The 288,358-nt window shown below is 35.2% G+C and overlaps 1 protein-coding gene across 1 annotated transcript; it reads left to right on the top strand.

Annotated features, from left to right (window-relative positions):
* Positions 1 to 97,109: 97,109 nt before the first annotated feature.
* On the top strand, positions 97,110 to 232,995 carry LOC149557296 (uncharacterized). The gene is made up of 4 exons (XM_089831984.1): positions 97,110 to 97,323; positions 176,045 to 176,971; positions 231,217 to 231,333; positions 231,481 to 232,995. Exons 2-4 carry the CDS (start codon positions 176,072 to 176,074, stop codon positions 232,522 to 232,524), a joined length of 2,061 nt encoding a protein of 686 aa, XP_089688110.1. The 5' UTR covers positions 97,110 to 97,323; positions 176,045 to 176,071; the 3' UTR covers positions 232,525 to 232,995.
* Positions 232,996 to 288,358: the final 55,363 nt, after the last annotated feature.

The following is a 288,358-nucleotide window of genomic DNA, read 5'->3' as shown; positions in this document are numbered from 1 at the left end:
CGAACTGGAGAGGAGTGTCTAGCTTTCGATACCCATCGGTATTCGGCTAAAGATATACATGTTCCCATTTTATCCAGCTCTGGCATGAAGTCTGCAACCGGTTTTGAATATAAATGGTAATCGGTTTGTTTAATATAAATGGATGCATGATATAAATTTGATTGAAGTTCAACATTCATTAAAAACGGCTTTTCATTTGAAGAGAATTAGATATTGATTGTTCCTGTTTTGATTGAGTCAAGTTGATGGAAAATTAAGCGGAATAGTAAATCTGCGAATGAGTCTCAATTCTGTTTAGAGGAACCCATGAGCTAGTCATTGCAAAGGAGATAGGGAATAGATTCATGAAAAGATTTAATGGATGGCATCAAGTTTTTTGTTTATGAATGCAGATTTGTTGATTGTAGCAACCGATCATAAAGATTTAAGTTTTGTCGATGTTAAAGGCTCGGGTTTCTCCAAGAAACTTGGTCTCGTTTAACAATTCTAAATATATTTTCTTTTGAAGGACATTCTCGATTAAAAGTCTTGGTGTGCGGGTGAAGATAACCTATGGAGGTAATTGATTTTCTTAATAGATCTCAAATTGTTGTATAAAGAATGAGTTGTAGATCCTATCTAGTACAATCTTGAGTTCGATCTTGGGTGATGTACGTGCCCCTTGAAGTAACTTAGTTGAGTGATTATTCCTCCTGAGCTTCCCAAGGTATGGCTCTACATCATTTTTGGTATCAGAGCTTGAGAGTTGCAGGTTGTGAAGTTATATGTTGAACGCCCCTGATCAGGATTCTTCAGTAGGGTCAAGCGAGATGGTGACCAATGCAGAGTTAGCAAAGAAGGTCGAGGAGCAAGAAGAACTTCTCCAGAACAAGAATAGAGAGTTGAAGGGGATAGTGGCAAAACTAGCCAGTAAGTTGGAATATATGCAGAGTGTAGTTGAGAAGAAAGAAATGAAAGAAGGAATGGAAGAAGAAGAAGATGTACCCGACAGTGAAGAAGATAGAATAGCTGAGAATGAGAGGCCATTTTTTAAAGCTTTAAAGGCTTTTGGAGGAAAACCCGTGGAGTTACCTATGTTTACAGGAAAAATGGACCCTGAATTAGTGTTGGAATGGATTGAAGCCTTAGAGAATCATTTTGAATGTGAGAAATTTTCAGAGTCGCAGCAAGTTAAATTGGCCAAGTCCGGAATGAAGGGAGCAGCCCTTACATGGTGGAATTTTGTGCAAGAAGAAAGGGTAAAGGAAGATAAGAGGAAGATCTGTTCCTGGAAGAAGATGGTGTCAATGATAAGAGAAATGTATCTCCCTGAAGACTATGAGGTACAGTTGCATCAGAAGAGGTAGAATCTCAGACAAAGGGATATGGATGTCTTTACTTATACAGAAGAATTTCAGAAGTTAAGTCTAAGGTAAAAATTTGCAGAACTCGAGAGTATCAAGGTAGCAAGATACCTAAATGGTTTGAGGATGAACATACAAGAAGAGTTGCAGTTGCTGAGTCCAAACACCGTCGCTAAATGCTATCAACTGGCTTTGAAAGTGGAAGAGAAAATCAAAAGGAGACGAGAAAATAATAACAGAGGTAGAGGAAGACAACCATTCAGAGGAAGAGGTACATTTACAGGAAGGAGTCCAAATTTTCAGCCACGGACGAAGATGCATAATGAAGTTAATAATTTTGATAATTTCAGAGAAAGTTTCATAGGTAGAAGGCCAAATTTTAGAGGAAGATCACCAGGAAGGACGAATGGACCAATAAGATGCTACAACTATAATCAGGAAGGTCATATGGCACACAAATGTCCAGCAAAAGCAAGCTCTAGTACTCATGGCGAAGGAAGAATACACCTGACACAAGAAGATTCAGATGGTTATGGTCATCCAGAAAAGGGGGAAGCACTTATGATGAAAAGAACACTGTTGCAAAGGCCTGTCAGAGAAGAACCACCACAAATGAAGTCCATTTTCAGAACTACCTGTAAATCTAGAGGAAAAGTTTGTAAGGTACTAGTAGACTCTGGTTCTACAGAAAATTTTGTGTCTCTTGAAATGGTGGAAAAGTTAAAGCTACCAAGAATACAACACCCGTATCCTTACAAAATATCTTGGTTAAATAAAGGACAGCATACTATAGTGGAAGAGTAAGCTTGGGTAGAATTTCAGATTGGAGCCTATAAGGATAGATTATTGTTTGATATTGTTAATATGGATGCATGCCATTTACTTTTCGGTAGACCCTAGCAATATGATCTCAAGGTACATCATGATGGAGTAAAGAATACATATACCATTACAAAGAATGGAAAGGTTATTGAATTGATACCTCTAGTTGAGCCAAGTCAAGAAGAATCCAAAGCCGCAGAAGCCAAAGTTATTGTGATGGGTAAGAAAGAATTCTTGAAAGAGGTAAAAGGGAAAACATATCCACTATTTACACTGGTTCCTGTACTCAAAGATAAATTACAAAAGGATGCTGAAAATTAGACTGAGGAAGAAAATTCAGAGATGGAGTCTTCAAACTTGAAGGTGGAAGTGATAAAAAGAGAGGAAAAAGAAATGAGAAAACAAAGAGAAGAGGTAAGCAAGATAGAAGAGGAAATAAAAAGTTTGAGAAGGAAACATGAAGAGAATGAAGCTAAGTTGAGAGAAAATAAAATACAGAAAGAAGGAGTGCAGCAAGTAAATGTTGATGAGAAGAATAAAGAGGAAAGTCCTATGGGATTTCAGTGTGATAAAGTTATGGTTGGAACAATAATGTGTCCTTTGAAAACAGAGAAGAGTACAATGCTAGAAAGTACTCATATGAAAGAAAGTTTATAGGCAAATGATGAAGCCCTAAAATCACATAGTGTAGTGAAATGTCAAGAGGAATGGCATGAAGATAAAACTAAAGAATGTGTAACAGCAAGTTCTCAAGAAGAATTTGATTTATGGGAAGATTTTGCAACCATCATGAGAGAATGGAAAAGGAATGGTGGTAGTATAGAGACTCCATATGATGAAGTTTTTAAAGAGGAGATATCTAATGATGTTATGGAAACAGAAGCTGAGATTGAATGGGTTTATGAGAAGGTAAAAAATTCTAATTGTGTTTATGACAAGGTTGAAGAAATTCAGATTGAGAAATCTAATTTGGTTCCAAAAGAAGAGACTATAGAAAAGCTGGTTATGGGTTACGAACGGGATCAATTTTTGGCATATTCTCTATGTACGGAGATGTGGTATGTTTGTGAGGACAAAAAAGAGCAATTTAATTGGAAAGTGTATTTGGTGGAATCACAAATGTATGTAGTAGTAAAAATATTACATGGGATAAAGTTGTTACTGGAAATGAATGATCAGCAGGAAATAGTTTTTATGTTACAAAACAGAGACAAACCAAAGATTAAGATGAAGGAAAGACAAATCCAAGGGAGTCAAAGACAAGAAAATGTAGGATTGCAACTGGAAGATGAATATAAGCTTAAACTAAAGATGAAGAAAGGTTTTTCTTTTCTAACATTTATTTTTGCAGATAGTTCTAAAAAGACTCCAAGGAGACAATATATTCAGTATCCAGTAATATGGAAGAACATCCCTGCAACAAAAGATATTCAGATGGACGAGGAACAAAGCACGGTTTATCACTATAACACCTCATCTCAAGTGGACTTGAGATTCTTTCTACAGGGGAGTATGCTGCAGTAGCAAAGCGGGAAATAGAATAAGAAAGGTTTATGTTTTGTAATTTAATGTTTTCAATAAACATCCTACATGTGGTGGCATACCTAGAGTAGCAGTTCGATGAGCTCTCCAGATATAGCCACCTAGGACCGAGTGTAGGTTCTTTAATTTAGAATAGTTTTTGTCAGATTCCAATAATAGGTGGTAGGCAGTTTCGGATTCTTATCCTTTTCTTAGATAGAAGATGAAAAACGTTTCAAATCCTTTTATTAGAAAAGGAGAAGTCAGTTTTAAAATAAGCCATTCGGCTATGTATGAGGAATCGAATTTTGGAGAGAAAGCAATAAATTTTCTTTTTCATTTCAGTATTCAGAGTTGTGGTACGAATTTTCCTTAAAAAAAAAAAACAAGTTTCAGTTTGGTGTGCTATTCTTCTGCGTTTTCAGCAGAGAATACAAGATTCAATTTATGTATTTCTTGATGTTTTTAACGTAGCATTTCTAGGAAAAGCCGTTGTTCTTGCAACAACATGGAGATTGGATACCAGTTTTGTGTTTTTGAAGTTGCCGACTTGAAGATCACGTCCCATTAATATTGAAAGAAAGCAAAAATTTATAATGGAGTTCATAGCCTGTAGAATATACCATTCAAGATAGGAGAGAAGATTATGTTGGGTCGGCAGAGGGTGAAACTCGAATCTGTACTTGTTCCGCATTTTGGATGATGAGTTGGGCGATTTGAATTTCAAGTTTGATCTTACATATGACATGATGTTGTAAATATCGATTTGGATGGAAATCAGTTTGTAGCGGCTTTGATATTCAGCCTTTCCTTTGAAGGAAATAGATTTTATGTTTCATTTTGAAAGAACCGAACTGGAGAGGAGTGTCTAGCTTTCGATACCCATCAGTATTCGGCTGAAGATATACATGTTCCCATTTTATCCAGCTCTGGCATGAAGTCCGCAACCGGTTTTGAATGTAAATGGTAATTGGTTTGTTTAATATAAATGGATGCATGATATAAATTTGATTGAAGTTCAACATTCATTAAAAATGGCTTTTCATTTGAAGAGAATTAGATATTGATTGTTCCTGTTTTGATTGAGTCAAGTTGATGGAAAATGAAGCGGAATAGTAAATCTGTGAATGAGTCTCAATTCTGTTTAGAGGAACCCGTGAGCCAGTCATTGCAGAGGAGATAGGGAACGGATTCATGAAAAGATTTAATGGATGGCATCAAGTTTTCTGTTTATGAATGCAAATTTGTTGGTTGTAGCAGCCGATCATAAAGATTTAAGTTTTGTCGATGTTAAAGGCTCGGGTTTCTCCAAGAAACTTGGTCTCGTTTAACAATTGCAAATATATTTTCTTTTGAAGGACATTTACAGGAAGGAGTCCAAATTTTCATATGCTGCAGTAGCAGAGCGGGAAATAGAATAAGAAAGGTTTATGTTTTGTAATTTAATGTTTTCAATAAACGTCCTACATGTGGTGGCATACCTAGAGTAGCAGTTCGATGAGCTCTCTAGATATAGCCACCTAGGACCGGGTGTAGGTTCTTTAATTTAGAATAGTATTTGTCAGATTCCAATAATAGGTAGTAGGCAGTTTTGGATTCTTATCCTTTTCTTGAATAGAAGACGAAAAACGTTTCAAATCCTTTTATTAAAAAAAGAGAAGTCAATTTTAAAATAAGCCATTCGGCTATGTATGAGGAATCGAATTTTGGAGAGAAGGCAATAAATTTTCTTTTTCATTTCAGTATTCAGAGTTGTGGTACGAATTTTCCTTTAAAAAAAAAAACAAGTTTCAGTTTGGTGTGCTGTTCTTCTGCGTTTTCAGCAGAGAATACAAGATTCAATTTATGTATTTCTTGATGTTTTTAACGTAGCATTTTTGGGAAAAGTCGTTCTTCTTGCAACAACATGGAGATTGGATACCAGTTTTGTGTTTTTGAAGTTTCCGACTTGAAGATCACGTCCCATTGATATTGAAAGAAAGAAAAAATTTATAATGGAGTTCACAGCCTGTAGAATATACCATTCAAGATAGGAGAGAAGATTATGTTGGGTCGGCAGAGGGTGAAACTCGAATCTGTACTTGTTCCGCGTTTTGGATGATGAGTTGGGTGATTTGAATTTCAAGTTTGATCTTGCATATGACATGATGTTGTAAATATCGATTTGGATGGAAATCATTTTGTAGCGGCTTTGATATTCAGCCTTTCCTTTGAAGGAAACAGATTTCGTGTTTCATTTTGAAAGAACCGAACTGGAGAGGAGTGTCTAGCTTTCGATACCCATCGATATTCGGCTGAAGATATACATGTTCTCATTTTATCCAGCTCTGGCATGAAGTCCGCAACCGGTTTTGAATGTAAATGGTAATCGGTTTGTTTAATATAAATGGATGCATGATATAAATTTGATTGAAGTTCAACATTCATTAAAAACGGCTTTTCATTTGAAGAGAATTAGATATTGATTGTTCTTGTTTTGATTGAGTCAAGTTGATGGAAAATGAAGCGGAATAGTAAATCTGCGAATGAGTCTCAATTCTGTTTAGAGGAACCCGTGAGCCAGTCATTGCAGAGGAGATAGGGAATGGATTCATGAAAAGATTTAATGGATGGCATCAAGTTTTTTGTTTATGAATGCAGATTTGTTGGTTGTAGCAGCCGATCATAAAGATTTAAGTTTTGTCGATGTTAAAGGCTTGAGTTTCTCGAAGAAACTTGGTCTCATTTAACAATTGCAAATTTTTTTTTTTTTGAAGGACATTCCCGGTTAAAAGTCTTGGTGTGCGGGTGAAGATAACCTATGGAGGTAATTGATTTTCTTAATAGATCTCGGTTTGTTGTATAAAGAATGAGTTGCAGATCCTGTCTAGTACAATCTTGAGTTTGATCTTGGGTGATGTACGTGCCCCTTGAAGTAACTCAGTTGAGTGATTATTCCTCCTGAGCTTCCCAAGGTGTGGCTCTGCATCAAAAAGGGTTTAGGGTTAGGTATTTTTCATTATGTTGTGATGCAAAATTGCTTCTTGCAACGGTATTGAACTGTAAGGGATTATGGATTGTAATCAGGTTGTAATCACTGGATTGTAATAATATCAGACTTGCAGTTTGGTGGACGTAGCCCAGGGATTGGGTGAACCATGTTAAATCTTGGTGCCTTGTGTTCATTTCTGTGTGATCTATTATTTTTCTATTATTGGTTATATTTGCATGTAGTTTTTATTTATGTCTGTGGTTTTATCCTAACACTCCTCTAGTATGCATAAATTTGATAGAAAAAATATTCTTGTGAGAAATTGCTATGTATTTCATATGATCATTATGTATTATGATTGCAAGTATGTTGTAGGAAAGATCACTCCCATACACAAATGAGAGATTGTCCCTGCTGATTTTGATCCCAAAGGAAGTGTATGGATGCAATTTCCACCTAAGGGTTCAGCATGCAACCCCCCCCCCCCCCCCCCCCCCCCCCATCATTTTATTGACTTCAAATAAAAGGACTACTGCCCAATGGTTTTCAAGTTTTTCTCGCATCTAGCTCTTTGCATTGAATTCTATGTTCTTTTTGTAGTGCTCTAACCATTAGTCTATTACATTTGTGTTAGTAATCTATGTGCAATAGATGTATCACAAAAACATGCTTGCTAGCTAGCTGGAATGATCCATTTCCTTTAGGAATTTCTTAAATATGTTAACTTTCCACTTATAAGATGCATTGATAATATTTGCAATAAATAATCCAAAGCAAAAGCTAAATTTTTGTTATGATTGTTATGGAAAAATCACTTACTAACATGTACATTTAGTTCCATTCAAAATTTAGAAGGCATAAATTATGACATAGATTTGGTATCTTTGCAACCAAAAATATTGACCTAATGACTTGCAGGTCTAGTTACAAAGTTGTATCAACTAGCAATATTAGTTGTCTTCCTCCATTGACATTTTTCAGTCAGCTGAAGTTATTTCAGCTCCAAAACTTTTTGAACTACAAATAATTTTGATTGGTAGAGATGTCGTTTAACTAGAAATAGATTATATATGGAATAATAATACCATCAGTGTTGTTTTCTTGACAAGTGCATGGTATTTCTATTCTATACTTCAAAAATATAGTAATGTTACTTTCAAGCCTAGTGTGTTTAAGGCTAAGAACTCACTTGGATTTTATGTGGCACCCCACATAGGGACTTCAAGCTGTATGGTTTTGTGCAAACTATATTTTCGTGTTGACAGATCTGCTTGTGTGTCTTAGAAATATCCTCTTTCTAAATTTGCAATTGCTTTCAATTTCATTGGATTTGATTAAAAACATGGCTTTGATGCTACTACACAATATTGTAATGGTCTGAAAAGATTATGTTACCTATTTATTTTCTTATAGTGTCAAGTCTACACATGGATGCTACACAAGACCTTCCGAGTGAATTTATGTTGCATCTTTTGTCTTTCCATGCACTTATAAACAATACGGTTGTTCAACTCAAATTCTAGGATTAGATTTCTTAATGAATCTGATGGTTTAAATTATTCCATCAACATTGAAACAAAGCCAAATTATTGCCATTAGTATATTGTTTTTTATTCAAACCAAGAAAATGCACGGATGTTCTTTATCACTACAGAGTGGCTAAATGCTTTTGTTTTTCTATATTTAGTTTGCTAACATATGTGTAGATTTTTACAGCACAATTCCTGATAATGTTAGAGAAATTTTGAATATCCAAAGAGCATCTTTCAAAAATTACTTGATTTAATTTCTTGAACCTAGATTATTTCCTTTACCATTTTATGCATAAAGATATCCTAAATTCCTAATCCAAAATGATTCAGTTCTTCAAGCATATTTGAGAAAATTGATTGTTACAATTTCAATGGGAATGTTACGAGCTCTGGAATTCTTATATTTCAGTTGTTATCTCAAGATATTATGATATTACCAACATTTTGTGACTTAGGTTTTTTGCACAATGTTCAAGCATCTTCGAGAACTTTTTAAAATTGATGCAATTGATTATATGCTTTCTATTTGTGGAAATGATGCTTTGCGAAAACTCTCCTCCCCAGGAAAGAGTGGTAGTGTATTTTATCCTTCTCACAATTATTTGTTCATGATAAAGACAATGCAAAAATTTGAAGTAAAGGTACAATTCAAAAACATAAACTTGTTTCCATTGCTAGTCCATTGATTTCTCTTGCGGTATCTTTTCCATTGTATTTTACTATTTCCCTTTTTTTTAACAAATCAAGACCAACTTAAAGCTCATTGCAAGTCTGATGGAATATCATAATATAACAAGGTATAGGAATTTTGTTTAGTTCTATTGATGAATACATAAAATGTTTGAGCATTTGGGTTCACATTCCCAAGGATTTTGATACTGCGTATATTCCAAATTTAAGTCAGTTGTCTAGTTTTCCCTTCATTTTATAAGGTATTCCAAAGGAACTCTGCTCTGAACCTAAATTTAACTTTTAGGTAATGAAAATTACATACTTGCATTACTTATTTTCTCTTCATTTGTTGTGGGCTAGTTCTAGTTTATTTTTACTTTAGATCTACTTTCTGCTTTCCCACAATGAATGGGTTTATACCTGTGTGAATTTGTAAAAAGTGGTCTTTTCTTATTTCAATAGATTGTCCTTTATCCATAAGAAAATGATATACCTGGATAAGTAGGCATATTGATATATCTTCATGATATTCAGGCATTTGAGTGTTATGTGTTTGTAGAATATTTTATTGACATATTGAATGGTAAGTGCAAAAGATATTTGTTAGAGAAAGCTAGATGAAAAGTGAAATTCTCAAGGTAGTTACATCATTAAAAGAACTTACAACATGAATGTTATAAACTACAATACAAATTGCTTGAACCTGTTTCGTTATCCTGTTCTAAATATGAGTTTTTTTATTGCATTCTGATCCAAAGTTGTGTAAAAGTAAACATGTTCTACTAATAAAATGTTCAACTGAGCATCTAATACCATCTTCATCTATAGATATGGGATATCTTGAGTTGGATGTGAAACTATTTATGGGTGTAGTGGGGTAATGTACAAAATCAATTTTAGTATATTTGAGTTTGTGTGTTTGTCCGTAGACATATGGGATTCACAAAAATTTGAATTTGCCACACTTGGTTTTGGGTGTACAAGAGATTTACATTTTACACACCATGCATACTAATTTAGTCTCATCTATGCCATTTTTGCAATTAGTTGAAGAAAGTGGGAGTTATTGTTCTTAGTTTATTTGGCAATTTTTGTCAGCATCCTTGGAAATTGATGCATCTTTGTATCTTAAGATGCTAGCTATAACTGAACGAGTCCTTTAAGCTATGCATTTAGATGTGGTAGCCAACTAATGCTGGTTGTAAGGTACACAAATTTTATATTTTGGGATTCCCTCAGTTTGCCTTAATGTTCCATAAGGTTTCGGCATCCTATTGTTTTTCTTTTCTTCATTGTTTACCAGTGTGACCATTTTATAGGTACTTCTTCGTATGCTGCCAAATTACTATAATCATGTTCATTTCTTAAGCCCTTGCTATAATTCTTTTGGGATGAAATGCTTTTATATTTATTTGGATATAAATTACGATCATGAAAATAAATCAATGTCAATTCAATGTACAAATTCCCACAACATTTCCTCATGCCAACCTATTACTAGCTTGTGAAACATATTGTATTTTAACTTAAAAATTATTTTCCATAGATCAAAAACATATTGTCAAATTATGACACAAATCTTTCAAGACTATAGATGTCAAGTAAGAGTTGGCTTGCATTCTTAGTTTAATGTAAAATTTTCCACAATCTTCTTCCACAAAAAATTTGTTAATGAACAAGAATTGATTATAGCATAACATGTATAATTTTGGGGGTGTGTCGGTCAAAGATAAATATCATATTAGATGATACAATTGGCTGGTAACATCTGTGAAAGGCTTTAGATATTTATCACTATTTAGGAATTTATATTCTGAATATATTCCCCTTATTCGTGCAAGTTATCTCTATCTTCAGCTAGTTGTAATTTGCCACTATTTATCTGTATTGGTAAAATGTATTCATCTGTAGACAAATCAAGTGTGATTGCAACTTTTTGGAAGCTGAGAGAATAATGGATTTTAGTCTTTTATTAGGTCTTCATCTTCAAGCACCACGATATGGTACTCATTTTTCACCAAAGAGTTCTTCCACGAATGCACATCTGTCCAGTGAATTTTAAAAAAAACCCACATCTAATGTTAAGCTTTTTCTCCAAGGCAAATGCATGCTAGAAGCCATCATTATGTGATCTAAAGTGATGCCTCTTTTCATGCATTTATGCTTAATTTATTAATTAGTTATTTTATCTCTTAATTTCCATTGCATGCAAAAGCCCTCTCCATGCACTTGACATGCATTAAGCTCTATAGTTAATGTTTGTCACAAACATTTATTTCCCAATTTGCAAAAGCGTCAAGTTGTTGCAAAGCAATTTTATGTAGCAAAGTTTCCAAATAACTTTTAAATTGTGCAAATTCAAGTAGCATCTACATTCATTTTTTATTGTTTGTTACTAAGCTTCAATGACAAGGAAAAAGTAAAGTAATTATGGGAATTATCTTCTCATATTCATGGTACTTATAAGTGCAATCCATAAACTGAGATTCTATTGATGTCTTGGGATGCCATGCTCCATGCTCTTTTTTATGATTGTTGACATGTATATCTCGCCTTGTAATTATCACTAAGAATACTTTTATAAATATGATGACTACTCATGAAGGGCATGTGGAGATGATTAAAAACATACAGGTCAAATCCCATAACAATTAAAATTCTATATCCTAGTTTTCAATGTCAGAAAGTTTTGACTATAGTGGATTCTAACAAGAGGGGTATGTCTTTTGGCTAAACATAGCACTAACCCCTGATACTTTTTGAGAGAATCTCTTTACTATTTTTCTTATTTTTATCAGGCACTTAGAATATCTCACACTCATGGTTGTCTAATTTAAGCAATCGATAAACTACAAATAATAAATTATGCAACAGAATGGGAAAGAACAATATGTTCTATTGACATACCTAAGAACTGGCATTATGTCATGGGACTCAGCCAACAATATATTTGTACCAAGTATAGTGCACCATAATGGTATTTTTTATACAATGTTGATATTTACTCAAGAGGACTATTTTTATTTAGTTTTATTCACCAAGTTTCCTTTTCAATTTGATTTTGAGCTAGTGACGCTTCAGACTCAAATGCCTACGAATGCTTCATGTAGTGTCCAGTCTCAAGCCCTAATCACTAGGCAAGCTCCTAGCTCTTATTATAGTTTTCTTACTACAATGTCACATCCAATTTGAATGTGATTCTACTAACCTAAAGGATCCTTAACCACAAACAACAGTAGTCTCCTCTACCCAAGATAATACAACTTTGTTTGCATTTAAATAAGAAAATTGTAGCAGCATTATTAGTGAGGATTTGTGTCTGCTTAGAAACTTCTTATCTAAGAAAGCCTTCCTGAGGGTTGTGAGCTTGTCTATTTCTACTTTACGTCAAATTTTCAATGCAAGCATGTTGCTAAGAGCCTGTCCAAGGTTACAAATGCAAAGTGAACTAGTTTTTGATTACCTCTTTTATTAGAGTAGATTTACCTGTGGGGTGTAGAGCACATGGAGAGATTGCCTGCTTATTTAGATTTTTTTTCTCATCCTTTTCCTGAATATCATATCATAGAAAATACAAAGAGCTTGCACAAGTTTGTATGATTCTCTTTCTAATTTTGGCAGATAGAAAACTATTATGGCTTGAGACTATGTTCAACATAATTTACAACCTCAACAAGAGTTGGAATCCTAGTTTTATATATATGTGACATTGGTTGCAATAACAAGAATGTCACTACTCATCTAGATATATTCAACAAATCAATATGCATATCGTGCAATATTGGCTTGCCATTAGATGACATTTCATGGAGGTAGTCAATAAAATAGTTCAAATCCCTTACCTATGATTCCACATTTTGCATGCATGTCTACTAGGGAAATTGCAACTTAAACAAATATATTCTCTCAATATATCTATTTTGTGCATATCCAACAACCATGGCTTTTGATGACCACATTACGTTCAGGCATCCTGTCAAACAATTCACATCACTTATCTATACTTCCATTTTGCAATCATGTCTCCCAAGGAAAATGCTACTACTTCATCTACACTGTCTAAAAAAATCCTTTATGCTTTGATGGATGCCTATATCTTATCTCAAAGCTCTCATTCAGCAATTATGAGATGATTAATCAAGAGGAAACAATTGAGAGCTTAGAGTGACACAATTTTCAGATGATCATATGAAATGATATGGGCGTGCGAGTAGAAAGAAACTAGAAAGACATTGTGTACAGATGAAGGCATGAAATGGATGGTTTTGGAGCACTCAGCACAAACACTCAACATTCAGTACATATCATCATTCAAGATCAAATGGGTGTGTGGGATTATATGCATAGTGAATAATAAAGGAGGGAATTGAACCCTCCTTGAGGCTCACAATTGTTGAGGTCCACTTCAGCAATGGCCCTTCCTATGAAATTGTTGTCTAAAACCTTTCTAATGAGATAATGTGTTATGAGCTCTTCATTAGTGGGATGGAACATGAATCTAGGATGCAGTTGTGCGTCACCCATATCATGAATGTAACTAAAGTTAAGAGCCTCTATTATATTATGAATAGTAAAGGAAATGAATATGGGTGATAGGGAAGTTACAGTCATATTCATTTCCTTTGCTATTGATAATATAATAGAGGATCTTAACTTTAGTTACAGTCATGATATGGGTGATGCACAACTGCATCCTGGATTCACGTTCCATCCCACTGATGAAGACCTCATAACACATTATCTCATTAGAAAGGTTTTAGACAACAATTTCATAGGAAGGCTCATTGCTGAAGTGGACCTCAACAACTATGAACCTCAAAAATGCTTGGCAGAAAATGTGCTGGCAATTTCAAAAGTTTTCGACCAACTAGTAGGTTGGTCAAATTTTTGATGAGAAAAATTTTGACCAATGGGTTGGTAAAATTTGGTCGAAAAATAGGTCAAAATTTTGACCAATAAAGGTTGAAAAATGAGCCCAAATGTACTAGTGATCAATAGTAAAAAGGAATGAAAATGATGGAGCTCCTTTTAAAACATAAAATCTAGATTTAAATCATGTGAACAACTGACAAGATCAGTGATCAGACAAGTACTTTCTATCATTAAAATCTCATTTAGTCCTCATACATGTCATGAAATGTCTTGCCATCATTACCATTAACTTCCAATTAATACATTTTTTTTTGAAGATCTCGATAAAATTTGCAATTTCGTTGAGCCACCTACTTGGACATGTGGCACTAATGGTATCAGTCTTTCTAACCAAGTGAACACGAACAATTTAACTACAAAAATGGTTCAATGTTCAAGTTTAGAAGTCAAGATATATTGGAAACTATGTTCTTTGACAACAAGTATTGGACACGAAGGTGGACTTATGAACCTTGAACAAAGTATTCAATGTTCACGTTCAACTTCAATGATGAGAAAAATTATCCTTTGGGACAAATGACTTTTCTAATTTTGAATTATCTCGACCAAGGAAAATTGATGAACTTATGAATATGAACCTCAAAAAAAATATTCAATGTTCAAGTTAAGAGATTTATTCAACCAAAAACTTGGAAACAAAGGATGTCAAACTAGTCAATACTCACAATGGGGACTTTGATAGGAGATCTTCTCTTAATAGTGGCTTTAAAATACCATGACCATGTAAAAGATAAATGTCTGGACCATTCATGGGTAACAAAATCCATAAGATATTTTAATTCATTCATGAATTGATGTGGCAAGTAGCTTCACCCAATGAATTTTGGATAGAGGAAGGACCCCCAGGTTACCTCTTAGATACTCAAAAGAATCCTTAGGAAATGGCTCGGTAAATATATCAAAAAATTTCTCCTGATACTTTACATACTCAAGCCTCACTTGCTTTTATTGAACTTTCTCCCTCAAGTAATGATACTTGATAGATATGTGCTTTGTGTTGCATGCATCACTAGGTTTTTTGATATATTTATAGCACTTATGTTATCATAATAAATAGTGGCAAGCTCGATTACTCTCTCTTGCATTCCTTCCAACAATTGTCTGATCTATTTAATATTTGAACAATTGATTGCAACAACAACATATTTAACTTCAGTAGTATATTGTAAAATACAACTTTGTTTCTTGCATATCCATGTGGTCAACTTTTCTCCTAAAAATAATGCTCCTCCACTTGTATTTTTTTTGTCATCAATGTTTCTAGCCCAATCAACATATGTGTAGACTTTAAGATTAAAGTTATCTTCTTGTTTATACCATAGGCCATAATCTTACATTCATTTAAGATATCTAAATATATTTTTTTTATAATAGTCTAATGTGTTTCCCTTGGATACATGAAAACCTTATAACTATTCCAACAACTAGGGCAATATTTGGTCTACTATGTAGAACATAATATAGATTTCCAATCATATATCTATATTGTGTTTGATCACTCTCACTAGTAGTATCTTCCTTTGACAATTTTAGTTCAGTCACCAGAGGTGTATCAACTAGTTTAGACTCATCCATCCCAAATATTTTCAATATTTTGTTCAGATACTTTGATTGAGTAATATAGATGCCTTTTGGTGTTTGACAGACTCGTAAGCCAATGAAATATCTTATTTCTCCAAGAATTCACATTTCAAATTTAGTACTCATTTGATCAACAAATGACTTACTCAACATATCATTTCCTCCAAATATTATGTCCTCAACAAATATTTCAACAACCAACAACTTGTGTTATGCTTCATTTTCCAAATACAAATTATTATTTTCACTTGCTCTAGAAAATCCTATCTTAATTAGGTAAGAGTGTAATCTTTCAAACCATGCTTTTGGGGATTGTTTCAATCCATATAGTGCTTTGTTTAACTTGTAGACCATGTCCTTCTTTCCAGGTTCAACAAATCCTTCTAGTTATTCAATGTAGACTTCTTCTTCTTCAAGTATTCCTTTAAAAAATGAAAAAATTGACATTCATTTAATATACCTTGAATTTCTTATATGTAACATAAGCCAATAGAGTTATTACTCCTTCCAATCTTGCAACAAATGCAAAAGTCTCACCGTATTCAATTCCTTCTTCTTGGGAATAATCTTTGCAAACCAATCTAGCCTTGTTTCTTACCATTTCTCCATTTTCATTCAATTTTTTTACAAAAATCCACTTTGTTCCAATCACATTCTTGTCAGTAGGTCTTCGTACAAGTGTCCACGTGTTTAATCCAAGATTCATCATTCAATGCAACTTTAACTAATCTAGGCTCAAAATTAGTTGTTAAACATGTACATTTTCTTATTTTGTTTCTTTTTTGTACTCATGCACTTCTATATTCAATTATTTATGTTAGTTGAATGGTTATTTCTCACATACTTGGCTGATATAGGTCTAGTTCTATGATTCTCAATTTTTTCTTTGCTCGGTGGGAGTTCAACTTCTTTCTCAAGTTGTATTGTCTGGTGCTCAGGTATACCTTCTTGAGACTTGATAGTCACTATTTGATGCTTGGGTGTAGCTATCTAATGTTTGGGTACAACTATCTACGACTCATGTGCTACTGTCTAATGCTTAGTAGACCTATATTGTAACTCAGGTAGAGTATCTAGTGCATTATCATAGACATAAACAAACTTGTTGTAGTCTTTAGATTTCTTCTTGCTTTCTAGATCATTCTTCTTTGCAAAATCATCAAATCTCACATTTTCACTTTCAATCATCTTGTTAGTAGCCCCATTCAAACATTTGTAAGCCTTGCTCTTAGATGAATATCCTAGGAATATACCTTCATCTCATTTAACATCAAGTTTACCATTCCTAGCATCCTTGTGAATATAACATCTACTTTCAAATATTTTAAAGTAACTTACATTTAGTGTATGACCATACCATAGCTCATAAGGTTTCTTGTTTGTTCCTTTCTTCAATTGAACTCAGTTGTGTGTGTAAACAACAATATTAACTACTTCTCTCCATAATATTTGAGAGATCTCCTTCTCAATCATCAGTTTCCTTGCATAATCCATGATAGATCTATTTCTCATTTTAACAATATCATTCTATTGTGGAGTCCTTGGTGCAGATAACTGTCTCTTGATACCATTCTCAACATAAAAGTTAGTGAATTTAGAAAACATAAATTTACCACCTCTATCAAATCTTAAACATTTCAAATATTTTCTATTTTCCTTTTCAACTCTTGCTTTGCACCATTTAAACGTATCAAAAGCATGTGATTTCACTTTCATGAACATTACAATCATCATCCTTGAAAAATCACCCATAAACAATATAAAGTATCTATGACCATAGTAACTATAAACTCTAATTGGACCATATAAATTAGTATGCACTAATTCCATAATATCATTCGAAGTGTGTGACTCGCTAGAAAAACTAGAATTTTCATCTTACCTAGCTAACATTCTTTGCACATAGCATTATCACATTTTTGCAAATTCGGTAAGCCTCTTACTCTTTGCTTTCTACCGATTTCACCATATTTTCAAAGATTACATGACACAACCTTTTATGTCATAACCACACATCCTCAATTCTAGAAAATAAATATGTATCAATCATAAGATCAAGGTAGAATAAGTTACCTTTGGTTTGCACTCCTACTCTAATTAGATTACCTTCATCATCAAAGATTTTGACTTTACTTTTCTCAAATTTAAGCTTGTGACCTAAGTTATTCAACTGTGCAACACTCAATAGATTATATTTGTGTCCTTGAACCCAATATTCAACATCACATCTAATATTATCATTCAACATTAATGATCCTTTACCTTTCATCAAGTAAGGTACACCACTACCAAACTTAACAGGTCCACCATCATTAATTTCTTCAATTTTTTCAAACTTACTTAGATCACTAGTCATATGATGTGAAAAAACACTATCAATAATCCAAGAATCATTATTTGTAATATGTAGGCAGTTTCATTCTCATACCTTTCACCATTTGGTTCTTTCTTGATTGCAACATAGACCATTTTAGCTACTTCCTTGTCATCATTAAAACTTGTCTCAGTGTGCTCTTGTTCAAAAATGTAACATGACTTCTTATCTTTGTCTTTGTAATCCCTATTCTTCATGTACTTGTAATCTTTCTTGTCATTTCTATTAGACTTGCCTCAGTTGGGACATTTAGCAGCAAAGTGACCAACTTCATTACATTTAAAATAGATCATGGGTAGCTTACCTTTGTATTTACCTTTACCTCTTGATAACCTTCTTGCAAGCAATGCTTCAACCTCATCAATATCATCTTCAATTTTAGACTCACTTTCTTCTTTGGTTTTCTTCTCTTTCTCTGAATTTTTGATGGTTAGTGAAGACTTAAAAAACATTTCCAATTGTAACCATACTATTATCATAATTCCTCAACTCAAATGCAATTTACTAACCAACTAGACCATAAAGTTTGAGATCATTACTAGGCATAACTCTTACTTATTAAATAGTAAAGACTTTGATAGTATAAAAAGGCAAAAGATATGTCAAGATTTTACTTACAATTTCAAACTCCAAGATTTGTCGTCCAACAACTCTTATTGCACTAACAACATCCTTAATTTGGTCCATATATTGTGTATCATTTTCACCTTCTTTCATTTTCATGTCATCATAATTACCTCTCAAGCTTTCAGCTTTAGCTCTTCTTACATTGTCATCTCCTTCATAAACTAGCTTCAATTTGTCCCACATTTGCTTTGTAGTGGTACAATTCTTTGAATCATCAAATTCAATATTAGTGAGAGCAGATGTAATTTCAATCATCATACTATTATGATTCTTGTTTTCATTCATTTGATCCACATTTAGAGGACCAACAATTCTTACATATTCATTCTCCAACAAATGTGTGACATCATCACTTGGGGGGGTGAATCAATTATGTCTAGTTATCTCAGAGTCCCTTCAAACATTTCATCACCATCAAAGCAACATAAATATTAACAACAATATCTTCAATACAGTATGAGATTAAAAGACATAGGATTTTGAACTTTTCTTCTCTCCTGGCTCCCTGTGCCTGGCTTCGGCTTCAGCTTCAGCCCCTGGCTTCAACCAAGCTCTTGCACCTGGCTTCGACTTCAGCTTCTACCCTGGCTTTGTTCTAGTTTCTGTGCTTGGCTTTCTGCTTGTTTTAAGCTATTTTTTTGTTTGTTCTTCCCACCTGGCTCCTTGTAACAGGTTTCAACTTCGGCTTTGGTCCCTGGCTTCATTTCATCTTATGTGCCTTGCTCTTTCACTTGGATTAGGCTTCAGACTCAGCCTCTATGCCTGGGCTCGGGTTGGGCCTGAGTTCTGCTCCTGGGTTTGGATTCGGCTTCCTGTCTGGCTTTTTCGCCTAGCCCATCCTGTTTTGTCTCCTGCATTGGGTTTTTATGGCTACTTCGGCTTCTTCTCCTACATCTGGCTTTGTGACAGTCACTTTTGTTGATCAAGCAAGGGTTGCACCTAGCGTTGTGGGTGGTTCAGCCATTTCCTATGTTGATGTGGCTACATTTGAGGCTAGTATTGGTGGTCGGACGGTGTTGCCTGGGTCTCGTGATTCAGGGTTCCGTGCTGTTATGCCGATTGTGGTATGTAACCCAAAAAGGCTTCTTCTAAATTCTTCTTTAGTTGATAAGATTTCTATAAATTTGGATGATTTCTTGGTTGCTGCTGCTAACTTTTGCTTTAAGGGTTTCTGGCCCTCTCTTTCGGATTTGCATGCATGGATATCCCATGTTTGGGAATCATTCATTTTGAAGAGTGCCCTGATTTACCCTGTGGCAAGGGGTTTTTTTTTTGTGAAATTTGATACTGCAGATGGTAGAAATGCCATTCTCAGCAATAATTTCTCTTGGGATGGGAATTTTCCCTTGATGGCAAAAATTTGGCACAAGGATTTCAACCCTTCAACTGAAAATTTTAACAAGACCCCTCTTTGGGTAAGGTTGATGAACCTTCCCCTTCCTCTTTGGCTGAAACCTTTCTGGGTGGAGGTGGGGAATGTACTTGGAGACTTCGTGAAATCTGATACAGATACTGACAGCTTGTATCGATCAACATTTGCTTGCATTCTTGTTGAGATTAACATTTCTAAGGGTCTCCCGAATATGATTTCGATGGATTCTCCTCTTGGTTCTTGGAATATTCTTCTAGACTATGAGGGTATCCCCTTTCACTGTAGGAATTGCCACTTGACTAGTCACCTGGCTTTCAGGTGCTCTTCAAGTAATCTAGATAGAAATTGTCCCCTTCTTGGTGGAAGGGGGTCTCAGATGACCACTACAAGTATGTAAAGGCTGTTGTGAAATCTTCTTAGATTCCTTCTTCTCCTGGTATCTCGAAGATGGTTCCTCCTTCTTCCCCTTCCATGGTGACTGCTGGCCAGTCTCTGGCTTTTGTTCCTGCTCCTGGTTTTCCTGCTGCTATCCCTGTTTCTGTTTCACTTTTGTCCCCTCCTCTGCCTCCTTCAGTGGTGACAGCAGGTCCGTCTCTAGACCTAGTTTCTAGATTGGACCCTGCTCCTGTCTCTATTGATCTACCCTCTCATGAATTCTTGTCGATGGATCCACTTTTGGCTCCCTCTGTTGTGGTTGCTGGTCTTTCTTCTAATGTTTCCAAGGCAGTTCCTCCTGTGATACCTTTGCTGGGTGCCACTGTTCTATCTCAGGTTTCTGCTATCACTTTCGCTTCATTGTCCTTTTCCCTAGCCTCTAGGGTTTTAGGTTCTGGCTATGATGGTGCTAATTTTTGGTAGCAGAAGGCTGCTGGTTTGGTGGAGGATGGATGGACTACAGTAAAAGGAGAATAGAGAAAGCCACCCATTCCCTCTTTTGACATGGCACTGAGGTCTAACTTGAAGGGCTTAAAAGGGAAAGTCTGACTCACCTAGCTTTTGGCCAGTTGTTCCCTGGCTCTTTTGGCCCTTTTCTCTTGGCAGTGTATTTCATTTTGGGCTTTTAGGAGCCTAATAAAAACCTATTATCTTGGTTGTTATTGTCTTGTTTTTTGTTTTGCCACAATGGTCACCTTTTGTTTGGTGACTTGTTTCTCCTTTGTTGAATCGTATAGGGTTTCAGGCACCCTTCAAAACCTGGTTGTGTGGCTGATGTGTACTATTTTATTTGTGATGCCACTCTAGTCACTTCTATTTTGTGACCCGTTCTTCCTTAGGACTGTAGTTTGTTTGGTTTGGGCTTCATTGAAAAATCTTGATTTGTAAAGGGTTTCAGGGTCCCTTCAAAGCCTGTTTATCTTATCAAAAACAATATCTTCAATACATCCAATCACTTAGTAGATATATCCAACATAAAACTTAACTCATAAATCAACTTCTTCTCAAACTATTAAGAAATTATTTCTTGCATTATTGATTATCAGAATATTTCTAGTAATTACCTAGTGACAATTTAGTTATTATCAAGTTGCAATAAACTATAAAACATGTAAATCAACTGGCAACACAAATAACATTCACACAATTTTGACACCAATATTTAATGTGATACCTTATTAAGGGAAAAAATACCAGAGACCAACATCCAAAAATTTCACTTTTTTAACTGATCTCTGTTAGGAGACTACTTTGTTAAAGGCTACATACACTTTGTTTAAGTGACATTATAAAAGTCAAAATTATAAAAGTATTATAAACTTATACTTACAAGCCTCTGGTAAGAAGGTAAATGGAGATAAAGCTAAAACATTTTTCCTCAATAATAGACTTGAAACAAAAAATGTAATTTGTAATATTATGGGGTTTAAACAAGGGAATTTTCCTTGTAAATACCTAGGAATCTCTTTGGGTAAGGGTACCAAGGTCAGTGCTTTGGAATATAGTATTCTAATAAGAAAAAATATAAAATAGATAGTTGGAAAGGTAAATGGTTGAATAATATGGGAAAGAGCACCATGATTAAATAAATTCTTTTTGCAATCCCAACTTATCAAATTTCTTGCCTACCTCTTTCTCAAGGGGTGAAAATGAACTTAGATGGCAAGCTCAAAATCTTCTTTTGGAATGGAATATTGGAGCACACAAATGCTTATGAAATGGGATCTAACATTTGTAAATGTAGATCAAAAGGAGGCTTGGGAATTTAAAATCTAAAATGGAAAAATAAGCCATTGGGGGCCAAACTCATTTTGAGAATGTATCTTGAATCTGATCAGAAATGGGCCAAATTTATTTATTGCAAACACTTAGGTGGTCCTAACACGATACATATATTATGAACTACTAATCAACTTATAGAGTCAAGGGTATGGAATTTCATGTTGGAATTTAGATCCCTAGTAAAAAAACAAATTAACTTTAGATGTGAGTATTGGTGAGGAAGTATCACTTTGGGAGGATTCATGGATTGGATACTTAGTTGTGGATAGTCTTAATCTTTCACCAAGAATCAAAGAGGTTCTATCATTTAGATAGGGTAGTTAGCTCAGAGATTATGTTTCATTTTTCTCTAAGCACAACACCTTAGGATGGAAATAGAAAGATTTGGAAGACATACCTTTAATGGACAATGAAAATGAAGAGTTCTCTACCACATTTAAGGATAAAAGTACATATTTAAACCTCGAATTGATAGGTTGATTTTGGGAGGATCTAACTATGACAAATATACTGTAAAGTAAGGCTATGAGTCCATTAATCAGGGCTAACAATGGAAAAAGTGGATCTATTCATGAATCTATACTGGCGCAAGGTATACCTTCTAAAAGAAAGTGTGTTTCCCTAAGAAAGTTTCCAAAAAAGAATCCTAATGTTAGAATAGTTTAAAAAGATAGGTTTTCAAGGACCATCTAGATTTCCCCTATATGAACACAAAGAAGAATCAATTGATCACATTAACTTTTCCTTTCCTTATGCAAGAAACTATTAGCAATGACTATGCAAGAAGCCTAAATGTAAAAATGTCCTTCCATGAAACCTATTTGAACATCTTAAACCATGACATACTTTCTTTCATGAGAATATCTATAAATACCTTTGGATCATTTCCCCCTTAATTATAGTTTGGGAATAATGGAAGGAGAGGATAATCATATCTTTTAAGAAAGGGTTAAATTTTGATAGGGTTTTAAGGGGAACCCATGTAAGGTCAGTCTAGGATGCATCTTATGATTTGCAAAGGGTGAAGTGCTTGCAATTTTTTTTAAACCATTAGTGATCAACACTGATAAATTAGCTCGGTTCAAATCTATAATAGAATATTTGAAATTGGGTAGATAACTCAAAATTAGAAATCTTTAAATTGAAGGGGATTCCCAGATTATAATTAACACCCTCGGAATAATTAGAATTGTAAATTGTAAACTTAATTCAAAATTGGAAATTTATTTATTATTGATTAATATCTTTGGAAAAAAATTACTCGTATATATTGGGAAGAAAATAAAAATGCAAATCAACTAGCTATTGAAGGGGCAGATGGAAAATGTATCAATATTATTAATATAATTCCCTCTGACTAGGTGAGAGATAGGGGATGAGATAAATATGACTTATAGATTTCCTTCCAAGCATTACTCGTAGCCTTATCTTTCCTCAATAAGTCTTTTAAACTAAGCTTAGATCTTTGAAATGTAGGGACTATAAGATGTATAACTTTCAATTAGAAATAGTATTATCTCATTTCAACATGTGCTCTTCAACCTTATCCCTTCCCTATTATGATGGAAATTGGACATGATGTGGCTTTTAGGATTATTTTTCCATGATTGTCTAACTTTTTGCAATTACAAGAACACCAAGGATTATCATGATGATTTGATAACATAGTAAGAGGTTAAGGAAGGATCTATATATATCTCTCCTTTAAATATGCATGAATCACTATTGAAAAAATAACTTTCATTAGCTTCAAAGAAGGAATTGAATTAATGGAGACTAATGTTTCCACTTTTTATATTAAGTAAAACCATTAGGAAACTTTCTTGGGCCAAGTCAAGATAGAGAGGTGGAATTGCATCCTTGATTCACTCTAAGAGGTTAAAAGAAGAGTTGTCGAGCGTAAATTGGGTGAGTCTATGTTTGATAATGACTTCATAATGTAAGTGATTGAGAATATAGTGGGTATACTTTTTTCTCTACTTTCTTTGGCTACAACCCTTAAAGAAGACATTATTTGTGTTACCTGTCATATGTTTGTGAAATAATTGTTGAAAGGTTTGGATATAGCAATTTTTATATTTTAAAAAATTTACAAATTCTATTCCCTAAAGTTTGTATGTGGACAAATCTAAGCAATCTGAATGATCTTGAAGGATTTCCTCAATGACCTATCTTAGTTTTCAAAGATAAAAAACTCTTTTAATCCTACTAGCCAATAATGAAAAGAAACATTCATTTTATCTTGCATATTATTGACTCAAATTCTCCTCCTAACTCTAAATGGATTTTAGATAATTGAAAGGCTAAGAGATATGGAATCCCTTTATCTCTCTATGAGGATGTGTCTAATTTACTAGTTATTCCCCCATTATCCTACAAGAATAGTTGAGGTTACAAGACTGTGAAGCACAAAGGGACTACTTTAAGTGTTGATTTGGTGAATGAGGAAGTTCGTGAATAATATGAGGATGAATTAATCATCATTAGTAGATGATTATTATGAATCCTTTTTGTTTGCTTCAATTATTAGACAATTTTTATTTTGTTCTTTTCAAAGAACATCTTGAACTCTCGGTAGCTACTTACATTATTAATATCCTTTGAACATAGAAATTTTATTAGTATGAGAAGTTTGTCTTTGAATAGTAACAACTAAAGATGTTATTCTCTCTCTCTCATTATTTACATGTATAGTTAAAATGATATTAAGTAATATTCATATATTCATTCATATGCACCTATTCATATATGTTAATATGAACATATATTTTCCATTTCCTTACTATGACTTTGTTTTGTGATGGTTCCCTCTTGTTCACCATTTAGATTTTCTCATTCATATACACTTATGACTTGTCTACTTTGTTGGCCCTTACTCTATCTAACCTCACCTCTAGGGATATCTATACTCCATTTGAAATCTAAAGTGGATCTATGCACTTAGGCAAGAGCCTACAACACACTGGTAACTTGTGAGCCTCTCATCAAGGAGGTCTTGGGCTTGAAACTACTCAATATTAATGCATAATAATAATTAATCTTCACAAATAATAGTAAATAAATGATAAATAATCAAGGCTCTGAAAAATTACCTATCAAAACAAAACAAAACATGGATCTATACACTTGCTTCTTCAATGTCTTAACCATTATTATATATATTCATGTGATGAACTCCGACTACATATTATTTTTTATTAAGATTTTAATGTCAGTAGAAAATAAACAAGAACTCTTACATCATTACTAATGGTTTATGTATTTTTGAAAGATACGTAAAAATAAAAGGTAAATGTGTGTGTGTGTGTGTGTGTGTGTGTGTGTGTTTCTATTTATATTGATGAAAATAATGTACTAGTAGAGAATGTATGTGTTATTGGAGAATGTAGTCACTTTTTTCAGTAAGAAACTATTGATATTTAGGTTAATTTTTCTATCAGTGACTCAACACTTGGTCAATTGGTTACATTGCTATCGAGCTCTACAGTTGCTACAAAGCTTATCATTTAGTTTGCATTGTTAACCAAGTGATTTAGTTGTTCCCAAGCCAAGTAGTCAGAATACAGTGTCTATCGAGCACTTGAGTTAGTTTGCAATATTTGTTGAGCTACACAGTGTTTACTAAGCTTCATAAATAATGTACAGTGCAAACCTAGCGTAGTAAAGGCTATCGAGCTAGTTAGTAGAAGTGAAGAAGATCATAGTGTTAACTGAGCTCTGTAGTGTTAACCAAGTCCAACAATTTCTACCAAGCTCACAAGGTTAACAAAGTGGATCTAGTGTTGACCGAGTCATGCAGTGCCAACCAAGTGATCTTGTTGCTACCAAGTTTCTCAATGTTCATCGAGTCACACAATGTTTACCAAGATAAAGATACTTGGAAGTGATTAGTATGGACTGAGCTTCAAGTTCAACTGAGTGCCAAAGATTGTCGAGCATTGACAGTGTTTGTCATGTATCAAAATATCACTAAGATTATCTTTAGAACCTGAGTTACATCAGTTGGTCCAACTTTGTGAATTATGATGAAATTGGTAATGTAGCCAACTCTGGTAAGTTATGGTTTGGATTGGTATATATGTAATGCATTGTATCATATACAAGAATGCATAAGAAGAGTATATGATGAGAAGAAGTGAGAATTAAAGAAGGCTACAAGCAGTATAAGGGACAACAGAGATTTATCTATCACAGTCAAGTGATCATTACAATACAAGGAATCTCAACCAGAAAATCAGAGTTGCAGATCAAAGATCTACCACTAGTTCATCCTAATAGGTGCATCAGTCAAGTCCTTTAATAGGGTAGACTTAATAGTCTTTGCTAAATCTCTTAACCGAGTATATACTTCATTATATGTTTGTAAATCCTTTAACAAGGTGGATCTCACATTTCTTATTGCTCCTAACAAGGCAGATCACCAAAAGTGGTCAATTGTAAGCCTTAATAGGTTAACTTTATACTACAGTACTAAATCTTATGGGTATCAACCCGACCCCAGTTTTACTTTCTAATTATAAGGTTTTTGGGTCACCATATCTTTTGTAAAAGTGTTATGAAAGTTTATTTGCTTTCATTCTTTCATGCATGCAATTAAATCAGAATATTTTGTAAAGGATTAATTGGTGAAGTAAGATAAAGTTTTATCGGTTCCTGATTCACCCCTCCCTCTCAGTAACCTTGCCTACCTTATATTTCCAACAATTGGTATCAGAGCTCTTTGGATCTCACATCAGAAGTTTAATTGCTTGAGAAAAGATCAGAGACAATGGAGGTATATAGGCTAGATAAAGCTATTGACAATGAAAATTTGGATCTTGAATTGGCCATTGGACAATTGAAGAAAGCAAAGGAGCAACTCTCTCAATCATTGAAAAGAAGGAAAGATCTTGTAGTACAAATGAATGACAATCTCTACATAGAAGAAAGAATTGAAGATATATATCTAGAAATAAATTTAGATGAAGTTGATAAAGCAATAAAGACATATTTGAAAAGAATTTCAATCTTCAAGAAGAAGTCAGAAAGCTAAAAAGAGAACAAGAGATCCAATCAATTAGATTATGTGAAGTCGTGGAAGAAAAATTCAAAGCCAAAGAAGAGATAGAAGAAAAGAACAATAAAATCCAGCAAATATCCCTTCAATAAGTAGATTGCATTGATAAACTCGCTAATGCAAATGAAGAGCTTATGAATCTAAGATCAGAAAATGAAAGACTACACAATGATCTCAACATTGAAAAGCAAACCTATGAAAGAATGATGAAATATCAAGAAAGCATGAATCAATTGAATGAACAAAATCAGTACAAATACAAAGGAAAAGTTGGAATAGGATACACAGAAGAAGGTGAATCATCTCAACAAGGAGCTCAAAAGAATAAAAGGCCTACTTGCAATCATTGTGGTAAGATAGGTCATACATCAAACAAATGTTCGAGTAATGGTAAAGTAAAATTCAATGGAAAGTGTTATAGTTACAATAAGCATGGTCATAGGGAAAATGAATGCAAAGAGAAACCTAAGTTTGAAGGTAAATGTCATAATTGCAAGAAATAAGGACACAAATCTTTAGAGTGCAAAACCAAGCAATGGAACCTAGCAGAACAAATTGTGAAAGCAATATTTGGATGGGATTACAATACATGGTGTAGATGTCACTACTGTGGTGAATTTGGGCACATTCGAGCAAACTGTGTGAAATGTCATATGAGGAAAATAGATATTACATAAAGATGTTTTATTTGTACAGAACTTGGACATCTTGCCAAGAATTGTATGAATACAAGTAGAATTGAAGATGAAAAGAAAGTCAAAGCTGACAATATTAGAAAACAAATGAGGCAACAATGGTTACCAAAATCTCCAAAGAATGCAAGTCAAAATCATGAAGTAATTGACACCCAAGTCAATGAGTTGGATGATTCAATCATTTCAACTTAGTTCCTTATCACTAGAGTTGTCATTCAAAAGAAGTAATCTAACATTAGTTCCAACTAGCAAGAAGAAAGATCCACATCAGCATTCAAGATGCGCAGGGATCACCAAGCATGATGGAAAGTAGGAGACCTTACCAAGAAAGGTTAGGTTTCAAGACCTTACCAAGCAAGGTTGAGTTGCATATTGTTGCAGATACTAGTTGGTAGTTCCTACTAAGTGTTGGTGAATCTACCCAGCTATAGATGTCTCCCAAGCATTAAAGAATACATGAGTGGAGGACAACTTGTCACTGAGAAAGTATGAAGTATGAAGTATTAATAGTGATCGAATAGAGGAAAATCATTAAAATTATTACATCCCAATTTTTGACCTAATTTAAAATATAGCCATTGAGGTTCACGTGGATTCAGTTGACAATTAATTTTGTTATAATCCTATGAAATGGTAAGATAGTTAGTCATTATAATTTCAAGAAAAGATAACAAGTTAGTTGATCATTTATCACGAACTCATGAAATTGAGAATATGGTTAACCATTATGATTAATTATAATTAAATAATTTATTATGGTAATATAATTTAATTACGAAGAATTTCCTTGCAGGAAACACGTCGAAGGGGTGGAAGCATTGTCAGAAAATAATTAGGTAGGAGCATCACCATCACTGAGAAAATGGGTTAAGGACTTGGTGACTTGAAAAAAGATACATCTATGGGACCCACATGAGCTATTAAGGAAACAATATAATTAAAACATAAAATAATTTAAATTAAAATATAATGCATACCTTTAGAGATTTATTATTGAATTTCCTTATTATATCATTATAATAAACACTTAAATATGATCACATAAATATAAAATTGAAATGGCACCAATAAATTATAATTATATAATTTAATGATGTCACCTCATCGATATGCTTATATGAATGTATATAAGAGCATATTATAATAATAAAATAAAGTTTATAACTCTTCAACTCCTTATTTCTTCTCCTCTTTATCTCTCTTCCTTTCAAATTGGATTAATATTTGAATTCAAATGGTCATCTTGGAATTTGAATGAATTATTTCTTTGAAATCTGTGGAAGCTGAGAAGTCATGACTGGTCCTTTTAATGTGAACCTAGGAAGGAGTTGGATTCATTTTTTTTCCCACTTAGCTATGATTCTTACTATCTCTTCCATTTACTATATTATAAGGAATTGTAATAGGAGTAGATGATATACATTCTTCTTAGAATCCCAACTTTCTCTTAATAAACTCAGCAGTTTTAGCCCAAGGAACCAAGAAATCGTGAGTTGTTGGTGAAAGCTATAAGGAGGGAAAGAACCATTATTCCATAACATCCAAGTTTTTTGTGGCAGCGATTTACTCCCTTATAGATACTTCTATCTTTATTACTTCAATCCATGAGTTGAGAGTTCTCTCAAATTATCAGATTCAAACATCCAAAGAAAACAGCAACTTTGCCATGTATTTCAGCCATCAAGAAGTAAGTCATCTGCCAGTGATATGTCTGCTAGTAACATCTTAGCATAACTGGAAAGGAAAAAATAGAGATTTAGGATTATCAGATCAATACCATATATACATCAAGTCATGTTATTTCAATATCATTTTATAACAGTCAGTTAGGCTCATAAGATTCTTCTTTTCAAATTTATTCCAAGTTACAACATGAATTTGATTTATATTTCATGTCCTTTGATTATTAGTCCTCTTTTTAGACTTTCATAATTAATTAGATACTATCCAATGTTATTTTTCAAGTAACCTCAGAAACAAAATATTTCTGGTTATAGTTGTGATAAGCATACTAATCAACAATTCTATGCATAGTGAGGTTTGCAGCAAGTTCTATAATCTTCATGATGATATCTAGATGATATCTTGTTGAAATTACAAATTATAGTTATTTAACTTAGACCTGTGCATGGCAAGTGAAAGCCAAGAAAAACATAGTATGGATCCATAATCATTATGCCAATGGATATTAGAATTAAACAATCAAGTTTTGAACTCTTAAAGAACATAATCATGTAATCACAAATTGTGAGATGCCATATGCATGTAATTCTCTTGTATAATTAATAGAATCAGTTGTTCTGAGAATTTTGAACACCTGGGACTCACTCGATTTTGTAACCTAGGAAATGGGTGATGAGGTGAGAGAAAGGAATTTGCAATAACATGAAACAGTAATCAGTTATGACATATCAATGTTTATCATTTTAATATGAATTAATTAATAGCCCATGCTTGACCTTATTGTTGTGATCTCTTGTTGTCAAGTCATATGGTGTGTTAAATATAAGGATGCCTAGTGGATGGCAAGATGGTCCCTATCTATTTTGGGTAGGGAGGGCATTTCTTGTTAAAGATTGTGTGGGGATAAGATTTGGTCCGAGATTGGGTGGTTAAGTCCCTGACAATGTTACACCTCTCCATAAGTTACCAGATGTGCATCAGATAAAGATAAGTCATACATTCAATTGGTTGCTAGAAATAGGTATTATCACTTTTATGATTAACATGCAAGAAGGTAATATTAATTGAGTTATTTCATCATTTCACCTAGATGCAAGAGATAGATTTTATGGATTGTTTTTCATTTATATGAATATCAAATAAGTATATGTTCTAATATTGAGTTATTGTCATAGTTAAGTAATCAAAAGGAAAGGAATTTGAAGCCCTAATTGATTGAGAGATGACTGGAACTCTAAATGATACAATGGTATCGAAAGCCCTAATTGAATCTGTGATATTAGAAGCCCTAATTAAATCTATGGTATTAGAAGCCCTATTTGAATTAGTGGTATCGGAAGCCCTAATTGAATTCATGGTATTGGAAGCCATAATTGAATCAATGGTATCAAAAGCCCTATTTGAATCAATGATATCGAAAGCCCTACAAGATTCCAATAGAAATCGATGCCCTAATGATGCCCACACACCTTTTTCAAGGCCCTCTTTTGGCCTTTTCAAGGCCTTTCTTAACCTCTTTTGGCCATCACAAGCCTTGCATAGGTCCCAATGCCTTTTCCATGCCTCATAAACATCTATCTCATCACACACCTAGAGAAACGTCCCCACATTTTATCTTATTATTGCCTGTCATACTTGCTAAATCTACATAGACATTCTTGCATATGAGTCATGGTTACCCTTCCTCTATAGATTACATTGTTCCCACTTTTACAAGAGTCAAACTATTTCATTATTTATCACAAAAACAAAAAAACATTCAAATATATATCACACATCCCACAACACATTTAAATATTTGACCAAAACACAAAAACATCCATATATCTTCCATAAAATCCAAACAACAAAACATGAGATTGCATTACAAACAACATCTATTGTCCCTTTGATTACCACAACAACAAGCACAAACTTTTTTCTCTCCTATGACAACAACAACAACATTCCATTTTAATATGTTTGGAAGATTTTTTATTCTAGCCTCCCTAGGGGAGGTGGCAAGATAGGGTGTCCAATCAATGGCATTCCTTCAGACCCAGTCCCAAATGATGATGCCCCTAGAGTCATCCTGACACCTACCCAGATTGTATCCATGGGGATCAGGATGTTACCATGCCTCAAGAGTATATTTATCTGCTCCATAAAATGTTTTTCAAAGTATACAACTCCTCTCCTTTGCTCCAAAGGAACTGCTGGTGATATAATCCCATGTAGTATGCCGCCTCTCGCACAACCCTCACTAATTGCTCCATGACATCTTTCATTTATGCCTGTAGTCTTTCTGCTCCTAGAATAGTTGTTGTCCTCTACGCAATATCATGTTCTCTTTCATATCCATTCGCTAGCATTTTCATTGACTCCCTCTCATATTTCACTGTATTCAACTGATTTTGGTACCACGTAATGTGTGTATTACTTGCATTCAGTTGCTCTTGCAACCTCTGCGCTAAACTATTGGTCTACACTGCTGACTCCCTGAATGCTTCTACTTGCAACCGTAGGAGCACTAATTCATTTTCACATCTCTCCATCACCACTCTCTCAACTGCCAAAGTCACCTCCACAATCTCCACTCTTGTTTGCTCCATCATTAACATCATCTCTAGGTTCTCAGCTTCCGTCCATGCACCATCCTCTTGCGCTCTTTCAATCAGGCCTTGAAAGATATTTGCATCTTTCTCTGCCTGATTAGCTCATTCTTTTTCCACTGCCAATGCTTTCTCCATCACCACCACTGCATCATGAGCCACTTGTACTACAGCATCGGATTGCAATGCTTGAAATGGCTGAAATGCAGACAACACTGGGTCACCCTTTTGTTCCCCAGAGCTCTGCATTATATCCCCTAAACTGCTTTTTCCCTTCTTCCATAAGACTGTTGTTGGTCGCATCACGGATTTTTGTTCCTCTTCTGGAAGAGTCTCTTCTACAGATGGCTGATCTTCTACACTTGTTCCCTCTAACAACACTCCCACACTTGGTAATTTTGTCTCCTTCTCTTTTTCCCTAGCCTCTATTTGTTGCATCGCACCTTCTGCTAATAGCTGCAGCAAGGTCAGATCTTCTTCTTCCTCTTTTGGATGATTTTGAGCTAGATTAATTTTGCTAGCCTCCACCACTCTCCGATCCCAATGCCACACACTTCGACATGGCAAGGTTTCTCTTCCTTCTTGTTGGCTCCACTTTACGCCTCACTTCCGCCTATGTAACCATTTCCTTTCTCCTTGGCTTTCATTTTCCTCTTCACTCCACCCCCCCGTTCCTCCTTCTATCGCCTCTGGCATTTTTTGCCTCTACTCTTATGAATCATCCATTGGTATTTCACTCATAGCTTAATTCTTCACTCACACTTTTCTTATGCTTCAGCTAACACTTCTTGTTGTTGGGCTTTCATCAAATTCACTCACCTTTTTATAGAACCAACAACATTCTCCATAGCTTCCATTAAATGCTATCCATATCTTCAGCAACAAGCTTCTATACCTGCCATCATAATAGTCAAGTTGGAAACCACCTTCATCCTTTCCACATCTCACCTCCCCTATAGTCACAGTATGCTATATCCTATCTCTTTCCACTAGCTTCTCATCCCATGCTTTTCATCGCACTATCTCCTCATCCCTAGATTTTCTTCTGCTAACCTTCTCATCTTCATCTTTCCCACGACTATCCTATCACACTAAGCTTTTTTATGGTAATACCTTGTAAATACTTTGATTTGTCCATAGTATGTTCCTTGCATGTCATTCCTTTGCTTGGTATCATTGTATATCTCTCCTCTCTTCATGTTAGTTCATGCTTGATCATAACTTGCAGTTCTTTTAGTTAGGTGCTTTAGCGAATCCTCATATGAGATCCCTTGTCATCACAATGTTTTCCTAAAAACTTTTGATTGCCCAACTCATCCTAGTCCTCGATATTACCAATTGATCCTTGTAGGATGCATCCTTCCTCTGGTCTGATACTGGTCCGTTAGTATCCAGTCCTACCAATCTCTTTGGCAAAAGGTTACTTTTTCATGGATTTAAATTTTCTTTCGATTTATTTTCTTTTTGGGATTTCAAAGTTTGGTTCTTAAAACTATCTCTTCAAAGTGATTTGGGTTGTTCCCTCCTCAAAGTCGCCATGATCTTTTATATCATGGTGTGCTGTGAATGGGGCAATTCAAGAGCAAGGTTTTGATCAGGTCTTTTTCATTTTCTTTTCTGCTTGTGACTCAATCAGATGTGACCCTTGCATAGTCCAAACATGTGATCACTTGTGGTTACATGGTGCACTTGGGAATTATTGTTTTCTTGTGGGTTACCTGGTATCATTTCCACTTTGATTCTTTCGAGATTCATGTGTGATGCTGGGGCAATCCTTGCGTGTTTGTTTCACATCAATCCTATGTAATATTGGTAAAAAGGCCTTGATGTTCTTAGTAACCTTGGCATATTCCCAATATTCCTATATCAAAATAAGTGCTCAAGTACATGGTGGTGCTCCCCTTTGGAACACCCACACGCTCAAGCTTCAATGGAATACTTAACACTCCCATCTTATCAAAACATCCCATCCTATCTAAGCATCCCATCCAATCAATCTTACAATCATGATCTAACAGTTTTATCCATATCATAATCATATCTCCTTCATTAATCATCATCATATCTCCTTCACTAATCATAATCATATCTCCTTCATCAATCATAATCATAGCTCCTTCATTAATCATAATCATATCTCCTTCATCAATCATAATCATAGCTCCTTCATCAATCATAATCTTAGCTCCTTTATCAATCATAATCATAGCTCCTTCATCAATCATCATCTTAGCTCCTTCATAAATCATAATCATAGCTCCTTCATCAATCATAATCATAGCTCCTTCATCAATCATAATCCCATCTCCTTCACCACTCATAATCATAGCTCTTGCATCAATCATAATCATAGCTCTTGCATCAATCGAAATCTTAGTCATCACCAATCATAAATCCTCAAACCATAAATCTCCCCAAATCTCTCATCTTCCAAATCACTTCCCTGGGTTCAATTTAGCAAAACCATTCAACCTCCCCCCTCTCCATGTAGCTAGTGTTCTTCCCCATTGGTTATCCTTGCACCCAAGGTTTTTCCTCTGTATCATTCTCCCACAGTGAGAGTATGTGCTTCCTTGAACCACCTCTCTTCACCACTCTCAATCCTCCTACTCGCCCTAGATTCTTGTACCTTTCAAGAAGCTATCGGGCCTCACCTTCTCTCCTCGCCATCTTCTTGAGGGGGCATCACACAATCCACTCTCTCCTCTTCTATTCAAGACTGGGGCAACCATATTGCTTTCAAGGTTTTCTTCATGTCATCTATCTTCAAACTTTTTTGAAATAGTATTGTTCCAACACTATCTCAAAGAGGGGCAAAATGTAGACACCTAAATCTGATTACATCACTTAAGTAATCCTATTTAGTCATCTCCTAAGACATCATTAATTAAGTATTTAATATTTAATTAATCTATCGTCATCCCCTAGTTAATTAGTTAAATTAATTAACTATAGTCCAATTGATAAAATTAAAAGATCACCCAAAATCAATTTATCAATTAAATCCCTATTCCTCTATTAAATTGAATAAATCCTCAAATCTATTCAATTTAATTCTATATCCCCATTTTATTAAATAAATCATTTAATAAAATATCTAAAATCTTAAGAGCCTCCCTAAACCATATCCTAACCCCTAATCCAACCCATTCACACATACTAACCCCACTTAGCCACCTAACTATACCATCCCATCAAATCTAAGCCACTTACCCCCTAATCCCCCTCTAATCCAAGCCTAATCCTCTTCTAATCATGTGCACAATCATAAACATAGGTTAAGACTTGCTGACCCAAGCCAAAGTCAACAATCTCATTCTCCCCCCAACCATCTCTATTTATGACCCAACCATCTCCATTTATTGCTCAACCTCCCTCATTACTCCTTTGACCAACCCACATCCTACCCTCTCACATCCAATCACCCTGTGACATGTGTCACCTCCTAATTGGCTTCAAACAAGCACAATCCATGTGCTCCCTTTGAGTGCATCCTAGCCCTCCCTCACTATATTTCCATCCTTACATCTTGACTGTCCATCCCTCTACCCCTTGGCCTATAAATAGAAGCCTCTCCCTTCACAAACATCATCCACTTTTGAAGCAAACTTATAATGCTATTTTGAGAGCCTAAAAACTACCAAAATACTATTATAATGTTGAAATACCTCCATGAATCCATTGTTGAAACCTTGCTTCATCCACTCCATCCATCCATCTAAAACTTGAGCGTACATGTGAGCATACATATCTTAATCAGGAACAAATCCTTTGTATCATGTGTTATGCCATTAGGAGCCTACCATTCTTGGTTTGCTTCCTTTTGTGATGATAACCCTCAGTCCGATCTTAAGTGTTAGCTTGCTTAGTATTTTTAATGCTTTCATTTAATAGTTAGTATTCATATTACAACACTAAATTAGGTGATATAGGTTGTAGATACCATTGATATACCAAGAATCCAACCAAGCTTTGAATCTATTCACCTAAAAGTTACATTGACTAAAGTGCCCAAAACTTCATCTATCAAGCAACAAGTGTCCTCCATTATCAAGCTTGACAAATTAGCAATAAGGTATTCCTATTATTAGTGTTATTTCAACATTTTTTGCTAGTCCATCGATTTCTACAATTATTTATATTCCAAGTATATCCATAGCTAGGACAATGACAGTTAAGAACCAATCTCAACCAAGTACTGAAGTCCTAGATAAGGGAAAGCAAATTGTTTCCACCATTCTAAAGGAAAAGGGAAAAGAAGCAAAAGTAGTTGATCGAGATGAGGATATAGTTATTCCAAATTAGGATATCTCTATCCTCACTCCTAATCAAGTGAATACCATGGGTGAACTATTGAAGAAGAGAGCTAAGCAGAAAAAGCTTAGAGAAGAAAAGAAGAAAGAAAATCTAGTTCTTGAAGACATAAAGAGCATATTTGTTGATGCTCTGAGTATTGAAGTTGATGGAAAACAACTTATTTTGGACCATCGAGCAGAAAATATCCATAAATATAATGAAGACTTAAATGGAAAAGATAAATTGCTCAAAAAGTAGAAAGAAAATTTGAGAACAGGGTGTTAGAACAAGTCGCACAAAGAATTGCAATAGATCAAGTAGAGTTAGCTACTATTCTTGGTTCACTAGAAATCTTTGTTAATAATGTTGTTTCACTATTTGTCAAACTAAGTGACACATCTATCTTCACAAAGGAGATTAAGGATAAACTATACAAGATAGATGAAGATAAGAAGGCAAGTGCACATCAGCTATCACTTGACCCAAGTCATAGTTCTGTATATTATTCAAAGATCAAATATTTGATAAATCTACGAGAAGAATTATTGAAGGAAGAAACTAGGATCAGGGCCACACTTGCAAAAATCTAAGGCATGATTCTTCCAAACATGGATGCATTGCAGAAACATGTTGCACATGCAAAGATACTCATCCATGATAATAACTTCTCCATAGCTGATCACATGATGGAATTATCAATAGAAATTTAGATTATATTGCATGCAAGCAAGGTACTACAAGAGAATTGGGACAATACAATGGTACTTATTTTGAAGGTACATTCTAAATTGTTTTCACATTTTGGTATTAACATATAGACATTATACACCTTTGGCATTTATGTTAAAAAGGGGGAGTAGTAATATGTAAAGAGGGGAAAGACATTGTAAAGGAGAATAAGTATACTACACTCATTTGTATGTATATAGGAGAGATATATGTATGGGGGAGTAATATAGTAGTATCGATAACTAGAAAATACCTTTACAAAATCAATTTTGAAAAATTAGAAAAATAGAGTATGTTATCGAGCCACAATAGTTGGAAGTCAAAACTAAGTTAAAGACACTGAATGATGGCAAGGGAAGTTTTGACTTATAGTTTTGAATGATCATATTTTTATTTTGATAAGTGTTTTTGTCACTAATGCCAAAGGGGGAGATTGTTGACAATAAGGTCAATTTTTCTATCAATGACTCAACACTTAGTCAATTGGTTACATTGCTACCGAGCTCTATAGTTGCTATCGAGCTTATTATTCAATTTGCATTGTTAACCAAGTGATTCAGTTGTTCCCAATCCAAGTAGTCAAAATATAGTGTCTATTGAGCACCTAAGTCAATTTATAGTGTTTGACAAGCTACACAGTGTTTACCAAGCTTCATAAATAATGTACAGTGCAAACTGAGCGTAGCAGAGGCTACTAAGCTAGTCAGTAGAAGTGAAGAAGATTGTAGTGTTCTCTATAGTGTTAACCAAGTCCAATAGTGTCTATTAAGCTCACACGGTTAACAAAGTGGATCTAGTATTGACTGAGTCATGCAGTGTCAACCAAGTGATCTAGTTGTTATTGAGTTACTCAATATTCACTAAGTCACAAAGTGTTGACTAAGTTCAAGCTACTTGGAAGTGATTAGTAGACCGAGCTTCAAGTTCAATTGAGTGCCAAAGATTGTCAAGCATTGACAATGTTTGTCATGTATCAAAACATCATCAAGTTTGTCTTTAGAACCTGAGTTATAGCAGTTGGGCTGACTTTGTGAATTATGGTGAAATTAGTATTGTAGCCAAATCTAGTAAGTTATGGTTTGGATTGGCATATATGTAATGCATTGTATCATATCCAAGAGTTCATAAGAAGAGTATAGGATAAGCAGAAGTGAAAATTAAAGAAGGCTACAAGTAGTATAAGGGACATCAGAGATTTATCTATCAAAGTTAGGTGATCATTGCAATACAAGGAATCTCAACCAGAAAATTAGAGATTAGCCATTGGTTCATCCTAACAGGTGCATTAACCAAATCCTTTAATAGGGTAGACTTAACAATCTTTGCTAAATCTCTCTATCGAGTGCATACTTCATTGTATGTTTGTAAATCCTTTAACAAGGTGGACCTCATAGTCCTTATTGCTCCTAATAGGGTAGATCACTAGAAGTGGTCAATTGTAAGCCTTAACAGGTTAATTTTATACTGCAGCACTAAAGCTTGTGGGTATCATCCCCACCCCGGTTTTACTTTCTAATTGGAAGGTTTTTGGGTCACCATATCTTGTGTTAAAGTGTTATGAATGTTTATTTGCTTTCATTCTTTCATGCATGTAATTAGATTAGAATATTATGTGAAGGATTAATTGGTGAAGTAAGATAAAGTTTTATTGGTTCTTAATTCATCCCTCCCCTCTCAGTAACCTTGCCTACCTTATATTTCCAACAACTGTTTATTGTGAATTGAAGAAATATTGTTATTTGGATAATTTATGGGGATAGGTGGTTGCTAGAAAGTCACTTATGATTAAGATATGTCATCATATCAAAATATATTCTCCATACAGCTTTAAATTTAAAATGCGCAAGCACCAGAAAAAGACCCATAAATATTGATATTTTCTTTTCTTTTTTTAAGAAAAAATGATAAAAGTGACTCAAGATATCAATAATGAGATTATTTAAAAGATATTTTTTGGTGAGAAGAATGGGATGATAACAACAGGACCAATCCTAGACCTACTGATAGAACTAATAATGGAAAAAAAACCAAGGGTTTTTCTTCTTCTCTTAGTAGATGAAGAAGATCTTGAAAATAATACTATGTCGTCTAATCCCAAAAAAAGAATATGAGATTAGACAACTTTTTTTTTTTGAAATATTATTATTTGGATAATTTATGGGGATAGGTGGTTGCTAGAAAGTCATTAATGATCAAGATATGTCATCATATCAAAATATATTATCCATACAACTTTAAATTTAAAATTGTTTGTTTTCAATTTTTGCTCTTCATACAAGATTTGAATCTAAAAATGATCGTAGCTAAAAGGTGAGGTTTATTAGACAGATAAAGAAAAAGAGGAGATTCAACTCAACTAGTCATTCAAAAAGATTAACTACTTTATTGCCAATGTATTTCCAAAATATTTCTAAAAGGAGTGCCTTCTTAAGTCTCCTATGACAGAAACTTTTACAATCACACATCTTTCAATTTAATAACCTTTGTAAAAAAAATCATTAATGTAAAGAAGGAATGCCTTCTCTAAGGCCCCAATATGGAATGAGGCAAATGCAATTTAGTATTAAGGACATCACTTTTCAAACCAAAATAAAATGTAAAATAATGTTTATTAATAAAATAAAAGAAAAAGTTCCATTACTAAAGAAAAATAAATAAAATTATATTTTAAGACACCATCTTAAGACATAATTTGAAATGATCTATTTTTGTTTGAGTTTATAATAATTAATAAAGAAGTCAATAATATTTTGAAATTTGAAAATTTTAAGATTAATTACACGCTTCTAACTATAAATCATGACAAACTTAAAAAATGAGATCCCTTTTGACAAATAAACAATAAAAAGCTAAAATAAAATAATACTATTTGTCAACTCAAAGATAGGACACCATACAAGAGACTCAATGCCAAAAATTAGAAAAATGAAAATAAAAGATAAAAGGAGAGGAATTGCATGCAATCCACAAATAACGCAATAAGTTTTAAAATAATCATGATGTAAATAAATAATTTGTAAATCACAAATAATACCTTTTTGGTTGGAGGTAAAAATAATATAAATTTTACTTAATCTATGCAAATAGATAACATAAAGGAATATACATTACTTTTTGAAAATTTTATAAAGGGAAATAGGAAATCTAATATTATATTCAGTTTCTTTAAACTATGCATCTTATTTTATGTGAAAGGATGTTTATTTTGACAAAAAAAATTAATATTTTAAATACTATTTAATAATTTTTATTTAAAATAATCTTATTTAAAATCTTTTAACTTAAAAAAATTGAAAACTTTGTCCAATGTCACCATTAAAAAAAATACAAATATTATATTAATTTTAAATAATTTTAATTTTGTAAGTGGTAATATATTGTATTCATACTGTAAAAAAATGGCGAGAAGAGCAAAAAATGTAAAATATGCGAATAAAATAGATTTTTGCAAAAATGAAATTCGTGCAAACACAATACATGTCCTTGACAAGGAAACCTCTGAGATGTTTTTGCCCTAATAGGGCAAAAACATTCATTCGGGTCACATCAAGTTAAGCAGAAGTAAAACTGAAAGGAAGGAAGGTGCTCCCCTGCATTCCAATCAGTAACAAATTTGATGTACTCGCAAAGGAAAATTTGAAGGTAGACACTTCCACCACCATGGTAAAATTACATGAAGCAATAGATAGGAAGATCATCACATTGCATAAAAACCTATGTTTGACCTCCAAGGAAGAAGATGGATGGAAAAAAGTAATATCGAACAAGAATAGGAGAAAACAGTCATTTTAGAAAACTACAAACAACATAATGGAGATGGGTAGCACACAAATAAACAAAAGCATTTCTTTGGAAAAACAAGATATGCAAAAACACAAGTTAGGATGTCAGATTTGACACAACCCGTGGTTAAATTTGCCAAAGATTGTACTCATGAGATACCTAAACTTGTCAAAGTATCAGAAGTTAATCGCATTCCACTAGTTCAAAACCAGCAGCAAGTTTAGGGTTTCTATACAAAATTAAAAAGTACGCATTCCACCACATAAAAGAATAAAGGAAAAAATAGATAGTACAGTAAAAGGATTGTCTCCTAAGGAGATGACGTCTAACCATGATTTATTTTCTGATACACTACTTATAAGTGGTAGACATGTAGAAGAAAAATGGGAGGATTGCGCAAAGCTACGTGTCTATGCATTTTGGAGTGGCCCAAGCAAATATCTACCAAATATGTCTAAAAGAATATCAAAGATTCACAAACAACAAGTATCAATAATTTTTCAAAAGTATCACTTTTCATTCAATGTAAAAATAAGGAAATTAAAAAAAGATTAATTTCAATTTCTAATTGTCTCTATAAAGGATTTGTAGTTAAGTTTTTAGCTTGGGAACCTAATTGGAACATAGAAAAGGTTAAGAAAGTACCTACTTGGATAGAAGGGAAAAAATTTCCACCTGAAATTAAACATCTTCAAACTCTAATAAAAATTGGTAAATCTTTATGGAACTTATTAGGCATCAAATTTGATTATAATCAGACTAGCAATATTAATTTTTTAGTAGAAACAAAGAAGGGGTAGAAAGATTCAATAACAAATAAATAAATAACAAACACATCCATCTACAAGTTAGAGTTTACAAAGTATGAAGGGGTAATAACAGGAATCATCAAACCCAATTTGTATATTAATTATAACACATCAAACATAAAAGAAGCACTCAACAGCTTAAGGTCGCATAAAAAAAAAAAGGAAAGATCAAAGGAATCAAAAGTCAATAACGAAAATAAATTAAGGAATAGAAAGGTCAAGCAAGAAAGACAGAAAATAATAAAGGAAGATATTAGTCTGTAATAGTTAGTCAGTAGACACAAAAGAACTAAGCACACAACAAAGAGCCAAGGGGGAAAATTAGGTAATAAAAAAAGGTGTAGAAGACCTAAAAATACCCATAACAGAATTTCTAGACTAAAAGAATGCAAGGTTTGCCAAGTAAAGAACAGAACACTAGAAGAAATAGAGGAAAGTATATAGGAACTAAAAAAAATGACTCATGGCATTTTATTACTTCAAAATGATATTGAAGACTAAGTTTTGATTAGTGAGCAATATCATCATGAGCATGGGGATGAATTATTACAAGAAGAGAAAGACATGATAGGAGAAGGATTAATGGATTTAGAACTAAAAAGGAAGAATATAGAATACTTATAAAGGAAAATTAGTATAATAGAAATGCAACAGTAAGAAGTGAGTATCCAAGAGAATACAAGCAAAGAAAGAGAAATAACATTTATTCAAGGAACCTACCAGAAGTAGGAAATTGATTAAAATATAGTATCAAGCTTTAACAAACAAGTATGTAATGATGCAGAAGAGAATAGAGAACAACAAGATGGTGAGAGCACAATTCCATTAGCGAATTCAGCTCATTGGAGCAACATTACAATTTGAAAGAAATCAAAGAAAAGGAGTTACAAATTCTGGCAAACATTGGTAGATGGGAAAGACATATTTGGAAAAGAATCAAACTTTGATCTAAGTGATTAGATGGACATTTGATCCCCCTAGAAGTAGAAGCCATAATAGAAAATCAAGAACAAGAGAAAAGACCTATGCAGGCAAAAGGAATCTTAGATGTGGAGCATATTGGAAATAATCAGCACTGGGAAGAATTTGGAATAATGAATAAATCATATAGCATTCAGGAAACTAAGAAGGATGGCAAAGAAACAAAACAAGAGAATAATGAAAAAGATAATGAATTAGTTGAGCAGATAATTAAAGAATTAATAGATGACGATGAAGATCAAGAGGAAGAATTTGATTTAAATATCATTCAGAACATCACAAATAATTTGGGATTATCCATTAATCAAGAAGAATTTAGCACCCTGAAATGTGGTAAATAAAAAACAAAGAGAAGAAGGAAAGAACTTAAGGAATTAAGAGAAGCAGATGGATAAGCAAAGGAACATAAAAAGATATTTGAAGTTCTAAATATAGGGAAGGGGAAGAACCTTCCCAGTGTTTAATGAGGATCATAACATGGAATGCTAGGGTCCTGAACACCCCTAGCAAGCAACGATTGCTAAAACACAATCTAAGCTTATTCAAATCAAACATAATTTTGATACAAGAAACTAAGTTAAATAAAGAAGAAAGAGATAAATTAGGTAAAAAAACTAGGTAAATGGAAAGTAGAAATGAAAGAATCAAATGGTGCATCAGGAGGCATGGGAATCTTATGGAACTCATAAAATGCAAACATCAATATCATTGAATTAAATAGTAATTGAATGGGAAGCAAGTTATCCAGTAAGAGACATAATCTTCAACTTATAATTATTAATGTATATGGACCAATACAAACATTAGATAAGAAGAAAGTAAGAGATGAAATTAGTAAATTTAAGAAATTATACCCTGATGTTAACATGGTAATTGGTGGAGATTTTAATGCCATTCTAGACATAAAAGAGAAATTTGGAGGATCCCAAATGATTACTAAGGCAATGATAGAATTCAAGGATTGGGTTAAAGAAAATAAGCTATTAGAAATTCTAACCAGCAATGGTATCTGTACCTGGAATAATAGAAGGAAAGATTTTAATTATATAGCAGAGAAATTGGACAGATTATTCTCTAAAGGAGACCTTGCAGAGTTGGACCTAACTGTGGCAACTAATATACAACCAATAGCAGGTTTGAACATTATCCAATTAAAATAGAATTCATAGAACCTAAGAAACCAATTAGAAACCTATTTAAATGTAAGGAAATGTGCTTCTTAGATAAAACAATTCATAGAAAACATCAAGCAATGGTGGGCAGAAGGTAATTTCATAGGATCTAAGATGTATTGTTTTGTATCAAAATTAAAATTCCTCAAAGAAAAAATAAATAAAATGGAATAAAACACACTTTAACAACATATTCAAAGAAAAATTGGAAATTGAAGAAAAACTCAATTTTAAAAAATGAGGTGATTCAAAATGGTATGGATAATGAAAAAATCAACAAAGAAAAAGAACTACTAACTAAGCAAGAAGAAATTTTAGCTAAAGAAGAGATTTTCTAGAGCCAAAAGTCTAGGGAAAAATGGCTTGTAGAAGGAGACAGGAGCACAAAGTTCTTTCATAACAATACTATCCACAACAAATATATCAACTCTATTACACAAATCAAGGATAGAGAAGGTAATTTTGTAGATGACTTGACTAAAATAGCAAAAACTTTTGTATCATACTATGAAAACTTACTTAATAACTATGATTTCTCTCATCAAAATATACAAGAAAAAGTGCTTTAAAATATACCCAAAGTGGTAAAAAAATGTTGATAATATAGCTTAGTATAAACCATTCACCAAAGAAGAAATTAGATTAGCTCTTTTCAAACTAAGCCCAGATAAATCTCTAGGGCCGGATGGTTTCCACGCATTTTCTTCCAAAAATGTTGGGACATTCTAGGAGAAGGATTATGGAAGGCAATAGAAGCTGCTAGAAATGGAGGATCCATTTTAACAGAAATCAATCATACATTCTTAGCTTTAATTCCAAAAAAATCATTAGCAGATTTACCTTCGAATTTTAGGCCTATAGCACTTTGTAACACTATCTATAAAATCTACTCTAAAGCTTTGGAAAATAGGACTAAAGCCCCACTGCATAAGATTATTTCAAAAGAAAAAACTAGATTTGTACTAGGTAGATCTATATTGGATGGAATATCCATAATTTAGGAAACTATTCATTTGGCCATTAGCAATAAGAAAGCATGCATGTTCATGAAATTAGATATTCAAAAAGCTTATGATGTAGTGGATTGGAGATTTCTTTGCAAATGCCCAAAAGCCTTTGGTTTCTCTCGAATATGGATTAATGGTATTTTTAATTGTATATCCACACCTAAGATATCTTTCTTAATCAATAGTACCCCAGAAAGATTCTTCAATGTCTCAAGAGGAATCTGGCAAGGGGACCCTATTTCACCATTCTTATTCATCATCATAGTTGAAGCCTTTAGTAGGTTTATCCAAGAGGCCGAAGTAGAAGGCAAAATTAAAGGTATTATAGTGACAAATAATATCTCTCACTTGTCAACAATTTGTTGATGACATTATTCTTCCTGGTGTTAGTACTAAGGAAGAAACTCAAGCTTTTAAACAAATTATTCTTGATTGCACTATAGCTTCTGGTCAGAAAGTGAATATAGAAAAGTAGCAAATCTTCTTCCTAAACACATCAAGAGACATGGAAGAACATATTTGTAATCGGATGGGATATAGGAAAGGTTCCTTCCCCTTTAAATATTTAGGGATCCACTTAGAAAAAGGAGAAGGATTAAAAAAGGATGGGATAATATACTAAATAGAATTGATAAACAAACAGAAACACAGAAAGATAAATGGTTAACCAAAGCAGATCGAGAAACTAAAATCAAATCTATCCTTTCTGCCATATTTACCTATCAACTTTCATGTCTACCCGTACCCAATAATATTAATAAAGATTTGGAAGGGAAACTTAGGAACTTCTTTTGGAGTGGAATGAAAGACAAAAAGAAAAAAGCATTAATAAAATGGGAAAAGATTTGTCACCCAAAAGACCAAGGGGAACTGAGAATAAATAATTTCAGCTAGAAAAATAAAGCACTGGGAGCAAAATTAGTATGGAGAGTCTATCAAGAAAGGGGAAAAAAATGGGCAATCTTCGCTTTTTAGAATTAGGAACCCTCCAGTAGGTTCTGAAACATGGAATTTCATGGTAAAATATTAGTCATTGATTAACAAGCACTTAACTTGGGGTCTGGGCAAAAGTGAAGAGGCTCTCTTTTGGGAAGGCTCTTGGGATGGGCAACCTCCTCTTCTCAATTCAAAGATCCCCATAAATGTCATCAATGAGCTTACTTATGAGGCTCTAAGGTCTCAGATTACAAAACTATTAAAAAGGTTAATGCGGTAGACATTTGGGAATGGAAACCCTTGGAGAATGTAGATATTTCTCCTGAAGACAAATTATATTTAGAAAATATTCTCAAAGAACGAATGGCGAACTATAAAAATCGTAAAGATAAACTTATCTAGGGTGCATCCAAAGATGGATCATACAAAGTAAAGCTAGGATATAATATAATTATCAATTTGAATAGGTGGGATAACCTTAAAATTCCTTTAGATCTATGTTGGGATGCAGCTTGTCTACCTAAGGTTGGCATCTTCTTATGGGCAACATTTCAAAATCATATCTTAATAGTAGACCATTTTACCAAATTGGGTTTTGAAAGATCATCTAGATGAGGTCTCTGTAAGGAAAATTCTGAGACTTTAGAGCATCTCCTATTTGAGTGTCCTTTTGCTGAAAAAAGTTGGTATTGGCTTAAAAATAAGCTTGGTTGGACCACGCCACTATGCGTGTATTTATCCAATCACCTATGTGGTTGGCCTGTCAAGAACAAAAATAGTATTTATGTCAACTTGTGAAATATTTCTCCTGCCATCTTGATGTGGGAAATTTGGAAACAAAGAAACAGACATGTCTTCAATAACTCTGAAGTAAATATGGAATCCTTCCTAAATAAAGTTGAAGCATCTATAACAGAAGTTATGAATAGTTATTTAAGGAAAATGACAAAAATAGAAGGATCCTTTTCTAAATGGGACAAAAATATGAAAAAGAAGTGGGAACACCTTATAAATCCTCCATTATTATATGAGGGGAAGGATCTTAAAGCTAGAAAAGAATGTGCATGGTAAACTCCCCCAAAAGGATGGATGACTCAAACCTTGATGGAGCATCCTAAGGGAACCTAGGGAAGGCTAGAATAGGATGTATAGTTTGATTAGATTTTGGACAATTGATCATCAAAAGAGCCAAACCCCTAGGAATCGCTTAAAAAAATATAGCTGAATTAGAAGCCCTTTGAGAAGGACTTCATCTAAGTTTTAAAAATAAAATAACAAGATTAATCATTGAAGGATATTCACAAATAATCATCAATGCTAATAGGAAATGATAGACACCAAAATGGATGATGAATTCCAAACTATAAAGTGTATTAAGTTGAATAGATTAGTTTGAAGAGACTAGATTTCAACATATCTATCATGAAGGTATACAGAGGCAGATAAATTAGCAAATAAAGGAGTCAAGGGAGAAGATTTCATTCATCTTTCTTCTTCCTTTTTCCCAGATTCCTGTTAGATTCAAATATTATAGTCTAGCTTATTTTTTAAGATATACTAAGCATCAATACATGTCATTAATCTTTAATAAGGTTTAGTTATAAGTTTAAATAAGTTTAATATATATCAGGTGTATAGCTCAATTAGTTAAAATATCAACATTAATTTTAAAAAAGAAAGAATCTAAATGGAAATATAAATAAATCATGTTAGGAGATCGATATATTAAAATATAAACTTTTATTAGAAAATGATTATAAACCTGCACTCAATAAAGCATAAATATTAGGAGATTGAGGAATTATGATTAAAAATTTCATCATTAACTAATATTGTTGAGGGGTGGTCCACCTCACAATAGGTGTGCGATAATCATGCCCAAAGCCTTAATTAGGAATAGTTTATTCAATCTAAGGATTACTTCTACCACCATGAGGTGCATTTAATTTGTCAACCTAGAGATGTATACTTGAAATGGTTGGTACAATATGTATACTAGGATCCTTGAAGATTCATTATGCTTATGTTGTAGGAAAGTAAAATGCATATAAAGAACCTACACTAGTGTTGCAGAATCGTAACACACTTAACTCCTTACTAAAATGAATTTTGGAAATGCAACTCTATGCTAACCTATATTTCAACCCAGACCATCCACTATAACTGCTCTTGCAGATGCTATAGGAACATTCACAAAGTATGATGTTGCAGGAAGAAACTGTAACTTCTATTTGAAATACTGGAAATGCTAGAAGTAAATCTACATTATTCTAATCTAATCCACCTCCAAAGTGATCCCCCTTGGTTGGCTTCTACTAATCTACAACACAAAATGTAAACCAAGAATTACTTCATTATATTTCAAAAACTCCTTACATAAGAACAATACATAGAATTGTAGATAACTCACTACAAGATACAATAATGTTTTTCCATAAACTTTTTCCAACCTCCTTAAACTATCGATCCAATCCTTATAAATAGAGGATTGACACTTATTATAAAACTGAAAAGAAAATAAATTGACTAAAGATCCACCAGAGAAGAAGAGGGAAATATAATAGTCCGCAAAATAAGCAATAAAGTTTGGATGACCAATTCAACACAATAGTAAACACAAAGGGAATATAACAACACTTCATCCCTGTATTCTTGGAATAATGGCTCCCCCTTTGTAGTAGCCATGTTTTTTGGTGCCATAATGATTCCTCCACTATAGTTGGGCCTTGATGCTCCTTCTTGAATGTTGTCGGCCACTCTCTAGCTTCTTCCTTTCCTAGCAAGTTAGTTGTGATGCAGAAATAGTTAGTTGTGATGCAGAAATATTTACACAAATAAGCATAATCAAACTAAATCTAGATATTAGAACACACATTCTGATGGTTATATGAAATGCTACATTATATGTATAATATTTGCAAAATATGACATAACTATCTACCCAGGGTTTAATAGTTCTATCTGGACTTTATCATAAGTTCAACTAGTTATGAGTTTACAAATGTCCTAGCAGTATTAAAAATAGAGTATTAAAATTAATATAAAATAGAGGCAATAATTGGCCTCATCATCTGCCCCTTGGTAAGTTTAATGCTTGTCCTCAAGCATTGCATCTTTTGGCAATTGATCAAAAGTCTCCAACCTCAGTCCTCCCTTGCCTATGACTCTTAAAAGTGTAGTGGAATCCTCTTGTTCTTTCCTAGACTTCCCTCCTGTGATCCCCCTACAATCTGTCAAGTTGTTCAGAGTTTATGTCATATAGGGGCCAAAGCAGCATGGGTGGTTGCATCATTAATGGACACCAGAGATCTTGTCTAATTTGCCTTCCCAACTACATGTATTTTGTTGCACAATGAAGGGCTACCTAAAGGTTGATAGGGTTGTGTGGTTCTAACCTTCTGAATCCCTCAGGCAGTTTACTCCATCTACTTCTAACATTGGACATGGCTCTTTGAAAGAAAAACTAAGGCATGTTGTCAAACTCTACATACAATTTTGTTCTAGCCTCAAAGATTTGTTTTCTTATTTCCTTGTGAATGTCTCCATAGGTCAATCTGAACCAATCCCTAAATATTTCTTCTAGTGTATTGCTTTATGCTCTTAATGGTAACGGTTATGTTCTCTCTTGTTCTTTGTAGTTGTTCAGTTACCTATCATAGTTGGCCTCATTATGCATCCAAGACATTAGAGCCCTAAGGTGTATATCCCCTACATAAAGTAGAGGGTTCCATTGAGTTTATGTAGGGATAATGAAAGTATGCATATACAATTCACAGAGTAAATTTTGCTACCATGATGGAAGGGTCTGGTGCAAGCCATAAAATTCCTAAGCTAGCCTGAATTTAGTATCTATATCTTTGAGGGTCATCATCAACTAGAATAAGAGGAATTATTCTTTTAAATAGATGGCATAGATCCTAGGTGGCAGCCTACAAGTAATTATTTGGTTAACCAACTTAAGGGCATGATCCTTCTTTTACTTCTATCTCGCCAATTGCTCTTTTAATTCTGCAATTTCTTCACCTTGGTTTATTATTACCTTCTTCATTTTCTTTTTCTCTTCTTCCCACAGGGTTGTTGTTAACACATGTTTATTATATAGTTAAAAAAGAAGCATTTGTAAGGTAATCGGGCCACATTCTTCATCCTAGTTATTTTCTTCCTCGGTTCCCTCCATGAGCATTCCAAGAAGCTTATAAACCATGTTTGCTTATAGGAAACTAGGGTAGTTTCTAAACAAGCTAGCTGGTGCATTATTAGGTCTTCTTCATCATCATGGCTTGGGGTATCCTGTTGGCTTACTTGGGAATCATTTTGGCCTTTATTCATCTTGACTTTACATTTCTCATTAGGATTCTGATGAATGTCTAAAATTTCAGGTTGATTGGGGGAATCATCTATGATAACTTGTACTGGAGGTTCTTCATCAGGTTGTTTAGGTAAAGTGGACTGGGATTTTGAGGGCACTTTAGGAATTTGTCCTCTCTTTCTAGGGCTTCTTCACACAGGGGTTTTTTTAAGCACCACAACCTTTTTTTTGCTAACCCTCTTCAATGTCTCTACTGCAAGAGTAGCTACTATAGGAACGAACTTTATTTTCTTTCATTTTGAGACTATAGGGTTTTATTCTTCTGCTGTGGGAATCGAAGTTTCTTCTTGTAACTTTCATTTTCTTTTTTCTCTAGCAGAAGTAGGTACATTGCTCATTTGAGTGGGTAAAGGCACATTTTTTGTTTTTGTGCCTTGGGTGCCTTGCTCAATAGTTGTGTCAATGGAGACTACATTATCTTAGCTAAGTTACACATTAGGGGTAATCTGAGGCTGCAGGGTTTTATGCTAAACAAATTCTACCTATGCCATAGGAGAGATGTCCCTAAGAGATCTTTCTATGAGCAATTTAATTAGGGCATGGTGAGTAATAGAATTTTCCTTTCCTTTTTGGGTTTCCTCAGCACTAATGCATAACATATTGAACAAGAAATTGGAGATATTTACTAGAAGATTATGCCTTACATAACTGAGTAACTTATTATGATATGTGTGCAAATTAGAAAATCTTCCTTCACAGGTAAAATACTCGATAATATGCATGGCCAGCTCACTGTATGACAAAGGAATAGACATTATTTTGCACCCTTGCTTAGTAATCTCCAATGGAGGGTCACCTGGTAGGGCAAACTAGGCCCTAGCTAATTTTGCATCATGCTCATTGGGGTAATGTTCCCCCACTATAGGTAGCCCAGTTACTTCCACTATTCGTTCCTCTATGGCAACAACTTTCAATCCTCATATTGTTGCTTCACCTTCCTCAAATGTATTTGTAAATTTAGTAGCTGCCACTTCATTAAACTTTGTTAATTTCAAGAAATGTCCTAGCTAGCCACATGCATTGAATCTTCTTACTGCTTCTACATTAGAAAGTAAAACATTATGATCTATGGGTTCACATTGCTACAACTGACCTCACATTTTTGCTTACTAATCTCAACCTCTACTCTGTTTTCAACAATTACCATCTTCTAAGGAATTTTGAAATGGTCAGAGCTCTATTAGGCAGGAAACTGGAAGGGGGAAACCTAGTAGTAGGGACTAATCCTGGAGGGACAGGGACACAAACGGTGGGGATTTTGATAGGTTTTGCAAGGTCTGATGGAACATTGGGAGAAAAAGACAAACTTATAGGTTCCTGCTTCACAAGCTGTGGGGATGGGAACACTCTTTCTGTTCCCCTACTTGCTTGTCACGTGCTCAAAAAGGACCCAGTACAGGAAAAGAATTTTTTAGAGAATGTGGATTAGAATGCAAATGTTTGTAGGATAGAGGACCAAACTAAGGAGAAGTTGCCAGATGATCAAAGGAAGTGGTCTTCTTTGTTTGGGAGAAGACCTGGAGGAAAATCATTTTTCCCTCTGGTCACATTGAAATCCTATAGGGAGAAAGGTGAGTTTCAAATCTTTATTTTGGATTTGATTGTTGATTTCTCTATCTTGACTATGGATTGTACTCTAGTTGGGAAATTTATGGGGGCTAAGCCTAATATTTATGCTTTGAGAAACATGATCAAAAGAAAATGGTTTAACCATGGTCAAGTTGACACAACACCTGTGATGAATGGTTTCTTTTCCTTTGTTTTTTACTATAAGGAAGATTTGAACATGTTGCTTTATGGTGGACCTTGATCGTTTGGTAATAGTAAGCTTACAATCAAAAATTGGGAGCCAAATATGGATCTATCTAATGCCTTCTTCCTTGCTACTCCAGTATGGGTAAGACTTCTGGGTTTACCCTTGGATTTCTGGCATGAAGATATTTTCAAAGGTATAGTTGGCTCTTTTGGCAAACTTGTTTCTATTGACAATGTCACAGCTTCAAATCAAAACTTCAGTGTGTTAGAATCTATGTGAAAGTTTCTCATTTGAAGAACTTTCCCGAGAAGGTGGAATTGATTTCAAAACTTGGTAAAAGGATGGAAGAGATAATCTTTGAAGATCTTTCAAATGCTTGTTTTGTTTGTAAAAAACAAGGTCATTGGGCAAAAAAATGCCCTTACAAAAGTAAGAATCAACCTAAGTTAGGTGATGTGGAGAAAAAGAAAGAAGTAAAGATCCAAAAAAACATATGGAAACCTAAACCAACACCTGAGAAGGTGGCTGAGGATAAAGATATCCTTGAAAATTAGGATTCAAGTAAGCAAACAAATCTAGAAAAGATCTCTTGTATGTAGAGTAAATATAATATTATAGATCCTATGAATCAGTTGGTTATCTATCAGAAAAATGAATTAGAATGGGAAGATTTAGAAGAATTAGAAGAGATAGAGGAAGGTGAAATTCTTGAGGAAAGGAGTCAATCTTTGACATTAGAGGAAACACAATAAGAGTCTCCCTTGTGTCAAGAGATTATCTCCTTTAAGAATGTCTTTGAATCCAAAGAAATGGATGGGAAATTTGAAAAGAAGGAACCTAAATAGAAACAAACTCAAAGAAAGAAAATAGAAAATAAAGGTAATATTATCTCTAAAGGAGTGGAGACTCGAAGCAACAAGTTGGAGTTGTTTCCAAAATTGAAGCCGAATGATGGTACTCTAGAGAAATCTAGAAGGAAAACATCTAAAAAAATCAGAGAAAGTGGAAGTTTACAAAATATTATTGATGAGAAACAGACAGCTATTCTTTACCCCTAAAAAATTATGATGAATATTATCACTTGGAATATTAGGGGGTTGAATAGTATTCATTAATTATATCTTGTTTAAAAAAAAATTAGAGAGAATAAACCAGATATTTTAATGCTCCAAAAAACCAAAATGGATAAAGAGAAGGTTGAAAAGCTTAAATCTTTTAATAATTACTGCATAATGGCTAGTAGCTCAAAAGGAGCATCTGGGGGAACAATGATTTTGTGGAAGCGATCTTTGTTCTCAAGTACCTTGTTGAATGCTAATAAACATTTTATGGTGATCAAAATTAAGAGTATTACCCAAAATAATGATTGGTATATTGTCAATGTGTATGCACCTAACATCAGGAGTGCAAGAAAAAAGTTTTGGGATACTCTTTCTAACATAAAGACTAATGATTACTATGGTAGATGGATTTTGGGGGGGGATTTTAATGTTCCACTTTATGAGCATGAAAAAAAGGGGGAAATGCCAGTCAGCTAGACTGTAGGCTAGATTTTATGGATTTAATTAACAAGGAAGGCTTAATGGATTTAGATCTTCATGGTATTGAGTTTATTTAGAGTAACAACGAGATAGGTGATGAATGTATCCAAGCTCACTTGGATAGAGTTCTTATTTATCTAGAATGGACTAAATATTTTGTGTGTAATCTTAAGGCTATTTAGAAGATTGGTTTGGACCACTTTCCTCTGATTTTTACTATTGAGACTATCCACAATAGAAAGAATTTTCCTTTTAGATTTGAGAAAATGTGGTTGCAGCATGCACAGTTTGAAGACTAGTTGGCTGAATGGTGAAACATTAATATTGAAGGAATTGTTCTTTTTCAGGTGACTTCTAAACTTAGAAATGTCAAAAAGAAAGTTAAAATTTGGAATGAAAAATGTTTTGGTAACATATTTTATAGCAAATCTAAAATCAAAGAGGATTTGGAATTAATCCAAGATAGGATTCAGAGGGAAGGGTACTCTTTGTATTTAGTGATGGAAAAAAATGAGAAGATGGTGGAGTATCATGATATTGTTACTAAAGAATAAATTTATTGGAGGCAGAGATCCAGATCTATTTGGTTGGATGAAGGTGACAGAAACACTAAATTTTTTTATTTATCTACTTTAAAACATAGAGCTAAAACTCATATTTCAAGTCTTAATAAAGGTAGCATGAAGTTAACTGAGGAAAAGGAAATCTTGAAGGAAACAATCTCCTTTTTCTCTTCTTTGATGACTTCAAATCTTAATACTGACTTGACTCATTAGGTAGAGTTGTTAGATGTTATTCCTTCTTTGGTTACCTAAGAGAAAAATAGAATGTTGTGTTCTATCCCTAGGGAAGAGGAAATTTGTAAAGCTATTTTCTCATTAGGTGGGGTTAAATCCCCAGGGCCAGATGGTTTTCCTATGTTGTTTTTTTAGAAGGAATGCAATCTGGTTGGGAAAGATGTATGTGATGCTATTAAAGAATTTTTTGGGGCTAAAAGGATGTTGAAGGAAATTAATTCTACTTTCTTATGCATTATTCCAAAAAAAGTTGGTGCTAACTCTCCGGATCAATTCAAGCCTATCAGTCTATACAATTCTTTTAATAAAATTATTTCCAAATTCTTGACTTTGAGGTTGTTGCTTTTGTTGCCTTCTCTTATTTATGAGCAACAGAATGGATTTGTTCCTAGTAGACAAATCCTTAATTTTATTATATCTTTGCATGAGAATATCCACTCTTTATCGCTTTCTAATAATCAAGGCTATATTATGAAAGTTGATATTGCTAAAGCTTATGATAGAGTTGAATGTTCCTTTCTTCATAAGAGCTTATTATCTTTTGGTTTTAGCATGTGGTGAAACTTATTTTATAGATGATCTCTACTACTACAATTGTTGTTATGGTTAATGGATGTTCCTTAGAGTTCTTTAAACCTACTAGGATATTGAGACAAGGAGATCCTTTATCTCTTATCATCTTCACTATTATGGTTAATGGCTTGGGAAAATATATTGGGAAGTTGGTTTCTCTAGGGGAAATCAAAGGATTGTGGCCCTCTGCTCATCCTCTTATTAGTTCCCATGAACAATTTGTGGATGATACAATTTTTTTGGGAAAAGTTGAGGTTAGGGAAGCAAGGAATCTCAAAATGTCCCTTAATCTCTATTCTTCTACATCACGTCAACCGATCAACTGGAATAATATTTATTTATATTTTATCAATACTTTTGTCTTTAGACAGAGTAAAATTGCTAAAATTCTTGGTTGCTCCATAAGGTATTTTCCTTGTATTCATCTAGGCTTCCCTCTAGGGCCTAATCCCTCAGATTCTTTTTGGAATGATCTTGTTAAAAAATTCAACAAGATATTGGCAGGATAGAAAGGTAATCTATCGAGTCAAGCTAGTAAAATTATTCTTCTCAAGGCTTGTCTGCAAAGTATCCCTACATATGCTTTGAGTCTCTTTAGGAATCTAGCTAAATATGTTGATTCTATTGAAAAAATCCAAAGGAAATTCCTCTGGTCTACTTCTAAGGATAGGAAGAGAATGGATTTAATTTCTTGGGATCAAATTTGTAAGCCTAAAATGGATGGTGATCTGGGAATCAGGTCTGTTAAAAGTATGAATAAAGCACTTCTTGCTAAGAAGGGTTGGAGAATTTATCATGACAACAAGGAATGGAGTACTATTTGGAAACATAAATACCTATTCAATGCTCCTTCTTTATCTAATTTTCTTTCTTATCCTAATGTTTTATCTCCTTCTACTATATGGGGAGCTAGGCAGGGAGCTAGGCAGGGAGCTAAAAACATTTTAATCAAAGGTTGTTTCTAGAAAGTGGGTAATGGGCAAAAGATCAAGTTATGGGATGATGTATGGATTATGGATCATCCTCTGATTGAGGATTATGAGGATAGAACTCTTATTGACAAATGTAAACAGACTTCTAGTATTCTTGTGGAGAATTATTGGATTAATAATAAATGGGTTAACCTTGTTGAAAGTAATAAGGCTTTTTACAATATTCAGTTAATCTTGAATGCCTTTAGCCTTTATCCCCATATTGAAGATAAAATGGTTTGGGGTTTTGAATCAAGTGGTTGTTTTAAAGTCTCTTCTATTTTTAGAACTAAGGAAAAGGGATTTAGACCTTTATGGACTAAATCTTGGATTAAAGGTCTTATTCCTAAAATAAACATTTTTTTCTAGATCTTGCTTCAAAACAAAATTCTAACTTTGGACAATTTGCAAAAGAAAGGGATTACTATGTTTAATAGATGTAGCCTATGTAAAGAGGACTATGAAGAAAAAAATCATCATTTCTTAAATTGCAATTATAGTCAAAAAGTGTGGAGTTACATCCTTAACTACTGTAATTTAGATTGGTACAACAAAATAATATTGATCAATGCTTTTAGAGTTGGACATGTCCGATTAAGTAGGTTAACACTAGTTTTCTATGGAAAATTACCCTTCCCCATCTCAGGTGGGGAATCTGGAAAGAAAGAAATAATAGAAATTTTAGAGACAAATAAATTCCTGAGTGGGTTCTTGGTCATAATATAATTAGAGCAATCAAGGAAAACTTCAATTCTTACAGAAAACTTAGTGATGACTTCCAAATCAATAATCCTATGTAGACTAAAGGCTATAATATAAAAATTGATGATCAGATGTAGAATGTTAAATGGAAATCTCCTCCTATGGGTTGGATTAAAGGTAACTTTGATGATGCTACTAGAAGTAATATGGTAAAGTTGGTTATGGAGGGGTTTTGAGGGACCATACTAGTAGAATTGTTGATGCTATTGTTATCCCTATTGGGATTTTTACTAGCCATAAAGCCGAAGCAATGACAACACTATATACTATGAGACTGGCTATGGAAACTAGTTATCAAAATCTTTGGATGGAAGGAGATTCGCTTAACATTATTAATATGCTCAATAACAAGAATCTAGTTACTTGGACTATTGAAGCAAGTATTATGGAAATCAAAAACCTTATTAACAATTTTGATAATGTTATATTCTCCCATATTTTTTGAGAGGGTAATGTTGTTGCCGATTAGATTGCCAACCAAGCTATCTATCGAGAAAGCAAGTTGAGGTGGCATGCTGACCTATGCAAGGACATGGAGCTGATGGCAATTGTTGATTATGACAAAACACATACTAGAGAAGGAAAGGTTTTCTAAGATTAGAAAATTTATGAAGAAGAGTGATGGATTTATGGAGGACAGTTTGAGATTCCTTAGGAAGTATTGCACTATTATGACTTTCATTTGGCACATAAGTAAAGTTATTAGTTCCTTGGTAATCTTCAAAACTTTATTACCTTTTCTAGTTTTCGCTACTTTGGTGTTTTATAGAGATTATCAGGTTTTCGAGATGGGTGAGGAACCAAGAAAGCAAGAGTCGAGAAATTGTAGGGTATGGAAGGCTAAGGCCTCTGTGTGGGAAATTTTGTAGAAAGGTAATGTGACAACCTACATTGAGAGACTCTATGGGTATAAACCTAACATTATGGAAGCTTTCTTCAAAAATTGGTTTGAAGATAAGGTAACTTTGCATGGGGTCATGGTGAAATTGACTGAAGAATTTATTGCTGAGGTTACGGAGCTTCCTATGGAAGGGATCAAATTTAGTAAGGAGACTAGCATATCCAATGTGCCTTTCAAGAAATTTCCAAAGACAAAAGTTGAAGAGAAGTATTTGGAGAAAAATGGGGATTTCTACGAACTGAAGCAAATTAAAGTTATCTGGAGGGATGTGTTGTCTTTTATTTGTGAGTATTTTATTCTTGATGGTAGGGCTAAGTGTTAGAATCTAAAAAGATTAATAACCCAAAAAACTAGTGCAAAGAATAAATATCTAAACTATGAATGCAAATGATACAAAATCAAAATAGCAACATAGAGTTAGTCTCCAAGAGAGTAATGCAAATTCTAGAAGAAAAATAACATTAAGAGGATGCAAATACAAGCCAAGTAGCATGCTTATATAGGCTAGGAAGAGGGAGGAGGTGGCAACACCGACCAATGAGGAGAAACCATCTATCGAACTAAAGATAGCAAAGTATCTTCCCAAGATAGCTAATGGATGCTCACATGTAGGAAGGTGACACCTTGCAACCATTCACCTAATAATACATGCTTTATTAACCTAAGCGAGATTATTAAAAGTGTAGAAAAAACCTAGCAATATAGGAAAAATAAAAAACTACACTAACACCCCCCCATAAAGCGAAGCTTAGGTGGATGTAGAAATGGGTCCCGACAAGTTAAGCTTGATGAGGTACCCATGTACATAAGATTCCCCAAAAGAAAGAGAAAAGAGACCCACCAAAAAAAAAGTCAGGACTCTGAGTGAGAGGAAGAGGTTCCCTTGAAAGATGAAGCATCCTGCACCCCTAGCAAAGCTCGCAAATGAAGGAACTTGCTCTTAGTGAAGGGTTTGGTGAAGATATGAGCAACCTGCTTGGAAGTTGAACAATAGCAAATGACAATGACGTGACAATGGATGAGCTCCTAGATGTAGTGCATGTGGACCTCTATGTGTCCGCTGATGATGAACCAAATTTTGTGAGATCTAAATGGCACTCTGGTTGTCACAAAATATGATTGATGGCAGTCTAATCTGGATACCAAACTCAGTGAGAAGATGTTGAAGCCAAATGGCCTCAGTGGTAGCATTTACAGCCCCCTGATACTCAGCCTCAGTAGAAGATAGAGTACTAGCAGACTACTTTTTGCTCAAGCAACAAACAGGACCTGACCCAAGTGAGAAGTTGTACCCTAAAGTAGACTTGCGATCTTGAGAATTACCTGCCCAATCTGAATCTGTGTAGCCCACAAAATCAAGCTCAATACCTGTTGCATAGTGAATCCCACAACTGTGAGAACCCTGAATGTAGTGAAGGATCTGCTTGGCTGCTTTCCAGTGCAGCTCATGGGGCTCCTGCATGAATTGAGAGACCATGCCTAGGTCTCGTATGAGTGAGATAAATGAGACTCCCAACAAGTTGGCAGTACAAAGTGCCATCAACAAGTGGAGAAGAACATTGAGCCTCAAGTTTGACTCCAGAAATGAAGGGAATCAGAGCAGGCTTATAGTCAACCATATGAAACCTTGAGAGTAAATCTAGAGCATACTTGGATTGTGTGATGGTGATCCCAGAAGGAGACTGAAAGATCTCAATCTTGAGAAAGTAATGCAACAAGCCCAAGTCAGTCATCAAAAAACTATCTTAAAGGGCCACTTTGACAGCCTTAATGGTGGGTGAAGAAGTTCCTATGACCAGCAAGTCATCAACATACAAAACCAAAAATAGAAGTGAATCACCCTGTTGCAAAATGTAGACATTAGGATCAGAATGGCACCAAGTGAACCCAACTGATAGAAGGAAGGAGTCCATCTTGGCATACCAGGCCCAAGGAGCCTATTTGAGGCCATAGAGAGACTTCCAAAGATGACACACAATTGAAGAATCCTGAAGGAAGCCCTGTGGCTACTCCATGTAGATCTCCTCATGAAGGTCACCATGAAGAAGAGCACTCTTCACATCCATCTAATTTACTTCCCAATGATTAGCTGTAGCAATGGCAAGAACAATTCGAATGGAATTCATTCAGGCAACTGGTGCAAAGGTCTCAAAGTAGTCAATCCCAAGAACCTGGGAGAATCCTTTGGCGACCAAGTGAGCCTTGTATTTGTCAACTGACCCATCTTCTACAAATTTTGTTTGATAGATCCACTTACATCGAACAAGTTTTCTTCCCTTAGGAAGAGGGACAAGATCCCAAGTGTGGTTCCTCATCAAGGAACTCTACTCTTCCTACATAGCTATATCCCACTTAGGAATACCCAAAGCCTTATGAAAGGACTGTGGATTTGAGGCAGTAGCAATGAAGACATGTGGAGCATCCTGGAATTGTTAACGAGTTCGCCTAGTGTTTGATGGATCCCCAACCCAATCACCTGTGGACTACAAGGTCTGTCTAGCCCAAAATGGACAAGAAGATGGAGAATCTAGAGGGGAATCATTAACCTCTGAATGATGACTAGGAGAGGAAAGAGGTGAGTTCTCTAAATCACTCCCTGCATCAGAAGTAGAGGTAAAAGACTATTCAGGTGAATCTAACTCATCAGAAGATCTATCATGTATTCCAGGTGACTCCAATGTCAAAGTAGGAGTTGGAGAAGTGATAGAAAGTGAGCTTTAAGATCCCTCCTCAAACTAAACACTCCTCTCAATGAATAACTCATGTGTAGTAGGGTGGAGCAATCGATAACCCTTCACATCATCAAGATAACCTACAAATATGCAAGGTCTACTTTGCGGATCCAAGGCCTTACATTTCTCTATAGGAATGTGGGCCCATGTAGGGGAGCCAAAAACTTGAAAGTTCTTAATTGATGGTTTCCAACTGCTCCAAGCTTCAAAAGGAGTAACTCCCTTCAAGGCTTTATGAGGAACACAATTCTAGATATAACAAGCATAGTTAATGGTTTCTGCCCAATACTGTAGTGCAAGAGATCTAGAGTGAATCATACAATTTTCCATTTCCTTCAAGGATCTATTCTTTCATTTTGCAACACTGTCTTGCTAAGGATTGTATGGAATTGAATGTTGTAAATCAATCCCCTCTGAAGTGCAAAATCTTTCAAATTGATGGTTGACATGCTCACCACCATTGTCTATGCGCAAAACTTTGATGGCTTTCCTAGATTGTTTTTCTACAAAAATTTTGAAGTCCTAAAAATGATCAAATACCTCTAACTTATGTTTGAGAAAGTACACCCAAGTATATCGAGAAAGGTCATCAATTAATGCGAGGACATATCGGGCCCTGTTGAAAGAAGGATGTTGAAATGGACCAGCCAAATCACTGTGAACTAACTCTAGTATCTATGAAGCTCTCAATGCCTTACTTTTGTCAAACTTTTCCTTAGGATGCTTACCAAGAATGCAACCTTGGCAAACACCTCCTAAGAACTAAACCAAAGGAAACCCTATGACCATGCTTTGTTGGTTGAGCTGATGCAAATAGCGGAAGTTAAGATGGCCAAACTGCTCATGCTATAATTTACTCACATCATTAGAGTGAGTGAACAAAATAGATGGAGGATCAGGAATAAAGTGAGAAAACATATAGAGTCGTGACTGATGATCTGCTCTCCCAACTGCAACTATAGAATCACTATGCAACTCAAGTATCTCCACTGAATCAGGAGTGAACTCAACCCGCTTGCCTGAACCTATGTGAGTGATCTGGTATATTGATAGGAGATTAGTTGATAATGAGGGTACATAAAGAACATCATGGAATATGCCATCCCCCACATCAATAGACCCTCTCCCACACACCTCAATAGGAGTGCCATCACCCATCAAAATAGAAGGCATAGTACACAGCTCCAAGGATGCAAGTTATTTCTTAGATGAAGCCATGTGGTGCGAAGCACCCGAATCAAGAAGCCAAGTGGATGGTGAGGAAGCAACTACAATAAGAGCCTTTCCCTTTCCTTTCCCCTTGTTGTTTTCTTTTGCCTTGTTAGACCCTTCATTAGAACTTTGTTTGATAGACTCAGGAACACTAATATTATTCTTCTCAAGAATGTATGTCAAGTGATCAATTTGTTTCTTCAAACATTTATGTTCATCATGACTAAGTCTTTTACAGTAGGCACATTTGACCTTTTCTTTCTTAGGCTTATCGCCCTTAAAGGATGAGGTATCAATAGTTGCTTTTGAAGCAACTGATATTTGATCCTTCTTTTCCTCACTATTATTTTGTTTCTCATCCTTACTATTGTTGTTACTACTTTGTCCTTTTTGTTTTTTTGTGCCTTGGCTGGCAACCAAGGCATGTGACTTAGAGGACTTAAGAGTGCCCATCTAGATTAGCTTGTCCTGTTCTTGAGTGAGATTAACAACAAAATCATCTAAAGATGGCATGGTGAATTGAGTACCAAGTGCACCCTTAGTAGCATAGAAGGTAGAGACAAACATATAATATTATGAACTGAGCTTAGAGAGAATACTAAGAATCAGTTGTTCATCTTTCTTTTCAATTCCACATTGTTTTAACTTTAGCCTTAGTGATTTTAATTTGGTGAAGAAATCTTGGATTGTGTTGAAATTGACTGGACTTAAACTAATTAGTTCATTTTCCAACATATGACACCTCATTGAATCTTGTGTGCCAAATAGTATTTCTAGCTTTGTCCATATTTCATTTGGTGTATCCAAAGACTCAATATGAAATAGCAAGTCAAGGGAAATAGACAAACACAATGTTCCATATGCCTCATCACATTTGTTAAACCACTTAGGCTTATCTTCATCTTTATCAAGTTTAGTTTCAAGTCCCATAGTTATCCTATTTAATCCAGCTTTCCTTAAGTGAATTGTCATGCGTGATTTCCACTCATGGGCATATTTTTTTGATCCATGATGAAGAAATGTTAAAAAGAAGAGAACCTAGCCACGACAATGCCCCCCCCCCCCCCCCAAAGAAATATGATTTGACACTTTATTTTAGTGCATTTACAACTACCACTAGAAAGAAATACTTAGTGGTCTTGATTTCAATGCATTACAAACCCTCATGAAGAGCATATGCTGAAAGTGAAACTTAGGAAGAATACTCAAGGAAACAAATAGCACCATTGCAATCTACTCAAAAAATTATGCACTTTCGAAAAAAGAATCGCCTCGATATGAGGTCGTATGAGAAAGTTATGATCCTCCAAAGTTTCCAAAATGAGAATTGTGTACAGTCATGACCAAGAATTTGCAATTTCTGAAACATTTATGCATGAAAATCAAAAAACAACTCCACTAGTGGATAGAGCACAAAAAAATAGCCAAGGTCCTAATAAGAATCATTGAAATTGGAGTTCGTATGAGCAAGAATGAGGCATTTGAAAACTACGTTCAAATCTGCAACTGCCAACGGAGAGGGGTATGGTTGTAGCTTTCTACGCTCGATTCTACAAAATATACATATTGCATGCAAAAACTAAAAGATGCCCAGATGATTTTTCGGGGCTGCAAACAAAACCCAGAAAGCATTTATCTTGCTGATGTACAAAAGATGTAGCTATAGTGTAAATAAGATGCCTTTAACAATTAAAAACGGCCCCAAGAACCAAAAGATGTCATGAAAAGATTGAATCAACTACCCAAGTCAATAAATGGCATGTTGGAACCTGTAATATTGATTGAAAACACCAAATATGCAAGTTGGTTGTCAAATTTGAGATTGAAACCCTAGTTTTGCAACTTGTATGACAATCTTTGATCTCGGTGAAATGAAAGCCAAATTTGACTTTCTCAAGCCTACTGAACGCGTTGGAACAACCACAAATGTTGCCAATATAACCATAAATACTGCAATCACTTAGAGATTAAAAATGTTATTATCAAACTTTTCTGATTCTCAAGATCATCCAAAGATGCGAGAGAAAAGCATACTGGGTTTTTCAAAAACTTACAATAAGATTTATTAGCCCCCCTAGAATCTCTCAAATAAGGAAACTAAAATCTACTCTTGCACGTAGAAAAGTTCTGATACCATGTTAGAATCTGAAAAGATTAATAACCCAGAAAACTAGTGCAAAGAATAAATATCTAAATTATGAATGCAAATGATACAAAATCAAAATAGCAACACAGAGTTAGTCTCCAAGAGAGTAATGCAAATGCTAGAAGTAAAATAACATTAAGAGGATGCAAAAATAAGAGATGCAAATACAAGCCAGGTAACATGCTTGTATAGGCTAGGAAGAGGGAGGAGGTGGCAACACCAACCAATGAGGAGCAACCATCTTTCGGACCAAAGGTAGCAAAGTATCTTTCCAAGATAGCTAATGGATGCTCACATGTAGGAAGGTGACACCTCACAACCATTCACCTAATAAGACATGCTTTATTAACCTAAGTGAGATTATTAAAGTGTAGAAAAAACCTAGCAATATAGGAAAAATAAAAAACTACAATAACACTAAGAAAGTCCATAAATTTCACTTTATTTTCCTAAATCATTTTAGGCACAAAGATAGGATTTGCTTCACATTTTTTCTAGAAGACTATATGCTTCTAAGCCTTTATGCACACAAAAAGAAAGAGTCTTGTCCCATGTTTCACAAAGGTTTAAATTTACTTATTGAAATTTTTTGTAAATGTAAGGCTATAAAGCCCTCTCTGGTATTGTGAAAAGGAAAGGATCTGGAAGTGAGCCCCACTCTAAGAGAATTAAGGTGGAAGAAAGGGCTAGTGTTAGCAAGAAGGTTTTCAAATGGGAGAGGACTAAGAAACATGTTGAGGAAATTAATGAATCTGAGAATTTAGACAATGATGAGAAAACAAAAATGGAGGATCTTAGTTCTAACCTGGATGGTTACTCTCGAAGTAAGGGGTGGCTACTAGTAAAGACAATGTGGAGGGAAGTAAGGATAGAAATACATACTCAAATGTGAGGTTGGAAGCCCTCGAGGAGGAGGATGATAAACATAGTGATCACCCTTCCCATAATGCCAGTGAGGAGAAAATGGAGGAGGATACGAGTAAGGAGAATGAAGATAAAGGCCTTGTGGGTAAGGATAATAGCCAGAGTAAAGGTGAAAATGAGGAAAGGATGGAGAATATGGACATTAATACCAATACCCAGATCAATATTGTGACCATTTCTGAGCCTAGGAATGTGGTTGACGGAGGGATGATTCCCAGGATGCTAAACTTTCCTTTCTTCACACTGCTAAGCTTAAAGTGGAGACTTCTCTTCAGAGTGATTCTTGGCTAGATATAATGAAATAATGGTTCTCAAGAAGAAAATGGGGATTATGCAAAAATAATTGGATGTTGAATGTGCTAAGAGAACCTAGATGGAAATGCAAATTGGTAACATCCCTGATAAGTTTAAAGGGTATGAACGAGAGCTTTGTCACCTTATAAAGGAAAGTGGTCAAAAAATGGAATAGGTCACTTCTAGACTATGTTGTGGTGACCAGTTTGGGTAAGAAGAGTAATGAGGAGATAATGTCTCCTGGTAATGCAGGGATGGGGAGTCCAGGTGGACCTAGTAAGAGAACTAGGCAGAGCAAAAGGAAAAAGGTTGTTGAGGCTCTTGAGGCTCTTATTCTTTCTCTAGTTGACATTATCCAAAGTACTACAGAAGTAGGTAAAGAGGTGACAAACATTATCAAGGAGCTGTTGTAGGTACTGGTTGTGGAGCGGGTGTGCTAGTTGCTGGTTTGGGCAGTTTTTTTGGTTTTTTCTTTTTGCTTTCCAGCATGTTTAAAACTCTAGGTTCTAGGTCCTTGTAAGACCTGGTCATTTTTTATGGTTTAAACTTTTGGTTTCAGGGCCCTGTAAAACCTTGTTTTGATGTTTTAAACTTTAGGTTTCAGGTCCTTGTAAAACTTAGTGGTGCTTTTATGTTTATCTTTAGTTTTTGTAAAGGGTTTTGGGTCCCTTCAAAACTTGCTTTTACCATAATCTAAAACAATTACCCTCTTCCCTTATGTGAATGTTAGACTTCTTCTTTATAAAACCACAAACCCTTTTCACATTCTTTTAGTGTTTCTATCATGAACAATAATAATGTGGTTTTAACAGAATGAATCATAGATATGTGAGAATCCCTTCAAATTTTAATTTGGGTCACATCTTAACCTGATAATGAGGGATTTTTTGGGAATAAAAGTATGACACTTGACACTTGCGTAGTATGGCAACTAGATTTTAATAAAACAAAGGGATAGTACAAATTTGAGGATCTTTAATGAGTAAATAGATATGTCATTTGGAATTAGTAACCTTCTTTGCCTCCTACGAAACATGGACAAGTGTCCTCACTTGACATAATTGGCACAAGGTACAGAATTAGTGTAATGTTGCAACTATATATTTAATGCAATAGTAGATATAACCAACTAAATCTATGTGCTAAAAATGAATGAAATTATAAAATCTTATACCTATCAATTTGATCATTGCATGTGCCAGATAAAGGTGGCGAGAGTGGAAGAACAACAATGACATCATACGTCAGTGGACTAGCCATGTAGTGCCTCTCCCATTTGACTTCTATAATTCATCTTGATGGATGCAACCTTGCTGATCTTTTGTTGTGATGGGATCACGATTGTGGCCCTGAGTGGTCTACACAGTTGAGGTGTTTGTGTTTCTATTTCTATTTCAGTTGCTTCAATCATGCTTTTGACTGATCTTTGAGATTTTGTTGTGATTTTGGTTCACTGAGGTTTGTGCCAGTGGTTACCAAGATCGATGTGGTATCATGAGGTTGTTCCGTGATTACCCCGAGATGTGTGCAGAGATTGCACTGTGTACTTTTTACCATGCTACACTGGACTAGGTTCCTGTAGCAGTGGTTAGTCATGTTTATGACTATGTTTGCTTATGTGTTTTAAGTGTCTTTTTAATGCACAGTAATCAATCATTTTTTAAATGCGTAAGTAATTAAATGGATTGTTCATGTTGGATTCTTTGGTTAGGTATTGCGGACATTTACTTTGTTATATTTTGGATTAGAGAGATAATTGTTACTCATGTTATGTTTACATTTGAGAGGACCTGAAGGTCAGATGTTACACTTTGATTTTAGTATCTTAGATATTAGACTACTATGTTGTTCAGTTAATCATATTGCATGATGATGCCCTTTTGAGATGACAGTGTGTTTTATGATGATATCTGGTTATCTAGTATTTGGACATACCTCTAATTTTGTTATGTGATGGATTTAATGCTATGGTTATTTACTTCATTCCTACGTTGTTATGCTTTATGTGAACGTGAGTGATGTAAATAGATTATTTTAATATAATTGAATAAATGGTTAAATTAGGTGATTTAATGCATTTATTGCTTCGGCTATGTTATTATATGCAATTGCACTTGATCGTGTTGTTTAGTGTGCAAGAATTATATCCCTGGCAGTGGCACATGGAGTTAGTGATTCGGCCTTTCATATTTTACCAATGTCGTCTTGGTATGGTCGACGTATCCTTAATTAAAGTGTTTAAATTAAACCTTTCCATGATTATTAAATCTGAACTCATTTGCATTATGTGAGTAGACCAATAAACGTGTCTGTGCATTTAGAGGTTCGCATTGTCGCGAAAGTTATTAAGGAGATTTATGTGTTTTTGGGTTTTTGGGCTTTTTAATTGATTTATTTTAATTTCTGGCAGCTTTGCCATAGATGAATTCCTATTTATAGGAATAGCCTGTTTTCGTTTGGGTCGATTCGGGGTTTAACTATGTTGGTTGGTTATTTGCCCTAATCGATTATTCACTCGAAAAGTGAATAAGTATCCAAAAAAGAATTTAATTGCTCACTTCTCACTTTCAAATTGGAAAGTTGGAGAGTAAAACTCAAAATCCTCTTCATGAGGATTTACTGTTTTGTTCGTTGTAGGAGCTACGGGCGTGGGACTGTCGCGAGGTTGGGCTCGTTGGATCCAGCTCAGGAAAACCTTGGATTGCCGCAATTTTCAGCTACTTCTGTGGGATATTTATTTTATGGTTCAGATTCTCATTTTGCCCTTTTGGCTGTGAGGTAGGGCTTTCTTGTTTTATTGTTTCTGCTCCATTTTTGCTTCTATTTTTGGTAGCCATTTGTTTGGAGGCTGAGAACTAGTGTTCCCCTTTGTTTCTGTATGCTAGTTCTACCCGGTTGGGTAGGTATGAACATTTCCCTATTTTTTTGGGATGAGGGTTTGGGATTTTATGCCGTTATGCTGGTCATTTTTGCATACGATGTCCAATTTCATTTATTTTTAGATTTTTGGAGTTTTTGAACCCAAAGGTCAAATGGGTTTTAATTTTGGATTTTTTCTAAAATTTGGGGTTTTTACCTCGTTTTGCGTGCTGCCCTATTTTCTCAAGTTTTCTTGGCACAATGTGGGTCATGGATTTGGATGATCTGTTTGGATATCAGTCAAACCACTTTTGCACTTTTATGTTGCATTGGAATGCATGTCGCACCCGTACTCCCGACTTTGTGTTTCAGTTGAGTGATTTGTTACCTGTTATAGTTTCTTTTGGACCTTTGCTTTTGTTTTGTGAACGCTAGGATTCATGTAGAATCCATACTCTCGGATTGAGGCCGGTTGAGTGAGTTCATGATGTTTGCTCTTGTTACATCATTGGGATTCGTGTAGAATCCATACTCTCGGATTGAGGCCGATTGAGTGATTTCATGATGTATGATTTTATTGGCTTTGGGATTCGTGTAGAATTTGTCCTTCCCATGTTGCTTTCAATTGGGTGATTTCTTTGCATTGTGTTCTCATTCTTGTCCTTGTGTTATGGTCTTCATGATGGTGGTGGGCCACACACGAGTACGTTCGTGTACATTTGTTGAGCGACTTGCGAGGCTCGACCTTTCGTGGTACTTTCAAAAGTTATGATCATTGGGGTTGGGATGGGAGTATGCATGCCCACGGGCACTTGTCGTAGGATGAGCATGGGTAGGGTAGGGTAGCATATGGAGGGGGCTTCTACCTCGCAACCTGGTGACCTTAGTCCCATAGGTACTTTGTATATTGGCCTTCCGTTGAGGGAGTTGAGCTACACAGATCCGAGCTTAGGCTTTTTGATGCCAAGCGACTCTCCATGATGTCAGCCCCTACTTAGTAACCTTTTGAGTGTCTGACCAGGACCTGTACTCCTTGCATTGTCTTAGGTTCTTGGTTCAGCCATCATACTGTCTGGCGTGAGTGTTAGCCATGGATGTTGTGATTTTTGTGTGTTTGTGGTTGGATCATTATCTCCATTAGCACAGCGGGTGTGGACCTATGGGTGCCATGTGGTTGGGAGGCGTAGCTACCTTCACCACTGCTAGGGATCGGTGTACAGAGATGATCTTTTGTCCTAGTGCGACCGTTGCTGGATGTCTTCACTTGGTACTTTGAGTTTTGGAGTATGCTTTCTTGTGATTTATGCTTTCATTGGGATGCTTGTATATCATGTTTAGATGATGTTATTTTATTTGATGCATTCCCTTATTATGATGTTTAGCATATGATTAGATGTTGTGAATTGTTGTATTAGCATATCTGTTGCTTATTATTGTTTAGCATGTGATAGGTGATGTTATCTACTGTAGGATTATCTTATGCTTTTCTACTAGCATGTTAGATTTCCTTATGCTTATATTGTTGCATGTTTTTAGTAGTGACGTCCTTATTATGACAGTACCGACGATCTGGTCGGTGGCTTGGGATGTTACGCGTGGGGGATGGCTAGGACCCACTATGGTCTTATGATGCTATTGACGGTTGGGAGGAACTACGCACTTAGTTTGGTTGTTCAGTTCACTGTGATGTTTATTTTAGTGTGTTCTTTGTTGCTGTAGTTTAGATGGATAGATGTTCTTCTTTTTGTGTTGTTCTTGCACTCGAGTGTTCATTCCTTGAGCCTTTGTGGATCCAATACTCCTTGGTGTGGAGGTTCTTTGCTCTATTTTTGGTCCTTTTTGCTTCTGGGAGTGTTTTCGTGTTTCTATGGGCGACATTTTGTCAGCATTGTGCGACATAAAAATGTATCGCATGCCCATACAAACTGTGTCGTACGATACTGTAAAGTATCGCACACCTTCTTGAGAAATGTTGTACGACACTGGAAGAGTGTCGCACGCCTTCTTGAGAAGTGTCGTACGATCCTATAAAGTATCACATGCCTTCTTGAGAAATGTCGTACGACACTGGAAGAGTGTTGCACGCCTTAAGGAGAAGTGTCGCCCTCTCTTAGTAAAAAGTGTCGCACGGTTTTTGTAAAAAAACCTGTGCATTTTGAATTCTATCGATTTCTCTTGAAATCCAGTTTTCATGTTTTTGTTTTAGTCTCTTGGGGTTTAAAATATATCGTTTAAGTATAAGTTGACGTATATTTAATTTCTTATACTTAAGATATATTTTACTATATGCAACGAATCTTTTGAGATAGGTTTCAGACCTCTCGGAGATAAGTTATGGATTCTAGAAAATTTTAGGGCTTCAGAAATCCAGACTTAGCCAATTTTTAAGGCTTTAGGATTTCATGCTTAGTCAAATTTCAGGTTTCTGCATTTTACCCCAGCTTGGTGTTTTGTTGATGAGTGGTTGTTTCTTGTGCCCTCATCATGTGCATTGTCGTTGTCGGCTTTGTTTGTGTGTGTCAGTTTGGTAGTGGCGTTTGGAGATTCATTGGTTGCCGAGATTGTGGTGAAGTCTTTCGTTGCGATCGTTGTGATCCCTGTATGATGTTGTCATGTGCATTCATACTTGTAAAAATAAATTCTTGGCTTGTATTTCATCCTTATTTCCAAGGATCTCCGAGCGAGGCATTACACGCCATATTATTGAAAGCATAGAAAAATGATGACGTGGAAGGTGGGTGGGTGGTAGAGAAAGAAATGAAATGAATTGAAAAAGAAGAATTTAAAAAGTGAATGGAGAATTGAACTTTATGTAAACATAAAGTTCTTATTATGGGTATGCTTGAAGGAATTCTTACTGAAGAGCTACAGAAAGAAGGTTGGCACCCTTTGATACAAGAAGTGTTACCTATTGTTCATTTGAAATTGGTTGCTAAAATTGTTGTAGGAAGTCTTCTTTCGTTTAGGGCTAGTGATACAACTTTAGTTGATGTCCATTGACTAATAACTTGAAGTGTACTGGATTAATTGTGGTTAACTAGACTACTCCATTTGCAAGTACATGGCTTATTTCATAGGGACCCAACCATTGTATCTACATCTTTCATGGTATTTCTTTGAATCTAGAATCATAAAGTAATGCCCAATCTCCAACTTTAAATTTCTTACTCTTAATGTGGGAGTCATGCCATTGTTTTCTTTGCTTCTATATGATTTATGTGTGTTTCGTGGTAGACTTGTGCATTTCATCCAAAGAATTAAGATGGAGTAAGTGCTCTCTCTGTGCTGCAGAAATATCAATGTTTAACTCCAACACTGTTCTTAAATTTTTGTGTACAAATTCAATGGGTAGCATTGCTACTTTTCCATACAATAGTTCGAATGGTGTGAACCCTATGGTGGTCTTCCATGTTGTCTGATATGCCCAGATAGCTTCTGGTAGTTTGTTGCTCCAATCTCTGTAGTGCACTATCTTTGTCAAGATGGTTTATATCTCTTGATTTGTAACTTCTGCCTGTCCATTAGTTTGAGGATGATAGGGGCTTGATTTTCGATGTCTGATATTATATTCCTTCATGAGTTCTATTGTCAGATTGGAAGTTAATTGAGTACCCTGGTTAGTAACAAGTTCTTTGGGTATGCCATATAGAGTAAAGATTTCTTCATATAGAAATTCAACAACTTTATGATCGTGAGCATGCTTCATGGCTTTGACTTTGACCCATTTTTTTAGGTAGTCAGTGCATACGAGGATGCATGATTTCCCATTGGATGGAGGATCTATTGGACCAATGAAGTCCATGCCTCATTTTTCGAATGGTGTTACCACCACCTATGGATTGAGAGGCATTTCATCTAATCTTGTTGGTTAGCACATCCTCTGACATGTATCACACTTTCATGTATAGTTGGTTGCATCTTTATGAAGTTAGGCCAATAGTAACTAGTTGTTAAAATCTTCTTCATTGTTCTTTTTGTTGAAAAGTACCCCCCACATGGTTCATTATGACATGCATGTAGAATGTCATATGTCTCATCTTCTTGCACACATCTCTGCATAACTTGATCAGGTTCAGTGTAAAATAGTGTGTTATCAATCCAAGAGAAATGGAAGCTTTTCTCTACAAGTAGCCTCCTATCCTTGTAAGAGAAATGTGTAGGCATTTTGTTAGCTGCAATGTAATTAGTTATGTCTGCATACCATGGGGTTTGGACAACAATATGAAATAAATGCTCATCTCGAAATGTATTATCTATCAAAGTCATATCTTCTTTATCATGGTGGATTCTAGATAGATAATCAGCTTCCACATTCTCTTTCCCAAGTTTGTCAATGATTGTGATATCAAATTCTTGCAAAAGAAGTAGTCATATTGCTAACCTGCCTGTGATGGCAGGTTTATTCATGAGATAATTATTGTATGGTTAGTATAAAAAAATATGGGATAACCAGTTAAATAATGCCAAAATTTGTTCAGAGCATATACTACTACTAATAGTTCTTTTTCAGTCACTGTATAGTTTAACTTTGGTTCATGAAGGCTCTTATTGATATAGTAGATTGCATTTTCAAGGTTTTGAGATTTTTTTCCTAGGACTGCACCTATGGCATAGTCAGAAGCATCTATATGTATTTGAAAAGACAAAGTCCAATTAGGACCCCTAAGTATTGGTGTAGTTGTCAATAGTGACTTGAGTTGCCAGAAGGAGTCATCACATTCCTTTGTCCAAGCAAATTCAACCTCTTTGGTAAGAAAATTATATAGAGAACTAGCTATCTGACTAAAATTTTGGATAAACCTCCTATAGTAGCCAACATGTCCTAGGAAAGATCTAACTTCTTTTTGCTTTGTGGGAATAAGAAGTGTGAGAATTACCTCTATTTTTGCAAGGTCTCCCTAGATTCTAGCTTTAGAGATAAAATGTCTCAGGACCATACCTTCCTGCATCATCAGAAAGCATTTCTCACTATTGAGAGACAAGTTGTGTTCTTCACATCAGATTGGTACTTTCTCCAAGTTCTTTAGGGCTTCCTCAAATGTGACCCCAGATGTAGTGAAGTCATCCATATATATTGTAATGCCCCGCTCGGGAACCCAAGAGAAATAAACCTAACATGTTACAATGTTTACTGAACTTTTTTTTTTTTTTGAAGTTTAAACAACATCAAGATAACATTAATGCGGAAGCAACATGAACATACACATCAAATACACATAATCAATTACAGATATAGTTTCAATTCCTCAAAGGTTCCTTTATGTTGAGTCACATTTAATAATTTTAAATTAATTAGTTTAAGTTTCCAAGTACAATGTCTCATGATCATAAAGAAATAACAGATACATAATTGCATAAGCAAAGCATAAGTATATCTAATACAATGAAAGTACATCCACTAAATAACATCCACTGCACATGTCACAGGGTATGTGAGAGTAGATATAATACATCAGAATACATGATAACATATATACATCATCTGAAAAGAAGTCTCTAAGATAAGACATAAGAATGATAAAGGTACATCTTCTGCAACGAACATCCAACAACTAGCAATGTGAAGGGGGACCCAAATGGTAAGAAGGCACTACCTCCCGACCGCGTGGTTACCTAGTCAAGCTTCCACTCCCACCGTGTAGGGAAAATAATGAACGATCCATAAACGGCTAATCAAACATAAAACATTCCTAGGCAAGGTACCCCTAATAGCCAAAACTACCTCAAAGGTAACACATGCTACTCAAGAAGATAAAATAATCCAGAAGTAAGAACACTCACTCCAATACCGACACCACATAATCAAACATCATACACGAACCAAGTATAAACCAAATACCAAGATCATAAGATAAAGTCAACGAAAGATAATCATCTCAAGTCAAAAGCCACATGTCAAAAGTACATCATCCATGAATCACCAATCATCATCAATGAAAGTAAATAACCATAATGAACACATCTGACAATAAATACACCACCAACAATAAGTACACCACCAGAGATACACATAATCTACAAAGGAGACTCAGGCTACATACTAGGGAGTGTCATCACATGGCTGCTTGAGTTACCCTGGATTGATCTCTTAATAGACCCCGGACCCTCAAGCGTTGAGTTACCCTGGACTGGTTACTCTGAACCCCAGACCCTCAACATCACACATATGGAAACTAGAAAGCCCTCTCAAGAAGACGAGGCACTCATCTCATTCCATCCTTAGTCTATACAAGCACTCAAGGCATGGGTGGATCAAATATCTCTAACTTATCTTTTTAGTGTGTTTCCCCCCATAAATTTTAATTACTAGATTATCACTTATTACATAACTTGCATTAGGTTACCCTGGTACTGACCACTTTGGGTCCCGGACCCCTATGCAAGCCACTCCCAAGTCACGTACCTAGACAACCTCTCTTAAGCACATAAAAACACAGTTGTGTCCCATACCACAACACCCATAAAGATCAAACTCGATTCCTAAAAAGGCAACCCGAAAATAAGATGGTTCTCCCATCCAAGTACACATAAATGTTCCACGAAGTAAACCTCATAAACATAATCTCAATTTTGAATCACAAAGCACATCATGACTTCCAACCACAAAATAGTATCAAAGAAATTCCATGAAACCTCTGGTGTACGTCCTAGACTGGTCAACATCTAATCAACTCCAAAATCCCAAAGCATAGACCATACAAGCAAAACAATATAGAAACAAGATGCAAGTACATGTTTTGGTTTGTTTTAAATCACATGGTTGGGTTAAAAGTAAAGTTCCAGTTTGCATTTCAATGTTTGTTTCAAGTGTATAAGAATCTCAGTTTAATCTACAAGTCAACTCATTCGCTTATGGAATTACCCCTATAATAATTTGAGTCAATTTCCCTAAAATATTCCAAGGATATTCACTTAAATAAAACAATCTTTATTGATTTTAAATAAAATAACCATCAATTTCATTAATAATTCAATAAATATATAATTCTATTAACTAATTAATCTTAATTAAAATTATATTTAATTAAGATTAATTAAGAATTATATAACTCATCTTATTAACAAATCTACAAACCAGATTCATCATTATTTAAATTTAATGAATATTAATATCTCTTTTCTTTAATATTAATTAACAAATTATTATTAATTAATAATTTATTTTTAACTTTATTAATAATTTATAAATTATAATTCAACAATCTTAAAACTTATTAATATTTTAATATATATTAAATAGCATTTAATACATATTAATTAACATATAATAAATTTAATACTAATTAATAAACATGTTATATCACATTACATACATTACCCCTGCGATTTTATTAAATCGTTGCACTGTACTTAACAATAATATAAAAGTTAATACTGTTAACAACTATTAATTTTAAGATTTTGAAATGCTAAATTAATAAATAAAACAACATTAAAAAAAACTTAATAACATTAAAGTTTTAACACAAGTTTAAAGCGATTATAAATCGTTGGGAGCCCATATGGCTTGGAATATAACCGGCCTTAATTGCACACTCCCCTGCATCACAGTACACAACGACTAAGCAGTGCAAAGACATACATGGAGCTGCTGATGGTAGGTAAGAGGGGTTGGGGCAAGTTGTATATTTATTATTTTTATTTTTATTTAATTTGTTATATATATATTTTTTAATTAATTCTTTTTATATATATAAATTTCATTAAAATTCTTTCTAACACTCCTTTTATTGATTATCACTATTATTATTATTTTAAAATTGATTCCCTTCAAATATATATATATATATATATATATATATATATATATATATATATATATATATATATATATATATATATATATTTTAATTTTTTTTAAATTTTATTTTTAATAAAATTTAAGCTACTAAACCAATTCTCCTTTTTTTATTTTAAATAGAACATCTATTTTATTTTTAAATAATAATTTTCAATATTAATCTAATAAAGAAAATTTGAACAACCAATCAAATTTTTATTTATTTATTTTTTTTTATTTTTTATTTTTTAAATTCTTAAATATTAAATACAATAAGTTATTTAATCTAGAGAACCAATTTCATTTTCTCTTTAAATTTTCTTCTACAAAATAATGAGAGACTAATTACAATCAATCAGATCTAGAAAATAATCAAGACGACAGACATAATTTCAACCACCCAATCAAACACGGAGCAAACAGATATTTTCCAATTGAAAAGGTATTCACGGGTTTTCAAACCCTACCTCGTACTGATGCTAAACTCTGACAGCTAGATGAAAATTCCTATGCAAGTGAAAACCTTCAAGCTACAAAATAAATTCCTTTGTTCCCCTTCCAAAAGTGTGTTCCCTGAAACCTATGTCTGAAAAACTCTCCACCAAATAATGACCCCAACACCCTCTAATATAGAATCTAATTACCCTTTAGGGTTTCTATCTCCACCACTCTAAAATAATAATTACTTTATTTAATTAATTCATTCGTGCACAATTAATTTCCTTTTTTAATTAAGATATTATTTCATTATTCCTTCATGCACTTTAAGTGAATTATTAAATTACTTTATTTAATCTTTCCACTAGACTTTACTTTTAAATTAATTTATTAACTTTTAAAATCTCATGCACATTATAATAAAATATCTTAATCAAGTTCACATATTTTATCTTTTAAATTAATCTCTTATATTTAAAACTCATTCGTGCAAACTTAAATCTTTTTCATAATTTAATATCTTTTAACATCTTAACTTATTTTTGAACGTTTTAATTTGATAAATATTTATTAACTTAAATAACAATAATATTTAGCATTTATTTAAAAATGAACTCTAAATATATTATTATTAAATTAAATAAATATTATCTCGTTCTAAATTTATTCTTAAAACTTTTATCTTCGAATTCAATTCTTTTTATTTAATTAATTTCTCAATTAATTAAATATAATTAAATATTCGAAAAGTCATAATAATTTTCCATTAAATTAAATCATTAATTTAATCTTTAAATTAGACTTAATTAATAGAAAATTCATCAAAGACTCACAAAACAACATACACACAAAATACTCACGGGTTTTAAAAAGGGTAGACAGTCTGTTACAAGTCCTCCTTGCAGGACAAGTATTATAGGCTTATGGCTAGGATTGGACCTGATCATTATCTTCCCATTCTCACCATTTGAGTATTTGTAATAGGGCACGCTCATCCTGGCAATTCAGGGAAGTTGATGCCTGGTACCTGCATCCTGCATAAAAGACGAGCATGTACATGTATATAATATAACTAAACTAAACAGACAATGGCGGGGAGTGGTTCATCGTGTAGATCCCAACTAGCAGGTGACTACGACTCCCTCCCTTAACCACATCAAACACGTCAGACAAAAAGATAAAATAAACACGCGCACCATACACATGCACGTATGGGGTAAGTATCGTAAAAATCACAAGTCTAACATCAAATGCGTACATATAATAATGCATCTCTATCAATACAACATAATCATCATTAAAGACATCATGTTAACATTTTTATGAAAGAAACCACATTTACTAACTAGGAATCATCAAAACATCATTAATGTCATGTGAAATGAAATCAACTAAACAATTATAACCGATATATTTGTAATCAAAGTCATGAAATAATATCATAGTATTGTAAATCCAATATCTCTAAACTAATCAATGCACAAAATCAACCTAAAGCAAATTGAAAATGATAACAGAAATGCGAACTAGGGGCAGGCACTACATATATTTCCATGCAATCATGTGATATGTTAGAAAAGATGTTGATTACAATTCTTTGAAAAGTAGCAGGTGCATTGCATAAGCCAAATGGTAACAAAGAATAAGCATAAGTACCCCAAGGACATGTAAATGTGGTCTTCTCTTGATCTTCTAGGAGCAATACTTATCTGATTGTAACCACTATATCCATCCAGAAATGAGAAGTATTTCTTTCCAACCAAAGTATCCAAAACTTGGTCAATAAAGGGCAAAGGAAAGTGATCCTTCTTTGTGACATTATTTAACTCTCTATAATCTACACATATCCATCACTTACCTCCTTTCTTAGGTACAATAACTAATGGTGATACCCATTTTCTATCAAAGATTGGATAGATGAATCTAGCATCCAACAAATTTTGCAACTCAGTTTTAACTATCTCGTGAAATGCTGAATTTATTCTTCGCTAAGGCTGATGGAGTGACAAGCTTCCAACATTGATGTAGATCCTATGTGCAGAGTTTAGGGCTCAGTCCCACCATATCCCCATAATCCCAAGCAAAGGCTTTTTCATGTTGATTGAGGAGCTTGGTTAACAATCCCAATTGTGATTGGGACAACTTGTTGTTTACGTGAAGATTATGACCAAGAGAAAGTTCCACAGTAGTTGTTAGCTCTACCATTGACACTTTTGGTACTGGACTTGTAGCTATTTCACTTGGCAGTAATTGGTCAATTATCTCAGGGTTTGTTAGGTAGACACAGTCTTCATAGGTACATAGCTTTAAGATAAAACTCTTAGCAATATCTCTAGCCACTATACATTCATTAGTAAGAATGCTTTGTATTACATCATCTTCCTCCTACATTTTCAAAAAAGGGTGCCTATGCAACATCATGAACTAGGCTACAGAATTCAACTCTTTCTCTTCATCCCTTAAATCTGGCCAAATAGGTTCTCCCAAGTTTGCCTGGGGTTGGGCAGGTGGATATAGCGCTAGCTTCCTTATGGCTTGACCATTTGCAATTGTCGTACTATCTAATTTGCAATTAATTTTAGCACTAGCGGTGGCTAACCAGGGTCTCCCTAATATGACATGATAGCCAGCAAGTTTTACTTTAGGTGATAGGATAAGAAAATTAGCAAGGTATTTCCATGAATCTAAAGTCACTATCACATCTTCTATGAGACCATCTGGAGTGACAGTTGAACTATCAGCAAGTTGTAACATTGCGGGACTTGTCCTTAAGCCTTCTATGTGTAACCTATGCATTTTATCTTTACTCATCACATTTATTACTGCTCCTAAATCAACTAAAGCATTTTCACAGCCTATCTATTTATGATCAAATTAACTATAGGACTACCAAGATCTGAATAATTTGGTATCACTACCTTCCCCAACATGATATTTGCTAATTGCCTGACAACATGGACTATTTGAGGATCTTTCTTCTTCCACCATGGCTTTGTAAGGCATGCTTCCTTAATAGCCTTTCAATAAAGAGGGATGCCCTTGATAGCTTGGAGCAAAGGGATTTGGATGTGCATATTTTTCAGTTGCTCAACAATATCAAATGTCTCTTCCTCTTGGGATCTAGATTTCTCTTTATTTAGCCTATGTGGAAAGGGAGGATTCACTGAGGTGTGGTCAGTAGTCCTGTTGGGTACATCAATTGGCAGGTTGGTATTTGGCTGTGTAGCTTCTGGAAGTGGTGTTGTAAGAGTGTTTGTAACTTCCATGAAAATAGGATATTCTGGCATAGGTAGAGTTGTACCATATCTTAAATGGATATAAGATATCTCTAGTGAATAATTAGGGCACTACTGAGTATCAGTAGAGTACATTTGTTGTTGTTGTTGCTTATTGTTTGAATTTGGTTGAGATTGAGCATGCAATTGGGTTGGCTTAGGATTAGCATTATTTGTTGGAGGAAGTGGCATTATTGCAGGTGGTTGTACTAGAGGCAGTAGTTGTGGGTTACTAGAAGTTTGGTTAGCCCACTATGGAGGCCCCCTCCATTGGTTATTTTGTTGCCAATTTCATTGTGGTGGTTGCCATTGATTCTACTAATTTTGCCACTGGTTATTTTGTTGATTAGGCCACTAATTGTTTTGTTGGTTTTTCCAGGGAGGTTGGGAGTGCTGAGAATGATTCTAATAACTTTGGTTTTGCCACTGTTTATTGTAAAGATTTGAAAATTGTATAGGATCTTGAGGCATACCTCGTATTGAAGCCCATGGTCAATGTTGAGAAACGAAGAACACTTTATCATTGTCCCCATTTATCTTCATGTACTTAGTTGACAAATGTTGATTCTCCAGGTTGGCTACCAGCTTACATCTGTAGTCTTGCTTTTGTTTGTGATAGTGAGGACAGTACTTTGCCAATCATAATTCAACCTCTACATGCTTCTTCTTTGCAATCGTGGTGTAGAGATGTGTAGTGACATCATTTTTGATGTCCTACTTGAAATTTGAGAGTAAATTAGATATCTTGAGCTTCAAAATACCCTGACTAACCCCTTTAGTGATTGTGGACCAGTACCCTCTGGCTTTCTTCATAGTTGACCTTGAGTAGTTAAGACAGATTTTCTTGAGGTCATCCTAAGAAGATTGGTATATATCACCACCAGCCATTAGGTCTAATGCTTCCAAAAAATTATCATTTACCCCTCTCAAGATGACTAGTTTCTTTTAATCCTCTACCAGTACATGTTAGGGCTTCTTCTGTAGTGTGTACGAAAAATGTGAAACATAGTCTTCTAATGTTTTGTCCTCCTTTTGTGACATTATAAAAATGTCATCTCCCCTTGGATCACTCCCCTTGCAATAATCTTTGTATCTCTCTAGAAACAAAGCCTGCATCTCATCCTAGGTACCTGCTACATTGGCTCTTAAGCCCATGAACCATCGTAAGGCTAATTCTTTCAGTGTTGCTGGAAACAACTTGAGCTTGTGGGCATTGGTGTTATAGTAAAAGCTACGATAGAGTATGTCAAACTCAAACAAGAAAGTATCAAGATCCTTAGTTAGAAGGCCATAAGATTTTGGAAGAGCAATTGGGGGTATATTTTTGAGATTAGCATTGTTTATGAGGCTCAAGAGAGGAAATGGAAAAGTAAGGTGTACCATTACTGGAGATATTTGATTATGGAATTGCTACTAAAAAGAAGCATTAGCTATGGGATTATTAACAATAGGTGGATTTGAACCAGAACTATTAAGAAAACTAGCCAAGATTTAAGCAAAAGGCTGAAGACCGCTTATATCCAAATATTCTACTCTAGAGGAAGTTGTTGCAAGAAAATCAGGACTTGTGTCCTCAAAAGGTAACTCAACTTCTTCAACTTCATCACGTTCAAATTAACAGACCCTTGTGGAAGAAATCTGCCATATTCATCTCATTGTCTTCCTCTTTGATGCATGCAATTGAATTCTTCACACTCGTGATGCAATTGAATTCTTCACACTCGTGAAGCAATTTTTAGGACTGGAAATTTCTATTTAAAAAGCTAGCTATAAAAAAGAAAACTGGCTCAAAAAGATGTTCCTAGCTTGACACCAACCCCCAATAACGACGCCAAAAATGGTTCGCCTCACAATAGGTGTGTGATAATCATGCCCAAAGCCTTGCTTAGGAATAGTTTATTCAATCTAAGGATTACTTCTCCCACTATGAGGTGCATTTAATTTGTCAACCTAGGGACGTATACTTGAAATGGTCGACACGGTATGTGCACTAGGTTCCTTGAAGAGTCATTATGCTTATGCTATAGGAAAGTAAAATGCATATAAAGAACCTACACTAGTGTTGTAGGAACGTAACACACTTAACTCCTTACTTAAATGAATGTTGAAATGCAACTCTATGCTAACCTATATTTCAACTCAGACCATCCGCTATAACTACTCTTGTTGATGCTGCAAGAACATTCATAAAGTATGATGTTGGAGGAAGAAACTGTAACTTCTATCTGAAATGTTGGAAATGTTGGAAGTAAATCTATACTACTCTAATATAATCGACCTCCCAAGTGGGCCCCCTTGGTTGGCTTCTGCTAATCTACCAACACAGAATGTAAACCAAGAATTATTTCATTATATTTCATAAACTTCTTACATAAGAACAATACATAAAACTGTAGATAACTTGCTACAAGATACAACAATGTTTTTCCATAAAATTTTTCCAACCTCCTTAAACTATTGATCCAATCCTTATAAATAGAGGATTGAAACTTATTCTAAAATAGAAAAGAAAACAAACTGACTAAAGATCTACCAAAGAAGAAGAGGGAAATATAACCGCGCACGGAATAAGCAATAAAGTTTGGGCAACCAATTCAGCACAATAGTAAATGCAAAGGGAATATAGCAACACTTCATCCCTGCATTCCTAGAGTAATGGCTCCTCCTTTGTAGTAGTCATGTCTTCTGGTGCCATAATGATTCCTCTACCGCAGCTGGGCCTTGATGCTTGTTCTTGAATGTTGTCAACCACTCTCTAGCTTATTCCTTTCCTAGCAAGTTAGTTGCGATGCAAAAATATTTACGCAAATAAACATAATCAAACTAAATCCAGGTATTAGAACACACATTCTAATTGTTATATGAAATATTGTATTATATGTATAATATTGGCAAAATATGACATAACTATCTACCCATGGTTTAACAGTTCCATCTGGACTTTATCATAAGTTCAACTAGTTATGGGTTCACAAATGTCCTGGCAGTATTAAAAATAGAGTATTATAATTAATATAAAATAGAGGCCATAAAGGATAATGGAGATCAATATGATTTTTTTAATCATTTATGTGTCTAGAACTTCTAGAGCTTTCGGCTTTACTTTTTAAAATGAGGAGTCACTCTCTCAATTTTCTAGATGTCACTTTCTCCTCATAGTTCAGAGTTAGGTAATTTAACAAGTATGGAGTCTTTTGTTGTAGCTTATCATGCCCTGGAGACTAGTACTATGGCCTTTAAGGGCAATGTCAAACTAGAGAGGTGGAATAAGATTCTCAACCCTATGGATGATTTATCTAGGATTGTAGTGAGTAGAATCTTAAGCGAGCAAGTCTTTAAATATGAGCATTTATAGCTTGCTTAGCTAGGGAAAACATTGGGCAGGCAAAGATCATCAACCTATGTCACAATATGTTTGATCCTACCTAGTTAATGGGGTTAGAGCATGCTATTTTCAGCATTAATCAACATCAAAGGATCCCATTACTAGAGGTCGACATGAGTCATACGCTAGGAAGCTTGGTTCAAGCTAAGGTATTTAGGTGTCCAATTTTGACTATCAGAGATAATGTCTTGTTCTACCAAGCTTGGCTAAAGGTGGAGGCCAACATCAAATTTTTGATGCATTGGAGAGAGATTGTGGAGGAGTAGAATGCAAAATGGCTCCAAAGTTACTTAAATCTTTACTCGACATATATAGAGTCAAAGGTTGATTTAAACAATCTGGAAAATGTGGAATTCATCCTCCCCAACTTGCTCAAATCCAATAAAGAACATATGGCTTTTGTTTTCCTCCTAGAAGCTCGATGTTTGGTATCAATGAAGTTTCAGATATCATCATGGTCTATGTTAAGAAGGATGAGGTCTAGTTCTTGTGTCATGGTGTTTTGTTTTGTAGTTTTTTGGTATCTTTTGGTTTAGGTTTGGGTGTTATGGGAGTATGTTAGGGCTTTTTTTGGGTTTTGATTTTTAGTGTATTGATCTATATATTGCTATTCATCCTGATATAATCCAAGTTTATTAAGATTTTGATATAATCTATTTTATATAGTTTAGTTGTATAGCTCTGTTTCCATTTTTAGATACTCAAGCTTTTATCTGGAGAAGCTCTATTGTAAGTAGTTACAATATTAATACAATTACAAGTTTTAATCATGATCTATTTGTTTGGTGATGTTGGTTAGTTTCTTTTAGTTGGTTGAGCCCCTAACCTTATCTGGGTTCATTCGATTCATTTTTAGTTTTTGTCTTAGGTGCAACTATTTGATGGATGAATTTTTAAATATGTTTAATGGTTAATTTGGGTCTCATTTTCTAGTTTGAATGAGGCTTATCTAAATTTATATCATGATTTCTACATAGACCTCTAAATTATGAGTTTATTTTTTAGTAAGGAGTGTGATGGGAATCTTAAGCATACTCTGTAAAGTAGAAAATTTGAGAATCATTTATAAACTAAACTAATGCAAGCTTAACGTTTACTTGAACTACAATCACTTTTGGCATATTCAAGTTGGGTTCCTATCCTTAGATCGGGTTAAAGATTAATATAATGTAGACATAGTTTCAACAAATCTCAAATTTGAATACAAGGTTTCTTAATTAAACTAGCAAATGAAGGAATTGGTATAAATTTCATAGTTATAAGCCTTATTTAGAGATTGTTAAGCTAAAGTTTAAAACATAGGTAGTATAGTAAACTAAACATATACATTAATCCTATAAATAGTAACCATAATCATAAAGTTAAGTAAAGAAACTTAAAGGAGGTCAGGGGTTATTAAAAATAGGGATTATAATTTTGATGTTATTAACTAAAAGATCTAACATTATTTTGTTGAGTTGTTACATTGAACAACAGGTAAGTAAGATTCTAAACAACCAAATGAAGTTTTGGATGCTTTTTTCACCCTTCCTATGCATAGCAAATCAAGTATGCCATTGAGTTCTATGCAATTCAAAAAATTTAGAGAAGAAATCTAACCATATATATTTTATTTAATAGCAAAAATTGGAAAGTGAAAACTAGGGTATGCCCCTTTTAATAATGTAATAATAAAGGATTACAATCCCAACCTAGACTAGAGGTTTTCTCCTTCATTCTTTCCTACCAGTGCTTGTTTGAACAGTGAAAACTCTATCGTATTTTATTAAATTAATATAATCAAAAGCTTCGATCATTTACCGATAAAAAATAAATAAATAAAATAAAATTTTAAAATATTTATACTTCTAAATCAATTAAACTATTATATCTAAAAGAATTTATTATAAAATATCATTGTTATAATTCTCAAATTTATTTAACCCTATCTATCTTCTAGTTAACTTAACAAAATTAGTTGACATTAAATACTAGACAAATCATGACAAAATTAAATTAGTTGACATTAAATACTATTTATTAAATTAATTCTATACAATTCATTTAGTGGCAAAAAAATTGCTAGCGGGAAAAATATGTCGAAAATTGTTTTAAAAAGACTGGAAAAATCAGGCGGTCATTAATGACTAAGTAGGCTTATAATTTTTTATGTTAAAAATTGGTATTTTTTTAATGAAAAAAATTAATTTTGATGCCTATATTGATTGAAAATAAAAATTAGATATAAACTTTAGAATTTGTATCTGATTTAATTGTGTGATATGATTGGATAACCTTTTTGAAAAATTGAATCTAATTAATGGATATACGATAGACCTAAAATATAAAGAAAAAGTGCACGCTTACATTTTGAAGTTGATAGGCTTTATGTGGGAGCATTGCTCCCAAATATAATAATTTTGACAGAAAAGTTGTCAGCCCAATCATTTTTTATTTTACGGTAGCTTTTCCAATGAACATAAGTTTTTAGAATTTTTCTATAAACAATAGTTTTTATTATTTTCTTTCAAATAAGTATCCTTTTTATATAAACTTTCTAATTTTGTGTTAAGTTGCTAGTTCTTTGCTTTCTAATTTTCTTTAAACTGGCTACTTCTCTAATTTATATGTCTTTTGTGGATTTTTATAAATGTTTATTGACAACCTTAAAAATTGTTGTGGAATGTCTCAACTACAATCTACATGCTTTGTAATAATCTACAACATAAGCCAAATCGTTGTCTAATCTTCATAGCCATTTGTATAGATCAATTACCTTTAGTTTTCGGCCTCGGTGAGGTTTGAGCTCAACACCTCAGGTACAATACTTATCTTTCATTAACACTTTTACTTTTTGAAAGTCTTTTAGTCTCTCTACCCTCCACTAAGTACTCGCACAACAAATATTTGTACTCAACATCCTTGCTAATGCTCTTCTAGGAATCCCAAGGCACCTAGGTTTTGGACATTTGGTTAGTGTTGCTCAAAGCTCTGGCATTCAATTTTTGCTTTTGTCATCCATATTGCAAGGTCGATTACATAGATGCCTCTCATCTTTTTCATTTTTGGAGTTTTTCTTCTTCTTTTTGTTTCTTCAAAGTTGTTGCTAAGAACTAAGAATAATGTAAATGTAGTTTGAAAGGAATTAGAGACTGTTTTGACTTTAAATGATTTTCAGAAAAATCATTGCATGATAGAAGAATCATGTATGTGACAAATTAACATAACAATATATGTAAGAGTATTTTAGAATTATTTATTTCTGAAACACACTGTGAATTTTTTATCAACAACGTTTCCGAAAGATCTGTGCTAAAAGTTTGTAATAGAAAATAGCAAGCAATCAAAATTTAGAAATTCTTAAGCTTCTGCTATCTACTTGAATTTTTTAACAAAATAACCAAAGATTTGTGCAAAAGTCTCTATTTTGTATAAAGAATCAAAATTTAAAGAGATAGGCTTCAATTCTCTACTTTGAATTTTTGAAACAAAACAACGCAAGCGTTGTCCAAAAGTATGTATTTGTAAAATACAAAAACTCAAAAGTAATATGTGATATTTGCATTTATTTCTTGTTTTATCTTGTCATTTTGAGGCAGGGGTTCCTTGACGCCATGTTCTACCACCCGAGCTCCTGGCTTTGCAATGGTACAATTACACATCACAATTATTTTCCTCGCATTCATATTCCACATCCTACCTGCCGCTTGTCTTGATTGCATATTTCAATATTTTGATAAACAAAAATTGTTTATTTTGCCTATTCTTAGTCTCTTTCATGAAAGAAAAACCCAAAGCAACATTCAAAATTATAGTTAGCTTCTAACAGTTCACTCGTTTATAGTGAGACTATTTACTTAATTGGTATCCATATTATTAGCAATGGGAAGGAATATATATCACTAAAACCCATCACCTAATACTATGTATAAAGTAAAAGGAGTTTCATTACCCCTACCCAAAATAAATTTGATTATATGGACTAAAGAACATCAAGGGGAATCTCATACTATGCACTGCCCACACATATGCATACACAAAAATGCAGATTAGTTCTTTGAGTTTTATATCCTTAATACAAACCTTTCTACTTCGATTTTTTCTTTCTACAACAAGTTTATCGAGTATGTTTCTTAAATGTTATATATTTTCCCTTATTTATAAACATGTGACCACTGATATCAATAGTTAAACTCATTTTTGGTGGTGGATGCTAAAAGGTATGATAATTTGGAAGACATTAAATTTGGTGGATGAGACCCAGGAAGGAATTTATGTGAGCTAGCATCTAATAAATATTAAATGAACTTGGCATAACGTAAAATTTTCTCCTCATTTCATCATTTGATTTCTTATTAACTTATATTTGCAATCAAATGCAATTCTTGTCTCTTGTTTAACCCATTGTATTAGATAATTGTTGTCAAATACAAATCATCAAAATCAAACATTTTTAAGCATCAAAGTTGGAGTTTGTTTGATTTAGAAAAGTCTAAAAAGCATCTCTTAATTGAGAAAAAATTGGAAAGTCTACTAGGACAATTTTAGTAACTATTTCAAAATCACACATTTTTTAAGTCGATAGGCTTTAACTCTATTTATTGACATTTTTTTAAGAAATTATTTCAAATTCACTTAATTTTTTGAATTGCTTACAAATGAAACAAATTTCCACCACCTTCCATTTGTATGAAATTTAATCTATATTAGTTCAGCCCTCTATTTTTTGAGTTGAAGTTTTCTTAATTTAGAAAAATCTAAAAAGCATCACTTCATTGACAAAAATTTGAAAAAAGTTTGGTAGGAGATTTTTAGAAACTATTTCAAAATCACACATTTTTAAGTCGAAAGCTTTAATTCTATTTATTGACATGTTTTTTATTTTATTTTCCTATTCATTTAGGTTACTATTCCATAACAACGACCTTGACAAATTTCAATTGAGCGGTGAAGGAACCACAATTACTATAAGTTATCATTCAATCTTTCAAATTTTAATCTCCATATGCATATCAATTGTAATGTCATTGAATTGTTACCTTTATAAATTTTAATATGCTTATATGTAATGTTATTTTTCATATGCATGCCTATGTCACTAAGTTTTCATGTCTTTGGTCTTCAATATTGAATACTTTCTAGGATACAATGTCAAATGAGGTGTCAAATGAGATGAGATATGCTCCTACAAATGAAAGGGGGACAAAAATCCAGTGAGTTACCATTCACACTTTTTTAAACTTTCATTTAGAACTTAAATAAATTTACTTCAACTTCTCATATACCTCTTTCTACATACCTATATTTAAGAATCAAATTCTAATGCATTCCCTCTTTTCATGATTGTTTAATATATGCATATGACTATACAAGCAAATAAGTATATCAATCTATATGTAATAATCAGTTTACTTGTACACCTATAGTGCTAGTTAATGAAAAAATTCAAACCTTTTTTAAAAACTATCTTAATTCTATTTATTAACATGTATTTTATGTTGCTTTCCTATTCATTCAAGTTGCTATGTCCACATAAATGACCTTGACGAATTCCAACCATGCACTGACCATAAACTTGAGCGATGAAGGAACCACAATTACTGTAAGTTATCATTCAATCTTTCAAATTTTAAACTCCATATGCATGTCAATTGTAATGTCATTGAATCGTTACCTTTAAATATTAATATGCTTATATGTAATGTTATTTTCCATATGCATGTCTATGTCACTAAGTTTTCATGTCTTTAGTCTTTGATATCGAATACTTTCCAGGATACAATGTCAAATGAGGTGTCAAATGAAGTGAGATCTGCTCCTACAAACAAAAGGGGGACAAAAAGAGTTCCCATTCACACTTTTTCAAAATTGCATTTTTCACTAAAATAAATTTACTTCAAGTTCTCATATACCTCTTTCTACATACCTATATTTAAGCATCAATTTGAAATGTATTAGCTCTTATCATGATTGTTCAATATATGCATATTACTATACATGTAAATAAGTATATCAATATATATGTAACCATCAATTTAGTTGTACACCTATTATGCTAATTATATAAATATTCAAACCTTTAGAAAAAAAATGACTAGAGATTATTGTTTTAGGAAATTAAAATGGAAGCAATATTGACCACCAATGTTATCCAATCCATCAATATTGGAGATCTGGTTTCAAATCCCATCCTTCAAATCTTATCATTCAAGAGGATCACTATCTTTGAAGATGACAAGGATCGACATAAGATTATCTTATCAGATGGTGATCATATGAAATTAGCAATTTTACTAGAGAAATCAAAAGACCTTTTCTTCTCAAACACGCTCAATATACAATCTATAGTGGCCATGACAAATTATGTTTCCCAAGCCACAAGAGATTCTGGGTAGGTATTCCAATTTTCATACTTCAGTTTTATACACATTTTCATTAATTTATATCTAAAAATGGTTGCTAATTCTATGACATTTAAACTTGATCACATAGGACCATTATCATCTTCAGCCTTGAAATCATCCATTGAGACAGGAAACTCATCAGGAAACCCAAGTACCTATACAAGTCTCAAGAGCAACAAATGGTGGAAGAGAAAACAATTATTTCACCAAACAAGAGAATCAAATTTGGCATCCATACAACTCGCAAGGAAATACCACTACCTGAGAGTATCAAACCAATCAAAGATTTAAATCCATATCAAACAAGATGGACAATCAGAGAGAGGGTCACAACAAAAAAGAAGAAGACAATTTAACAACCAAACAGGTGGTGACCAAGTCTTTAGTTTTGACATTTTAGACAATGAAGGCACATAAACTTAGATTGTTTGCTTTAATGACATTGCAAAATTGCACTATGATAGAGTGCACATTGGTGGCTTGTATACTATTTCAAAAGGTTTGGTAAAACAAGAAAATAATATATACAACAAGTTGAATAGCAAGATGGAAATATCTCTTGACCATTCATCAATATTGAAATGTTGCAATGATGAATTACCTGTTGGAACTATTGAATACAATTTCAAGACAATAAATGACATTGCCAATATTAACAACGATAATTTGATTGATATTATTGGAATTGTAGTTTATGTTGGAGATATATGCACAATACAATGAAAGGATGCAAGTAAGATTGACTGTATAATAATTAAGTTAAAGGATTTGTCACTCACATCCATTGTTGTGAACCTGTGGGGGGCCATTTGTATCAAGGATAGTAATCCCATCAAAATATTGAAGGATACTAAACAATAGCTTGTCCTTGCTATAAGGAATGGGCGTGTTTTAGAATTCAAAGCAAACGTCATCAATACTATAGTAGCAACAAAAATATTGAAGGATACTTAACAACATCTTGTCCTTACTATAAGGAATGGGCGTATTTCAGAATTCAAAGCAAAGGCCATCAATGCTACAATAGCAACAATATTAGCAATTGAACCATCCATACCAAAGTTGACACACTACGATCCATGATGGAAGGAAAAGAAATTGACATTCCTTCATTCTCATCATTTTCTACAAATACCAATACAATAAGTACTTCCCTTACAATTACGACTGCCTTGCAGCAATGTAGTATAATGAAGGAACCCTTGCACACTACAATAAAAGCAACAGTCAAATTCATGAGGCAAGATTTTTTTTTAAATTAATCTTGTTCAATAGAAGTGAATGGCAAAGAATGCAAGAAAAAATGTGTTGAAAATGATGACAACACATGGTTCTGTTCTAAATGCCAAAAGAACATTCCAAAGTACAAGTACTGGTATCTCTTGCAAATAAATCTCCAAGATCATACAACTAATATTTGGGTTGTTTCCTTTGATGAAGTAGGAAAATTTCTATTACACATGTCTACCACATAACTCTATATGTTACAATATGACACCCAAGTTACTGTAGATCCTAAAGACGTCATCAAAGCTTGGTTTTTCAACAAGTTTAGATTTTCCATATCAATTACAATTGAAATCTACAACTCTGAACAAAGATTTAAAACTACAATCTTGAAGGCTACAAAATTAGACTTAAAGACTGAAAGAAATTATTTGCTTGCTCAAATTTCAAATATTGGTGCTTCAAAATAATGAATATTATGAACCATCCATCACCATGCAATAGTAGCTCCTCAAAGAACAAAAAAAAAAGTACACTTGTACTATATTTTTCATAAGTTATATTTCAAAGAATAATGTAATCCATATGAAACTTAGTATAACTTGGTTTACAAATTGTGGCAGTTTTAAACAATAACATCGTACAAATGCTTTTCACTTTACCTAACTATGTCTCATTTTAAAATGGTTGTCTCTTTCTCATTAATATCACTTGAGTTCCAATTATTTTCTGTTTAAAAAATAGCAGAACAATATTACCCAAATGTCACCAAAGTAAATATATTTCCATTTTTCATTCACTGTTAGTATCGGTACCAATTCAAATAATTACATTCAATTCATTCATATTTTCTATATGGAACTAGATATATGTGACAATGTTTGGAAATTACTACCAAAGTAAATGTATTTGCATTTTTCATTCACCGTCAATATGGGTACAAATTTAAATAATTACATCCAATTCATTCATATTTTCTATACAGAACTACATACATGTGACAATGTTGGAAATTACTCCCCACTCTTCAAAATTCATCTCCATTCCATGTTTAAACTCTATGACATTTTAGGTCTCCTTGTCAATAGTTGAACTTGTTGAATTAGCAAAATTCATCTACCACATAATTGAGTTTTGATTTCCAAACCACTAACTTCTTTTCCAGTTTCAAAAAATTGAGCAACATGTACACGTAATTTTGGGAGTTTTTGAGAATATCTGCAAACCAACCTTGATTTCTCAAATAGAAGTTGTCAATAACATCTTTATAAAATTATTATTTCACAACATATTTAGCAAGCCAACAAAAACTAGATCACCAATTCGTTTTATACCCTTCAATGGATTTGCATTCAAATCCTTCATCTAAAATTGTACGTTCCCAATCTTTAATCTTTTATAATTAATTTATCGTTCTTGTTCTATGTTTCCTATTGTTTTATACTCAAAATTAAATTTTATAAATCCCTCTATTTTAATATTTAATTTTATTTAAATTATATATACTATTTTTCATAAACTTCTACAAATAAAAGTTGATTTCATATCTCTTAAAATCACAATGTCAATCTATAGATTTTCATTACTTATTTACTATATTTAAAGTTTCCATGGTTTACACGATTACTATTTTCACAATTAGTGACAAAAAATGTATTTCTTAATACTAACCATGTCTTCCAACAATGCAACTCACTCTTACAAATTTTGAAAGAAAAATAATGAAAACAAGCAAGGAAAATAAAAAAATATTACAATCAACACAAAGAGGAAATTTCAGCAAGGCATAGCCTTCAAAGGATACACGAAAAGTCCACTAGAGACAAAGGAATACAAAAATTCAATTTTCACAATCCATACCATCAACAAATAATTAAAGAAACTTCACATAATGTCAAACGACAACCATTGGACATTGTTCTACATCATCATTAAACCAAGATAGAATAAATGAACTAAAAAGACAAAAACTAAATGAAATAGTACCACTTGCATCACATATAAACAACAATGACAACTTCATTAACTCAATACAACCAACAATATCTATTCTTCAAGCACCTCCACAATTCACAACAACAATTTACAAGTTAATGAAACAATTTAGAGAATGCATTGATGCATTATCAGTAGTGACAACATGCACCATATGTAACAAACACTACACAAGAATGTCCATAAAAAAGAATATTCCTGACACTAAATGCTCTCAATGTTTCTTAGAGAAAGAATTACATCGATTCTCTATAGCAAACAACATGAACCCTAGAAAACAACCAAATGTCCTCAAAATACTCACCAACATTGAAGAAATGTTAATTGCTAGAGTGAACCTAGTATTACAAGTCACACATGCAAGAGGAGGAAAATACAAATATACTGGTCATAAAAATCATTTCCTCCAAGAAATTTCCAGCACTGTACTCCTTTTACCAAGAAAAATACAAGACCTTGAACTTGTTATAATATGAAGAACTAATCTACAAGGAAACAATTACAATTACTATGTCAACAAAAACAATGTTCTAAATGCACTACACTACAAAACAAGAAATGATCCATACTACAAAAATATTGAAATTGATCATGATGCCCTCAACTTCTGCCAGAAACAACCACTGATATATCATACATGATCCACAACTTACCTATTCAATGCCACAATACAAAAGCAACATATGATAATGAAACAACCCTTATCAATGACATCAAACTACAACATACAACATCATTCATTCCAAAATTACTTAATGGAGAATGTGAGTTACATACCATTAAGACACTCTTAGGTTTCACAATGAATGAACCAGAAATTGTACCATGGCCATAAATCTATAACTCACCAATAAATGAATACAACATTGAGGGGTTGTTAACCATGGCTTTCCCCACACTATTTCCAACTGGATGCGCACAACCACTTTAACCTAGAAGTAAACAAATTTTCATACATGAATATGCTTTGCACTTATCGAGGTACTATGATAATAGGTTTGGAAAGCATGTATGATTTCACTATTATATTTATAATTTAATTATGAGATATCATAACCAACAGAAAGTAGTTGTATTCCTTAAATCCAACATTCACGAACAATTCCCAAAAACAATTCAAACTCTCTGCCAAAATCTACAAAATGTCCCTGACAATCAATTGGCTAATCAACTCATGCAATTTGGAACTTCATTAAGAGAAACAAGAGCATTTTGGAACAAAAGTCGATTGGACTTGACAATGATGAAAGACTAGCTAGGCACACCTACACTATTTTTCACCTTGAGTTCAACTAACACAAAGTGGGCAAATTTACATACATTGTTCTCATAGAATATAAACCCTACAATATAGATAACATTATTCAAAACCTACATATTACATCACTATACATTCACCAAAGATTCACAATCTTTCGTGAAGAAGTGATAGAAAAATGATTACATGCAACAAATTATTGGTTTAGGTATGAGTGGCAACATCGAGGATCTAATCATGTACATAGATTTATATGGCTTCCAAATGCACCTAGTATGGACACATTAGATTAGACTAACAAACATGATATAAACCAAGCCAAAAATTTCTTTGACAACTATGTTTTAGCATGGAATCCACATGATCAAGTAGAAAGACAAAATAAATCACATCACATGCCAAATGATGACCCTTGTACACTAAACACTCCAAAAATCTTATCATGAACAAATACTAAATACTGTACAAAGACATACAAAATGCACAGATCAAATATGTTTACGAAAACGAGGAAACACAACACAATATCACTACAAAGCTCCATGGAAAGAGCAACCAACATCTACATTGACTTGTGACAATGACAAAATTATTACTTACAATGCAATGAGAAATGATGATTGCCTAAACATCCACAATCCACAAATGCTTGCAATTTGGTGAGCTAATGTTGACTACCAACTAATCACATCTAGAAAAAGTAGTCTCAACTACATTTCAAAATATGCTTCCAAAGTAGAAAAAAATTAGACAACTACAATACAATATTACAAAACATAGCAAATACTAGCCAAACAAACGATGATGCATCTAACATATCAAAAGTTCATGATGGGAATCATTGCAAACCTATACAAATGGGAGTTACTATCCCAAATGGGTGCCTCCAAAAACTTTAAAATCAACAAGCTCGATCTCCTAGGAAAATGAGACATTGATATTAATCACCAATGGAATATAAACAACATTTCACACGAACCAAATGAATCAACAACAAAATTCATTCTTACAAGCAAATTCCAAACAAATGGAAACTTTTTCCATTCAACAAATATGCAACCAAATTACCAACTAGCCCCCAAATAACAATTAGCTTTAGACATCATCACCAAACATCATACAATTTTATTCCCCAATAAGCCACTACACATGATTATCCAGGGAACAACAAGAACTGGCAAATCATACCTTATTGATTGCATTAGAAAAACCATAAACATCACAGAAAATAATGACAAGAAACCATTGCTTGCTCTAGCACCTATAGGAGTTGCTGGTTATAACATTCAAGCATCAACAATCCACACATGCCTTTGAATTCCAATTAAAGAAATAGACCCCTCACAAGGCCAATCATTAACAAACCTTCAAGAAGACTTCAAACATATTAAATACAATCTTATAGATGAATGAGCTTCTTAGGACCAAAACTTCTTATCAAACTTGATAACAACTTGCGTGAGGCATTTCCACATAAAAAACAAGAACCTTTTGGTGGGCTTTCTATCATCCTCATTGGTGACTTAGGCCAGCTACCACTAGTTCTAGATAAGCCAATATATGCCTCAAATTCTACAACAATCATGTTATGACAAACATTCACTATTACAATTACATTGGACACAATCTTTCAACAACAAGGACAAAGCCAATCCCAACAACAATTTCAAAAAATCCTACAAAATATTCAAAATGCAGAACCACTACATGATAATTGGGACACACTCATGACTTGAACAAACAACTCCTTAAGTTCCAAACAAAGAGAAGATTTTGATAAAGCTACACATCTATTTGCAACTAATAAATTCGTGAAACTACATAATAAAAAAATGCTAAAATAGTTGAATCTCCCAATAACACTTAATTTTGCTAGAGTTGCTACACAAAGATCAAATGAACACAATGAAGACAACAAGAGGTTCTAGTATGCATCATCCAACAAATCACGTTAACAACAAACATATGGATACAAACTGGACTTGTAAATGGATCACTTGGAAAAATAACATCAATCATCTATGATACAAGTTCAAACCCACCATATCTACCAAAATATGTTGTTGTTAATTTGAAAAATTACATTGGGCTAGCCTGGGATACACATAACCCAAATAGTGTACCAATTACTGGAGGAAACTGTACACAACTACCACTGGCTATGGCTTGGGTGATTACAATATACAAATCCCAAGGACTTGCACTAGAAAAGGCTACAATAGACACTAGAAAAAGAGAACAACATGGATTGACATTTACATCAATACCGAGAGTGAAATCTATTAACAACCTTCGAATTCAACCACCATTTTCTTTTGAAAGATACTATAAAATGCAAAATAATTTTTACATAGCTGCCAGGAGGAAGGAAGAAGCACATCTACAACTACTGTCACCACTTCAACAAACAACACTGCCTACAACATGGAAACATTAATCGACAAAGGTAACAACATAATCTTATATCCATCATTTAAAATAATTCTCAAGAAAAGAATTAAAAAATAAAATCTAAACACATTTGATTCCCATTACTTTCTAACAAAAGCTCACTTTACCATGCAGGCACACAACAAATCACGATTCAAACATAACATATTCGGATTACAACTGTCATTCTACAAAATCTACCAATTGCAAAAGTAAGTATATCCACTACTAATTTTCTTCCTTTACTAAAATATTTTGAAATCAAACTTTTTTTATACACAATTCTTGTTTCCATTGTCCAAGTGTACTTTTCAACAACAAAAAATCCATGCCACATTGCATTGGAAACAAATTCAATTGACATAATACGATTCTAATGTTTGTTTGTAGATCAAAGTATACTACTTCAACTATCTACCATGGGCTTTCTAAAAGGATCGCATGTGCTCCAACATCACAGTCTTCAACACTACCGACACACTTTTTTGTTAACTTTTGCATAGCCTCATACCAAGATGATTTGTAATTCTTCTTCTCCAATAAAATACTATGAGTATTGTTGACATTATCAGTACTACATACATTTGACCATAATTATTTTTTAGTTTCTTAATTCTTTTATCCATGAATTTAGAGTTCGAAATTAGCCCCTCTAACAATCTCTTGGTCACAACATGATATTGAATTATCTCAAACAACGTTCGCATCCATATACGCCCTCAATAAAGAATAATTATACATATATGCATCTTACTAATTACATACCTCTTTTTCATTAAAGCCTACTTCAAATTAAGTGTATATTATTATAAAAGTGCAATTTCAAAGTTTATCTTATGTTGGCTTTGATTCTTTATTTTAAGCAAACATTGTGGTAGGTAATAAGTTCTTCTTTTAGCTTCTCAAAGAAAATTCCCAACTTCTCATGTGTATCCATATCTATAATAGCATATTAATTGCTCCTAAGTTAAAACACATAATTAAAATTCCTATCAATACTCAGTATCATGTCTATATTATTCTATAATTGTACTAATGCTGACTTTATTGCATTATGCATTATGATATTCTCTCCAAAATACATTATATTTTTCATTTTTATACTTTAGATGACCAAAAAATGTGTTACATCGAGAAAAAACCTCCCTATTATCAATAGAAAAATATAAAAAGATAAAATTGTACACCTATAAGTTGAACAAGGTTTCAGACTAGAAAATCATAGACAATGTTCCTAAAAGTAGTATGCTCACCAATAAAGCATTTCCTCTGAGGTTGACCAACATTTTATATACTATATCTCAACATCCAAACTCAACAAGATTTATTTAACAACTAAGTGATCAAACCAACACAATCAAAACACATTTACTAACATATTTCACCAAATTCGACAAACAACTCCCATCACTATGCACCTACATAAAGGCACAATTGCTAGTTTTACACTATATGGGAAGGATGCATTTTTTTCATTTTCATTTTCATTGGGCAATGTTACAAATAACATTGAATATCTGGACGAAATACTCTTCCCGAGCAGGTGGATAAACATCTGAGGAACTCAGAGCATCAAATTGTATACAAGCATCGATTTAACAATTTATCAACTGGTAGTTTCTTACTTCCCTATATTTTTTCATGTAGCCAACCTTGTATGACCTAATATTTTGCAATTTTCTGCGTGTTGGAGTTTTGATTGTTGCGTTATTTGGCCGGGTCTAGAAACCCTACTGCATCTTTGTTCATATTTGCTATTCGTCATTTTTAACTTATTTGTTCGGAGAGGAGTTTTATCCCGTGCAAATGTGCGAGGAAACCTAAATGCTGTAGTCTTTCATTACTGTCTACGCATAAACTTACATTTTTTTTCCCTGTCGAATCTTGTATAACTTGAGTCAAAAAGTAAATTTATTTCGACATCGTACTGTTGAAAATGTACCTCTCAACATCCTAAAACGCTTTCTTGGTTACTGTTGGCAGAATTCTGTAGGAGCTAGGAAATTTGAAAAAAAAGTCGCTGAAAACACTTGAAAATCACATCATATAGTGCGAAAAAGATCCGGTGCCGAAGGAAGGGATGGGAATTGTAGGTTTTTGATGAATCAGGGAGAATAGGGAAATGGAAATTTATAGGTGGGAGATTAACGCGTTGAATGAAACATTGAGGGACGTGGTTTGCCGCTCAGGCAACAACCGGCCTTTATCCGCTAGCTAATTGGAAATTGCGTTTGGGGCTGCAATGTTCTTGTTGCAGAATATTTCTTCCATGTTTATGACATGGAAGCCACAATGAAGATTTATTTACTGGTGTTGAATAGCGAGGGTTATATGCCCATGGAATCAAGAGCTGTTTAGTGTTGAAAAAAAGGCCCCAAGAAAGAGAACTCGAGTCATACCTGTTCTTTTTAGAACAACATGAAAACCCCATTTGAGAAGATCAAATAAGCTAAGAGATTTGAAACTCTTAAAAGTAGGTTTGATTCTCATAGTCAATGGAGGAATCCCTTTGTCCAAAACATTTTGTAGAAGCGTCTTTGCTAATTTGATCTTATTATGGAATGATAATTCCTGATTGATAATTTTATATGCAACCATTCAAACTTGAAATTCATAATGCTAATAACTCATTCCTATTACTATACAAATCAGAGAAAACTTACTTCAAGCTCACATGTTTGGTAGAAGCCCTATCAATATTCAGAATATTAACATAGTAAGAGATAAGAACAGATTCTATAAGAGCAAATCATCAATTGAAAATAACAATATTTCTTCAAAGGAAGAAAACAAATAAGCAAACAATCAAGGAGATAGATGCTAAGAGAAATATTACAATACCTTTCATGACCTAATAGCATAGTAACACGGGGACGTGTCTCCCCCCTTTTGCCCCACGTCCTGGAGACTTCAATGTACCAGGGACTTGGGGACTCCATCCCCCTTCCTTAGCGGCACCACCAGATTCTGCCACCTCCATTGAGAATGGGGGACATCCTGATGTTGACTATTTGCAGATTCGACTATTTATGTTTAATGTTCGATGTTCCAATTCAATGCAATGTTCAAGTATTTACTCTTTTACATCTTTATATCTTATATTGCAATACATATTTTCATAAATAACATTTTAAGTACCATATATATATATATTGTCCCCCGTTGTTGGCCCCAAATTAAGGCCCCTTTATCCCCTCGTCCTGGAAACTTGTCCCCCCTGTTCCGACGTTCCCCCATCCCCCAGGGCGGTGTAACTATGCCTAATAGTTCTAGTCCAAGCAAGTCCATGTTAGGCCTGTCTATTCTTGTGACTCTGGTAACACAGGTCCTCTTCAGATGCCATTTTGGGGATCAATGATGTATTTAGTATTAAGTCTCTTCTTACTGAGTTATTGTCAACTTTCAGTTTTACCCCTTTAGATCTATAGTTGTTAATATTCTTTAGGATTTTGTTCAAGGTTGCTTGTCATGTTGGTCATTTGGTAACTCACTTCTCATCAATCCCTAAGGCTCCCACCTTGCATCTTTTCTGTGTATCCTTTGCTTTACCATTCCCTATCTCTCTATGCAGGTTTCTTGCCATACTAGGGCATTCATGATTTAGGCGATTTAGGTCTGGTTGGGATATGTTATCCGCGTCTTCCCGATGAGAGGTGAGTTCTCCTTATTTCCGTAACTCCTATCTTACACCAACATTCTCATCTCCTTCAGATTTCAAGTAACTTGATTAGTTATCCGACTTGGTGAAGTTCATCAAGCATGTAGCCGAAGGACAATGTCACCACAGTATTCACAAATGTACACTTGCTTGACTAATGATGAAGAGGATCCAGAGAATTGCAAATTAGAGCTACAAAGGTTTTGAGTCAAAGTTCAGAGGTAAAATCCATTTTTGCAAATAGAAACGGGTTTGCGATTTTTTAGCTGCTTATAGATGGAAGAGAAAGCATCCTGTTTTGCTTCTGAAAATAACATGACTTATACTCGATTCAAAAGGTTTTTATGCATAAATGGGACCTAGGTATGACACTAAATGGAGTTATTCTAAGAAGCCCGTAATGGTTAATCCATGTTCGAGATCTCATCACAAGGTATCTGATCGAAACAAAGGGTAAAATGGAGTAGAGTGTTTCTTCCTTTGGAAAATGCTGCTTTTAGAAGGGTTTTTCGTCGAAAGGAAATATAAAAGGCTACTTCTTCAAAGACTTTGAAAATAAAGAGCTATGTGAATGCAATATGAGAATATTCTATGGAGATACCCAAAAGATGCTTCCGGTAAAGTCAGTCGTAAAGGTGCATTTCCGGTATATAGATAATCAAGTGTTGGATGCCCAATGCAGAGAATAAGAAAATGAAGTGCCCAAGGTATCGAAGGTTATTCCCCTCATTACGATTTCGAATCAAAGGAAAGATATGCATACAGAAAGATGAATCTGCGCTCTCCCCTACGCACATATTTAGTTGTCATATAAATCCTCACTCCGGATCCTCAGGTAAACAAGGCACTTTCCGTTAAAATAAAAATCCTTGTTTTGGTAAGTGGCTTTTAGTGATACGATTTCACTTTAAGTAAGGTAATATGGCTTTCGGATTTATGAATCTTTATGTGCATAGAAACAAAAAGTTTTAAATAGCCGTTGATTATTGAATTTATTACAAATCCTACTGTTATGATTGTTGGTTGTGCTTAATTTCATTCGTGTGGTGCCAACATTCGGATTTTTGCATCTATTTCATCGGAATTGCCTCAAAATTGTTCTCATTGTTTTAACGACTTTTTATTGAGAATTGCATCCTCTGTGAAATCATAGTAAATGGCAATCAGAGTAGCAGGTTATGATAAGCTTAAAGGCTTGGAAAGTGAATTAAAAGATCTTACCGATACTTCATTTAGGTTCTATGACTTAGGCGATCTTCATAGAAGGCTTAATTCTCAGCCCATTCACTCAATTACCCAGAAATTGAAAAGAGAGTGGATTGGTGGAAGCTGTTAGATTTCCCATGGCTGTGCAAGCTCCAGAGCTGGTTAGAGAATGCATCGAAAGATATGATCCGAAGATGAAGCAAATCTTGCTTCCTGATCAGACTATCCTTCTTTCAATAAACAAGGCCTTGATGTAGCCTGCATTTGGCGTGCCTGTGAATGAGGAATATTGTGATATTGATTTCGGATCCTCTGCATCCATGTTCAATGAAAAGAAAACTTTGAGAAGAGAGGATATGCAGAGGATGTGGTTCCAAATACCTCGCTCAAAGAAGAGCAAGATGCCAAAAACACTCTTTGGGACCAATTTGAAGAAAGAAATCGTTGATATCCTGGCCTTACTGCTGAGATTGAAGGGAAAAGAAGAAATTTTGGAATTCATTGAGCATTACTTCTTCCTCGTACAAGCCATATGTGCCGAAGGACTGTAGACCGACTGGGCAGAGATCATATGTGATGAGCTTGCCTCATGTTTGAATTCAGCTAGGGGATTCAAGAAGTTTTACATGTCTTCATATTTAATCTACTTCTTGGCTACACATCATCTATAGCCGGGTCTTCCCAGGATTGAATACTACGATGTATGAATTCTACCTACACCTTCAGTTGCAGAGGAACTTTGAGGAGTATGTGAAAGTGAATGATGCCTTCACTATGAGATTATGCCGGGTATTGCAAGGCTGCTCGGAGCGAAGATTTTCACCAAATGCAATTTTGGCTATTAGCCAGTTCGGATGCTCTTGCATCCAATTTTCGAGCTTCTCCTACATACGGATCGGTGCTTTTGATGGTTTTCCCAAAAGACTTCCTAGGTACCTGGAGGACAAGGTTGTCTTGTCGAATTATGTCAACAAATACTTGAAGTGAACACCTTGTGTTCAAATGTAAAGAAGATAGCCAAGATTTCCTTCCCCATAGTGGTTAGACTCTATTCCTGTGCCTCTAGATTTGATGCTTGGAATCTAGTTAAGAGTTTCGAAAGTAAAATCAAGTTGATTGATTATGAGGTACTTAGGCCTCATTATGACCCTGTCAACTTTGTGAAGGATCAATTGAAGTTGGGATATGCCCATAGACACGTTCTAGATTATTGAAGATTTTTGGGCTGGATGTCTCAAAAATATCAAACCCGGGAGAAGTATTGGTCTCGACTGACAATTGATGAAATTAAATTATATAATGACTCTGTTGATGTTTCTGATCTTGTAGATGACGACCTCTATATGTATCCCTCGTCTTATGAGCAGATTAAAGGAACTCCCATTATGTCTACCTCACCTGCTGGTCCTGTCATCGTTATAATGGATGTCCTAATGCACATGATCATTAAGAGGATAGACAAATGGGTAGAGTGGACCCATGCGAGAAAGAAGAGAACGGGAAGCATAGGATCCACTGTTGGAGTGACTTCCGGAGCTGCTCAATCAGCTGCAGCGACCTCCACCATTGCTGCCAGTTTAACATTTGTAGGCCTAGCTCAGTCTATCGACCAAGGAGGAGACCAACCCCTGGAGAAGAATGTTCCGATTACCCCTACTTGTGGAGGAGGATCTCTTCTAGACACAGGAAAAGTCGGGGAGAAGGAGAAGGTCAAAGAAAAGGAAAAAGAGCCTGAGCAAGAGAAGTTAGTAGCTAAGCCTGCCTCCCTTTGTTCGGGTCATCAATCTTGATGGTGACACCAATCCCATGGATGGACAAGAACATGATGCATGCCAGCAAGGGGATACTTTGGCCCTCTCAGTAACCAAAGGCTCTGCTTTCCCCACTGTTACTCAGAAGAAGCAGACTCCCCCAGTGGCAAGAAAACTCTTTGATCCCACTGCTTTGCAATCAGCGATCATTGTCCTCTCAATCGAGTCATGGTTGGAGGAGACCATCGATCGGAAGAAGTAGAGATATGAAGAAGATGCTCCATCCAAGGACCTTATCACACAGGCAACTTCTTCTCAACCACAATCGAAGAAGACAAAGACGCAAAAGTCCATAGCAACATTGGCCACCGATCCCTCTATTGGCCACATGTTGATGGAGATAGCAAAGCCTCAGAAGAAGGGCAAGTTCCATGAGCTCTCTGTTGATGACTTTCAAATCAGAACTGTGGACATTGGTATTCTTGTTCATGATTCCATGGTAAATATATGGAAATCTGCTAATGAAAAGATAGAAGACAGATTGAAGGAGTTGAGGGCGGAGAAAGAGGTACTCAAGGCCTCAAACAAAGAACTAATGGATTACATCAGGTCTGCACTTGGAAGCACTTCGACTAGCACATTTGACCCAAACATAGAGGAGAATAAGAACTTGCTTTTAAAGTTGCAACAGGAAATACAATTTGGACAAATTGGTAGATCATGGATTGATCAGATGAAGACACAAGGTCCCCCACTTATTGAAAATTTGGGAAACTTGCTATTAGATGCTCACAAGTTAAGGGAGGCAGCTTCTAGTCATCAAATTACCATGCAAAACACAACAGATAGACTGACAGAGCAATTGACACTATTGCAAGAAGTGATTGATATGAAGACCAACATTGCCATCTCCCATGGGATCCTTAAAATAGGTAAAGAGCCATTGTTTCATTGGAAACAATCTTTGGAGTTTATAGTGAAAAGCTCTGCAAGATCTGCAAATGAGCTTAAGGATGTACATGACCTAGTGCAGAAGGTTATAGAGAAGCTCTTTGAACACTTGAAAGTGCTGCAGATAGAGTAATATGTATCTAGTGGTAGATATTGAGCGGATGAAGACCAAGTTCCTAGCATTTGTCGATGAAGCCACTAATCCACTCAACTTCCAGATGACAAAGATCAAGGAGCTTTCATCAGCAAACTCCATCTTAAGGCGGACATCGAAGAAGTTCTAATCAAAAGTCGCCAGAGTGGATCAATTGATAGAGATGCACGACTACTGGATGATTCGAGCTGATAATATCATAATCCCAAGTGTCGACGAGCTAGATAAAGTAACAGATGCAATGAAGGCTTATAGAGCTAAGGCAGTGACTCTGAAGAAAGCATGATGCTCTGATATTCTCTTAGACATCTGTCATTCTCTCTCTCTTCTATCTCATTTCTCTGATGTAGCCACTTTTGGCATTTTTTCAGTATGCGTAGACTCTGTAACGGACAATGACTCAGTCAAGTCCTATTTTCTAGCTTCCTTCGTTTAGAGATGCTCTGCATTGCAATCATCAAATGTAACTGGCCATTTTGAAAGGGCCTATATATGTAACTTTTTGAGAAGTTAATAGGATCAACAAAGTTATTTGTGGACGAAACCTCGTAGTTGGGACTACTGTGTGCGAGTCTGAGTCTACATGTTAATTTTGCTGTTCATTTAGTTACTGTATGATGTTTGGAATGAATGTGCTGTAACTGAAATTGAATGATCGCAAGTAAACTTGGTTTTATTTCTTTCATCTTAGTGGATTGTAAGCTTTACTTTCCTCAACATAAGCATTATTCTTTTCCTTGTGCTGTGCACTGTAGTTCGTGTGTGTTTCAGTTAATTGTTTGAGGAGTTCGGAAAATGATTAATGAAGTAGCCAAAAAGGGGACAATCCGGGTATTGTCAAAACTCAGCTATTTCAGCAATCCAGCAATTGCCCAATCAGTCATCCTTTCCTCTCTTTTCCGTTGTAGGTAGCCTTGCATGCATTTCAATCTTGCATTTATATTAGAATAAGTTGTATAATAGATGTTAGGCTCATTTTTGAAAATTGCCTAGGTTGTTTGAAGTGTTGAACAATCTAGTTGCTCACCTCTTCTGCTCTCAGGTTAAGAGCATACCCCCAAAACTTAAAAACAAAATTGATTGCAAATCTTGCATTTTAAAGGGAGCTGTACCTTTCAATTCAGGGGTCTTTGATAGATTACTACACTGACCCATTCTGTTGTTAGCTTCTTTGTTTTCCATTAGCCATTGGGCTCTCTGAGAGTCAAGGTATAAACCAAAGAATTAAGGAAGACAAACTGTTAACCAACACGAGTCAAAAAAAGTCTCCTATCTCTGATAAATTTGAGTCTTGTAACATTTGTTAAGAGCTATGAGAATGAACTTGACATTTGTAAGGGAAAGGGGCACTTATATAATGTGTGATTAGCACCAAGTCAAATGTTAATTTAATCTCTGCTAAGTGTAAAGTTAAAATTCATGAAAACAGTGTTTGCAAGTCTGCAGCAACCAATAACAGGAGTAATTGAAGCATTGAAATAGTTCAAATGGCAGATATAGGTTGAAGTTATCACAATAGAAATCCAGCAAAAATGTGGAGGAATTACTCACTGCACATTTAATTAATCTTTACCTCCATAGTTATTCAATATGATTCTAATGCACTTTTTACAGTGATAACAAGATGAGAATTGCTAAAAAGATGGCATTAAGGGTGATATCAGATTAAGTCTTAAGATGTTGAGAATGAACTTGACATTTTGTAAGGGAAAGGGACACTTATATAATGTATGATTAGCATCAAACCAAATGTTAATTTAATCTCTGTTAAGTGTAAAGTTGAAATTCATGAAACAGTTTTTGAAAGCCCGCAGCAACTAATAACAGGAGTAATTGAAGACATTGAAGTAGTTGAAATGGCAGATATAGGTTGAAGTTATAACAACAGAAGTCCTGTGAAATTATGGAGGAATTAGTCACTGCTCACATTTAATTAATTTTTACCTCCCTACAAATTCAATATTACACTGGTCCACTTTTTATAGTGTGTTGCCCGGCTATAAAATTCTTTCAATTTTATAAGCCTTGGTTAATTTTTATTAAATTGTCCAATTTTAAGCTTTTAATTGGCCATTTTATCGCTGAATTTTTGTGAGTCTCCAAACTTCCATGTCCCCGGCTTGTTCCCAGCTCCGTACAGTGCTTGAGATCATTGAAATCCAGCTTCTGAGCCTCAAGTTATAAAAGGTTAATGATTGCCGCCAAAAACACGTATTTATTAACCTTTAACTTCTTAAAAGGTTGATGTTAACCACCAAAAACGTGTTTTTCTTAACCTCCAAGTAAAAGGTTAATATTAACCACTAAAAATACGTTTTTCCTAACCTCTCCAATAGGTTAATGATAGCGATTAAAAACACGTAATTCTTAACCTCCATGAGACAGTTATTAACCTGCTTGAAAATTTCCAATTATATAAACCATATGTAAATATGGATGTGAATCAAAGTATTCGTTGAATTGTATATAAATCATTTGGCATAGTGCATATGCAAACATGCATGATGGTCTATGTTCTGAAGCAAATTAAGCGCAAAATGATAAAGTATGAGGAACACGAGTCCCATGTTCATTCAGATCAATTCTCATACCATTGCCAAGCATAGAGTTTGTTTGAGAGAATCAATCGGCAAGCTTAGTGACATCTTGTCAAGAGATAATCAAAACAAAAAAAGGAGTTCATTCAGCATTCCCTTACCTCCGAGCCTGATAATTCAGTTATGAGTCCGTAGTCAAAGGTTTTATAAGTTTGCAAAATTGGTATTTCTAGTACCTTGGAGTTAACTGAATACATCTAAAGCCGTATGCAGTGGAAGCCATGCTCGGAGTCAAAGAAACGCGAAATGAAGGAGCCGTGAGAGAATATTAAAGAGAACGCGCGGATAGTAGTTTGGGGCGCTATTTATGCTGAGTATAGTAACCGGAGTCCTAGAGATGAGATGGAGCAACGTGAGCAAGGACGAATGTAACCTCAGATTTCAAATGTAATCAAAGACTTCGGATCAATATGAGAGCGGAATGAAGCAGCGGCAGCGAGTTTGTTTCCTACTAGTTCCGTTCCTAACAAGTTCACCGAAAAGGTTGACCCCGCCATATAATTTATAGGGGCCCGACCCTGTATAATATAGAGGCCCTTTACTATATAGGGGACCTAGGCACAGGTAGACGCACTGGCTAATTGGATAGAGGGACGCCCTAAAATTTTATGGCCGGCTACACTGATGGTATACATCAAGTAGGGTGGGTTCCAGACCAATGAGCGGTTCCCCAAAGTCGCTCTTCCTTCTCACTCCATTGATACGAACTCTTAATACTGCCCGTCAACCTTATAAAAGGCGTCACCACAAACGTTCCATTTTGAAATCCGCAGTTTTGTTCCCGCATTCCGGATTGTGAATTGGAAGAAGATTGTCCGGTTTGACAGGTTTTAGCTTTAAATGATGCCTTTGATCAATATGATATTTAACCATTCCTTATCAAAGTTTTCCTATTATCTGCATACATGAGAGATGGAAGATGTCTGCGTCCTCCGTTGACACAATCTCACTATAGATAAAAGATCCATGAACAAGTTGCAAAGGGATACAAGCAGCTCCTGAGATCGCCCCTGATTTGTTTGACGTAATGCCTAGATAAAAAGGGGGGTGGTGGACACAAACATGACATGTAGAGTGCTAGGGAAGCACGCGAAATGTTTGACAAAATACCCTTTCCTGACCTGCAGCTTTGGAACTTCCACTCATTAAGTCACCTGGGTTCGAATCAGCATTCTTATTTTCTTTGTAACTCGGCATATTTGAGAAAAGGATTGGAAGTCAAGCCATGAGGTACAAGTATCAGAGGCCAGATTATGCTCCTGTTTTAAGAAGTACGCTTCCAGATATTGGTGATACTATTTTAGGAAATGTTTGTCTTCAAGACTTCTGGTCATCTCTTACGAATGAAGAAAAGACTCCATTAGCTAGAAAAATATTGGACAGTGGCTTGGCCCAAGCAGGCGGGCATCCCATTTCCGTACAATGCCCAGAGTTAGTGTTGGAATGCATGAAGGCTTATCATCCCAGCACTAGAGAAGTTCTTTCGCCGAACGATGAAACAATTGCCCGCCTGGACCCTGCATCTATTGCTATCATTTTTCGATTGCCCGCTAGGATGCAATATGCCAGCATTAATCTAAGAACTGCCAAGGAATATTTTACTGCCAATCAAACTCAATGTTTAAATACTGTGGCAAGATCGTGGTTCTTCCAACCGAGAAGAGGCAAATCTCAATTAGGCAAATCCATTCACAGATCATCACTGAAAGAAGATGTGGCGAACATGGTAACTTTGTTGAGCAGGATCGTTGGTCTTCGGGATTCACACGAGTTTGAAGGTTGGATGTTTCTATTCATTAATATGGTCTGTGAAGGAAAACAATACATTGATTGGGCTGAAATTATCAGTGACTCACTGCACAGACAGCTCATGGGACTTCGGGAAAATGACTACTTTTATATGACTTCATACCTTTTCTATGCCATTGCAAGTACCAAAAGTTGGCCAGGACTTAACCGGCAGGGCATTTATGATGACACAACCATCATTTATAATTATCTTCCTCAAATTTAGTATGATAATAGCCTACACCATTTCAGAAGAGTGAATGACGCATTCACCATGCTAACTGTAAGGGAAATTCAGGGGAACATTGGGCTCAGGATTTCACCAGAAGCAGCGATGAAAGTGCAAAAATATGGAAGTGTTTTTATACAATTTCCGAAGTTTACTTATATTCGGCTGGCTGCCAATGATGGATGTCCGTTGATGTTACCTAGATTTGTTGATGATAAACTAGTCTTAATTGAAATGTGCAGGCAAATTAATCAAATCAACAAACTTTGCAGGAACAGGAGGACAGATGAAATAACTTTCCCTATCGGCATCGGATATTATAGTTGTGACACTGCATCAGATGCCAGGAACATCGAAAGGTCTATTGCCACGATAAATTTGCATCCTTACACGATGCGTTTCCCTTATGATAGTAAGGGCTATGCTGTGAATGAATTGAAGTTAAATCCCAGTCTCGGTCACTTCCCGGCTCTAGAAGACTTTTGGGAGGATTGTGAAAATGACTTCGAAGTCAGGAAGAGGGATTGGATGCGACTTACAGTACGACAAGTAATAGACTTCAAGTTAGACATTGATGTAACAGGCATAGATGATGATGAGGTTTCTTTGGTTGATCCTTATTATTACGAGAAAATTGAATTACTAGAGCTCCCTCCTATTGATTGGTCAATTCCCGAATTGAAAAGCTTGAAAGAGAGGTCTTCCTATGTTCTTAAAAGAACAAGAGACTGGATCAGTAAAGTCAGAATCGAAAAAGCAACTGGTGAATCTCAAAATAAAGAGGGGAGCAATAATACAGGGGAATCGTCTCAAATGGCGATAGAGGCCACTTCTAGTGAGCAGATACAACAACTGGATATAGATGCTCAAGATCAAGATGAAGGTTTGAATCAGCCAGATAAGTTTACAGTCCAAAGGAAAAGGACAAAAATGAAAGATAGAAGGAATGAAAAAGACCAAAAAAGCCCTCAAATTGCTGAATCACATGTTCCAGTTACATCCCCTCGTGATGTAGCAATTCCTCGTTTGAGCCTTCATCCTCCTGATATGCCCATAATAGACATTACACAGTTAGATGACCCATTATCTAATTCGGAAGACTTAATGATGGTTGCCGAAAATGTAACAGGTGCCGAACAAGTTTCAAAGGTTACACATTCATGGTTCCAAGATAGTCTTCAGAAGAGGAAGAAAGTTGTTCAAATGGTTCCACCTCCATTTGATATGGTCTCTAGCATTCTTTAGAAGCCTCCTAAGGCGAAAAAGACCAAAGTGATGTCCAGGTTAGCTATTGATAAAACTTAAGGCAATTTGTGTGTGGAATTAGCCAAGCCTATAGTTGAAAAGAATGTTGATGAAGCATCTGAATCAGATTTCATTCTAGAAAACGTTGACCTTGGTCCTTCTAATGCGGAAAGAGAGTTTCAAAATTTTGAATTGATTGCTGCTCAGATGTTGCAAAGAGCGAAGAAAGAGAGAAGAGCCAAAGAGCAACTCAAAGATCAACTTCAGATGATGGTAGCTTATGTTAATTCAATCAGCAATCCTTCTAATACCCAAGTCGTGGCCACCCCGCCGGTTCTAACAGGTCTTGATGGTATTTTAGATCATACTGTTGTTCAAAGAATCGACCAACAAAAGTCATATAGTATGATGATCGAAGCTTGGATAAACAGGATGATAGAAGATGCTTCAAAACTTATAACTGGAGTAAAAGAGATATGTGGGAAAGCCATCACGCAGATACAGGAAATTTCTAAAGAGCTGGAAAACAGCAAAGAACATAAATCCAACTGGCAAAAAGTAGCTGATGAATTAAAGGAAATGGCCAAGTTGGATACGAGCACCCTACTCCTTGAGAAAATTATTGCTGATCCAAGTGACAACCAAATACGTATCTGGAGTAAAAGTGTTGGTTGAAAGATGATAAACATCAACAAAGGGATCACTGAGTTCGAGAAGTTAATAACTTCTTTGGAGCAACTGAAAGCAAAAAGTACAGATGAATTAATCTCTACTATCACAGGTGGGGTGCCAGTAAGTGATCTTCAGCATGTTGATTGTCAGTTTCTCCTTGATTCCTTCAGCATTCAGATTCATTCAGAAATAGAGAACCGTGTGTCAGATGCTGAAACTATGATGAAGCTTAGCCTGGTTGCAGTCACGCTGGGAGATTGTAACATTTCAGCCTATCGGCAGGAGTCAGAAGAAATCCAAGATAGATACCTCACAGCCAAACTCAAGATGCAAAACGTGTTCATACCGAACTATGAATCAATGATACTCATCCGAGATGCTTACAGGGCTTTCTGAGACAGATTGATTGTGTCCTGATAGATAGGGCTAATAGCTAGAAGAATTAGTGATTGTATATGCAAACGTTTTTAGGAATTCTAGCTAAAGTTTTGTTTTTGCAAGTTTCCTTGCATAGGTTAATTTTCTTAAGGTTAATTAACCTTCCAAAATTTCGTATTTCGGAGGTGGTTATTAACCTCAGAGAGGTAGTTATTAACCTCTATGTCTATATAAGGACACCTTTTGGCTTTGTAAAGGGACTTTTTGGGTTGGAAAAATAAGGGAACACTATGCTGAAATTTTGATCTAGGGATAAATTTTGGAAAGTATGTACACTTTTTATCTCTGAATTGAAAAATCTCTATTGTTTTTCTTGGTGCGAGGAAATGAAATGAGATCTACTTTGGGTTTCTTATTTTAAAATCCAAATTGTTATACGTTGTAGTGGACATTCTCATGGTGCTATGCGAATGTTTACAGATGATAATGAATGTGCTTAATAATACAGGTTGCTTTCAAGCGTAGTTCTTGGGTATCTCTGTTATCGATCTTGTTAATCTCCGAAGGCTGTGAGGGCGTGTGGTGCATTCACCTTCCACAACTTTCTCTTAAATTTTGAAGTTTTAGATTCTTTAATTGAAAAACCTTTTAAAAATTATATCTTACGAGGGAGCTGCCCCTCCAAACGCAGAGGAAGGCCAGATATCAAGGGCCTATCCAACTGTTGTGAACGATTTGCCACATACACTCCATTGGGCAAATTCTTCTGTGACAAATCTGTTTACCAACAGATTTTTTGGCGACTCTACTGGGGAGACTGAACAGAAAGATTGACAGTCGCCTATGATGAAGTACAATGGTGCTTCCACATGAGAACATTTTTCCTGTTCTCCAACCGAACCTTGGCTTTCAAGACACCCAGGAAGATATCATCTCAGACTTGAACACTCTTGCCTGGAGGTGTAGACGAAGTGTACAAGAATATCATCAAGTTAATCGAGTTCTTGAAGAAGAAGAAGAGTTCGGAGAAATCTTGCGAAGAGCCCCTATTGGTCAGGACGTTGTAGTTATTGAAAGAATAGTGGTCATTCCAAGAAGAAACAGACAGAATCTTGGTCATATTCAAGGGCAAATAAATAATAACAACTAAGCTGGTTGATAAACCATACACTCGGGTTGATAGACAAAAGGGTTTGGTAGACAAAGATTTTGAAGCCCTTCAAAAGTTAGATTTTAAGCCAATTACTCCTAAGAAGAAGAAAAAGGTCAAGTCTGTTAGTAGGTCTTCTTCTCCAACTAAGGCTACTGTTTCCCCTACGGCCTTTCAAGCTTTGCTTTTGCCAGGTACTATTGTACCTTCAGCTATAAATTTACAGCCCTTGAATATCATTCTTCCGACCATGGCACATCAAGCACCGCAGCCACCAGTCCCATGGGGAGCTGCTATTGGCCCTCTAAATTTAGGAAACCAACTACATGACATGCCCGTTGGTTCTCGAAAAATTCTTCCCAAGTTTTCTGGTGACGGAAAAGTCACTACTGATCAGCATATAAGTGCATTCTTTACAGCAAGCGGTGTTCTTGCAATCCAATATGAAGATGTTTCTGTCCGTCTTTTTGTTGAAACACTTACCGAAGCTGCAGCTGAATGGTTTGGACAGCTACCAGCTGGATCAATTACCTCTTGGGTAACTTTGATTCAGGCTTTTGAGAGGAGATTTAAGACTGCTGAAGATGAACATTTGCTCCTTTCCCAGTTGACTTCAATGAAGAAGGAAATTCATGAACCCATGCGAGAATTCATTGCTCGTTTTAATCAGACGGTGAATCGAATTCCTGTTAACAAAAGACCCACTGAAGAAAATCAAATGACTTTCTTCATCAGTGCTCAACCTTCTGATGTAAGTTTTCAAATACGAAGCCTTGGCTATCGAGGTGGAAGATGACTTGCTTAGTTCAGGAAAATGGAGTCGTGATCTACGAAAGGGAAAAGGTCAACAAGCCCCTCCAAACGCAGAGGAAGGCCGGATATCAAGGGCCTATCCAACTGTTGTGAACGATTTGCCACATACACTCCATTGGGCAAATTCTTCTGTGACAAATCTGTTTACCAACATAGTGATAAGTGATAAAAAGAGGAGATTTGCAAAAAAATGGCATTAAGGGTGATATCAGTATAAGTCTTAAGATGCTGAGACCAAAGTGCCATTTTTCATAGTTAAGAGTGCATGAGCCCTACTGTCACCTGAGCTATGGGAACAACGTTCAATTGATGTTACTGCATAAAAAAAACATTTCCAAATGACTATTGATTGATAGACAGGTCTAAAATACTTGAAGAACAAGTGTTAATCAACGAGATAGAAAAAAGAGTGTTAATGAGCCTCAATGGAATATGTAATGCTAAATAACAGAATAATGTAATGCATGGAAGATAAATAGTTCAGAAGTGAAACAACACAGCAAATTAGTGAAGATAAATAGTGAAAAGAGTAACATAATAGTTATTGTAGGTTCTAGATTAAGGAGTCTGAAAAATCAACATCAAGAGATGTTTTCAAAGTCTCATTCTTTACTTTAAAGCTCTGGACCTTTCCAATTGCTATTTGGTTAATATTCTTTTTAAGAGGCTAAAATTACTTAAATAAAAACATTTACTGAACGTGGCCAGAGAAAATTATGTGTCCAGAAGTTTGAAAAGCTCTTGACCGATTCAAGTGCAATCTGTCTAATTTAATTTTTAAGAAAGGGCTTATTATTCATAGAAGCAAATGAAGTTGGCTAGGTGATTACAATGACCACATATCTTAAAAAACAAGAGCAAGAAATTTTGTTAGAGCACCATGATTCATGTTGAATCATGTTAAATGTAACAAAGCCAGTACACGAAGAGAAGGATTTTGAAGTTGGAATGATATTGTCGTATATGAATCAAAACCTTTTTGTAGAGAAGGATAATAAACTTTAACAAATAGATGAATGTGATGTCCACTTCTCAGTTTGCCCTAGAATTTTCCCTGAAAATTCAATTATAAAATTAGGGTCACGGATACATCTCACCAATTAAATATCTCCGTGATAATGCACCATGAGACTTGAATCCTGCAATGAAAGACAACATATACAAATATTCACATACGCATATGCATACAATAAGGGTTAGGCATCATATTGTGATTATCAATAATATTCCACAAATATATTAGATTTTGGAAGGAGAGACATGATGGGTCTTCCCAAAGCTATTGCTACACCAAGTCTAAGAGGGATGTCTACCACAGCCCTCTCACTTGTTGGTTTGTACCTGATTTCCCCATCCCGCTTCATCATTTGGAAAATACACACCATCTTGTGGAGTTGGGAGGAGGTTTTAAGTGGATTCCTCGGCTCTCTGGCATAAAGACTCTCTGGCCCATTCTAGGCCTATCTATTACACAGCTTTGGCAACCCCTTTTGCTTGCACGTTGGGCCCTTCCTTTCAAGATGGGATTCAAACAGTTGTGCACATTCACATGATCACTGTTATAAGCAGTTCAGTTATCCATTATACTAATTATCACATAGTTGTAGCATTAATCATTTTATATGATATTATATAAATAGCATATAATAATCATAATGTATGACAAAGCAAATATACCAATGATTTTTTAAGTTCTGTAATATAGTCTCTTGCTGACGGTTTTCTGCAGATGTTCTTTTATTGATTGTCTTTTAGAGTACTGATAGTCTGATGATTCTGATCCTCCTGATACCACTATATAATTCTGGTTCACTGTGGATGCAATACTGATTTGTATATCTTCTCTCTTTCTTATGTTCCATTATTGCTGTCTTCTGCTTTATGCTTTTCGCTGTTGCTGTGTATGTCTTTTCTGCTGTTCGCCTCAGAATTTAGAATCTTTGTTTTCTAATTTTGCTTCATGCTCTCTCCAACACCTTTCTTCTCCTACTTATATTTCTTAACGGGAAGGAGACATACCCCTTCACTTGTCAAGAGACGCTTCTTTTCAAAGTTAATTCCTACCTTTGCTTGATCATTTGCTGATAATAATCGTCTGGGTCACCTTCAGAACTGAGCACAGCCTTTCAAAATGTATTACTCATTTAGCTGATAAGGCCATTTCCTAGAAGGATCCTGGCCAGGTTTCATGTTGTCACCAATTTTTTCATTTGATGTCTCAGTTGGAAAGAGATTGGATTGAATTGAATTGAATTTCTTATTTAGCCGACAGTAATATGGATGCCACAGAGAAGTTTGCTGGACATCCATCATGCTTCAGATGGCGATAAGTGGGTGCTGCTTGCCCCAAATGCTGCCTGGGAAAAAATCATGTTGACGCCAGAAAGTGGCCTGTCTCAGAATGTAGGCAGCGGGCATCTGATTGCAGATGGAGTATGCTGTTGTTGCAGAGACTTTCCAAAGTTTATCCCTACCTTTGCTCAATCATTTGCTGATAATTATCTTCTGGGTCACCTTCAGAACTGATCACAGCCTTTCAAAATATAATTACTCATTTAGCTCATAAGGCTATTTCCTAGAAGGATCCTGGCCAGGTCTCATGTTGTCACTGGCAAAGGGTCTGTCCTATGCATTTCCAATTTTTTTGTTTGATGTCTCGGTTGGAAAGAGATTGGATTGAATTGAATTTCTAATTTTGCTGACAGTAATGCGGATGCCACAGAGCAGCTTGCTGGACATCCATCATGCTTCAGATGGTGATAAGTGGGTGCTGCTTGCCCCAAATGCTGCCTGGAAAAAATCATATTGACGGCACAAAGTGGTCTGTCTTGGAATGTAGGCAGTGGGCACCTGATCGCAGATGAAGTAGGCTATTGTTGCAGAGACTTGACACTGAGCTGCTGGCCGGGTTTGAGTTATTGGTCACAGAGCAGCTTGGTAGAAACCCTACCTGAGACACGGAGGTTCTTTGTGGTGAGCACTCTTACTTCTGTGCAAACTGGCCTCTATCACTGAGCCAGCGGAGTAGACGAATAGACATCACTACCGCTTCAGGAATTATAGCCATTGTGTGTAAGGGTGAAATTACTGCCATGGATAGCTATCCATACTTCTAGGGCTAATGAGGAGCTACCTGAGAAGAACATCGACATCCTATCTTTGGCACTAACAGCCCCTGCCTATTATAAATGGACTGTTCCTTGCCAATGGTGCCAGACAAAACGAATATTTCTCTTCGCATTCAGCATTACGGGTTTTGAGAGCATGGTGTAAGCGGTTTCCTCGAAATCAGTGGTGTGACTGTTAAAATTGTGTTTAATGTGTATGGTTGTTTATCATGGTTTACAGCCAATTACTATTAGGGGCGGCAAATGAAGTCATTGCAGTCCGAGGTGGGGATAAATAAAGATCTTGCAAGTCAATCTCCCTTGTCTCTGTTTCTAAAAAATAAAGATTTAAATTTAGTGCGAACTCATCCTTTTAGCAACAGGCCGATTGTTGGCCTGGTACATTATTGCCCCCATTTAATCTTGCCGTTGATTTCAAATTTTTGTTTTTCCCCTTCTTTACCAAGCTATAGCTTATGATTAATCTTTGTTACAAACGTAAATGGCAGAATACTTCACTTATTAATTAGAGATCAAAAGATCTGTATATGCAAAGAGGAGAGTCAAATAGAATAGAAACATTCTATTCTAGACTACACCAAAATATTAGAAACATTCTAATATTTACAGAGATACAATAAGATACAATAGTGAGCATTAAAAAGAAACATAAAGATTATTCTAATACCCCCCCTTAATGCTCAATCTATTTACTACACCAATAGATCCCCTGAATTTAACAAACTTGTCAGGACCAAGGGGTTTTGTGAAAATATCTGCTGGTTGCTTAGAGGTAGGGACATAGAGTAATTGAATAGATCCATCTTCTACTAACTGTCGGATGTAATGGCAATGAAGCTCTATGTGCTTGGTTCATTCACGAAACACTGGGTTCTTGGCAAGTTTGAGTACTCCCTGATTGTTTGAAAACAAAGAAGTCGGACTTGCTTGAGGAATATGCATATTTGCAAGCATTTGAAGGAGCCAAACTGCTTCACAAGCTGCCTTGACAGCTCCTCTATATTCTGCTTCTGTAGAGGAGAGTGCCCGTGCTTGTTGCTTCTTACTTGTCTAGGTAACTGTTGTAGATCCGATACTGAACACATAGCCAGAAGTAGATTTTCTGTCATCAACTGAGTCGGCCCAATCGGAATTGGTGAATCCACTGAGCTGAGGAGTAGCACTCCTTGTGTAAAGAAGACCATACTTTGAAGTACCATGTACATAGTGCAACACACGTTTCACTGCAATCCAATGATCAGTCTTGGGATTCATCATGAGCCGTGAGATGTAGCTGACTACAAAACTGAGATCAGGTCTAGTAGTAGTAAGGTAGATGAGACTACCTACTAGTTGCCTGAAGAGTGTTTCATCTATAGGAGGAGAATCAGATTGTGCAGACAATTTCAGACTAGTCTCCATAGGAGTGAAGGCAGGTTTGTAATCCTGCATTCGAAACCTGTCAAGCAAATTTCTGGCATACTTGGACTGAGACAAAAGAATACTGTTGTCAGTTTGCCAAACCTCAATACCTAAACAATAATGAAGCAATTTGAGATCTATCATATCAAAAGTTCTGCATAGATCCTGTTTGATTTCTGAAATCAAATGTTTTGAACTCCTAGTAATGATCAAATCATCCACACAGACAACAAGAAAAAGAATATCATTACTAGAGTGTTTAATATACAGATTACTGTCTGATGGGCTATGCTGAAATCCTTGAGCAACCAAGTACTGATCAATCTTTATGTACCAAGCCCGAGGGGCCTGTTTAAGACCATAGAGGGCCTTTTGGAGTCTACATACTTTTGGTTCTGAACCTACAACTTTGAAACTTGGGGGCTATGTCATGTAGACTTCTTCTTGTAATTCACCATTGAGAAAAGCACTCTTCACATCCATCTGATGAACTTTCCAACTATATTGAGCTGCAATGGCAAGAAGAAGGCAAATAGTGCTAATCTTGGCTGTCGAGACAAAGGTCTCCTCATAGTCAATGCCTTCGTACTGGGTGAATCCTCGAGCAACGAGTCTGGCTTTGTATTTGACCTTATAGATCCATTTATAGCTAATGGGTTTCTTCCCAAGAGGGAGATCTAAAAGAACCCAGGTGTGATTCTTTTGAAAACTCTGAAGCTCAGCATTTATTGCCTATTCCCATTTTGGAATTCCTTTGGCCTTTGCATATGTCTGGGGCTCTAGGGCTCAGGGATATTGTGGATGTTGGCCATAAGAGCAACATTAACTGTGTTGTGCTGAATGCTCTTATTTCTAGAGGTTCTACTCTCAATGAGTTCATCAAGATGAAGTTCACTAATCGTTTGAGCCCACCATTTTGGCCGAAGAGTAGAGGAGCCAATATCAGATGCTATCGGAATAGTTGGATGAGGAGCAGAAGCAGTTGTATTATTTGGAGGTGGCTGAGGTGGTGTATCAATAGCATTAGATGACTCATATAAAATAGAAGGACCCAAGTCAGAGATTGCTGAAGACTGAATCTCGGAATGTGGCGGGGAGGCAAAGAGCTGAAATGGTCCGAGTTCCTCATTAAACACAACATCACGACTGAAGATTAAATGATCAGTGTTTACATTAATCAGTTTGTAGGCCTTATGCGTGTGACTATCCTGTAAACATGAGTTTTTGTTTTTTGGCATCAAGAATCCATACATATGCTAGAGAGCCAAAAACTTTTAAATGGTTTATCTTGGGTTTGCGACTAGATCAGGCTTCCTTAGGAGTCTTATGGTTAACTGCAAGGGTGGGTGACCGGTTAAGAAGGCAAACAATTGTGGATACTGCTTTTGCCCAATATTTTTTGGGAACATTTCTATGTTCTAGCATAGACCTAGCCATTTTTGTGGTGGTACGGTTTCGACGCTCTACAACACTGTTTTGTTGAGGGGTGTGAGGTGTGGTGAACTAACGTCTAATGCCATGAGTAGTATAGAAGGCAGAGAAAGCAGAAGAACATAATTCCCCCCCAGGGGAACCAGACTCTTTCTACTAGGGCTTTAAACTGCTGAAATACAAGAAAAGCATCTGATTTTTGCCTAAGAAAATATACCCAGATTTTGTGACTGAACTCATCCACAAAGATAAGAAGTACCTGTTCCCAGTAACAGAAGGAGTATTCATAGGACCACATACATCAGCGTGGACCAGCTAGAGTACTTTAGATGCCCGCCATGATTTACCATCCTTAAATGGTGTCCTATGTTGCTTCCCTGCTTGGCAAGCTCTGCAAATGCGATGGTTCTGGGTCTGGATATGAGGTAGGCCATGGACTATATTATCCCGAGCAAGTTGTGCTAGATATTGAATGTTGCTAGATATTGAATGTTTAGGTGACCATATCGCTGATGCTAGAGGCTGCTGAGAGCGGATGATTTGGCGATGAAGGCACGCTCAAGGGAATTGCGTGAATCTACAAGCCTATAGATACCATGATCCTCAAGATCGACAACAAGTGTAGTGTGAGAAGCACGATCAGTAATCAAACACTTATTTCCACTGAAAACGATATCCAACTGAGGTGAGTGCTTCATAATCTGACTAACAGACAGAAGATTATGTTTCATGCTAGAAACATAACATACATTGAGGAACATGAGTCTTCTTCCTCAGAACTACACCTGAACATTGCCCTTGCCGACAACATTGTATTCTTCACCACCTCCAAAGATTACTGAGTTAGAATAGGGAGTGAATTCAACAAATCAATCACGCCTGTGAGTGAAATGTCGAGAGGCATCGGAATCTATATACCAGGCAGAAGATTTCACATGATTTGCAGGTATGCTGGCCATAAAGGCATGCTAGATAGATTCTCTTTTTGCTATGAGTGTTAGGCAGCATTGGCTTGCTTTTTAATTGAGTCTGACCTCTGATGTTGCTGATACAGATGCTCGTAATATGTGAATATCTCAAATGGCACAAACTTCGAGGTGAGAAAATGATAGACCCAAAAAAATCGGAGAAGTACCCAAAAGAGAGCTTGAAAAACCCAAAAATAATATGCTATTAGAATTCAAATCTACTGGCTCAAAAATTGAGGCACAAAAATCGAGGCACAAAAAAATCTAACGACAATCCATTTGAGATCTCGAAAAACCCACTAGGAATATGCAAACAAAATTTTTTTCGACCCCAAAAATTAGGGTTTCGAGCAAATAATCCAGTTGGTGACCATGGAGATTTTGAGTGCGGAAAAAAAGTAAAAAACTGCAAGGAAATGCTCGAAAATGGACAAAGATAGCGGATTATTTTGTATTAGACAAAACAAGAGCCCAAGTGCTACAAAAAACACAAGGTTTGTCAAACGGTTTGGCGCACAAAATGAATGGCTGTCATTTTTTTGTATTCACGCAGGAGTCTTGCCAAAACACATTGAATCCTACCATTGAAAACGTGATTTGCTGTTCGCAGTTTTCAGAGGAAAAGAACCGCTCAGTCCTGACCATGATTTTGCCAACTTTTTGATTAAAAAACGATCACGAGTTGCTTAGAAAAAATGACCACCAAATTCAAACTTGTTTTTTTGTTTTTGCAAAAGGAAATCGCAATTTTTAGAGAGGAAAGAGTCGCAAAACCCTAGCTCGAGATTTCTTAGGCAAAAAACCCTAGCGAGTTTTAGAGAAATTAAATTTAAGTATTAGCTTTGATACGTAAATGACAGAATACTTGACTTATTATCAGAGATCACAAGATCTATATATACAAAGAGGAGAGTCAAATAGAATAGAAACATTCTATTCTAGACTACACCAAAATGTTAGAAACATTCTAATATTTACAGAGATACAATAAGATACAATAGTGAGCATTAAAAAGAAACATAAAGATTATTCTAATAATCTTGTCTGTAATTTATGATTTTGGTTTTCCCTTCTATGTATTTTTTGCTTAAAACCCTACACTCTACATAATACCATATGCCAAGAAAGGGTTTTGTATATGAATAAGTTAGGATATAAAATGTCATTAAAATATTTAGTTTTGTCATCTGAAAATGTAAGCTAGGATCGTCATTTCAGAATAACTGTGATTTGTTTGGAAAGAGAGGTTAGAGAGAAAATTTCATGGAGCTCCAAAGGCGATTGGAGGAAAGCCAACAATTTGAAGCGGGATTAGGTAATGTCCCCTTTTTGCGATGTTAGGAAATCAAGGACTAATTCATGTAATATTTGTTGTCCTGCATTTTCTCACCACAAAATGTAAGTAACAATATGAAACTTTTCAACTTAGTTTTGCATTTCTCTGAGTTTAGTTCATTATTTAATTGGTTAGTATTGATCAGTCGATTGACCTAATTTATATAATGATTCCTCTTACTGAAGGTTTTCGTCAAGTATTTTTAGTTTTTTTATTTGTTGAGTCTATACTTGATTTTTTAAGCCTTCAATGTCCTTTTCTCATTTTTGAGTGTGTTTGAACTTTGTTTGCTTTAGGTCCTTTGGTTTTGCTCAAGTCATTGCTTTCGGTTTTCCCTTTGATTTGGCTTAGCTTAGTGCTTAGTCGGAGTTGGCAATCGAAAGATACAATCATTTTAGTGTCCAAAAAGTGAACTCTCCAGGTGCAATTGCACGAATTAAAATATCATGTTATATTTTAAAGTTGACATTCACTTTTTGAAAAATATAACATAAATTCACTTAATGATACGTTTTTAAGTTACTTTATCATTTTAAAATCTTCACTTAAAGTAACTATAGGGCATTTTATATTATATTTTTAAGTTGAGTTGCTTTTTAATTTTTCACTTAAGTGACTATATTAATTATATAGTTTGATTTAATTTTTGTGTTTAATTTAAAACATTTTAGTAAATATTACTTTTTGAATGATATTTGCACATTATATATATAAAATTTATGACCCATTTAAGTAATATTTCTTGAAAAATTAAATTAACATGTGCTTAATTCATCACTTAAGTTGTGCATAGCATGTTTGTAAGCACATTTACATGAAAATATGTAATTGCCTCTAGAGACCATGATTTTGAACAAAAAACCATTTTAAAAAAAACATAAAACTTGTAAATACATGTGTTTTAAAATATGCAATGACTCTCCAAGAGTGAGACTTACATATTCAAGTGTTTTCAAAACATGTAGTGACCCCTAGAGTGTGCGATTTTTAACTTAAGGTCATTTTGAACATGTTTTAAAAATATGTAGTGCACTCCCTAGAGTGCGATTTGCATTTGGACTTCAATTATATGTTTTTAAAACATGCATATGCACTCCTAGAGTGTGATTTGAGTAAGACGACTCCATTGAAATATTTTTAAAACTTGCAATCTATCCTAGAGAGTGCGATTTGCCTTTGAACACATGCAAATGTATTCTAAGAACCTGATGTTGGCTTCCAAGGGAAAAACGTCCGTGCTTATGTCCTCCAAGAACATGTTTTTGGTGATTTTGCCCAGATTTAATCATGAGATGTCTTGAAATCTCTTCCTCCAGGGGCATTTTTGCATTTCAATGTATTCTCCTTGCACAAACGTTGGAATCCTTACAAAAAATGATGTATTTTATGGCATTTTAAAGCCACGTTTTTAGCAAAAACGTCCACTTTTTGGTGATTTTGATCACGTTTTTGGTTAAAGAGGAGGTGTTCTGGCATTTTGATTCATATCCATGCTATTGAGAAGCACATTTTTGTATTGAAAGGGTGAAAAGTTTCATATTTAAGCTCCAAGAGACCATGTTAAAAGACGAGTTTTCCTTGAACATTTTACCAAAACAGATTCATGCATTGGTGATTAAAGACCATGTTTTTGGGCATATCCTTCAAAAACTGCTCTTCATTGCTCATTTTGAATTCATCATTGCAAGGTTGAAGAGGTCAAAGTTTGTTTTGAGAATTTTTCAAAGTTGGAGCTTCTTTCTCCTCCACTTTGGCTTATTAATCTTCAAGTAAGTGGACATTTTCTATTTTGCTTATTAATTCATGCTTATCTTGCTATTTTGATGCATTTTTTAACTTGATGTTGCACACTTGTTGATGTAGATGCCATTAAAAGTGCATTTTTTTTTTTTAAAATGATAAAAATTCTCATTTCCATTCTTTCGGATTTTCCCCAAACTCCAAATTCGAATTTGCATTTTAAAATAACCTGCTTGTTGATATGTTTGAGTCTAAAATCAAAGGTACGTGTTTTTTTTGTGCTTGTTTTTGTTGTTTGTTTGCTTGCTTTCTCGTTTTTCTTCATTTGGAAGAAATTGCAAGTTCTTTCCCAAGAACTTGAGCACCTTTCACTTTACTCCACCTTCCACCTCTTCATGCAAGTGCATCGTTTCATTCCACCTCCATCATTACATGCCATAGCACATTGCATTTCATTCTCCACATGTGATTGTTTTCTCCAAAATCTGCACCCTAATGCTTTAAGTCCTGAAACCTTCAACAATTTTAGAGAAACATTGGATCAATCATGGGTTGTGGGTAACCTATGACTTGATTGTATGCCTGCTAGACAGTTGACCAGTTGCCTTTGACATCTTTTGGGTACGAGAGTCTGAACTTTATGCATTGTTTGGACCTAGACCAGACCTAACACAACTTCTAAAGTTGCTGGTTGGGTTTGGGATGTATGCAAATGAGCCTAATGAGACCTAAAACTCTTATTGAATTGATTGACATGCATGATCAGACCCTAGTATCAACTTTAAAAGTTGGAATTTCATAGTTATCCATCTTGAGTATGCATGTATGAATGTATGGATCGAACGGATGCAGGTGATTAGTAGATGTATGTATATGCATATGGTTAGGATTGACAGCTATGTATGTGATTATGAAACTGACAGTGTGAAATGAAATGGTTGTGATACTAGGTGTATGCATATGCATGTGTGTGCCGATTAGGTGCATGCACTCAACCCATGCATTAATATGTATGAATGAGGTGAGTAGGTATGAAATGAAACTTGAACAACTTGAACTAGCAACTTGACAAAACCAAAAATTTTAAGGAAAAATAGGAAACTACCCTAGGATAGAAAATAAACTGACATGCACTGGGACAACACTTAGGCAAAACTTAAACTAATATGTAGATGCATTAATTGAAAGCATGAAACCTAATCTTAGAAAACAAATAAAAGATAGATCATACCTCAAAGCAAGCCTTGAGGTGTATCCCATTCACAGGGATTGGTAAAACATCTCTTTCAAGAGTAGCAAGCTGAAACGCATTGTGTTCTTTACATTCAATTATCTGAAAAGGGCCTACCCAAAAATTATTAGATTTAGCAAGCTGCCCTAGTCTTGTTTTGAGTACATTCCACTTCAGCACCATATCTCCTTCCTTAAAACAACGATCCGTGTCCTTTTTATTATTTTCTTCTTTGTTTGTAACTGCTGATATTCCATTTTCTGCAATGCTTCACTCCTCCCTTCTTCTTACTCCAGCAATTTAGCATACCTTAGCTTGTGAGGATCTCGTTCTTCAAATAATATCAGCTGGTCTGCAAGTTGTAGGGAAGGAAACTCAGTAGTAATAGGCAGTTTAGCCTCTTTCCTGTATACCAAAACATAAGGAGATGTACCGATGATTTGTTTAGGGGTGATCCTATCCAACAATAAGGCAGATTCTAACTTTGAATGCCAATCACCTTTATTCTCCTCCAGTGTTCTTTTAATGATCCTTAACAAATTCTTATTCATGCTCTCTGCTAAATCATTACCTTGAGGGTAATAATTGGATGATGTATTGAGATATATATCCTTCCTTAATGCCCATTCAGTCACTCTAGATCCTACAAACGCTAACACATTATAAAAAATGATTGAATCAGGCATTCCAAACCTTGTTCTTAGATCATCATAAAAGTTTAGTACAGCTGATTCATTAGCCTCTCTTAGCACCACTGCTTTAGTCTAGCATGTAAAATAATCAGTAACTGTTAGAATCCATTTATGACCTGCACTAGAATTTGGGTTGATGGGGCCCACAAATCAATTCCCCATTTCATAAACGGTTGATCAACCAAGATTGGTTGCAAAGGTAAGGCTGCCAGCCTTTTCTTGCCCGCAAATAAAGCACATTTTTGACATTTTTTTGCCCAAGTATGGGCATCTTTGAACAGATCAGGCCAATAAAATCTTGCCCTTAATATTTTGTAGGCTATTGTCTCTGGGGAAAAATGATGCCCTTCATCATGGAACTGTTTCAAGATCTTGCGGGTCTAATCAACATTTATACAGTACAATAACATGACATTGTGGTCTTTTTTGAACAAAATATCATCAACCAAAACAATAAGGAATAGACCGAAGTCTGAAATACTTGTGATTCGCTCTATCCAACCTCAAAGGACACTCCTTTGTTTGCAAATAATGAGTCATCTCAGTCAACCGACATGCTGATTGATCATTTCTAGTCTGATCATTATTAACCAACAACAAATTTTGGTTGTTTTCTATCTCATGAATAATATCATCAGCCAATTGTTCACACAAACTCTTACCTTTGACAAGTTTGGTGATATAAATGTCAACATCATATTCCACAACACGAGCTATCTAGCCTGCTTGCTTTTCACTTAAATCTCTACTTAGTAAAAATTCCTTCACACTTGGGTGAGCTGCCATTAAATGAATCTTTCTGTTAGAAACCAAGTGTTTAAACTTTTTCAGCCTTTTAATAACAACAAAAATGTGGTTTTCAACAAAGCTGTACCTTTGTTCGTAATCTTGCAAACCTTTGCTAAAAAATACAACAGGTTGCTCGAATCCTTCAACTTGTACCAACATTGCAAAAATGGTATTAAATCCACCATAGGCATATAAAATGAAATCCTTGGTGTAATTTGGGTTAACTAAAGCAGTAGCAATGGATAAGGCTTTTTGATTGATTCAAAACAATGCCTTCCTTCTTTGGTCCAATTGAAAACAATATTTTTCTTTAACATTGCCGTTAAAGGCTTCAACAGATTTGCAATATCAGGTATAAAACACCTTACAAAATAGATCCTACCAATGAAACTTTGCAGTCCCTTTTAATGACTAGGCAATGGTAATTCTAAAATTGCTTGTACTCTTTCCGGATCTATAGTGGTGCCATGTTTTGAAACAATAAATACAAGAATTCTTCTTTCATGAACAACAAATACAAACTTTTTAGGATTGAGGGAAATACCAAATTCTCTGCATCTTTCCAGCACTTGCCTGAGATTAACAATATGGTCAGTAGCCTCCTTGCTGATTACAATAATATCATCTAAATATACTAGTACAATTTTGTACATTAGGTTTTCAAAAGCCATATCCATAGCTTTTTGAAACGTAACTCCCGTATTAGATAATTTGGAAGGCATTCTCCTATAAGCCATAGTTCCTCATTTTGTATTGAATGCTGTTTTGAACTGATCTTCTTCCTTCACCAAAATTTGATTGTAACCAGAATATCCATCTAACAGAGAAAACCTTTCAGAATTTGAAACATATTGTAAAATCTGCTCCATATAGGGTAAGGAGTGCCTATCTTTCAGTGAAGCCCTATTCAAGTCGCTAAAATCAACACAAGCATATTTCTCCATTTTTCTTCCTTACGGGAACAAGATTAGAAACCCAAGAAGTATGCTTAATAGGAAAAACAATCCCCCCTTCTAAAAGCTTGGTCAATTCTTTTAGCATTAAAGGTTACAACTCAGGATTTACAGGTCTTTGTTTTTGTCTTATGGGTTTAGCATTAGGTTCAAGCTCTATAGTGTGTTGGATCAACTTAGGGTCAAAACCATTCAGATCAGAATAATCCCATGCAAAAACATCATTAAATTCCTGAAATAATTCAATAAAAGACTGGTTTTCTTGCTGAGAGTTTATTTTACCAACCTTTAGTCTTTTTCCTTCAAAAATTTCCAGCTCTTCATAGTGTTTTTCTTTGACTAGTAAACTGGTTTTATCCTTCTTTGCCTGATCATCCGAATTAAATATTGTTTCTAGAGTAACCAAACCTTTTGGTAACTTGTTTGTTTCCAGCTATATAACCTGATCACCATACTTTTGATTGAGTCTATCTTGGTTAGAAACTGAAAACACGTCCTCTTGCAATAAAAAAATCAATATCTGCTCATTTGAATAAAAAACCTGCCAATTTATGTTATTATCTGGTATCGAAGGTCTAACTACTACCTTCACATGATGCTGTTCATTCTCTTTAGTGATATTTTCGATAATATTAAATTGTGCACCTACTGCTGCAAGTCTATTAGGAAACTGTTTTTTCCTCTAGGTATGACTATTATATTAAAAGCATCAAATTCTTCGATAATATCCCATACACTGTTTTTATACAGCTTTAGGGTATCATTTTTGACAAAAATCAGACCTCTAACCTGGTTTACAATCAGCTTGCTGTCCCCAAAAATCTATAAGCAAGTGATTTTCCTCTTTCTTGCCCATTCCAAACCTTGAATCATACCTTCATATTCAGCAACATTGTTAGAACAAGCAACCGAAAAGCAGCAAAATACTTATCATCATGAGGTGATACTAGCATCACACCTCCACCAACACCATTCTTACTTTGTGAACCATCAAAATACATCTTCCATACCTGATTTTGCTGTTCCTTAATCTGATTTGTGTCCTTGACCAAATTTGGGATTACTGAATTTTGATCTAGTATCATATAATTACCAAAACCAACATCTTGAATAACACTGTTTTGACTGTCAAAGGCATTTTTAGCTGCCCATTCATCAAGTAAAATGTCTGGAATACCATTGAGACATGTTTTGGAATCTGTTATAGCAGGTTGTTCATCACTATCAAATGACATCATATTTACATTAATGGTAGTAGGGACTTAAGGCTCTATATGGTCTTTAGCTAGTTTTTCAGATTTGATTGTAATACAGTTTTCATTGGATTCAACTTTTGGAGTACAAGATCTGGTTGTATGCTTTGTGGTGATTGATGTTATCTAGTTGTGTTTTATTTAGAAATCTTTTGGGTAATCTCTCGTTTTGCATCTTCCATGTTTGATATTTGTTATTCATAGGGTTTGAGTTGTGTTTCCTTGGTGATATATTCGATTGTGATTTATTTCCTTTCGTATGTGGATTAACAGTTTTTTCAAGCTGTGATTTGTGGTTATTTTATTAAAAGTATTCGTTGTGCTACGTAATATAACAATGATTTGGGTTATTATTTCTAGTGTATCACTTTAGTTTTCATCATTAAATTTTTCCATTTTCAAGTTTATCTTTTTACCCTTTTCTATGCTAACTTCACATTTTCATTAATATAGGTGAGATATCAAATATATCATATAGGAACCGACCTAGAATTCTGAGGTTCAACTAGGTCATGGGTTTCCCACAACCTCTGATTGATCCATTGTTTGTCCAAAATTGTTGAGGGTTTCAAGACTTAAACTATTATGGTGCAGATAACAACGATTACATGTAATCTCACCCTATATCCACATTTACATGCAATGTCATCCTTTGTTCCCATTTACACACATTTCCATCTTCTGAACCTAAATGCATGTTCGTTTTACATGTAATTCACTTTGGAGATAACAACGATTACATGTAATCTCACCCTATATCCACATTTACATGCAATCTCATCCTTTGTTCCCATTTACACACGTTTCCATCTTCTGAACCTAAATGCATGTTCGTTTTACATGTAATCCACTTTATGTGTAATGATATCAAGAGAACCCATTTTTGACTAAGGTCACACTTTTTAAGTCAAAAGTTATCATTTGCACTCGTTCCCATGCACCTGGCCTTCAGTCCTCAAGGCATCTTAATAAGAACTCATCCTTCTCCCATACACATTTACATGCCATCCATCTTCGTAAGTCCAATTTTAGCCTTCCGTATGTACTTTCCATATCACATTCAATTCATTGCATATGTTCCATGAGTATCTAATCAATACTCTGAATATATTGTTCCTCAGAGATCCATTTTGCCAATATTCTTGTGGAGTCAGAATCTGTATCTTCTAATGATGGATTCAATCCCATTAAACTTTCATGTTGTAGAAAGTCAAGATATGTCAAAACTTCTTCAAAGAACAGAGATATCTTGTCAAAAAGACATGCTTTGATTCTCAAGAAGCAGTAATTCATTTGATCTTTATTTTCCCAATGGTTGTCCGAAAACCTAAGTTCGTGCGGAAATGCGCCAAGCACTTTGTTTCAAAAAAGAAGAAGAAGAAGAAGTTGCAGAGGTTTGTTAAAAAGTTGTTCCAAGTTTACCTCTAGACATCATTAAGGTCTTCAAAGTGCGTGAAAATCCAAATTGTGCAAGACTAACAAGATTATTTACAACTTGGAATCAGGAAAAGCTTGATCACGCCGAGTTTTCAAATCACAACTAGAAACTCATCATGGTGAATGCAGTGGCATAGAATACAGGAATCCTAGATCCCGTGATCATCATCAAGTATAAGGCCTTTGTTGACAATTTATAGGATTGATTCATTCAGAATCAACAGTTTTAATTCTCTTCTGTCTTCTTCCATCTTTAGTTTCCAAGTTTGTAAATGAAGAGGATGTATTGCATGAAATTGTGTTACTTGTAATACGATTCACATGTGTAATGACATGTAATCCAACAATTTCTCTTGTTAGTTAGACTGGGTCAAAGTTGGTTGAGTTGCTCCCTCTTTTTCTTCATTCTTTTTCTCAACTCCTTTGCCTATTGTTACCCGGTTATCAAAATGTCTCAATTTTGACCTTGTTAATCCTATGGTTATTTGTGAAATACGCCTCATTTTAATCGTTGAAATGGTTATTTCATCTTTGAGTTTTTGTGATGTTTTGAACCTTCAATATCTCCGGCTCGTTCCTAGCTCTGCCTAGCACTTGGAATTTTCAAAATCCGGCTTCTGAGCCCCAAGTTATCGCAGGTTAATGGAGAGACCCAAATTACGTGTTTTCAAGTTTATCATTAACCATTAACCTCTCAAAAGGGTTAATGATAACTTTCAAATTACGTATTTTGGAGGAGGTTAATTAACCTCCCCAAAATCACATATTCTCTCTCCCACCATTAACCTCTCAAAAAGGTTAATGATAAGATTCAAATCACGTATTTTGGAGGAGGTTAATTAACCTCTCCAAAACCACGTATTTCTTCCATCATCATTAACCTCTTTGAGACGGTTATTAACCTTTTGAATTTCTCCATGAGAAATCAGATATGTGAATGGTTTAAAAAAAAAAAAGGTTATAAAGATCTGCTTGATGAAAAGATGAAAGTTCAAATGCATAATAATATGGGCCTGTGGCATGTATAAAGAAGTGCACCGTCCTCTTCACAAGTGCAGGGTAAAGACATTTTAAAGAAACAATAAAACTGCGGTTTATCAAACAGCCTCACGCCACCTCATTCACTCCATTGCCAATCCACAATAAAATAATTCTCAACTTGCGGCTTTCCTTGTTTGCTAGCTACACGCATAGTGGGAAATAATTCAATTTTGTAAGCATGTGGAGCTGCGGCGTATATGAAGGCCAACTTGGGTGCATTGTCTCTCCACGTGAGCAGTTAATATGCTCATGACGCCATTACTCCAGCTTGATGATACACAAATGTATCACCAACTTAACGCCAGGGATATGAAGCATTGATTTGGGCTTGTAATACTTACGCAAATGCCCCTAGCCGGTTAAAATATGGGCAACAAACAGCGACATGTATACCAATGCTATAAGAGATATGGGGTTGTGGTATGTATGTCAATACGGGTGCATTGTTCTATCCACACTAGCAAGGTAAAGACAGTTTGAAGAAATAAATAAACTTGCGGTATATTAAACAGTCCCACGCTACCTAGATTCCCTCATTGCTAACCATGATATCACCTAAGTTTTAAGCAGTTACTTTCAACCTGCGGCCTTCCTGTCCTCTTCAGGTTTGCAATACTTAACACAAAGCATCAGGAATGATATCTTCAGCTCTGTGCACAGAAGGGAAGTTCATTTTCAAATCCATGACATGTAATGGACAATGTAAGTAATATCGGAGACTGCACTTGACTTGTTTGATGTAATGCCTCGATGGAAAGGTGGAGAGCATAGACGAAGCATGTAAACTGCTTGATGGAATGATTGGCAAGCTTATGGTCATTATAAAGAAGTCATATGATGTATAGAATGACTTGGTGAGAATATAAAAAGGATGACAAAGCATGCAAAATGCTTGACAAAATGAAATGCTCTTTCCTGGCTCGTAACTCGGAGAGCTTCACTGAGTTTATCTCCAAACATTAAGACATCCAAATTCAGATTATCATCCTTATTTTCTTTGGCAATCCGCAATCTACATATAGACTGGAGCATCATATATGTTATACAAATCCTCAAGGAAATGATAGGCTGATTATCAACATATCCTTGTGAATGCTTGATACAGACTAAAAACATGGTGATCCCCAATCAAATGCATAGTGATCTTTTTAGTATAATGTTTGGTTTATCACTCTGAACTGAAAATAAAGAGAAAGTGCGGGGTTGAAGACATTGGGCATAGTTGACAAAAAGGATTAATAATCAAACAATGAAGTATAAGTATCAGAGGCCAGATTATGCTCCCGTTTTAAGAAGTATGCTTCCAGACATCGGTGATACCATTTTGGGAAGTGTTTGCCTTAAAGATTTTTGGTCATCTCTTGAGAGCGAGGAAAGGACCCCTTTAGCTGGAAAGATATTGGAAAGTGGCTTGGCTCGAGCAGGAGGGCATCCCATTTTGGCACAGTGCCCAGACCTAGTATTGGAGTGCATGAAGGCTTATCATCCAAATACTAGAGAAGTTATTTCATCAAATAATAAAGTAATTGTCCGTCTAGATCCTATCTCTATTACTATTGCTTTCCAATTGCCTACCGAGGTGCAATATGCTAGCATCAATTTGAGAACTGCCAAGGAGTATTTTATCGCAAATCAAACTCAATGTTTAAATACTATTGCTAGGTCATGGCCCTTGCAACCAAGGAAAGGGAAATCTCAACTGGCCAAATCCATCCACAAATCATTGCTAAAGAAAGACATAGCAAACATGGCAACTCTATTAAGCAGGATAGTTGGACTTTGAGATTCATATGAGTTCGAAGGTTGGATGTTCTTGTTTATTAACATGGTCTGCGAAGGGAAGCAACACATTGATTGGGCTGAAATTATCAGTGACTCATTGCATAGACAACTCATGGAACTTCAGGAAAATGATTGCTTCTACATGACTTCATACCTTTTCTACGCTATTGCAAGTAACAAAAGTTGGCCAGGGCTTAACCGGCAAGGTATATATGATGATATGACCATGATTTACAATCATCTTCCTCAGATACAATATGACAATAGCCTGCACCATTTTAGAAGAGTGAATGATGCATTCACAATGTTGACCATAAGAGAAATCCAAGGAAACATGGGACTTAGAATTTCAATAGAAGCAGCAATGAAAGTACAAAAATATGGAAGTGTCTTCATACAGTTCCCGACGTTCACTTATATTAGGTTAGCTACCTATGATGGGTGTCCCTTAATGCTACCTAGATTCGTTGATGATGAATTGCTCCTGATTGAAATGTGTAGGCAGATTAGTCAAATCAATAAACTTTGCAAGAACAGGAGGATAGATGAAATACCTTTTCCTATCGGCATCGGATATTATAGTTGTGACATTGCATCAAATTTGAGGAATATAGAGAGATCCATTGCCACAATAAATTTGCATCCTTATACTATGCGTTTCCCTTATGATAGTAAAGGCTATGCAGTTAATGAGTTAAAGCTGAACCCCAGCCTTGGTCACTTTCCAACTTTGGAGGACTTTTGGGAGGATTGTGAAAATGATTTTGAAGTCAGAAAGAGAGATTGGATGCGACTTACAGTAAGGCAGGTAATAGACTTCAAGGTGGATATTGATGTGATAAGTGTAGATGATGATGAAGATTCCTTGGTTGATCCCTTCTACTATGAGAAAATTGAATTGCTAGATCTTCCTCCAATCGATTGGTCAATTCAGGAGCTAAAAAGCTTGAAAGAAAGAACTGCCTATGTCCTTAAAAGAACAAGAGATTGGGTTAGTAAAATCAAAGCAGAAAAAACGATTGCTGAATTCCAAAATAGGGAGAGAAGAGGTGATCAAAGAGAATCATCTCGAATGGCATTAAAAGCAACTTCTGGTGAGAAAATGCAGCAATTAGATGCAAGTGTTCTAGATCAAGATGAAGATCTAAATCATCCGGCTAAGTTTACAGTCAAAAAGAGGAGGGCAAAAATGAAAAGTAAATCTACTAGATCAAATCAGGAAGGAAATGAGCCTAATATGAAGGATCAAGGAACTCCTCAAGCTATTGAACCACAAATTCCCGTTACATCCTCTCATGATGTAGCAATCCCTTAATAGACATCACACAGTTGGATAATCAATTATCTAATTCAGAAGATTTAATGATGATTGCTGAAAATATAACAGGTGACATGCAAGTTTCAGATACTACGCATTCATGGTTCCAGACTAATCTTCAGAAGAAGAAGAAAGTTGTTTGAATGATCTTGCCTCCATTTGATGTGATCTCTAGTTTCCTTTAGAAGCCTCCTAAAGTGAAAAAGACTAAAGTGATGTCTAGGTTAGCTGTTGATAAAACTTCAGGAAATCTATGCGTAGAAATAGCCAAGCCCATAATTGAAAAGAATGTTGATGAAGCATCCGAATCGGATTTCATTCTGGATAAGGTTGATCTTGGTCCATCTACTGCAGAAAGAGACTTTCAAAATTTTGAAGTGACTGCTGCCCAAATGTTACAAAGAGCAAAGAAGTAGAAAAGAACCAAAGAACAACTCAAGGAGCAAGTTCAGATGCTGGTATCTTATATCAATTCAGTTAGCGATTCCTCTAATGCGAAAGCAGTGGTTACTTCACCAGTTTTAGCAGGCCCTGATGGTATTTTAGATCATACTGTTGTTGAAAGAGTAAACAAACACAAGTCACATAGTATGATGATCGAAGCTTGGATAAACAGGATGATAGAAGATGCTTCAAAACTCATAATTGGAGTGAAGGAAATATATGGAAAAACCATTGAATAGATACGGGAAATTTCTAAAGAGCTGGAAAGCAACAGGAATCAGAAATTCACCTGGCAAAAAGTAGCTAATGAATTAAAAGAAATGGCCAAGTTAGATATAAGCATCCTACTTCTTGAGAAGATTATTGCTGATCCAAGTGAGAACCAAACACGTATCTAGAGTTAAAGTGTTGGTTGGAAAATGATAAATATCAGCAAAGAGATCACTGAGTGTGAAAAACTAATAGCTTCTTGGGAGCAACTAAAAACAAAATCCACAAATGAATTAGTCTCTACTATCATAGGTGGGGCGGCAATAAGTGATCTTCAGCATATTGATTGCCAGTTTCTTCTTGATTCCTTCAGTATCCAAATTCATTCAGAAATAGAGAATTGTGTATCAGATGTTGAAACTATGATGAAGCTCAACTTGGTTCCAGTCACTCTGGGAGATTGTAACATTTCAGCCTATCGACAAGAGTCAGAAGAAATTTAGGATAGATACTTCACAGCGAAACTCAGGATGGAGAATGTGTTCATCCCGAATTATGAATCAATGATGATCATCCTTGATGCTTACAGGGCTTTCTGGGATAAGTCAATTGTATCTAGTAGATAGAGGTAGTAGCTAGAAGACCAGTGATTGGATATGTATACATCCTTAGAAATTCTAGCTAAAAGTTTTGTTTTTAAAATTTGTCCTTGTATAGGTTAATTTTATTGAGGTTAATTAACCTCTCCAAAATTACGTATTTTGGAGGTGGTTATTAACCATGAAGAGGTATGTATTAACCTCTATGTCTATATAAGGACTCCTTTTGGCTTTGTAAATAGACTTTAGACTTTAGAATAAGGGAACACTATGCTGAAATTTTGATGAAGAGATAAATTTTGGAAAGTATGTACAGTTTTTGTCTCTAAAATTGAAAATCTCTATTATGTTCTTGGTGCAAGGAAATGAAATGAGATAAGCTTTTGGTTTCTTGTTCTAAAATCAACTATTGATTCTTTCGTAGTGAACATTCTCATGGTATTGTGCGAATGTTTATGAATGGTGAATTTGCATGGTAATACTGGTTCTTTTTAAGCGTAGTTCTTGATCAGCTTTGTTATCATTCTTGTTGACTCAAGAAAGTTGTAAAGTCGTGTGGTGCATTCGTCCTGAACGACTTTCTCTCAATCTTTAAAGTTTTAGATTATTTATTTGAAAACCCTTTAAAAATTATATCATATGAGGGAGCTGCCCCTCTAAACGCAGAAGAAGGTCGCATACCAAGGGCCTATCCAACTGTTGTGAACGGTTTGCCACATACACTCCGTTGGGTAATTTTTACAGTGACAAATCTATTTACCAACACCTATATAAAGGAGTGCCCCCTCATTGTAAAAATCATCTTTTGTTGTATGCAGGAAAGCTCTGCCAAATTTGTGCAACCATAACTTTGATTGTGTAGTACGAATTTGGGAGAAAGGTGAATAAAATAAGCAACTGGATTTGAAACTTTGACTGGAAGCAATTGTAATAGAGCAAATTAGAAGCTTTGACTATAATTTGTGCCTATTGTCTTTGATTCATGTTATTATTATGTGTTTAATAATAGAGCATAGTAAATTAAGAAGCAATCGGAGCTAAAGCTTTGATTGGGAGCGATTGTGGTAATACATAGATTAGAAGCTTTGACTGTAGTTTGTGTTACCATCTCAAACTCACAAAAAACAGTTAGAATTTCCCTACTTTTGGAAGTCTTTCCACCCCAATGGTAGAGGTTTTTCTTATAGATTAGACAAACATGACTTAGAGCCAAATTGGTACACTTTCAACTAGCCTTTTAGTTAGTGTTAGTTTATCGGTATCACCATTTACAACTCTAGATAGAAGTGTAGTTCAAGGTTTCATCTTGCCTATTACTCGCTCTGCGGGTAAGTGGATTCTTTCCTGAAAGCTAAGAGAAAAAAACATTGGTAACACCCCTTACAAAATCTTTCAACTTCTTGCTTACCTTGAGTTGATCTAAGGAACAGTGAGAAGGGGCAGCCTTCCCTTTAATGTAGGAGAGACTTGGTCTCATACGCTGTGGCTTTACCTATTTTGCGACTAGATTTTTACAAAACTCTCAGTTGCAAAATATCCACCCAACAATATTAAATTAACTTATGAGAACATAACATAAATTAATTAAAAAGGGGTCAATTGGATAGTATGAAGTGGGCCAAAGTAACAAAAGGGGGAAGATGACGAAAGAGAAAGAAGTGGAAGCTGAAGAGTCACAATTGGATGCATTAAAAGATGAAAGGAAGACACATTTTGGGTATGCTTGGATATTGATTTGGTTTAAGATTTCTCTTGGAGAAGGAAGCTACAACTTCTATTCAGGATACGAGGATGCAAACCCTCCGGTTCTTCTTGGTGGATTGGACATAGCCTTGATTCATCATCTGTGGTGAATTCTCGATAGAGTTCACAGTTGTATTTCAGGTTTCTTTTTGAATATCCAATTTGACTGTTATCACTGTTTATACAATTGGATTGTTATTGTATTGTTGGTTTAAAATGCAATATCAAATTTTGGAGTAATTGCTTGTTATTTACTTGTTATTTGTTGGTTATCATTAGCCGATAGGCTTTACTTGCGAGATCGCTCGCGTACGGTGGCCACAAAACCTGTCTCACGGGTAAAACAACCATTTACTTGGTTGTAGACTGGAAACTGGTTTTACAACACACCACAAATGTTGCAAGCTTCCCTATGATGATCAGAAGACTAGGGACATAGCTTTTCACTGTCATTTCATTTCTTTAGCAGAAAATGACATAGCTTTTCAGTGACATTGTAATAATCTCTGCTGGATTTGATTAGAAATTATGGACTTGGTCTAACGAGAATTTTGTCAAATAGTTGTCATGTAACAAAATCGTAAACAAATTTACTACTGTCGTACCACTACGTTGATTGCTCATAAATGAATAACTATCATAAACATTAAGAAAACATGAGTTCCGAAACCATAATGTTCTAATTAATTCAGACTGATTGACCAACAACAGATTTGCAAATACCAAGTTCTGAGTTCAAATATATAGAAGAACATACAGAGATCTGATTGCGAGCTGGTAGATAATATGCCGACCTATCTGCAATGTGACTAGCAATATGGGAGTATGAGTCTACTTTGAATGTCCTTCCAGTGCCCACGCTTAGATGTTCTAACTTTAAGCACTGTCTACCATTTGTATACTGCTAACCAACTATACTTAATCACCTCCCTCCTCCTAACCTCCACTGCAGTTTACTTGTGTCTAGTGTGTGACCTGGTGGAATGATAAAGGGATCTCTAGTGTCTTGTGAATGTGTCCAACTTACTGCAGATACGTATGCCATCCACTCTGCAGATAACCCAACACCTGCAAGTTATGTCTGCTATGATTCCCGACCTGTTACACTGAAGAGTTGGTCACACAAATAGGATTTTGAGATGTTATCCAAGAACAGTCCAACTCTTCCTACTGCTAAGCATTCAGCACTTCCACCTGATGCTAAATGGTGTAGCTCAACAGATTGGAAATGGACAGTGCATTTATGTATAAAGCCACTATCTTTTGCTACGCATTCCCTACTGCAGTAACTATTGAATATTACTGCCACCATTACTAGAGTTTGGAGAAGGAAACTTACGTCTGAAACTCCTACTTGCTGTGGGAAAATGACTTCATCCTTGCCGTCTACTCCACCACTAAAGAAAGAGCCTGTATGTTGCTAGGTTACTATCGACTTCAATCACCAAATCTGACCAAGAGCTATAATCTCCTGATATTACACTAGACTTTAATACTGAAAATGCAATTGTGAGTACCAGGTTTGCGTCCAGCCTCACTGATTTCCTTAGGGGTTTCGTCCTTAGGAATTATCCAGTCACTCTGTCATGCCATACATTTTAACGGGAGAACACAACATAATTTTTTTTTTTTTGAAGAATACATTAACATTTTCTTGAAGAGCTGAATGGTTTAGTGTGCACTGTGAAGGGGGATTATACCCCTATCGGGTGGCGGTTATATTTGGTTGTTACTCTGCATAATTGAAAGTATGAGTTGTATTCTAAGTTTACAGTTTACGATGAAGCTTCGGTAATTACCTAACTGAATTTGTCTATCGGATTAAAGGATACACTATCCGTATTTAAACTTGGAGTTGCTAAGGTTCGTTAATGGATCTACTCGGAAAATGAAGTTATGAGCCCTCATTCTTTTGGACTCAAACCAGGACACTCTGATGGGCAGATGTGATTTATCTTATGTGAATGTAGCAGCGATAGCACAGAGGATTGCAACAAGAGGATGAATTATTACTCAATGTATCTCCATCAGTATTCGGGTTACCATTATTATTATATGTTCTATTATGAGTTTACTAGTCTTATAGTGATAACTTACAAGCGCCTATACCTCCTTAGTTTGCATCTTTTCATGAACATGCTAACATTATTAGTATCAATTATTAAATCAAACTACTATGCTTGGAGTTATTGTGCAATTATTATCTTGATCAGATTACTGTCCAATCTTGTATCTCCTTATATTGACATCAAGGCATCGTTAACTCATATTCAAAATTAAGTGCCCTACTTGTTCATCTTATCTATACTACACTCGACCTAAATAACCACTAATTAATATAAGGTATATCTAAACGATATAACATAATTTAAATAGTATCTTCCTAAATAATATAATATTATATATATCTACTTACATAAATAAGATTAATATAATACATATTCCTAGTTACCCATTACATCCTTATGCTAGAATCAAATGTATTAAATTCAAAAATATCTTAATATAACCATTTAAATGATCCACCACCATAACCCATTTATATATTAATTTCCACTATAACATAACTTTATTAATTTACATGTCATATTTAAATTCCAAACAAAAACTAAGTTGAGATTCAAACCCACTTTTAAATACCACTTAATTATACCTATTTTGCCTAAGCTAAGGGTCTAGGCTTGCATCATGAGTATGTTAAAGGCTGTCTTATCACTCAACATCATGCAATTTAAGCTTACCTTTTTCCCAAGCGCATGCTTTAGATCTTCTTGACTTTGGGCAGGCTTGTATTGTTTGAAAACTTAACATAATAAAATGCACCCACTTTTCATTAGATTCACTTGCCACATGGGCGCTTTTATGTGGGTGGTAGTAGGTGAAAGCAAATGGGAGGGAGAGTGAGCTCTCTCCAAGGTGTCGTTCCCTCTAAAAGTCATTTCTCTTCTTAAAACACAAGAAGATGTCGCTGTCCAAGGGAACAAGGCTATCATGACATAGCAGCAGCAATTAATGACTTCTTAAGTACCTTATCCCCATTTCCTTAGAAGGTAACGCCTAGAATGGGATGCCTCTTGCTTTTGTGATAAATTTTTTTTCATTTTATAAATAGGTTTGATTGTTTATTGCTATGGAAGAAAAGGTGGCGCCTAGGCTAGTCCAAGATAGATATATATATAGTTGAAATTGCTCCTTCTTAGATAGTGATTAGACACTTATACTTCTTAGCCCATTGTGTATTATGAATTTATTCCTAGCTAGGTATGTCTATTTTTTTTAAGTCTTAGATAGCTTCCTATTCATTTAAATATTATTCTGAATTAGAAGATCTTGTATTTTCTTTTTGCCCATACATTTTCCAGAATGCATATGTGCATCTTCAGATTTCATTTAAACATAGCAAAATATTTAGTTCTTATCAGACCTTCATTTAATTGCTAAAGTTCATTTAGTTGCTAGGGTTGTTTGGAGGGGATTTAGTTGCTCTAAGCACTACATTTCCATTCTAATAACCAATTTAACCATATAGCATACTATTTTAATGTTGAATAAATCACATTCGAAATAGGACTCAAGAAGTGTTAAGCTAGTTTTTATTGCATCAAAGGTTATCATTCACTGTAATATCATTCAATACCATGACTTAAAACTAGCTATCATTCTTTCTATCAATTGCATACCATATTAACAATTCCACTACTAAACATCAAACTTTTGATTATTCCTTATGCAATAGAGAAATAAGATATCAAGGTGGCAAAGTTCAGTTTCAGTCCTATTGTAATCTCAAGATACTCAATTTCTTCTTTCTTCACATTCTTATTGAATATAAATGGGATAACATCAATACAACATAACCTCTCTAACATGATCCATTCAAATTTCTTTCAATACAATATCAAGCATGAATTCTATCAATCTGAGCACAATAGAAAGATCATATATGATAATTATACAACAACTGCTCTTCCTATGAACATATGAGATAGAAACAACACCACACTCTGCAATGCAAATTCCTTCACATAACCAATGAGGATATCTCTCTCTCCTTAACACAATAATAATACATCTGCTCCTAAGCAAGAAATGGACTCCATAACACCAGGTTTCCAAAACTCTCCAAAAGAATACCTACACAAAAGAGAGTCAAATACGGAACCATGGAGGTTCACCTCCCAACCTAGGCCTCAAGGAGACCACCCCCGCGCTAGGGGAAACAAGGCTCAACCAGGTTTCATCCACACAACATCACAACTCTTAAACTAACACAAGCACATATTTTGCAACACATTTACAATCCCCAACCAAGGTTTACACAATGATTCTCCATTGGAATCATACACATCGGGTGAAGGTGGGCTCTCAAGTAGGAGACTTGCCATATCATATAGAATCTGTAACAACAGTTTTCATGCCCTTTCAGGGCTTCCATAGATCAATAATTTCCATGCCTTTCGGGCTTTCACTAACAATAATTTCTTGCCCTTTCGGGGCTATTCACAAGCATTCTCCCATCATATTACCATCAACTACATAACCTCCTTTCCAACCCCATCTTTTCCTTCACCCCACAAGAAATCCATGCACAATTTTGGCATACAAAGGAGCCAATACTTCAATGCTCTCAATTACCTTTCAAGCCCAACTAACCCCTTCACCCAAGGCATGCTCTTCCCTCCCAAGGGTGAGTGAAGCCTTCATGCCCATGAACAAAATTCAACATCCAACAAAACAAGAAAATCTAATAGAAGCCCAAGAAGTTTCACAACCATACACATACTCAGAATACACCACAACACAGGAAAGCACAATACATGATGCCATATCACTCCCACAACCCTACAAAAGACACTCTCTTACAATTTCCAAGGAAGAAGCATGGCATGAAGCACTAACCTGCTTACAAGCTATGGCAATGGAATGAAGACCTCATCCTGTTTGGCTTTCCAAGTTTTTCCTTCCCAATCCCTGGCTGTCTCTAAAATTAGAGAGTGGGTGAATGAATCCCCAAGATTGGCATAAGCTCTCTATAAAGACTTTCAATTTCATCCTCACCTACCTCTTTTACTTTTATGTTTTTCCGCCAATGAGGACTTAACCAAGTGGTGTAATAAGGAAAGAAGTTATGTGACAATATCATTTTCGAATTGGCTTGGAAATGACCATTTTTGAGGGTCCCCTAGGTCCTCTAGACCCACTTATGATTACATTTTAACCCCCAACCCATACTATTACCATGTGGGTGACTTGTTTCCACAAAATTAGCACTTAAGAAGCACTTAGGCTCTCTAAAATTCTTATCACTTGTAACTTGAATTCCGTCAAAAAGGTGACTCTTCCTAACACTCTCCAAGGTGGTTTAATTGATTCCGAAATGAGGATTAGGCTTAGGTTAAGTGACTTCATGCCAAAGAATCCTATTTGACATGTCATTTACACATAGACAATACAAGTGTCAAATGACACGCACACGCACATAAAAACACTTTACACATTACGATGACATGTCTATAATCAACCAAGCTCTCTGACTATAACACTCATATACAGTCACAGTACGAAATAAACACAATACAACGAGGTTTTGAATCTTCCAAAGATTCACCTTGGCTTAATTGTGTTCACATAAGATTGAACCTTGTTTCCCCCATTAATCACCATGGTTCCACTGTCCTGCACACTCAACTTAAACATTAGTAACTGATGCAGGAGCATCCAGAGGTATAAGGGCAATCTTGTGTCAACCAAAAAAATGTACTTAGACTTAGTTTTTGTTTCATGTGTTTTCATTTCTGGATACCCATTTGGGTCAAATAAAGGTTCCAACTCTCACAGTTCCACTATCAGTGTTCTAGTATAGAGTATTTGAACACCTTGGGATACGTGTAAATGCCGAAAAAAATAGGAGTATGTAATTGGGCCATAATTTTGGTAAACTAGAAGGTGTAAATTGGCCAGATGAATGTAATTGTAATTTAGAGCATTCCAGAAAAAGAATCAGGTCAAAAGGCCCCACGGTTTGAAAGTTATTGCAGTTTTTCGGATTTTGGAGACCTCCTAAGAATGCTTCAAAGTCAGGTTAGGGCCATTAAATGACCTCGAAAAGGGCTGAAAAATGGGGGATGAGCGAAGCTGGTCCATAGGGCTATAGAGCGCCTTGAGAGCTTTCCAGAAATGTAAACGGTTCATCAATTGGAGCTACGGTTCAAAAGTTATGCCTCCCGGAAGTTCGGTTACCGTTTCTGGATTCTTCTAAATTTGCGTCGACTTCTAATGCAACTTCTGGAGCCTTCTATTTGGTCGGTGGATGCCTACTAGCACTTTGTAGAATGTATTCCTAATCCTTAACCCTCCGGGGTCTATTTAAGGAGATTTTTGGCATTGTAAAAGGCAGTTCGTAGTGGAGTTTGAGAGGAGGTACTAAAAGGAGAAATTATCTCTAGATTTATGCTATTGTGAGCCCTTAGGGCATGTTTTGAAGTTTATTTTCTCTGTACTGTTTGTACTAGCTTATTTTCCCAGTTAATATAATTTCCCTTTTTTTTTGTTGTGTCCATTCTATGCTTGGGTCATGTCCCCATCAAGTGGTATTAGAGCTGGTTTTCCTAAGTGTGTAGACAGAGCGCCGACTGTGAGGCAGTTTGCATCAGGACTGTGTGGTTGTGGGTTTGAGTTGGAAGATGCCTCCACGAAGAGAGCGTGGCGGAAGGGCCAGAGCTATTAATCCTGAGGAGGTTAGAGCCCTCCAGAGGCAGGTACAAGCATTGCAAGAGGAGCTCCGTAGAGCAACAAATGTTGCCGCAGGTGACGACAGTGAGGATGACAATGAAGAAGAAGACATTGGACCAGAAGGGGAAGTTCTAAATCAGGCAGAGGAAAGGCTTTTTAGGGCCATTACTAAGTTTGGGAAAAGACCTACAATTGAAGTGGGTGTATTTTCAGGAAATCTAAAACCAAATGAGTTGATCGATTGGATCAATGAAATGGAAGAATACTTTGAGTATGAGGATATGAGGGACCCAGATAGGGTTAAGTTTGCAAAGGCCAAACTGAAAGGCCATGCCAAAATCTGGTGGCAAGAGGTCCAATTGGAAAGAAACAGAAGAGGAAAGGAGAAGATCACAAGATGGGATCGCATGGTGAACAAATTGAAGAAGCAGTTCATTCCTGTGGACTACAAGCTTGATTTGTTTAAGAGGATGCATGGGTTAAAGCAAGCAGGAAGATTAGTCCAAGAATATACAGAGGAGTTTTACCGACTCTTGATCAGACCAGGGCATGCAGAAGCAAATAAGGAGAAGGTTGCTCGTTATATTAGTGGGTTACGACCTAGCATCCAGGAGGAATTAAGTCTGGTAAGAATGACTAGCGTTGAAGAGGCATACCAGTTTGCCCTACGAGTTGAAAAGAAGCTGAATAAAAGGTTTGAAGGGAGACAAAGAGGGCGTGGTCAAGGAGGAAGGGGAAGCGGTGGTCATCTGAAGGCCGAAATGAAACTCAAAAGAAAAATGAAGATGTGGGTACTAGCAGGAACCAGAGGAATGAGGGTTTCAACCGCTCCCGTGATCAAGACTTTGGAAATCAAAGAGGAAGAGGTAGAGGACGTGGACAAGGAAGAGGAGGCTTCCGTGGTACCTGTTTCCATTGCAATGAAGAAGGTCATCATGCCTTTGAATGCCCTCAACGACAAGGAAGGACAGATAGGGTGGCTGAGGGCCAAGCTAGGGTTGCTCATGTGGATGAGGATGCACAATCATCACATTCAGAGGATGCAGAAAGAGGAGAGACCTTGGTAAATGAAAGAGTCCTACTAAGTGGTGAGATTGAACCAGGACAACGGAGGAGTTTGTTCCGTACCAGATGCAAGTGTGAGGATAAATGTTGTGACATGATCATTGATGGTGGTAGCACTGATAATTTGGTATCAGAAGAGATGGTCTCTAAGCTGAAGCTCAAGAGGGAGAGACATCCCCAGCCCTATCAGATTGCTTGGGTAAAAGATGATCATAAGGTCTTGGTAAGTAAACAATGTTTAGTGAAATTCAAAATTGGGAGTTACCATGATGAAGTTCTCTGTGATGTTATTCCGATGGATGTTTGCCATCTATTGTTGGGTAGACCATGGTAGTTTGATAGACATGCAGTACATGATGGACATGCAAACACATACTCTCTGACAAAGGATGAAGTTCGCCACAAAGTGAAGCTCATGAAAAAGGAAGGTGAAAAGGTATGTAGCAGTGCTAGGATTTGTCTTGTTGATGGAAGGAAGTTTTTAGATGGCATGAAACATCAGCGTATGTGCTATGCTTTGATTCCTAGAAAAGATAAAGAAGGTAGTAGTGAAATACCACTTGAAGTTTCATATTTACTAGGGGAGTTTGGAGATATTATCTCTGATAATGTTCCAGAAGGATTGCCACCAGTAAGGCAAATCAGTCATCAGATAGATCTGATTCCAGGAGCTAGTTGGCCTAACAAGGCTGCTCACAGGATGACTCCTACTGAAACAGAGGAGCTAAATAGACAGGTTCAGGAGCTATTGAGGAATGGCTTGATTTGAGAGAGCCTGAGTCCATGTGCAGTACCTGCAGTACTCGCACCAAAGAAGGATGAAGAGTGGAGGATGTGTACAGACTCTCGAGCTATAAATAGGATAACCATCAAGTACCGATTTCCTTTGCCAAGAATGGATGATCTTATGGATTGCTTGAGTGGAGCTCAGTACTTCACAAAGATAGATCTCAAGAGTGGCTATCATCAGATACGGATTCGAGAATGAGATGAGTGGAAAACAGCCTTCAAGACCAAGGAGGTTCTTTATGAGTGGTTAGTCATGCCCTTTGGATTGACGAACGCCCCAAGCACCTTCATGCGGCTTATGGATGAGGTACTTAAGAAGTTCTTGGAAAAATTTGTTATTGTCTATTTGGATGATATTTTAATTTTCAGCAAGACTTTGGAAGAACATTTACTGCATATTCGTAGTGTCCTTGAAAGGCTAAGGGAAGAGAAACTGTTAATTAATCTGAAGAAGTGTATCTTTGCAAAAAGGGAGTTAGTCTATTTGGGGTTTGTTATATCACCTGAAGGTCTCAAAATGGATCCAGAGAAGGTAAAAGCCATCTTGGAATGGCCTACTCCAAGGTCTGCTACTGAGGTAAGATCATTTCATGGTCTGGTTAGTTTTTACAGGAAGTTTATTAAGAATTTTAGTGGCATATGTGCACCCCTAACTGATACAATAAGAGGGGATAGAAAAGAGTTCAATTGGACTGCAGCAGCTGCGAGAAGTTTTGAATTGCTGAAGAAGAAGGTGACAGAACAACCTGTGTTGGCGCTTCCAGATTTTAAAAAGGTGTTCCAGGTGGATTGTAATGCTAGTGGCAGCGCTATTGGGGCTGTATTAAGCCAAGAAGGTAAGCCTATTGCATATTTTAGTGAAAAATTGAATGATGCAAAGAAGAAGTATTCTGTTTATGATCAAGAGTTCTATGCAATGGTTCAAGCCTTAAAGAAATGGAGGCATTATTTATTGCCAAAGGAATTTGTTTTGTATACTGATCATCAGGCATTACAGTACCTAAATAGCCAAGGTAAATTGAATCAGAGGCATATGAAGTGGGTAGAGTTCTTGCAGAGCTATACATTTGTGTTGAAGCATAGAAGTGGAAAATCTAACAGGGTTGCAGATGCACTAAGTAGGAGACAGTTGTTGCTTACAGTAATGCAGGTTGAAGTAGTTGGGTTTGATGAACTCAAGAATCTGTATCCTGAAGATCCTGATTTTGCTGAAGCATGGAAAGCTTGTAAAGAGCCTATTGCTATAGATAGAACTAAGTGGTTAGACTATCTAATTTAGGATGGTATGTTATTCAAGGGCAGTCAATTATGCATTCCAAGGAGTTCCATGAGGGAAAATCTGATTAAGGAGAAACACAGTGGAGGGATGGCAGGCCATTTTGGTCGAGATAAGACCATTGCCATTCTTAGAGAACATTATTTTTGGCCTCAGATTTCACAAGATGTGAAGAAGTTTGTACAGAGTTGCCAGGTATGTCAAGTTTCCAAGGGATTTAGCCACAATACTGGACTGTATCAGCGATTGCCTGTTCCATCAAAGCCATGGGAGGACATAAGTATGGATTTTGTTCTTGGATTGCCAAGGACACAAAGGGGTAATGACTCAGTATTTGTGGTGGTTGATAGGTTCTCCAAAATGGCACATTTCATTCTATGCCACAAAACTCATGATGCTGTCCATATTGCAGACTTGTTTTTCAGAGAGGTGGTGAGACTACATGGTCTCCCAAGGAGTATAGTTTCTGACAGAGATACTAAATTTGTGGGGTATTTCTGGAGGACATTGTGGAAGAAGTTGAGAATAGACTTGAAATTCAGTTCCACACATCACCCGCAGACTAACAGCCAAACAGAAGTGGTAAACAGAAGTCTGGGCAATTCGCTGAGATGTTTAGTTGGGGATAAACCCAAGGGATGGGATTTGATTCTACCACAAGCAGAGTTTGCTTATAATAACTCTGTAAATAGCAGTACTGGAAAATCACCATTCCAAATTGTATATGGAAGTAGCCCAAGGACTGCACCGAAGCTGAGGAAGATAAAACAAGGGGAGAGGACAAGTGCTGAAGCTGAGGAATTTGCTGAACATATCAAGCGTCTACATTAGGAGGTTCAAGCACACATTACCAAGATGAATCAAGAGTATAAAGCTAGGGCTGGTCAAAGGAGAAGACATAAGGAATTCCAAGTAGGGGATCTAATCATGGTGCGCTTACGAAAAGAAAGATTTCCAGCCGGTACTTACAACAAGCTGAAAATGAAGAAATTTGGCCTTTGCAAAATTCTAAAGAAACATGATTTAGGAAATGCATATGAGGTGGAGCTGCCAGATGGTATTCACATTTCTCTTATTTTCAACATTGCAGACTTAACAGAGTATCATGATGATGGTGTAGATGAGGAGTTGGTGTTAGAGCCATGTCTGACTGCTTCTAAGAAGGAGGAGATAGAAGACATTCTAGATCATCGTGTGGGTAGGAGTACCAGAAATAGGCAGTATGAAGAGTATTTAGTCAAATGGAAAGGACGGCTGATCGAGGACTCAACTTTGATTTCAGCAACTGAGGTTTCCCGTTTGGGATTTCCTCTACCATTCATAAAGTGACGGTCACTTTTCAATCTACCTTGGGTGTCTGATGCAGGAGCATCCAGAGGTATAAGGGCAATCCTGTGTCAACCAAAAAAATGTAATTAGACTTGGCTTCTGTTTCATGTGTTTTCATTTTTGGATACCCATTTGGGTCAAATAAAGGTTCCAACTCTCACAGTTCCACTATCAGTGTTCTAGGATAGAGTATTTGAACACTTTGGGATACGTGTAAATGCCGAAAAAAATAGGAGTATGTAATTGGGCCATAATTTTGGTAAACTAGAAGGTGTAAATTGGCCAGATGAATGTAATTGTAATTTAGAGCATTCCAGAAAAGGAATCAGGTCAAAAGGCCCCACGGTTTGAAAGTTATTGCAGTTTTTTGGGTTTTGGAGACCTCCTAAGAATGCTTCAAAGTCAGGTTAGGGCCATTAAATGACCTCGAAAAGGGCTGAAAAATGGGGGACGAGCGAAGCTGGTCCATAGGGCTATAGAGCGCCTCGAGAGCTTTCCGGAAATGTAAACGGTTTGTCAGTCGGAGCTACGGTTCAAAAGTTATGCCTCCTGGAAGTTTAGTTACCGTTTCTGGATTCTTCTAGATTCGTGTCGACTTCTAATGCAGCTTCTGGAGTCTTCTATTTGGTCGGTGGATGCCTACTAGCACTTTCTAGAATGTATTCCTAATCCTTAACCCTTCGGGGTCTATTTAAGGAGATTTCTGGCATTGTAAAAGGCAGTTCGTAGTGGAGTTTGAGAGGAGGTACTAAAAGGAGAAATTATCTCCAGATTTATGCTATTGTGAGCCCTTAGGGCATGTTTTGAAGTTTATTTTCTCTGTACTGTTTGTACTAGCTTATTTTTCCAGTTAATATAATTTCCCCTTTTTTTTGTTGTGTCCATTCTGTGCTTGGGTCGTGTCCCCATCAGTAACCCAATAAGATAATATAGGATCCATACGAACACGTACAACATAAATCCAATATCTCATACTACTCATTAACGTATACAAGTAAGTATCATCTAATCATTTCTATTCTAAGTACTATCATTTAAACATTGCAATAGCATATTCCATTTAACTTTCATCTAAGTGCATATTCAAAACATTATATTATCATTCTCATTGAAATATCGAATATGTGTATCAACAGTAATCTTTCTTAGTATAAATAATTTTCAATTAGAGTATCATCACAACTCTTTCTCACATAACAATGAAACTCTAAGTCATCTTTAGTAAATCGTAAAAACAATATAAAATGGATATGTGCAGACTGGTTAACTAGTAACTTTGATTAAGTTGAACATAAAGGTCAACCATAGTGACGTTCCTAGCAATATCCCCTTATCACATTATGAGGGGTTTGTGTGGTTTTTCTAGGTTTAACTTCACAGGCTGTTAGAATGTTTCACTAATTATGTCGTAACAATCTAGAACCATTTTCAAACGTACCCATATGTTTGATTATCATCATAACCTATGCTCATAGTTGCTCCTAATAGGCTGAATGTTATTTTATCCTTCCTTACTGCCTAGGAGATCATCCGTAGTGTCTCAAGGTCAAGTTCTTGTCTTGAACATTAAATCTCATTTCCATGTGGTCATATCTTATCGACTTACTGCTACTGGGAAGAGTATCGAAATCTACATTAGTCTCCTATGAGATCCCTTAAGTCATGATTTATAATAAAAACAAAATGTAAATCATACCTGAATCAACTCCTAACCATTTTATTCCATCAAGATCTAGAATAGGGTACTAGTGTGGGCCTTACACACTCAAAAGAAACCTTTAGGAATTTGATATAATATCATATATTCGTTGTTTCTTTCCCAACACTGAGCCTGTTATTTATAACCTCGAAGTGAGGAAAAAGTGTTGGAATAAGAGGTGGGATAAAACACCAATTTCATCTTCTAGTCACTTAAGTCACTTTATAAAGTGAATATCTTAATAAAAGAGTAACTTTATTAAAGCACTTTAATACATTAAATGACAAACTTAAGACAAATCTTCCCTTGTGACTGGCAGGTATCCTTACTGGTAATGTCGTTAATCTATCCATATGTGGAGATAGATTAACTAGGCGCCAAAAGAACTAGTGCGAAAGAGGGGACATGATAAATATCCCATTCTTGTAAATCAATGCTGGTGGAGAAATTTGGTGAGACAGTGTGAGATGTGGTTGACGAGAGCTTCCATGTAGAGAATACCACCAAATGTGGGAATGCTCAAGCAGGTCATGTTTTATTGGCAACGTCTCTCACGAGCAACTTGTTCTGAATGGGTAGAGGTTCAACCATGTGGCTGTCATGATGGATAAGACGAGGAAAGCGGTAGTGTCTTTTGGGGACGATTTTTCTTTGTTGAAGGCGAGTTCTTGCCCTCCTCGTTGTGTTCTTCTTTGAGGTGTGCTAGAGGATGAGCTTGAGATTCTTCTTCAAGGCGTTTTGCCTAGTCTGGTCACAACAATTAGGGTTAAGTTGTATTTGTTAGTGTAGTTTTTTATTTTTCCTATTTTATTAGGTTTTTCCTACACTTTTAATAATCTCGCTTAGGTTAATAAAGCATGTCTTATTAGGTGAATGGTTGTGAGGTGTCACCTTCCTACATGTGAGCATCCATTAGCTATTTTGGGAAGATACTTTGCTATCTTTAGTCCGATAGATGGTTGCTCCTCATTGGTTGGTGTTGCCACCTCCTCCCTCTTCCTAGCCTATATAAGCATGCTACCTGGCTTGTATTTGCATCTCTTGTTTTTGCATCCTCTTAATGCTATTTTGCTTCCAGCATTTGCATTACTCTCTTGGAGACTAACTCTATGATGCTATTTTGATTTTGTATCATTTGCATTCATAGTTTAGATATTTATTCTTTGCACTAGTTTTCTAGGTTATTAATCTTAGCAGATTCTAACATGGTATCAGAGCTTTTCTATGTGCAAGAGTAGATTTTAGTTTCCTTATTTGAGAGATTCGGGGGGGGGGGGGGCTAATAAACTTTTTTGTAGTTTTCTGAAAAACGAAGTATGCTCTTCTCTTGCATCTTTGGATGATTCTGAGAATCAGAAAAGTTTTGACAAAAACAATTTTTCTCTGGGGTTTCAATCTCAAATCTGACAACCAACTTGCATATTTGGAGTTTTCAATCAGTATTGCAGGTTCCAACATGCCATTGATGGACTTAGGAAGCTGATCCAGCATTTGCATGTCATATTTTGGTTGCTGGGGTCGTTTTTTGATTTTTGGAGCCATTTTTAACTATTAAAGGCATCTAATTTACACTACAGTAGCATCTTCTGTACATCAACAAAAAAACGCTTTCTGGGTTTTGTTCGCAGCCCCGAAAAACCATCTGGGTAATTTTTAGATTTTGCATGCAAGCTGTATATTTTGCAGAGTCGAGCATGAAAGGCTACAACCATACCCCTCTCCGTTGGTAGTCGCAGATTTGAATGTAGTTTTCAAATGTCCCATTCTTGCTCATACGGGCTCCGATTTTGATGATTCTTGTTATGAACTTGGCTATTTTTTTGTGCTCTATCCACTAGTGGAGTTGTTTTTTGATTTTCATGCATGAATTCTTCAGAAATTGCAGATTCTCAACCGTGACTATGCACAGTTTTCAGTTTGGAAACTTCGGCGGATCATAACTTTTTCATACGACTTCGTATCGAGGCGATTCTTTTTTTGAAAGTGCATGATTTTTCCTTGATTATTGTGCCCAAGTTTCACTTTTAGCATATGCTCTTCATGAGGGTTTGTAATGCATTGAAATCAAGACCACTAAGTATTTCTTTTAGTGGTAGTTGTAAACGCACTAAAATAAAGTGCCAAATCATATTTCTTTGGGGGGGGGGGGGGTGTTCTTTGATTGAGTAAAAAGGGGGGGGGGCATTGTCGTGGCTGGGTTCTCTTCTTTTTAGCATTTCTTCATCATGGATCAAACAAATATGCCCATCCTAACTCCATACAATTACTTTGAGTGGAAATCACGCATGACAATTCACTTAAGAAAAGCTGGATTAAATAGGATAACTATGGGACTTGAAACTGAACCTGCTAAAGATGAAGATAAGCCTAAGTGGTTTAACAAATGTGATGAGGCATTTGGAACATTGTGTTTGTCTGTTTCTCCTGACTTGCTATTTCACATTGAGTCTTTGGATACACCAAATGAAGTATGGACAAAGCTAGAAATACTATTTGGCACACAAGATTCAATGAGGGGTCATATGTTGGAAAATGAATTAATTAGTTTGAGTCCAGGCAATTTCAACACAATCCAAGATTTCTTCACCAAATTGAAATCACTAAGGCTGCAGTTAAAACAATGTGGAATTGAGAAGAAAGATGAACAACTAATTCTTAGTATTCTCTCTAAGCTAAGTTCAGAATATTCTGTGTTTGTCTCTAGACTCTACCTTCTATGCTACTAAGGGTGCACTTGGTACTCAATTCACCATGCCATCTCTAGATGATTTTGCTGTCAATCTCACTCGAGAACAGGACAAGCTAATCTAGATGGGCACTCTTAAGTCCTCTAAGTCACATGCCTTAGAAATCAACCAAGGCACAAAAGAACAACAAGGACAAAGTAGTAACAACAATAGTAAGGATAAGAAACAAAAGAATAGCGAGGAGAAGAAGGATCAGATGCTGGTTTGTTCAAAAGCAACTATTGATACACCATCTTCCAAGGGTGATAAGCCTAAGAAAGAAAAGGTCCAATGTGCCTATTGTAAAAGCACTGGTCATGATGAACATAAATGTTTGCAGAAACAACCTGATCACTTGACATACATTCTTGAGAAGAATAATATCAGTGTTCCTGAGTTTATCAAACAAAGTTCTAATGAAGGGTCTAACAAGAAAAAAGAAAACAACAAGGGGAAAGGAAAGGGCAAGGCCCTTTTTGCAGTTTTTTCCTCACCATCCACTTGGGTTCTTGATTCGGGTGCTTCACACCACATGGCTTCATCTAAGGAAGAACTTGCATCCTTGGAGTCGTGTACTATGCCTTCTATTTTGATGGGTGATAACACTCGTGTTGAGGTGTGTGGGAGAGGGTCTGTTGATGTGGGGGTTGGCACATTCCATGATGTTCCATATGTACCCTCATTGTCAACTAATCTCCTATCGGTATACTAGATCACTCACACAAGTTTAAGCAAGCGGGTTGAGTTCACTCCTAGTTCAGTGGAGATATGTGAGTTGCACAATGATTCTACACTTGTAGTTGGGAGAGCAGATCATCAATCACGACTCTATATGTTTTCTCACTTTGTTCTTGATCCTCCTTTGAATGTTTTGCTCACTCACTTTAATGATGTGAGCAGATTATGGCATGAGCGGTTTGGCCATCTTAACTTCAACTACTTGCATCAGCTTAACCAGCAGAGCATGGTCACAGAGTTGCCTTCTACCTTGACATTGGAGTCACTTGGAATACATGATAGATCTTCTGATGGGTCAGATTCACTTGAGCAGTCTTCTACCTCCACTTTTGATGCAGAGAGTGATTTAGAGGACTCACCTCCTTCCTCTCCTCGTCATCATTCATAGGTTGATGATTCTCCTCTAGATTCTCCATCTTTTGGTCCACTTTGGGATAGACAGACCTTGTAGTTTGTAGGTGATTGGGTTGGGGATCCATCAGACACTAAGCAGACTCATTCACAATTCAAGGATGCTCTACATATCTTCATTGCTACTGCCTCAAATCCACAGTCCTTTCATGAGGGTTCTGGTATTTTTGAGTGGGATACTACTATGCAGGAAGAGTATAGTTCCTTGATGAGGAACCGCACTTGGGATCTTGTCCGTTTTCCTAAGGGAAGAAAACTTGTTCGATGTAAGTGGATCTACCGGACAAAATTTGCAAGCTTTGCTGGGGGTGTGGGATGCTTCATCTTTTGGGGGGGCCTCTTCCTCTCACTTGGAGTCTTAATTTTCTTTGGGGAGTCTCTTTTCTCTCTCTTTTGGGGGAATTTTATGTACATGGGTACCTCATCAGGCTTGACTTGCCGGGACCCATTTCTACATCCACCTAAGCTTCGCTTATGGGGGGGTGTTAGTGTAGTTTTTTATTTTTCCTATTTTGTTAGGTTTTTCCTACACTTTTAATAATCTCGCTTAGGTTAATAAAGCATGTCTTATTAGGTGAATGGTTGTGAGGTATCACCTTCCTACATGTGAGCATCCATTAGCTATCTTGGAAAGATACTTTGCTATCTTTAGTCCGATAGATGGTTGCTCCTCATTGGTTGGTGTTGCCACCTCCTCCCTCTTCCTAGCCTATATAAGCATGCTATCTTACTTGTATTTGCATCTCTTGTTTTTGCATCCTCTTAATGCTATTTTGCTTCCAGCATTTGCATTACTCTCTTGGTGACTAACTCTATGATGCTATTTTGATTTTGTATCATTTGCATTCATAGTTTAAATATTTATTCTTTGCACTAGTTTTCTGGGTTATTAATCTTATCAGATTCTAACAGTATTGGTATGGCCCTGAATTGGGTGAGCAATGGGGGGAGATTGTTTGATGAGTTTTTGAAGAGTTCAAAGCATCTCTGCAGCTTCTATGTTGTGGGTGTTCCACTTGTTTCATGTGAGTAGGAAAGACAAACTTCTTATATTTTGTTATGTCCAAGACTTGGAGGACTGGTAATCATGGCTTGAATTGTATGTTTATTTTCATGGGAGGTAAGACAAGATTGTACTCTTTTCCTATTGTTGTCTGAATCATTTGATTCTTCTTAGATTGGGACATCCATATTCTTTGTACTTTCTTCTTCTTACGTTATGAGATCCATGTTCATAATTCTTTCTCCTTAGGTTAAAGGGATTCATATTTATAATTCTTTATATTTAGATTACGAGATTCATATTTTTCTTCTTAGATTAGGAGTTTCGTATTTATATTTCATTCATGTTCTTAGATTTTGAGGTTCATAATATTTCTTCTCTTGTGCCTATGCTTTCAGGTTATGACTCGCTCCTGATTCTGGATTAGTAGCTGTTTTGTAGATTCTGTAAAACACTTCGATAATTTTTTTTATGCTTTTTAAAAAAATATTTTCTTAGATAACCAACTTTAGCCCCAATTCCAGACTAATGAATCTTGTGATGAGTTTGGGTGACAATTTTGACTTTTAATTGAATTTTTTCTATGTTCCCCCAAGTTTCCAGTACGGGGACAGCGGGGGACGGTGGGATGGGTTTCCGGACGACAAATTTTTTGGGCGATTTTGGGGACGGGGGGGACGGCAAACAGGGACGGCTATATATATATATAGGAAAATTTTAAAATATATATTGAAATTTGCAAATATACATGTCATTCATATGAGCATGTCATTTAAACATTATAGAACCATAACATACAACCGATTTTAGTACCCAATTGTCAAAATGCATATCAATATCAGTGAACATTGAACAATGAACATTAACAATTGTCAATTGTCAGTATCATAATGTCATAATGATAAACATGATAAATTTGAAAATCGAAATCAAAATATGCCCAAAGCTATAGGCCCAAAGGGTAGAGGGCTGCCATAAAGTAATAAGTATCAATGTATCATAATCATGTTCATGTTCAACATAAAATACAAAACATAGAAAAAATGAAGTAGCCTGTTGCTCCTATTCTGCCTCTACTGCCTTTTAGGGCATTTGGAGGGGTGTGGCCAACTTGGCCGACCAAGTTGGAGGCTTTAAAATATTTTTTTATGTTAAACTTTTTAAATTTTATGCAAACAAAAAAGGGGACGACTAGTCGTACCCAGTACGGAAAGAGGACGTCCAAACGTCCCCTTTTCGTACCAGGTACGGCTGGCCGTCCCCCCTTTTTCCCTCTAGTGTCCCCAAGTTTCTGAGACGTCCCCTACAATTTTTCACTTTTTGGGGACGGTTGGGGAATGTCCCATACTCGTCCCTCGGTCTCCGGGACGTCCCCGTCCCCGAAATGCTAGGTTTTAGGCTGGGTACGCGTCCCTGGGGAACATAGAATTTTTTGAAGACCTTCTATTAATGACTTGGATAAATTTATACACAGTAACAAAGTTCTAAAGTAGAAAAATTTACAGATATTTTAGCAAACACAATCTTATTAAGCATTTGATTTGCAAAAGAGTTTTTTATCAAAATAATTTATTTTCTTTGGTTTGCGACTATGCCTTAGTAGAACTTTTAATTCCTAGTTAGTTAATAATTTTGCTCTACGTGTATTAAAATTAATTTGGAATAGCTATTTAGCTTTAAGGTAAGCAATTGTCATTTGCCCATTTCCACCCTTTGCTGCTTTCTTTAATGTTTTGTTTTGGATAGAATTTCAGTCTGTTTGAATATTTAATAATCTTTTACCATTTAACTTTTATAAATATTTTCATTAGTGTTGTTTATATTTTTTTTTAGTAATAGGGATAGAAAAGTTTAAAATAGGATCTTTAAATATTTAAATTTTTAGGGTGTTGTAATATCATTATTTTATATTTACTTAATAATGTCAATCTGTATGCTTGCACTGTTTGTATGTATGTATGGTTTCTATTGGAAAGGAAAAATATTAAAGTTTATATTTTGGATCTGGACATGAAAGATGCTTAAAGGGAGAAATTGAAGACGTTAAAATATTCAAATATCATAATGTGAAAAATAACCAAATCGTTATTACTTGTATTAACATCGCAGTTACAATTAAAAGAATCATCTTTTTTAAGAGTCCTTATTCTTGAAAGCAATTTACTTATATGTTTTGGAGCTTTTAATAATACACCTGCTGCAAATGATTTTTTTTTGAATGCTAACAATATTTAAGTATTTTCTAGATATACTGTTGTAATGTCATTTTACTACCACTTTTCACCTTTTATATTTGTAGTTTGCATCTCAGCTATTTTGATACACTCAAGGGTTTTATGAGCAATTAACCAATATCAACATCTAACATATCTAATAAGGCTTTGAAGGTGAGCTTCTACTATGAATGCCCATTGACTTACCAATTTAGTTCTTTCCATTTAACAAGAGTATATACAAAATTATTATTAAAGAGTATTATAGTAGATATCTCTAATTTTTTGATATAATTAATTAACAAGAAAATTGTATTTGCAGATGTCCAATTTTTTGTTATGCAGATGCAAGTTTTATTTTAGTAAGATCTAGAGTCATATTTACTTAATATTAATTTTTTAAATACATCAACAGAAACATAATGTACGTAATATGTTATTATTTTAACCCAATGACATGTAAATACTTTTGTGCATGATTCAACTTAATTTCCATCCATAGTTGTTCTTTGGTTTCTTTATTAATGTCTCATATACCAATTGTGACATCATTTTTTTAATGTGTTGAGATAAATTGAAATGGTATAAGCCACTATTCCACAATATCTCTTATCATTTGAATATTGCCTTCACAACTACGACCTATTGGTGTACCCCTTGCACCTTCTTCTGGTGCAAGTGCTAGTTGTATAAATTATTGGTTATGATTCTGAAATTTATTTGAGGAAAAACTTGAGAGAATATCCGGTTAGTATATTACAGTGGTATCAGAGCCAAAAATCCTGTGATCTTGTGAAGCTTATTTAGAGAATTATCAAATTCTTTATTAAGATTACCAGCCTACGAGAGTTTATTCAGAGACAAATTTACTGAATGATTTTATTAGAAACAGATTTTAAAAAATGAGTTTTCATCAAGAACATTTTTACAAAAATACTTTATCAGCATAATGGGTCTGTGGCTAGGTAGAATTCTTCTAATGTTGGGATACATAAGGTGATCTATTAAATCACTTCCAAATAAAATGACTAATGAATGTAGTCAAATGTTTTATTAGGTGCCTTTCATCTTTCAAAAGTCATTGTTGACTGGAGGTATTTATCAATAAAATGTCACAGTTTAAATTTTGATGAGACTATATTCAGGAGGATGTAATGTCCCCACTTTAGCAGTTGTCCAATTGTGTGACCGTTAGCCATTTCTTTCATTTAATTTAATTTAATTTATCCGACATTGCTTGTGAAAAGTGGTCGACCCTATGAAATAGAAATAAAAGGAAAGCTTGTGGCTATTGTTAGGCAGGTTGAATATGAGAAGAAAATAGATGTGTGAGTTTCAGATCTGGTCTTGGCATTAGAGGACGTCTATCCTCTCTTGTGACATTCTAGACATCATTCCCCTGGGGTTTGGCTTTTGGAATTCATTGCTATTAGCTTCATTAATAGGCAGATTGGGCGCATTTCTAGCTACAGGCGGATTGGGTGTTTGCTCATATCATTCTCGCTTCTTGTCCGATACTTATGCCATTGTGAAGAGATCTTGGACTGATTGAAGGCAGTTTTTACTGTAGCAACACTATAGTATGGCACTATTCATATTACTGTAGCAGCAAGATGGGAAGTAAATACTGGAATATCATGCTATAATTAGTGAATTGGAAAGTTTGCTATGTATTTGATTTTATTAGCTTGAAAACCAATATTATTTCAACAGTAGTTCAATCTTCAGTTTTGCATAAATTCCTTCTTGTCCATGTTATGTGGTCTCAAATCTATGCAAAGACATAAAAATCACTATAAACAGTTGGTTCGGTTTTGGGCATTTCTAGGGTGTCATAATACTGTAGCAGCAAGATGGGAAGTCAATACTAGAATATCATGCTATAATTAGTGAGTTGGGAAGTTTGCTATGTATTTGATTTTATTAGCTTGAAAACTAATATTATTTCAACAGTAGTTCAATCTTCAGTTTTGCATAAATTTCTTCTTGTTCATGTTATGTGGTTTCAAATCTATGCAAAGACATTAAAATCACTTTCAGTAGTTGGTTCAGTTTTTGGGCATTTCTAGGGTGCCCATTACAGAGGAAATTTTTGTGTCATTCATTAGGCTCTCCATTATATTATTCCAACAAAATATTTCCAAGTCTGTCTTGGATCATTATTGGGCTCTTCGGGAATGGAAGTTGGCACTAATAATATTGTTATTGGATGCTGAATTGTCGTGGCTGCCATTCATCGCAAGTACTCTTTTGTACTTCCTTTATGCAAATGTGCCAGGACTATCAAGGGGTTTGACAGAGCTATTCTTTGCATGTGCTGATTGCACGAGGAGCCTCTACATGGAATTTCTGGGGACTTCCACTTGATCGTAAATCAGTCTCAGGGAAGGCATTAAGTGCATCTGTTGAATGGTGCTTTCACAACTGTTGCTGTTGAAACATTTTCACTATGTGTTTTGAATAGTTAATGCTTATGACTTGGTAACGTTTCTTGGAAAGTTTATAACAATTATTGTAGACTACCAAAAATGTGGACATGTGCATATTTGGCAGGAGAGGGAGAAATGTATGATGATGATCATTAATATCTGAGATTCTTGTATACCTGTTTCTTTTGTTGCTATTGAAACTAGAGATGTTCGTGCATGCCTAAGGTTTCAATTTGATTATTAGACCTTGCCATGATTATGAAAATGGTGAGCGAATGTTTAATGAAGGGTGATTAAGTTGTTGGTATGTGTGAACTATAATACAATTGTGAAATTATCAAGAGAACCTTCAAAATGATTTAATATTTTGTTGTTGGAGAAAGGTATGAAGAGAAAAAAAAAGTTGGGAGAGATAAAGCGAAGATGATTATTGCCTATACAAAGATTAAAGCAATTTAATTAATGCTTTAGTCACTAAAGTTTGTAGGCCTCATCATAATTTGATTTCTTTGTATTGTCTGGGTAGATTCAACACAAAACTATAGTCGGGGTATATATTTTTCACGTGAGTTGTATTTGGAGAGCCGTTTCTCGTTTCTTGGCGAGGTGACATCATTGTGAGAACATTTTCTGCAAAATACTAGTTGGTTCCAGAGGATAGGATTGATGATAATATGACAACCTTGAACCTTTGGATGGATTCTCTGTAAAACAAAAGTTACATGAAGGCACAACAGTTATCAGAGGGGAATTTTCGAAGGAAGAGACTGAGAACATGATAATGCATGAACTTAGGTGTGCTGACTATTGCTTTAGCGGAGACTTGCCCAGGAAAAACTAATGTCGGTATTGGAATGACAGCTCAGAATGGTCGAGTGCTAGGCTGCATACCACAGGGAGATTGTAGTTGTCAGGACATCTCTTCTAGTGCTAGGCTGCATACCATGGGAAGTATGGGTTCTTCTTGTAGCATGCGACAAAGACCAATTTCAGTTGGGTGAATGCAAGAACAATTAGTATAGATGGCTGTGTCTTTGGGAACGGTCTAATGACCATATTGCTGACTATGTATGACTCAGACACAAGGATAAGATTTCCAAGCCTTTGAAAGATTTTATATGCTCTGTTATGTGTCTCGTGATTTGAATCTATGCAGGTGCGAAACATGATCTTGCGTTTATACAAAGTTTGGTTGTGTTGCGCCACATGCTTCCTTTTGTTGGCAATAACACTTCATCATTAAACCAATGGTAGCAGTCACTAGCAGCATAATGATTGGCATGTATGGTGGCATGTGAGCAGTGGTAAAGTAGAGGTGATTGAGTGCAGCGAATGAAATAAATTTCTTGAGCTGCATAGTTTAATTTGCTGATATTAATGTGTACATGGTGGTTCAATGATGTGATGTGTAGATAGTTAAAATCTAAAATTAGGTATTCTTTTGATTTGAACTAACATTCAACTGTGGTAAGGAACATGGTTGTTTTTGGGTTGTTTGAAACAGATGCTAGACTAATGAAGGAGAGTTAATTGTGCCTAATAAGTGTGTTTTAAGAGGCTATTCTTGTGGGCCTTGGTCGTTCCATTGTTCTACATCAGATTTTCATTTAGATTTTACTTTCATTAAAATAAAACTGTAATTGCGAACCTATTAAAAAAACATTTAGTCATCATGCATGCGAACTGATTAATGGATTTTCTTTGAGATAGAGCAGTAGTGAAAGGTGAAAACTTTAGTCACATCAAATTCATAATTTTCAAAAATGGCAGCAAAAAACAGTTTGGCCAAAGTACTTTATGAATCAGGCAATAAGCTAGGGTTGGATTTGCAAACATGTGAACATACTCTCAACCATAGTTTAAAAATTCGGTATCGGCAATATCTCGGCTGACCCAAAATTTTTGAAAATATCAGAATTGGCAAAAACTCGGCAAAGAATTCGGCAATAAATTGGCACTTTTATCGAACACTTGAAAATATATAATTTCTTAAAATATTCTTAAAAATGCATACATACACACTAAATTTGTAGAACATATAATGATTTGAGATATCTACCATATATGAAGCAAAGTTCCGAGTTAAACAATAATTCATAATTTCATAGCAATTAAAAATCGCGGTTTTGCAGAGAAAGAGCCCTCAGCGGCCACATGAAAATTGCATGAAAAAACCCTCAGCCGCCAAATGGAAATCGCAAGTGGGTTTTACCGTTTTTGCTGAATGGAAATCCCGACCTAAACAAATAAAAAACTCTAAAACGCGCGACGACTTTTCAATGTCCAAATCGCGACGACTTTTCAACGTGTTTTGGCTGCGTTTTTTTCGATTTCGTGCTGTATAATCATCAAAAATCGCCGCGATTTTTTGCATAAATTCGTGGCCGATATATTCTGCTTCAAATGCAATCTGCGAAATATTGCGATATCGGCGGTATTTCGCCTTTTTTTAAGCCATGCTCTCAACATTTTGATCGGATTGGAAGGATTCTTAGCCATGGTAGAGCAATCATCCCCCAATTCATTGCAAACAACTCTTGTTCCTACAGTGACAGGGTTGAATCAACACAAGTGACTGAAACATTCATACAACAAGATAAAACTATTAGTTGCTTATTGTCTAATGGAGGTCATAAGAATTCTACCACCACAAGAACCTTATGCAAAAGAGATAATGAAGGAGCTACTCTAGCTAATTGTTGATATTTTTCAAAATCTTGGGGACACCAGCAGTTTTCATTTCTCAAGAAGGGCTGCTATACTGAGGTTAATTTGCAGAAACCAGTTTATGCAATCTTTTGCCTTGCATGGGATTGTATGATTTAATACATACCATTTTTCAAAATTTGTTAGGCACAATTAGGGAAGAACACAATGCAGATGTTATTGCAGCCATGTTAAAATAAATGAGAGTGATGCTCATTTCCAACCACTACTTCAAATGTTGCTAGTAATTTTAGATAGAAAACAAAAGGCTTCCCAAAGTGCTTATAAGCTGGTCAACAGGGTGGTCAAATAATGTGAGCCAAAAATTGAGAGTACAAACAACAACAGGCTAAACAAGAACCAAAGGCAAGAGAATTACAAGTTGTAGAATCTCAGAAAATGAGCAAGAACGAAATGAGGAGAGAGCAGGTTTGTTTTATTTACAAACATAACTGGTCACCTGATCACATTTGTGATGGTAACAAAGAAGAAAAGGCAACTCAAGAAATACAAATCAGCGTTGAGGAATAATGACTCCTTAGTCCAGCTTCAACATGATAAAGATTATGAGAATGGCTCATCTATGGTTAATGGTAAGGATTGTTGTAGCATTTTATTTGGAGATTTAGATGTGGTTATTGACAAGCATTTTCATGAGAATGTCTATCTACATGATATGTCTAAAAATGAAAATGTAGCTCTCCATGAGGATGGACTATTTGAAAACAATGGCGCAATAATTGATGAGACAATGCAAATAAAGATAGAGGGGAATTCTGAAAATGGTGCAATTGAGAATGAATCTAGTAATCAAAATCTAGAGCAAGACGTTGCTATTGGGGCTGGTTTGAAGGACCAATCAGAAATTCCATTTCAAGTTGATGATTTTGGAGCATATAATTTGGAGGATAAGTTGAAAATATCAATTGATATGGTCATTGCAGCCTTAGTGCTTTTTGACCAAACCCATAAAAACATTGAAGAAGCCATGTGGGAGGTTAATAATGCTGAAAAAGAAAAGGGAATAATGAATGGAATCAATAGTGCATATCTTCACACACTTAAGAGGGTATTGGAAAGAATGAAATTAGACTACTGAAGTTGCTCAAAGATAGGAATGTGGCTTTCAAATATTTTGAAGATAAAGATAGGGAGATAGATGAGTTATGTCTCCAGCTAAGTATGACACAATACTCATTACATCAGGCTGAAAAGCAGAATTCTATAACTGCCACTTGCATAAATGATAGGCATGATCATAGGACCAAGGATATCATACACATTGTAGAAAAGATCAATGCCCTTGGTCAGAATGAATATGAACTTGGTTTCTCCACTTCACCATATCTAGATGAGGCTCATTATCATAAATAAAGCTTTAAGGACCAGCGGGAAGACACATGATTTCTAATTTTTACAACAATAGTTATATCATCTCACCATATCATGAGGTAGAAGATGAATCAAATGGTTTTACTTCAAAAATTATAAGTGGTGGTGATCATTTTGTTGGAGATTTCGATTCGGGTGATGATACTCATGGTGATATTGAAGATTCAAAATTTTCCTTAATGTATATTTATAGTTTTTATTGATTATCTAGAGATATATCACCAAGTCTTCATGAGATGCCTCTTGAGTTTAGTGAGTTGTAGGTTGATTCGTGGAGATTCCTCATCTTCAGACACACACCTTATGCGATGGTTACGCTTCCAGTACAAGGGCACAATGACAACAATGCCATTTTCTGTATTGCTGGTCCAATTTATGACAGTGATACATGGTGGACTTATGAGACTAACTTATGCTTTTTTATGAGTTTGGTTGTGTGATCTGTTTGTTCGGTTGGTTGATAGGCACCTATTCTACTCCCAGGGTTGTGCTGATAGGTTGTTTTGGGATCCATGTGCTGGTAGGATGTATGTTTTGCATTTTGTCGATCATGATGTGATTCTACAAAATTGGAGATTTATGATTAAAGTCGCACAACTTACAGTCACAACAGAGATTTCGATATTGGCATGAGATCCAAGGGTCATAGTGATAGATGGGTTGCATTCTCATTTTTTGAATCACAACTTGGTAGGTCTTGTCTTTAGAGTTACCAATGTGGACCACCGTGATGCTAGTAGATGAATATGGGATCTTGGTATTGTTTATGGGCTCATGATTGCTTGAGGGCAGGCAATCTCGAGGAGGGAGGATTGTAATGCCCCCTTTTTGGGACAATTAGGAAATCAAGGACTTGTTCATGTAATATTAAATTGACTTATGAGAACATAACTTAAATTAATTAAGAAGGGGTCAATCTAATAATATAAAGTGGGCCAAAGTGACAAAAGGGGGAAGACGAAAGACAAAGAAGTGGAAGCTGAAGAGTCACAACTAGATGCATTAAAAGGAGGAAGGGAGACTCATTTTGAGTATGCTTGGATATTGATTTGGTTGAAGATTTTTTTTGGATAAATTAAGGAAGCTTCAACTTATATTTAGGATCCGTGGATGCAAACCCTTTGGTTCTTCTTGGTGGATTGGACGTAGCCCTTATTCATCAGCTGTGGTGAATGTGCCATGGAGCTCACAGTTGCATTTTAGGTTCCTTTTTGATTATCCAATCTGACTGTTATCACTGTTTATACGACTGGATTGTTATTGTATAGTTGGTTTATAACGCAATAACAAATTCTGGAGTAAGTGCTGGTTATTTACTGATTGATGGTTGCTGGTTATTATTGTATAAATTCTTGTTTATGATTTTGAATTTATTTGAGGAAAAATTGGAGAGAATATCAGGATAGGATATTACAGATTAATTGCTGAGATGGAGAAGGTGAACATGAGATTGTTGAAGACGGAAGAAGCAGAGGAGTGACTTTGTTGATAACTTGGGGAGTTTGTGGTGGAATCAATTCTTCAGTCGCAGGATTACAATCATCAAATCACTTCTCTGAAACAACAATTGGTGCAAATGAAAGATCTTCTTGTACAATTTCAATGCAATTGCTGATACTGAATTTGTTTATGCAAAATGAAGATTGGGTTGTTAATTTGTATGTACAAAACATAATAAATGAAGCAACAACGCTGTTTATTATATCTCATTTGATTTCTTTTGTCAAATTACAATAACTTTTACACTTTTTCCTTTTTAAAGATCTATGTTGAAATGAAATGAATGTTTTAAATGAAAGGAAAAATCTAATGATGTCTATTAGGTTAGGTTTAGAGTTGAAGGGCACATAAATCATGTGAAATATTGATAATTAAATCATTATTCTTATTTTTGATTGTTGCCCTTTTCTCTCCGTTGTTTTTAAAGATTCCATATAGGCCAGTAGGTTGATCTTCACAATCAATATCTTTGCTATAAATTTTGAGTTTTTTTAATCAAATAATCTAAGATTAGTTTCGACAAGCTCACAATTGATGGATGATTGTCTTGAATATTGATCATAGTGTGACCTAAACTTTATTATGTCAAAACACAATAACTATTATTCTAGATTGTATTGAAATAACATTAAAAAGTTTAATAATATTCAAAAGTGTGAAGCAAGTTTCTGGATTAGATTGTGTGAATAATTTTTACATCAACGTTTGGAATCACACTATGTGATTCATCATTAGGATGCAAGAACACAAGGAGAAACAAATGGTGGTCAGTAGACTTAGAGCTTATAAAAAGAGGGGGGAAGACAAGGGGAGTCAACACACAAAACAAGATAAAACCACTTAGCTACAAGATAACATAATTAGATAAATAGATAAGAAAGGAATATAGTACTAAACTAATAAAGAAATAAAAGAATAATAAAGGAAAGTAAAGAAGAGAAGAAAGATAAAAATGGAAGACTAAGAAGAAAATAAATCTAAAAATGAAAAGAAAGAACAAAGGAACAACTTAAGCAAACTACTAGATATAAAATCATAAAAATAAGGAGAGTGTTTATATATATATGACAAAATTACAACAAGAAAAAACATTAAAACTAAGAGGGAAAGTAAAAACAAAAGACAGCTACAAAATTATATATGTCTCAGGATGACAAGAGATAAATTATAAAATTAAAAATACAAAAATAAAAATAAGAAAAATGAAAAAACAAGAAAACAACAATAATATTTATATATACGAGTTTGTGTGTGTGCAAAAAGGGAAAATACAAATGCATAAAAACTAACAAACTAAGAAATAAGAATGAAAAAGAGTATATATATACATGCATACACACACACACACACACACACACACACACATATATATATAGTTGCATGTGTATGTATAACAATATATATATACACACATGCACATAAAAATATTTCAGAAAATAAAAGAATGCACAAAACTAGCAAACTAAGAAAGGCCAAGAAAGACTTGAAAGAAGAAACTACTATATATATATATATATATATATGAACTTGTGTGTGTGTGCATGCGTGTAGATGTATGTATGTGAGTGTGTCTGTGGATAAAAATACCAAAATCAAACACAATAAAATCAACTAGCACGCAAATTACCTACTAAATAAACATAGAAACACACTAAACAACTATCACATAAATGAAGAAACATAAGAATAGAAGAACCTACACTTATATGTGTATAAAAACACAAACTAAGAAAACAAGAGACACACAAAGGCGAGCAAGAAGGGGACAAGGCAATGCAAGCAGGGAGAAAAGACAAAGGATGAAAGGAGTGGAAGACCACCACCAGGCTAGGAAGACCAAAGGAGCAGGAGGATGAGCGTGAGGCCATGGGACACCACAAAACCAGAAGGGGCAAGACTAGGAATGAAGGTTTCTCTGAGAAGAAAGTAAAGGTTGTCAAGAATTGCTTAAACTTCAACCATCATCTCGATTGAGATTGGACGGATTATTACCAATTTGAATGGTCTCCTTTAGCTTTCTTTTGAAGTTGTCCTTATAAACAACTTGGCTGTCCCCTAAGTAAATGGTGCTTGATCGTAGAAGAATGCTCGACTAAAGCGGATTTAAGAATGCACTCATGGTTGATATCCACTGCATGTTCTTTGATCCTAGTGGAGAAAGAACAACTTGTCTCACCTATCTAGGGGGTTCCACACTAGTGATCAAAACAACATCATTTGACACTAAACCTACTGTGGCCAAGTATTTACATGGACCTTGTGTGCCCGATCACCCACTACTCGACTTGACCAACATGATAGGTCTAAGTAGATTTCCTATTTCAGTTATAAGTTTCCCACCATGAGCTAACTAGATTTCCTATTTCAGTCATATGTTTTCTAATCTGATTCTGATATACATTTGTGTTTTTATACAGAGAATTGATCATCCATCTTACATAAGTTACACCTCCCATCTCAGCCTTACATGGTCTTCCTTGATTGTTGTTGGTGTAACACTCTAGCATACACTAGGCTGGTTGGAGTATACAAGTGAATAAGAACAATTCATTCAAGAACTTCCTTAAATAGTGCAAGTAACAATTGGAAGGCTTTTTCAGCCGCTTCTCATCTAGCAGATTATACTTACATGCTCTCAAAGGCATATAAGGGAATGCAGCTGTAACATGACGTGTGTATACATCCACATGATATGCATGCTCACTATCATAATGTGAGACAAACAAAAGGAAGGAATTATAAACATTTCGAACAATCAGCTCAATCCATGATTGGCATGTTAAAGCAATAAGATTCAAGTTCTACTATAAACCTCTCTCGTTCGATCGAATCGTTTAATGAAAGGAGAATTGATGCATAATATTCAGACTAACTTTAATGAAAGAAATGGTGCAAGGAGATTTACAGTCTTGATCTGACAAGGCATCGTTGCATTAAAGATGAATTGTTTCTTCTACTCCAATTCGTAAACTTTGATATCTGGGGCTTAAAGGCTGTTGGTTGACTCCTCTGGCAGAATTAACTTCCTTCGATAGGGATGATATTAGGATGGCATGAATTCTCAGCAAAAAATTGGACAAGAAGATTGATAAGGGCGAGAAATTGCAACAAGAATGGTAAGAGAGAGAGAATGCAAGCTCCTGTGAGATTGTGATTCTCCTCTATATAGAATAATGCTCGACTACTCTTGAGCCTGGCCAAGAAAAATGAGTTATGTACATGAAAGGTTTGCAAGGTGGTGAGCGGGAGTTGAAATTGTTGACAAAACAAAAGTGGTAAAAGTGGTCAAAAATATTAAAAGAATATAAGAGGCTGTTAGACTTAATGAGATAATTTAATTTCTTTTCAAACAGTCTAATCCCAAACTATTATAGATAATACTCATATTACCTATATATATTTGTACGTGTTTTCTTATACACATATATACATATGCGTCACGTTGAAGTATAAGTGCACTTGTATTTACATATGCATTTAAAGTATACATATGCACATGCGTTACTTCAAGGTGTATATATATATATATATATATATATATATATATGTATGTATGTATGTATGTATGTATGTATGTATGTATGTATGTATGTATGTACAATAAAACATGTATAATGTACTTAGGTACCATGGGTATTATTTATAACATAACACATCTGACATCACATGGTGCATAATTCCCAAGTTATATTTAAAAGGTAACAATTTCGTTTCTTTTTTATTTGATTATGCGATTATAAATATGTACGAGCATTTGATGACCTATCTAGCTCATGGTGGACACTTGGCATTGTCTAGTTTGTACCAGTATTCTTTCCCTTGGCCATGGTGATTTAGATTTATATCTATTAATGCAGTGGCAGGTTGGTGCACTCGTGCCCTATTCCCTCTCTGGCAATGCTTTCCCCACTTTGCCGCACTCTTGTAAGAAGAAACATGGTGAAAGCATACTTCCACATCATTCAAATGAAATTAAATTATCATAACTAATAAACATATTGACTAACCATTTCCAATTCATGTAATATAATAACGATTAATCAACATCTTCCATTCCACATGAAATGTAAAGAATAACCAATATTTCCATTCATATGAAATCAAAAAGAGTAACAAATTTAACCAACCATTTAGGATTAGCTTGAAATATCAACCACTAAATAAAATTTTCAAAATCAACAAAATAGGGGAAGTAACAACAATTCAATGCACTATCTTCAAATAATAGAGATGAAGTGCTTGCAACGAGGCTTAAACGAATTTTGCACTGTTGTTTGCATCAACAATCACTAAAACATATGGACACTTGTTTCAGCATGCTTTCACCACCAAGAGTTTTCACCATCTAATTAATTATCAAACTACTTTGCTTAACTATTCTAATTCTTATTCAACATAGGCAAATTTAAACTAAATGCGGAATGTAGGAAACCATGCAATACTTTAAAAGTTCACAAGTGTTCACCATGTAAAGACGATAATGAATAAAGAGCAATTTTGGCAGTATATTAGCAATAATTTCTCCAACAATCGCCAATCACAAATGAGAGGAGCAAGACTTATATAGGGAGCTCAATTATAATGAATGGCCCAGATCGATTTGAGATCGATGACCAAGATTATTCCAACAAAGCTCTAATTGGGGTTGTTACAACTCCCACAAACAAGCATAATGTTGTCGAATCAAATTGAAGCACCTATCTAAGAACCAATGAGAAAATTCATTATGATATGGGCTTTCAACAAATATTCATCTAGAAGCTTGTTTCGTTTATCCTTGGCTTTATTTGCGATTTCAATAAATCCTAGACTTGATATTGTTGAGCTCCTCAATAGGTACACTTGGCATATTTTGGACCTTTCGTTTAACAACCTCCAAGTGAATTGTTCATGTTACAAAAGTCTTTTTCCATTCAATTGCATTCTCTTGACAACGAACCATGAAAGTTTTGAATGATGCATCACCTTTCAATTGTTTTCTCTTGATAATTTTGGAAGCTTTGAAGTAGATGGACTTCTCTCAATATTTCTACATTTATGTTTTTCTCTTTTCACTCATCAAACTTGAACGCTTCCTTTATTGCCTCAAAGATTTTGTATTCGATCGCCTGGATTGCTTCCTTTAGCCACTGAGAATCACACTATACTTCCCAAGGGTGTCTTGTTTTAAAGCCAATATGCAATATGATATACCGAGATCAATCACTTCATTTACCTTTATCACCTTATCCTGTTCCAACATTTCTCTAGGGACATCTTTCAATACTTTCAATTGATGGATAATCTTCTCCTTAATGAATTGAAATTTCTCACATATTAGGTATTGAACCTAAATTCTATTCTGAATGGAAACAACTATCTCGTAACTTAACGTATACTCTTCAATGAAATCGTTCACTTCTTTGAAGGCTTCCTCAATCCATGACTTCGCTTCTTGAGTTTTCTTCATAATCTCCAAATTATCAATTGACTCTCTAAGAAGCATATGGGAGCAGAAAATGCTTGATCGTTATGTTGTATTAGATTCATTTAGTGTTGGATATATTCGTTCTTTGTCCACCTTCCTTTTATTGCCTTTTTGTTACAACTTCTCTAATTGGTCTTTCTTCTAAGGCATGGATAGATCCATGAGCATCCTCAATTACATGCATCTTTGTTGACCCTTGGGGTGATAATATGTACCGCGTAAGCGCCTAAACTATCCTTGTTGATTTTTGAAACCTGTTGTTTGACCTTTTCTCCTTTCTTTCCCAATCCTCTCTAAATCTCAACTGGCTATTTCTTCATAGTTTCTTCTTTCCTTAACATGTCTAACAACCATGTAGGTGCAGTCCATTCTTCTAGTTCATTATTTGGTTATCCCTCTTTCTAGCTTCATTTCATTGATTATCACCTTCTTCTTCCTCTTCTTCTAGTTCATTATTTGGTTACCCCTCTTCTCGAGCTTCATTTCTTTGATTATCACCTTTTTCTTCTTGACTTTCTGTAGGTGCCATAGTCATGTTCTCATTAAAGTTCTTATTTCGGAAGCCCATCTCACCTTGTTCGGGAATTTCATCAATATCAATCACATAATCTTGTTTATCCAAAAAAATCCTCTATTCTTTGCAGAGGAGAATCCTCTTTGTGCTCTTCTAGATCCAAAGGAAAATAGTCGGGACTTCGGCTTATGGTAGCTTTTGATTCTATCACAACTTCTTGAGGTGCTTCCTTCTCGAAGAAACTCTAGCTTTTTATAGAGTGGCACTTGTTTTTTGCTTCTTAGATGTCGGTCCTTGACTTGTTTCCTTCCTTTTCGTGCCTTATGTTTGTGAAGCCTTTACTATTCTTTCTTTTCTTGCTACTTCCACACTTTTGCTTATTAGTGGCAATTGTTTGGATGATTCTTTTTCAAGCTCTTCCACATCCTTCATCAATTCGTAAGTTAGGGGAATTCTTCATTTCCTAAAAATTTCCATTTGTTTATCCAACCATTCTTGAGTGAAGAGCACGAATGGTGTCATCAAAGTCTTCAAATCAATATCACAATATTTGAGCCAATCAATGGGTTCTAATTCTTGGTCTTTCGTTGTCTCAAAATCCTTTCTAATAAGGTTGTCATAATCCTCTAACTAATCAAGAACCTGAACTTGCTGCAACTTATATTTCTAATCATCTCCATGGATAATCTTGAAACCATTCTTTTTATCACCTCGAAATTGTTAGCAATATTCTCTCCATAATCTTTTAAGTGTAAACCTTCCTAATTTTCTTGTTTGGATCAAAATTCCTCTTGCATCATAGGATTCCAATGCATAATACTCAAATTCTTCCTCGATTGCCTTAGATGCTTGAAGTTGAAATGTAAGTCCATGTTTGTGCTTATGCGTTTGAATTTCATCTTATGTGAGCAATTGCCTTGATGCTTCCATCACCATTAGTTTGTTTGTCAGATATTTTGGGGGCCTTTTGGGATACAATGAACCATAGTTTAAAATCTTTGCGATATATCACTGCTAAACTCGGCACCGGTTTAATGAATATAAAACAGCGAGATAATTACCATAATATCGCCAAAACACACGAGTTTTAGGGGATTAAATCGACAAGTACAACAAACAAAATATGATATAAAATTTAGGGTTTTGTAAAACCATTTTTGCAAACAATCGATGGGAATGAAGACCGTCGGAAAAAAATATTGCTCCATGGCTGGGATGACAGTTTGGAGAGTCGTTAATCAATGCATTCGAATGCCCAAACCTGCGATTAAATTTTGAAAGTTTATAATGTTTTTAATCAAATGCCAAGACTTGCAAATTTTCATGCCATACTAATTTCGCTACCTTCCCGACTATATCAAATAAACTATCGCTGAACTTTAATTCACGATACTGATAATTGGTTTATATAGTATATAGTTTATTTACAAAAGTATCACATTTGTAATTATCTATCTAAAATGTTAATAGTGAGTTGGCGGAAAAGACTATAGTTTATCAAATCACTATCTTGGCGAACAAGAGCTAATTAATTTGTATTTTAAAATTTATATATTTTGATTTATATAATTTTAATACAAGAGATTATAGTTATATAATTATTTAATGGTCCAATCAATATATGCTCTGCATCACATTTATAATTATCTATCTAAAATGTTTATAATGACTAGGCGGAAATGACTATAGTTTATCAAATCACTATCTTGGCGAACAAGAGTTAATTAATTTATATTTTAAAGTTTATATATTTTGATTTATATTATTTTGATATAAAAGATTATACTTATACAATTATAATTTATATTTATAGAAGTATTTAATGGTCCAAGACTCCAATCAATATATGTTCAACATATTTGGAATTTTGATGTATGAGTCTATTTTTAAAAATTATACATTTTCAAATGTTCGATAAAAGTGTCGATTTATTGCCAATTTTTTTGCTGAGTTTTTGGTGAATCCGAGTTTTTCAATTTTTTTGGGTTTGCCGAGTCCGAGTTTTTCAACTATGCAATGAACCCCCCAACACCCTTGCCTAAACTTTTAAAATTGAATATGCCATGAACTATACTTCTTGGTCAACTTCCTAGCTTCATCAGATAGTCTCTTGTGAGGAGCTCCTTGTATTGTTCTCAAAATGCGCATGGTGAATATTTTGAAATGTTTATTGTTGTGAAGATGTAACTTTGGACAACACTCGTACACTAGGAATTGTACCATTTCGGTTGCAACTGGGCCTAAACATCTCAATCTAGGATACTTGTACATCAACACAAACATGTATACCATATATGAGATCATGAAAAATGTCTCTATCTTCTCTAGCATCCTTAATTGAAGATTGAGATTGTCACTAGTGATCTTTGCCCATTCAAACATCATCTCACAATTAGATATTTTGTTCATGAAGTAGAACATCGAAGGCTCAAGACTGCACCTTGTGGGTGTTCCATAACTTTACCCAACATGATGATAAGATCACCTTAATTCTCTGGAAAAACAGACTTACATAGCTTTGGCAACTTAGTGTTATGCTTCCTAGGTTCAAGTAGTCAATCATTGTTGATCATGGTGGTGCGAGCTTTATGTTTGTCGTTGTAGTACTTCACGGCTTGCTTCCATATAATTGCTCATCTCGTGAAGTGGAATATTGAAAATTTCCCTTATTGCCTGCTCTACGAGTGACACCAACTTCTTTGGACTGTAACTAATTGTTCTTGTTTGTGGATCATAATGCTTGGCACTTTTTTCAACTCTGGGCATTGCATCATTGGTGGGAAGGCTGCTGCTTGAACTATTCCGTTTCTCACCCTTCACCTTGCCAACTTCGATGGATTGCCCCTGAACATTCGATCTACAAGTATTTGAACCTTCCAAATCTGAGTTTGCCTTGATAAATTTGGAGTTTAATCACCTTGAATTTGCTTGAGTACTGATGTTTCTTGGAGCCAGCTTTTAATGATTTCTAATGTCTTCTCCAAAACTGACTCTTAGTGTGAAAATCACTGCATGCTACTATCAACCTAATCTGTTTATTGTGCTTGATCAAATTGTATTGGGTGTTGAATGGAATTCAACACCCTCCCTTTGTCATATAGATGCTCATCTTGTGAAGTTAAATATTGAATATTTCTCTTATTGTCCGCTTTGTGAGCGACACCAACTTCTTTGGACCATAACTAATCGTTCTTGCTTGTGGATTATAACTTTATGTTTGAAGGCTGGGCGGATATGTTTGGAGAGGCTTGGACAAAGGTGTCCAAGATTAGGTCGGAATCCAACCTACCCTTGGACAGCCCTGTCCAGGATGAGGTCAGAATCCGACCTACTTGGACAGCATCCATGCTTTCCTCTTTCAAAATTTTGTGCCTTCTTACATACAAAACAAATTCATGTCGAAGTTGAGCTTGGATTCCGACCTCTTGTTGGACAGCATCCATGCCTTCTTCCTTTAAACATTTTGTGCCTTCTTTCCTACAAACCAAATTTGCTTCACTTTTCTTTTTCATATTTAAACTCGAATGCCTTCTTGATTGAAATAAAGTGGCCTTTCACGCCTTGATTTCATTTTGAAATCAGAGATCTGAATGTGAACTTTTCCATGATTAAGAATCTGATTTTTATGCTTTTCCTGGGGAAGTATGTCCGTTTATAAACTTGAATGAGATTTTGCTTTGTAAATCCCCAAACATCTGAGCAGAAATAGTCAGGAGGTTGGAACTGAGTCCATATTGGACAGTGGAATTTGAATGGGTCTTGGACATGCTTTACCAAGGTGAGGTTGGAATCTGACATTCCCTTGGACAATCCTTTGCAAGGTGAGGTTGGAATCTGACATTCCCTCTGGACAGCCCTTTGCAAGGGGAGGTTGGAATCCTTTCATTCAAACATTGACTCCTATCCTTCATTCGATCATTGATTCTCAGTCTTGCTCATTCTCAGATCTGTTTGTGAAGGCCCTCAATTTCATTTTTTTATGGTAGATCCTGTCTAACATTGCATCTTGATTTGCATCCTCATGTCAATCTTTCCTTAGATCCATTTGACTTGCCTTACCAAGTAGGTGTTTCAATACCTTCCCACCAGATTTCCATTCTCTGTCAATGTTAAGATCTTGAACATAAAATTAGATTTCCCACTGTCATATCAAATATCGTCTCAGACTGAATCTCACCTTAAATTTAGCAAAGTGTTGGATGCCTTGCTAACAACTCCATTTCCTCTATGGATCAACTTTCAAAATGGGTAAGGGCCAGCATCTACAGATGTTCCAACTTAACCCACTGACTAAGGTTTCAGAATTCCGACTAAACTAAGACAGCTACGCTTCTACCAAACAAAAAAAGAGGGTCTCCATTTGTAATGGGGTGATGGTGCAGAAAAGGTCACAACAGTTCCTTTTCTTTTGTGAAAACCAATCATAGATCCCTTTTTTAAAGAAGATCCTCCATTTTTAGCCTCCGCAAGTCATAATTGGTACCATTGAAATTTCAAAATTTTAATATCCAATCAGAATTTAGATGCAGCCACCCACCCAAATTTGTAAAACAAATTAATACAACTCCCATTGCAGCACATTAAGATTTCATTTTTCCACCCAAATGCAAAGTTGGACTACAAGGGAGGACAGTAGAGATTACACTCCTACAGTTATTACATTCCAGTTATGCCGCTCTATAGTTATTGGTATCCAAATGTAAAGTCCTTTGCATGTTTCTTGAGCATTGTGTGATTGCATGTAGCTAAGCTGGACATTTCACTAAATTGGATGCAAATGTGGGTATTCTTGAAGGCCTTTGTGAAGGTAATAAGTTGTACAAACTGATTTTGATAGCAACCTATTTTGCTTGAGTTTTTCTTACATTGGGTTTCGCTAGGATAAGCCTTATGTTGTACTTGTCCTGTTCTTACTTGTTTATAATGTCTCTGCATAATATGAGCATTTTGTATCTCTATTGAGGTAAGCCGTCTATGTTTTTTAAATATTGCATAAAACTAGGTCAAAGAATTATTGATTAAAAGATTCATTTTGGTGATTCTTCCAGTGGCCTATCCATTGAGTTAATAGATCTGTTACCCCTGAAGTTCTCACCCATTGCATCCATGCCTGTAAATATTTAGGAATGCTGCTATCTACTGAAATATTGCGTGTCTCTGAGGAAGTGAAATTGATGGTTAGGCAGAACTTCAGCTGGCTGTAATAATGAAAAGTGATTTAATGGGATGTTAGTTTATCAAGTTTGTGTGACAGGATCAAGTGTGCAATGCATTGTGGAGCATTGGTGCATGGTCAGACCTAAAAGGCTGTATGACAATTGCACGGCCTTTGTATTTGCATCTATATGTCCTTATTGTTCTTTTGTCTAATAGTGGTAATGTTTGAATTTGTGTTGCGGTGAATGCAGAAATCTACTTCTGTTAGGTTTTTTCTGGTTTTAAAAAACATGCCATTACTCTTACATATGATCAATTGCTTTGATTTAATATTGCTTCATCGCACTGAACTCTTTGTAAATTCACGGATTTAATATGCTATTACTCTTACATTTGATTTAATGTTGCTTAATATACAATGGATTATCATTATATACCATGCTCTGTCATATTCATTTTTTGGGCCTTTTTAACATTAATAGCTTATAACATTTTTTGTGGCTTTCTTATGGATAACTTGGTTGTCAATGAAACTGAATATATAAATGAAACTGCTGCAGTTTTGAGTTTGTCCATGTATTGTAGGACCCCATCAAATCTCTAACAAAGAATTTTCCAAATATGCAACTTTCAAAATCTCTCGTAAAATATCAATCCTTGATCAAATGTACAAAGTAATCTGAAAGACTCTAGTAGGTATGAAGGTTACATTTACAAAGTATGGAAAAGGTCCTTTTCATTTTTTATTATAGTTAGGTTGTGAGCCTGAATTGGCGCCCCTTGAATGTTCACTTGCCATGTTTGTAACACCACTTTTGGATTTATTTATTAAATAATATTGATGACTTGTAATTGCCAATCAAGTTTTCTTCTCTGTTTTGTCTTTTGAGATTGCTTGGCCGTGAGTTTGGTGGTTTCTTTTAGCATCAAAAGACAACTTTCTTGTTAAGGTTTTTTGCTTTACCTCGATAATTGCGATTCAAGGTTTCTTCTCTCTTTTGTCTTTTGAAAATTTCTTGGACAAGCTTGTGGTTGTCTCTCTGATCATCAAATGAAAACATTTTTTGTTAATTTGTTTTTTGTTTTACATCCATTGCTAGGCATAACAAAAGCAATTTATTAATGCAATGGAGCAAAGATTTGGAAGTGATGCACCTCCTCTGCCAAGATGGGAAAGTTTTGTGATTAATGGCCATGAGTTTGGTGGGGATTTTCCTTCGGGACCTTACAACAGAATGATCTCAAAATTATACGGAACAGGCGGCGAGTCTTCCAAAACCATCAATAGATATAGTTTGGAGAATCAACAAGCCTCAGTAGGCCCTACGAGTGGCCAACCTTTATTATCTATTCATGAGAGTGTTCAGAACAAGTCACCAAATGGATTGTTGGCTGCGACCATACAACCTAGACAGGATGATATGTCTGCTACCACTCATTCAGGATCTCAGTTTCTTTGCAGTCCAAACCAAAAAGTACACGAGGATTTGTTTACCAGGTTTGGCCTAAGTGGAGCTCAGTTAACAAATAGAGAAATGCTGGATGAATCTACTAAAAGTGGCCCGTCTAAGGACTTTGTGTTTAGCGGTTTTGGATTAAGTGGAGTGCAGTTACCAAATGGAGGAAAACAAAACGAGCCTATTAGGAGTGACCATTCTAAGGATCTTGTGTTTAGCAGTTTTGGCTTAGCTGGAGCCCAATTATCAAATGTAGAAAAACAGGACAAACCTTCAAATTTAGTTTCAGTAGATGGCCAGTCTAAGGGGCATGATGAAAAATTGAAAATGGATGGTGTACCCCCAGGGGTTATATTCATGTGCAACAGAAAGACTAGAGAGACTTGCTTCCAATTTGGTTTGTTTGGCCTGCCTGGTTCACAGTTAAAATTAGTGAGCCGTATAGTGCCAGGAACTAAGCTGTTCTTGTTTGTGTTGGATTCACGAGAGTTGCAAGGCATTTTTGAGGCAACTTCAAATGGTGGTTTCAATCTAGATGTGAGGGCTTTTGGTGGGCTTTATCCTTCTCAGGTAAATAAGTTCAGGCAACTTAACTCTTTAAAGCTATCCAATGAACAAATTAGTAATTGTTTATCAGAAAGCTAATATTAGTAAATCATCCTGTTCTGTTAGATTGCACATATACAAGAATTTTATGCATTATTTCCTGGAAGCCCAAATCAATATGATGGAATCATAACTACTGGAAAATGTTTTCTTATAAATAATGGTAGTGGTGATATGTAGAGCCTCAGAGACAGAAACGAGCAAAACATTATTGGACAACATAAGAAATAAACAAAAATCCATATAAACATCCAATATAGGGGCATAGGAAGCCAAAAGTAACTGCAAGTCAAAGTAGTGTGCCAGCAGAGCAAAACATGAATAAACAAAATCCCAACAGACAACACCTCTGCTAAGCTCTGAAACACCCCACTGCCAACACCAGCATCATTCTTAACCACATTTTTCTGTCAAACATTCAGTTGTTCCATCCCTCAATCACCTCAATCAGAAACATAGGATTTATCTCACCATTCTGTGTGGGATACCATAACATGTGTATTTATTTCCATGATAATTTACAGAGATTTTGGTTACCCTCTCAAATGATCACTGACAACCATAGTAGCCGGAAACTCTAGTATCCCTCCTCTGGCATGTGTTTTCCTGTATCCAATTTGGGAATGTGCCCGATACAGCCCAGATACATGTCGAATATTGCAACAATGCGTGCCCCAAAAAAGCTTGATTTTTTAACCGTGTCAGATAATATGTGATTTGATTTTTTTAAAATCTGACATAAATCTTCCCAAATGTCATTTAAAAAACCTTCATTGATGCAATTTAAAATAACTAAATGGTATAAACATAACCTACACAAATGAGAAAGACAAATGAATGTTTTCCTAATTCACTGACCCATTTCTTGGGTTGTCTTCCAATGCAACTCCTCTATTTTTGCATATTGTAAAGTGTTAAATTAACTTATAATTATTTATGAGGCATTTATGTGTCTATATTGCTATTGAAGGAATGCAAATCTTCTCTAATAACATAGAAAACTATGTTAAAAATATGTGTATGTGTTTTTTAATTAATGTCGTATCCAGCCGTATTCATATTTGGGGTATCAAAAAATGGCCATATCTGTGTCCGATACTGTATCCATGTGTGTATGCATATACGTGTCTGTGCAACTTTGCTGACAACCCTTGTGAGAAAGTAGCAGGAACTTGACAACAAAACATAAGTACTAGTAGAAAGTAGTTAAAGTGTTAATGTCCATATTTGCATCACATAGCTCACATTTAATTGCTCATTATTTAAAAGTATTTTTTAAATTTATACCCTCTGAGATTTTCAGACCTTCCTGGTCAACAACATCCTTAGCATAATCTTCCGCTGTCTCCTCAAACATTACCACAACTCAGGGAGGAAAAGTAGAAGCTTGAGCCAGCTCATCACAGGAGTCTTAAATAGTGGTTATGCAGGCAACCATTATTTGTTATATCTTCTTCTCCTAACATATTCTCAACAAGATTTAGAATAATGTAATTTGTACTGCAAAAAATCTTATGTAATTGGTGGTCAGAAATCTGCCACACCAGAATGGATTCTTGCAATGAGCAGACATCTGGGGATGAGTTACTGAAGTTAAATATATCATGACATAATGAGTGTCGCACACACCTGACTTAGACCCACTGTTTGACACAGTCAAAATCAAAGCAGAAGCCATGCGAGTGAAGATTTTCCATAGCTAACACACATAACACATGTTAAGTTAAATTGAAGTTAAGCAGTCATCAAAGCATATACTGGGCCACAAGCCAAATAAAGTTATTTGTCACTTTTGAAAACACAACAAAAGAATTATGAATGGTGTGAAATAATGAATACGATGGCAGCTTTTCATGTGTGATGATATCTTCTTGCAAACAATCCTGCTCTACCTTCTCATTACTAATGAGGAATGCCCAAATTTGCGGAGGTAAGCTTCTATTAAAAGCTTACAAAGTTTCCAAAAAAAGAGCGAAAGCATCCTTGAAATAATAGTGAAAAAAGCCCCCAAAATAATAGCAGAAAAACATTCATGGGAACATTGTGAACAAATAGTCCTGAAGTAGTGAAAAAACATATCCGGAAATATAGCAGGAAAAAAACAGCTCGAAAAAATAGAAGAAAAGAAAACATGTATTTTTTCAAAAAAAAGCAGTTAAAAAGCTATACAAGGAGGATTGGGGCTCTCATTATGCATGCTGAGTTTGACTTTTAAAATTGCTTCTTTTTACAGGAGTTTGCTTTTTCATACTTGGTTTGTGAGGACAAAAACCTTGCAGGCAACATTCTCCATGTTGTTGAGAGATACAATTTGAAGAATAATCTAGTGGTCATTCAGAGGTCACATTTGGACATATTGGAGTTTACATTTTTAGATTTGAAGAGTTTATTGGATATCAGATTTGCAGAGGACAATTTGGAGAAGTTTGAGGAGGTTTACAACTTTCATTTTTCTGGTTGTATCTTCTTCGTTGTTGGGCGTATCCTTTCCAATGAACAATATCACTTCTTGAGGGTCAACGTGAGAATTTTTTGCAGCCATTAGGGTTTAAGGAGCTGATAGTGCATTCTCTTAAGATCTTAGTTGTGGTTTGACATTTCTAGGTCTAGCTGTACCATTTGGAGTAATTTAGTGAAGAATGTAGGGTTATGGAGCTTGTACTTGATTGGTTTTGTTGCAGTCATTTATTATCATTACCAACATAGTGATATGTTGTATTTGTGATTATTATCAAATTTAGTAGTTGGGTATCTTCAGTTAGTCTTTCTATTGTACTTTCAATTTTGAACAGATTCTAGATTTGAACATTACAAAACATTTCTTTTATATTTTCTGTCATAGAACTGTATTTGTTGAAATATAAATCACGTGTTTCTATTCTCTCTCAATTATTCTTGAACTCAAAAATAAAATAAAATTAAAGCAATATAAAGGTGTATATTAGAGTGTTACCAGAGCTCAGAATTTCCTTCCAGCTTTTTGGTCAAATTTGAAATGTGATTTTTAGATTTGAAATGGCATGAAATGACAGATTGGAGGCCAAAGTACTTTCTCAGACATGTAGCAAACTTAGTTTAGAATCACAAACAAAGAAATATGTTTATCTCATTTTGTTCCAATTGGAGGGATGTTTGATCATTGTAGAGCAATCACCTCCTTATTTGTGGTAGATTTCTCTTGCTCCTACAATGACTGCTTTGAGTCAACGAAAGTGGCTGAGGCATTGAGATGATTTGATAAGGCTGTTGGTTACTACTAGTTTGATGGAGATCACAAGAATCGCAGCACCTTGTGAACCTCATGAAGATGACACAATGAAGGAGGTACTTCAGCTTATCGTTGATACTTTCCAAGATCTTGGAGACACAGGGAGTCATCATTTGTCTAGGAGGTCTTCCACGCTAAAAAATATTTGCAGGAGTCAGATTGAGTAATCTCATGCTAGACTTTGAAAATAATACTGAAGATATTATTGCAGACATGAAGACTATTACAGTTATGCCAGTCAATGGGAGTGGTGCTATTTTCCAGCCCCTATACATACGTTAACTATTTCAAGGCAAGGACAACATGTTTTGAAGTTATTCAACATGGTGCTCAAACAATGCAAGGGAGAGTTGGAAGCCTTCTTAGATGGTGAGGAGGTTAACAAAACAAAAATGTGTGCAGCTAATGAGACTAATGATTTTCATGATGAATCTCGAGATGAGTTCACTAATATCCTTGATGAAGAGCATGTTGAAAAAAATGTCAGAAGGGGATCAAGAGGACAAATGTGATGCTGATTTCAAATCAGCTTTGGATGAGGGCATGCCAAGGACATGTATGATGACGTTCTCAGGTTAACTAATATTGATGATTCCATATCTTAATCCAGTGATGATAGTTGTGATAACTTTAAGTACTTATGTGCTGGGGAGTAATTTATTTACATGGGCAACCAACCATGAGGAGCTTTGGATCAAGAGAACAAATGTGATGCCGATTTCAAATCAGCTTTGGATGAGGGCATGCCAAGGACATGTATGATGACGTTCTCCGGTTAGCTAATATTGATGATTCCATATCTTAATCCAGTGATGATGGTTGTGATAACTTCAAGTACTTATGTGTTGGGGAGTAATTTATTTGCATGGGAAACCAACCATGAGGAGCATGTTGAGCACATTTTTTCGGAATGAAGTAATAAGCCCTTTAGCTTTCGGGATCTAGGTATGATAGCACCTATGTATGACGAAGATCCCATAGAAGATGATTTTTTTTTATTGTGATGAAGTTCAGATTTTTGAGTGGAATGCATGCATGAAGGATGCCATTGATGAATTTAATGATGATATAACCAAATTTGATTATCGTTTTGCTTGGAGCTGATTTTGGGCAAAAACTTCATGAGATTGTCGTGAGAATCTTCATAATGAGAGGCACAACTAATTTGGGACAGCTATGGAGTTATTTCTGATAGTTATGGAAGTTCAGTTTTTGCACGAGCATGATTTGAAGAGTCAATTTGTGTTGATTGTTGATAACTCATTTGTTGAGATTGGGGATGAAATGACATGAAACAATTCACTTTTTGAGTTGGATGATGGAACAACTCTTGGTTGTAGTGCTGCACTTGGGTGAAAATAGTAAGGTATGTCATCCAGGGGAAGATTCAGAACTTGATTTAGATTATGGTTTTCAGCCTGCTAATGATTTGAGTTCACTTTATGAGGTGATTAGGTACCCTCTTGTGAGACCATTGGATGTGAAATGTGCATATAAGGAGACAAATGAAGATTGCATTTGGTGATATGAGACTAGGATACATCGTCATTTTTTATTGCATATGGAATTGGAAGGTAACTTGTGTATGCAATTTGTCGATTTTAGTTGAAGGTTCATTCCTTGCTGGCACTTGCTTTGAGTTGCATCATTCTTGCATGAATTTTTATCTTGAGTTTTGGAATTGGCTAACAATTGGGATTGTTTATACATTCTCTTAGTTGATAAGCAATATTTTATGCCCTTCATATGTAGTTGGAGAGGTGGTTCCTTCATGGGATGTATTGATTCTTGGAGACTTTTTACATTTCAGATTGTGACAGTTCTCTAAATAGGGTGATTGAGTTTGCTACGATTTTTAGAACAAGGAAACAAGGTTTCAAGCTTCACATTTATGTAACTCTTGAGAAGGGACCTACACGTGAAAGCTACATTTTTGACAATCCATTCCTAGGATTGAGTAATTTTTCATCATTTTCTAATCTTTCTTTGGGATTATATTGAAGACAAAAATTGCTCCTTGCACCTCAAATGTTGATGCCTTAATGAATGGGCTAGACGAGGTTAGTAAAGAACACACAAATTTCTTTGATGAGCATGTTTATTGGAAGGCACACGGAGTTTGGGTATACACCTTTCTAGGTATGTACGAGATATTTTTCCTTGGGTATCCATGCTTGGAATTTTCGACGAAATTTATAGAGATTATTTGGAGTCATATAAATGAACACTGGAGTGATACGGATCAAATTTTCAGACCTAAAGTTATTGTTCTTTATCGTAACGCCACTGCGTGATTCTATTCCTACCTCTACATGTGAATTGGAGAAAAATTCCAAGAAAGAATTGGATCACTGATCAAATGTATACCCTTGGAGTGCTCCTTGGCGAATAATGGCTCAAATTTTCAGCTGTGAGCTTGCTGATTGGTTGCGGGTCAGTCATTTCATTCATGGTTAGCTCTCATTCAGGGGGTAGGCACACTATTTGTCAAGGAAGTGGGGTTTGTCAGCTGGTGATTGCTTGGAAGTGTTTCCCAAGCATTTTTGAGTTGAATTGATGTAGCTTTGTGCTTTCCACACATGCATGCACTTGGAAAATTCATTGGTATTGCTGTCATTCTTTTTGTAGCACACTTAACTCAGATTGTACCTTGCTGGCTTTAGTCATGAACAATAGTGGTTATTGTTTACTTGAAACCTTCCCAATTTAAAAAGTTCATCTTATGAAGGCAAGTGTTGTTTGTGCACCATGGGTTGTCAATTTTGATTAGTGTAATGCAACACCAATATGGTGTTTTCTTTTTGAGGTTGATTCGGGACCCTGGGATCATCTATGGCTTTTGTTTTGTCAGCATATTAATCTTGGGGCTAAATTGTAACTTCTTGAGAACAAGCAATTTAAGGGAGGTTAGATTGTAGTAAGCTAGTTTGGGATGAAGAGAATGTTAGCCTATTCATGAGATTCTCATATGCTATTAAGTGGTATTAGGGAATTCTGGAGATGTTGACAAAACTAGTTTCTTGTTTAGATATGTATAGGGAGGGTAATGCCCATTTTTGGAGCCTTTTCATATTTGATTTGTGAGGATGAATACCCTTGTAGGCAACTTGCTCCATGTTCTTGAGAGATACAATCTAGAGAATAATCTGGTGACTATTCTGAGATCACATTTGGACATATTGGAGTTTCTATATTCATCTGTAGTGTTCATTAGATACCAGATTTAAAGACGACAATCTTGGAAATGATTGAGGAGGGTTTAAAACTTCTACTTTTCTAGTTCTATATTCTTCCTTGTTGAGCATATGATTCCCAGCAAGCCATATGACTTCTTGGGAGCCAATGTAAGGATTTTTGGGCTACGATTGGGGTTTAAGGAGCTGGTATCTGCTTTCTTTCAAGATCTTAGCTAGGTTTGGTCATTTGGTGCAATTTGGTGAAGAACCTTGGGTTTCTGGAACTTGTACTTGCTTGCTAGTATTACTGCAGCCATTTATTTTCACTACCAGCATATGGCTATGTTGTTGTGATTATAATCAGATTCATCTGTTTGGGTATCTTATGTTTTTTATTTGTATTGTACTTAGTTGAACAGATTTTATAAGTGAATATTACTCACATTTTCTTTAGATTTGCTCTCATTGCACTGTATTTGTTGCAATATGAATCAACTCTTTCTATTCTCTCCATCAAATATTCTTTCACTCAAAAAATAAAATAAAAATCGAGGGATTTTAGGGGTGTATGTTACAACCTTTTAGTCTTTAGGTTGAATCAGGGCTTTAGTGTGGTGGGGGACTCCCACGCTACATCAAAATAAAGATTTTGTTTTTTAAAATGAGCACGTTTTTCTTTTTTATGAGACGTTGCACATCCAACTGCAGGGTATGCTTAGTCGTCCCCATGTGGTTTTGGTGCCTTTTGCTCATTTTCGACAATTTTTGGTCCAAGAATGATGACGCTCACCATCCCACCATACATGAAATATCAAGGGGATGAGGCCGATAGATTTTGGGCAGGTGATGTCCTACCTATGTATCCCATGTTTTTTTGTTCTCAGACAGTTAGGCAACCCGCCACAGTCTGGTGATGTTTCTCCCATTTCCAATGATTCTTTTGTGCAGGGGGGATGGCAAGGGGACATCTCCATACCATCTTGTCATTCTCAAAACACTGAGGGGACTTGGCCACCAACTTCTAGGGTTGGGGATGCGCCACTGTGTATCATTTGTGTTTTGAGTCCATCTGCTACTTCTGCTTTATATGAGTTAGTTTGCCTAATTTTGAAGGTTTGGTTTATTAATAAAATTTCTAAATGCAACTTGATTTTATATCTGGGATTATAGAAAATGCAGAATTCAATGCCCATTTGACTCTATCTATTATGAGACTTAATGGTTGATTAGATTTGTATTTGGATGATATATTCTGGTGCAGCCAAGGATAGGAGCGACCCCAAAAGATCTATCCAATCCTTACTGCAAGAGTAACACAACAGAAACAATAAAGAACAACTGAGAGACAAGCAAGATTGTTAAGAATATTAACTAGATAACCTACAGGTCTGATAGTACAGACCGTACTTCCTCTTCTTATTATAATATATCTCTAAACTGGCAGTATATTATATATATAACTCTTCCTAGGAGCCGGCGACTTCTTATGAAGCAATAGTATGATGCTTAACTAAACTAACACATAGTTAGTTAGGTTTTATTAATTTTCCTTCCCTAATCGCCGACTTAGAGGGAGTTTAGTTAGCGCTAGTTTAGGAAGGGTTAATACCCTTTAGGAAGGATATATAGGGAGGTTATAGATGCAGATTAAGGACACACAGCTACAACAAAGTCTGCTGCTCTAAGCATCTATATCCTGCAAATTATATAAGAGATACTCCCTCACAATCAAAAGTCGAATATTCATTATTGGATCTGCATAAAATTAGGCATTAACTCCATCAATATTCAAAATTCTTAGAAGACCATTCTCAGCATTTAAAGACTGGGCTAAAAGTCTGATTCAGAGATAAGGAATTAGCAGAATCTTTACATGGTATTAGTGCTCTTGTAGTCGACCCTAGGCTCTGCAAGATTCAATTATCAGACTCTATATATATCTAGCAACTATCTTCTATCTTCAATGGCATACACAATCAGACCCGAGGACAGGTTTGATGGGAAAGAGCACTTTGAAGCCTGGAAATTCAGAATCATGATGATTCTTGAAGAGAACGATGTAAAACAATTTGTTGATGGAGCATCCAAACAACCCCCAGTTGAACCTTACAAATCTATCTGGAGCAGAGGAAATAGAAAAGCTATTCAAATCATCTTGGATGGAGTAAAAAATGATATTGTACCTATGCTTACAAAACATCAAAATGCCTTTCATATGATGAATGCATTACGAAATGCCTATGAAGTAAACAATGCAACTAGGGTTCTTGCACTAAAAAGGCAATTGAATCACATTCAGATAAAGAAAGGAGAATCGATAAATTTTTACTTCCTAAGAGTTGCCGGCATTAGAGATGAACTATCAGGCATAGGAACCATCATTAGTGACATAGAATTAACACTAATGGCTATAGATGGATTGCCAAATTCATGGGAGACATTTGCACAAGGAATAAGTGCTAGAGATAAGCTTCCAGACTTTAACAGACTCAAGAATGATTGTCTTCAAGAAGAATCCATAAAACTAAAGAAAGGAGGGATACCAAAAGTAGAAGATGAAGAACTTCATGTTCTTAATACAAACTCCTATAAGGGCAAGAAGAAGCATTTCAAGAAGAAAAAGGGAAATCAAAAGAACGGAAAACCCAAGAAAGATCTATCTAAAATAAAATGTTTCAAATGTGAAAAATTTGGACACTAGAGATCTAATTGTCTTGAAAATTCCAAACAACAAGCAAATTATACAAATGTCATTAGAGAAGAAGATACTTATTATCCTGAGAACTGTGTTTTGTATTCCTCAAATGAAATTTCAAATAAAGCATGGGTAATTGATAGTGGATCTTCTAGATATATAATGTAATACAAAGAAACTCTAGATTCTTTATCAGAGAAGTTTAACGGTGAAGTTATCATTGGTGATAACTCAGCTTACTCTGTTGAAGGAATTGGAAATTGTACTTTGAAACTAAAATTAGGAAATACTCTTCTTCTTAAAGGTGTACTCAATGTACTAGGTATTAAAAGAAACCTAATCTCAATTACAACACTTAAAGATGATGGGCACAATGTTGCATTCGTGGATGGCAAAGTATTAACTTGGGCTAAGAACTCCTCTATCAAGAAAGCAAAGTTAATTGGTCAAAGAAAATGATATTTGTATGAATTGAATACAAAACATAGTTGTTCTATTCAAGCCCTAGTTCACGAAGCTGCAGATACAAATGAAATATGGCACAGAAGATTAGGGCATCTAAATTTCAAAACATTATCAACTATAGAGAAGATGGTTACTGGATTACCTAAACTAAATAAAGACCACCCAAGTATTTGCAAAGGGTGTGCTCTGGGTAAGAACACCAGAATTCCCTTTCATGATAGTATTAGGAAAACAAATAATGTACTAGAATTAATTCATTCTGATTTATGTGGACCCATGTCTGTTCCTTCTCTTATAGGATTCTGACATTATATTTTGTTCATAGATGACTTATCTAGGAAAACATGGATTTATTTTTTAAAATGCAAGGAATCAGAAGAAATCCTACAAAGGTTTAAAGAATTCAAAACATCAATTGAAAATTTTTCAAGGCGTAAAATTAAAACCCTCAGAACTGATAACGGAGGAGAATATACCTCATATTTGTTTAAAAGGTTTTGTAAAGAATCAAGGATTAAGAGGGAGTAGACTGTTCCTTATAATCCAAAGCAAAACGGGGTAGCAGAAAGAAAGAATAGGACAGTTATAGAAGCTGCTAGAGCTATGATTTTTGATCAAAATCTAGAATATTATCTTTGGGCAGAAGCCTCTTGTACTGCTGTATATATTCAAAACAGAAGTCCTCACTCCTATCTTAAAGATAAAATCCCTGAAGAAGTATTTACTAAAGTAAAACCCAATATAATTTATCTTAGAATTTGTGGGTGTCCTGTATATATCCATGTTCCAAAAGAAAAGAGAACCAAGTTAGTACCCTTTGGGAGGAAAGGTATTTTTGTAGAGTATAGTGAAACATCTAAGGCATGTAGGATTTTCATACCTGGACAGAAAAATATTGAACTTAGCAGAGATGTAATTTTTGAAGAAGATCTTGCATTCAAAAGAGATATAAGTTCTGATGAACCTTCTCCTTTCTCTAGTTTTGAAAGAAATAGTGAATCTAGGTCCCAGAGGGAGAACTTAGAAGAAATCGAAGATGAAATTCAAAATATGAATCTTGAAGAAAATTTGAAGAAAATATCACTTTGGGCCATTAAAATAGTTGAAGCAGCTCAAGACTTTGCTGCAGCTTCCGGAACAGTTAGAGAAAGCAAAAAACCTAAAAGATTCTTTGGTTATACAACAAATATGAGTGATTTATCCAAAACAGAGCCAACCAATCCTTCTGATGCTATTAAACATACAACTTGGAAATAAGCTATGACAAAAGAATACCAATCTATTATGAAAAATGATGTTTGAGAAATTGTTCCAAGACCTAAAGGAAAATCTGTTGTTTATTCCAAATGAATATTTAAAATAAAGCATGTTGCTTATGGTAGTATTAAAAAGTATAAAGCCAGATTTGTAGCTAGAGGATTTTCTCAGAAATAAGGGATTGATTATGAAGAAACCTTTGCTCCTGTTGCGAGATATACCTCTGTAAGAGCAGTCTTAGCAGTTGCTGCATCAAAGGGATGGAAGGTGCATCAGATGGATGTAAAAACAACATTCCTAAATGAAAAGATTCCAGAAGAAGTATATCTAGAGCAATCAGAAGGATTTGAAACTCATGATCCTAACGCGTTTGTTTGCAGGCTCAAGAAAGCTCTCTATGGGCTTAAATAGTCACCCAAGGCCTGGTATGAAAGAATTGATAAATATCTCACTAGCTTAGGATTCTCCAAGAATGAAGCTGATCCAAATTTATATTATAAAAGAGATAAAAATGATATGGTAATTCTGATACTGTATATCAATGATTTACTAATAACAAGTGATGATCATCTCATAGATCAGTGCAAGAAAGATCTAACTAGAGAATTCGAAATGAAAGATTTGAGACTCCTTCATTACTTCCTAGGACTGAAAGTATGACATAATTCAGACAGTATCATATTTAATCAAGGAAAGTATACATCAGACATTTTGAAGAGATTTGGAATGTGGAATTGCAAACCTATGTCTTCTCCAATGGGAACTAATTTGCATAAACTTAAGGAAGCAGCAGCATAATCACCTTCCATAGATTCTACTTTCTACAGACAGATGATTGGGCCCCTTGTGTGCTTAGTAAATACAAGGCCAAATATTTGCTATGCAGTTAATGCTTTATGTGTGAACCAAAGGAGATTCACCTAGTTGCAGTTAAACACATAATGAGATACCTACAAGGCACTCTTAATTTTGGATTCAATATGAGAAAGTTGCTTTAGAGTTGGATGTATTCATCGACTTAGATTGGGGTGGAAGTGTTAAAGATAGAAAAAGTACTTTAGGATGCTGTTTCAGTTTAGGATCAACTATGATATCTTGGATTTGCAGAAAGCAATCTTCAGTAGCTTAGAGCTCCATAGAAGCCGAATACATTGTAGCACTGATGGCCTCTCGAGAAGCAGTCTGGCTGAGGAAGTTACTTGTGGGATTATTTGGGCAAGCCATGAATTCTACGTTTATTCATTGTGATAATCAAAGTTCCATCAAGCTCTCAGTGAATCCAGTTTTCCATGATAGGTCCAAGCATATTGAAATTCCTTACCATTATGTAAGAGATATGGTAGACAGGAATTTTGTAAAATTGGAATACATTTGCATTGCAGATCAGACAACAGACATACTCACCAAACCTCTATCTAGAGTGAAGATAGAACATTTCAAGAGGAGACTTGGTATGGTTGAGTTGTAATCTATTTGCACTCTTTTGATTATTAATAAAATAATTTTATTTTGTCAAAATATTGACTGTTATGGGCTCCACCATGTGTATTCATTATTTAAAGATGTGACGATCTCTGAAATAATGAACACTTGTATAAAAGGCATAATGAGAGATGACGATCTCTTAGATAATGTTCTAAACAACAGATTGTACTGTAAGATCTAGATGGGTTTTAGATCATATTGTGATGTTGACATTGCTATGTTCATAGGTCACAAATTGGATAAAGGAAGAATCTTATTATTCTCTGGGTTTATCCTGTATTCTGGTAGATCTTAAAACTCAGGATCTTGTTGTGATATAAAAATACCAATTTCTATGAAATCACACCTTGGATAAATGAAGAGATTACTCTTTAGATTTATCCTGTATTGTTGGGTGGATATTTTGCAACCGACAGTTTTGGATAAAAATTCAGTCGCAAAATAGGATGAACAGCCACAGCGTGTGAGACAGAGTCTCTCCTACCTTAAAGGGAAGGCTCCCCCTTCTTATTGTTCCTTGGATCAACTCAAGGTAAGCAAGAAATTGAGAGATTTATAAAGAGGGTGTTACTATTATCCTTTCTTCTTAACTTTCAAGAAAGGATCCACTTACTCATAGAATGAATAATGGGCAAGGTAAATTTCTAGCTACACTTCTATCAAGAGCTGGAAACAGTGATACCGATAAATCTTCACTAACTCAAAGGCTAGCTAAAACATACCGGTCTAGCTCTAAGTCCGATCGTACTTCTATATGGTAAAATATTTACAATTAGGGTACAAAGACTCCTAAAAGTAACAACAATCTAACTATTTTGCGAATCAAGATGAAAATACAAGCTACAGACAAAGCTTCTAGCTATGGATTTTCACAATTGTTCTTGGTCAAAGCTCAGGATTCAATTGTTTCTTAACTCTCTATGCTCTTTTATTGAACACACAATAATAACATGAATCAAAACAATAGGCACAAATTATAGTCAAAGCTTCTAATTTTTTCTATCACAATTGCTTCCAGTCAAAGCTTCGAATCCAATTGCTTCTTTTATTCACTTTTCTCCCAAATTCGTACTACACAATCAAAGTTATGCTTGCACAAATGTGGCAGAGCTTTCTTGCATACAACAAAAGATAATTTTTACAATGAGGGGGCACTCCTTTATATAGGCAAAAAAGTTGAGAAAAAAGGGGAGGAAAAAGTGGGAGCAACTCAACCAACTTTGACCAAGTCTAACTATAGAAACTAAAGGGTTACATGCAACTGCACATGCAACTCGCATTACATCTTTTATATACACATGTAACTCGCATGACATGTAATTACACTTTTTCATGTAATGCATCTTCTCCAACTACAAACATGAAAGAAGAAGAAAGAAAACGGAAGAGAAAGGAACAATTCTGAAAGGCTTTGTACTTGATGATGCTATCCTAGATGATAACAGGATTGGGAGTTCCTGTACCTTGTATTGCTGCATTCACGTTGATAACAATAGTGTTGCGTCTTTTGACAACCTTTAGCTCTCTTTGATGAATTGTCCATTATCATGTGAAAACTTGATGTGATCCATCTTTTTTTGCTCAAGTTGTCGTGAATACTCCTTTGTAGATCAGCACAAACTAGAGTCTTTGACACTTTGAAAACCTTCTTGACGATGTTCAGATGTACACTCGAAACAACTTTCCATCAGCACTTTTAGCTCCTTTTTTTTTTTTTTTTGAAGTAAAGTGCTTGGCGCATGGGAATGCGTGTAAATGGAAATTGCTGATTTTCAAAAAGTGACATGGGCTTTCAAGATATCACTGCACGGAAAATGGATTACATGTAAATGCAACATGTAACGGAAGGTGGAGGGTGAAATGAGATGCAAGTGTGAGTGAAAGATACGCTTTACATGCATATGCGGATGAAGGCTAAGATGGAAAGTATGGAAAGATACGGAAACATGTATTGCTCATGGAGGTGTGAATGCATACGAGGAGAGGCGAAAATGAACTTTATAGACACCTTTGAGGAAAAGTAAGGTCAAAGTACATGGAAAAACATGCACATGACGACATCTTTTTGACTTTTAAAAAGTGACTTTTAATCAAAATTGGACCTTTTGAATGCAATTACATGTAAGGCATTTTGTGTAATCGTGTCGTGCAAATGGAAACGAAAAATGAGATAGATGAAAATGGAAACGAAAAATGGGATTACATGCATGTGAATGGCGAATGAGGTGAAAAACATGTAATCACATTTCATTGAGTGAGAGATGAAGTGTTGTGACATGGAAATGGAAAGTGGAGTGAAGTGAAGCGTGCTCAAGTTCTTGGGAAAGAACTTGCAATTTCTTCCAAAATGGAGAAAACCAACAAGCAAGCACAAAGCACAAAAACAAACACATGCCTTTGGCAAAAGACTCAAAACATGTCAAAAAGAAAGTCATTTCAACATGCAAATTCGAATTTAGAATTTGGGAAAATTCCAAAAATGTGAAAATGAGAGTTTTCATCATTTTTAAAGGCAAAATGCACTTTTCATGGCATAGATATGGACAAATGGACAATTTTAAGCTAAAATATGCATGAAAATAGCAAGATAAACACAAATTAAATAGCAAGAAAGAAAGAGTCCACTTGCATGAAGATTAAGTGCCAAAAATGAAGGAGAAAGAGCCAAAATAGCAAGTTTTATAGACTTAAGACAAATTCTCCCTTAAATCCGGATTTTCAAACAATCTTTTGACTTTTTTCGCACTTGTATGTAATGGACATTCAATGGTCGGATTTGACATGAAAGTGCCAAATAAATGGTCTCCAAAAACAATATCATGCATTTAAAACTCAAGAACAATCCCTTTTGATCAAATGTATGGGCTGAAAATGCAATTTTTTGAGTTTTTTGAACACAAATATGACTTTTTTATTCAAAAATCTGGGCCGTTTTAGCAAAAACGTGATTAAAAAATGCATGTTTTAAAGTTATTTTTGACTTGTGAATGCAAAAACGACTTCTCCAAATGTATATACATGGATCAAAATGCAAAAAGGTGACTTCAAAACTCATAAAAGTGGATTAAAACTCCAATTTTTCGGACATTTTAAGCAAAAACGTGTTTCTCCAAGCAAAAAACGTGATCTTCCAAACAAAACGATTTGATGTTTAAACACAAAAATGGTGATCACTATGTGATGTAATCAGCAAATAGGGCCAAAATGATTTGATTCCATACAAAAATGTGATCAAACTTGGCAGATTTATGGATTTTATGCAAAAAACATGCCCTAGCTTGAAGTTTCAAACATGTTTTTGGATGCAATAACTTGATTTTTGATGAGGGCAAAATGATCACCTCTCCAAAACATGATGAATGCAACTGATTTCATTCAAATCCATGTAGAGAATCAAAAGTTATGATCAAAATAGGAGGTTTTTGGAGCAAGAACATGTTTTCTTCACATAATAGGACATTTTTATGTTCATTACATATTTTAAAACATGTAATAAGGTAAAATAGGACCTTTTTGATGCAATTGCATGTTTTAAAATATGTCTTTGGTTATAATCTCACTTTTTGAAGCCCATTACATATTTTAAAATGTGCAAGTCTCCAAAATCTCACTTTTTGGTTATAATCTCACTTTTTGAAGCCCATATGTCTTTGGCCACTGTTTGTGAGATTATAACCAAAAAGTGAGATTATAGGCCTAAGGGATTGAAGACACAAACAGAGGCCAAAAGGTAGCAAGACCACCAACTTGTGTGCGAGAGAAAGGAAACAATTAGAGTAACAACAAAACAAAGAGAAACAACACTAAACAAGAGAGACAACGAGACGATGAAACAAATAGCGATTCATAGTCTTTAAAAAGTAGCCCGAAATCGAAGGATAACTATCCAAGAGTAGAGAAGTCCGAGCTCGTTCCCTAAGAGAGGGGGATTGCTATTGCTGATGGTGTATGTGCATATGATCTCTGTGCGGCCTCATCGATCTGGTGTGAGTAAATAGTAGACGAGCCCCCAACATGCTTGGTTACTCTGGGAGAGGTAACCAGAGTGAACAACGAAGTGATAAGATGGTGAAGAGACGTAGACCCATAAGGGGGAAGCTCCAACAGAGAGATCCCAGAGAGGGAAGACCTCTTGAAGAGAGTGCAAGGCACTGCTGATCCTTGTACTTGAAGGAGGAGAGGGAATTGCAATTTCCAAATAAGCAATAAAACCTCCCACGAATCTCGTAGTAAATCGGTCAGTAGAATAGACAATGGATTTCAGTCTTAGTCATACCCATGTCACAACTCTGACAAATCTGCTTATCTCTGCTGGTCAGGTGATCTGTTTAGATACGAAGCCGATGAGAACCAACTTTGAAAAGAGCCTAATTGGATGCGTAAGGCATAGGGCTACCATTGGGAAGAGTACGAAGGTCTAACAATGATGCCATCCTGAATGTCAATATAGTGCTCTGCATAAAAGGCAATACGAGGGCAGAGACCCCCTGACGGGTCAACCCAGGTCATGTGAATATACCTCCCATAGATGTCCATCTTGGTAATCTCATTCAACTTCTCTTGTGGGGGCAGGAGATGAGTGGCTGTCTAAGGAGTAGTAAAAGGGAGGAAGGCGGTCAATATCAATAACCACGAAGCTGAGGACACTAGAGACCTGAGGAGTGGCTAGTTGATAGTGGATGAATTTTCAAAAAAGAAGAGTGTGCACCCTCTCCACCAAAGCTCAATCCACCAACAAGGAGGGCCCCTAGACAGACGAACCATGAAGGACAGTAGGTCTAACCAGGGAGTCTAAGGTAGACATCTTAGACGCAGTGTCTTGATAATGGTGTCTAAAGCACTCTCTCAAGCAAAGCAAGTGGACCAAGCCTCTTGTTGACCCACGACGTCATGATCGTTCTCAAACTGAGACCCAACCTAGAAAACCTGATGCCCAATTAGGTGTAGTTGGAGCTCATATCGATCATGGTCCCTCTAAAGAGTCAGAGATGTGAGGTTTTCAAGCAGTTGAAAACCATAATCCGAGAGTAGGACAACACCACGTCGTCCACAAAAAGGATGGAAATCAAGATTTGGTGAAGAAACAACTGTCCTCGGGAAGCGAGAATCTCCTTAGATAAGTCTCAAGCTCATCAATGTTAATACCAAACAACATAGGAGAAAGTGGACAACCCTGCTTGACTCCAATAGAACTTTGAATGAAATCGGAGAAGCCCAAAGGAGTCTTGAGTCGACCAACAACCCTGTCGTAAAGTCTCATGATAGCTACGAGCAAAACCTCGGAAACCCCAATATCTTTGAGCTGCCCAAGTAATGTCGAGCGTGAGACAGAGTCAAAGGCTTTGTGAGAGTCTACAAAGAAGGAATAGATTATCGTTGAGCGGTGACTAGCCTCCTCAATAATGGCCCTGAAGGTGAGAATAATGTCTGTAGTCTAAAATTTCTCTTTGAAGCTAGGTTGGCCTCTGGCCTTGCAACCCAATTTGTTCAGCTATCTCGTGACAATAATGTGCAGAATTGTACATAGAGTTTGGCAAAGGTGTGCTCGATCATAATGCTCTTGTAGTTGCTCGGATCAGAGGATGGTGCGACCTTGTTGATCGGGTGAATAATATGCTGAGACCAAGATGATAGAAATCAAGTATACACCACTTTGTTGAAAAGAGCAACAAGAGGTGAACCAATAACAAAAATCCCCATCTTGAATAGCTTTGCTTGGAAGCCTTCTCTCATTAACAACCTTGCTACAACTCATGGCTCTAATGACCTTGGAAATAGTAGAGAGAGAAAAGAGGTGGCAATGGGGGGTGAGTTGAGGGGAAGGCAGACTACAAATGTCGTTTAGGGTGATGATTTGAGAGACGAGGGAGTTGAAATCTAGGTTAGTCGGGAATGCGGGGTTGTAGGAGAAGAGCGTGCACTAAAAATGCTTCAGGGAAACCCAAAGAGAAGAGTTGAGAGACCTGCACTGCTCAAGCTAGAAGCAACATGTCTTCCATTAAAGGATGCTATGGTAGGAGAGCTTGATACGGGGAAAGGAGGGATCCCGATCAGTGAAGTTGGAGCGAACAAGGCGGTGGAAGTACTCGAAGTCGTCATCAAACCAATAATTTTGGGTATAAGAGCTGGGGCAAGAGGGACGAGCAAATTGAGGGGCAAAAAACTATGAGGAAGAGAGGGTGGCAACCTCTCGGATTGCCATGTAGATGAGTTCGAACATGGTGGAAGCACAAGACAGGTCTGTGAAGGGAGCGACCTAAAGAGAGCATTTGAGGTGGGTGATGAAGAGGTCACAATTGACATCCGCAAAGGAGAAAGTGGTGCAGGTAGGTGAGGATAGTGCGGAGGGACAAGGGAGGTGGCGGATGGGGGTGAGGGGGGGTGAGGAGAGGCACGAAAGGTGAGATTGAGAAAGGAATGGTAGCCAAAGGAAGGCGGGAGACGAAGAAACGACTAATAAAGGGGATGAAGGATGCACATGCAAGGGCATAGTCTACGACACTAGCCCCACTGCAATGGGGCCAACAAGTAAACAACCCAGAATCAGGAAAACAAGGGAGCTTGTTAAGAACCACGAGAGTAGAAGACTCAGAGATGTAGGGGGTACCTGCCGTACCGTGTTAGGGGGCCATCGATGTCATTAGAGGAACGTTGTAAACTAATCGTATGACTTTCTGACTCAGAGGTATATAAGGGGTTAGTTCGACGATCATGAAAAGGGGCCTGAGGATCTTTGGTACGGGCGTTGAAGTCCCCTCAAATAATCAAGCTCCCCAAAGTAGAGAATCTGTCAATCCAATCGCTGAGATCACCAAATGGGTCACCCTCGGGACTGTGAACCGCATATGGAGAAGTAGTCGATGGGAAGTAATAAACCGCAATGAAAAGATCTCTATCCAATCCGCCCCTAATACGAATCCACAAGAATGTAGCAAGACTATTAGACTGTATAATAATCATGTTGACGAGAAAATCACGGACGAGGTAGGCAATCCCACCAGAACCCTTGACAATCCTAAAAACTTGACCTCATCTCGATGAGTAAAAAGTCACTGATACCCAAAAATCCTGGGAAGAGGAAGTGTCAGACTCTCATGTGTCTCAATAACCAGAATAACATTTGCAGTGCCAGTGACATCCATAAAAAAGACTAGGCAATGACCAAAGAGTGCCATTACTATTCCAGTAGTGTACAATCAAGGAATCATTGGACCCACCCACCTCGTCCACACTATGTGAATGTCATTTGGCCTGGGGGTCGACCTGGATTCCGTGCCAAGTGGATTGTCTCTGGCAACCACCTTAAGGTTGCATATAACTCCCCATTTACCCTCAACATATGCAACAACTACTAAAGTTCAGGCATGTTAAGTTCAATCATCTGTGATTTGTTAAGATACCTCATCGAGATTGATTTTAGATGGTAGAGTTAAGAGTTTTCTATGAGCCCTTAGTACTTACAACTTGTCTAATGCATTTAGAAATTCGATAAAAAGTATGAAGTCATACCCTATCCAAGCTCTATCAATGAGAATCTTAGATAGCTCTAGTTGGTCATGAAGGAAGGTGTACGCCTTATCAACTGGGTCAGTAGTGGAAAGTGGGAGGCCATGAACTTTCAAATTAAGTTCCCTAGCCCTATGCACCCGGTTGTCGAAAAACTTGGATTGGACAAGTTGCTGAACTCCCGCAAAAGGAAGTTGATGTTGTAGTCGCTTGTTGTTATTGCAAACCTCTGCCCATGATTTTAATTGTTTCTGTGTTGCATTTCAGTGGATTATGGCAGCTAAGGAGTTCATCTTGCATTTGCTTAATGTCCTTAATCTCTACAACTTGTAACAAGCTCTCATCAAGGTGCTGTTTGATGCGTGAGGCTTCAACATTGATCGTGGAAACTAAGAGTTCAAGTGCGGTGTAGTTTTGTGTGAGAGTAGTTAGATATTCCTTGAGCAGTTTATTTTCCTCCAAATTTGATAACCTGTTAGCAAAAGCCATCTGTACAGATCCCTCACGTTCTCACCTATGATATGTTAATTTCATTTTATGTAAGTTAAGAAGCAAGTAAAGTCCAAGAGTCTCAATTTGCGCCCATCAGAGAATGAAAGAGGAAAGGGAAAACTTGTTTAAGAAGGTAAAAACATGCCACATTTTGTGTAACACATGAAATATGTTCAAGTACATAGTTGAAGAAATCTTGTCAAAATAGAAGGTTTGCTTGCGGTCCAAAATTACACTTGAGTACACCTCGCAACAACAATTTCTTGAAGTTAGGAATCTTCACTAGCAGTGAAAGGATTGTTTCTCCTTTTTAAGAGTGCTGTAAACATTTTTTGATCAAGGAAAATGATGCAACAAAACATCTGCAAGTGATGGTTTTTTTCTTTGGGTTCCTCCAAGCCTTCAAGCTTCCCTAAAGGGCAACCAACACAATCTACTCTAAGATTCCAAAAAATTATGTCAATGACTCACGATTTCTACTTAGCACATTTTCAATAGAGAGAAAGAGAGTTCCAGTAAAGAATGATTTGCCATTGACATTCAATCCCACCTAGTACATGGGAAAAGAAGAATTTATTGCTGCCAACAGAAAAGTCCTTCAGTAGGCCATATATGCGCACAATCTAGAATGCAAATTTTGAAGCACAAATACAAAAGAATGCAATCCAATGTGGAACCAATCACATCTTAGCGCAAGTCAACGCGGTCCATGAAGAGTTTGAAAAACCAAAATCTGTTAGCCAAAAGTGCATTGATGCGTATGGAGCATAGTCACTGAAAATATTGGAGAGGATGAAAATCTGCAATGACACAAAATCCCTACTTTTTCTCATCCTTGGGCGCAAAATTCAAGTGGTCATGGATTAAAATCCATGATCACCCCAAAACCCTGCTAGAGCATAAGGATTAGTGCTCACAAAATGTCTCTAAAGGGAATAAATCCTTCACCATTCCTAAAATGCACTCAAGCACAAATTCAAGCCATTAAGGAACTTTTCCAAGTTGGAAACAAGAAGTGTTCCGAAGCAAAACAATAAAAATCATTGAGTCCTAGGATTATGGTCATGGGAAAAACACCAAATGAATATTGAAATTATACTTCCAAAGCGGAATTCTGAGCCAACATAGGAGTCAAGACGAGAGTGGCAAGATCTAAACAAAAGAAAGAAGTCTCCCATAACCCCTATCGTTTCACTCAATCAAAATCTTCCACACAAAGTGGCTAGTGTTTGGGCTATTGCTTTATCATCCTCAATTCGTTCCTTTGCTACTGGGGCAAACAAAGTCCCTTAGCAGACCATTGAATGGCAATAGTAGATCTGCAGTTCCTAGCAACACGAAGTCTACCCAAAGCACTAAAAACTTCAACCAGGGAATAGTGGATGATGTACCAAACATTTGTCTCGATGCTTGTGCTTCATCAAGTTCCTACAAATTACTGGGGCATTGGAACGGGAGAAATCAATCAAAGATGGTCGAATGGTGGGTCACAACATTCTCTGGCCAGGTAAATATTTCTTGCATCAATTGTGATTTGTTTTGTATCTAGTATTATTCAGAGACACTTAAAAATTTCTTGGTAGAAGGCAAAATTTTATTTCTAGGGTTTTCCCTTCCTATTCTTTGATATGCCCCCAAATTCAATCCTCACTCGTGTGATTTACAAAGGACGACTGCCTAGTTCAGTTTGGGCACTCACCCATTGTCGCTTCTAAACAAGTACGCCCTTCAACGTTTAGGGGATTGCTTTGTTTCCTTCTCAGGCTTCGAAAGCCCTAGTTCTTCTCAAGAGGAATGTAAGATTCTTCTCGTAATCAATTCCTGCTTCAAATTGTTAAAGATGACAATGTTTAACGACAAACATCTTTCAACATTTTTCTGAAACCCTACAATGATGTCATTGAGGATAGTAGGGTATCCGTAATGGAGGAATTTACTTAATCGAGTTTCCACCCGTTGCTTCAAGTCTCCATGCCCATCTCAACCCCTGAATCTCCGCATCGGGCCCCATCTCTGCCAATTTTACGCTTTGTCATTATCTCTAATACCTTGAGAAATCGACATCCCCCCCAAAAAAATTGATTTTGAGAACAATGAGATTGCCGTGTCTTCTAACACCAATCATCATAATCTTCCATATGGGTTGTCCCTTTTGAACATGGATCTATTAGTTCCCCCTCCATTGGATGACACCCCCTCAAAATTTGCCAGTCCCCCTAGTTAATAATTTAGACACAACCACTAAAAAGGAAGCTAGTGCCACCATTAACTCCTTGCAGACAAGACTTATGCAGCGTAATGATTTAATGGGGGAATTCACCTACACCCACAAGGAGGTGCAATAGGAACTTCTTAGGTGGTAGGAAATCGAATCTTGCATGCGTGGTACCCAATTCGAGGCTAATGCAGTCCTCGATGCGCAAACTGATTCCGAGCAAATTTTGATGGAATTGGAATTAGTCTATGATATGATCGGCATGTACCATATGGCTAATTTGACTGATGTAATATGGTCTCTTGCAGGTCCAAATTTTTACCCCTGTTATCTCGAGTTGGAGCATCCCTTCGATTTGGATCTGGGCACGGAGTACCTGGATTTAGGTTCTCCATGTCCCCATTCTTGTCTAGGCTTTAGCAAACATGTAAGGGGATAAGTCTCTTGGGACAAAAGTGCTAGAAAATGAGGTAGGAAATTCAAATTAAACCTTAGAAAACTAGATGGTGAGGCTGGGAACAAAGCCAAACTCACCTCACTATTTCAGAACGGGAAGGGGAAGGGCCTCCCACCCTCTCAATGGAGATAACATCATGGAACATAATGGGCTATATGCCCCATGTAAGAAATGCTTACTAAAGCATTGCCTCAAAACCCTATCTTCAAATATAATCCTCATCCAAGAAACAAGTTGAACTCAAAAGAACTAGCTAGGCTTGATAGGAAGATGGGCATTTGGAAGGTTTGGGGCTATTTGGTCATTTCGTCTTCTAGGGGCCTCGTTTGTAAGTGTAATCCGAAGATGGTACATTTCACTCCTATTGAAAGCCATCCAAACTGGTTGAGTGGCTGGGCGAAAAGCTTCTCCTCTTTCCACTCCTTTATTCTTATCAACATCTACGGTCCCATATCCTCCTTTGGGAAACTTGAGGTATGGGGTGAAATAACCAATTTCCTTTCTATGCACCATAACAATAATTAGGTGGGGATTTCTATGCCATTTCTATTCTGAGTATTAGTAATCTGAATCAAGTTTCTAGAGATTTCTACCAATGGATCATGTCATGCAACCTTCTAGATATCAAGACCACTACTGGGTTGTGCACCTAGAATTACGAGAGGTCCAGATCGGATCTTATAGCGGAGAGACTAGATAGATTCTTTTTTTATGGGGATCTAGCTTCCTTCATCCATTGCCTTTAGAAGAGATTAGGCCTCTTTTAGGCTCGGATCACCTCCCCATCTAGGCAGAAACCCTTTCAAGTGTGAAAACACGTGGTTTCAAGATAAAACTTTCCTCTCCCTCCTAGAAAACTAGTGGAATGAGGTATTGTTTCAGGGTTCTAATATGTTTAATTTTGTATCTAAATTGAAGCGCCTAAAACTGAAAATTAAAGAATGGAACAAACTTTCCTTCATTAACATATTTGAAGAACAAGTGGATCTTGATATCATAAGTTTGAATGAAGAAGTTTTGGTTAAGGGCATGGACAATGATTTATACTTATGGGAAAATGAACTTCTATACAAGCAAGTTGACCTCCTTACAAAAGAAGAAATTTTTTGGAAGCAGTAATTCAGAGAAACATGGCTCTCAAAGGGGGACATGAATACCAAGTTCTTCCATAACATCTCCAAGATGAGATTTTCAATCAATAGAATCACGAAGGTTAGAAACCCCCAAGGAATCATGGTGAAAGAACCTGAGGCACAATCAGCATTGTTGAACAACATTTCCAAACTGGTAACTAACAAACACAATGCACTCCTAAACAAGAAATTTACTAATGACGAAATCAAAAGGGCCCTCTTTCAGATGCATCCAGATAATGCTCTTGGTCCTGATGGCCTCTAGGCTAGCTTCCTTAAAAAATGCTGGTGTTTCTTGGTTGATGAGCTCTGGAAAAGCCATTGAAGGCACCAATATTCTCTCTAGCAATTTCCTAAGAGAAATCAATCACACCTTTCTCACCCTCATCCCATAAAAGATCGAAGCATTACATTTTGGAGATTTCAGGCCTATAGCCTTGTGTAAAACGGTCTATAAGATCCTTACTAAAGTTTTGACCAATAGGTTGAAACTAATTGTACCTATCATCATCTCGGAGGAGCAAACATGTTTCATCCCTGATAGATCTATCATGGATGGGATTATCATCATTCAGGAACTCATTCACTTGGTTCAATCAAACAAAACCCCATGCATGTCAATCAAACTTGACATTCAAAAAGCATATGATAAGGTGGATTGGAGATTTTTATGCAAATGTATGAAGGCATTTGGTTTCTTTAGGCAATGGATCCATCTCATTTTCAGCTGCATCTCCTCTCCTAAAATGTCCATCCTCATTAATGGTATTGGAGAAGGTTTTTTTGATGTATTGAGAGGCCTTAGGCAAGGGGACCCTATCTCTCCCTTCTTGCTTGTAATTATGGTGGAGGCCTTTGGTAGACTAGTCAAAGTCCCTCAAGACTAGGGCATCTTACATGGCATCAAAGTTTTTGATGGAGTGCCGAATATAACTCACCAGCAGTTTGTAGATTATACCATTATGCTTGCTTATTGTTCTGTAAATGAAGCAATCTCGCTCAAGAATATTCTTGAGATTTATATGAAAGCCTCAGTCGAAATCATTAATGCAAAAGTCTTCTTCATTAACTCATATCCAAGGCTTGAGGATAGGATTTGCAACATCCTGGGTTACAAAAGGGGAGCTTTCCCGTGCAAATATCTAGGAATGCCCTTGGACAAGGGTACTAAATCAAATAATGCTTGGTCCCAAATTATCTCAAACATGGACAAGAAGTTGGATAGTTGGAAAACAAGATGGCTATTGAATGCAAGATGTCTAACCATGATCAAATCTGTCATTTTTGCCGTACCCTCCGATCAAATGTCCTACCTCCCTTTAATGCCCAAAGCCAACTCTTGGCTAGAGAAGACCAAAACCTTTTTTTGGCAAGGAGTCTCCCAACAAAAGAAGTTGGTCCTTATCAAGTGGGATAATATCTTCAAACCTACCACCTGCGGCGATCTTGGTTCAAAGAATTCAATAGAAAAATGGGTATATATAGTTTATAATAAATACCTTTCCCCTAATGACCCACTCAATATCTTCAGGACAAACTCTCCCCCCAGAAGATCTAGAGTTTGGATTTTCATGCTAGACAACAAGCATATCATTAGCCAGTACCTATCTTGAGACATTGGTAATGGCCACATTGTCCTATTCTGGGAGGACTTGTAGGGAGGTTACTCCCCCCTCAAATCAATTATCCCTAATAACATTGTTAATACCATGTCAAAAGCACGGGGATCCCATCTTAATGAGTATATTACAATGTCTAATAACAACCATGTCATTGGTTGTAGTTGGAAATCTTGGGAGGATGCCCCCATCACCCCAGAGGGAAAAGCTCTCTTGGATAAAATACTCAAGGAATAACAATTTTTTCTCAAAGCCACAGAAGAGTCTTTGATATGGACCAGAGCCAAATTTGGCAATTACAGTGTCAAAGAAGGGTACAAAACCGTAACTTCCCAAATGTAATGGTCAACGACTGAGCTTCCCTTAGACTTTTGTTGGGATAAATCATGCTTACCTAAGGCTAGAATGTTCTTGTGGGCTACAACCCAGAATAGAATCTTCACAACAAATTGGCTTAGGAAGATAGGTTTCGAAGTTCCATCCCAGTGTCTTTTATGCAAAAACCATGAAGAATCAGTGGATCCTTTACTACTACAATGTCCTTATGCTCAAAAATCCTGGACTTGGCTTTGTAACAAGCTGCATTTCCAATCAGCCCTTAACAATAACTTATCAAGCCATCTTAAATCTTGGCCTACCAAGTCCAACAATAACACTTATGATGTTTTGTGGAAATCCGACATGTCAATCTTAATATAGGAATTGAAAGGTGCATCATTTAGGACATTGAAGGGTGCATCTTCTCCCTATGTAAAAAGATTGAAGCTAGTATTGTACAAACTATTAACAATAGACTTTGCTCCATAAATATTTATGAAGGCAACTTCATGGATTGGGATTCTCTAATGAATAAAGAATGGTTCAGTCTAATTACCCCTATTTGTGTGGGGAAAGGTGGATACATCACCAAGTGAAGTTGTCAAAATTGTGTTTGGGCTCCCCCCGTGGTTCAAACTTAACTTTGATGGAGCCTCAAGAGGAAATCTCGAAACTGCTAGGATTTGTTTCATCATCCATGATTGGAATGACAAAATTTTTGGTTGAGGTACTAAACCAGTCAATCCCACCACCAACAATATAGCTGAATTGGTGGCTCTTGTGGAAGGTTTAAAGGCTTGTAGACTCCTAAATATTGCAAATTTGATTATAGAGGGGGACTCCCAAATCATTTTAAATGCCCTTTGGAAAAAAAAAACCCCTAATTGAGCCCTTAATTCTACATTAGCAAGAGCATTGACATTAATTGACCTTCTCAATACATTTAAAATTGCCCATATATATAGAGTGGGCAATTTGAAAGCGGATTCCTTGGCTAATTTAGGGGCTGATGGCACCCTCATCCTAAAATATCCACAAAACAATAGTTTCCAACTCCTTAAGTCTTTATTAATCCTTCATTTTGCCCCTTCGTATGGTCCCTTTTTACACCCTCATAATAATTGGTCAGAATCATTAATCTGAGTTGTTTTCTCTACATTTGGGAATGATGAATTTGTGCCCTCTCTCCATGTGGTACGAAGATATGTATGATCCTTCTTTTGAAAGTATTATCATCATTTATAGATAAAACTTTCTCTTTTTTGCATTAGTTTGGGCACCCCACACATTTTGTGGGTCAACTTTTCTTTATATAGCCCTTCCTAAACCATTATATGCTCATTAAACATCATGGACACCATCATTAGAGAATGAAAATGGGCAAGCAGCTGCTGCAATTTTGGAAAAAGATCTCAAAAAGGAGACTAAGGTTGATGTTATATGATGCGTGTTGTGAGGAAAATAGTGGGAAATGACTTCTCTTTGCTAGAAGAGAGGTCCAATTCCAATGCGGAGATCGTTGCGATGTTTGTGTCCACCATTTTGTATGTTGGTGAGGACAAAGGGCAATACTTGATTTGTGTCAACCTCTTTAAGGCCCATTTTGTGGTCGAACTTGGTTTAATCCTGGATAACATTGATGCAAACCTCTGCGTTCCGAATCATAGTGATTTAGGGTGGTGGATAGGATAGTAGAAGTTAAACCCATCCCTATTATCAAGAACAAAGCAAAATTTAACTTAGGAATTCCCTCCATTTGCTTGAATTGATGGTTTCTCTTGGATGTAATGAATATTGGCAACCTTCCAGAATGGCATGGTATTGCATGGCTCCTTCCTTCAAACCATGTGGATGATAGCGAATTTGAGGTTGACTCGTCTTTTGATAGAGTAATAGGGACTAGCAATATGTTTTATGCTTTTTTGGTGTCTTACTCTCATTAAAACACTAAACTTTCGATTATTTTGTGGTGTTTTAATACTGTTATAAGGATATATATATGGACTTCTTAATACTATCTTTTACTTTGTTTCTCTAGTCTGATATAATGTGGTTTATTTATTCTGCAAGCATGATTATGATGGTTTATCTGTTTTATTCTAGCTATATTAACTAGTTCTGGCCACTATATGGTTTGTAGAACCGTAGTATTAGCAAGGGCCTACCAGTTCTCTATAACTATTGATTACATTATGTGGGGAAAGTAATTTGTTATTCTGTTAATCATTTCAATGATTATTAGGAATCCACTTTATCTCATTCCCATCCCTTTAGGCTAATTCAACTTTGCTCAATATTGACTCACCTCCAGGTTGGCCCATGGAAGTTTTACAGTAGTATTGGGGAGGCTGGGTCTCTCTTACTACTTTATTATTATTTCTTTTCTTGTGGAGGATACCCAATTGTCTCAATTTTGTAGGACAAAAGTTGGTTAGTTTTATTATAGTTCTGGCTTCCAATGGTTACATTTAAACTATTTGATATTTTGATGATTACATTAGATTAGCATGAAGCGTTTCCCAAATATCATGTGGTTTATATGATTACTTTTCTTGAAAGCATGTTATAGAAGGTTTTATAGGTTACTTCTTTGGGCGTGCTATTTATCTCTCTTGATTTATGATAAATTTGGTACCTCGAGTTGGACTTAAGTAGTTCTTAAAATGGCTATGCCGGACTTGTTTTCTCTGGGTATTTATCTGGATATCTAGGTTGATTTATTTTATACATTGCATTCGACTTCATATCGATTTCTGATTATCTCGGATGGTAAAACATTATCTGAATATGGTAATATTGAGCTTTAGTGGGTTCACTTAAAATAATAAGTCAATATCATGTTTTTGTTCGCAACTTACATCCCTCAGGGTAGTCGAGCAACCTTGCCATAACTGGAGTACTCTGTAGGTATAGCTCTGCTCCTATTATCTAGAACTTTCATGCTTGAGGGCATTGAGCAATGTGCAATACTAAATTTACCCGCCTAATGCTCATAAAAAAAAGAGAGGAGGCAATAAAAATCCTCTACTCGAGGAACTCTGGTGAATACATTTATGATAATTATGTACGAGGCCCTCATGCTTCTGGTGATTTATTATTGTAAAGATGTAATAATGGATTGGTGCAAATTAAGACCGAGCTTGCATCCTCATATTAGCTTAAATTCAATATGGGAAAGCTCCTCATTATATGTAATAAAACTCTATCTTCGAATAGCCTAGTTAGCATATTCATAGTCTTGTGATTCTTTTGGGCTTTCTGCTAGTGCTGGCAACCATTTTTGGCATATATTGGTGATATCTTGGTAATTGTTTGGGCGGATGTTGGAAAGCATGGTAAAATAGACCTCATTTTTGGCACTAATGTGGTATTATTAGCACTTAATGGGCTGGTGATTCCTAACATCACCCCCCAACAGTTGGTTCTTTTGTTTGGTCTTTTGATTGTTTGTGTAGGCTACGGTTTTTTGGGAGAAATTTTTTCTGCTTCACAAGGTTTCCTTAAGTCTCCTATATCTTTTCTAAACTCAGATGCTATATTCTCTTGCCTTCACAACTTTCCCTTTCTAAGGGTAGGTATGCCTACCCAAAGTCCTCCATGAAGGCAAATGTAATAGGTGGAATGCCACCTTAGCCACCCATGGTGGCTCGTGAAGTTAGGGTATGCCCTCCTAACTATGTATTAGAGGCCTTCCTGCCTTACCTTGTATGGAGGCTTGTGAAAAGAATCTTGAGAAGTTTTTCTTTGAAAGCATGTGAAAGTGCTTAGAATTATTGAGGAGAGAGAAAGAAGGGAATCTTCTGGAAAGTTGTGAAAGATTTGGAAAAAGATTGTAAAATTTCATTAAAAAGATTTTTTTAGTAAGTCGAAGAAATTTGTGAAAAGGCACGAGTTTCTTGAGAAAAGCATAAAAAACACATTTTGAAGAGAAATTGAGGAATTATGACAAATTCCTCAAATCTTCTCCTTTTGGAGAAATTGACTTTGTTTTTTTGCATACTCTCATTTATGATTGTTTCTGTTTCATAGGAAGGAGATATGACAAAATGTAATGGGCACCCTAGAAATGCCCAAAAAACCGAACCAACTGCTGATAGTGATTTTAATGTCTTTGCATAGATTTGAAACCACATAACATGAACAAGAAGGAATTTATGCAAAATTGAAGAGTGAACTACTATTGAAATAATATTAGTTTTCTAGCTAATAAAATCAAATACATAGCAACTTTCCAACTCACTAATTACTCTAGCATTATAACATGTTATTCCAGTGATGATTTCCCAACTTGCTGCTATAGTAATATGAATAGTGCCACGCCACGCTATAGTGGCGGTACAGTAAAAACCGCCTTCAATCAGTCCAAGATCCTCATAAAAACATTGCTCCACAATGGCATAAGTATCAGACAGGGAATGAGAATGGTATGAGCAAACACCCAATCTGCCTGTAGCTGGAAATGCACCCAAGCTGCCTATTAATGAAGCTAATAGCAATGAATTCCAAAGGCCAAACCCTAAGGGAATGACGTCTAGAATGTCACAAGAGAGGATAGATGTCCTCTAATGCCAAAAACATATCTGTAACTCATGCATCCAATTTCTTCTCATATTCAACCTTGCCTAACAATAGCCACAAGCTCTCCTTTTATTCCTATTTCATAGGGTCGACCACTTTACACAAGCAATGTAGGATAAATAGAATTAAATAAAATAAAAGAAAAGGCTAACGGTCACACAATTGGACAATTGCTAAAGTGGGAATATTATAGTCCGCCCTCCTTCAAATCGCTTGTCCTCAAGCAATCGTAGTCCTGTTTGCTATAGCACTTGCTCACTCTCCCAAGTAGCATCTTCCTCTGGCATGTGTCTCCATTTGACTAAATATTCTTTAATCACCCTGTTTCGCAGAATCCTTTCTGTGGTATCCAGAATAGCCTCAGGAATCAATACGAGCTTCCCCTCCTCATCTATTGGCGGCAAATCTACAGAAGGCACAACTCTTTGACCGATGGCTTTCTTAAGCCTCGACACATGAAACACATTATGCACCCGACTGCCCTCTGGAAGCTCATTCTCGTAGGCAACCTCGCCCACCTTGCGAATCACTCTGTAGGGACCATAAAACCTAGGCTTCAACTTCTTTGCTTTGCACTTCTTGAGTGATCACTGTTTGTATGGTTGTAGCCTTAAGTAAACCATATCCCCAACCTCAAAGCTGCGCTCTATCCAATGCTGGTCAGCATACAGTTTCTACTGATTTTGGGCTTGCTATATATTCTCCTTGAGCACCCTCAAAATATCCTTACTATCCTTAAAGATGTTTTTAGCTTTGGGCGCTCTACTATCCCCCAAAACCAGATCCATGAAACTAGGTGCTTCATAACCATACAGTGCCATGAATGGAGTCATCTCGATGGACATATGATAAGTGGTGTTATAACACTACTCTCCTATATGTAGCCATTTGTCCCAAGCCCTCTGTTGTGCAGTCACATAGTTCCTCAGATATCCTTCTACTCATTTATTCACAATCTTTGTCTGCCCATCTGTTTGAGGATGATAACTAGTGCCAGGTGTAAGATTTGTATCACACAACCCAAACAATTCCTACCAAAAAGTACTCATAAATTTACTATCCCGATCATTGACAATGAAACTAGGTAGCCCATGTAACTTGAATATCTCTCTGAAGAAAAGATCGGCCACCTGTGCTGCTATGTAGGTGGATGGAATAGCAAAGAAGTGAGAAAACCTCGTCAGCGGGTCAACTATCACATAGATGCAATCTCTCCCCTGTACTCATGGTAGCCCGGTGATGAAGTCCATAGAAATACTTTCCCATTTCCTATTCGGAATGGGTAAAGGCTGTAACAACCTTGCAGGATATGTGTGCTCTCCTTTATTCTGTTGACAAACTGTACACTCCTTGACATGCTTCTGAACATCATCCTCGAGCCCTTTCCATGTGAATCGCTCACGGATTGGCTTGTAGGTCTTAAAGACGCTTGGATGTCTAGCTGTAGGTGAATCGTGAAATGGCTTCAGTATTACCTCCCTAAACTGTGATGAAGGAATCAGATATATCCTACTTTGGAACTTGATCCATTCGTCCATCACCACATAATGATCATCCTGTATGGTGCCTACAATCACTACAGAAGGCTAAGTGTCACTCACATACTATGCTGTAATCTTATTTCTCCAATCTCTTGTAATCTCAACTAGAGCACAAACTCAATGTCAAAGTCTTAGGCCTGCAACTTCGTAATCCACTTTTGTTGTCTATCATTCAAATCACGCTGGCTCATGAAGTATTTGATGTTGTTTTGATCAATCTTGATAACAAACTTCCCCCCAACTAGGTAGGGCTGAAATTTGGCCAATGCATGCATAATAGCCAACATCTCTCGATCATAGATGGAATAGCTCCTCTCCACTCCATGGAGCTTCCTACTCTCAAAGGCAATGAGATGCTTCTCTTGCATCAAGATTGCCCTAGTCCCATCACCTGATGCATCACCATAAAGCTCAAATGGCTTCGTGAAGTCCGGTAGAGCTAGTACTGGACATGATGACATCACCTTCTTGAAATGATCAAAGCTTCTCTGAGCTGCCCTTGTCCATTTGAAGGCCCCTTAAATAGTAAGGTCTGTCAAGGGTGCAACAATCTATGAAAATCCCTTAACAAATCTCTTGCAAAATCCATAGAGACAAAGAACCCCTTAAGCTGTGTAAGGTTCGTAGGAGTAGGCTAATCAACAATAGCTCTAATCTCTTCGGGATCTACTTGAACTCCATCTGCACTGATGATATACCCAAGGTATAGTAGCTCAGTCAACCCAAACTCACACTTAGATTCCTTGGCATATAGTGACTTTTTCTCCAAAATGGACAACACCATCTCAAGATGTTGTAAATGCTCCTTCCAAGCATTACTGAAGACTAAAATGTCACCAAAGAAAATCAGGACAACTCTAGTAAGATGCCCCCTGAATACCTGATTCATGCAACTCTAGAATGTAGCAGGGGCATTGGTTATAGCCGAAATGGCATAACCAAAAACTCGAAGTGGCCATAGTGACACCGAAAAGTTGTCTTCTCATTGTCCTCCTCCCTCATACTGATTTGATGATACCTTGACCATAAATCAATCTTCGTAAAAAAGCATGCACCATGCAATTCATTAATCAACTCATCTATCCATGGGATGGGATATCTGTTCTTAATGGTCTTATTATTTAATGCACTGTAATCGATGCACGTGCGCATCGTCCCATCGTCCTATCAAGTATCTCCTGGATATCTGGTGGATGACTCTTCACCTGTGGCTCCCGTGAAGCTGGCATAGTGAAATAATCTGCTGCCCACTCTATGTGATTATGTCGAAAAAGTCTCTGCATTCTCCTTAGGGAGACTACTCTGCAACTCCATCTGAAAGTCCTCTAAGTACTATAGTTCTCCTCTCATGCTGAAACCTCATCTCCAATTTCGCGAGGTTGAGTGTGAACTCGACTAGCGAGGCCATCTATGTCATGTCGAGGATGACATCATAGTCTCCCATGTCTACCACATAGAACTCATCCTCCAACTCATAGCCATCTCCAAACCTGATGTGAAGATTAGATATCTTCTGAGTGCATAATAATTTGTCTCCATTAGCTACTATGACTCTAAACTCGGCGTGCTCCTCGGTCTGTAACCTCTCTTGGCTACCAATTGTGCATCTATGAAATTATGTGTAGCCCTAGTGTCAATGAGTGAGATCACTTTTTGCCCCTGGATAGTACCCCTGGCCTTGAATGTGATCGCCTTCTAAGCCCCTGTTAATCATGCCAATGACTTCTCATCCTTAGGAATGCTGCTCTCCTTTGTAGTGCTATCCTCCTCTGAATTAGAGTGCTGATACTCCCTCTCTGACTCTGACTCCTTTGTTGAGAAATACTCCATTTGATTTGCCGTAGCCTTGAGAGGACACTTATGAGATAAGTCCCAAGGTTCTCTGCAATGAAAACATAGCTTCTTTTTTCTTAACTTATTTAGGGTGTCATTATCCAACTTATTCCTTTTTCGCTGAGCATCCTTGTGAAAAGATTTTTTGTCCTTCTCCTTGTCCTTCTTCATGTATGAATCCCTGTGCTGAAATCTGCTCTTAAAAGAAGAAGGTGCTAAGTCACGAGCCTTTTTAGTGGCCTCCTATAACGTAGCTGAGTCATGTCTCTTGACCCAACCTCGTAAGGGATTTGAGAGTCCATCCATAAACAACACTACTAACCTCCGCTCTGAAATATCTGTGACCAACATAGCTAACTTTTGAAATTCACTGATATACGTCTCAACTGATCCCCACTGCTTGAGTTGTGCCAACTCCTTAAATTGTAACTCGGGATCCTTGGTATCAAATATCTCTATGAGTCTCTTAGTGAACTCCTTGTAAGATGTGATTTGACTATGTCCCAGGGTTACCATGCCATGTTGCCACCACTCATGTGCTGGACCATCCAAATGAATAGCCACATACTTGATAGCCTCCTCCTCAGGCATAGGATTTAGCTGGAAGTATGTATCTACCTTCTGCACCCAAGCTCGTGCAGTCATCTTCCCTGAAGCGTCATGATAAGGTAAAGAAAGTTTCCCAACTTTCTTTCTTAGCCCAAAGTTTTAATTTCTCCCTCCTGATTTGGGCATGTGTCTCATCCTCAAGTCCATATAATCTCTGAGGGAAATGTTTGCCTGAATTTGGTCCACTAGCCTCCCAATCCCTCCTGAACTGATCCTGTAACTCGGTAATTTGCGGTTCATTACTTGGTTGAACCGGATCTCTGGGTGGGAAGGTGGGTACAAGAGGTCTCGAGCTTGTTGTTCGAGTTGGGCGTGTAACGTGTCTAAAGTTATCAGCCTCATTCACATTGTTGCCATGTCCATTATTACCATTAATGTTATTCTCAGGACCGTTGTTGTTGCCTCGGCCTCCATTATTATCATTGCCCCTATTGTTATCGTTTGCCCCATTGTTATTGTTTCCATTATTGGCATTACTTGGATTAATATTGGCACCCATCTGTCTAGCCATAAGCTGCAACATCATATCCGTTTGCCTATTTTGCTCATGTTGCATATGCTGCCCCTCCTCTAATGTACCTAGTAACCATCTGAACATTACCTCTTGATCTAGAGTGGTATTCCTACCTCCACCTAATCCTGTATTCCTATCATCTTGCACCCATGCCGCTGTCTTGTTCAAAGAATATCTCCTCTGTGTCTGTATGACTGGATTTTATGCCCCTTTGCACGGATGAACTAGACTGTTTGCTCTGCAAGTCTGAACTCCTACTTTGTCTTGCTTTGGTATTGCAGAAATTATAAAACCCCTGTCGCATGCTGAAACATAAATGCTTAGCCTTTTTAATTTTTGATTTTTGTGTTTTGACATTTCGTCAAACACTTTTCCCTCTATCTTGTTGTCCCAAATTCCCTACAATGGTAGGACTTATAGCTCTAATACCATTGTAATGGGCACCTTAGAAATGCCCAAAAAATAGAACCAACTGCTGATAGTGATTTTAATGTCTTTGCATAGATTTGAAATCACATAATATGAACAAGAAGGAATTTATGCAAGATTGAAGATTGAACTACTATTGAAATAATATTAGTTTTGTAGCTAATAAAATCAAATACATAGCAACTTTTCAACTCACTAATTACTCCAGCATTATAACATGTTATTCCAGTCATGATTTCCCAACTTGCTGCTACAGTAATATGAATAGTGCTGCGCTACAGTGCTGATACAGTAAAAACTGCCTTCAATTAGTTCAAGACCCTCATAAAAACATTCCTCCACAATGACATAAGTATCGGACAAGGAATGAGAATGGTATGAGCAAACACCCAATCCACCTATAGCTGGAAATGTGCCCAAGCTGCCTATTAATGAAGCTAATAGCAATGAACTCCAAAGGCCAAACCCCAAGGGAATGATGTCTAGAATGTCACAAGAGAGGATAGATGTCCTCTAATGCCAAGAACATATCTGTAACTCATGCATCCAACTTCTTCTCATATTCAACCTTGCCTAACAATAGCCACAAGCTCTCCTTTTATTCCTACTTCATAAGGTCAACCACTTTACACAAGCAATGTGGGATAAATGAAATAAAATAAAATAAAAGAAAAGGCTAATGGTCACACAACTGGACAATTGCTAAAGTCGAAACATTACACAAAACCTATGGGAGGAGATAAAACTAGAGGACAACTAATAAAGAAATAGAAGAGAGGCTTCTACCCCGAATAAAAGATTATTTCAAAATGGGCAAAAATTGCAGACACTAACATTGGTGGCTTTGATATGAATGAGTTCAACCAAAGGGTGTTTGTATACATAGACCATCAACCAAGACATTTGGCCACAACCGGTTTTTCTCCTTTCAACATAATGAACTTTAGAGTGTGCAGAACATTATAGCCCCAAAGATAAAATAATCAAGGATTTAGATGGAAACACCCTTCCTGACTTCTCTCCAACATCCATATCTGAAGCATTTGGAACTCTCTTACCCTCAAGAAGGGTGACAAAAGAAAAGAACAAGCACTCAAAGTCTACACTGTAGGGACTTAGTTTTGTGATGATGTTATCAATAAAAAATAGTCAGGACTCTACAGAAGAGGTTGCACATGAGACTCTCAGTTGGAGCAATGAAGTTGGTGGAATAGATGTAGTCTAGGCTTCTTACTAGTCCATGTGATGACACCGGATCCCAAACCAAACACATCCAAAAGTTGATTTTTTATTGTCAACAGATCCTGCCTAATCTGAATTTGTGAACCCATTGAGTCTAGTGTTAGAACTCTGAGAGCAAAGAAGTCCATAATATGTAGTGCCCTTCATATAACAATGTACACGCTTTTTTGCCATCCAATGATCAACCGTAGACGCTGTCATAAAATGTGACATGTAGCTGGTATCAGGTTTAGTAGTAGAGAGGTAGATGAGGCTGCCTACTAGTTGCTTTTATGTAGTATCATGAATTGGAGGAGAATCAGGCTTGGTTGATAACTTCAGACCTTTCTCCATGTGTGTAGATGAAGGCTTGCAATCTTGCATACGAATTTTGTCTAATAGAGCCTTGACATATTTGCACTAAGAAATGAATTTACCAGAAGAAAGCTGTAAAACCTCAACACCTTAGGCGATAATGCATAAGCCCGAGATGAGTCATATCAAAAGACTGGCATAAATTCTATTTGATTCTTTGAATCAAACACGTTGAATTGCTAGTGATGATCAAATCATCCACATAAATGACTAGAAGGATGATGTCACTGTCATTAGTCTTGATGTACAAATTTGAGTCTGAGGAACTCCTCTAGAAGCCTTGATCACTGTGGTACTTATCATTTTTTATGTACCATGCCTCAGGGGTCTGCTTCAAACCATAGAGAGCTTTCACTAACCTGATAACCTGATATTCTTTACTAGCGACCTTGAAATCAGGAGGCTGCGTCATGTAGACCTTTTCTTGTAGGTCGTAATTTAGAAAAGCACTCTTTACGTGCATTTGATGGACCTTCTAGCCAAACTGAGCTGCCATGGCTTGGACTAATTTGATAGTTCTCATCTTTGCTGTAGAAGTAAAGGTCTCATAATTAATGCCCTGACGCTGAGAAAAGCCCTTTGCAATTAACTGAGCTTTGTACTTATCCAAAGTACCATCAGACTTGAATTTCATTTTGTAAACCCATTTACAGCCAATGGGTTTATTCCCTGAGGGAAGATCAGAAAGGACCCAGGTGTGATTCTTCAACAGGCTTTGGTGTTCTGAGTGCATGGCCTGTTCCCACTCTGGAATTCCTTTAGCCTTAGAGTATTTCTGAGTTTAAAACACACTAAGAATGTTGGCCATAAGAGCAAAATTAACTGACTCTGTATGTTTTCTTTTTTTCTGAGTAGTTATCCCATCCATGAGCTCATCATCTTGAAGATCAGTAAGTGCCTTAGCCCACCACTTAAGCTGGAGAGAAGGACCAACATTAGCATCAAGAGATGCTCTTTGATCGGGTTCCTCATAAGAAGAATTTGGGTCAAACTCAGGTGAAGCATCTACAGATTTGGGTGATCCTGTAGGAGAAGCCATAGGTGTTTGTATAGGAATCACTGGTATAATTACAATTGTAGGAGCTGCTGGAGCCCTCCCATCAAGTGGGCCTAACGGAAGTCGAACTCCCAAATTATGAGCCTTTAGAGGCTGATCTTCTGGAATAGGAACAATAGAAACCAGCAAATTTTTTTTCTTGTTCATCAAACACTACATCGCGATTGTATAGGAGACGAGATGTCTTAGTGTCGATCAAGTGGTAGGCTTTGTGAAGACTAGTGTATTCAGTAAGCATGAGTTTCTAACTCTTGGCATCCAACTTGGTGCGTGACGCATCAGGGATCCAAACATAGGCAAGAGAGCCAAAAACCTTCAAGGGATTGATTTTGGGTTTGCGACTTGATCAAGCCTCTTCTAGAGTCTTAACATTTATCACCACAGTGGGTGTCCAATTCAAAAGATAGATTGCAATGTTAACTGCTTTTGCCTAGAACTTCTTCGGAACATGTCAGCATTCAAGCATGGATCTGGCCCTCTTGGTGATTGTTCTATTTTGACGTTCAACTACACTATTTTGTTGTGGTGTGTGGGGTGTTGTTAATTGGCGCCTAATGCCATGAATATCACAGAAGCTAGAGAATTTAGTAGAACAAAATTTCCCCCCATTATCTATCTAAAGAACAATAATAGATTTCCCAGAGTCTTTCAACTAAAGGTTTAAATACCAAAACTTGTTATTGGAAATCTTAACCAAAACATATTCAAGTCGCATCCAAACCTTTAGCGGCCTTGGTATCTTCTATGATGTCCATACTACCTTCCCTTAAGCTCGCTAAACCTTAGTTCATAATCTCGTTCTCTGCCACTTATCGGCGAGGCAATTTTTTTCCTTCGGCAAATATTGGAGATTAACTCGTAACTTTTGAGAAAATATCAGAAATCTTAAAAATTAAAAAAAAAAAAAAATCGAAAATGCATTTTTTTGCAAAATTCAATAAGGAGATGCATCTATTGAATCAATAAATGAGTAAACAAACCAAACAAGCTGATCTAGATATATCTAAATGCAATATGTAACAAAATTGCATCCTAATGTGGATCGGTGATGGCTAACAACCATAGTCAGAGACTCTGAACTCTAAAGCAAACTTAAAATAGTATATTTTCTTTGTAAAAAGAAAATCAAATACAAATATCAAATACAATATAAAAATGGTCTACATCTTCCTCCTCCCCTTCCTAGTAGCTCTAGTAAAAACTATGGGATTAGGAGGGGGTCTAGCCCTAGCAGTCCATTGTAGTTGTGACTCAATATCCATCCTGGATGTAGTTGGTGTTGTCACTAGCAATAACTCATCATCTATATCCTCACTCTTACTACTGTCCTTCTGAATGTCATCCGATCCTAGTTTAAAACAACTCTTTTTCAAATAGGTACTTTCTTGAAATATCTCTTCAAATCTACTTTCAATCAATCTACAAGGCTTCATATGACTATTTGTCTCCCCCAAAACCCTTCTTCTCTCCTCCAACGCTTGCAATTTTTTAGATGGGCCACTAAATGGTATTTCACTGGGCTGCCCATGAGATTTTTTCAGCTTCTCAGGAGAAGTGTGTGATTTCTCAATGATATATCATCAACTTCTCAGCAAGAAGTTTGAAACCTCTCGATCGAGATTTTGGTGTGAAAACTATGTATTTTCTTGCCGGGCAAAACTTCTCACAAGAAGTTGGTATATCTGCCACTTCTCAATGAGATTTTAAACTGTGCCCTAAATTATATCTGTCTTTTGTGAAGCTCAGTGAACAAAATACTCTACCTCTACCCTATAATCCTTTTTTATACTTAACAATTTTCTAAAGTATCCTTATGTAAAACTTAATGCTTAATGATGGTGACCTCAATACTGCATTATGTTGCCATTAATGACAACACCTAGCATACGAGCTTAGCCAAATTGCCAACAATCTCCCCTTTTGGCAATGATGACGACATAGAGGAAAATTGGCTAAGTATAATATACTTCTCCAAAAACTCAAAACATCAAGATTCAAAACTAGTGGCCAAAACAAAATTTCAAAATTTCAAAACTGTAGATCATTGATATACACTCCATACCATCATACAACTATCTGCTATATTCTTCCTTTGATTATAGTCATTATCTATATAAATGCTCCCCCTTACTATGTACTTAATAAACTGTACACGCCTTTCATACTTATAATATTTCACTGATCTTCTGCCCCTTTGACGTCAATGACAAAGCTGAGACAAAACTTGCTATGTACATGTCAAAAATTTGCCCTTCTCCCCCTTTCTAAAGCTTGGTTTGTTGTCAAAATTGTCATACAGTTTGCAAAATTTGTCTTCGAGGTTGCAAACTCTGTATCCAAAGTATATTTTACTATCTCTTCTACATTGATCATTGCACACAATCCATAAGCTGCAATTTCACCTCCATTAAGATCAATGATTGCAAATTTCTCATATGATTTCTTGGCATCTAGGAGTGTGTCCAATTGCTTTCGTAATAAATTAATTCTTGGTGACGTGGTCTTTCAGCAGACTGAATTTTCTTGTTAACTTATCTCTGTCCTGTTCCAAAAATTTCAACTCATCATATGCCTTGCTCACTTTCTGATCAACTTCAATAATGTTGACATTATTAGACTTTGTTTCCTCTGCCAACTTTTCTATCTCTGTTTCCTTTTCCTTAATGGCCTTTGTGATCTCAGAAGTGTGTTTATGTGCCCTTGTATATTCAACATCGACTTGCTTCCCTTCCCTTAAATCTTTGATGCAAGTGTCGTAGACAATTAAATCATTTTTCACATTCTCAAATACTTGATTAACATAGCATCGTGTTTGTACTTTTACCTTTGCAGTCTCCTCAAGAGTGGTGAAGTGTGCATCAAATTCTTCAATAAACATTTCTAATTTCTTGTCCATGTCCTGCTCTACAAATTGGATTTGAAATGGTATAGTCTTTTGAAGTCTATCAAATGCCAATTGTAAGGCTCTGTGTGTATGTCGTCTTCTCCTCTGCCTTCTAAACTGCTTTAGTGAATGCAAATGCTAACAATTGCATAAAAATCTTTGGGTACATATCTCCTTTCATCAAGTTTGAAATGTCTCCTTTAAAAAACGTTTCCAATGTAGGTATGGAAGTACTAGCACTTTCTTTGCCTTTATCAACTGATTTTGTAGGAGTTTGTATTACCACATTCTGTGTTTCTTGTCTAATTTCCTCTGTCCTATGTTCCTCATCTAGCTTCTGCTCTTTCATTTCCTTTTGCTCAGTCTCAGTCCTTTGTTCTGACAGTACTTGTTCTGCGTAGTGAGGTCCTGGTTGTAACATGGATGTGTTGTCATCTGTCATTGCTATTACTGTGACCTTAATTGCATCCTCACTTCGCTGAATAGATTGATCATGTGTTACATCTTTTCCTTGCTCTTCAGTGGCTTTTGCATTTGCCGTTCATTGAGTATCTGTGACTTGATCTTGTATATCCATCTGATCTGTCTGATTCTCATGACTACTGCTGTCATCAGTGACTTTATCTGTTACTTCAGTGTCCAAATTGCCAACAACTGTTTGGTCTTTTAAGGGGTCTTCATCAAGTGTTGCATCAAGAATGAATGGAATTCCTTCAATATATACATCAGGTTGGGTAACTGTGCTCACAACTTGTTCAGTGTCCTTGTCATTAGTAGTCAAATTGTAGGTCCAGCAATCTGAATTTCAATTGATGCTGGCTTCATTGTGTCTGGATCACTTAAGACTTTATATACTACTTTGTTTGCCTCAACTTGTACTTCATATTGTCCTACCATTATATGTACTGGTCTCATCTTTCTCCTCATAAGTGGTTCCAACTTCTTAAGAATACTTTTCAAATGATCATCACTTAATAAATACTGTACAAAGTGTATTTATAGTTATTTGTCTGATCTTCTTATCCTCTTCAACTGCTCTTAATCTCTTTCCTTCTAACTTCTTAAAAAGATCATCTGGTATGCTGCCTTTCAACTCAATAACTAATTTTTTGAATTTCAAAAGATACCTTATCACAGTGATTTCCAATTGTCTCTGCTAATTCTTATCATATTTATCATAGAATTTATTCAACTGATCTAAGTTACCTTCTTCAAGTATTCTGGTGTTGAGTGCTGGTTTCCAAAACCTCTTCTTGCTAGATTCTTGCTCAACATTTTTCTTTTCTGCTTGTATATCCTGTTCAACTTGATGTGGTACTTCTTCTTCTTGATTCTTCTTCCTTTTGCTCTTAAGTATAATCTTTGGCTTCTTAGGTGTAGGGCCATGTGCTATTGCCTTAACCTTTTTGGTTTTCTTAGGTGTTTCTTCCTCAACCTCTATTTTAACTGTTACTGATGGTTAAGTTCTTGTTGACCTTGTAGCCTTAGATTGTGGAGTCTCTTGAACATGGGTTATTTCAACTTCTTTCTCTGCTGATACTTGCTCTGCTGCTGCTAAAACTGTTGCTGCTGGTGATGCTGCTTCAATTGCAAGTGGTTTCACCACAAGCACACTAGACTATCCACTGTTATGCATCTCTGTTGCAATCTGTTTGGCTTCCTGCCATTCTTCTTTAGTCATCCCGGATTCCTTAATCATTTGTTCAATCTTTGTAATAACCCCCTATGGACATATAAATATATATATTTGAATCATTATTTTTGATTGCCTATGATAATAATAATAACATTATGCATCTCTATATCATAATAACTAGCAATAAATATTAAAAAGACATAATAATAAGAAATCCTAATACATTGATAAGATAATATAAAATAGTAATATATTTCATTAAATGATTAGACAAATAGATTACTAAAACTAATACTTTTATGATAGGAAATAAATGTAGATATAAATATATTAAAATATATGAAAAGGCATATATAATCGCAACCCTTAGATAAGAGTTGCGATGTGGTAGACCCACCATATATATAAGTATTATAAGGGCCGTACTTTGGAGGATCATGGGGGTATCAACAATAGTGCCAGCAAGAGCCATAAATAAATTCGAACGTTGCAGTTGTTGCCACTTAAACTATAGTTTGTGGATGAACAAGGAGAGAACACACATTAAGGACTACGAAGGACATAACTACCATAGCCACATGGAAGAGACAGATTTCATTGCAGGTTATAAACATTGCAAATACCTATTGTAGGAGGAGTAAGCTGTAATACGATCTATCAAGAGTGACGTGGATAAGAGCGAGCAAGCTTTTGGCACACTGCCTACGGAAGACACTAACGCATAGGTCCATACCCGAAAGGGGAAGGAAAAAGGTGTTGTGGAGAGGAAGACACAGTTTAAAGACAAGTCACGAATACCGTGGAAAAGACAAGGTAACAACACTGATCCCAGACGGCATACATTGTCCCAAGTCAAGGCAAATAACTCCATTAATCACAGCACGAGGATCGCATGTGGAAGAGGGGGGCCCATACCCCAAGACTAGCCATACTTATCGCACATAGAGAACAAGAGCTCACACATAAGGTAAGGTTTATTAAACTAATAGACGCCTGGATGGCCTTATGAGTAGTACCTTAAATAACTAAGGACATTTATATTGTTAAGTCTCATTCTACATTAAAATATTAAATGAATATATATATATATATATATATATATATTATTGAAAGATATTATAATTCTTTTTAGGTGATATTTAGAAATATAAATAAATAAATTAGTTTGTATATTTCTAACAAAAATGAATTGAGAACCCATAGTGCCAGTATAAGGACATTGCTCGCCTATATAAATGGCTTCATGACAGTATAGAGTCATGAGTCATCTTTATATAAATGGCTAAGATGGGAATTGATGGAATCTCATAGTGCTAGTGCATGTGATGTAACCTATCGTATAAATGGCTTATTGTTCCAGTGCGAGTAGTTACTTTATTCCATGTATAAATGGCTAAATGAGTAATGCATATATAGTGCCAGTGTAGGAAGTGAGATCCTCATATAAATGGCTATCGTGCCAGTGGGAGAGATGAGTAACCCTATATATATGGCTAGATGAGAATGAGATAATGACTAGAACTATGACAAGAAGAGTATATTTATAATTGTTATTATTTAAGCCTAACATTTATTTTGCAAGTATTAGTGTCCCAATATAACCCTAAAAGTGGGGACATTACAATCTTTTTAGCTACTTTCTTTTTCCTTGCACCATTGTACAATTGTTGTCTAACTTCACTGGATTTCTCCTCATAGGTATCCCATCTAGGGCATTCAATTAACCTTTTGGAATTTAACATAACCTTGGCATAGCCTTCAAGTGTTTCTTCAGTCACTTCATATCCCATTGGTTGAATAATGATTTCTCTTGGTTCTACAACCTCCATACATGTAAAGTCATTTTCCACCATAAAGCATATACCATCCTTGTATTTTTTAACAATAGACTTATGAATTCTGAATCTTTGTTTCATTTCAATTGAAAAGACTTAATCATCCGTGTTATATCCTTTGTGATCTTATCCTTAGATTGGTTCCTGTAATACTTTGCAACCAGATCCATAGGACATCTACCAATGCTCCGCTCATTATTAGGCACATTATGAAATCCATTGATTTTTTGGAAGAATAAGTGAATGAGCAATGATTCAAATATGAAAGGGGTATATTTGTCTTGTTTTATTGTTTTAACATTCTCAATCAACTGCAATCTCAGAATCTCACACATGTTAACTTGTTCCTTACCCACTATCATCTTATATGTTGCATGGATAAATCCAGCTGATACTGAATTTGGCCTTGAGCTGCAGTTCATCTTATGTCCAATTATCTTGCTAATTACTCTGACAGCTGTTTGGCTGATTGTATCACTGCTCCAGTGTTAGCCCCAGCTAACTTCTTTACTTGTATTTCAGCAATAGGAACAATGCCATCTTAGTCCAGTCAATTGGTGAATTAGGTAATTGGTTATCATTATAGGCTGATCACTAATCCAAAGCATATTATCCTGAAATCTACTTACTATGATCCTTGTCCATTCTGGATGATCAGAATCTTCGTAAAACATGTACCAAGTGATGTTCAACTGTCCTAATTACTCAAACCCTTGCTTTTAAGACTTATCATTGTTATAAACCTTATCTAGGTCTGCAAAGATGTCACTATCTCCTATAGTTTCAAATTTGCAATGAATATAAGCATGGATATCTTCTACATGCAAAATTCTGTCTGGAATTTGCAAGAAAGCTCCCACTGGGTCAACTCCCAAAGAAATGAAAGGGTGTTTCTTAAATTGATACCTTGGGTGTTACCTTATATCACATACTACTGGAGTTGCCATAACTTCAAATACAGTTCAAATGCAAAGCTTCCTCATCCTTACAAACAACATAAATACCTTTACTGCTTGCATTTAGGGCATCTACGAATTCATCTCCAAACTTTTCAATTTACCTTGAATCCTTCCTGCTATCTTTCTACTCTTTCTAAGTGTTCAAATGGTGATGAATTTGTTTGATTTTAATCCTTAACTCATTGTAAAATGTGATCTGCAACTAATGCATCCAGGAGTACAACCAAAAAGCTGTTCTAAATACTAGAACTCTTCAATTCTTTGCCAGCCTTGCACACGTGCATATAAAATTCTGTGACATTAGATTTAGATTCTTCATCATTGTTTCATGCTACAACAAATTGCGTGGAACTTAATTCCACCAATCAGGGGTCTGCCAAATTTTTGGTGAAATATCCCTTGTTTATGCTTAAACATTGATAATTCCTGTAGATGTAGAGGGTCCAGTATGTTGGTTCCCAAAACTGCAGATTGGAATCCTACGAGCCTTGCCTGCTCGATGCTGGGATGTCCAACTGGTTAAGGCCAACTTGATGAGATTGATCGACGTGATCTAAATCTCCTGCGCTTTCGGCTTTGCAAAACCAAGGCGGGTGTACTTGATTCTGGACAACCACCTTATATCCAAGATGCTTAAAGCAGATCGGTTAAAACACGAATGCGATAAAAGCTTTCAAAATGACAAGAATTATAGAAAGCTTTAAGATTGCAAATTACGAATTAAGAATAAAAGTAAATAATTGTATAAATGTTTTTTAAATAAAAGTGATTATTACAAGTGATTGCAACAAATGAATATACTAATTCTTCAATGGAAAGAAATGAAACAGTTGCCAGCATATGGATTATGAATTAGGAGTAAAAGACCAGTGCTTAATTAAATGAGCAATCAGAGTCAATATTATATGTTGAGACGTACAACTTTATAAAGTTTAATATATCTTAACTATAAACAATTTTAATAATTCAGACGTGACGGATCAATTATATAAACGCATTTTAAACTAGTCTAAAATGCACTTTAACTCCTGCAGAGACAAATTAGACATAAATACGAAAATAATTAAATATTTCATAATATTTATGTTTATCTGATTTAAAATGCAATAATGACCCAATCCACTTATCCCAATATTAAAATATTTATAGAAAATAATAAAAAAAATCATTTATAAAGGACACAACTTAATAATAATTTAAAACTCCAAAATTTAAAATAAATAACTTTGCCGGAAATAAAATTGCAATAAAGACACTCCTTATAGATGATCTATTTACTACATTTCAATTCCGGAATCGCATATGAATTTGCTCCATAATTCAATCCACGGGCTTTGTTCAAAAAACTTCATTTCTCTGCCAATAAAAGAATATAATACATCATGGGTGCCGTAATTTTTTTTTTCATAGAAATGTACATGTATGAATATGAATCGTAGTTTGTTTGATTTTCTATTACATATATTTATAGAGGGCTGTCAGCTGCTCAAGCAAACATCGCAACCCTTCATAGGCAACTAATCAATGCTTAATATTTTTTAATATAACCTGTGCTATAGCAGTTATGTCATTGCTTTGTTTAAACAATGTTAATTGATTTGTAATGTGATTCGATTTTTAGCAAGCAACTATATTCCTCCCTGGGCTTGTAATATTTGCTATGATTTCGTTCACTTCCCGTGAACGCCTTCAAAGGAAAAAGATAATCGCATTTCTTCCATCCGCATCAGTAGCCGGAACTAACAAATTCTTAGAAGCGCGGGTTCCACATCCGTTCAAACTTCATACTTTGCCTCTCGCATCATCTCCATGTTTCTGTCTCATCTTCAACGTGTACAGACTTGGCGGACGCCAGATGCATGGCTTCCATTTACATTTGATATGGTATGAGGATATTGTGCATTCAACACCCGCACAGGTTCGCTCCATCGCACTCCATCATCAAACCTGAAACAAATACAATGAGATATTAGATATATTAACACTGGGTGCTCATTGATGTAAAATTTCCTTGCTTTCTGTGGAGTGGATCCATTGTCTGACTTGTGTAAAGCTGCTGTTGACGACTTCCCAAAAATAGCAAGGGTTTTCTTGATGGATGAGGGATGCATTGTCACTGGATTCCCAGAAGCAGTTTGAAACATTGCAATTGCCTTATCTACAGTCTGTAACTTGGATCTAGTATGTAATTTAGAAAATGTGAAAGGCGTGTCCTCCTCCAAATTATTTTCTACTCTCTGGATTGACAAAGAGGAATCATTGACAGGATTTCCTTTGCCAACTTCAAAACTTGATGTGGTCTGACTCCGAGAAAACAACAGTTACATAATTCTCTTTGGCAGCATCAAACATTTCCATATCCCTATTCCTTGTTTGAGTGGCAATGTGGCATACAGAGAGCTCAACTTGTTTTCAAAGATAAAAATGCTGAAGATTGAGTGACAAATCCTATGTCCAGACAATTTCTTGTCTGCCTGAGGTGAAGGCCTTTTCTCACACTATTAATGCTCTTAATCTTCTTGATATTATAATCTGGTTGTAAAAGATGAGACCTGCTTTTAAGATGGCTACATGAACAAACATAACACTTAAATATTAGAACAATCTATGGAAATATTTATCTCATAAATAAGATAAGCTGAGGTAAATTTCATGGCCTTAAAATGATATAGTTAGCCCAAAATTGATAGAACAAATTCATCAAAATATTATAATGGAAAGGTTAGGAATGTAAATGAAGACTTTGCATATGAACAAATGAATATACTCCCTGCAACTAGAATAAAAATCGTGGCATCCTCTGATAGCAACAGCATCTAGAAAATGATCTGCAAAAGGGATACTACAGGCGAGAAAAAGAGAGAGCATATCAACTCCTTTAAAGGCTGCAGGAATATCTACATGATAGCACCCCTTGTCCCAGCAAACTTTGTAAGCTATCATGACAATCCATGCCCGTTCATGAATCATAACATACAGAGGCCTCACCTTGTTCCTGTGCACAAAGCAATGGGGCTTTGTTCCCTCAACTCATTAGAAATGAATGAGGATCTCATCTTACAGCAGACCCCACAAACTTATTGGGCACTTCTTCAGGCAAAATTTGATATTCAATTTGAAGTCCCTCAAGCATATTCTTCATTTTCAGTAGCAATGCAGATCTTCTATTTGATCTCTCACTTATGTTTTGATAATTCATTGTATGTCTGAGGCAAAGGCCCATTCTCATCCTATTAGTGTTCTCAATCTCCCTAGTAAACAAATTATAGTCTGGGTGCCATGATGTTAACAATAGCATGGGTGCTGGCAATGCCCAGAAGTACCAAAGAGAACATTACTATGATTATAATTACAACTGCATTGATGAATCTGTGTTGCTGTTTAACTGCGCCTTGTTCCTGTGCATAAAGCAATGGGGCTTTGTTCCCTCAACTCATTAGAAATGAATGAGGATCTCATCTTACAGCAGACCCCACAAACTTATTGGGCACTTCTTCAGGCAAAATTTGATATTCAATTTGAAGTCCCTCAAGCATATTCTTCATTTTCAGTAGCAATGCAGATCTTCTATTTGATCTCTCACTTATGTTTTGATAATTCATTGTATGTCTGAGGCAAAGGCCCATTCTCATCCTATTAGTGTTCTCAATCTCCCTAGTAAACAAATTATAGTCTGGGTGCCAATGATGATAACAATAGCATGGGTGCTGGCAATGCCCAGAAGTACCAAAGAGAACATTACTATGATTATAATTACAACTGCATTGATGAATCTGTGTTGCTGTTTAACTGCAGTTTTGGAGTCATTAAGAGACCGGGAAAGTAATTTCCTTTCCTCAACCTCTGTTTTCCTCATTAACTTCAGCAGATCATCTTCCTCAATATAGCTGCAAAAGATGGGACTCCAATTTAAATAAGAAAAAGAATATTCTAAAACATATTCATTTTCCCAGAAGTAAATGAACCATGAGCTGTGGATTTTTCTGATATTCTCTGGTCCTATTTATGCTAGTAGGTTCATGCTTTTTCCTTGGTACTTTTGTAAAAGTTAGGTCTTTGAGAACAATGGCATTAGCACCAAAGTGATCATACAATACAAACTGCTGCACATGATGCTTAGCAGAGCCGTTCAGGTATTAGTTGTATAAAGAACAAAACCTAATGCATAAACATCCACCCTGGAAGAGACCTCTCCAAATATTCCAAGTAGATGTGAAGGCCAGATTGATGATTCACCTCTGACTTCAGGCTCATGTGATGAACATGTGTAAGAACCTTCAATTCAGGTAAGAACTCCTTTGTGACCAGCAAATCCATTCTCTCATGGCTGCCCTCTCTCCTCGAAGTTCTGCATAGTAAACGACACCCAAAACTATCTCCACTTGAATATAAAAAATGATAACTTCTATTGAGATTTTGCAATCTTAGAACTACTCCTTTTCATCTAGGCATCAACAACACCAACTTGTCATATTTTGCTTACTCATCATGGTAAAAAATGGAAACCAGAAATTTTAAGCTCCATCACAGTACTTGATACTGTTCCTGTCTTGTTCTCTAATAACTCTTTTGTCTTCTCTATCCATACCTTTGTGTTTGCTGGTGTTCCTTCCTTTACAAATGTTTTATCAATGCTTTCTACTTGCTTCTTATTCATATTCTGATCTCTTCTTACATTGTTCATTTTTCCTCTTGTACTGGGTGATCTCATATTTGATGTTCTTATGTTGGGTGTTCTCATATTGCCGTTGAAACCATTACATCTGCAAAATCTTGCTATGTGACCTACATTATTGCAAATGTGACATGCCATAACCCTGTCTCCATATCTTGGTCCAAACTGATTAATCCGTAGTCTGCTATCTCTTGCAACGTGTCCAGAATTGTTGCACTTATAACACATAACTCCATTTGTAATGATGTTATTAATTCCTAAAGGTGTACTAGCTGCATTGTTAGTTCTTTCATTCATTCTTACGTTTGATTTTTTATTAGGTTTTCTACATTAACTAGATCTATGTGCATAAGTAAAGCAATTAAAACAATAACCAGAAAAGGGTTTAGAATACTGACCTCTGCAATCCTTCTTGGTTTGTCCAAGTTTGTTGCATGCAAAGCATCTTCCATTGAATTGTCTACTTGGTTCTCTAGGTTGCTCATACTGATTTGGTACTTGCTTGATCTGATCTGCTAGATGACTAGGTTGTTGTACAAGTTCTTGTTCTTTTGTGATTTCAGATCCTTTAGATGATTCACCTTCAACTTAGCCAATTCCTGTCATATGTCCTACAGGTCTCCGTGCCATACTTTGTTCATCAAGTTTTTTTGTGCTTGTATACAACTTCTCAAGATGTTGCTTGGTTTATGTAAGCTCTCCTTTCACTATGTAATTATATTTCTCAAGTTCATCATACTTCAATTTTGTACTTTCAAGTTCAGATGTCACCTTGGTCTGTGATCTCATATTTGCATTCTCAGATCTCAAATCTGGTTGTTTCTTTTGTTCATCTTCCATCATGCTCATCTCCAATGCTGTGATCTCAAGTTCTTGTTTTAAAATTTCATTTTCCTTCTTAAGCTGTAGCTGACTCATAATCCTTGATTGTTCTGGTAGTTCCTTGTTCTTGGATCTTGAGCTTTCAATCTGGTCTTTCAATTTCTGAATAAAATGTTGTGCATCTCTTAGCTTAACCTTTAGCTAATTTCTTAAATCATTAACCAGATATAATTGCTCAAGAGCTGCTTCAAGGTTCTTTTGCAAATCTACTGAATCCATAGGGATCTCCCTCAAGTTGTTAGGCTGCTTTTGAGTAATTTAGACGTACCAATTGTTAGAAAGTAAAGTTCACTTATATAACTGAGATCGGTGAGGGGTAAACAACTTTCTACCTAACTATGGATATCATTTACAAACCTTAAACTTGCATATATGAGTAAACTGAAAAGCAAAACCATGGACAACATAAAGAAACTCATAACACCATATTTGTTAACTAAGGAACCCTTAGTTAAGGGAAAACCCTGGTGGGATGGTACCCACAAAATGATCCACTAATCTAAAGTATCTTTTGAAAAATATTGACTCTGGCAAGAATCTATTACATGCATATAGAGTATCTATCCTTGTTAGACGACTAGGCCTTGTTAAAAGCCTCAACCATATGAGGAGTTGTAAGTACAATACAAAATACAAGCTGAGACCTCTGCCTAAAAAATACATATACAACTTTACAAGTTATATAGATAGATACAAAACTTTGACTGTGCTGATATCTTGAATATCCTACTAGTCCTTGTAGTCTCTTGCATACAAAACATTCATACAACAGCCTGCTCTGGTCTGATCATCAATTTCGCATCTATACAATACCATCTAAGTGCTCGCATAACAATTATAAATACAATTGCTTACTTCGCTTGACCAAAAGTTCTTCGTTTATACCAAAAATGTTAACTTGTTGGCTTAACCTTCTTCTTATGTTCCCAAAACTCAAAATTAAACTTTGCCATGTGAGGGTGAACATCTAGGATGTCATCCCTACCTTGTCAAGTTCTTGTTTTGACAAGCCAAAACAATTTCTTGACCAAAATCTTTATACTGTGCCCGTTGCCCTTGTGCAATGTTAAACCAGTTATTGGAAATCTTGACCAAAACATATGCAAGTCATATCCAAACCTTTAGTGGCCTTAACAATATGATGTCTGTACTACCTTCCCTTAAGCTCACTAAACCATATCTGTCTTCTGTGAAGCTCACTGGACAAAATACTATGCCTGTACCCTGTAATCCTTTCTTAGACAAATTTCTAAGTATCCTCATGTAAAACTTAACTATTGACTTTGGCGACCTTAATACTGCATTATGTTACCATTAATGACAACATCTAACATACTACCTTAGCCAAATTGCCAACTCCATCATCAAAATGAGTGAGAGCTCAAGGAGTCATAAAATCCTTTCATAGTCAAATCTAGAAGCACAATATATATATATATATATATATATATATATATATATATATTCCTCTTTTTTTCTAATGGCTCTGTAATTGTTGAGCATAATCCATAACTGTTTTCTTTTAATTTGATGAGCTGGCTGAACCACTTAATGGCTAGACTACTGCTATAATCTGTTGTGGGCTCCTCTAAGAAAAAATACCTTGCGATCTTTCAGTTTCTTTGTCGTATAGCCATTGATACCAAATGAATTGATTTGGTTTTAAACACAAGGATGCCATTGCGATCTTCTATTGACATGGAACTTATTGAAGATTAAAGAAATGTTCCATTTACCATAGCCAGGGGGTTTGGTCCTTGCCATCAAATTTGTACATATTCATCTTTGGCAATAAATGCCTAGAACCTGTGATAGATTTGGTTGGGCATTGATCTTAAGTTGGAGTAAAATCAAAGTGCAACAAGAATCTAGATTCCATTTAGACACTTCCTGTGTCTGACCTAAGAGAGTAGACTAAATTCTGTGCAAAGATATTTGTTTTAAGATGTTAAGTGAAGCCCATCCATACCTCCTGTCTTAGTCTTCCCTTGGCTTCTTTGTAGCAAAGCTTACTCAATTTATAACTTGAAAGCTACTACCGAAAGATTTCCTAGTCCTCCCAAATCTGACCTTAGAGAGTACATTAGACCTTTGAGCGAAGATATTTGGTTTAAGATGTTAATTGAAGCCTATCCATACCTTCTATCTTAGTCTTCCCTTTTGGTGTCTTTATAGCCAAGCTTACTCAATTTGACTTGAAAGCCACTACCGAAAAAATTCCCTGGCCTTAGTAGATGCCAATTTTAGACTAAATGCAAAATATGGGGACAGAATCTGATCAATAACCAGGTCTTTTTTGTTAGAAGACTTTTTTGATGTGATTGTATTCCTTACCTTGCACATTGTTGAAGCCCTTGCCATGATGTTATCAAACAATATGGTGATGCTAACCCTAATTTTGTTAATAAATTATTTAAGACAAATTCAACTATGCTAAAATTTTGACCTTAACTTGTGTCCAATCCTCTTTTTCAACCAAAGATTCTCCAAGATGTGAATTAGGTGAAAATCCCGAATTGTGCACCTAGTACTTAATAAGGCACTTCAAATTTCCACAAATTTGGAGTTAGGTTGCTTGTATTATGTGCTTGATCACCCCTCCACATCATGAAGAGGTATTTATGAGAGATTTTTGGTTATTAATATGATCCAACCAAGAAAAGATGCCTTTTTCTCAAACTCGTGGGGCCAAGGTCATTCTTGAATAATATATGGATCTAATAACATAATTGAGGAGCAAACCATCAATTCCAATGTAGACCCACAATGCCTCTAATATTATACGAAGGAACTATAACAGTGGTAACTTAATGTTTATGGAGGCCTTAGCCAGCTGCCATCGTGTATCCCACTACATCCCATGGCTTAAGGGCTTAGAAAAAGGAGGTTTACTTTAATTGTACATTTTTCCGAAGATTTGGCACTGAGAAAACCAAGATGATAGATGGCTGGTGCAGGTCTAATTGTAAAAAGTATAAATTTCAAAATGTCACAGTAGGAGTTATTCAAATAAAATTGTCACTGCTTTTTGGTGATTATAAATAGACAATATTTTCTTTTAAACCTTATAGTCTTTGCGTCTTTGGTTTGAGCAGGTGCGCTTTCGTATTTGCAAGGAATGCAAGCCACTTGCGGAGAAGGATTTCAGAGAATCAATAAAAGACAATTACTTTGCTCATAACAAATTTACTAATGAACTCACTTCCCAACAGGTCCTGAATTCTTTCACGTCCTTTTTGGACATATTAGTACCTGTTATTATTCCATATGTTGATTCAATATTGCTATCTAGAGAATTATTAAAATATCCCTTTAAAATGTGCAGCTTTTATTGATTTAAATTTTGAAACTTTTGGCAGGTTTCTTCTCTTATCCAACTATTTTGCCCAGCAGGATTTGTTGATGTGAAGATACAAAATCATCAAGGCTTATTATTACGTGACCCCAATGCTGGTTCATCAAGGAATCATTCAGCTTTGGAACTAGTAGAAACTCAATCTGAAAAGAGTATGGATATCAGTCCTCAAAATTCGCCTACTATGGGCGATGGAGAGAATATTTATGGTAGGGAAAGAGATTATTTGACCAATTTAAGAGCCGTAAACCGTCCATATAATGTGAATAGAAGTGATAAATACTTACAAAGTTCTCTATATAGCTCTATCATACAGCCTAGGGCAACTAATGAGTGGTCTGTTGAAGGTAACTTTCATCATAATGAAAAACATCATGATTCTGTGCACCCCTCATATGCATCTAGTTCAAGGTTCAATGAAGATGCAGAGAAAGGTAAATTCCAGGGACATGATTCTCTTGAGGCTTCTGATCACTATGTTCATAGATCTAGGTCATGGTTTCCAGAAACTGTTACAAGTGATACAGTAGAACAAAACAGGATTTTGCAGCTAAATCCTGTGGACAAAAATGCATATAATGACAGATCAGCTATTTCAGGGCAAGAAAGGGCTGAACACTTTAATAGAGTTTATCAAAGTTATGAACAGGAAGTGGAACAGCTCAGACGACAAGAACAACTTGAATTTTATGCCTCACAAGGTGTTGTGCAGGGACAAATTGATGGATCTAGTTTACATACTCACAAAAGAGTCTCAGAAGATACGTTAAACAACGCGTCAACTTTACATCCCTCGAAGAAACCAAATTACTACAGAGAGTATAATCAAGACAGAGTCCCAGATAATGGCGATTGGATGAAGAATGCATCAGAGATAGAAAGTAGGATAGACAAACTATATTCCATGCAAGGTTCTTCAAATACACGCCGTGTGCCTGTGCCTAATCATCAAGAGTTGGAAAGAGGTCTTGTTTCTCAACCCACAGAGTCTGGTTTGCAACATTTTTCTGGTCCATTTGGAGGTCCATCATTCAGTAATCCCTATTGAGTTACACAAGTGAGATACATGCTGGAATAGTTGATGTAACACTATTTTCAGAAAGTGTTTCCTCTGAGTTTCTATATGTCACCGTATTTCTTTTCAAACCAGGGGAGCTAGTTGTAAGGACTTTTGGAGGATAGATGCAGGTCGCTTTCTGTAAGACCTTTTGCAGTATATTGCATTTAGCAGGCATGAAGTCTTTCTTGGGAGTTTCTAATATAGTGTTATGATAAGAATTGTAGATGCTAAGTAATTAGATAATTTTTTTTATCAGCGACTCTGCATTTCTATCAACACCAGTGAATCTTGTATAAAGGGCTTTAAATGGTGATCCTCAGTCCTTCAATGTTTTTCATATATTCCAAAATGAAATATGGACAAGCCAAGAGGAGCTTAGCCAATTCTCATCCTTGAACCCATGGTTTTAATAGATGCAATAACAGGGAATTAAAAAATAGGATGCTACTTTTGGCTTTAGGAGCTTGATTTCCTTGATTGAATGGATTGATTTGTTAAGTTCAAACCATGGAATGTTTAGAAGCCAAAGAATTTAATTTTTTACATGCCTTCTGAATGCTCATAACGTTGAATGACACCCTCAGATTTTATATACTCAGTTTTCATGTTCCGCATGATTTTTTACTTGTCAACATTGCTCTTATTGCTGTTGCAATTATATTATTATTTTCCTTTCTCGCATCTTTTTCTTATCAAGCGTAAGCGCCTTATGTGATGAGCTGTTAGTAACTGGTTATGAGTGGAATCAGCAAATAATTCATACATAAGAACGTTACATCTCATGCTATTTGAAGACAAGGATAAATACTTGTGCTTGATAAGGAGGTTGCTTCCGTTTCCTTTCCTTGTCAAATATTAATTTAACCCCGTTCTCTTTGTTTGGAATCTGGTGGACACGAGCTTGCATTTATTCTGTTTTCTGTAATAATAAATAAACAGCAATATCTAATTTTTAGGTACAATTTGAAACCGGGGACTCAGCCTTGCCCGCGGTATGCTTGTATCTCGGGTTATTTTAAAGAAACACAAGGGATAGAAAGGGTTAATTTAATATATGATAAATTAGTTGTAACATTTTTCCATACATTTACAATTTGTATGTTAGTTAAAATTAAGTTGTGAACACAGTAAATCAGTTGAAGCAATAGCCATTGGACATTACGATTATCAATTTGCACGTGCAATATTATGATTATATCAACTTCCAAGTTCGAGATATGTGGGCCGATTGCCGAGTTTGAACTTTATACAAAGATTTGTGACGTAAGGATTTTCCTTGTGTTATTCTTCTTTTTGTACGAAGCTCAAAAAAAATATAAGAGTAACGAATATGGTAAGCAGTAAGACCTTTTTATGTGTTTTTCCGGCCTGTAATTTGAGAACCATTAATTGATGTAGGATTAGAAAAACAGGTTAGAAGCATAACATACTATGAGAAAATCACAAAATTCAATAATCATACGTTAGCGCCCACTAGTCTACCATGAAAGCCAAACTAATTAAAAGAAAGCAAACATAATCAAAAACTCCCTTTTCCATTTGTACCTCTCATGTCCTTCTTTCTTCTCCAAATGATTGTAGCTCCAATTCGCCTATAGTGCACACAAGGTTGAAGCTGAAGCTTATGATGTGGATCATGCCATGAGAATACTTGAAGTGTGATTTAATGTGAGAGCAAGAATGCAACATGCAAAGAAGTAGAGACTCAAAGATTCAAAGATTTGGATTTTCAAAACTTAAGCATTTAGATCCGAAATGAGAGGAAGGGTGTCTATTTTATAATTTTCATGGAGGGTGAGAGCATTGGATTTGTCACTCATAGATATGCGATGTGGCAAGAGATTCCTATGACGCATATGACAGAATATGCCAAATGTAAGATTTTATGACACATGAGAGTCAAATTTGGCTAAATGTGGAAGAGAATCTATGACGCGTCATAAGATTCTTCAACCCACTTAAAGCTAAGAATCTATGACGAATAAGCCAAATAGGGATGTGCGTAAGAGGTAATAATATTTGATTATGACAAATCTCAGCTAGGTGTCAAAGGAGAATCTACGAGGTGTCATATCCAAGTGTCATGATGATGAAATATTTGAATTAAATTTTTTTTTATTTCACAAAATAAGAATTAGTAGAAAAAGGAATTAATGATGGAAAATGGAACTTAGGAAATTAAGAATTTTCATGGTTTGAAGATAATGAATCAATTAATTAATAAAATTAATTAACTGAGGATGATAATTAGGAAGAATAATTAGAAAGAATAGGATTAAATTATAGGTTATTTAATCCTATAGAGAAAATTAATAGATAATTGGCCAAATTGATTAAATGAATGCAATCGTATCTTTTAATGAAAATGTGATGAAGATGAATATCGAATAAGATGATGAAAAGGTAGACCAAAGACATGGTCAAATTAATTGATAAATCGAAATTGATAACATGCCAAGGACACATGCCATGAATTAATTGATATGTAACATTTAATCGACAGTGTAAATGCTACAGGATTAAAATTGATTGATAAGGTTTGATCATAATAACACTGACGGACATTGTCAATATTATTAAAATGGTTGATGATGCCATGATCCGACATTGAAAGCCTCAACAATGTCAAAAATTGAATAACATAAATGATAGTTTGACCTAACACTGAGAGCCATGACAATACTAAGGTCAGATTGATAAGATTGATAAGTTGATAGGTTTCTAAGGCACTGAAAGCCACAACAACGCCTAGGAGCGGATAAATGATGATTGATTTGAGATGTTTGATATGTTTTGGGTTGCTTAGGACCAATTTCGAGTGATTCCGAGTTGATTTGGGGTGATTTCGAGTTGATATGAAATTGATGTGAAAGGGGATAGGAATGACAAAATATGGTCAATCTGGCCAAAAGATCGAAGTTAGTAGAATGAGAAAAATGAGACAAATTAGTATGAAGAAGTGATGAGGTTGTAGATGTGAACCATTTTTGAGCGTCTACAATTGACTAATCCTTGTTAGATTTCAGATGTTAATCTACTAATTTTTGTAACAAGAATTTCACTATTGTTTGTTTACTGAAGATATGAAGTACATAAAGTAAACAATATCTTAAAATATGCAAGCGTATTCCTGTTCTTAAGTGATAAATAACAAAAATAAAATTTCAACATTTAAACAACAAAGTAAGTAAATAAAACTGACGATTTTATTTTTATATACCAAAATTTTATATGTTATAACAGTACTAAAAGTGGAGTAAAAATAGAAGTTAAATCAATTATATGATTTATCAATTATTCAAAATAAACTTTTGAAAAAAATTCAATAATTTTAGGAATTTCCCTATAACTGGTAACAGTTGTAGGAAGTTACAAAACACTAGGAATTGGCTTACAATGATTGAAATATGCTATGTAGTAAGCTAGAAAACACTAGGGATTGTCCTACAACGATTGAAGGAGGTTAAAAAAATGTCCAAGAAATAATTCTTAAGAGTTATTATGTAACTTCATCATATTGTCCTAGTATATAAACATGACTATTTTGTAGTTGTGGTGGCAACATTTTTGAACATTTTATAGTTGTGTATTAGTAGTCTACGAACAATGCTAAGCAGTTGACAAATTTCTACAATTTATTTTGTGGGGAACATAGGGAATAATTTGTAGCTATTGTTGTAGAAACACATTGAGAATTTCATAGCTTTTTGAAATTGCAATGTAGGGACACTTTAAGCATTTTGTAGCTTCTTTCAATTGTAATTGGACACTTCTGTAGTAGTTGTAGAATAATTTCCATGCGTATTTGTGAAAAAAAATATTAATATATTATATCTTCTTGTAGTGCATGAACACTTCTAATCATTTTGTAGCTTTCTAAGTTGTAGCAAGACAATTTTGTATTTGTTGTAAGAACACTATCTAGCATTTTGTATTTGTATGAACATTCTTAGCATTTAATTTCTTTTAGTTGTGACTTAACAATACCGATTGCTTCTTGTAGTCATTGCAAGAATCACTATATTTTGTTGTTCTCTATAATCCATAGTTCATGACATTCTCTAGAGTTCAACTTTCTACATTTGTTACACGATACTCCCTAGTGTTCTCTAGAAGACATTCCTTAGTGCTTTACAAATTCTTGTCAAGCTACAAGACATTCCCTAGTGATTTGTGACTTATTACATTTGTTGTAGTAGTAGTCCTTAGTGCTTGTTGATAGCTTAATAATGTCAAAAATACAAATATTGCAAATCTATTATATTTGAGACTTATCTTTACTTTAAGCTAAACCATAAATTCATCACTTCCATTCAAAACATATTGTTGAGAATCTAATGTCTTTTGGCAAGGGGTTTATGTCCCTTCTTTGATATAGTTGAGGGAGAAAAGACACCCCTTAGTTGTCGAGGAGGCTCCTAATTACTCCTTGTAGGAGAAATTACATACATTGTCCCCATGTTGTAAGATTGTCTACATATATTCACCCCTATAGATGATATAAAGGGATGACAATTAGGCATCTTACCACAATATCCTAGGGGATGTTGTATATTAGCACTCCTATGTTATTTCTATTATGCCATGAGACCACCTAAGCTTAAAATACAAAATTCCATGTCACCCTCACACCTTGTCATTTTGCTTTGCCAACCATCCACTTAAATTCTCAACCACTTGACCTGGCCAATCTAATGCACACACTAGTAACACGAATCTATAGATATGTAGAGTGCTATTGAGACATTACAAATTGTTAGCCTTATAGTTTAACACTGATTCCATTGCCTATAAACACCCAAATTCAACCCAACATGTTTAAATTCCCATTTATAAACCTCATTTGGTCTTCTACACTCATTTTTGAAGTTCTCTTTGAGCTACACTTTGCTCTATCCATTTACTTTGGTTTTTTATCTACACATTTGAGCTCTCATCATTTTCTTATTTTATTGGGACATCATACTTGCAATTGCTTGGTCTCCATAACATCACGTCTCAATTGTCCTGCTTTCTTTGTCCTAATCCACTGAATCACGGGCTTTGTGGTCTAAGGGGAGTTTCTTACCTTCAAACTTTGTGTTTTATTGAGCATATCATATTATCTTTCATGATATTCTTGTTATTTACTTTTTCATATCTATTGTCTTTAATGATAACCATCACCATTTATCTTATCTATATCGGCTATTGTGGAGATGGAAAGACCAAAACAAGAATATGACTAAAGAAGGTATCCAAACAACCACAACATTTCTCTCTATTTTTGTGTAAGCACGTCATGAAAAAAATTAGGGTAACTCATTTGTCATCTTTCTTCATCTGTGAATTTTCTTCCCATCACTTTAATTTTGTAGCCCATCTGCATCTTTTCTACATTTCATTAGTAGCATAGTCTATTTTCTATTATTTTAGTTAGTGTTAGTGTAAATAATTAATTATTATTACACTTTACTTAAGTTTACTTAGGATAATGCATTTTTATATTAGTTGTGATGTAGACACTTACGAATATGCATAGACATATGAGTTGTCTTCTTGACAACATAGGAGTTAGCAACTTATTTGAGCAGATGGTGTCTACAACATCTCTTTATGAGATACACCTATATAAACTTATCCTCTCATCATCACACAAACTCTTGTGCTCAATGGAGGATAATCTACTCTTGGTAGACATGTGCTTAGTTTTGATGTTGATCTCTTTGCTGACTCCTAGTCGTTCTAGTTGCCTTTATATACAAACACTTCTATGATGTATTCATCAACTTATCCAATTATCTGATATCAAATCATCAGATATCCATTATCATTTTGATCATTATTGAGATTCTCATTTGATCATCATTAGTCTCTCTTGTGCTATCTATTGAGCTTCTTGATCTTGGTGTTGAATAATTTCCTTAGGAAAATTCTTGCATGGTATCAGAGCTATACTAAATTCTTACAGTTAGTTTTTGATTTTTTTGTCAAAATTTCTGTATTATGCTCATATTGGACAGACATATCACACATACATCCTCCATTTGTATTGTCATCATTGATCTGCACAAGTGTCTGAGATAGTGAGACTGTAGAGTTAGTTAACTTTGGTGGTTTCCTTTATTGATTTTAGTTGTTAAAATATTATTTGTTAATAACATATAGTTATTTGAGATTCTCACATTTTGTTTCTTAGCTTTTCTAAGTCTTTTATTGTTTAGTTTGTCTTGATCCCCTATCTAACCAAAGCGGTAGTTAAGTGAGCCGGTCAAGGGAAAACTCATCCTCTAGGACTTTAATTGGTCTTGTAGATAGTGAACAAGTTTCCTTATCCACAATTGTGCCATCTCAGAAAATTTGGGTTTGAAACATTGTTATAAACCAAGAAAATACAAAGGATATCTTGATAGTAACAAAAGTTGGGATAATAAAAATATGTTGATGATTAAACCACGACATTCTAATTTCAATCCTTTGTTAGAACTATTTAATAAGATTCCTATCTACATGAAGCTTCCCAACCTTCTCCTTCATCTATTTTTGAACTCTGTCCTTGAGGAACTGGGTGAGGCTCTAGGGGACTTTCTAAAGATTAATGATGAATCTTTGAGCACTCTACTTATGCTCACATTTTGTTTGATCTAGCAATTCTAAAGGTCTCCCTCTTGAGATCATGATTGGATTTTCTTTGGGGTATTAGATTCAACCACTTAATTATGAGGGCATTTCTTTTCTCTTTTAGATGTCATAGATGTTTGAAGACATGACATGTTTCGGCTCAATGTGAGATGGAAAAAAGAAAAAAAATGTTTCTTAGTAGAAAGGGATATCTTCTAAGCATTACATGGTTTGGAATAAATCTTTCTCTTAGTTGGTTGTCCATATTTTTCCATGTCCTGATGTTGTTCATCCTGGTGTGGCCTTGGTGGATGACAACTCTCATGATACTTTTGTTGATGCTATTCTGAGTTAGCCATGTGATGTTGGTGATGATTGTCCTTCATTGGGTGTTTATATTCTTGGTGTTGTCTCTACTATTACTGCTTCCATTTCGAGTGTTGTTCCTAATCAAGTGGACACTGTCTCTTTGTTGACGAAAGGGAAATATGAAAGAGAAATCTTAGTAATGTTTGATTGGCTTGGGGTACATGCAGGTTTATTTTCCCCTTTCTTTTTTTCATGCAACATCTTGTTCGTGGGGGAAGCTTGTGTGGCTTTCCCTCTATTCTTGGTTTGGTCACCCCCCCCCCCCCCCTCTCTCTCTCTCTCTCTCTCTATGCAGTGAGTAGTCTTGATTATCTTTAGTAATGGGGTTTTAGGTCCCTTTCATACCTATTTTGTATAATGTTTCAAGGTCCCTTTAAAACCTATTTTTACCTAATAAAAAACAAATTGCCTAGGAGGAAATCCTGGAGAACTCTTATGGGATCAAGAAAATATTATGTCACTCACAACTCTTTTATGATTAGCCTTTAAGGATTATAGGGTTATCTATTGTCCACTAATTCCCCAAAGATGAAAAATATTTCTTAACTTTTACATACAACCTTCAAACTTTATTATCCTTCTTTTTTCTTTTTAAAAGTTCACGGTGTGCAACACAGAATCTCATGAGTTTCCTTTTAGTATATTTTGACTGAGCTAGAATCTATTAAAAAATAAGGCCATTTCACACTTATTGTGAGTAGGAGTTAGATGCTCTCACAATTATCTATGAGGCATTTATTTGGATTTATTCTATTTTGTTATTAATGGAAGTAGTGATATTTTCTATTTGTAATTTGAGGATAAGATCTATGTTATTGTTAGAACTTGATGGTAATATTAAAAATTAATATTTATTGAATTCAAAATTTGATTTTATTGGTTAGTGCTCATTGTTAGGAGATTTGAGAGACACTCTAGATTGCATGGAACATTGAAAGTAAATATATATTATTTGGGACATCAAGATGATGCCATGATACCTTCATAGAAGAGGAATATATTGAATCATATTATTATTCAATTTGCAAAATTGCATACAATAGTTATTGATGAAATTTCTTGTGTTAGAAATACTCATAATGATAACTTACAAAATAAATTTAACTCAAATAATTTTATGTTGGGAAGCCCCCATATAGGGAAAAGCCAACTCTTGTAATTCTCAACTATGTATTGATTTTTATCAACAACACAAGTACATAGAGGGTATTAAGAAATTGTTGTTCCAATTGCTCACTCTTGAGTATACATAGCTTCCTATGATTGAATTCTAGATTTAATAACACATAAAACTCTATAATTCATTCTAGCCCTTACACTTGTGTTTTGAATTTTATTATGAATATTTAAAATCTTTTCTGTATGGACCAAGAAAATTATTTACATGCACCACTTTACATTATTCCTCTTGCACCATATTCTCACAATCTACTATTTGATCTAGTGCTATAACATTTTTAATTATTATATAATCCATTGTAATCCTTTAAAAATATATTATTTAAATTCATATTGATATGGAGGGTTACCTCACAAGTCTTCAAGCTATGTAACATGTGTATCCTATTTTCCTAGGTTGTTCTTAAACTTATTGTATTGATTAAATATTTTCTTATACTTTGAGGTACGAAATGATACACATGGAAGAAAACAATCTTCTCCCAATTGTGAGAGGGTAGGGAACATCAAACTTGTGCATATATTTCCACAACTTAATGGAATGGAACAACTGTGTAGTCACGTCTAGGAACACTATTTGTCAATTGGATATTTAGGAAGTCTATAGTGTTCTCTAGGTCAACTTTTAATTCTTAAATTAGTAAATTTTGTGAACTTTATAAATTAGTAGTTTCACTTGTAGACAAGTTTCTTGAATTGTGTGGATAACCTTCTCCTAAATACCCATGCAACACTGTTGTTCTATGCATAGTGAAAGTATCATCCATTCTCTAGAAATGGAATAAGGAGTTTATTAATTGCACTTGTGGATACAAATCATTAACCTTGAATTATTTAGGAGCATTGCCAATTTTTCCTATGTAGTAACCCTTTGTACTTTGATTTATTTGAAACTATAAACACACCATATGATATCATGTTGAAGATTATTTTATTATTCAACAACGTGTATTGATTATGATTGTTATAATTTTGGCCCAATAGATCTTCTTATAACACCTCAATATTTCTTCAAAAAAATAAAACCTCCAACCTTCAAATGTCGAAGCTGAACACAAACCCATAATCTTGATTATTAAAGTGACTAGGTTATTAATCTCACATGTATGAAGTAAGTTGTATATAAGTTCTTTGGCAACTTGGCCACTATTTAATTTTTCTTCATCCAATTGTCAATAATGATCACCAAACATTTCTTTAATCCTTGATGATGAACTTTTCAAGCACACTCTATAGTCACATCCACCATTTTAACATGGTAGGATGTTGAATTCCTCTTTGGTTGTTACAATAGAGAGATCAACTATGATTATTTCGTTAGGTGTAGTTTTTTCATCATGAATCAATGAAGTAGAATTATCCATATTGCATGAAATCAGGTCTAGATATCAAACTAAAGTGGGTAAATATATAGTCTAAAAAATTCCAGCATAGACTAATCTCAAGGTATTATTTGCAAGATTTTTTTTGAATAAATCATCAAAAAAAGGTTTTGAAGGGAACCAAAACAGAAAACTAGTCTTGAAGGGACTAGAAACCTAAAACAAAATATATTTAAGTCAACCCACAACATGAAACAAGCCAAGACCACAATAGAACAAGATTGAAACTATGTAAAATTCCAAACAAACTCCCATAAACATGGAGAAATGATGCATGACAAGAGAAAAAAATAAGAAAGACCCAATGCAAACCAAAGAAAAGAAGGCAAGACTAAAAAATCCAATCCAATCCTACCACCAACAAAAGGATTCTAAGAAAGACCTTTCATTTTCCCCTTGTGGGATTGAAGAGTCACATTAAAAGAGGGTAGATAATTATATTTCACTAGAAAGGTGGAATAGGGTTGGATTATAGTAAAGGGAAATAGAGGAAACAATAGATGAAGAATTAGCATCAATTGAAGGGACAAAACCATCAACACCATTAGGAAGCCTATCAAAAAGATCTGCCAAAGACTTATCAGAAATAAAAACATAAATGACATAACCAACAAGATGTTTATTACTAGTGGAGCCATTAGAACGATCATAACTAACAGGAACTCAAAAACACCAGATGAACCCTCAACTAAAGGGACAATATGAGTAGAGTCAACTCTCTAATTGGTAGGTTAACTAGAGCAATTAAACAAGCAATCCTGAGGCACGCTAACCTTAGAGCTACCAATAGGATGAGGGGCCATGGCTTTAACAATTCTACAACTAGCCAGAGAAGGCACGAGAACTTGCACAACAACCTTTGAGAAAATATTATTCTCAAGTGTATAGTGATGAGCTAATGCACCTTTCCACCAAGAAGCAACCAACTTATTTTTCTTTGAAACACATTGAATCACACATGCCTCATTTTATTGTTAGCATGAGTGCTGATGGAATTCCTATGAGGTAGTATTCTATCACTAGTGTTGGAGATATGATTCAATGATTGTGTGTTGCATTCATGACAAAGTTTATCATTGATGTCAACATACTAGTTATTCTGTGAAGAGTGTCAGAGCAACAAATAAAGATTGGCTTTGTGTGGTTCAAGGATTGAAGATAAACTTATTCACACTTGGGATTATGTTCTAGAGTATTTCTAGATGCTACAACTAAGAGTGCGCACATAAATATGAAGTTTGAACAAATTTATGAAGGATGTGGTGAAGACAAATTTTATACAGTTTTTCTGGAAAGCATGTACTGATATTTGGATTTTATCTCCTAATAGAGATGTAATTTGGTTGAGCGAGCTGAGACAAAGGTTGAAGACATGTTGAAGATAGACTGGATAAACATGTATAATCAGATGATTAGTGAGTGGAAAGTTACGAAGGCTATGAGCTGACATATTGCTTGTAATTATGAAAATATGTAATATTGTAATGAAATGTGTAATCTCATATCTTAAATTGGTGCTATATTATTATTGTAAATTGGGAAAGCCTTAAGGCCAACTCAATAATTTTCTTTTAGGGTTAGGTATAAAGGAAAGACCATTTCCTTGTGGAAGTGTGTGGCAATGAAAGTGTGATATGTAGTTATATCTATGTGATGTATTATACGAGCTTGAATGCAAATATCTTATGGATTAGAGAACAAATTGGTGTCACTGCAATATTTGAGGTCAAATTGCGATGGCAATTTATGACAGGAGTGTAATTTTTATGTTTTTTTTGCAATTGTCCTCGATACTGTCATAAAATCGACATTGGCATCACAATTGTGATGCTTGCATGATTATAATTTTTTTAAAAAATGACATTAATCATTATGCATTTGATTGATTGCAATAGTGGAGAGCTGCAAAGATTCTAGTAGAGATAAGTGAAGATGCTAGTGGGTGGATCGATGCTGAATTTTCCATGCCCGTACCCTTAAAGGTCTTGCCATGCCCTTGCTTTGCCATTACCTCTCTGTGCCCTTGCTTTACCATTACTTCACTGTGCCTATGCTCTACTATTACCTCATTGTGCTCATGCCCTTACCATGCTGCATTAGGTATTTTTGTGTTCCTTTTCATGCCCTACCATTTATTTCATTTTATTCTTAACATTTGACATAAATCATTATGCATTTGATCGATTGTGATAGTGGAGAGTTGCAAAGATTCCAATGGAGATAAGTAAAAATGCTAGTGGGTGGATTGATGCCGAGTTTTCCATGCCCGTACCCTTGAAGGTCTTGCCATGTCCTTGCTTTTCCATTACCTCTCTGTGCCCTTGCTTTACCATTACTTCACTGTGCCTATGCTCTACTATTAACTCATTGTGCTCATGCCCTTGCCATGCTGCATTAGGTATTTTTGTGTTCCTTTTCATAGCCTACCATTTATTTCATTTTATTCTTAACATTTTTCTAATTTAACATGATTTTCATTCCATGTAGTTTACAGTGGTGCCTGCAATTTAAGCTCTCAATTTTAGAGACGAGTTTCATACCTTCATCTATACACATTTTCTTTCTAGTTTCTTTATACTCACATGCCCATTTCAATTCATATGATCATTTGAATATAGTGTATGATAAGGTTTATAGTGTAATAAAATTATCCATATATTAATGTATAAAAATCTATGTGAGGGCTCAGATTGGAAAGATGTGGGGTTTTGGATATCGTTTGGCTCTTCAAACTGAGATGGATTAATTGGCTTTATGGCTATAACTTGGGCAAAGATGAGTGTAGGACTAAAAGAAGTGGGTCTTCTGAAATCATGTCATGTGAAGATGTGAATGCATAGAATTATCACATCATTTCAATACATAATCAACATAATCTTAGCAAAAATAGGAATACCAAGCTCCAGTAAGGTCAAGAGATCCTTCCTCTCTATATTTCATTTATTTGTGTTCCATTAGAATAAATAAATCTACTTCTAGCATGAATAATCTATTTATATTCGTCATGAAAAATTAAACATTTATTGGACAACCATTGTGTCTATATTTTCTTGTACCAATGTGTGGGCTAATGATTTTTTTAGTTAGGATGTATATAATAATAAAATATTAATAAAGCTTTGGGATGAAATCTCTTGCAAAATTAGAAGTCTAGTGGTTTAGAATTACATTATAGGAGGAGATTTTAATGCTATCAGAAATATTAAAGAAAAACAAGGTGGGATTTTCCCTTCTGTGAAAATTATGGGGGAATTTGAAAAATTTATCTATGACAATGGTTTGATAGAAGTGGTGTCTTCTAATGGTATTTTCTCTTGGTTTAATAAAAGAGATGGGTTCTTGCAAATTGCAGAGAAGCTCGATATATTTTTGATTGCTAAAGCTTGGAATTTAACACCAGTATGCTTCACCTAGGAAATTTTATCTTTTCCAGGTTCTGATCATTTTCCAGTTGCCTTAAACTTAGATAAGAATAAACTAAAGCATATGGTTAAGAAAAAGTCTTTATTTAAGTTTGAGAGAATGTGGTTTAGGCATCCTCATTTTTTACCATTAATCAGACAATGGTGGATTAGTGCACCAACAGTTAAGGGAAATCACATGTTTAAATTCTTTAAAAACATGCAATATCTTAAAGATAGAATCAAGGTTTGGAATAAGCAAGTTTATAAATTTTTTTTTGAAGAAAAGAAAGTTGTTTTTCAAAAATTGACAGAGATTAATGAAGAAATTATTAAGACTGCGCCAAATTCGAAGTTATTTTCCATTCAAAAGGAAAAACAAGCTGAGTGGATGGAGTTATGTAGTAGAGAAGAAGAGTATTGGAGGCAAAAATCTAGGGAACTTTGGTTAGGTGAGGGAGATCACAATACGAAGTACTTTCATGCTGTAGCCTATCAGAGGAAAGCTAATAATCTTATTTTTTCTATTTTGGATCAGAAATTTGGTAAGGTTATTAATGAGGAGTTAGAAATCAAGAGGGTAGGGGTTAATTTTTTCAAAGAACTTCTTGACTTGATGAATAAGGAAGATTTATGTGAAGACCAACTTGTTGAATTTCTTGATGCTGTCCCAAACATAATTTCAGAGGAGGATAACCAAGGACTTTATGAAACCATTTTCCATGGAGGAAATTTGGGAAGTGGTGAAATATTTCCCGCCTGATAAAGCTTCTGGACCTAATGGTTTCATAGCTTTATTCTTTCAAAAGTGCTGGGATGTTATTGGTTGGGAGCTATTTTTAGTATTAGAGTTTTCCAGGAAGAAAGGGAGTATGCTAAAAGAATTCAATGCTACAAATGTTGCTATCATCCTTAAAATTGGAGATCCACAATCATTTTCAGACTTTAAGCCCATATCTTTATGTAATATCATTTATAAGATCTTTACTAAAGCCATTTACTTCAAACTAAAAGTTATCTTGCCAAATATTATTTCTTCAGAATAGGGGGGTTTTGTGCCTAGTAGAGAGACAGTGGAGGGAGCCATAGTGACACATGAAACCTTACACTTCATTAATGAGCATCATATACCTTCATTTGTGATAAAGCTTGACATGATGAAAGCTTATGACAGAGTAAATTGGTTTTTTCTTTTTAAAGTTTTGGAGAAATTGGGATTTGGAAAAAAATGGTGTAAATGGATCAAAGCTTGTGTATTGGAAGCATATTTTTCAACTCTCATTAATGGATCTCCAGAAGGCTACTTCAAATCTTCGTAGGGTATCAAGCAGGGAGACATGTTATCTCCAACCCTATTCATTTTGATGGTTGAGGCTCCTAGTAGAGCTATTACTAAATCTCAACAATCAAATAGGTGGCAGGGCATCCAACTTGGGGGAAGGAGTTAGCTATCACCCATTCTTTATTTGCAAACGATACCTTGTTGTTTGGGCTAGCAAGTATCAAAGAAGCAAAATATATAAAGTCAGTATTGGATTTATAGACAAAGTTTTCTAGAAAAAGGGTTAGTAATGCAAAATCTTAGATTTTCTTATTCAACACAAGATTTGATGTGGGAAAAAGAATTTGCAAGATTTTAGAGTTTGAGTAGGAGCATCTTCCTTCTACATATTTGGGAGTTCCTTTTTTCATGGGAAGTAATAAATCTTCTTATTAGAACAATATTATTAGGAGGATTAAGAACATAACTCTGTCATGGAAGGTGAGATGGTTAACTTTATTGGGCCATATTATGTTAATCAAGTTTGTGCTTGCTGCTATACCAAATTACTTTTTCTCTGTACTTTCAGCTCCTATTAATGTTATCAAGCAAATTGAGAGCATAATTAGAGGTTTTTTATGGTTTGATAACATGTCAGGGGTTAAAAAAATTCCATTAATATCACTAAGTGAAATGACAAATGACAAAAGTAGTGGGGCTGTTAACTTGCCAAATTTGTAATGGAGGAATAAAACTTTTGGTGCTAAGTTAGTATGGTTTATGTATGAAAGACCTGATGCAAACTGGTGTAATATTATGCAATGGAAATACTTAGATTCATCAACTTCTATAGGGATTTTTACATTAGAAAAATTACCTAAGGGTTCTGCGATTTGGAACTTTATGGTGGAGTCATAGGATTTGGTTACCAAATACCTTTCGTGGAAAATAAATAATGGGGCTGCAATGCTATTTTGGGATGATTCTTGGAATGGATTTCTAGTTTCAAATACATTGCACTCTTTCAATATATGGAAACATATTTTTTGTGAAAATTGGGGTATCAATGTTGTAGATTATTTTAAGGTGGATCCAATATTAGGCATAGTTAGTTGGAAGAATCCAACAGATCTGCCTATCCCAAAGGAGGTGAATAGGGATTTTTTCAATATGTATAAAGCCAAAATTGTGTTGGTGTCTTCGAAAAATGATAAATTAATTTGGATTCCTGATCAAGAGGGGAAATACTCGATAAAAATGGGTTACTTGGCAGCTTCTAACGAATAGTTAGGTTTGAAGAAATCTAGGGATTATATGTTTTGTTGGAATTCAGTAGTTTTACCAAAAGCTAGCTATTTTTCTTGGTTGGCACTTAGAAAGAGAAGTTTGATAGGAGATCAATTGTAAAAGTTAAAAATAGTTTTGAATTTTAAATGTGTGATGTGTTCAGAGGAACTTGAATCAATTGATCATCCATTCATTCATTGCAAAATGACTCAAGAATGTTGGTCATTTGTTATGCAGAAGTTAAATGTGATGTTTCCATTTCCAAAGACGCTTTGGGATTTATTTAATGACTGGCCATCTCCAAATAATCATTCTTTTTATGCTTGTTTATGGAAATACATTCTAGCCTTAGTCATTTGGGCCTTATGGTGGGAAAGGAACAAGTGTATCTTCAGGCAACAACATTCAGAGAAGTGTGTTGAAAGGTTTAGAGGGTTCAATAGTTGAAGTGGCCTTGGCTTATGTGAAGAAAAAAAATGAGCATCTAACTGTAATAGGTTGGGATATTCTAATGTCAAATAGATGGAATAACTTAATTTCCCCTAGTTATAATTTTATTATCTCAGAGCCAAGTGTCAAAATGAATAGAAGGAAAGTTAGATGGATTCCTCCTATGAAAGGAATTTTGAAGTTAAATTTTGATGGTTGTTCAAGAGGTAATCCGTGAGCTTTAGGTATAGGGGTGTGTATCAAAGATCATGAAGGTAAGGTGATTGAATTGTTAGCAAAAAAAATACCCTTCGGTACTAATAATTGTGTAGAAGCAATGGCTCTTTTATTTGGAGTTGATCGGGCCTTAAATATGAATTATGAAAATATTCATATAGAGGGGGACTCAACCTTGGTGATAAATGCTTGTTTGCAACGTAAAGTGGAAAATTGGAAATTCAGGTACATTTTGTATCAAGCTTGGAATCTAATTGATAGATTTAATTCAGTGTCATTTTCTCACACTCTGAGAGAGGGTAAATGAGTAGCTGATATTCTATCTATTTTAGGGTGTGATTTATAGAGACCACACATGGTAGTGAGAGCTTTTGATGTTACATTATTTCCTAATCTTTTTGAGGAAATAGAGAAGGATATAATTTGTATTTCCTAACCCAATATTTGCAATGCTAGGATGATGGACTTTATGTAAAAGGACATTGTCGTCATTGGGCATAAAGCTTTCTAATTATTAGTGTATCCTTTGTAGATAATATGAAATTTTTGGTACAACGCGTTTATAAAAACAAGGTGATTTATAATCATGTTAACTGCTTGCCTGTGAATTTAGCATATTTGGTACGAGAATATGTCAGATTGAAGCAGATTGTTTGATGGAAGTGGATACTCGCATGTGTGAGGTGATTTTTTAAAGAAAGCTTATTCTTTTTTTGTTCACATCCTTGTCACAAAATCCAGATGCGAAAACGATAGTGGTTTCTTTCTTTAAAAGCTATGGAGGGGAGTGGTAAGTTTTTTAGAGTCATTAGGAAATGTTGTGAAAGGGAAATTCCTTTTTTTGTTTGGCTAACCATGGAAGATTTGGAAGAAGTTTTCTGCTTTGGTTGTGCTAAATGTCATAATGATGTTATGGGCATTCTGGGTTCCGATTTCCTCTATCCAATTTTGCCAAGGTTGATCCTGCTGTCACATGTGGTTTCTCTATTTTTAACTTATGTAATGGATCTTCTTTCTGATTGTGAAGCTACTGTTCATATTATGGATAGGGTGGTATGATATTGTGTGTTTGACAAACTAGTAATTATAGAGGAGTTAAGAAAGTTCGACATTGTTATGGGACTAGCACTAGTAGGGGGTGTGTTCACTAATTTGTTTCTTAGGAGAGATGCAAGATTTCTCAACCTCCTATCCAATTTGAAGAAAATTGTTTTAAATAGGGACCTCGACATGCTAAATGACATTCAATGGATTCATAGAGAACTAATGTCAAGAGAAGAGGTTCATTTGATTCGAGGTAAAGTTATGTGTATCAGTGATCTCCTTTTTCATGTTCATGATGTTCCAAGATCTTTGCAGGGTCGTGGTCGAGTTGGGTTCCCATCGACTTCCTATGAATATGGGGTAGTCAATCTGTTGCAAATTGACAATTCATTGGCTTGATTGAACTTAGTTGATGATGAAGCTCTAGTTTTGATGGACTGGGAGTCAACTTTTTGGCATGATATTAAGTGGATTTTTCATTTTGTAGTGGTCTTGATTTTTTGTAGCAGATCTATTGTAGGTTGGGGTGGTTTTAATCTGATGTCTTCGTAGTTCATTTTTTGGGACCCTAAGGGTAATTTTTTGAATATGAAACATATAAATTTGAAAATTCTCTTGGGTTGTTTTTTGTATAGTTCAGGGCTGATGTAAATGGTTTGGCATTATATCACATACATGTATGGTGTAAATAGCTCAAATTTTATAAGGGCTTTGTATATTGGTATAGCGAGAGGATCTAAATGTATATAATCTCATATAACTTTGTATTTGGTGATGATTGGAGGGTTTCTTTCTGGTTCTTCCCTTTATGAACCATTGAACTAGTTTAATATTAATAAATATATCAAAGTGGCATGCCACTTTTTGCCAAAAAAATAATAAAAATAAAATATTAATAAAATGTAATAATCTTAGTTAAGTTTGCACTATGGTATGTAGTGATTTCATCAATTTTGTGTAGGTATATTCTAATTCTATATCAAAATGGGAAATTGATTACAATATTCTCTCATTCTTTGTATGTCCATTTGTCTAACAATTTATATGTGACCATCTATATATAATTCCTCTTTGCTGCTCTAAAATTTAACATGTGGCCATAATGTTTTAACTCCAATTTTCTATTTCTAAGCATCACTTGATGAGCATAAAATCATTACTCTCTACATGCCTAATTAACATCTTCTCACCTTGAGTGATCCAATAACATGGACTACAATATGAAAGGGTGCAACTAAAGAATCAGAAGGGTGAGACTAAAAGTGAAAGCATGTAACCCAAGTTACAATAAGTTGCAAACAAAGGAACAATTGGCTACAACCAAGATGCAATGGGGCATGAAAAATGAAAGATGACAACATAAAAAAATGATTGAATTTATTAAAACAAGGAAAAATAATGACTCGTACATTTGATTGTGCAACAAAGGAAGATGGAGAAATTCAGTGGAATATCCAACAAAAAAAAACTTCAAATATTTTCAATGTGCTTGTAGTAATTAATGTATACATTATTTTAGTTTGCAGTGTAATGTCAAGGTTTGATATGAGTGAGTAGTATAAAAATGTGTACAAGTTGAACACTCTACATAAATCACTTGTTTGCATCTGTAATTTCATTCTTCAATGAGGAAACTATAGTGGTTGCCAGGAAGAGGAGATATGTGCACTTCAATTATAGTCTATTTTTAAAAGTTAGTAAATTTATTTTTCTAAACTATAATTTTTTGTTTCTACACATAATTCAAAACACATCTCCCCTTAACAACACATACATTGTACAATTCAAGCATTTGACAAATTATTATCACAAAGAGTTGGAAGAAATACAATGACCCACTGCTCCTTTCCATTAGAGTCCTAAAAGTTCAAAGTAACTTCCAAGTTTTTGTTTGAAAGGGTTCTAAGAAATTCAGAAGGTTTACATTTTGTCATATAGAACCTAACAAAAAATTTAAAAATGAAAATAAATCAAAGCTAAGGTCTTTCAAGTATTTGTTACTTTGAAATGGATTATGATGAAATTAAATATTAAACATATTGTGTTGCATGAAAATCTCATAAACTAAAGTAAACATACAAACTAAGCATATTCAAACATGAACATGCAAACCATATAAATGACATTAATATGCATGAAGATATGATGAAATAAAATAAGTTACAAACTTAAACTACTCAAAAAGTACATGCAAAGCTCAAATGATAAATATTGAAGATGTGTGTGAGGGAGGAATGTTAAATGCTTCTTAATTAGTTTTAGATCCTCACCATTTCCCACACTGACTTTGTTGTGAGTTTTGATGTTCTTGATCTTCTCTAATTGTGGTCGTGAACTAAAAGCAAGAATGAATATTTTTCGATTAAAATCAAAGTATGAAATTGTTGAGAACTAGAGCATATTTATGCTAAGCTAGCACTCTTACCATGTCAGTGATGTCCATTGCAGCAAGTGATCTAAATATTTTATGATATTTAGTATCATAAGTTTTTAGGAATTTCACGAGAGAATCTTGCTCATCATGGCTGTTCTAGCAAACAAACTCAATCAATCAATGAAAATTTACAATATATGTATTTTTGACCACTGAGGAATACTGTAATTTTATTTTGCTGTTGAAAATTTTACCTTTGTTGGAAGCTTCTTTTTGTTTCTTTTCTTCACCAACTTCAAAATTTCCTCCATTATGGTAGAAAATAATTTTTTGTTACCATTTCATTCAAATTCCACATACCTCTTGATTTCTTCATGTTTCTTTTTCTCTTTTCTAGATAATTTAGGGGTTGTTATAGAGAGAATGGTTGATGAAGGATTAATTAGTGGATACAATTTAGAAAAAGTGGAGGGTTTAGTCTTTAGGTTAATTAATTAGTATTAATAAAAATCTAGGGGAATGGGATGAGATATGTTCAATTACCAAGAATAGTTAAAAAAAAGAGATTAAAGATGACTGTTAGGAAATTTGTTGAAATTATTGAGCATCTATTTTGGTTCTTGAATCTCCATGGATAGTCACATAGGAAGAGATTGAAGATGAGTTTTCAATCTAATCCTATGATGTCTAGAACTAAAAACAGTTCTTGGTGAAATAGATTCATGAATATTAGATTACTAATGATTATATCTACTGCCATCCAAATGTGTATGGAAAAATAAATGAATGACGTAATGAGATAGAGATAGATGGTAATGGACAAATAAAATATGTGAAACTAAATATAGACATTGGATTTTGATATTGATTATCCAAGAAGGTGGAAAGCTAAATGTGAAACCTCATAGAAATTCAAATATTCACAACTCAATAGAAGAGACTAAAGTTTAGAAATATAAAGATAATATGTCACAATCAATAATATTACATGAAAATATAAAAAGAACAAGTAGTAAGAATCTTGAAATGAATAATAATATCAACTCATTATGAAACTATCTAATGAAAAGAGAATATCATAGGATATGTGAGAAGAAGTTGTCATTGCTCAAGAAGACATCTCCCAAAAACTCTAGCAAATGTAGATGTAGAAATTTTTTTAAAGAAGAATCCTCCCAATTTCAAAATAATTTGCAATAAATAGAATAAAATGTAATGAATTCTCATTAAAAAATCTCGAAGTATTTTTGATATATTCAAATTTCTATAAAAACTAGTGGACAAATCTTATTAATAGTGTAAAATACCAATGTAAAAACAAGAATCTATTGCATGGGAGAGATTGTTAAAGAGATAGGTCAACTTTAAATAAAAACCCTCTATCATTCAATCTGATACTCTTAGTAAGGGGGTTCTACAATATTGTTATAAATGTGATAGAAGTTAGAGAAATAATGTTATAGAACAAAAGGAAATCAAAACAAAATTATCTTAACTATATTGTTCCAATATATAATTGTCATTAACCTAAATATCTAAGTTATAAAACATCATAAAATATAATCGAAACAAACATAAAAATATCAAAAGATCATGATAGTCACTATTTCCAATCCACTTCATCACACGTGGGCCCACACAAGATGTTTCCCTTGCCTATCTTCATCATCGAGCAACATGTAAGAAAACATACCCGTGCATCTCAACTAGCTGCTCCAATGACACAATCACCCATCTATCTACATATTGTGCAAGCACTTGTTTTACAAAATCTAGATAGATACTAATAGTTCCAAATCCACAAACTTGAAGAACATCATGTGTGAGTCGCACTTTAGGGAAAAATTGGATGTCATGTTCTTGTGCATATGTTTCAATCACTTCCTTCAAACTCAACTGAGGTGCACCCATGGAATTATTCAGGCGAATTTCACTACCCATGGAAGATGAGGCTTGCTGTTGAGCATATGCTACTGCTACTTGTTGCTACTAAAGTGCCTCAAATTAGAGCTGCTCCATCACCCTAAGATAGCTTACATTCTCTCTAGCCCCAAGTTGTTTTACAGTCATACCGTTTACAACTTGATTCATCATTTCAAGGATTAAATTTAGCTGACTTCTTATCCTCTCATTAGCAAGAAGCTCAGGGAAAAATAGTCCTTTCCACCCTAAAAACCACTGTGTTACTTCATTAAAATTAGGATTTGAACAAAGCCAATGATACAAACCATGCTGCTACTTTGGAAAAAATGCTACCTCCAACATTGCAACCATATGATAAATAGAAATAATAGATGCCCAAGCCATAACCCAGTTAAATTGGTCTAGTTTTCGATTAGCTAGGTTGATTACAAATTCTTGTAGAACTATCATTAGATTGGGTATAATAAAATGAACAATCAATTGTTCCCATCTAGTAGGATCAAATACAGTTTCCCAAGGTGATAAAATTGCATATGCAGATGCATCACTTGAATGCCAGGCATGAAGCACATTCCCCAACTTATAATAAATGGTTGGATATAAAGGCTCCATACGCTAGCCTAATAATGCAAGCCAAGTATGCAACCATGCATGTATTGGCACAATCTCCCTATGAGGATCCCAAGTATCTACTGCTACTATTAATTTGGGCATCATTATATGATCTAGAATGTTATGAAGTACTAAAGCCTATAGTCACTTCTCCCATGTCTCTAGAAAACATAGCATAGGTTTAGGGTCCCTTGGCTTCCATGAATTTGTAGCAGCTATTCTCACTGTTGGAAGAATAACTTCAGTGAAGAGTTGAGCGTAAGGAGTTGAAGAAACAAGTTATGTATATGTGTAAATGCCATAATCACGAGGCTCATTCTCTTGCAGAAGCCTCTGCCACAATGACATTACCTCTAAACCATGCAAATGATGTTGAGGTAGTTCCCAACCTTGAAACACTCTTATAAGAAACGACAAAGCAAATGTAGATGCAATACATGACAAATTGCACAACTTGTAGTCCTCCCAATATTTGGACTATAAATTCTCAAAGAAACTTGCAAGTGATTCCACTGCCATAGTACCTACCACAAAAATTTCTTGGATACTATCCAGTGCTCCCATAATATCCTCTATTTTATCTAGCTGTTTTTTCTACTACGCAATCTCCTTCTAAAGTTGCTCCTTCTCCTTCTGGCATATTGCTATAAACTCTCTCTCATGCCTTAAATTTTCATCAAACTTCTGAATATCAACCTCTACCATATCTAAAATCAACTTCACATCGTGTTGTAACTCTGGCATAGGTGTTTGATCCTCGATAGCTAACATTTTTTCAAGTGCATTTTCTTGTAAAACTTTAATTTTGTTGAACAATTGTAAACTCTTAGAAAGTACATTGTTGTTTTTTATTAGCTTTGACAAGATTCCCTTGAAAAAAATCAAAGTGAAGAGGCATAAATAACACAAAAGTTATGAAATTTCCTTCATTGCACCCATATTTTCTCTTTATGTCCCTAAGCTAGACAATAATGTCTATTGGTTCTCATCAACAACTAAGATAATTAGTTCTCCGCCACTATCAAAACTTATCAATGGGAAAAAGATAGTCCAAATAAGTAATCAATGTGAAATGGGAGTTGTGTTGACGTGGTAGATGAAGATATAAATGGAACATATTTATAGGGGTGAGATGGGCCAATCATTGAGTGAGAAATGTGATGAATATGGATGAAATGTAAAAGTGGGATATTGAAAAGGAATAATGGTGAATTTGAGTGAGGTGATGTAAAATGCATTTTCCCAAAATTGTTTTGAGTTTTCCAACCACTTATGAGTTTAATTGAACACCCTATTTAAGTCTACCACTTATGAGCTTTGAGTAGGTTCTAAAAGACTAACTTGTTCAATAATTCTGCCATCTTCAAAACCATATGTGCAGATATAAACATTAAGTACAACATGTGCAATATTTTTGTAGATATACACATTAATTACACCAAAATTTTCTTTCAAAACCATATGTGAAAATATAAAGATTAAGTACAACATGTCCAATACTTTTGTAGATATAAACATTAATTATACCAATTTTTTTTTTTCAAAACAATATGTGCAGATATAAACATTAAGTACAATATGTACAATTTTTTTTGTAGATATACATATTAAGCACACCAAATTTTTTCTTTCGAAACCAAATGTGCAGATATAAACATTAAGAACACCATGCTAGATTTGTTTTTAAGGTTTTATCTCTAATGTCAATGTGTACATTGAAATGGTTATCAATGATAGATCTAGCAAGTACAACCAATTCAATAAAGGTACATGAATAAGTTATTCCCATGAAAAAGGATCATGTCAAATAATACAAGGGAATTTGATCAAAATAGGGAGACAATTGCTAGATTGTTGTCTAACTTTCAAAGAGAAGGCAATGAAAAATATTATTGTCCTTGTAAGAGTTGTAACGACTTAAAGACAAGAATAATCAAAATCAAAACAATTAAGAGACATTGTAGAGAGAATGGTCACATTGAAGGGGGGTTTGATTATAATCCATTGGTAAGTTGTTTGTTATTTTTTTTTCACAATTAATAAACATTTGAACCACAAAACAAGGGTTTGATTATCACATTGAAGGGGGGGTTTGATTATCATCATTTTTATAGAGGTTGATCTCCCAAGGGTAGTACATGATATGGACCACCACATCTCAGAGGAACATGGAGGTGTGAGTATTGAAGGAGAAGATCATGATCCCATGGAAGATGATGATCATGGACCAGAAAACACATTTGAAGATGATGGTACAAATGCATTGATCCATGACACATTTGGTACTAGTGCTAGTGCTAGTGCTGATGATTATGACAAGGATGAAATTAAGGCTATTCATGATATACCTCTACTTGAGACAGAAAACATGAACCTTTACAAAGGATCCCAATAAAATCTTCTCTTTTTTGTATTTTTTTTAGTGAATTTGAAGGCTATGAATGGTTTGTCCAACATAACAATGTCACGTATGCTAAGGTTTTTCATATACATGATTATAGTCTATAAAAGGTGAAACATGTACCATTAAGATTGTTTATACTAATGACTTATATTTTTTGTTCTAGATTGATAGGTGACATTTTGTTACCACCATCAAATGTTCTCCCTTGCTTGTACCGAGAATTATGAGCCACTATGAAACATATTGGAATGGAGTATCAAGCAATAGATGCTTAACCTGAAGATCATGTTATTTATCATAAAGAATACAAAAGTGCAATAGAATGACTCAAATGCCATACACATAGATATTGAAATGATCAAGTGACAAAAAAGGTGCCTCACAAGGTTCTTTGTTACATTCTCATTATTCCACATCTTAAATGATTATTCAGGTGTGGTAGCTTGGCACAATTTATAGATTACCATGCACACAATAGAAGTCGAGATGACATTATTAAAATGCCTACGGATGGTTAAACATTTATGGACATAGACGAAAAAGTGGCCACACTTTAAAGAAGAACCTCAAAATCTTAGGCTTTCTTTGGTAACTGACAATGTCAATCCATTTGGAGAGATGAGATTTGTTTACTTGGTATGGCCTGTTTTTGTTATCAACAATAATCTTCCTTGATGGATGTCAATAAAGAGGGAGCACATTATGTTGGCAATTATTGCTACAAGTGTTTTATTATTTTATTGTTATTTACATGTAATTATAAGTCTTGGAGTGAAATGACTATAATAATTATCTAATGTTGTTCATTCAACTAGGTAAGCACCAAGTGAAATATATGAATGTATATATTATGCCTCTTATCAACGAGTTGTTGGTGTTATGGAATGGTTTCACTATGTATGACATCTCTAGATCAATTGGACAAAAACAATTTCAATTCCATGCACTGCTTGTGTGGACAATTCATGATGCCCTAGGGTTGACACATTTTTGTGGTATATTATGCTGAAATATAGTTTTACGTGATAATACTAATTCCAAAAAATAACATATGTAATCCAATTATATTGTTATCTTGTAGGTCTTCAAACAAAGAGAAAATTTGCATGTTCAATGTGTGGTCCAAAGATGAAATCTCGTCATTCCAAAAGTTTAAGAAAGTAGGTGTTTGATGAGTATAGACACTTTCTCCATAGAAATCATAAGTATCGAAGTGTCAAAAAATGAAGAGACTACATCAAAGCCTTGAAGAATGACACCTCACCTATGGTAGTTGGAATATAATAGAATTCGAGGTAGTATCACTCCACCTAATGGTTTATGTTAGGAAATTATATATTTTGATTGTGTTTTGTTGGCAAATTATGTAATTGATGATCGTGAAGATCATCAAGGCATCACTGACCACCTTCCAAAGGGACTAAAATGTTATCCTAGAGTTTTTAGTAGGCTTCCCTACTACGAGTAGCTACAAATTGTGAATTTGTTTGATATTATGCATATTGGAAAGAATGTAACAAAGACACTGTGGAAAATATTGAGTGAAAAGTGTGACAAAGAAAAACTTTCCAAAATTTGTAATGACATCCATGATTCCAATCATGCAATGAAAAATATCATTGAATCAAATAGCAATAGAGACTAGATTAATGCAAGTGCCCTTCCTTGGCTATTAACAGAGCAAAAAAGTAATGCCATAAAAGAAGTCATATGAAAAATTTGATTTCCTACAGGATTTTTTGCAAATATAAGCAATCTCATATGAAAGAAAAGTGAATTTGGGCCAGGGTTGAAAACACATGATTGGCATACCTTCATCAAGGTAAGTCACAGTCTTTTATTTTTACAATATATTTGTGAAACTACATTTAATTTTCATTGTATTACATTAGAAAAGAATGAAATGATCAATTGACAATTGTTGTAGTATGTGGTACCCCTATCACTCCCAGACAACTTCGACAATAATATCAAACAAGTGATATATGATCTTGAAAAATACATGAGGTAAGTAGTGATATTTGTTCAATATATCAAACAAGTGATATATTGTAAAGTGTCATATTTATATGTTTTTGTGTCTTGAATCCCCTGTAGATGGTTCTCATCTAAAAAAATCCATAAAGAAGATAAAAATATTGGAAGAAAATAATTCATCGACCAATGTGTGAAATGAAAAAGTGTTTAGCTTTAACTCTATTCAATGCACAAGATCACTACCAAGTTGAGGAGATTAAATTATGTGGACGTGTACAACCTAGGTCAATGTGGATGGTTGAGAGACACTTGAAATTTTTGAAGGGTTTGGTTCAACAAAGAGCATTTCTTGAGGGTTATATGGTATACCAAATGATGGTGTATGTTACTCAACATCTTCCTAATCTTACAGAAAAGACCCATATAGATTGCATTTGGGATCTCGACTCATTAAATTTTTTTGAAGGAGAGTACTTGGTGAGGAAAAATAGATTTAGAAAAGTGAAAGGTAATAAATTATGAGATGTTATTGTAGTTAATTTACTCTTAATATTTAAATTAAATTTGTTGTAGGTTATCTATTTACTTTTGTATAGTTTCTAAAGAGTGGGATGCAATACATTTGTTTATTACAAACAATTAAAGATTGGATGACGATATGGATTGAACGATGTCAACATTCTAGTCATAGATTAAAATGGGAATTCATGTCTTCATTGGTTATAAAAGATCATTGTAATGGAGATCCAAATATTACACAAAAAGAAATAAATTATATGGTTTAAGAGATCTCCAGGTACTTATAAGTTTGTTAATCAATTGTATGTTTTTGAACTCGTGATGCAAAAATTTATACATGTTTGACATTATTGTAGGTGAAATACCACAAGGATATTTTATGCAATGGTTATAAATTTTACATAAAAAATTTTGATGACATGAAGAGAATTTGTGATTATGGGATAAGTGTAGTCTTCTAGGTGATGAATATTTCATCTAGAAATGACTTAATCCTCGAGAATCTCAACATTGATACTATGGCATTTTGGTTGATATACTTGATTGTGAATTTAATTCCTTCAAATTAATTGTCTTTATCATCAAATGGTAAAAAGTACAACTCAATCAAAATATTCCTGATAGAACTGTTATTGAGAATGAGAATGAATTTCTAATGATTAATACAAGGTTGTTTGAGCCAGTTGGGGATGGGCCCTATGTTCTTCCAAGCCAATGTGAGCAGGTATTTTAATTAGAGGTTCCACATAAATCTAGTTGGTAATTTGTTTAGACATGATCCAAGATGAAGGCTAATAAAGTATAATGCGATGGAATAAGAAGATACCAAGGAAGATTAAGAAGTGGATCACGATCAAGAGTTAGTCAATGATGCTCTTGATATAAATGATGCTGCTACTGATGATGATGATGATGCTTCTATTGATGATGATGATGATGATGATGATGAGGATGATGATGATGATGATGCTGATGGTGATGATGATGATGATGATGATGAGGATGATGATGACAACAATGATGATGACAATAGTGGTAGTGACGATGATCTTGATGATGAGATGGATGAAGAATAATAACAATGATGGGGGGGATGGATTAGCTAAAATTAAAGGGGGGTTTAATTATCAATGAAAAGAATGAAATGTATAGTTATGTGATCAATTCCTATGCTATTCAATATTGAGTTCTTAATACATCAATGATTAATTTGATTAACTTGTCATGTACCTTTTAACGTTTATAATTGATATGTAATGCTAATGTTCGATTAAATTTTGAGTATATGTATAATAATTTTTTTAGCTTACATAAGAAAATTAATTTGCATATGCAGAAACCTAAAGCCCTTTCATGAACATCCCACACAGTCTCATGGATCATCAGGTATAAGTCAGTACACCCCATAGAGATTAATGTCTTTTACCATTTGTAAAATATCTCTCTCATTGCCATCTATCTCTCTTATTTTGTGGAGTGTAGGTACCAGTGAATAGGTATTTGTTAGATTTTTCTTCCTCGAGCAAGGGAAATGTAAGAATGGAAGAAGAAAGTGAGACATTTAGTATGTCTAAATCAAGGAGATTGACTTGAGCTCAAAATATCAAAAAGAAATTCAATAAGCACATGAAAATTTTCCTTGTTCAAGGGGGGTTATGTTCTTATGACGATGAGAGTGAAGATGAATCCTATGTGCCCTTTAGGTACAAACATCTACAAAAACATTGGGTCCCCGATGAATTTCCTCCAATAAATACCATTTTTTATGTTGGAGAGGATATATCGCATAACACTATCCCCATTACATGATTTGGGCCTATTTTCCATTGATGAAATAAAGGTCTCTTACAACAAGTTTGTTGGATTGATGGAGTATGTCAGACCTTGCTATGATTATAGTAGTTGGATGCAAATTGTTAGATATAAAAAAAGTATGTGTAGGTATGCACTCACATAAAATTATATATACAACAAAAAGTTAGTGAACAAAGTAAGCAATAGAGCCTTTATACATTAACGGAAGGCCAAAGCCTTAAGGAAATATTGTAGGCTCTATAAATAGTACATGACTTGCATAAGCTAAGAAGCGACCCAATTGCATATTTGAGGTGCGTGAGGGAAATGACATATTTGTATGTGTGATAAAATCAATATGTGGAGGGGAAGAGCTTCTTATTGATTATAAATTTGAATCACATAGATACAAACAAAGCCACTATCATGGGTGAGGTGGTACGTACTATGGACATTTAAAATCAACTTCAATCAATGAATCCAACATGCCTTAATTTTTTCAATAATAACACATGTTTTAACATGTCTCAATGATTTTTTTGAAATACAGGGCTATACTATGGATCAACAGCCACATGATACACACGATGATGATGGTTCTCATGAGACTTCTTCCTAACAGGTAAAAATCATTGTTGTCATACAAATTAGATACAATAAATACTTTAATGCATATTTTTTATTATGTTTTATTCTTCACTACTATTTTGGATTGATTTTAAATATAGTGCTAATAATATTGTCCTCACAAACAAGTGCTGATCAAGAAAAGGGAAATGAAAAACTAGTCAATGAGGAGTCGGACAATGAGCAAGATCAATTCATTATTGATTTTGTGTTAGCTGCTGATCCTATGACTACATTGCAAAAGGTGCTTCATGCACTATCAATAGCATTAACACAATTGGCTCCAATTCAATCTTAGATTCCTCAAATACAACAAAGAGAGGATGAGTTGATGCACCTAGTTCAGACTTATACAATAAGTATTAATATAGTTTTTAATTATAACAAAAGTTCAATAACAATTTCTATTGTATACTCTTTAATTTATGTCATTAAATAAAATGCACATGTGTTATTTTTATAGAGGATGCTGAATAGGTTAAAGGGCCATGCCCCAGATGATGATACTTTAGGTGGTTCAAGTACATCACATGTTCTATCCTACACTTGTGTTTTGCTCTAACAATTTTTTTTAATAGCACTAAAAATCTTGTTTTTTTGTGCTCTAACAATATATTATTTTCCAGCTCCTAGCATTGATCCTATGTTCACTACGTCACTTGCTACAAGGAACAAAACCAAAGAGCTAATGTTGACTGCAATGTTAGCAACATGTAGCATGGCCATAGATGCAATGACAACACCTATTGGCAAGTATATTCATCTTTCTCTCTCATATTTTTCATGTGTTTATTTTACTTGAACTATTATTTCTTAGGGAAAATTTTGTAATATTGGATTCATTTTATGTAGGAGGTGATGAGGACATTTGTGGATGTACCCATGTTAGATGTATATGAACACTAAAGAATTGTGATCAATTTCTCGTGAGCAATGAAGATATACTTCCCCTAAGAGTAGCCCAAATTTTAGGTACTTTAAAGATTGATCCTTTCTTTTACTATACAATCTTATAATCATAATCAAATGCACTAACCTCCTGTATAGTCCCTTGCAATAACTACTTATCCCATTATTATTTTGCAGGGAATAATCTATTTTATGAAAAACTTAATGATGAATGTTTGTGCATATTTGGGCCGACCATAAGAACACCAAATCATATTTTGATTTCATTGCTAGATCAGGCTTCCTTTGATAAATTTATTCAAGTAAATTAAAGGTAGCTTCAATTCATTTATGAATCTAATAGTTTTTTTCTTTTCTTAAAAATCAAATTTACAAACTAAAGAGTTAAAGGATAAACTCATTGATGCCACAACAACACTTTTTGGACCCAATTTATTTCAAAGACTTAGGCTCCTTGAGAAAGTGGGCCAAGTTTTGAAGTATATTATGTACAAATACAAGACTAAAATGAAAACCAACCCTTATTATGAGTGGCCCCCATATATTCCTATTATTGAGTGAGAGAATCTTAAAAAGGATGCCACTGAGAAAAGTGCAAGACATGGTGGAGAAGTAGTACCACCCAAGGAAAGAAGGTATGTCATAATATTAAGAATGGAATTATGTACTAATTACTCTAAATACTTATGTGATCTAAAATATTTCAAACTTCACATAGGTTTCCTAACACATCAAAGGCAACTAAAGTAGGAAAACAAAAGCATGGGCAGCACAAGCTCTGCTTGGGTGGATAGTCAAAACTTGTTGCATGAATTGTAAGTATAAGTAAATGAAAAATTATATGCAGATATTTATAAATTATAAACAATTTGGTCTTGATGAAATTTTTTACAAAAAAAATTCATGATACCAAGCACAAATGTAGGCCTTGGAGTTAAAAAAACAACTTCTGAAGAGGACACAAAACTAGCCTATAGACAAGGCTATACAACTGTGGTTGAAAAAATCTAAGAAATGAGTGCACAGGGTTCTTCAGCTAGATCTGTCGATGAGATAAATAAGTCAATTGATTTTTATTTAAAATTTAATACTTTAGCAATTACTGTATTTGATATTAAGTTCAAAAACTATAAGTCATTATAATTGTTTTAAGTAAGGAAACAATGATCATAAATTTGTTTAAAACTTTAAAGTGAATATATTTATATTTATTAAAATGAATGATTAAGATTTATTAGTATTTGTCTTGTATTTATATGTATATATTGTTGATAAATGCACTAATTATTAACACTGGATTGTAGCCTACCAATCTTGATACACCAGCCGAACACCATGGAGAGGTCGATTCAAATGTGCATTGTAGTACTGAAGGTATATATTTTCTATTTGATTTTTGAATTATGAATTATTAATAAAAGTAAACATTTTAAATTGAATTTGGTGTAATAATAAAAATTTAACTATAATGTCTTTGGATTAAGAAAACATCTTGTCTTGTAGTTTCAGGGGATGTGGAGGTTGTTCCTGATAAGCGTGTTGAGGTTCAAGTCGTCGGGCAAGATGATGTGGTTGGACAAGGTAAAGAGTGCTACAATATTCTTTAAATTCTTTAAAGAATCAAAATTTTAAAATTTAACACTTTTATTTGTTATTGTAGAGGACCCACCTTTGCAAAGGACAATGAGATCACGTCCATAGGTGAGAAGAAATGTCAATGACGACATGGATATGGCTCTACAACAATATAGGGAAGGAAAAAAGAAGAAGGAAAAGACAAAAAAGAAATGATTCTCATTTATGTAACATATTTGATAATGACTGATGTTTATGTCTAGATGTTTTAATGATGTTCTATTGAATGTTATAATGAATCTTATGTTTTAAGGTTAATGTGAATGTTCTAATGAAACTTATGTATTAATGAATGTTATCATGTGATAATTCATGAATGTTACATTTTATTGATAGAATGAATGAATTTTAGATATTAACAAGGAATTTAGATGTTAGGGAGGGTGGGGGGTGGGGTCAAATGAGCTTCTACCTTCACGTGGTTGACCTTGATTAGTAAAGAATATTAAAAAATGCTCGAAACCAAGTGAAGCTCAACATTAATGTATGATTGCATGAAAACTAACTATGTGAATCTCTTGGTTTTGGGCAATGCAGAATGATACCATAGTTCAATATGCATTCTTAATTCATATGCATACAACATCAGGTGGGGCTGAAAAATGCAACAAGATTTCATTTTTGTTAGAGGTATTTAATTAGGTATTTTAAGTTACACACCATCATGAACATTGAAACTTTGACTCTTATGGGCAAGGTTGATGTCCTCAGCATGCAAGAAAATCAAGACTTTCTATGTGCTAGCTTGTCAAGGACATTCTCTCAGCCATAGAAGCTAGAGTTTGTCTATAATTTTAAAAATTTAATAGACCTATTAAATAAATGTAAATGTGTTACATTTTTAAATCTGCACCTATTGTCCATGCATATAGAACGCAATTGTACGTGCATTCTCAATTTAGAGTGGCAAAATCTTATTTTGGATGCAACAAAAAAATGACATGCACTAGAAGATGAGAAAATGATGTCACTTTTGTAGGTCTAGAGCCTTTTTTTGTTATATCTCGTCACATGTATCGACATGAATATGAATATTTTGTCACACATATCATTTAAGAACATTATTTTCTTCATATTTCAGGTTGAAATAGGTGTATTTTTTCCATTGATAATATTGTAGTCCCTAGATAGCTAAGATAACCCACTTCACCAAAGGACATGTCTTACAAGGTACATGTTCTAGACTATTTTCTCCATGGATGATGTAGGAATTATTAGAGATGTATTCTCTAGAAGAACCAACTTACCAATGTGTATTATTTGGTTTCATTTTTCATGTATAATTTCATCATTTGATGTGATATGGGAAAGGCAAACAATCTCTAGATACACATCATTTATTTTCATAATTTAAAAAAAATTAAAATTTTGAATATGTTTTTTGATGATGGATTATAGGATTTCAAATCTAGATCAGATTTGAGTCATGCTGATATCTAGCCAGGTTTCAACTTTCAAACAAACCTCTTTATTCCTCTTGTAAAATGAAATAACCCAGAGAAGATTTCCAATTCGCATTCAAAATTCAATATAAGTATAGAGTTGAAGTAGTCATACTCATTAGGATCAAAGACATAGCTTCCATGGCTTTCCTATTCATGAGTCCAAAACTTATCTCCATTATTTATAGGGTACTATAATGAAGCCCATTATTTTTGTAGCTCATCCTCTAAATCTGCTACCTACAAATAAGTTGCATTTTCAATAAAATTCACTCTATTAAAAATACTTTTCATAATGAATAAAATATATCAATTTTCATAAGAGATCAAAATTAAAAAGAAAAAAATCGCAGAATAAGAGCTCTAAGTGAAAAGCTAATCTCACATAAACTAACCTTTGAAGAATGGTGCAAGTCAACAATCCACAGGAATGGTAGAGAATACAAAAGAAGTTAAATAAGAGAAATCAAAATAAGGGCAAGAGTCAATGTATTAAGATTACGATCAATAAAGTTTTGGCTCTTTGCATAAATTCTTTTTTTGTCTAGTATAACTAATTGTGTAGGCCAAGTTTGAATGTAAGGAATCATTTGGGTACATATTTTGTCTTTAGGATTTAATAAAAGTCTACATGTTCTTATTTTGGTTTTTGTTTCATTTAATTCATATAGTTCTTAAGGAAGACATTCAAGTTTTTATTTAAACTGTCAAGCCCTCCTTAACATAATTAATAATCCCATAAAAAAGTAGAATCCTTTTTTTTTTTTTTTTTTGTGTGTAAAATCCTCATGATTGGTCAAAATATCTATATTATGCCTTCACATTATGTGTAGGAAACCATGTAAAGGAAATGACATGTTCTTGATAAAAGAAAGGTCTTGTAAACCATCTCATACTAAGACATCTGCGTCACAGGCATGAATATGATTCTAAGATTAACTAGAGTAAGTAGCCTATATAGTTTATAATGGAAGTGTTAAAGTGGTAAGGGATTCTAATAGTGTCCATGTGTTTTTTAGGCAAAGGGGCACTGTGGTTGAGTTTAAGTTGTGATAACTATCTCAAAAAAAAAAGGTATGACTGTCACAATGGATAGTAAGTTGATTTGGTGCATTGCTAAAGGTGTAATAGGGAAATTGGTTGGATGTGTTATCTATTAAAGAAGGTATAGAAATATTACTTTATGGTTGTGGGAAGCTAGGGCTTTAAGATACAAGATTTAATATAGACAAGGGTCAATAATAAGTGGAGAAATCATATTTCAAATTCACTAATTTAGAAGATTGTGTTGAGTTGTTAGTTAGGGTAGGTTTGAATCCTTAAGGATATAGAAGATGCCACCATATAGATTTGGGTGGGGTAAGTTGGATTGTTAAGTGTAATACTTAGAAAGTACATAATCAATATCTATATCAAGTAGTGTTCACTTCTCCATTGTGGGCACACATAAACTGCATGCTTCTTGAGGCTTTCACAATTCTCATTGAATGGTTCATAGGTCTTTAGTTTGTTACACAATTGGATTTCCATAATCTATTTCATTTCAGATTATTAGCTTTTAGTTTTGATTGTATTTATCCTTTTACATCAACTTTAGAATTGTAGTGACGATCCATATAAAAATGTATAACAATACAATTTCTATCCATCCATACATTTAAACTAGATAATTATTTATAATTAAATAATTTTTTAAAGTATTTGATTAAATTTTATTATGTCATACTTTAGTAGCATGCAATTATATTTATTTTAGTTAAACTTGCTATCATTATAATAAAAGAAAAATCATACAACTATATATATATATAATTTTACAATAATTATCTTAATTAAAATAAAATAACATTGAAAGATTTAATATGGACAAAATTTGTGTTTTTTTTTGTAGAAGAATTTCAATAATATCAATTATTCACATTAAAAAAATTCTTTATTTTTGCATCTATTTTTTTAAATTTTGGTTTCAATAACTTTCTTACATACCAAATCTTGCATTCCTTTCTTCCATTACAGATTCACATATACATTTGGGTGAGTAGTTTCTAGCATTAGCTACTCAACATAAGAAGGGCTATAATAACATAGAGAAGGTTATTGAGGGATCTCGACTGAGTTGAAGGAGAGGAAGCTAAAGAGGAACCAAAGAGGAAGTCATGCGAGGCAAGAGAGTCTATAGTTGGTGACTAAAAGTTATATAGATTTTTCTAGACCCCTCGAATAGGCCACTTTCTTGGGGTAGCTTATGGAGGTGAGCAAATAATAGTCTTGATTCCTATTTGGTTCCTATGTACTAGAGGATGACAATTGCCAATTTCTTGGTGTTAGGTGTTCGGTTGGAGGAAGTAGTCTATAGTTTATAATGAAAGTTTTAAAGTGTTAAGGGATTCTAATAATGTCCATGTGTTTTTTAGGAAAAGAGGCACTGTGTTGAGTTTAAGTTGTGACTATCTCAACAAACAAAGGTATGCCTATCACAATGGATAGTAGGATTATTTGGTGCATTACTAAAGGTGTAATGTGGAAATTGGATGGGTGTGTTAGGTATTAAAGAAGGTACACAAGATTAATTTATGGTTGTGGGAAGATATGACTTTAAGATACAAGATTTAGTGGGGTAGTCATAGTTCAAATTCACTAATATAGAAGTTTGTGTTGGGTTGTTAGTTGGGGTAGGTTTGAATCCTTAAGGATATAGAAGATGCCACCATATAGATTTGGGTGTCCAAAGGGTAAGTTGGATTGTTAAGTGTAATCACAAAGTGTTAAGAGTATTGTCATAGAAGGAGGATTTGTAATTAGTCAAGGTTGGGACTGTCAATCAATCATGAGAAGTGTTTACAATAAAATGTTGGGATCAAAGGTTTGTCATGAGTGGTTGAATATTGAGTGGAAATAAGAATGAAGGAAACTGAGATAGATTTTGTGAGTAGCAAGAGGTATAGTTGATGAAATAGGATACTATTGAATGAGAAATTGTGTATATGATCAGTGAATGGGATTAGGAGTGAAGACCATGCAATTAGAGTAGAATATGTTTAGTGAGTTGTTGAAGGGGTTATGATTGGTTTCTTATTATGGGAGTACAAATAAGTTTTTTGGATAAGTCCTAAGGCTTGCATTAATTTCAAAGAGGGGAAGAGATGGTGTGTGATTTATGTGATCAAGAGTATGCAATTTGGAGCTACAAAATAGAGGGACATTGTTTGGAATTCAAAAGTAGTGATCAAAGCTAGGGATTACAAGGTTATGATTAGTGGAGGAGTCTTAAACAGTTGATCCTATCAAGGAAGACATTTAGATAGTGACTATAGTTGTGAGTGATGATGTGAGAAGTTCTATCAACATAAAGGGAACATGTAGTGTTCTAACGTGAGTGTGGAAGGGCCCATGATGCCTCTTTATCACCTATAGGGTTAAGGACTAATCTAGAAATTTAGTAGGTTCAAATTGACTATGATGACAATTTATGATTATCTTTATCAAATAAAAGACATATGAATAGTTTTTTGAGGTACAAACATATAAACTGTAAAATTTACACATTATTTCTAAAGCAAATTTATAATATTTTAACATTGAATTAGTAAGCATCTCATATTTTTATGACTTTTCCTTATAAAATTATTGAATGAGGACAATGAAACTAAAGTGTCCTTTTTGACCTTAAACATATTTCTCTTCTCTTCCTCCAAATAGTGGTCCTTATCATATTTTCATTGCTTCTCATCATCCTCTTCCTTTCTTTTCTCTTTTTTCACACCTCTGATGTGTGACTTATATTTTTGGTCCTTAAAGATTTGATGGCAAAAGAGTGACAAATTCCTTATTTTCATTTTCCAGAATCTTGAGTTGTTGGTGCTTATAGAATTGACAACACATGTTTGTAATCTTTAGATAAGATAGGAGATCTATTAGATCAATTGTGAGATTAGTAGTATATGCCTCATGCTTCAATGGTAATTATATGCTCAAAACCATTACAAAGAAACTTGAGAGCTGATCTATCGAACATTACCTTGCAACCATTATTGCCAGAGCTTGAAGCCTCTCTGACAACAAAAGAAACCAAGGCATTAAAATAAATGTATTTAAAAAAATATTTCAACTAGCTATTGTAATTGTGATGGCCTATTTCAATGGCTAGCCATCACTTGCATAGCATAGTTGTCACAAGAACATCATAACTAAGATGATAAGATCCAACAAATAAATGCCGCATGTATAGTGCAGCTGTCACACTCATGTCACAATTACGATGACTGACTGGAAGCTTAAACCATCATAATTAGGATACATTACTATCATAATTGTGATATAATGAACTTGAACTCTTGTCCCTTCCTTCTTCCAAGTTACGACTGTAATACCCTAAAGTTGGCACATTGCCATATTAACCAACTTTAGTTTATTCAACTATTCCTAAGTCCTATTTTACTAGGAAATTCTAATTCTGATAATTGCTACTAGATCTAGGTGTCAAATGTAGAAAACCCTAATTTGCATTCATCACACTATTTATTTAATTCTTAAGTATTGACTCAAATTAGCTATATAAGCCTATTAATTTAATTCAATTATAAGTTTTCTACTTTAATTAAATTAAAATTACCTCTTTAGCTAATATACAAAGGAATTAAATACATTTAATTTAATAAGATATCTCCTCTTTTTAATTATTAAACTTAATTATTCAATTAATTAAAGTTATTCATTTATGAGGTCATATTCTATTTTATTAAATTAAATATTCTCAAAAGGGGATTAACTCCTTTTATCACTCAAAAAGGAATTAGTTAACTCCTTTTATCACTCAAAAAGAATTAGTTAACTCCTTTTATCACTCAAAAGACATGTAGTTAACTCCTTTTATCACTCAAAAGAAACTAGTTAACTCCCTTTTCATAAGGAAGTTTCCTTTATGATTGGCTCTCCTCTTCAATCTTGATCATCCATTCTGATTAATCTCCATCGTTTATCACCTCTTAGATTCTATAAAAGAAGATCTCCATTCCTCATTATGTAGGTAGAAAATTGGAATTTGCATCAAAATTATGCTAAAATATCTACTCAATTTGCTCTTGCATTCTTAGCTTAATTTCTTCCATTGCAATCTCATATTAGCTTAAAATACATTCATTCAACATAATATGTTTCTTTATTTCTTATCTTAATAATGCATTCTCATCTAGATTAATCTTGCAATCTCATATAGCTTAAAATCCTTCATTCTAGAGGTCTGGTTGACCATTTCTTGTTCTGAGAGTAAAGGTAAAATCCTTCTAGTTAGAAGGCAACAAGTCAAACTGTTGAATTTACTCGGATGAATAATCTCATATTCATTTCAGGATGATCTGTTGGATAATGACCATGTTGAAGTGTATGTTAGGATCTAAGGCCCACATTTCTAGTGGCCACCATGGGGCTCGAAAAATCAATTTTTCTAGCCTCATTTTTAATTTTTTCTACATTTTTTATTGTTCTGTCGCATTTGTTTGTACAAGTTTCCAATTTTTTGTGTGAGAAATCTCATTTTTGCACAAAGACCTAAGGATTTCACATCTTCCTCTATAATTTTTCACATGAAGAAGTGCATAAAGGCATATTTTCTTGCTCGGTGCACTCCATTTCCTCGCACAGGTCTGTGCAAGATTTTGCACAAAATTTTGCAACAAGACAATTTTTCAGATTACAATTTTTAATGATATTTGATTAAAAACTTTCCTTTGAAGCATATCTTTTAGATTTCTATTTTTCTATAGCATAACAGTAGTTTGTAGGATGCTTGACGAAGACACCTTTTATCTAAACATTTCAAACATATACTGACTGTGTGAATGCATGAGGTTTGTCAAAGATATGCATGATGAAGACTTAGTTCAAACCCACTAAAACATCGTGCATGACTTAGTTCAAACCCACTAAAACATCGTGCATTCTTTTATTGCTTGTCACACTTAGTATAAATAGGGCGTGTGAACTTCATAGGGTGCAAGATAGGGGAATAGAGGAGTATGCTCTTTACCACTTGGAGGTCATGACCAAGGGTAAATTAGAAACCTAGAAGCCTTTGAAAAATGACATCCAAGGGTGGAAAGCAAGTTAGCAGTTCTCCCAAATGAAGCCTTTAATGAAGAGATGATGATTTCCTTTTAGGGGATCAAAGTCTTGGAATAGGCCAAGGTGGGATCAATAAGCTAACTCGGTGATTAACATGTCTTGTGTGTTTGGGCAAGGAAATGAGGTAGAGGAGTATGCTCTTTCCCCTTGAGGGAAATCAAAAACTTGGACCCTTAGATTCTGAACCACCAGTCTGAGTCATCCTTTAGAGGGCTTGCCAGAGCGATCCAATGTCTGGGAATGACCCAAATGAGTACACTCCTTTTAACAAAGATTCCACCTTACTCTAATAAAGAAGCTTTTTTGAGTGAAAGACTCCAAATCCATATGAATTTCTTCCTCTTGATTCATGATATCATATATTAAGAGGAGGCTATGTCTGTTGCACTTGTCGGTGCCAACCCTAGTCTTGCTAGTCAAGTATGTGCACTTTCAGATGCTGGTGTGGGCTATTGGCCTAAACTTTGCTTACAAAGCCACTAGGGATTAATATGAATGGAAGCCAAGTAAAAAATTCTTAATTAGTTGCTACCTGGTTCACCTCTTTGTGCAAGGAGGGGGAAGAATCTCTCCTATAGAACTCATCATAAGCATGCAATTGGGCATTGGAAGGTGGTATATGCGCTTGACCCCTACCAAAAGGGTGTTCATTTAGTATATATGTTATTGATCCATTTGAATACACCAAAAATATAGGTGCCCTCTAGTGGGGTGACACGGTTGTGTGAGGTGCTCACATGCACATAGGTTGTGGGACAAAGGTTTTGCCTTCACTACCAATTTTTTGTTTTAGGGATAAAGTGTTTGTTATTAAATCTTTAAATATTGTCCAAACCTGTCAAACAAATTAAAGGTCAAGACTCCCCCATTCCTTTGAGTTGCTTTGCCCTCGGTTGGGTTGTTTGAAACTACTACTTGCTTCCCATGTTTATCTAAAAACCAACTATTTTGTTCAAAACAACCAAAATGCTATCCAAAACTTGTAAACAATCTTACTACTCATCTAAAATTTATCAAAACAACTAACAATCTGTCCAGAACTATCTAAAACTTGCAAAAATCTCTTCAAAATTCAGTATCTTGTCAATCTGGTATCTGTTTTTGCACCTAATTTTCAAAAATTTGTGTGAGAACCTTTTAATTTGCACTTCTTTGTGTGGCCCTGTCCAATTTTTTGTGCATGCCTGTGAGAATCTCCATGTGAGATCTTGTAGACTAGTCCTATTGTCAGCACCCTATACTATTGTTAGTTAGCACATCCTCACACAGCTCTACATAAGTCATTGCACAAAAAAGCTTTGTAAATTTTTTTGTTCTGAATCTTTGCATAGGTCTCTATGCCTTTTTGCATGGTTCCTTGGGAATCCTCACACACAATTGTGCCTATGAATTGTCGAAATTTTATGTCAGAGCTACCTGCACTCTAAATTTGGTTTGTTATTTGCATCATTTTCCCTCTTCTCTATCTATGAACAATGTCAAATAGAGGCTTCTTTCTTAGCTAATGACCTGTGACTTACACACAAACTAGTCTTGTCTCTTATTTACTTTATCCTTGGTCTTTTGTGCTTGTCATACTTCATATCATGATAGTCATAATATTTGGCTATTCTAGCCATTACTCAGATGACTTGTACCTTAGTATACAATACAATTATCTTGCTTTTTGAGACTACATTCTAGTGTGGTCCTTATTTAAGCTTTTGCTTTTTGTCCTTGTCTATGACTGTGGCAACAAGAAATGGAAACATATTTTATCCCCAAAGACCTAGACAAGGCAGAGCTAGGGGTAATAATCATGGTAGAGGTCACTCTTTAGTTCAGACATGGTTTGTCTCTAGTTCATCTAGTGAGGAATCTTCATGATCCCCCTAACATGTTAGATCATCTTGTGTTCGAAGAAAGTTCTCTATAAACTTGCAACAAACCAGGAACCTCGTGTATCAAGAGGATCCTTAAACTAGTAAAGGTCATACTTCTCCAAACAATGCAATTGATTAATGCGAACAGATTTCCACAATCCATCATAGTTACGTAAATCAATTTTTGGATTAGATTGTGTGGAGATTTTTGCCATCAAAGTTTCAAATCACACTACATGATCCATCATCAGGATGAGAGTGCAAGAGATGTCAACAAAGTGTGATTCGAAATGTTTGTTTGACATCTCTTGCTCTCTCATCTTGATGATGGATCACGTTGTGTGATTCAAAATGTTGATGGTAAAAATCTCCACACAATCTAATCCAGAAACTAATTTACATAAATACAATTGATTTCTTATTCAAGCAACCTTTTCAACCAACATATACTAAAACTTATCACATTCCTACAATGGCTGATCAAGAAACCAAACATGGAGAAAAAAGTAGAGACCAAGATCAACATAGGAATGAACACCATGAGGAACCTCTCTTTACTGATGAGAATGAAGAAGAGGTAGAAGTACTCACTGATCATATTGAGAAACTTTGTAAGGATAAAAACTTCCAAAAGGTCATGGAAATATTGCTTAATGAAGAAAAGAGAAATACTTTCTCAAACTTTCCCAAGAGGGATCCAAGCTACCTCATCACTTTAATGTTGAAACCATCATTACACATAAAGAGGAAACTAAGACTTTCAAATTGCAAAAGAAACTAAAAATCATGTAAGACTAGTTAGCTCAAATGATGCGTGATAAAGATAAACCTACACAAACATACACCTTAGATGCTCTTTGTCCATTTCCTTTTGATAAGAGTATAGACATGCCTCCTTTTTTTAGAGGAGTTGAGTTACCCAAGTATGATAAATACTTTGGAACTACTAATCCCCAAAGATCATTTGTAGGAATTCAGTGCCTTGTCTATGGAAATTATGCATAATTAGACATATCTCATGGGTCTATTCCCAAGAAGTCTAGGTGGTTAGGCTATGAAGTGGTTCTCACACTTGCCTGTTGGTATCAAAATTTTTGATGAGACTGCTAACTTGTTTGTCCAACATTACTGTCACAACATACAACACTTAGTTAACATTTGAGATTTGTGCAACCTTAAATAGAGAGTTTGGGAACCTTTCCTCACATTCCTTTCAAAATGGAGACAACTATACACCAAATACTCACGTAAAATCCCAAAAATGGAGAAACTTGACATCTTTATGGATAACCTCCTACCTAATTTTTGGTATAGAGTTCAACTTCAAGGTCAATGTACCTTCAAATACATGGTCACACAAGCTATCCAGATAGAGGAATTCATGGTCAAAAAGGGTGAAATAACCCTTCAAAAGGACACTAAACAAGGGTCAACCTCTAATAAAGAAAAATCTAGACATGCAAATTTTTTTGAGAGGTTGTACATGATGGAGTTGTTAACAACATTACTCCTAAACCTACTAAGACAACATTCAATCTTACAAATAATCTCAGAGCATCCAATAATGTTGAGAAACCTCCTCATGACAATAAGACATCTGAGAACAAACTAAGGAATTCATGGGCTACATGCTCTAAATGAGATTTTACACCTCTTGGTGAACCTTTGGATGTGGTTTAGAAGACCTTGTTACAAAAAAAACTCATTCCTCCATTGGAAAATTCTCGTCCCTATGATCCACAACCCTGACATCCATGGTGGGATGAAACTTCATTTTGTGAATACCACCAAAACAAAGGTCATACAACCAACAATTGTATCAACTTGCATCACAAAATCCAAGACCTAATCGATGATGGTGACATTGTTGTGGATGGAAATAACAAGAACTCAGATCATAAGGCTTTCAAGGAGCCATTCCCTCAATACAAAAAATGAGAAAACTCAAAATTGAAACCTAACAACAAGGTCAACTATACATACTCTAACAATGATGATGAGATAGTCCATATGGTTGAACTAGTCGGTGTTGAGTACTGTGACATTATCACCATCAAGGGTAAACAAGAAAAAACTAAACCTAAGACACCATTTGTATTAAGAGGTCCTACTTCCAACACATTTTACAGTGAGTCATCACAAACTTGTGCCAATGCTATTACACATTCTTGTGCCAAGTTAGTACTCAAAGGCCCTACGCCTTTTTCTCTTGAGATAGAACAACACAAAAGAAAAACTTTTGCTGGTCCGTCCGGCAAAGGAACAAAACTTGCTAGTTACGGTATATCGATTAGTTACAATGAACAAATTCTCAAATCACAATCTTTCAACTACTCAAAATCTTGCTTGCTCATAGGCAGATTCTTGACAAAGCCCTCACTAGGGCAAGTGTCCCTCATGATCTTGATCTTGAGAGGTTCCAATCTATGGTAGTTCATCTACTTCACCTTACTATATGTCCTTTTCTAAAGAGGATGACAATTCCTCGAGTCATCCATATAATCAACCTTTACACATTGAGGTCATGATACACTAGAAACATGTCTGACGTGTGCTTGTCGATAATGGAGTTGGTTTGAATATTGTCTTTATTGCTTTGTTCAGAAAATTTGAATATTTTGAAGAGTCCATTGATCCTTGCTACAAGATCACTATCAAAGCATATGATGAAGTTGAATGAAAGTCTTTAGGTCTTGTGGTGTTGCCTCTCTGTGTTGGTCTTGTAGAAAGGGATGTCACTTTTTAGGTCCTCGACATCTGCTTGGCTTACAATATTTCTTTAGGAGGACCATGGATACATGAGATGTAAGCTGTGCCATCTACTTACCGTCAATGCAAAAAATTCCCATTTCATGGATCTGAAGTCAACATACCTACAAGTACTAGCTATACCTGTAACATACTAAAATTTGTTGAAAACTTTGTACCTACTAAAAAAGAATCTACAGACTATCATGATAAAAAATTGAAGAAAATTGAGCAATCACTCAAGCTAAAAGAAACTAGAATTGGTGAATATCACATAGAACTAGTTCTGTAGCTAACATCTCTTCCTGATTCTCCCCGTCACTATGGGAGACCGTCTAAAGTGAAGAGACCTTTTGTGTTGACACCTCAGACCAAGTATAATGGTACATTTTTCAAAGCTAGAGTCCCTCTAGAGGAGGAAAGTGAAAATAGAGCTATTGCTACATGGATCTACAAAGAGGAAACTCCAATTGACCTCACAAAGTAGTCTCGTGAAATTACTCAAGAGAAGTATGGCCCAAGTCTTAAACTCATGAAATAATTTGGTTACAAGGGATTTGGTCCTATTGGATGCAACAAAAATGGTCTAATTGATCCAATCAAAGTGATAGTTAGGAGGAACCGAGATACATCTGGTCTAGGCTTCAAGAAGATTCCTTTTCATCTAGGGATCAACAAATTTGTACCAAAACTTGAAAATTCATCTAAAAATGAGTCAAAAGCTGAGGCTAATGGCCATGAAGACAATGTCAATGATGAGGATCCTTATTCCTGATGATTTTGTACTACGTGTCAGCACCATAGATGGTGATAGTGTTTCCTTTGATGATACTACTAGTTGACATCATACCCAAAAAGAACATGAAGAGTATAGTCATGCTTTACATATTGAGTATCTTTGTAAAAATCTAGATGATGAAGGAGAGTTTGTCCCTATCATTGTTGGGAAATTCTACAGTCTGCGACCATGTAAAAAAGATTCTAAGGAATATGAATTTGACTCTCTCAGAGGAAACTACAAAGATATAGATCAAGTTCATGTCTATAAAAATCTCCTCCATGTAGGTGAAGCATCTAGGGTTAAGTTAGATGAGCCTTATCCAACTGGTGTCATCGAGTCTTTGATTAATGATGTTAGAACTCAAAGGTGTTCAAACACACTTGCGAACAAAGTTTCTCTAGGTCTCAAATTTATTGTCCAAGCATTTGATGATTATAATATGAATGCTATTGAACCTATCACTTCTCTTTCACTCACTTATCGTGAACTCATAGTCTAGAATCCTAATGCACCTAGCAAAGTTCCTACATTCTAGAATGACAATGTTCTTGCCTACTACTTAAATGCTATTGAACCAGTAACGTCTTCCACTAGTAAAAAAAGTGTCAACATGATTGAAGCTGACATCAAATATCTCAGTAATACAATCAAAAAGAAGAAAAAAAAGGTCTGATGGTGAAAACCACATTGTGGCAGTCTCGAAACCTAGAAAAGTAAAAATAAAAGACATATCCAAGAGTGAAAACCTCTCTAAGGTGCCTGTGGATGAGGTATTTGATGCACTTCCTAGTCATTTCCAAGAAAGACCATCAGTGTTGATAGAGCCAACATAGCTAGTCAACTTGGGAATATAAGAACATCCTCACATTATACATCTATACAGTCACTATCTCTAGAAGAAAAAGAGGCATTCATTACTTTCTTCAAAGAGAAAAAGATAAACTTTGCGTGGACATACTCAAACATGCTAAGATTAGATCCTAGTCTCATTATGCATCACTTGTCTATTGCACTAGGAGTTAAACCAGTCAAACAAAAACTCAGGGAAATGCATCCTCATGTTGCATTGCTTGTCAAAGCTGAACTAGAGAAGCTTCTAAAAGTTGGTTTCATCCGTGCTATCGATTATGCTAAATGGATATCAAACATTGTTCTAGTCTCTAAGCATGAAAAATCTATTAGAGTTTGTATGGATTTCTGAGATCTGAACTTAGCATGTCCAAAGGATGATTTTCCACTCCCTAACATTGATATGATAGTGGATATGACTACAAGATATGAGATGTACTCACTCATGGACAATTTTAGTTAGATGAGGGGCTTACAAGGAAGACTTCAATCCATTTGCAGATTCATCTCACAACTAGCAGATAGGTCACAACCTTTTACCAAGACACTGCATAAAGGTGTGAAATACAACTGGAGTCAATATTGTGAGTAAGGCTTAACATAGATAAAACAATACCTTGCTAATACACCAATCTTGATGCCTCCTATTCATGGGAAGCCTCTCATCTTGTACATTTCATAAACAAAATCATCTTTGGGTATCTTACTAGCACAATAAGACAATTATAACAAGGAAAGAGCTATCTACTATCTGAGTCGCACACTGATTTCCTATGAAAAGAATTATAGTATCATTGAAAAGGCCTACTTGGCAGTTGTCTTTGCTTCCCAAAAGTTGAGACACTACATGCTTGCCCATACTACACGACTAGTTGCTAAACTTGATCCATTGAAGTACTTACTTAGCAAAGTAGCTCTAACCAAAAAATTGGCTAAATGGGTCATGATAATAACTGAGTTTGACATCCAAAATGTTGAATGAAAGGCCATCAAGGGACAAGAAATTGCTGATCAGCTAGTAGAAGCACCGATGCATAGTCCTCTCCTAGTGAACATTGATTTTCTTGATGAATCAATTCTAACACTAACACATCAAACTTGGGTGATGTTCTTTGATGGTTCCTTCACACAACAAGGATCGGGTGCCAGACTCTTGTTCATCACACCAAAGAGGTACTCACTACCTAAGGCATACAAGATTCTATTTCCCTATACAAATAACATCACAGAGTATGAACCTCTCATTAATGGCATGAAGATTGCAGTTGATTGGAGAGTGGATCAATTCAATGTCTTTGGTGATTCATAGCTTATAATCAACTAGGTCAAGGATGTATATCAAAAAAAGGATGAGAGATTGATTCCTTATAAGCACATGGTGGATCCCCTCACCATCACAATTTGTGACAGGAAAATTTTGATGATTGTCCAATGGGAGCCAATTTATGGTTTTGTCAGTAGGGTGATGGATAGATGTTAAAATTGTAAAGACTTGCTATCACAAAATGGGTCAAAATGTAGTAGTGTGTAACCAGGGTAAACTTTAAGAAAGCCACCTCCAAATAAAGAAATAAAATATTGGCAAATCTTTCATTATTTTGAAAAAACAAAATTATTTCTATTGGCGAATCTCTCAATTTTTTATTCTAAATATGATTAATATTGGCGATTATTTTTGAATCATAATTTTTTTTGTATAAAATATTGATGAATTTCAATAATAATAGGAAGTTCATTAATCCCCACGTAATATTACAAATCAAAATTGAACATTTTTTTACCTTGTGGAATATTATGAGAATCATTACATATACTTTAAATCAATAGTGAAAAATAAATATTGGTGATATATACCTAAAGTAACTAATAATTATGATAATTATTGGTCAGTTCGATTTAATTTCTCCAATAATATATTATATTTAGGTAACTCAAATCTATTCATGTAATGAATATTGTGGCGAATATTTGAGTTTAAATTTTTTACTAAAATAAATTATTGAGCGATTTTAAATATTCTATAGCTGAATTTTATAAAACTATGGCGATTTAGGTTGTATCAAGTCTTAAATTATTAGCCAAATTACTAGCCAAAAAATTCTAAAATTAGCCAATTTATGAATATTAGCCACTAAATTATACCCTATGTGTAACTGAGGCACAATGAGATCACACAGAATTATATTTATCAAGATAAGTTGCTATTGGACAATTATTGATGTACACTTGTATTATTTAGTGACGATAGTACTAAAGTTGTTTGGCTAGTGGGTCCCTCTATCTTCCTTTCAACTCCTAACATTGTTGACACAACTCCTAATAGGATTAGAATATCCTAACAAGGATTCAAAGCATCCTAACAGGGACTTACATGTACTAGTTTCATTTCATTGACTCAAATAGGGTCCATCCTTTCACAAGGAACTTTTATATTAGTACATCATCTTGTGGGCATCATTCCCACTAGGGTTTTCGCTTTGATCAAGCATTTCCCTAGTTAAAAAATCTAGCACTATTGTATATGTATATCTTTTGGTGGTTGTTGTATCTACTATTTATATGTTTCAGAATTAAAGAAGATATTGAGAGTTAGTTTAATTGCATAACTGATTCACCCCCCCTCTCAATTATCTTGGTGGACTTTACTTTCTAACAATTGGTATTAGAGCACCACATCTTTGAAGGAAAATCTTAACAAATTAAGGAGTTTTATGGTAAATTTTAGGAAAGAAAAGTCCAAATTTTGATGGAGTTAACTATGACAGTTGGAAAGAAAAGATGAAGACAATTTTCTATGCATATCAAGATTACTAGTTGGTTACTACAAAGAAAAAAGATGCAATTGAAGAAAAAGATCTTGAGGTTTGTGAAGAAAAAGAGAAAGATACATTTATGTTCAACATACTTGCTAGAAAAGCACTATTACCAGCTCTTCCCAAAAATAAACATGGTTCGGTAAAATCTTGAAGACTTTGTCATAAAATTTGAAATACTTTGCAAAGTAAATTTAAATGTGATAAATATGCTAAAAAAGTTAGATTATAGAGTTGAATATGTTTATTTCAAGATGTTAAGATGATGGAAGATGAATCTATAAGAAGTTTTTTGGGTAGAATATAAGAGGTTGTTATAGGAATTAAGACTAATGGAGGAGAGAAATCAGAAGATGAATTTGTGTGGAAGGCATTGAAGACTTTGAAACCTACATATAAACAAATAGCATATATGATTGAACAAGTTATTCCCTGCACATATGATTTTACAAGAGATACTCTTCTTGGGAGATTATAGTAAGCTGAAATGTGTATGAGACAAAGTGGAGAATTTCCTAGAGTTAAAATTGCTTTCAACGCACTAAGAGACAAACCTATATTGACAAGGAGTGAAAGTACAAGTGGAGATTATGCCAATAGAAACTAAAAAAAGTGGACAAAGACAAGAATATTGAGGAAGAAATTTCCCTACTTATCAAGAGAGAACATAAAGCTAACAAAATATTGAAGTGTTGGATTTGTAATATACTTGGTCATTAATCTTTTAAATATCCTAAGAGAGTAAAAAAGTTTAAAAATCCCTACAAATCAAGAGTACATAAGGATTGCCTTTATTATAATGAGGATGAATTTGATTCTAAATTAGAAGAATTCTTGAGTGAAAGTGATGATGAAATATGATTTGTTTCTATTAAGGAAGAAATCTATGAAAAAGAAGAAGTTATAGAAGAAAAATAATTAGTATCAGAAGTTGAAAATAAGAAATCTCATTAGATTATAGATAGTGGTTGTTCCCATCACATGATTGGAGATATGAATAAGTTTGTTGCTATGATGGAGGAGTAGTTAGAGTTGGAAATAATTCAACTTGTCATATAAAATAAAAGTGATTTATTACACTTGATGGAAATACTAACACTGATGATGTTTACTTTGTGGATTGTTTGAAAATTAATCTTTTGAGTGTTCAAAAACTAGCTAACAAGGGATACTAGTTGCAGTTTATAGAGAAGACTTGTATTATCACACATTAAGATGGTAAGTTGATTGGTACTAGTACAAGGACAAGTGGTAATGAATTTCAGTTGAATCCTACTGAGATTACATGCTTATTTTCAAAAGTGGATGATAGTTTGTTATGGAATAAGGGATTTTTTAATATAAACTTTGATAACATTGTGAAACCTATTAACATGGTGTGTAAAGAATGTGGAATATAAAAATAGGAGAAAAGTTGTTTATTAGGTAAGAAATTTACCACTTCAGCGAAATTAGAGATTGTGCATGCACAAATTTGAGTGGTCCTAAAAAGACAAGAGAACTGTATGGTAAAATACATTTTATGATTCTTGTTGATAATTTCACTAGAATGACGTGGGTTGCATTTCTTAGAGAACAATTTGAAGCTTTTGAGAAATTCAACATATTTAAGAGTAGAGTTGATAATGAATCCCATTTGAAGATTAGATGTTTGAGATCTAATAGAGGAGGAGAGTTTACTTTAAATGAGTTTAACAAATTTTGTGAAGATAATGGTATAAAGAGACAAATTTCAACACCTAAGATACCTAAACATAATGAGATAGTAGAAAGGAGAAACAAAACACTAATATAGGCAACAAGAGAAATGATTCTTGAAAATAATGTATCAAAAATATTTTGGAGAGAAGTAATAAATAAAGTTCAATGTACTATGAAAAAATTAAAAATTAGATAAGACACTGGTAAGACACTCTACATTCTCTAAAGTATTTTAGAATCTCTGGAAATAAATGTTACATTAAAAGAGATAATGGTATTGGAAAGTTTAATTCAAGAAGTGATGAAGGCATGTTCCTTGGATATTCATTGAAAAGAAAGAAATATAATTTTTTCAATCAAAGATCTAAGATTATTATTGAAAGCACTAATATTAGAGTTCATGAAAAGTTTAGAATTCAGGAAATGATACTTGATTATAATGAAGAGACTAATTCAAGAATTAACAATGAGAATGTTGAGAAGGAATTATTTTATGAGACTGACATTGATTTGTAGACTAAAATTCAGAGAGAAGAATAAAAAGATGAACCTAGAGAAAAAATTAGAGTTGAGATAGTGATACCTAACAAAAATTTGATAAATAATGACCACATGGAATAGATCATTGTAAGTAGAGACGAAGGAGTGATGACAAGAAACAAGGTACAACAAGATCTATGTTTAATTTCTCAAATAGAACCTAAGAATGCTAATGAAGCTTGTAAAGATGATTATTGGATAAAAGATATGAAAGAAGAGCTAGAGCATATTGAAAAGAACAAAACATATGAATTGGCTCCTAGACCTAAAGATAAGAATGTTATTGGAACTAAGTGGGTATTTAGAAACAAGATGAATGAACAAAGTGAAGTTGTAAGAAAAAAGGAAGATTGGTATGTAAAGGTTATTTACAAAAAGAGTGAATTAATTTTGAGAACGTAGGAGGACTAGATCAACTTGGGTTGACCTGGTCTAGGAGGACAAGTCTGGGTGCCACAAAAAGCCAGGGTAGTTGCTAGAAGAATAGGGTGGAAAGATAGAGGAGAGAAGAGGAAAAGAGGAACAAGCACAGGCATATCCATGGTACAATTTAAGAAGGTACAATTAGAACACATTAGTGTGTTCTACACCCCTTAATGTGTTCTAAGAGGTATTAATGGGTTCTAATATTCCCTAATGTATCCTAATGAATTCTAATGGGTTGTAATGGTTCCTAAGGGGTCTTAGGACCCAAACAACTTAAACACCACAAATTAAGTCTTCATTCATAGGCTAAAAGTGTTAAATATTCAAAGTTGACTTATTTTTCAATATTAATTTATTCATTATTGTGTGATCTTTAAGGATGGCGCTTAGGACAACTTATGAGCCATTGTTACCTCTTATGGTACATTAGAATTCCTCAGAGGACACATTAGTGTGACATACACTCCTTAATGTGTTTTAAGGGTTATTAGTAGGTTCTAATGTACCCTAATCGGTTATAATGTGTCTTAATTGGTTATAAGGTTCTCTATGGGGTTTTAATGAGTCTTGGTAGGTTTCAAGATCACTTGGAACCCATTACAACCCCTTAGGATACACTAGGACTCTATAGGACACGTTAAAACCCTAAAGTGTACACTACAATTAATGTATTATAAGGGCTCTTAATGTGTCCTAATTTGTCGTAATGGGTATTAAATAGTCCTAAAGGGTTATAATAGGTTGTAATGAACCTGGATTAATGTGGTTTCCTCCCCCAAAGATATAATGTATTAAAATTGAATATTAATTGATATAATCAACTTTATTTTTTTTTATGTTGGCATTACTTTAAATTGTTTCACACAAAATAACATACAAGTAGCAATAAATATTACAAGTCCCGTATGAATCATACACCATATAAAAACATTATAATATATTTAACTTGTAATATATTAATCTTACATTATCTATGTTTAATAAATATGATTTGATTCCTATAAGCATTCTCTGAAAGGAAAGAACCCTAATCCATTAATAATTATCATTATTGATACTTATATATATATATTTACAAATGCTTATTAAATATAATAACAAGCATTAAGAATTATATAAGTAAGACATTAAAACTATGAATCATATGTAACGTCACAACCTTACATACGTGACCTACCAAAGACATATTAATACCCGTTATTAGGGTTAGGTCACGAAAAGAAAAAGAATAAGAAGGAGAACAAGCATTCAGCATACCAAAGTAACATACAGCAACACGCAAAGGATATATGAAATAGTGGATGCACATGGGACCAACATTACACTGTGCGGGTGTAAGGATCTCTGCTGATTACAGTGGGGAGCCTTTAAGTAGAGATAACACCAAACTGCGGACATCGAAATACAACAGCACCGTAATCTGAATGTGTACAGGTACATTGAACTTATCATTGCAATTACAAAACAATGATAATATAATCATTGTAGAATTTCATTATGATAACCGTGTTCAAACGTATAAAGCATTCTATGCATTCGATATGTATGCTTATTCGCTGACTGTATCCAATGCTTTCCAATCATAAAATTTAATTAACAAGGTACTTTCCATAAATAACAGTGTTAAGGAAAGATAAACGAATACATGCTATTAAGCATTAAGGAATTATGAAGTAATGTCAATACATAAATAAATACATATAAACATATCATTGTTATAATGATTTCATTCGATTCAATTAATGCTATATTTAAATTATCAAGGTTCATAACTTAACCGATCATGTGATATATATATTTATATACATATATTGAATTAAATTGTGATAAAGCAAGAGAAACTTGTATATATTTTAAATTAATATCTATACACATAATGATAAGTGTTTCACAGTGTTCATATATTAAAATCTTGACAAAGAGAAAATAATAATAAGATACCATTCACTTAATAACAATTTGTAAATATATGTTCAAACTTATAGCTCAGGGAGTCTGATTCACATCTTAGTTATGATTTTTGAAGATAGGGAGTGGGTGAAGGGAGAGGCGGAGTAAATTCGAGCACCTGACGGTATCCTCTAGGGAGCCGCTTGTAGCTTGTTTCACACGCCTTTTGCACTGTCAATCTACTGTCTCCAGTTGGTCATAACCAGAAGGGAGAAGATTTGCTTGCCACTATAAGTGAGACTTATTAAATAAATTAGGTTAATTAACTTGCAAAGCTCAACTCCTCAAATATTGAATGATTAAAGGGTCCAAGGCATGTTTTTTTTAAAAATGACTTTCCTAATTATACTAAATTTTGAACCACAGGTCAAAGGTTTTAAAAAGGGGTCATTACATAGGTCTTGTAGGTACCTAGGAACACTTAACCTATAAGACCTATTAAAACTCCTTAGGACACATTAGGATCCACTAGGGCACATTATAGCACATTAGTGTGCCCTACATCACTTAACAAGTTCTAAGGTGTGTTAATTAATGTGTTTTGATGTGTTCTAGTGGGTTCTAAGGGGTCACTAGACTAGTTATGACCCATTATAACCACTTATGACACATTATAACCACTTAGAACTAATTAGTGATTCCTATAATTTTTAATTTATTCCAAGGGGTCCTAATGGATTATAATGTGCCTTGTGATGATTAATGTACTCTCTCTCTATCTCTCTCTCTCTCTCTCTCTCTCTCCCCCCACCCTAACATGGTTAAACATACATGTTAATTACCCAATTGACTATAACATAAATTATAGAATGAGAAATAATCCTTAAATGATAATACATAAGTCAAGGGCTTAAGGTTAAAATCAACTAGTTCACTAGGAATCATCTGAAGGTAATGTGATGATTCCTTAAATTTGGCTAAGTTTCAAACTTCTTGAAATCCCTCAAAATCAAGAATTTTTATCTTAACTCCTATTAAGCTGAAACCACTCTCAAACATCTTGAAAGTATATACATGAAATATATCTTAAATATTTATAAAAGAGGAAGATTATGTAACTTAAATACTACATTTTATGTATGGTCCTAGTGCTAAAAATGACCTACTAAGGTGTCCCTAATTTAATACATTTCATATTCTCACTATAAGGAATTCTTCATATAGTGCATATGTGCTATAGCATGCACACACTATGTAATTTTTTTTACACTAAATGAAACTTGGGAAACCATTTGTATTTAAATAGAACACATGTGCTATATTGAGCATGAACTTTTAAATGCATTGGAATCCACCAAGCCTAATGACTAGATTTTAATGGGAGAGCTAACCCAAAGGTTTGGAGGATTTCGATAGGCATGAGAAATATTTTCCAAGGAATATAGCAAATAATCACATCTTTTTTTGAGTGCCCTTGTTAAGTTTACTTTTGGTTCAATGATTATAAAAATAGATGACATGATAATATAGATCTCTCTATTAGATATCTAACCATATAATTTATTTTGAATTTTGATTATGTTAGACCTTTAATCTTTAGTTTCTTTTGAATGTATTTTTGATTTTTGTCAAAAGTCGTGTAATGTTTTGATCTTAGATTTTGTCTCCATAAATTTTTTCAACAAGTTAGTTTTTGGAAAATATACTCCACTCTAAAAAATTTGGAAAAGAAGTTTTGATTTTTAATTAGTTCATTGATTACTAGTTGTACACAAAATCTCATGTTTTTAGGATGTGTTGACTTAAAAAATTCAGAAAAAAATCAAATATACATTATAAAATTAACATAAAACTCTAGAATAAATGAGAGAGTGTTGGATAAATTCTCACAAGAGAAATTTCTATTTTATTTTAAAAAAGGTTAACATTTTAGTGGGAGCACACCAAATGGTATGTTATATTTTTCCACAAAAAGAGGACTACTTTTTATGCTCCCCCTTTTTGAGGGCCTGAGAATCCACTATTTTAAAAGAAAATAGTTGTTAAGAAACTAGATTTAGAGGGATACAACTCTTTTCCTTGACACACCTTGAAATATTGGGTCTAACTATCTTTAGTTTCTCATCGAAGTTTTTATTTTATTTTAAAGTAGCATCTTATGACCCCTTTTTGGTCCCTATCTTTGTGCACTTTGTTAATCTCAATTGATAATGTAATTGATAGTGGAAGATTATTAGATGATGATGCTATGAATATATGTAAGACAGTCATATGATTTGTTATATTTGTCATTGATGTCAAAATCTTAGTTGGCTAGACATTATTATAATTCGTTTAAGTACCATATCATTAGATTGATGACGCAGATTCAAAGAAAGTATGATGAAGACATAAGTGATATGTGATGTATTCAATGGGTATTTGAATGAGATGGATAGTGATAATGTATTATTGATTTGATTATTTCACAATAATATATTGTTGCAATGTATTAGAACACAAGCTTAACCAAGTTATGAGGTTAATGAACGGAGACTTTATTCACTTAGTGACTACTATATTTATTGATATATTGGTAGAGGAAGAAGGATAACATAATGTTTCTTGAGAAAGCCAATATTAACTAAGTGTTATTTTACCTAAATTTTTATGTTATGTTTATCGAGTGATAGTTGGATGAACAAATT

This window comes from Cupressus sempervirens, chromosome 5, assembly GCF_028749045.1.
Source record: "Cupressus sempervirens isolate cs-2001-9-10 chromosome 5, ASM2874904v1, whole genome shotgun sequence".
NCBI classification, from domain to species: Eukaryota; Viridiplantae; Streptophyta; class Pinopsida; order Cupressales; family Cupressaceae; genus Cupressus; species Cupressus sempervirens.
This window is presented reverse-complemented; position numbering and strand designations above follow the sequence as displayed.

What these genes read in the sequence shown, in the direction of transcription:
- LOC149557296 (XM_089831984.1), top strand. Translation starts at nt 176,072, where the DNA reads ATGGAGCAAAGATTTGGAAGTGATGCACCTCCTCTGCCAAGATGGGAA. An exon ending in GTGGGCTTTATCCTTCTCAG is followed by an intron (nt 176,972 to 231,216) that starts GTAAATAAGTTC and finishes TGGTTTGAGCAG; the next exon opens with GTGCGCTTTCGTATTTGCAA. An exon ending in ATGAACTCACTTCCCAACAG is followed by an intron (nt 231,334 to 231,480) that starts GTCCTGAATTCT and finishes AACTTTTGGCAG; the next exon opens with GTTTCTTCTCTTATCCAACT.